Source organism: Dryas octopetala, chromosome 4 (genome assembly GCF_963921425.1).
Source record: "Dryas octopetala chromosome 4, drDryOcto1.1, whole genome shotgun sequence".
In the NCBI taxonomy this organism is placed as follows: Eukaryota; Viridiplantae; Streptophyta; class Magnoliopsida; order Rosales; family Rosaceae; genus Dryas; species Dryas octopetala.
This window is the reverse complement of record NC_141369.1, coordinates 24496817-24778317: the sequence shown is the minus strand read 5'-3', so window position 1 is coordinate 24778317 and position 281501 is coordinate 24496817. Positions and strand designations below refer to the sequence as shown.

The 281501-nt window shown below is 36.8% G+C and overlaps 30 protein-coding genes and 12 pseudogenes across 37 annotated transcripts in view; 27 read left to right on the top strand and 15 right to left on the bottom strand.

The window, feature by feature from the left end:
• The window catches only part of LOC147288707 (uncharacterized), a 5944-nt gene extending 372 nt beyond the window's left edge, over positions 1 to 5572 (top strand). The window contains exons 2-15 of the mRNA XM_086240098.1: positions 256 to 350; positions 488 to 601; positions 903 to 1007; positions 1166 to 1237; positions 1419 to 1531; positions 1769 to 1903; positions 2580 to 2648; positions 2838 to 2925; positions 3030 to 3101; positions 3200 to 3300; positions 3626 to 3743; positions 4402 to 4461; positions 4586 to 4696; positions 5080 to 5572. Of these exons, the coding sequence (XP_086096224.1) occupies positions 256 to 350; positions 488 to 601; positions 903 to 1007; positions 1166 to 1237; positions 1419 to 1531; positions 1769 to 1903; positions 2580 to 2648; positions 2838 to 2925; positions 3030 to 3101; positions 3200 to 3300; positions 3626 to 3743; positions 4402 to 4461; positions 4586 to 4696; positions 5080 to 5187 (1361 nt within the window). The 3' untranslated portion in view covers positions 5188 to 5572. The remainder of the gene's footprint in view (positions 1 to 255; positions 351 to 487; positions 602 to 902; positions 1008 to 1165; positions 1238 to 1418; positions 1532 to 1768; positions 1904 to 2579; positions 2649 to 2837; positions 2926 to 3029; positions 3102 to 3199; positions 3301 to 3625; positions 3744 to 4401; positions 4462 to 4585; positions 4697 to 5079) is intronic.
• Positions 5573 to 6951: 1379 nt separating this feature from the next.
• LOC147288706 (UDP-glycosyltransferase 90A1-like) lies at positions 6952 to 8925 on the top strand. Its single transcript, XM_086240096.1, has one exon. It carries the CDS (start codon positions 7147 to 7149, stop codon positions 8650 to 8652), a length of 1506 nt encoding a protein of 501 aa, XP_086096222.1. The 5' UTR covers positions 6952 to 7146; the 3' UTR covers positions 8653 to 8925.
• A 1506-nt stretch (positions 8926 to 10431) lies between these two features.
• Positions 10432 to 11740, bottom strand: LOC147288705 (protein DSS1 HOMOLOG ON CHROMOSOME V-like). Of its 2 annotated transcripts, none has more exons than XM_086241535.1 (3): positions 11626 to 11740; positions 11384 to 11493; positions 10432 to 10787 (listed from the first exon to the last, which is right to left on the bottom strand). In XM_086241535.1, the coding sequence occupies exons 2-3, from the start codon at positions 11472 to 11474 to the stop codon at positions 10657 to 10659; spliced, it is 222 nt and encodes a 73-aa protein (XP_086097661.1). In that variant the 5' UTR covers positions 11475 to 11493; positions 11626 to 11740; the 3' UTR covers positions 10432 to 10656. The 2 variants fall into 2 exon arrangements, with proteins under 2 accessions (XP_086097661.1, XP_086097662.1); XM_086241536.1 differs by having other exon boundaries at positions 11629 to 11712.
• Positions 11741 to 12882: 1142 nt separating this feature from the next.
• On the top strand, positions 12883 to 14778 carry LOC147288704 (UPF0725 protein At4g28920-like). Its single transcript, XM_086242479.1, has 5 exons — positions 12883 to 13136; positions 13271 to 13411; positions 13530 to 13728; positions 14215 to 14324; positions 14524 to 14778. Exons 1-4 carry the CDS (start codon positions 12909 to 12911, stop codon positions 14271 to 14273), a joined length of 627 nt encoding a protein of 208 aa, XP_086098605.1. The 5' UTR covers positions 12883 to 12908; the 3' UTR covers positions 14274 to 14324; positions 14524 to 14778.
• Positions 14779 to 16606: 1828 nt separating this feature from the next.
• Positions 16607 to 19808, top strand: LOC147288703 (UPF0725 protein At4g28920-like). Its single transcript, XM_086241760.1, has 4 exons — positions 16607 to 16962; positions 17101 to 17241; positions 17360 to 17555; positions 19501 to 19808. Exons 1-4 carry the CDS (start codon positions 16738 to 16740, stop codon positions 19557 to 19559), a joined length of 621 nt encoding a protein of 206 aa, XP_086097886.1. The 5' UTR covers positions 16607 to 16737; the 3' UTR covers positions 19560 to 19808.
• A 956-nt stretch (positions 19809 to 20764) lies between these two features.
• LOC147288702 (phosphoglucan phosphatase LSF1, chloroplastic-like) lies at positions 20765 to 25247 on the top strand (annotated as a pseudogene).
• A 4269-nt stretch (positions 25248 to 29516) lies between these two features.
• Positions 29517 to 34098, top strand: LOC147288701 (phosphoglucan phosphatase LSF1, chloroplastic-like; annotated as a pseudogene).
• Positions 34099 to 37158: 3060 nt separating this feature from the next.
• LOC147288700 (2-methylene-furan-3-one reductase-like) lies at positions 37159 to 38606 on the bottom strand. Its single transcript, XM_086241036.1, has 4 exons — positions 38364 to 38606; positions 38139 to 38273; positions 37852 to 38048; positions 37159 to 37414 (listed from the first exon to the last, which is right to left on the bottom strand). The coding sequence occupies exons 1-4, from the start codon at positions 38604 to 38606 to the stop codon at positions 37159 to 37161; spliced, it is 831 nt and encodes a 276-aa protein (XP_086097162.1).
• A 4577-nt stretch (positions 38607 to 43183) lies between these two features.
• On the bottom strand, positions 43184 to 47591 carry LOC147288699 (protein farnesyltransferase subunit beta-like; annotated as a pseudogene).
• An 11037-nt stretch (positions 47592 to 58628) lies between these two features.
• Positions 58629 to 61762, top strand: LOC147288698 (UPF0725 protein At4g28920-like). The gene is made up of 4 exons (XM_086241715.1): positions 58629 to 58918; positions 59057 to 59197; positions 59316 to 59511; positions 61455 to 61762. The coding sequence occupies exons 1-4, from the start codon at positions 58694 to 58696 to the stop codon at positions 61511 to 61513; spliced, it is 621 nt and encodes a 206-aa protein (XP_086097841.1). The 5' UTR covers positions 58629 to 58693; the 3' UTR covers positions 61514 to 61762.
• Positions 61763 to 62718: 956 nt separating this feature from the next.
• Positions 62719 to 67201, top strand: LOC147288697 (phosphoglucan phosphatase LSF1, chloroplastic-like; annotated as a pseudogene).
• A 4283-nt stretch (positions 67202 to 71484) lies between these two features.
• On the top strand, positions 71485 to 76076 carry LOC147288696 (phosphoglucan phosphatase LSF1, chloroplastic-like; annotated as a pseudogene).
• Positions 76077 to 79136: 3060 nt separating this feature from the next.
• LOC147288695 (2-methylene-furan-3-one reductase-like) lies at positions 79137 to 80584 on the bottom strand. The gene is made up of 4 exons (XM_086241035.1): positions 80342 to 80584; positions 80117 to 80251; positions 79830 to 80026; positions 79137 to 79392 (listed from the first exon to the last, which is right to left on the bottom strand). The coding sequence occupies exons 1-4, from the start codon at positions 80582 to 80584 to the stop codon at positions 79137 to 79139; spliced, it is 831 nt and encodes a 276-aa protein (XP_086097161.1).
• Positions 80585 to 85161: 4577 nt separating this feature from the next.
• Positions 85162 to 89568, bottom strand: LOC147288694 (protein farnesyltransferase subunit beta-like; annotated as a pseudogene).
• An 11035-nt stretch (positions 89569 to 100603) lies between these two features.
• Positions 100604 to 103737, top strand: LOC147288693 (UPF0725 protein At4g28920-like). The gene is made up of 4 exons (XM_086241718.1): positions 100604 to 100893; positions 101032 to 101172; positions 101291 to 101486; positions 103430 to 103737. Exons 1-4 carry the CDS (start codon positions 100669 to 100671, stop codon positions 103486 to 103488), a joined length of 621 nt encoding a protein of 206 aa, XP_086097844.1. The 5' UTR covers positions 100604 to 100668; the 3' UTR covers positions 103489 to 103737.
• A 956-nt stretch (positions 103738 to 104693) lies between these two features.
• On the top strand, positions 104694 to 109176 carry LOC147288692 (phosphoglucan phosphatase LSF1, chloroplastic-like; annotated as a pseudogene).
• A 4279-nt stretch (positions 109177 to 113455) lies between these two features.
• LOC147288691 (phosphoglucan phosphatase LSF1, chloroplastic-like) lies at positions 113456 to 118047 on the top strand (annotated as a pseudogene).
• Positions 118048 to 121107: 3060 nt separating this feature from the next.
• LOC147288690 (2-methylene-furan-3-one reductase-like) lies at positions 121108 to 122555 on the bottom strand. The gene is made up of 4 exons (XM_086241034.1): positions 122313 to 122555; positions 122088 to 122222; positions 121801 to 121997; positions 121108 to 121363 (listed from the first exon to the last, which is right to left on the bottom strand). The coding sequence occupies exons 1-4, from the start codon at positions 122553 to 122555 to the stop codon at positions 121108 to 121110; spliced, it is 831 nt and encodes a 276-aa protein (XP_086097160.1).
• A 4577-nt stretch (positions 122556 to 127132) lies between these two features.
• LOC147288689 (protein farnesyltransferase subunit beta-like) lies at positions 127133 to 131539 on the bottom strand (annotated as a pseudogene).
• Positions 131540 to 142574: 11035 nt separating this feature from the next.
• On the top strand, positions 142575 to 147512 carry LOC147288688 (UPF0725 protein At4g28920-like). 2 transcript variants are annotated; one of them, XM_086241444.1, is made up of 4 exons: positions 142575 to 142865; positions 143004 to 143144; positions 143263 to 143458; positions 147372 to 147512. In XM_086241444.1, exons 1-4 carry the CDS (start codon positions 142641 to 142643, stop codon positions 147443 to 147445), a joined length of 636 nt encoding a protein of 211 aa, XP_086097570.1. In that variant the 5' UTR covers positions 142575 to 142640; the 3' UTR covers positions 147446 to 147512. The 2 variants fall into 2 exon arrangements, with proteins under 2 accessions (XP_086097570.1, XP_086097571.1); XM_086241445.1 differs by lacking the exon at positions 147372 to 147512 and adding an exon at positions 145402 to 145709 and having other exon boundaries at positions 142576 to 142865.
• A 1219-nt stretch (positions 147513 to 148731) lies between these two features.
• LOC147288687 (putative receptor-like protein kinase At5g39000) lies at positions 148732 to 151369 on the top strand (annotated as a pseudogene). Its single transcript, XR_015121806.1, has 8 exons — positions 148732 to 149416; positions 149522 to 149560; positions 149663 to 149800; positions 149901 to 150014; positions 150139 to 150357; positions 150442 to 150557; positions 150663 to 150922; positions 151031 to 151369. The product of XR_015121806.1 is annotated as a putative receptor-like protein kinase At5g39000 (transcript).
• Positions 151370 to 152198: 829 nt separating this feature from the next.
• CNGC18 (cyclic nucleotide-gated channel 18) lies at positions 152199 to 157024 on the bottom strand. Its single transcript, XM_086239171.1, has 6 exons — positions 156309 to 157024; positions 155870 to 156082; positions 155419 to 155729; positions 154811 to 154922; positions 153709 to 153945; positions 152199 to 153124 (listed from the first exon to the last, which is right to left on the bottom strand). Exons 1-6 carry the CDS (start codon positions 156789 to 156791, stop codon positions 152354 to 152356), a joined length of 2127 nt encoding a protein of 708 aa, XP_086095297.1. The 5' UTR covers positions 156792 to 157024; the 3' UTR covers positions 152199 to 152353.
• Positions 157025 to 162770: 5746 nt separating this feature from the next.
• LOC147288685 (potassium transporter 8-like) lies at positions 162771 to 168740 on the top strand. The gene is made up of 8 exons (XM_086239574.1): positions 162771 to 163484; positions 163589 to 164078; positions 164166 to 164219; positions 166324 to 166584; positions 166700 to 166752; positions 166827 to 166950; positions 167030 to 167284; positions 167498 to 168740. The coding sequence occupies exons 1-8, from the start codon at positions 163446 to 163448 to the stop codon at positions 168547 to 168549; spliced, it is 2328 nt and encodes a 775-aa protein (XP_086095700.1). The 5' UTR covers positions 162771 to 163445; the 3' UTR covers positions 168550 to 168740.
• Positions 168741 to 170652: 1912 nt separating this feature from the next.
• Positions 170653 to 174298, top strand: LOC147288684 (uncharacterized). Its single transcript, XM_086241609.1, has 7 exons — positions 170653 to 170956; positions 171082 to 171162; positions 171288 to 171464; positions 172255 to 172425; positions 172689 to 172901; positions 172985 to 173073; positions 173166 to 174298. Exons 1-7 carry the CDS (start codon positions 170872 to 170874, stop codon positions 173895 to 173897), a joined length of 1548 nt encoding a protein of 515 aa, XP_086097735.1. The 5' UTR covers positions 170653 to 170871; the 3' UTR covers positions 173898 to 174298.
• A 7029-nt stretch (positions 174299 to 181327) lies between these two features.
• Positions 181328 to 182582, top strand: LOC147288683 (uncharacterized). Its single transcript, XM_086241610.1, has one exon. It carries the CDS (start codon positions 181683 to 181685, stop codon positions 182196 to 182198), a length of 516 nt encoding a protein of 171 aa, XP_086097736.1. The 5' UTR covers positions 181328 to 181682; the 3' UTR covers positions 182199 to 182582.
• Positions 182583 to 184758: 2176 nt separating this feature from the next.
• LOC147288682 (RING-H2 finger protein ATL46-like) lies at positions 184759 to 186660 on the bottom strand. Its single transcript, XM_086240102.1, has 2 exons — positions 186449 to 186660; positions 184759 to 185874 (listed from the first exon to the last, which is right to left on the bottom strand). The coding sequence occupies exons 1-2, from the start codon at positions 186468 to 186470 to the stop codon at positions 185027 to 185029; spliced, it is 870 nt and encodes a 289-aa protein (XP_086096228.1). The 5' UTR covers positions 186471 to 186660; the 3' UTR covers positions 184759 to 185026.
• Positions 186661 to 188896: 2236 nt separating this feature from the next.
• On the bottom strand, positions 188897 to 190936 carry LOC147288681 (pollen receptor-like kinase 2; annotated as a pseudogene).
• Positions 190937 to 194069: 3133 nt separating this feature from the next.
• Positions 194070 to 203360, top strand: UVH3 (5'-3' exonuclease family protein). 2 transcript variants are annotated; one of them, XM_086239995.1, is made up of 18 exons: positions 194070 to 194199; positions 194311 to 194561; positions 195181 to 195356; positions 195440 to 195557; positions 195887 to 195964; positions 196038 to 196165; positions 196248 to 196380; positions 196480 to 196557; positions 196666 to 196719; positions 197443 to 197627; positions 197791 to 199477; positions 199587 to 199781; positions 199995 to 200080; positions 200344 to 200632; positions 200739 to 200875; positions 201047 to 201131; positions 201336 to 201866; positions 202582 to 203360. In XM_086239995.1, exons 1-18 carry the CDS (start codon positions 194112 to 194114, stop codon positions 203296 to 203298), a joined length of 5016 nt encoding a protein of 1671 aa, XP_086096121.1. In that variant the 5' UTR covers positions 194070 to 194111; the 3' UTR covers positions 203299 to 203360. The 2 variants fall into 2 exon arrangements, with proteins under 2 accessions (XP_086096121.1, XP_086096120.1); XM_086239994.1 differs by having other exon boundaries at positions 194097 to 194561.
• Positions 203361 to 203961: 601 nt separating this feature from the next.
• LOC147288679 (WAT1-related protein At5g40240-like) lies at positions 203962 to 205984 on the top strand. The gene is made up of 7 exons (XM_086242358.1): positions 203962 to 204149; positions 204255 to 204316; positions 204416 to 204530; positions 204684 to 204918; positions 205118 to 205276; positions 205410 to 205561; positions 205804 to 205984. Exons 1-7 carry the CDS (start codon positions 203962 to 203964, stop codon positions 205982 to 205984), a joined length of 1092 nt encoding a protein of 363 aa, XP_086098484.1.
• A 992-nt stretch (positions 205985 to 206976) lies between these two features.
• Positions 206977 to 209093, top strand: LOC147288678 (WAT1-related protein At5g40240-like). Its single transcript, XM_086239565.1, has 7 exons — positions 206977 to 207164; positions 207331 to 207393; positions 207509 to 207622; positions 207721 to 207955; positions 208253 to 208411; positions 208495 to 208646; positions 208940 to 209093. The coding sequence occupies exons 1-7, from the start codon at positions 206977 to 206979 to the stop codon at positions 209091 to 209093; spliced, it is 1065 nt and encodes a 354-aa protein (XP_086095691.1).
• A 278-nt stretch (positions 209094 to 209371) lies between these two features.
• LOC147288677 (WAT1-related protein At5g40240-like) lies at positions 209372 to 210920 on the top strand (annotated as a pseudogene).
• A 631-nt stretch (positions 210921 to 211551) lies between these two features.
• LOC147288676 (WAT1-related protein At5g40230-like) lies at positions 211552 to 214038 on the top strand. 2 transcript variants are annotated; one of them, XM_086239566.1, is made up of 7 exons: positions 211552 to 211773; positions 211903 to 211965; positions 212078 to 212191; positions 212773 to 213025; positions 213122 to 213280; positions 213393 to 213541; positions 213706 to 214038. In XM_086239566.1, exons 1-7 carry the CDS (start codon positions 211583 to 211585, stop codon positions 213836 to 213838), a joined length of 1062 nt encoding a protein of 353 aa, XP_086095692.1. In that variant the 5' UTR covers positions 211552 to 211582; the 3' UTR covers positions 213839 to 214038. The 2 variants fall into 2 exon arrangements, with proteins under 2 accessions (XP_086095692.1, XP_086095694.1); XM_086239568.1 differs by having other exon boundaries at positions 211563 to 211773; positions 211908 to 211965.
• A 155-nt stretch (positions 214039 to 214193) lies between these two features.
• On the top strand, positions 214194 to 220567 carry LOC147288675 (WAT1-related protein At3g28050-like). The gene is made up of 11 exons (XM_086241032.1): positions 214194 to 214405; positions 214508 to 214564; positions 214657 to 214770; positions 215214 to 215462; positions 217462 to 217695; positions 217800 to 217865; positions 217967 to 218080; positions 218952 to 219198; positions 219297 to 219455; positions 219569 to 219720; positions 219823 to 220567. The coding sequence occupies exons 1-11, from the start codon at positions 214215 to 214217 to the stop codon at positions 219980 to 219982; spliced, it is 1743 nt and encodes a 580-aa protein (XP_086097158.1). The 5' UTR covers positions 214194 to 214214; the 3' UTR covers positions 219983 to 220567.
• A 164-nt stretch (positions 220568 to 220731) lies between these two features.
• Positions 220732 to 224346, bottom strand: LOC147288674 (protease Do-like 9). The gene is made up of 9 exons (XM_086239564.1): positions 223639 to 224346; positions 223178 to 223377; positions 222895 to 223075; positions 222445 to 222636; positions 221922 to 222154; positions 221631 to 221726; positions 221448 to 221498; positions 221135 to 221239; positions 220732 to 221040 (listed from the first exon to the last, which is right to left on the bottom strand). Exons 1-9 carry the CDS (start codon positions 224057 to 224059, stop codon positions 220828 to 220830), a joined length of 1692 nt encoding a protein of 563 aa, XP_086095690.1. The 5' UTR covers positions 224060 to 224346; the 3' UTR covers positions 220732 to 220827.
• A 423-nt stretch (positions 224347 to 224769) lies between these two features.
• On the bottom strand, positions 224770 to 228983 carry LOC147288673 (protease Do-like 9). Its single transcript, XM_086239563.1, has 9 exons — positions 228272 to 228983; positions 227484 to 227683; positions 227212 to 227392; positions 226771 to 226962; positions 226209 to 226441; positions 225878 to 225979; positions 225729 to 225779; positions 225405 to 225509; positions 224770 to 225302 (listed from the first exon to the last, which is right to left on the bottom strand). The coding sequence occupies exons 1-9, from the start codon at positions 228858 to 228860 to the stop codon at positions 225204 to 225206; spliced, it is 1752 nt and encodes a 583-aa protein (XP_086095689.1). The 5' UTR covers positions 228861 to 228983; the 3' UTR covers positions 224770 to 225203.
• A 3133-nt stretch (positions 228984 to 232116) lies between these two features.
• LOC147288672 (uncharacterized) lies at positions 232117 to 233451 on the top strand. The gene has a single exon (XM_086241699.1). The coding sequence runs from the start codon at positions 232728 to 232730 to the stop codon at positions 233277 to 233279; it is 552 nt and encodes a 183-aa protein (XP_086097825.1). The 5' UTR covers positions 232117 to 232727; the 3' UTR covers positions 233280 to 233451.
• A 2666-nt stretch (positions 233452 to 236117) lies between these two features.
• LOC147288671 (uncharacterized) lies at positions 236118 to 243397 on the bottom strand. Of its 2 annotated transcripts, XM_086239717.1 has the most exons (5): positions 242943 to 243397; positions 241755 to 242126; positions 238128 to 241678; positions 237207 to 238052; positions 236118 to 236624 (listed from the first exon to the last, which is right to left on the bottom strand). In XM_086239717.1, exons 1-4 carry the CDS (start codon positions 243057 to 243059, stop codon positions 237248 to 237250), a joined length of 4845 nt encoding a protein of 1614 aa, XP_086095843.1. In that variant the 5' UTR covers positions 243060 to 243397; the 3' UTR covers positions 236118 to 236624; positions 237207 to 237247. The 2 variants fall into 2 exon arrangements, with proteins under 2 accessions (XP_086095843.1, XP_086095842.1); XM_086239716.1 differs by having other exon boundaries at positions 237207 to 241678.
• Positions 243398 to 246056: 2659 nt separating this feature from the next.
• Positions 246057 to 248470, bottom strand: TBL22 (TRICHOME BIREFRINGENCE-LIKE 22). Its single transcript, XM_086239255.1, has 3 exons — positions 248191 to 248470; positions 247792 to 248075; positions 246057 to 247041 (listed from the first exon to the last, which is right to left on the bottom strand). The coding sequence occupies exons 1-3, from the start codon at positions 248459 to 248461 to the stop codon at positions 246259 to 246261; spliced, it is 1338 nt and encodes a 445-aa protein (XP_086095381.1). The 5' UTR covers positions 248462 to 248470; the 3' UTR covers positions 246057 to 246258.
• A 2018-nt stretch (positions 248471 to 250488) lies between these two features.
• LOC147288669 (uncharacterized) lies at positions 250489 to 257690 on the bottom strand. Its single transcript, XM_086239254.1, has 4 exons — positions 257173 to 257690; positions 256222 to 256593; positions 251702 to 256132; positions 250489 to 251115 (listed from the first exon to the last, which is right to left on the bottom strand). The coding sequence occupies exons 1-3, from the start codon at positions 257287 to 257289 to the stop codon at positions 251738 to 251740; spliced, it is 4884 nt and encodes a 1627-aa protein (XP_086095380.1). The 5' UTR covers positions 257290 to 257690; the 3' UTR covers positions 250489 to 251115; positions 251702 to 251737.
• An 8446-nt stretch (positions 257691 to 266136) lies between these two features.
• On the top strand, positions 266137 to 269275 carry CSLC04 (Cellulose-synthase-like C4). The gene is made up of 4 exons (XM_086239050.1): positions 266137 to 267308; positions 267479 to 267787; positions 267881 to 268285; positions 268386 to 269275. Exons 1-4 carry the CDS (start codon positions 266679 to 266681, stop codon positions 269025 to 269027), a joined length of 1986 nt encoding a protein of 661 aa, XP_086095176.1. The 5' UTR covers positions 266137 to 266678; the 3' UTR covers positions 269028 to 269275.
• Positions 269276 to 270397: 1122 nt separating this feature from the next.
• LOC147288667 (Polynucleotidyl transferase, ribonuclease H-like superfamily protein) lies at positions 270398 to 273923 on the top strand. 2 transcript variants are annotated; one of them, XM_086239052.1, is made up of 11 exons: positions 270398 to 270585; positions 270730 to 270866; positions 271385 to 271543; positions 271687 to 271767; positions 271996 to 272067; positions 272440 to 272535; positions 272683 to 272775; positions 272860 to 273003; positions 273124 to 273231; positions 273498 to 273549; positions 273647 to 273923. In XM_086239052.1, the coding sequence occupies exons 2-11, from the start codon at positions 270768 to 270770 to the stop codon at positions 273679 to 273681; spliced, it is 939 nt and encodes a 312-aa protein (XP_086095178.1). In that variant the 5' UTR covers positions 270398 to 270585; positions 270730 to 270767; the 3' UTR covers positions 273682 to 273923. The 2 variants fall into 2 exon arrangements, with proteins under 2 accessions (XP_086095178.1, XP_086095179.1); XM_086239053.1 differs by lacking the exon at positions 271996 to 272067.
• A 288-nt stretch (positions 273924 to 274211) lies between these two features.
• LOC147288666 (Heavy metal transport/detoxification superfamily protein) lies at positions 274212 to 275699 on the top strand. The gene is made up of 4 exons (XM_086239054.1): positions 274212 to 274584; positions 274851 to 274904; positions 275002 to 275061; positions 275271 to 275699. The coding sequence occupies exons 1-4, from the start codon at positions 274282 to 274284 to the stop codon at positions 275397 to 275399; spliced, it is 546 nt and encodes a 181-aa protein (XP_086095180.1). The 5' UTR covers positions 274212 to 274281; the 3' UTR covers positions 275400 to 275699.
• Positions 275700 to 281501: the final 5802 nt, after the last annotated feature.

Here is a 281501-nt window from a genome sequence, read left to right as displayed (position 1 = left end):
TTCTAAGGCACCCTTGGCTTCATTGAATTCATGGGTCAGTCTTTGTTTCTTCATTTACTCCCCAGTCAATTTTTCTAAGAACTGGCCTCTTCCTTTGCTCACTCAGAAACTAATTTGGATATTGTAGATCAGAAATTGAAACCAACCCATTATTTCAATTTTTGCTTACAAGTATGGTTTAGATGCAACAATTTCTTTTTGCTTAGTGTTGCATCATGCTACTTTACTGAAACCTGGCTTTTAAAAATTCTGCAGAACATAGTTCTGACCGGGCTGAGTTTTTAAAGCTCTGCAAGAGAATTGAGTACGTTATTCGGGCTTGGTATCTTCTACAGTTTGAGGATTTGATGGTATGCTCATGTTTTCAGGGCCCTGTTGACACAGAGACTAAGCATATCTAAAGTTTGCATTATTCATTTTTTTCATGTCATTACTTATATTTTTGTGCTGATTATCATAAGTTTTATCTGACACAATTTCTTTACAGCAACTGTACTCCCTATTTGAACCTGTACATGGGTCTCAAAAACTGGACCAACAGAAGTTTTCTCCGAAAGAAATTGATGTACTTGAACAGAATTTCCTGACATACTTATTTGAGGTTCTGTTCTATGGCTGTTTCACTTTTTTTTTGTTTTTGTTTCCACTTTTCCTTAATATGGCCCATAGACCTGAAAGAAACGTGAATAAAAGGGGAAAAAAGAAAGATGAGGAACGAAAGCAATTGTCACAATTGAGTGATTATATTTATGCAAAGGAAAATCTGTTTCAATGTATAATAACTAAATAATATCTGTATCCCCAAAATATGATTAAACCAAATCCTTTTACTATAGACTACTATGGATTTACCAATCCACAGCAAATATGGAATTTTTTTAAGAATTCTAGCTATGATACAGGTGATGGACAAGAGTAATTTCAAGATTGCAACTGATGAGGAAATTGAGGTTGCACATTCAGGGCAGTACCTTCTAAATCTTCCCATCGTGGTTGATGAGTCTAAGGTTTGTACTTACTAATATGTTTTCCTAAATTTCAATTCATTAAGATGCTCAAGTACAAACGTGCAAATGTTAATCTATCTATTTGTTGATGTAACTTTGCATTCTCTGTGTGCTCTTCACATTTGCTGATCCCATTATATTGTTCATGTTCAATGCAGCTTGACAAGAAGCTTTTGAAGACATTCTTTGAAGAGCATCATTACTCAAACCTTCCAGATTTTGCTGATAAGGTATTTTAAAATTTGGCATAAGAGACTGCAAACATTTGGAGGTTTTAAACCCTTCTTAATATTTCGAGTTGCTTGATTGCACATATTTAACTTATCTGCTTCTTCCTTGTTTGGTGATACTAGTTACCCTCCCTCCCCCCCCCCCCCCCCTCAAACTAATCTGCACTATTTTCTTATTCAGTACATTATCTTCCGACGTGGCATTGGAATTGATCAGACAACTGATTACTTTTTCATGGAGAAAGTGGACATGATGATTGGACGTTTGTGGGCATATCTTTTACGGATAACTAAGTAAGTAATTTTCTGAATGTTGTCTATTATTGACCTTACTAGAATTATATATTTTTGGAAACTATGATTGAAAATATTTAAAATTTAATTCATTTAATGAAGTCTGAATTTGAAACATCATCTTTTGCATTATTTGTGATTGTTATTACTAACACTATTGAGCAGATAGCGGAGAAGAATTGCTTTAGATATCAATTCATTTAGGCTTAAGCATTTTTGGTCTTATTGTTATTGCAGGGTAGAAAAACTTCTAAAAAGAAGGTCAAGTGTACAACGTGAGAAGGATCCAAAGAAGGTTGATGAAATTATCTCTGAAGCAGATGGGGATGACTTACATGTTGAACGGATCCGTCTTGAGAACATGGAACTAAGGTTTTTTACATGTCTTTAGTTTTGGTATACTTTTTTTTTTTTTTTTGAGCTGTTAGTTTTGATATACTACTAAGCTGTGTACTTGAATTTAATATCCATATTGAAACTTGAATTTTTTGTCCACATAACATGCCTTGAACTACTCTTGGATTTCCTAAATATTTCTTTTCATGTTGATATGATCTGTATATTTCCCAGGTTTTTCTCAGAATTTCTCTAAAAATTCTCTATTAACTCTGGATTTTCAAACTATACTCTTTATTTCAGAATTCAGTCTATACTTATATATGAGAATGATTCTTGATTCATAGTTGTCTTGTTGTGAGTTCCATGCAATTTTTGAACTATGGTATGCGTAAAATCTACAACCCTGACAATTTTACTTCAATTAAGGTGATTAGATAAATTGGCAATGCCCCCACCCCCTCAAAATGTGAACACACAGAGGTGCAGGTTTGGAAATTGGAAATTTTCTGGACATCTGGTTGACTACTATGCATTCCCTCTGTTGGCACAATGCAACTGCAATTAAACTATTTTTTTAAATACTGATTCCCTCTGCATATAACATGGATACGAATATCTAGAAACATGCCTTCGATTTGAGTTGAGTTGCTTGACTCAATCTTATGGGGATTATTGCCACTTTATGACATCTATATGCTTTGTCTTTCAGCGTTAAAAATTTGCTGAGCAAGACCACTGTCAAAGAGCCAACCTTTGATAGGATAATTGTTGTTTACAGGTACTGTGTCTTCTTTGTTTATTAGTAATTTTTTCTATAATTCTCCTTGAACAATGGGTTGCATGGTTGAGTTGATATAATCTTTAAGGGCGAGGGGGTTTAGTTGTGTGCTGGATTGATGTTCTTGGAAACCAGTCCTGAAAGGACCTTGAAAAATAATTTATCGATAAGAGAATTATGACTCTTCAGGCAAGCTAGTACGAAAGCAAAAGAAGAAAGAGGAATATTTGTGAAACATTTCAGACATATTCCGATGGCTGATATGGAGATAGTTCTTGTGAGTCTCTCTCTCTCTCTCTCTCCCTCACCCTCCCATGGGCTTTATACTCTTGTAGACCTTTGTATAAACTGATGACCTGGGGGACCTTTTGCCTTTTGCAGCCTGAGAAGAAGAGCCCAGGATTAACTCCAATGGACTGGGTCAAGTTCCTTGGCTCTACTGTAGTTGGGCTGGTCAGTTTATTGAGATAGCAATTAAGTTTGTATTGGTGCACTTTTCTTTTCCTTTTCTATCTCGTGAAAACTGCAGCTTACCATTTCATTCTTTACAGGTTGCTGTTGTTAGTTCGCTTGAAATGCCTTCAGCTGATCCTTGGGTCATTATTGCAGTTCTTTCCACTGTGATTGGTTACTGTGCTAAGACATACTTCACGTTAAGTTTCTTTCTTATTATGCACATCAGACATGAGGGGAGGGGAGTCTATGTATATGTGAAAATTTTCTCTGATAAGTTGACATAATCAAATGATTGTCTTTTTCTTTGTTGACGCAATAGAGTAAATAAAGTCAGATTAGGCATATATCTAATGAGAAATTCTTGGTCTGATGATCATTATTGGCCATGGGGCTGTGGTTGCATGTTTATGACAATGGCTGCTCTATGTGTATATGGATGTTGTTCATAGTTTTTTAATTTTTTTTTTAATTTTACAATTTTTTAACTACGAATGTGGCTAATGTTTCTTAATTGTCTGTAGTTTTCAGCAGAACTTCGTTGCATATCAGAACTTAATAACGCAGTCCATGTACGACAAACAACTGGATAGCGGAAGGGGTACTCTGCTTCACTTGTGCGATGATGTAATTCAACAGGAAGTAAGCTGCAAGCTTGATAAACTTTTCTATGTGAATTTTTGTTGGACACTAATTGTTTTTTCCTGTGTAACTAATTGATATATGCATATTTACATACATATTATGTACATTATATATGTATATATATATATATATATAGAGAGAGAGAGAGAGAGAGAGAGAGAGAGAGAGAGATGTTATTCTTATTCTTGACCCATTGGAGTATAGACTAGCCTTCATGGCTGCATGTACTCATGAGCAAACGATGTGGATGGCATAAGAGCATAGGATTATCAAAACAATCAGCTAATTGTTTTACCTGAATGGGATTTTTCTTGAATGTCATACAATCGCTTTATATGTATTATATGTGAATTTAAATAAGGGAAAATTTCTGGGGTTTAGCCATACTTGTCTTTTATCAATCTAACCCTTGATTTGTGAGGGCTACCATACAAATGGTCAGGTGTAGGTAAAATCAGATATTGCATGACTAAAAAGGTCAGAGGAATTGATCCAATTGTTTCTTGAGACATGTTTGTTTTATAACCTAAACTTTTTTGTCATTTTAAATTTGAATTTATTCTGACTTAACATTAGTGCTGATCCAGCAGGAATAGACTTTATTCAGTTACATGCTTCAAAATGCTTATGGGTAGTCCATTTCTTGAATGTGCAGGTCAAGGAGGTGATAATTGCTTATTATATATTAATGGAACAAGGGAAAGCTACTAGACAAGTACGTATCTCTTAATCTCCTTTCTACTTCCATTTATCAGTTTCCTAATTATTGCAAGAAATTTAATATGCATTCTAAGGTAGCACTGCTGAAATCTTGTTTGGGGGTGGGTGACTTATTATAGGATCTGGATACGTGGTGTGAGGAATTAATTAAAGAACAGTTTAACGCCAGCAGTAATTTTGATGTGGACGATGCAGTTCAGAAGTTGGAGAAATTGGGAATTGTTGCTCGGGTAAGATTCCCTACAGTCCTGATCAAACATGGTGATAATGTTTGATAGTATATCAAGTTCTATTTCAACCCAGAGTGCATCACCACTGCTTAAATTTACCTTTGTTGTTTGTTCTCACTAAATGATCGTAGGATGACTGCTATTTGATTGCATTAAGCATTGTGAGGCAATGAGGAGGGAGTCAAACCATCACTGTGTGTCTTTAGTTGCATGTAGGATGGGAGAAATAGACACCCTTCCTTGTGGAAGTCCAGTAGTTAAATGCTGTCTGGCCTTTGATATTACATACTCTACCTCTCTAATTTATGTTGTCCACCGTTTTTCTTTTGAAGAGAAACACTTGTCCCTTTTCTCACTTGAAACCTACCTATGAATGAATTTAGGATTCCATTGGACGGTATTTCTGCGTTGGGCTGAAACGTGCTAATGAAATCATTGGCACCACCACTGAGGAGGTTGTCCTTAGGGCAAAACAAGGTGGCAGTGCTTGATGCTGTATTGGGAAGTTGGGCTGCCTCTTTCCTATCTTTCCTTACAAAAGTTATTTGAAAGTGTTTATGGCTTGGGCAGGTGATTATTTCTGCTTTCAAACACAACCCTAGCTGATCTTTGATTTATGATTTCTGTAATTATTTCGTGTTAATATCTCTAATCGTATGGATGAGGTCTTTCTTTTTAATTGGCTTCCAATGGGGTTAGGAAGTCAACCTTTATGGATTTAGAAGTGTGCGTGTAACCCAGCTAGGCTCCAGAGTTTAGTTTTATCTGGAGTGTTATAGTGGGTTGATGTTGATTGTAATCTATGTAAGTGGCAATTAGTGATACAGTTTTTGTTTTCTATTATAAATAGTGCTCAAAATCGTTAATGAGTGTATGTATCAGTGTATTGAAATGGAACTATGAGGTTTGGATGTGGGGATGTATGTGCACTTGTGGCTGGAATCATCTAGTTTTCAAAGTGCATGATGTGATGGAAATACTGTTACTTGAAGTGAAGAAAAGCAGGATGTTCCTGAATGCAACACTCCTTGTCCTGTTGTCCATGGTATGGTATCAATCCACATCCTTAAACCACAATTAAAAAAAGAAAACAAACAATGAAACAATGTCATTCTCACACGTCTTCTGTTCACAAATCACAACTACCGAAGTAGAGGTACCTACTGAAGATATTTTCAACCTTGTGGAGCGCCTTGAGTTGAGCCCTCCACCACCTCAATCGATCATGATCATCCTAAAAAACAAAAAAATGGGGAATCTGGCAATGCCTGCCATTTCTGATTTGTAGTGAAACTGCTCACTGGTTAGGCTACTATACGTTTGAATTGACTGAGAAAATAGACTGGTCATACCCAACATCGGCGGCTGTTAAGTGGTCCATCGAAAGCATGTCATGCTTGATTGTAATTGGTTTGGCGTCATCGATTTTTTAGCAATAAATAATATCATATTTTGATATTACATGTGTATTTAATATATAATTGTGACGTAGTATATAAGATAATTTTAGGTTCCACTTGTTTTTGGTTTCAGTGATATTTTTTTTGTCGGATCAGTTCCTGCGTAACCGAAAATGAAGGAATTGGTGTTAAAAGTACATCAACTCTCATCAATACTGATCTTAATGTTTGGGTGTTACAAATCATATTGCATGCTCAATCTGTTTCAAAGTATTTAATTAATTAAGTGCGAGGACAATATGATAAAATTAGAGCATTTAACCCAAAATTAATTAACAATGGGTGGAGAGGCCTAAGACTTATAAGCACATATACTAAACTCTAGTTTTCCCATGTGAGACATTGTTCTATATTACTCTCAACACGCCCCCGCACGTGTGGCAAGATTTTGAGCCTTACACGTGAACTTATATTGGGTGATGTGGGAGCACGTGTGGCCGTTAGGCCTTACACGCGGATAACCTGGCTCTAATACCATGATAGAATTAGAGCATCCAACCCAAAATCAATTGGCAATGGGTGGAGAAACTCAAAACTTATAAGCACATGTAATAAATTATAATTTTTCGACGTGTGACATTGGTTCACCTTACTCACACAATCCCACAAACAAAGCCCAACACGCTTTAAAGCAATCCTGGTTAAGACGTGGTAGAACGTAGGAGGAGAAAAGGCATTTTGGTTAAAGTGCCTAACTTCAAAAATGAATAGAAATATTAATAATATGATAATATAAAAGTTTGACCAAGGTTAGCTAACATGCCACATAGCAGTATTTTAATGAGGTCACCTTAACTAGGTGGTGAGCGCTCTCTAGCTAGCTTAGGTCCTCAACTCCTCACTCCATGCACTGAGTGACATATCCACGTTCCTCTATATAATTATCCACCACTTGCTTAATTTCCAGCAACCCAACAATAAATCAACCCAAAGATACATAGACTCTGAGTGAACAACAAAAAAAGAAGAAGAATTAAGAAGAAGAAGAAGATGGGTTCAATTTCCAGTGATTCAGATGTACAACCGCAGACCCAGTCTCAGCATGTGGTTTTATTCCCCTTCATGTCCAAAGGCCACACCATCCCACTCCTCCACCTCACGCGCCTCTTCCTCACTCGCGGCCTCGCTGTGACCGTCTTCACCACCCCCGCCAACCGCCCCTTCATCCACCAATCCCTCGCCGACACCGCCGCAACCGTCATCGACATCCCTTTCCCCCAAAACATCCCCGGAATCCCCACCGGCATCGAAACCACCGACAAGCTCCCTTCCATGTCTCTCTTCCACCGCTTCGCCCTCGCCACCCATCTCATGCAGCCCCACTTCGAACGAGCGCTCCAGACCCTTCCACGTGTCAGCTTCATGATCTCCGATGGCTTCCTCTGGTGGACGGTCGACTCCGCCACCAAATTCAACTTCCCGAGGTTCGTTTTCTACGGCTTCGGCAACTACGCCATGTCGGTGTCCAAAGTTGTCGCTGAGAGTCAGCTTCTCCAGGGGCCCGAGTCAGAGAACGAGTTGATCACGGTGACTCGGTTTCCTTGGATCAAAGTCACTAAGAAGGATTTCGCCTTCTGTTTTAAAGACAGTTCTGAGGTCTCTGAGTTCCTCATGAAAGCTATGGACGCAACATCTCGTAGCATGGGTTTGATCACCAACAGTTTCTATGAGCTGGAGCCTGTTTTTGCTGACTATTGGAGCACTGACTGCTCGCCCAAGTCTTGGTCTATTGGGCCTCTTTTCCAGCTGGCAGCTGACCAGCCACTTGATCAACAAGATGGTTATGATCATAATAAGCCCATCTGGGTTCAGTGGCTAGACCAAAAGCTGGAGGAGGGAAGTGAGGTTTTGTATATTGCATTTGGATCTCAAGCAGAGCTTTCAGCTGAGCAGCTCCAAGAAATAGCAAATGGGTTGGAGAAATCAAAGGTGAACTTTTTGTGGGCCATAAGAAAGATGGAGTCAGAAACATGGGATAGTGGGTTTGAGGAGAGAGTGAAAGGCAGGGGAATAGTGGTCAAAGAGTGGGTTGACCAAAAGGAGATTCTGATGCATGAGAGTGTGAAGGGTTTTCTGAGTCACTGTGGATGGAACTCGGTGTTGGAGAGCATATGTGCAGGAGTGCCGATTCTCGCTTGGCCCATGATGGCGGAGCAGCCCTTGAATGCGAGACTGGTGGTGGAGGAGATCAAGGTGGGGCTGGGGGTGGAGACATCACCAGCTGATGGTGATGGGTTTGTGAGTTCAGAGGGGTTGGAGAAGATGGTGAAGGAGTTGATGGAGGGGGAGAAGGGGAAGGAGGTGAGGAAGAAGGTGAAGGACTTTGCAGACATGGCAAAGAAAGCTGTGAAGGAGGGTGGGTCGTCGTGGCAAGCGTTGCAGTCGCTTATAGATGAGACATGCAACAACACCACAGCAGATGATCACGGCTCATCGGGAGAAAAAATTACTATGCATAACAGTCAGACGCCACCAACACTTTCACCTATATTATAATAAACTAAGATAATAAACTTTAAACAAGTAAATGAGACGAGACTATAATTTTACGGGATAAATATATAAATAAACCTTAGCTATACTACGTGCATACATGGTCGTACGTGTTACGGAATAATTACTCCATCTTAATGTTGGATCAAGGGTGTACGTATTAATTCATTTGCAGTCTCTTTAATTCAATAAAAATGAGTGAGCATTTATCAAATTCAGTTATAGGTCACTTCCTATCTACTTCATAATACAGTGTCATGCATAAGGACATTCACATATATGCATGCATGGTTTTGGCATATAAAATTGGGGGCCATTAAGTTTTAAAATACTAGGAAATTATTATTGGACTTTTTTGTATAATGGTTGACAGAAAGTTTTATTTTGATACTGACGCAGATTATATATGTTGTGATTCTTGTGTAGACTAATTCGCACAAATCGTACATGAAATTAATATTATCTATTATCATTTTTTGGTCAGATATCATTTTTTACTACAAAGTTGAAGCATATTTTGGTTGGGTATAACTTTTATTATTGAATGATAAAATTGATTCTTTTTCTATGGTTTCAAAAAATATATTTATTCTCCTTCTAATTTTTTTGTTATTTTTATTAAGCAACAACTTGTCCATGAACTTTTGACTCATGACTTATTCCCAAGAGTCTTAATGCCACCATTAAACTAAATGGTCATTGATTTCTTTCTAAATTTGTATAAGAGGGTATCACACAAAAAGAAAAGGTACCCAAAAGAAAAAATTTAAAGAGTGCATTATTCGCACTCTCTTCTACTTGTGTGATCTTTGAAGGAGTGCAAGAGCATTCAAAGAGTAGCCAGCTCTCTCTCATAATATAAATTGTCATTTTCCAATTTTAAAACCAATCCAGGTGGTGACCTGTACAGTAAGACTACCATGTGGGATTAGCAAATGCGAAAATCAAGTGTATGGCTACAAATGGGACAACTACTATTCTGTGAAGACTGGGACTCCTGTTGTTTCACCAAGGGTCCCAAGAGACACATGAGGCAATTATGGAATCGTATTAAGGTTATACATCTACCATTAATATGTACAAGATTGGCATAAACGTGAAAAGACTAAAAGAACACTGTGATTGATACAGGTCAAATATGTACAAGATTGGTATAAACGTGAAAAGACTAAAAGAACACTGTGAGTCTGTGATTGATACAGCCATACAGGTCAAATTTTACGCGATTAATAAATATGTCGAGTTATTGTTAAATTAATTGACACAATTAATTAAATAAATCATGTTATGTAAGATTCGTTATTATTCAACACAAACCCGTGCAACGATTCTACATGATACGACACAACTCATCTCAAGTTTTTTTTTTTTGGTCGAAAACTCGCCTCAAGTTGAGTGGCAATGCGTGCATGAGGCCTGGTGTATTGAGCCCATTTGCCTGGCTGAAACACCGAATGTAAGCCCACATGGGTTTGCCTTGGGTCTCACCAGATATTTCTCCTTATGGAATGACCATTTCAATAACCAAATTAATTCAAGAAAATTATAATAATAAATCCAAACCTAATTACATAGTGAGTTCGCTACAAAAATTAGTGTACTGTTGAGTGACATTCTTCTTTAAGGAGTTCAAACAGATACACAGATCTAATAATCACAAATCCAAAAAGAAGAAACAGGCCATATCTAAAAACAAAATGTGATAACTGAGACTGAGAGTACGGTAAAGTGGTACTTCATCATGATTATGGACATATTGGTTTAATAAATCTTTGCAAGGGGTTGGAAACCAAGACCACATCATTCATTGTAATCTTGCAAGACTGCAAGTCATTCACAACACTGAAATTTCTTTAACCAAGAATAGTAAATACCATAGTTTTGAGTTTCAAATGAAAACGGGTTGGCACTAGGCCACCCATCAAATCACAGGCAAACTAGGTTTCTAGCACCACTGTCATATAGGATTATGAAGTTCAAAGGGAAGGAAGGCAACAAGACATGAACCTAGCTCTTCTCAGCATTGTTCTCCAGCTCTTTCCTCAGCTGCAGAGAGAAGTCATCATTGACATCATCATCATCCCAATCATCCTCCCATTGCTGTGTTGCTTCTTTTCCTTCTTCCTTCTCATCCCACTCTGTCACCACATATAGAGCAACCAAATCACTATAAAAATTGCATTTGTTGGATAGCCCAGTTGGAAGGGCCGTGAAATTACCCACTGTGCACCCAAGTTCAATTCACGTCCCTCAAATCTCAAAAAATCACTATAAAAATTCAAGATGATGTTTTTCCTTATCCTATCAATAACCAAGAGGTAACAGTTATTATGTATATCCTGTTACTGTTATCCCCATAATCTTTTCTCATAAACGAAAACTTCATAATCAAAAAGTCCCATTTCTGTGTTGATTCATATAACAATCAAGTTAACATCATTATATTAGTAGACCGGACTAGATTCATAGACTATCAACACATGCTCCTTAACACGAATGCATTAAATTTAATTTAGAAAAAGCAGCAGTGAAATAATGGGAGAATTGTTTAATAATTAGACAATTATAGTAGGAAACAAAATGAAAGAAAACCCATTTCAAATTATCCATTATATAAACGCAGAAACTCATGAAAAAGTTGTTTGATTAACAAACAAATTCTATTAAGTTAAATGGGAAACAATATTATACAGCAACTAATTGATAATTAACAAGTACAAGGTCCCAAAATTACCTTCATTGATGTTGAACTCTTCGAACTCGTCGTCGTCTTCGAACAAATCTATCTTGGGGTCTTCGGACGCTACCTTTTGATCCTTCTCCATTTGACAAAGCCCACAAACCCTGCAATCAAAGACCCAATTACCTCACCCTTTCAATTAGATTATCGTAAACCCTAAATCGTATTCACCGTTCTCTCTCAGAAGCTAGTAACCCGAGAGAGAGAGACAGAGAGAGAGAGAGTTAGAGAGTTACTACTCAAGAAAATGAAGAGCGGGTCTAGAGGTTTCTTGTTCTTCTAACCCAAGGGATTGCCGCCTTGCCGGTGTGCAGCGTGTGCTCGTGCTTTTAAGTTTTAACTGGTTGTTCCACCTTTCTCTTTTACTTTTCTTAAATATCTTTTTAGTCAAGAAATTTTTAGGCTTTTTTACCCGCATAACACTAAAGGGGATGTGCTTTCCTACAATTCAAATTTTTTTTTTTGATAATTTACCACTAAAAGTATTAATATATACTAATGTGACACTTTTCTTCTATTTTTGTCATTTTTTCTATTAACTTAAAATTTAATATTGTCAATTCATATGATAAAATATATGAAAACTAAAACAAAAATCCAAATACATTAAAAAAAAAAAAAAAACAACCCAGCCAACCCACCCTCACCCCCAATGCCGACCCATCTTCGATGATGCCGACCTCCTTTCCTCTCCTTCCATCTCTTTTTTTAATTATACTTAAGGGTAAATTATGAAGTTTGAGAAAAAAATTGATGATTTAACAAAAAAATTGACTGTAAGTGCTACATTGGCATATATTAATACTTTATGTGATAAATTGGTAAAAAAAAAAGTTTGAATAATACGGAAGTACCGAAGTACACTCCCAATAATCTAGGTGGTAGTTGGGTAAAAAAAACCAAATTTTTCATAACAACTTTATTTAAAAAAAAATACTAAGAAAACTATTATTAAAAGAGTTAAACCCTATATACTTTAATTTTTAAAGAATTAAAACCAATTTAAAGGGAGTGACATTTTCGCAGTTATATAACTTATATGTAACATCTTTCTTTGACTACCAAACACATAACCAGTTTCTCTTGAGTAATAGTCATAATCTTCGGCCTAATCATGCTTTTTTCTTTATTTTTTACTTGCGAAATCTCAGTCATAAGTGTGGTGAAGAAATATGATTTTGTAGTCCAAATAGCCGCAAAATACTTTATTAATATGTCTCTGTTAAAATCTTTAAGGGCAAAATAATTTATAAATGCCATATTATAAGCCAACTAAATTAGGATATATGGAATAAAGCTCTAACAAAATTTTGCTAGGAATTGACGGCCCACAATAGCAAAATGGCTTCCCATGAGTAAGCCCAATCCATGGCACAGATGAGTCCATGGCCCAAACCATGACTCTATCAATGTCCCAGAATAAACCGCCTCAGCCCTCATGGCTCATATATATATATATATATTTGCCTCTCCTTGATTGTTTTCTACGAACTTTTCTTGGTTCTGCATCTCTGTGTGAATGGCGACCCTTTCCGCGTCCTCACTCAGCTTCGGATCGGAGGATTTCGCGCCTCCAGAAAACAAGCCTAGAACGGAGTCCGGCGACGGTGATAAAAATGTTTGGGAAGAGTTGACCAAAAAAAAAAAAAAAGATGTTTGTGAAGAAGAAGAAGATGCCGACAGCGATTCTAGTTCTGTACCTGATGAAGAATATGACGAGTATGCGAAACAGGTTAAGGATAGCGATGTGAGTGCTTCCTATTCACTTTATAATCATTATTGTGTGTTTTTCTTCTCAAACCCCTTTGTCTGTATATGTTTATGTATATTTTAGGGTTTTGTCAACTTACAATCTTTATGGATGTCTTTTTGGACGAACAGGGTTTTGATGTTGATTACTTTGATAAGATGGCTAAATATATGTTTGGTTCAATTCGACCATATCCACTCATTGACTCTTCTGTTATCAAAAAACTCATTCCTCTTACAGAGTTAGCGATAAAGCATTTCAACGAGAAACAGGTTGATGTTTTTTATTGTTTTTTTCTAAGGAAATTCGTGTGCCTTCGCTGGTTTTTTCTCCTCTTTAGAATTAATTTGTGTGATGCTTAACATTTTATTGAACAATTAATTTGTGTAGGATGCGAATTTTCAGTTTGTGAAGCTTCTGAAGCTAAACACAGGGGTGGGTGGTTGTGGTATCAACTATTATATTACCTTTGAGGCAAAGGATATAGCTGAAAATCAAACTAAAACCTTTCAAGCTCAGGTCTGGTATGGAGTAACCGGTATCGAGGTGGAGTTGTGTAGGCTGAAACCCCCACCCACCACCAAGCAAGGTAAATTAATTATTCTATAGCTCATTTCAATTTCTTTCTATTCAGTTTGTCAAAAGTTTGCAACTTTGGGATTTTGATATACGATGATGCAGCCATGGAAAAAAGGTCCTTTTTCTTTTTTGGTAATATTTAGTTTTTGCAACTTTGGGATTTTTGATATACGAGGTCCACGTAAATCATTTGTTAAATCTGGTCGTAGGTATATGACTTTTTTTGTGCAGTGACCAAACTATAATGTTCTGAGATCCTTTGTAAAATCTTGTGTGTGTGTTTTTCCCCTTAATTTTCAAGGGTAGTTTTGTAATTTAATTATAGGTAAAATGTGATGGAGAAATTTTTTTTTTTTTTGAGATCATTAATAAAATATTGAAATTGCCCAATGTACGTAACATTGTGAATCAGTGAGTTCAATAGGTCTTGAAGGCTAGCTGCTCATTAACATTCTTCTGTTTGCGGTGCTGATGTCATTGCTACTCTTGTTTGCAGGTGTTGAAGAAAAAAGTGGTGTTGATGACATTACTATTGCTTGCAGTTGCAGGTGCTGAAGATTTCACATTGGTCATATGAAAAAGTGGTTTTATTTGAATAAAACAGAGGTACTCTCGAATCTCGTAGGAATTAGAATGTTGAATTAGTGCTCTATGTGCTAAATGTTGTTTGTAAAACTCCTTTAAAACTATGTTTATTAACAGCTTATATGAAATTTGTGAGTATCAAAGTTTACTTTATTTGTGAAACTTGTGTAAAAGCACATGAAATTAACTAAGATTATTATTTTGTGATCCGAGAGGTCAGGATTGGATCGTGTATATGCTTCGGAAGAGCCTTGGAAATTGTGCTGCACCATCGCTTTTCTTCCATCTATGGTTGATCCATTCTTACATTTAGTTTAGTCTTTGCTTGCTCTTGATTCTTGAATGAAATATTTAAAAGATAACTAATTAAATTCATGTCATTAATTTTGTAGTCTCATTGTTTGTTTCTATAATATTTATTAATTTCTTGTAACCCAAGCACACATCATATGTCAATAAGAATTTCCTTCTAATAGAGATAGTGACGTGGTATCACAAACAATAAAAGTGAGAGAATAGAGTCAGTTAAAATATTGAAATATTGAGATGTGGGACTCTCTCTCTCTCTCTCGTCATGTTCGTGATTTTACGTCTTCTTATAACAAAAAAGTTATTTCGTATGTCAATTATAAGTTGCTCCCTTAGGTTTTAATTTTGGCAATTTGAAACTTAAGGTTTGAAATCAAAGACAATGTGGTCTTTCAATAAATCTAACTTAACGGTTAGACGTTAAATATTGCTTATGTGACACATGTGAGACCCATATGGTTAATTGTTGATGGTTAATTGTTTCAAATAAATTCAGTTGTTCGACTTCTTAATAGAGAATTTAGTATCTTCGGCCATCAAGTATACAACAAAGCAGCACTACCATCACAACTCAGGAAGCCAACAAGATCAACCACGTGATCTTTTGCCTTTTATGTGCTCTTGCAAGATGAACATTTCTGAAATTGCCCTTAGGATGGTTACAGACATTAATTGTGGGTTCTACATGTACCACATAAGCATTTAACATAACAGGTAGACTTTTTAAGAGGCCATATTATTTTTTATTTTAAACTTTGAGTTTTAAATTGTCAAAATTGAAAATTAAGGGAGCAACTTGACAATTTGAGCAAACTACAAGAGTGCAAAGTGAAATTTGCTTCATATTAAATTTTGATCAAATTATATTAAAGTAAAAAAAGTTAAATTGAGAATGTGTAAACGTAGTAAAGTTATAAGTACCTACGATCATGATACATAAATCTCATGATCTTCGACAAGAATAAAGATCACAGGATCAGTAGAGGCCCTGGAGTTGGAGATTTCTCAATTCACTAAAAAATATCTCGCGGGTTAAACCTCAAAAATAAAAAATATCTCGCGGGAATGCATACATGTTCAGAGGCTTCTCGAAACTTGTTGTGATTTACTACTCTACAGTCGTTCATCATCAATCCTAAATTACAATATTACCCTTAGAGAGTGAACTTCGTCTTCCGTGGCGGGCAGTGATTGGTTAAAAGCTTTTCATACTCATCCGACGTGGCAATGTTAATAGGGAAGCGAAAGAAAGTGACGGAATGCTCGTGAGTCGTGATCATAGGCACGTGACCCAGAACTGAGAACCAGAACCAGATGGTGTAGTATAGAAATCACAGAGGGAAGACTGGAAGAGTAATGGATAGCTGAGAGAGCTCGAGAGCTCCAACTCCTCAGTAACAGTAACAGACCAATAACGGTAAGCGCTTCGAAAGACCGTTTGCAATTTCTCAGCAAGATGTTCACTCTGCAACTGCCGAGTTGCAGAGCTCTCGATCGATCGTCGCCGCCGTTGCTCGACGGCCGCTCTTCCTCATTTTGGGGCCGATACGACGCATGCTTCGTCAATGGCCGTTCCACGACCACTCGTACAGAGAAGCTCCACTCCAATGGCGGTTAGGGTTTTCGCGATGTCGAGCGGTGGTTCGTCTTCGTTCAAGATGAACTTGAACGAGTACATGCATGGTCACTCTCGAGAAACCGCTCGGAATTCGCTTCGCACTCTCCGTTGACGGCAAAATCTTCGTCCACGCCCTCAGGAGAGGGTTATTTTCGTCTTCTCTTCTCTCTCTCTCTCTTCTTTCAATTAAAGTTCAGTGCTTTTGATTCTGTTTCATTGTTTCAGTGAATAATGTGTTTTTTTTATTATTTATTTATGTTTGGTAGGGTAATGCGGAGAAGTCGAGGATAGTAATGGTGGGTGACACATTGAAGAAGGGCTGGTGATTCGTCTGGAGGCAGGCTTCCCATGAGTAAGCCCAATCCATGGGACAGATGAGTCCATGGCCCAAACCATGACTCAATCAATGTCCCAGAATAAACCGCCTCAGCCCTCACATATATATATTTGTTTGCCTCTCCTTGATTGTTTTCTACGTACTTTTCTCGGTTCTGCATCTCTGTGTGAATGGCGACCCTTTCCGCGTCCTCACTCAGCTTCGGATCGGAGGATTTCGCGCCTCCAGAAAAAAAGCCTAGAACGGAGTCCGGCGACGGTGATAAAAATGTTTGGGAAGAGTGGCCCAAAAACAAAAAAGATGTTTGTGAAGAAGAAGAAGATGCCGACAGCGATTCTAGTTCTGTACCTGATGAAGAATATGACGAGTATGCGAAACAGGTTAAGGATAGCGATGTGAGTGCTTCCTATTCACTTTATAATGATCGATTATTCTGTGTTTTTATTTTCAAACCCCTTTGTCTGTATATGTTTATGTATATGTTAGGGTTTTGTCAACTTACAATCTTTATGGATGTCTTTTTGGACGAACAGGGTTTTGATGTTGATTACTTTGATAAGATGGCTAAATATATGTTTGGTTCAATTCGACCATATCCACTCATTGACTCTTCTGTTATCAAAGAAGTCATTCCTCTTACAGAGTTAGCGATAAAGCATTTCAACGAGAAACAGGTTGATGTTTTTTATTGTTTTTTTCTAAGGAAATTCGTGTGCCTTCGCTGGTTTTTTCTCCTCTTTAGAATTAATTTGTGTGATGCTTAACATTTTATTGAACAATTAATTTGTGTAGGATGCGAATTTTCAGTTTGTGAAGCTTCTGAAGCTAAACACAGGGGTGGGTGGTTGTGGTATCAACTATTATATTACCTTTGAGGCAAAGGATATAGCTGAAAATCAAACTAAAACCTTTCAAGCTCAGGTCTGGTATGGAGTAACCGGTATCAAGGTGGAGTTGTGTAGGCTGAAACCCCCACCCACCAAGCAAGGTAAATTAATTATTCTATAGCTCATTTCAATTTCTTTCTATTCAGTTTGTCAAAAGTTTTATAATGCTTTGTGCACTGACATGTAACTATAATTCACCCCAAAAACAAAATTTTTGAGGGACATTGAAGTTATGTCTTGGTAGTATATGAAGAAAGATTACTTGGTTTTGGTTTTTGAATGCATAGAAAAATTTCACAGTTTTCGTTTGGCAAAATCATAGTTCAAGTAGCATGTTTAAACATTTTTCTTCTTGTTATCATCATCAACAACAACCCAACAAACAATAATCAGGAGATGAACACGTGTGTGAGCATGAAAGAGAGTTTACGCTACCAAATTAATGAAACATAATTGCAACATATAAAACCAGGCACTTGTGTCATTCTCAACTATTCTGTTTTGATTCTTATAGTTGCAACATAATCAGAATGTTTTGAATCTTAATGAAAATGCCACCACATTATTAGAAATTTAAGGAAGCTTTTGACGAAATGCCAATGCTATGAATTCAAATTGTATTCTGTGCTTTGTATTTATATGCCTTTAATATGTGAATAATGTTAGCAGTTTGATACATAATATGCCACTTTCAAAAGATCAATAATGGATTTGGATAAAAGACCCTAACGAATGATTTTAAAGCATTACCGAGTTGCAGGACCAAAAAAATAAAGCAGGTCTAAGTTGAGAATTATCCTGTATTGTTAAGTTGAGAATATAAGTTGTATATGTAATGAGATGCAAAGAACTTTTAACAAGATGAAACTGCTTTTACTTTTTCCATATTTTTAAGGGATAGTTGCCACAAGAGGGTCATAGTCATGTGCTCATTGCATGCTTGTTGTTTACCAAAAACTCTTCCTCTGTACACCTTTTTCTCTCTAAAATTTCCTGTCTTCGTGTCTAGATCATCGAAAACCTTACACACTGAGTGATAAATGTGGGTTCTTGGGTCATTTTAATGGTTTGAATACTGACAAACATTATTTGTTTAAAAACATTCCTTTACTGTTTACTAACAATCATTGTTTCTATTTCGTCCAAGAGTTTGTGTTTCATTACGTGCTTAAATATTCATGCCTGGATCGATCTGCTTAGGTGAGGTTGGAGAAGGTCGTAGGTTCAAATGTTACCATCAAAATAATATGTTACCTCATTTGATTTTTTGTGATTTATTCTCACTTATTCCAAATTTAAGTTTTGGAAACAAGTATAACAAAGATATAAGATGTTTTATATTTCAAATGGATGTCAGTTGTGTGCTGTGCTTGAAATGTCAAGGGTGAAGAGGGCGGTAGTGCTTTTGGCACTATTAATGCTGGTTTGGATGATGATGACGACAACAACTGTGAAGATGATTGATTACTCTTTTCTTGCACTTTTCGTCGCTTAATCTTTTTAGTATCTGATTTTGCGTACTAGAAAGACCACTGAATGTGTCTATTCTGATCTTTTGGGCACATTACTTGTGTTGGACGGTTTGTTTTACTTAAATAATTGCTCAGGGTTTTATTAATATTTAAGTTTTCACAAAACACACTGATGCAGCCATGGAAAAAGGTCCTGTTTTTTTTTTTTTTTGGTGAAATTTAGTTTTTGCAACTTTGGGATTTTGATATTCGAGGCCCATGTAAATCATTTGTTAAATCAGGTCGTAGGTATATGACTCTTTTTGTGCAGTGACCAAACTTTAATGTTATGAGATCCTTTGTAAAATCTTGTGTGTGTTTTTTCCCCTCGATTTTCAAGGGTAGTTTTGTAATTTAATTATAGGTAAAATGTGATGGGAGGAAAAAAAAATATTTTGAGATCGTTAATAAAATATTGAAATTGCCCAATGTACCTAACATTGTGAATCAGTGAGTTCAATAGGTCTAAAAGGCTAGCTGCTCATTAACATTATTCTGTTTGCGGTGCTGATGTCATTGCTACTCTTGTTTGCAGGTGTTGAAGAAAAAAGTGGTGTTGATGACAGTACTATTGGTTGCAGATGCAGCTGCTGAAGATTTCACATTGGTCATATGAAAAAGTGGTTTTATTTGAATAAAATAGAAGTACTCTCGAATCTCATAGGAATTAGAATGTTGGATTAGTGCTCTATGAGCTAAATTATGTGCTAAATGTTGTTTGTAAAACTCCTTTAAAACTATGTTTATTGACAGCTTATATGGAACTTTGTGAGTATCAAGATAACTTTATTTGTGGAGCTTGCGTAGAAACACATGAAATTAATTAAGATTATTATTTTGTGATCCGAGAGGTCAGGATTGGATCATGCATATGCTTCGGAAGAGCCTTGGAAATTGTGCTGCACCATCGCTTTTCTTCCATCTATGGTTGAACCATTCTTACATTTAGTTTAGTCTTTGCTTGCTCTTGATTCTTGAATGAAATATTCAAAAGATAACTAATTAAAGTCGTGTCATTAATTTTGTAGTCTCCTTGTTTGTGTCTTATAATATTCATTCATTTATTGTAACCCAAGCACACATCATTTGTCAATAAGAACTTCCTTCTAATAGAGATAGTAATGTGGTATCACAAACAAGAAAAGTGAGAGACTAGAGTCGGTTAAAATATTGAAATATTGAGATGTGGGACCCTATTTTTTGTCATATTCGTGATTTCACGTCTTCTTATAATATAAAAGTTCTTATTTTGTATGTCAATTATATTAAACTTTGATCAAATTATATTAACGTAAAAGAAGTCAAACTAAGAATGTGTAAAAATAAGTGTTATTAACCAATAAAGTTATAAGTACCCACGATTATAATACATAAATCTCATTGATCTTCGACATGAAAAAAAATCATATGATTAGTAGAGGCGCTGGAGTAGGAGATTTCTGAATTCACTAAAAAATATCTCGCCGGTTAAACCCCAAAATAAAAAATATCTCGCGGGAATGCATACATGTCCACAGGCTTCTCGAAACTTCTTGTGATTTACATTTACTACTCTACACTCGTTCATCATCAATCCTAAATTACAATATTACCCTTTGAGAGTGAAACTCGTCTTCCGTGGCGGGCAGTGATTGGTTAAAAGCTTTTCATACTCATCCGACGTGGCAATGTTAATAGGGAAACGAAAGAAAGTGATGGAATGCTCGTGAGTGGTGATCATAGGCACGTGACCCATATCTGAGAACTGAGAACCAGAACCAGATGCTGGGGCCCAGCATATAGAAATCACACAGCGAAGAGTTATGGATAGCTGAGAGAGTGAGAGAGCTCCAACTCCTCAGTAACAAACACTCTAACAGAACAATAACGGTAAGCGCTTCGAAAAAACGTTAGCAATTTGATTTCTCAACAAGATGTTCACTCTGCAACTGCCGAGTTGCAGAGCTCTCGATCGATCGTCGCCGCCGTTGCTCGACGGCCGCTCTTCCTCATTTTGGGGCCGATACGACGCGTGCTTCGTCAATGGCCGTTCCACAACCAGTCGTACAGAGAAGCTCCGCTCCAATGGCGGAACGGTTAGGGTTTTCGCGATGTCGAGCGGTGGTTCGTCTTCGTTCAAGATGAACTTGAACGAGTACATGCATGGTCACTCTCGAGAAACCGCTCGGAATTCGCTTCGCACTCTCTGTCGACGGCAAAATCTTCGTCCACGCCCTCAGGAGAGGGGTATTTTCGTCTTTTTCTCTCTCTCTCTCTTCTTTCAATTAAAGTTCAGAGCTTTTGATTCTGTTTCATTGTTTCAGTGAATAATGTGTTTTTCTTTTTTTTTTAATCATATCTGGTAGGGTAATGCGGAGAAGTCGAGGATAGTAATGGTGGGTGACACATTGAAGAAGGCTGGTGATTCGTCTGGAGGCAGGCTTGTTGTGACCAACGACTTTGGTGATACACAGTATGCCATTAACCTTTTAATTTCACATTGATCAGTCTTTGATTAACTGATTATTAATGTCAAGACTAAAAATGTGAGAAGTAATGCTAAAATTGAACGATATCTTATATGGGTTTAATTCATATTTATGTTTTGAATTTTTCTATTTTTGGAACACTTCTTGGCCAATTGGATGACAATGGATTTTATGGATGAATCTGAAGGGCAGAGTTTACACAGGAAATATTGTAGGTTGAGTGTACTGAATGCTGGTTTTGGAGCATAATATACTTCTTTACTGTGCATGTGATTAAGTGTCTAAATTAGCCTTTGAAGTTTTTGAATTTTGTATATGATTCAACTGCGAATGATTGTCTGTTCATCATTTTTTTGTTTTTATTTTTCTGTCTTTGGTTTCTTCAGGAAGATGCTGAAGGAGAAAACAGGATCTTTTAGCCTGGTTCTCGAAAGACCATTCTCTCCTTTTCCAGTTCAACAACTGATTGTTTTGAATGACCTCGATAATCTATTCAATAGAGATCGAGTTCCTGTTGCCACTTGGAACAAGACTGTATTGGCGTCAAATTTGCAACCATCTACCGAAAGCAGTGGGAACTCTGGTTTTGTTACATTCACCTCGAAGTTCCTAAAATCACAAGGATTGAAGTTTTTGAATGACGAAAATGGTCGTATTCAATCGCAAATGCAGAGGAATACTCTTGCCCAACCCATGAGGCAAGTTGTTTGTATCTTTGCTGAAGAGGAGCCTGGAGATGGAGAATGGAGAATGGGCTCATGGAAATTTCCCACTAGAGGAATTTATTGGGGCACTGGAAAGCTCTAAAGGCGAGCTATACTATAATCGCTCTCTTGGCATGCGCTACAGTAAGGTGTGATTTTCATCAAATTCTTTGTTCTATATTCTTGTATTGAAACTAAAGAATGGATAATACTTTATTCTTTCGATAACATCTAGTTTATATGAGTAGCAATTTTCATTAAATTACTCATTTATTATGTTGTTCATTTGTTAGATTACAGAGCAAATATATGTTGGATCATGTATACAAACAGAAAAGGACGTGGAGACTTTGTCAAATGTTGCGGTGAGTGCTGCTTCACCTTGTATTTTTATGCAAAACGGCATTTCTGTGATGTGTGTCATTGGAAATATGTAGTATACACATATATGCATTGTGCCGGCTTATATTGAAATGGTTTGCAGATTTTCATGGTGGCAAAGGAACATGTTCTAGTTCTTTGCAATTTATTTATTTGGTCCATTGCATGTAATTAAACAGCCTTCACAAATAATTATCTCATCTATTGATTGTTCATCGCACAGGGTGTTGTTTTTATCCACGTCTTTCTTTAACTGCTATGAATTCTTCGTACAGGGAGTTACTGCTGTACTGAATTTCCAAAGTGGAACTAAGACAGAAAATTGGGGCATCAATTCCAATTCAATAAATGAATCATGCCAAAAATTTAATATTCTGATGATCAACTATCCAATAAGGTAAATAGATAAAAGGCTCTATGCAGTATTCTATTTATTGATGAAAGAATTCGCCAGATCTTGCTTTTGAGGTCAGTTCTATTCGTGGAGGAAGTGCGAGCATGGGTGCATGTGTTTGCATTTGTCAGTTTCTGTAATCATTTTATCAAGTACCAATTGGGAAGAACATAAGCTCTTTTCATGTATTGCTAAAATTTTAACATCTGGCTTATTTTTCTGGACATTTAGCTGAAATGCATTACTGATTTCATATACTTTCTACCGAAGGGTGAATAAAAATTGAGTCAGGTTGTTATTGCCTCACAATGTAATGCTAACTTTAGAAATGGAAAGGGAAGTCCTGAATGGGTCAGAATGCAATGCTTTAATAGCTTACAGCTCACTTTCTAAAATGTCTGCACCTTCTTTTTGCAGGGAGGGAGATTCTTTTGATTTGAGGAAGAAACTATCATTTTGTGTGGGATTATTATTACGCTTACTGAAAAAGAATCATCGTGTTTTGTTACTTGTACTACTGGTTTTGATCGATCTCCTGCTTGCGTGATAGCGTGCTTGCGTGATTGCGTACTTGCGTTGGATGACTGATACTTCCCTTCATGCAACTTACAATTTTGTCACTGGGTTGCATTTATGTAGGCCTGACAGGTTCTTCTCATTGACCATCCTGTTTGTAATTATTATATTGTCGACTTAAAACAAGAGTACTTGATGCCGTAGAATCGTGGCCATAATTTATGTGTTTGTTGAAAGAAATGTCATAATTCCTTTGCTTGTGACTATGACTTATATCCCTAAAAAAAAATCCTTTCTTGTGATTAGGGGTATTTTTGCAATATGTTAACTGGTGAAGAATATGCTTGAAATCTTAATGCAGACCAGCAATTGCTTGGGCAACATGGGATCTTATAGCCATTGTGGAAAATGGCAAACATGACGGACCTGCAACACATGCTGTGACATTTGTATGGAATGGGCAAGAGGTAATTGACAATTTCAGTTTCAACTCTAGTGTGCTTTTAGCAGTGATTGTGGTCAATGTATAGATCTGAAGGGACAATGTCATTAATTTTCTTTCTCAATGCCATATTGACCTAGGACAAATTCTGTGAAGAGTTTTAAGCATGTAGTCTTTAAAGCATTATACCTGCTATAATTGAATAGTAATTGAACTTCCTTGTTTTTTCTGGTCTTTCCTGTATCCATCGTCCCTATTACAGGGTGAGGATGTAAACTTGGTTGGAGATTTCACTGCAAATTGGAAAGAACCAATTCAGGCAAATCACAAAGGTGGATAACGATTTGAAGCAGAAGTTGACTTTCACGAGGAAAGTAAGTAAAAAGCATTGGATTACTTATCTTTTGATTGTGATAAGGATAAAAATATGAGATTTAATGACTCCTGGTTAACTTCAGTGCTTGAAAATTTTTCAAAGCTCATGCACTGTGATTTCAGTTTCCTTGATTACAATTGTTATCTAAACCACATAAATACATTAATACGTAGATGTGTAGATTTCGAGTTTTATATGTGATAATTCTTTTACTTCTTTCATTTTTTCCAATTTTTCTTGGAGAAAGCTTATCTTGAAAATATTGCTTGGCCTTCAAGTATTATTACTACAAGTTCATTGTTAATGGGCAATGGCGGCATTCAACCTCCTCCCCAGCTGAAAGGGATGAACGTGGGAATCTCAACAATATAATCGTGATTGGCGATACTGCCGGTGTGAGACCTTCTGTTCAACAACAGAAAAAGGTTAGTGCATTATGTATTTCTTTTCACATAAAATGTTTTTGTTTTTATATAAATTTGAATATGTACATGAAATCCTTGCGCCTGTGTTCTCATTCAATAAGCAGATAGTGGACTATATATAGATGCTTTGTTTCCCAAATAACCATTCATTTATTCTAGTAAATACTTTCTCTGATGCCCATCACTTCTGGGGCCGTGTCTCCATTCTAATGGTTATTTAATTTATTGTTTTAGGATGCAAATGTTGTGAAGGTGATTGAGAGGCCATTGACAGAAAATGAGCGCTTCGTGCTGGCAAAAGCAGCTCGTTGTGTTGCATTCTCTATATGCCCAATTAGACTAGCTCCAAAGTAGGTGGCAGGGACTTCATGTCGTGGTCTTACATTTTTTGAGACTAGAAAGTATGATATTAATTCCCTAAAAATAAGAGTACATTTTGTAACTCGATGTAATTGGTTGAGGTTGTTTGGTTGATGCCTTAGATTGGCCTTGACAATTTTAATAAGTGTGTTGTTTGTTGCACATTTATTCATGGTATGCTATCTGTGAAATGTCATCAGCCAGGTTATCTTGTTATGATGATGGGTATGAAATTTCAAATAGAAGTCAAACTTTCTATACACCCACCTGTCACAATTTTATTGGGTTGTGACACCAAATGAGATATGAGCTGGCATTTCGGATATAGGTGAGTTTCTCTCCTCTTCCATTATAGATGACACAAGGATGTCAACATAATGTCTCATAAATGTCGACATATAACGCAATGGCTTCGGTCCATGTCGAAGCTTATAGTATTAGTAGGAAGCTTACATTACTACATGTACTGAACAAACCCCACCCTTCTCTCTCTGCCCGTGGTGTTCACTTCACTTCTAAGCTAGCAAAGTATTGTTATCTAACCACTATTGCCTTTCTCTTGGTTTCAACTTTGATACTCGATTCCACAGTCGCGGTTGCCAATCAGAAGCAGGTGATGATGGATTGTTTTGAGATAGTTTGGGTGGCTTAGCTTGGGTTTTGGACTACTTGTAAAGGCCGTAGAATTGCCTATTTTGGGCTAAGTTGGACAGAACAGTATTCTTTGACAAAGACACTGTGGGTGAATATGGAGATGCCCACAAACAAAGTCACATCACATTCCCAACAAAGCAAGGGCAGTCATAAATTGCATATACGATATGTCACAAATAGAGAAATACGATGTTGGATCCAGGAGAACCAAGTTTTAAGGATAGGACCTTATCTCTGCAATCCATCCACCCATCATGTCTGTCACATGCCAACCATTAATTCCACTTCACCCAATTTTGTTTTAATTATTTGATCACATTTTGGCAATTTTGTGGTAGCCAAAGAATTATATATAACTTCATTCACTTTTTTTATCTGCATTGTATTATGTACAAAACGGGAAGCTGTAAAAATGCTGTACTTACCTAGCTATTTGAACTTCAAACATAGCCAGTTAGAAGCCAAATAATTGATGTTAGAAAGGTTAATTTGGAGGTGCAGGTACATTTCATGAGTTGGAATGGAATAATGTATGAAGCTACATTTCACTATTGGAATGCATGCACGAGATGCATCTAACTCATCTTTACTTCATTATACATTACACAGATTATTCCAAATTTGGATGATTGGATCCATCAATCTTAACATAGGATAGCTAGGTAGGAATAAAATGAATGCATGCCACAATCACAGCGTACGTGGCAAACAGGTATTGGGTATGCATGATATATGTAGCAATTTACGAAGATGATGGATTAATGAGATGATATAATTTAGTGTGTGATGAGCAGTGGCGGAGCCACGTGAGGACCGGGGGGGACATGGGTCCCACTCAACTTTTGGAAGAAAAAGACATGGTTTATTGATTTCATAGTTTTTTTTGACTAAAAGATCCTTAAAATATCAGTTCTGACTTAAGGTCTCACAGACTCACACACGTACTTTTCTTTTTTTATTCGTTTTTTTGGCTACTTCTCTTTTCTAGAATGTTACTTTTCACTCTTCAAGACTTTTCATCTAATTCCTCTCACGTTTTCTCCTATTCTCCATGGTCAACAAACTTTGCTATGTCTCTCCTATTTTGTAGTACTGAAATTTTTGTGGTCCGCTGACATATAGTAGTGATGCTAGATAATTTTGTGCTTCTAACTCCTAACATATTATAATGGAAAGAAAAGTGTATTGATTTACAAGAATATATATATATATATAACTATGTTTTTATCTCTATTATATTTCACTGTTGTAATATTATATAAGTTTCTTTCTTGTTGATTAAAAGGTAACAACTTCTATTTAAATTAAAGCTATTTTCTGTTTTGATGAAAAGGTTTTGAAGCAAGTTGAAATCAGGTGTGACCATAAGTATGTTTTCCTGGCTCCGCCACTGGTGATGAGTGATGATGACCATGCAATTGGCAATGAGGGAGACACAGAGTGATCTCCAGCGTCCAAACCTCATCCTCCAAGGTTAGAAGCTCTCCTTCACTGGGCTATCACTTTCAGTACGTACCGTACGTACCGTACGTACTCCATTTCAATATTTGAATAGATGGGTGTGGGCCGGTGTGGGTGTGGATATAACTTGTTGGTGAGGTGTATAAAGGCACCCAAGTCCAAGGCCCATTGCCCACCTACGATGTCTGTAACTTCGATTGTTAATAGCTTCCATCTCACCTCTTCCTCCACCTCTCATTCCTCTCTCCTGTTGAGTCTCCTCTCAGCAGGAAAAGCCCTACATTATTACGTGTCTCTGCCAGACTTACTACTTCTTCTTCTTCTCCTCCAAACCTCATTCAAAACATGCCCGTTTTCACTGCTCCAGCTCCCCTCACCATCCCCACCAGGGTACTCTCTCTCTCTCTCTCTCTCTTGATAGTGTTGCTTGACTATCACAGAAATATGAGGCATTGGCTTAGCCCAAATCGGTATCTCTATTAACAAATTCTCTAGCCATTCCCCTTCTTTACTATATGAAGCCAAGGCTATAAATTCGGCTGCCATGGTGAGTCCGAGATACAAGTTTGTTTCTTAGAGCCCCAAGAAATGGCTCCTCCACCAAGTGTAAAAATCCAGCCACTAGTGGATTTATGATCCTCCCGATTTGTTATCGAACTAGCATCGGTGTATCCTTCTAAAACCGTCGGATACCCGTTGTACTATATATTCCATAATCCATGGTACCTTTTAAGTACTTTAATATTCTAGAGATTGCATCCCAATGTAATTGACTAGGATTACTTGTATATCTACTAAGCCGGCCTACATCAAAGGCTATATCTGGCCTAGTACAAGTCATAGCATACATTAAACAACCTATTATTCTAGAAAAGGGAAGCCAGAATACATTGCCCTAAAAGTTCACAAAGATAATTTGACAATAGTAAATTTTTGTTTCACATGTACAATCTTCAGATTAGGTAATTTGCCAAAGGACATACAGGCAGACAAACAATTTGGCATGTAAGTGGAGGAAAGAATGGAAGTCAAAAGAACATAGATATGCCAATTTCTTAAAACGCACATCTGATGTCACATTATTACTTGGTAATATCAAAAGTTAATGCTCAAGGGCTTTTAAACTCATGCTCTCCACTCCAACTGGACTCTCTTAATACTTCACCCACATAACCAGCAAAAGAGATCATTGGTACAAATTGCAATTGACAATCTTTAAACAGCAATAAGTCTGAAACACACCCACAATGAGCTTCAGAACCAGGTTCCCCAGAAACTCCGCCTTCATAAGTCTGACAACTGCAAAGAGATAAAAATTAATTTGTCCATGATATAATTCTAATTCATATCAAGAAGAACAAACTTCAGTCAATGAATCAATGTCAATGAAGGAAAAAGGAAGAAAGTTACCAATAAAGGACAACAAAGGCTTTTAAAAGAAAAGATAACCATGACTACACCTAGAACAAGGGTCAATTTAAAACCAAAAAGAAATAATAAAATATTCCAACTCAGCTAAATTTAGAAATTAAAGACTTGGTAAACAACCTTAAGAATTAAGATGTAACTTCCAACATTATAACCAGTTCATCATCCAAAATATTCAAAATACTTGCTACCTACGAGCATGAGTAAAATTTCCATGATGAAAATTAAGCAAGCATATAACAACATTAGAAAGAAAGAACAGAACTATACATATCATAAACAAATATTCCGATTGTATTTCCTTGTAATAGAGATGGTGATGTGGTATCACAAACAAGAAAAGTAAGAGAGTAGGGTCGGTTAAAATATTGAAATATTGAGATGTGGGACTCTCCCTCTTGTCATGTTGGTGATTTTACGTTTTCTTATAATAGAAAAGTTCTTCTTATATTAAATTTTGATCAAATTATATTAAAATATAAGGAGTCAAACTGAGAATGTGTAGAAAGAAGTGTTCTTAACTAGTAAAGTTATACGTACCTGCGATCATGATACATAAATCTCATGATCTTCGACAAGAAAAAAGATCACATGATCAGTAGGGGCCCTGGAGTTGGAGATTTCTCGATTCACTAAAAAATATCTCGCGGGAATGCATACATGTTCACAGGCTTCTCGAAACTTGTTGTGATTTACTACTCTACACTCGTTCATCATCAATCCTAAATTACAATATTACCCTTAGAGAGTGAACTTCGTCTTCCGTGGCGGGCAGTGATTGGTTAAAAGCTTTTCATACTCATCCGACGTGGCAATGTTAATAGGGAAACGAAAGAAAGTGATGGAATGCTCGTGAGTGGTGATCATAGGCACGTGACCCAGAACTAAGAACCAGAACCAGATGCTGGGGCCCAGCATATAGAAATCAGAGCGAAGAGTTATGGATAGCTGAGAGAGTGAGAGAGCTCCAACTCCTCAGTAACAAACACTCTTAACAGAACAATAACGGTAAGCGCTTCGAAAAAACGTTAGCAATTTGATTTCTCAACAAGATGTTCACTCTGCAACTCGGCAGTTGCAGAGCTCTCGATCGATCGTCGCCGCCGTTGCTCGACGGCCGCTCTTCCTCATTTTGGGGCCGATACGACGCGTGCTTCGTCAATGGCCGTTCCACAACCAGTCGTACAGAGAAGCTCCGCTCCAATGGCGGAACGGTTAGGGTTTTCGCGATGTCGAGCGGTGGTTCGTCTTCGTTCAAGATGAACTTGAACGAGTACATGCATGGTTACTCTCGAGAAACCGCTCGGAATTCGTTTCGCACTCTCCGTCGACGGCAAAATCTTCGTCCACGCCCTCAGGAGAGGGGTATTTTCATCTTCTTCTCTCTCTCTCTCTCTCTCTCTCTCTCTTTCAATTAAAGTTCAGAGCTTTTGATTCTGTTTCATTGTTTCAGTGAATAATGTGTTATTTTCATCTTCTTCTCTCTCTCTCTCTCTCTCTCTCTCTCTCTCTCTCTTTCAATTAAAGTTCTGAGCTTTTGATTCTGTTTCATTGTTTCAGTGAATAATGTGTTTTTTTTTTTTTTTGAATTATATCTGGTAGGGTAATGTGGAGAAGTCGAGGATAGTAATGGTGGGTGACACATTGAAGAAGGCTGGTGATTCGTCTGGAGGCAGGCTTGTTGTGACCAACGACTTTGGTGATACACAGTATGCCATTAACCTTTTAATTTCACATTGATTAGTCTTTGATTAACTGATTATTAATGTCAAGACTAAAAATGTGAGAAATAATGCTAAAATTGAACAATATCTTATATTGGTTTAATTCATATTTATGTTTTGAATTTTTCTATTTTTGGAACACTTCTTGGCCAATTGGATGACAATGGATTTTATGGATGAATCTGAAGGGCAGAGTTTACACAGGAAATATTGTAGGTTGAGTGTACTGAATGCTGGTTTTGGAGCATAATATAATTCTTTACTGTGCATGTGATTAAGTGTCTAAATTAGCCTTTGAAGTTTTTGAATTTTGTATATGATTCAACTGCGAATGATTGTCTGTTCATCATTTTTTTGTTTTTATTTTTTTTCAGTCTTTGGTTTCTTCAGGAAGATGCTGAAGGAGAAAACAGGATCTTTTAGCCTGGTTCTCGAAAGACCATTCTCTCCTTTTCCAGTTCAACAACTGATTGTTTCGAATGACCTCGATATCTATTCAATAGAGGTCGAGTTCCTGTTGCCACTTGGAACAAGACTGTATTGGCGTCAAATTTGCAACCATCTACCGAAAGCAGTGGGAACTCTGGTTTTGTTACATTCGCCTTGAAGTTTCTAAAATCACAAGGATTGAAGTTTTTGAATGACCAAAATGGTCGTATTCAATCGCAAATGCAGAGGAATACTCTTGCCCAACCCATGAGCCAAGTTGTTTGTATCTTTGCTGAAGAGGAGCCTGGAGATGGAGAATGGGCTTATGGAAATTTCCCACTAGAAGAATATATTAAGGCACTGGAACGCTCTAAAGGCGAGCTATACTATAATCACTCTCTTGGCATGCGCTACAGTAAGGTGTGATATTCATCAAATTTTTTGTTCTATATACTTGTATTGAAACTAAAGAATGGATAATACTTTATTCTTTCGATAACATCTAGTTTATATGAGTAGCAATTTTCATTAAATTACTCATTTATTATGTTGTTCATTTGTTAGATTACAGAGCAAATATATGTTGGATCATGTATACAAACAGAAGACGACGTGGAGACTTTGTCAAATGTTGCGGTGAGTGCTGCTTCACCTTGTATTTTTATGCAAAACAGCATTTCTGTTATGTGTGTCATTGGAAATATGTAGTATACACATATACGCATTGTGCCGGCTTATATTGAAATGGTTATGCAGATTTTCATGGTGGCAAAGGAACATGTTCTAGTTCTTTGCAATTTATTTATTTGGTCCATTGCATGTAATTAAACATGCCTTCAGTAATAATTATCTCATCTATTGATTATTCATCGCACAGGGTGTTGTTTTTATCCACGTCTTTCTTTAACTGCTATGAATTCTTCGTACAGGGAGTTACTGCTGTACTGAATTTCCAAAGTGGAACTGAGACAGAAAATTGGGGCATCAATTCCAATTCAATAAATGAATCATGCCAAAAATTCAATATTCTGATGATCAACTATCCAATAAGGTAAATAGATAAAAGGCTCTATGCAGGATTCTATTTATTGATGAAAGAATTCGCCAGATCTTGCTTTTGAGGTCAGTTCTATTCGTGGAGGAAGTGCGAGCATGGGTGCATGTGTTTGCATTTGTCAGTTTCTGTAATCATTTTATCAAGTACCAATTGGGAAGAACATGAGCTCTTTTCATGTATTGCTAAAATTTTAACATCTGGTTTATTTTTCTGGACATTAGCTGAAATTCATTACTGATTTCATATACTTTCTACCGAAGGGTGAATAAAAATTGAGTCAGGTTGTTATTGCCTCACAATGTAATGCTAACTTTAGACATGGAAAGGGAAGTCCTGAATGGGTCAGAATGCAATGCTTTAATAGCTTACAGCTCACTTTCTAAAATGTCTGCACCTTCTTTTTGCAGGGAGGGAGATTCTTTTGATTTGAGGAAGAAACTATCATTTTGTGTGGGATTATTATTACGCTTACTGAAAAAGAATCATCGTGTTTTTGTTAATTGTACTACTGGTTTTGATCGATCTCCTGCTTGTGTGATAGCGTACTTGCACTGGATGATTGATACTTCTCTTCATGCAGCTTGCAATTTTGTCACTGGGTTGCATTTATGTAGGCCTGACAGGTTCTTCTCATTGACCATCCTGTTTGTAATTATTATATTGTCGACTTAAAACAAGAGTACTTGATGCCGTAGAATCGTGGCCATAATTTATGTGTTTGTTGAAAGAAATGTCATAATTCCTTTGCTTGTGACTATGACTCATATCCCTAAAAAAAATCCTTTCTTGTGATTAGGGGTATTTTTGCAATATGTTAACTGGTGAAGAATATGCTTGAAATCTTAATGCAGACCAGCAATTGCTTGGGCAATATGGGATCTTATAACCATGGTGGAAAATGGCAAACATGATGGACCTGCAACACATGCTGTGACATTTGTATGGAATGGGCAAGAGGTAATTGACAATTTCAGTTTCAACTCTAGTGTGCTTTTAGCAGTAATTGTGGTCAATGTATAGATCTGAAGGGACAATGTCATTAATTTTCTTTCTCAATGCCATATTGACCTAGGACAAATTCTATGAAGAGTTTTAAGCATGTAGTCTTTAAAGCATTATACCTGCTATAATTGAATAGTGATTGAACTTCTTTGTTTTTTCTGGTCTTTCCTGTATCCACCGTCTCTATTACAGGGTGAGGAAGTAAACTTGGTTGGAGATTTCACTGCAAATTGGAAAGAACCAATTCGGGCAAATCACAAAGGTGGATCACGATTTGAAGCAGAAGTTAGACTTTCACAAGGAAAGTAAGTAAAAAGCATTGCATTACTTATCTTTTGGTTGTGATAAGGATAAAAATATGAGATTTAATGACTCCTGGTTAACTTCAGTGCTTGAAAATTTTTCAAAGCTCATGCACTGTGATTTCAGTTTCCTTGATTACATTTGTTATCTAAACCACATAAATACATTAATACGCAGATGTGTAGATTTCGAGTTTTATATGTGATATTCTTTTACTTATTTCATTTTTTCCAATTTTTCTTGGAGAAAGCTTATCTCGAAAATATTACTTGGCCTTCAGGTATTACTACAAGTTCATTGTTAATGGGCAATGGCGGCATTCAACCTCCTCCCCAGCTGAAAGGGATGAACGTGGGAATCTCAACAATGTATTCGTGATTGGCGATACTGCCAGTGTGAGACCTTCTGTTCAACAACTGAAAAAGGTTAGTGCATTATGTATTTCTTTTCACATAAATTGTTTTTGTTTTTATATAAATTTGAATATGTACATGAAATCCTTGCGCCTGTGTTCTCTTTCAATAAGCAGATAGTGGACTATATATAGATGCTTTGTTTCCCAAATAACCATTCATTTATTCTAGTAAATACTTTCTATGATGCCTATCACTTCTGGGGCTGTGTCTCCATTCTAATGGTTATTTAATTTATTGTTTTAGGATGCGAATGTTGTGAAGGTGATTGAGAGGCCATTGACAGAAAATGAGCGCTTCATGCTGGCAAAAGCAGCTCGTTGTGTTGCATTCTCTATATGCCCAATTAGACTAGCTCCAAAGTAGGTGGCAGGGACTTCATGTCGTGGTCTTACATTTTTTGAGACTAGAAAGTATGATATTAATTCCCTAAAAATAAGAGTACATTTTGTAACTCGATGTAATTGGTTGAGGTTGTTTGGTTGATGCCTTAGATTGGCCTTTACAATTTTAACAAGTGTGTTGTTTGTTGCACATTTATTCATGGTATGCTATCTGTGAAATGTCATCAGCCAGGTTAACTTGTTATGAACTTATGATGATGGGTATGAAATTTCAAATAGAAGTCAAACTTTCTATACTCCCACCTTTCACAATTTTATTGGGTTGTGACACCAAATGAGATATAATGATATATGAGCTGGCATTTCGGATATAGGTGAGTTTCTCTCCTCTTCCATTATAGATGACACAGGATGTCAACATAATGTCTGTCACAAATGTCGACATATAACGCAATGGCTTCGGTCCATGTCGAAGCTTATAGTATTAATAGGAAGCTTACACTACTACATGTACTGAACAAACCCCCCACCCTTCTCTCTCTGCCTGTGGTGTTCACTTCACTTCTAAGCTAGCAAAGTATTGTTATCAAACCACTATTGCCTTTCTCTTGGTTTCAACTTTGATACTCGATTCCATAGTCGCGGTTACCAATCGGAAGCAGGTGATTATGATCGATACGATGATGGATTGTTTTGAGATAGTTTGGGTGGCTTAGCTTGGGTTTTGGACTACTTGTATAGGCCGTAGAATTGCCTATTTTGGGCTAAGTTGGACAGAACAGTATCTTTGAAGCCCACAAAGACACTGTGGGTGAATATGGAGATGCCCACAAACAAAGTCATATCACATTCCCAACAAAGCAAGGGCAGTCATAAATTGCATATTCGATATGTCACAAATAGAGAAATACGATGTTGGATCCAGGAGAACCAAGTTTTAAGGATAGGACCTTATCTCTGCAATCCATCCACCCATCATGTCTGTCACATGCCAACCATTAATTCCACTTCACCCAATTTTGTTTTAATTATTTGATCACATTTTGGCAATTTTGTGGTAGCCAAAGAATTATATATAACTTCATTCACTTTTTTTTTTTTTTGGCCAAGAACTTCATTCACTTTATCTTCATTGTATTATGTACAAAACGGGAAGCTGTAAAAATGTTGTACTTACCTAGCTATTTGAACTTGAAACATAGCTGGTTAGAAGCCAAATAATTGATGTTAGAAAGGTTAATTTGGAGGTGCAGGTACATTTCATGAGTTGGAATGGAATAATGTATGAAGCTACATTTCACTATTGGAATGCATGCATGAGATGCATCTAACTCATCTTTACTTCATTATACATTACATAGATTATTTCAAATTTGGATGATTGGATCCATCAATCTTAACATAGGACCATGCAATTAAGTCAAGTGGATAGCTAGCACTACAAGAAAAAACATTTTTAACAACACGAGATTAACAACGTGTAGTGAAAACACCTTGTGAAATGTAATATTCAACAACGTGCTTTTAAAACATGTTGTCGAATTGGTCATTTACAAGTAATTGACAACGTGCACTCTTTGCCCGTTGACATAAGTTGACTCAACAACGAGGTGTGCACATTGTCAATGAGTTTACCTATAACAACATGGTAAGCATGTTGTTATAAGTTAGTAAGCAAATAAATAAAAAAATTAGACTAATAGTGCTCTGATACTTAGAAAAAATTGGAAAGCCCTAAAATATATTTTGGTTAAGCGGGAATACATTTGCATTGGGTTCGCTCTAGACCTCACGCCAAAATTTTAAACAGCCCCAAATTCAGACAAAACTCAAGATCGATTTCCCAAGAGTTCAAACAAAACCTTAACCTTCTTTCTTCTCACTCCAAAAATTTAGACAAAACTCACGATTTCGCTCTTCTCTTTCTGTACTCTCTCCCCACGCCTGAATCCTCCTCTTGTAGTCCACAAAAAAAATTCTTGGGGTACAACAAGAGGGAGGTCGGAGGCTGGCTCATGCTGTTGTCGGAGATCACTGGCGTCTGCCCTCACTGCAAGGAACAGATCAAATGGAAACACCGTTACGGTAAGTAGAAGACCTTGACGAAGCCGGCCAAGTGCCAACGTTGTACGAAATGAGCTGTTCGTCAGTCTCACCAATATTCTCTTCTTTGGAGGAAGAAAGAGAAGAGAATATTGGAACCGCGGGTAAATAGTGCAAATGGGATAAAGATCAATATGGTACGTCAAAAACCAGCTAGAGTAGTCTCTCCCCATCTCCAGCAAATCAATTAGAGCATAACGGGGCCTAAAAATATGCAATAGATGCAAATGGCCACCACGAGTTATGTGTTTGTTGGTTATGTGTTTTGTTGAGTGTGTGTTTGATGGGTTTATTAAGTAGAATTTGTTCCTGGCCAAAAAAAAGTAGAATTGATGGTTGTTATGTTGGGTTTCCGTAAGGATAGTTTAGGAAAACATGTTGGGTATACTAATAAGTTTTCACTTTTTTTTAAATGAAAATGGATTTAAAGATAATGTCGGGGCTACTAATTAAAACGTTGGATCCGAATAGCAGCACCCAATTTTATATAAGACAGGAAAATGGGTATAGTCAAAAGTTATATATAGGTCATAATTAGTCATTTTGACCAAAAAACAAAAAAAGGTCATAATTAGTCATAACCCTATGGTTTTGGAGGTTTGAAGATATGCAAATCCTTAACTAAAAAAAAAAAAAGATATGCAAATCCATCAACAGTGTTAGAAAATAGATATGGGGCTGTGGGATCAATCACTCATATTCACTGCTTCACCTTCCCACTCTCCAAGATAGGCTTCAGTTTCTCCAAGATATATAGATGTCGGTACAATTATGAACTCGGCTGCTGGTGTTATTATTGGACCCGCAGGTACTATTCTCACACCAGCCTTCCCCACCTTCTTTGACAGCCCTATCAGACTCCCCTGTTTTTGTTTGATATTTTTTTCTTCCTTCTTCTTCTTACATGTTCATTATATATTTTCTTCTTTATTTATTCATCTTTAGTCAGCATGTATTAACATGCATTGTCCAAACCTAACTGTAAATTTAAAACGACATCATTTTAGCACAAGCACAATATCAACATAAAACATAAGGCTGAGGAAGAAAACAAAGTGCAGAGAAAGTAAGGAAATTAAAGTCCAACCTATATATATAGCATGCATGTCTCAGATGATCACATTCCCTTATTAAGTATTTTAAGTTTAAACAACCACACCATACACATATGGAAATGGGTTCTATACAGACACAGGAAATCTCATGATCTCATGGGATGGGATACACAACCACCTTTCCTGTGGCCCTGGAAGTTTCAAGATAGGCAAAAGCTTCAACAGTCTTGGAAAAGGGATATGGGCCTGTGGGATCAAGCACTGGCTTCACCTTCCCACTCGCCAGAAAAGGCTTCAGTTTCTCCAAGATAGAGGCAGTAGAAGTCACCACAAATAATAAATCTGGTGGTGCTATTGCTGGACCTGGTACTATTGTCACAACCTTCCCTCCTTTCACTGCCTTCACTGCCCTGTTTTTGTTTGCAAACAAAACCAAATAACCAATAGTAAATAATTTCAGTCTTTGATTCAATTTCAATATTCCTACCAAACCAACCAATAGATTACAACACTGATATATTTTCTTTTCAGTTGCTGACATCAGGTATAAGTCAAGATACAGCAATTAATATTGAAGAATGAAGAATGAAGATACAGCAATTAATACGTTTTAAAATCATGCTGCTCTCCACTCCAACTAGAGTCTCTTAATACTTCATCCACATTACAAGGAAAAGAGACCATTCATACAAATTGAAATTTATAGGATGTTCATTTTTTTGATATGTATCACTAATTTACTACTAATACTTGTAAAAAAATAAAAATATAGTACTTATGAACTTACTAGGCTTTTATCACTGGATAAGAAGCACGAGAAATTATCTTTTTGACCTTTCCAGTCCACTGGCCATTTTTATCCCAAAAGGGTACAAGCTTGTGTCGATCAACTTTAATATAGCCATCTTGGCCCCAATCTGTCCCCCAAGAGTTCCTAATCAGATAATATTGTCTTCCTTCTTCCGTGGTTCCATATCCCACTAGAAGAATGGCATGTCGACTTATGGGTGCAATATGATTCACGGGCCCGTCATAAATCCCATCCTATAAGAATATCAAATAATTAGACATTAATAAATATCAAATATTATATATATATATATAGATCCATATCAATTTTATAATTTCACTAACCCCCTTGAAATTTATCAACTCATCATATACATCGATGGCAGCTGTTACTGGATGTTGAGCAAGAGCTTTAAGTAGACCTTCCTCATCATCATCATCTATTCTAACAAAATTGCGAATCTTCAAATCTATTGAGCGCTGGAATGGAAAAAACAATTGACACAAAGTCATATATTTAATAGTCCAAATATATAAGAAAAAAAATTAATTAGTATTTACATATATTACCTTTGCTTCCGATCGACATTTCCCCCTCTTCTCTTCAAATGGATACTCGACTTCTGTGCAAATGCGACCTTTCTCAATCAGCCACTTATACGCCTTGTCGTTCGTTAGACAATAGCATCCCACCGTATCTTCTTCTTGAGGGTTCAATTTCACACAATCGACTAATTGTTGTACAGATAGTTGCACGAGATCCTCATGCAAACATATCGTTGTACAAGCCTCGATTGCCGCAATTGTGGCCATTGCCCAGCAACAATCTTATCATATAAAATACAAAAAAAAAAGCTTTAATAGCCATTTCTACTAATGATTGTAACAAAAACTCATTTTTTGGATCCTTGTGTTGAATATGAATAAGGTTGTATACTTACTGCATTTTCCTTGTTGTCGAATTTCAGTGCACTTATCCCTCCAGTCAACACTATAGGGAAGAGCCTGTAATTGACAGAAAGAAAAAGAAAAAAATGAATTGTTTGTCACAACAATTTTATGCAAGGCATAAAACAACAATTTATAGTAATGCATAAATAAAACAACAATATATACAACAAATTCAGCCAAACAAAAAAATGAACTTTTTGTCACAGCAATTTTTATGCGACACAAAACAACAATAGGGACAACAAATACAATAGAAAGTACTCAACCAAAAAAATGAATTTTTTGTCACATAAAAAATACTTAATAATGGTGAATTCCAGGGCCTTAGGAAAACTATATTTCCACAGCGATCCACTTTATCAAGGTGCTCACCATCGCTCTACTTTTCAACCCCCATTTTCTCTTTATGAATCTCCAAGAAGATTGTGGGAAGATGTGTCCAAAGCCATTGAGAATGCAAAGCATTTGATATACATTGCAGGCTGGTCTTTCAATCCATATTAGGATTGAAAGACAAGGAAGTTGTCATATTAGGCTGGAGCACACAGAAATTACTAGTCTTCTCTTTGATCTAGTCTTTCAGTATCTGGGATGTTCTTGAACAGGTTCGTGATCCTTACACAGATATTCCACACGCAAGAGGAGTAAAGCTTGGTGAATTGTTGAAGCACAAAGTGCAGGAAGGTGTAGCAATGAGAATTATGCTTTGGAACGATGAAACATCACTACCACTCATTAAGAACAAATGACTAATGAGAACCCATGATGAAGATGCTTTTGCATACTTCATTCACACTAAAGTTAACAGTCTTTGCTCACCATCAAAAAACCATAACAGTGGACACCCATGCACACATTAATTCAAGTGATCGAGAAATTATGAGTTTGTTGGGGGCCTAGATCTTTGTGATGGCCGGTATGATACTGAAGAACATTCTCTATTTCGGACCCTCAATACTGAATCTCATGCTTATGATTTCTATCAGACAAACATTGCGGGAGCTAGCCTGCACAAAGGAGGGTCAAGAGAACCATGGCACGATTGTCATGCTTGTATCATTTCTGAAGCAGCTTGGGATATACTAACCAATTTCGAGCAAAGCTGGACTAAGAAATGTGATCCTTCTCTATTAGTCCACATTAGCACTATAACAAATCTAAACAAAGCAATCTAACAATCTATGCTATGTTTATGTAAATTATCAAAGCCCCATGACCCCACATAGTAATCTAAGTATCTAACTATATATGTATATACCCCCCACAACAAAGCAATCTAACAATCTATGCTATGTTTATGTAAATCATCAATCTAATTTTTTTCTCTTACAGGTTTTAAATTTAGTATTGTATTAGGGGTGCATACGGTTCGGTTATCCGAACCAAAACTCAATATCCATATCCAAACCACAAAGTTTGAAATGGTCATTTCCATAACCATGCCGAACCACAACATTGGGACTTAAAACATTGGTTTGGTTAGTGGATAATAACCGGACTTAAAACATTGGGCCCAAATTTCAGATTTTTTTATATAAAGTCCCCTTTTGCATGCCTATTTTGGCTAAGTAAAGGTCCATTTTGTACTAAAATAAATGTTTCAATTTCATATATAAAACTATAATGGTAAAATAAGGAAATGTTTCATATATACAAGCCTATATATAAATGTTTCATATATAAACCTATATTGGTTATTAATTAGTTTAAAAAAATGTTTCATATATAAAGTTTAAACCTATATTGGTTTAATAAGTGAAAAAACCCTTTAATAAGGAAATGATTCATATATATAAACCTATATATAACTAGTGTTTCATATATAATAAACCTATATGTTTTACAATTTATATAATAGATTTCATATTAAAAATTCATTAAAAATACCCTAAACCCTAAAAGGCTAAACCATAAACCCTATACCATTATACTCTATACCCATTACCTATACTAGTATATTCTATACCCATTACTAGTCTATTCTATATTCTATACCTAAATCCTAAACCATATACCCTATATCCTATAAAGTATAAAGTATATAAAGTTATAAACCATATGGTATTACTATTATAAACTATATAAACTTTATTTATACAAAACAAAATAAAGAATAAATATATGATAGGGTTTTGTAGATATTTAATTATATTAAATAGATAAGTCAGAATTATAATAAATATATTTGTTGTGTCTATTACACAAATCATCAATGGTCCAAAGGAAATTGATTATGAAATAATTAAATGGCTTGTCCCAGGTTCGATTCCGGAGGAAGGCAAATTTGATTAGGCTTTTTTAACCATGCTGTTCGAAAAACCAAAAACTTGGTTTGGATTGGTTCGTTTAGTCGGTTTTTCGGATAGGTTTGTGCACCCCTAGTATTTGTCGATGCATATTTCAATTTTTAAAAAAGAAAAAAACATAATAGATTATGTTTATCGGTGAGAAGCAGCATAGATGAAGAAGTCCAAGCAAACACAAACAAATTTATTTATACACGTATACATGCAGAACAGAGGTAATAAATTAAAAATAACCTAGAATATAGACTGCATCAAATCTCTGATTTCCAACAACTTCGGACACATTTATCCGAAGCTGGGAGCAGAAAATCCATATGGGCCTTTGCCTCTCTTGGCATATATAGAGATGCCCAAATTATCCACACCCGAGACCAGCCCCAACCCCAAATTCTATCGGGTTCAAAAGATAAGTCTTAGTCCACTAACAATTAATCTATATATAATTTTCAAAGCTCAAAACTCATATTTTTAATTCATTTATCACCCAATTTGTAATGGTTATCTCCCATATTTAGTATATTTTTAACGGTTATCTCTCATATTTAGTGGTTCTCATATTTAATGGTTAATGAACTTTTATATTCTGCTCATGTCTAATAGCAGAATGCATGGAAGCGAAACACACATAACACCTGGTACGAAGAAATTGGTAGCAATGCATAAAACAATAGAAAGTAATAAAACAAATACATATACATACTGGGTTGGAGGGTGATGACGATGAACTCATTAAAACCTAGTTTTAGTTGCCGCCGACTGGAAGACTGAGGTTTTAGAAAAATATTAAAACCTAGTTTTAGTTGCCGCCGACTGGAAGACTGAGGTTTTAGAAAAAGTGAAAAACCCTAGGATGAATCCATTAAAACCAGGTTTTAGTTGCCGCGTTAAACTTGGGTTTTTTTAAAAATCCCCACGGTCTTCTCGACCAAAAAAAGAAAAACCCCATGGTCTTGGGCTTGGAACCAATTCAGCCTTATTCTCCTGGGCTGAAAGCTTGGGCCTGGAAGCATCTCCTGGGCTGAAAGTTTGGGCTAATGCACCTGGCCAGGCCCATAGTTCAGCTTCCTTTGATAGACCGTTCAGATCTCTTCTTTGAAGAATAGATGAACGGTCCTGATGCACCTGGCTTCTCAGATTTCTTTCAGATTTTCTTTGAAGAATAGATGAACAATGAAAAGTCATGGAAATTCTGCACCAAAAGAAAAGTCATTGAAATTGAAAATTAAAAAACAATAATTGCAATTCGTAAAACAAAAAGAAGCAACCATAGCGCCCATAATTCAGCTTCTATCCATTGTTCTTTGATGGATGGATGAGATCCAGACCGTCCATAATGAATGGTCCAGATCTCGTCCGACAATCAAAGGACTTCGATTAATAGAAGCCACTGATGGCAAGAAGTGGTTAAGAGATGCAGGGGAGGCAGTGGAAGAGTTGAAGTGAAGAGATTCAGAGATGGATATGGGAGGCAAGTATTGGAAGTGTTGGGGACTCAGGCGGCTCTCATCAACTAGATTTTATTTCTGTCAGATAATCTAGTTCTAAGTACGGAGTGTTTTTCTATATATAGAAGCCTAGGGTTAGGGCTGCTTAGATCCAATGGTCCAAACTCATCTCTTTTCATCTAGACGGCTGTAATTTTGTCGGTTAGTATAAGAGGATGTAAAGTAGACACTTTTTTAAGTAAAGAACATAGACTTTTTTTTTAATCTTTTTTATTATACAGTGTCAGTATATATATATAGTAATGTCTTATATATAATATATATTCAATCTGCATTCGTAGTTCGCACAACCATTTATTCTAAAAACACGTATACTTGTTATTTTCTTCAAGAAATTTATGTCTTTTGTCACCAATTCAAACAAGTGAATCTAATCTTTACTATTTCCTATTAGTTTCTCGCTATTCAGATTCAGGACCCCCATTCCCCTTTATTTTCTCCATCAATCGTGCCATGTGTCTTCTCAGTCTTGTGCCCTGTTATAGTATAAGTTTGTTTTAGAGTTTCAATATCAACCATTCAACCCCAATGTTGTCCAAAAGGATTGTTTATTCATACAAGTAAAGAAACAATTATTAAGAATCTTATAAACCGCATCAAGCTCTCCTAGGTGTAAATCAGTAGCCAACTCAGTTACTTTATTAACCAATGAAATGGTACATGTAAAAGCTCCAAATATTGCATGCCTCCACATCTTTGTACTTGATAACTGTGAGTACATGTAGCAGGTACAGTATTTGAGCTAACCTAGAATTGAACAAATTTCATATATCACAGACCATGTCCAGAATTATGAAATGTTACATTGCACATATTATGCATCATTCCTCCAGAGTCCAGCCCTTAAGTTATGAGAAAACCTCAAAGCACAATGTGGCTCAGTGTGTTGTAAAGAATTCCCGTGCTTCATGATACTGGTCTACGACAACATTGAAGAGGGGATGAATTGGCTCTAACAAATTGGATTAGGGACCTAATACTGCTCTTGGCAACACTGGAGACTCATCATCTGACCACATATGTTGACATACAGAAAGACCACTTAGACAATAACATGTGTGATAAAAGTCTCTAGATTTCCCAGGTTTGTCTTTCAGTCCACCCTTCTCATCCTGCATCGACCAAATCAAATTAGAAACATTAACCCCTGGGAAGTAAGATTTCTAATTTCTACAGCAATATCAGGCAAATGAGATATTCATTTGAAAACCCATGCAGTCAAGCATCCAGTTATCAGAGTGTGAAGTTGTATTCGGAAGCCAAACCTGTGCACATAAAACTATGTATTGCTGCAATGCTATGACGTAAAGAAGTGGCTCCCTACACGCCTCTTGATAAGAGTATAACCAATATCATTGAAATTCACTGGACATTCAGCCATGCATAAAAGAATGGAAAAATTATAAGATAAACCTCACGGCATATAAAATAAGAAAGTTAAACAAAAAAAATATGGGTATTGAAAGGCAATTTTATTCTGGTAAAAAATACATGGCCAAACGTCTTCAAACTCATCTAAGTCAGCCTACCTCCCTGCCTAGAATGGGGAGTCTCATCAACTTGAGATGAAGCGCCTTCAAAACTTTTTCCCACTTCAGCTATACTAGATGCTGCAGAAGTGTGCGGGCTATCCTTAGTGCAGTGTCCTCCAGCATCCGGGAGCACAAATTGTTCGTCAACAATTGAACACACTCTTTGTAATAACGCAAAAACACCTCCCTGTTCACTTATTATAATCAATTCAACTATGATTAAGAAGGATCCCTAAGAAGATAAAGAAAAAGGTAGATAATCACCTGCCAAAAGGAGTAACAACCATCAACCAATTTATTTGTCCTCCCCTGAAATCCACACTCCCTCCCTTGTCGAAATACCAACCAATCCCAATACAATAGCAAACTATATTTGTAAGAAATTTACAAAAGACGTTTATGGAAATCATTGCAAAAGGAAGCTACAGTGAATAGTAATACGGCAGACTAAAAGCATATTAAAAAACACTCGAATAGACTCTCATAATTATACGCAGTTATAAAATGAAATATTTAATCTCAATCACGCAAAGAGATGCAAACTATCTTACAATTAGTCTAGGCAAGTCCAAACGATTGACCTCATTGATCAGAATCATTGTTGCCACCCCACAAAAGGTGTACCTGAAGAAAAAATTGCTGGATCTATTAAAGGCTTTGCCAAAGGAATGCACACAACAAGCACACATATATATTTCTGTGACAGGTGAATGGATGGAAAAGAAAAGGGAAGCCAGAATACATTGCTCAAAAAGTTCACAAAGAACTTGACAATAGTAAACTTTTGTTTCACATGTACAATCTTCAGATTAGGTAATTTGCCAAAGGGAGAACAGGCAGACAAAAAATTTGGCATGTGAGTGGAGGAAAGATTGGAAGTCAAATGAACATAGATATGCCAATTTCTTAATACGTACATCTGATGTCACATTATTACTTAGTAATATAAAAGCTAATGCTCAAGGGCTTTTAAACTCATGCTCTCCACTCCAACTAGAGTCTCTTAATACTTCATCCACATAACAAGGAAAAGAGACCATTGATACAAATTGAAATTTACAATCTTTAAACAGATATAAGTCTGAAACATACCCACCATGAGCTTCAGAACCAGGTTCCCCAGAAATTCCGCCTACATAAGTCTGACAACTGCAAAGGGATAAAAATTAATTTGTCCGTGATATTAATTCCAATTCATATCAAGGAGAACAAAATTCAGTCAATGACTCAATGTCATGGAAGGCAAACAGAAGAAAGTTACTAATAAAGGGCAGCAAAGGCTTTTATAAGAAAAAGAAAACCATAATTACACCTAGAACAAGGGTCAATTCAAAACCAAAAAGAAATAAAAAATATTCCGACTCAGCTAAATTTAAAAATTAAAGACTTGCTAAACAACCTTAAAATGTAACTTCCAACATTCTGAACCAGTTCATCATCCAAAATGTTCAAAATACTTGCTACCTGTGAGCATGAGCAAAATTACCATGATGAAAATTAAGCAAGCATATAACAACATTGTAAATAAAGGACAGAACTATAAATATCATAAACAAATATACCGATCGTACAACAATTTTAGGACAACAAGGATGGTACAAGCACAAGCCTTAGCAAGTTCAAAAGGAGTATAGGAGTAGGTGAGGAACAATTGGAAATGCCTTTAGCCATACAGCCAGACCTCCAACGTGAACCTGTGATCTAATAATAGTCTAACAATGGATGAATAGCCACTTGAGACAAAATGCTCTACTCTTGTTACCCAAGAAGGCATCTCACATTGTAGTTCTGCAAAGTATTCTAATGAACAGAATTCTTATGTGCATTAAAAATGGGCATGCAGACCAGTAATCTCCAGTTCTGAACAAATGTATGTGACTGTATGTGTAGAAAGAGAGAGAGAGAGAGAGAGACTAACAGAAATGGCAGTGTAGCATGCCCGGACATCAATTTCTCCAGCATCATGCATCCTGAGCAAAAGTAATTAATGATAGTAAAAGTAATATTCTAAAGGTTCTGAAAATCCCATTGTACTTTCTAATTTCAAACTAGAAAATCCAGAATTAATGTGTATCGAACCTGAAGCCCCCGCTTGGGTGTTTCATTTGCCGCAGAAACGTGTACAATTTACTTCTGAATAGAAACGAATCATGTCAAATCACTTCCCAAAAGCTCGGAATTGCACTGTTCTAAGAGAATGAGTTTGTTTAGGAGCATAAACTGACCACCTATTAATTGATTAAAGAGCTTCATGACCACCCAGAGTTACAAGTGAATTGCCTGCAGCATAAGTTGTTGCAAGATGTGGCAACTGAACAAAACAGTTAACAAGTTAACTATTGTAAGCAAAAGAATACATGATAAAGTAGAGGGTGCAAATAATGTTAAATAAGTCTCGTGTCGAATGAAAGCAACTAACAAACTTCAAGGTTGGACAAAAGCAGTTCTACTCAGGCTATCACAAATAACACCAACAGAGGTTCAACAAATATTATACATCAACAATGACTAAGCCACCTCGGCAGATAGTGGGACCAGTTACTTGCCTGTCCAGGTCCGCCACCATATCCACCATCTGGGTCCTGCAAGCAAACAAAAGCACCGGCCTTTCATTATTTTCAATTTAAGCAATGTGAGATTGTCATACAACTTGCAATTGATTATGTGCATACCTGGCAACGGTTAAGGAAGTCAATGGTGTTATTTTCCAGTTGAGCATCAACAGACTCCCCTAGTAAACCCAATGAGTGAAGAATCCAATAGCAAACCCAGGGTCGACTGACAAAACAAATGCACCCATTTGAAAATTTCACAAAAAAATAAAAACTTTAAACCAGTTCTATAAATTCAGCTCATCAAATTTAGGTCGGTATGTGGTGTGTGAGACAGAGAGAGATAGAGAGAGCTTTACTTGGCATCCAAAATGGAAAATGAGGTAGGGAGTTGTCTGAGACCTCTCGTTTAGTACTCTATGTGATAATGTGATTGTCACGCTGAAGTTCCAACCTTTATAATCAAGACCCAAACAAGAAAAATCATTATAATTCTGGAACCAACCAAACGACTAGAATTAGGAAACCCTAGGAATGATTGAGTTGAGGGTGGAATTGGGGATTTTTTTTTGTTTTTTAACATTACGGATTGGGCGTTGCGGGGAACGCTGGCGAAGAGGTTGCAAGTCCGAAAGACCTGACTCTCTACCATCCATTGGTCGCGCTGAGTCACGGTTGCGACGGGAAGCTCCGACGGCTACATCTCCACAATGCAGCACCAAAACTCACCGTTTTGCACTTTGAGTTCACTTCTAGACTCTGAGAAATTTGGAAAAAATGATGACTTTTTGAACCCATTAAAGATTTTTAATCCTTTTTTTTTTTAAGTGTTGCTATTTACACACCTTTTTTTTTTCTTTTTGCACGCATTTTTTTTCCTACACACCCTTATTCTTTTCTAAAATTAAAATTTCTCTTTTAAGACACCTTCCAATTATTATATTACCCTCATTTTATCCAATACACCTCATCAGACCAAAAAAAAATAAAAAACACACATACCCAGCCCATCTTTCTCTCTCCTCTCCCCAACATCACCAAAAATTAAAAGTCCTTTGGTTCACCCCCAACACCCATCCTAACACATTTTTTGTATATTTTAGATGATTTAGAGTGTAGGTTTTTTAGAGTTTAGGGTTTAATTTTCGGGTGAGGGATTGTTAATGTCGCAGGTCGTTCGGCACTGCACTTCCGAAATTTTTCTCTTCATTCGACAGTCACCAGCAGAACATGACTGAAAGTGTTCGACGAAATACTTCCGAATGGTTTCATTAATGTTCGGCACTGTACTTTAGAACCAGCTACAAATATTTTTTTATTTATTTTTTGGCTGTTTGCTTGGGTGAGTGGAGAGAGGGAAGGAGAGAGAGAGGGGGCGGGGTGGTGGCTGATCTTGACGGGGTGGTGTGGTGTGAGCAGAAGGGCACGCAGGTGGCTTCGACGGTGCTGCGCGAGGGTGGCTTCGACGGTGCTGCGTGCAGGTGGCTTCGACAGTGCTATGCACGGGTGGCTTCGACGATGCTGCACGCGGTGGCTGGAAGGTGCTGCGCGCGGCGGTGCCAATATTTTAATGCATATTGCTGATTGTTCCTAAGATTTTCATTATTATAAACATTTGAAACCTTTCAGGAAGCATGAAGGTTTTTTTGTTTTTGGGTGTTGATAGAGCTGCATATTAATAATCTGGTAATAACAAGATCTGCAGTGGCCCCCCTGTTTTTATCTTTGATTTAGTTCATGTATTGATTCTATCCTTACTTGATTTCCTTTTTAGCCGAATACTTGATTTGGTTATATTGCTATGTATTATACTTCTTTCCTATCAATTCAGTTGTATTCAGTCTCCGGTCTTGACGAGACGGGGCTGGGGTAGGGTGGTCGCAGTCAGAGACTGAAAGGGATAGAGGGCTGGGCAAGGCACAGTTGGGAGGGAAGGAAGAGAGAAGATAGAGTGTGTTGGGAGGGCTTTAGGGTCTTTTCATAATGTGATAAATCTGTAAAATCACTAATTAAGTGATAAGGGGTGTGCAAAAAGAAAAAAAAAAAAAAGGTGTGTAAATAGGAGCACTCTTTTTTTTCATAAAAAACTAACCCAAATGGGTAGAGAAAATACCCAAATACCCTTAAAATTAAAAAACTTGTCAAAACCAAGAAAGCTACAGTCTCTTCATCTTCTCTCTGCCAAAACCAGTCTATGTGTCATCTTCTCTCAGCCCTCCCTAACGTCTTTTCCCTCCCTCACTTATTTCCCCCTTCTCCCACTTCAGTTCACCCTCCCTCGTCTCAGCTTGTTCCTTTGTCATAGACCCATTCCTCAATGTCCATCGTTCATCCTCAACCACCTCAAGTGCGAATGTGAGCAGTGCGACCTCCTCCACCTAAAACAGCCACACAACAACCTCCACCTAAAATCAAGATTTACCCAATTGGTTTAGTGATCCTATTGTGGTTGGAAGAAGTGTGATAAAACCCAATGCAGACTTCCAATCATTCTTAAACCGATGGAACAATTGATCAACCCCCCTCACAGGCCATATATTCCATAACTCAAACACCCAAACCAAAATAATAACAAAATTATTTGAATTCCATAAAAACAAAATGGAAAAATCAGAATTTTTTGAAAAACTTACATGAGTGCAGACGACGGTGCGTGCAGACGATGATGGTGAGACTTGTGGCTTGGGTCGGCAACTTGATGGTGTGGCGGGTCTGGGTCGTGAGTGTGGAGAAGAGATTGAGGTGAGGTATGGGAGAGAGAGACATACAGACTAGAGAAGAGAGGGAGATGAGAGAGACAAAATCACAGAACTGGAATTGAGAAGAGAGGAAGAGAGAGATGTGAGATGGGAGAGAGTGAGAGACGCTCATGGGTTAAGGGTTTTGGCAAGTTTTTTAATGTTAAGGGTATTTGGGTATTTTCTCAACCTATAATTTTCTATAAAAAAGAAAAAGAGGGTTAGAAGTCTTTACCGGTTCAAAAAGTGGCCATTTTTCCAAATTTCTCCTAGACTTTCTAGTTGCGTTTAGAAAAGGCGGCGCCAACGGCAGTAAGTAAGAAATAAGGTAGTGTACTGTTTGCTATGCTATGAGCATTGAACCGACTGTGAAATTGGGCTTGGGCCTTGTACTTCAACTAAGTCCAATGTAACAAAACACATAAGCCCAATTTCATTGGGCTATATAACAAAGTAAATAAGCCCACTTTGACGAGTTAATACTTAATGGTGGCTCTGACAAAAAAAAGACAAAAAAACATAAAGTAATTGATTATAAAGTCTAATTTTGGACTCATATTCCCTCTTACACCCATCTATTTAATTGAATTTCCCAGCCGAACCACCTTATTCTCTTCCGGCCTACTTTTAATTTTTCATCAATTCTCTGTCTCTCTCTCTCCGTCTTTCTCCTACTCCCTCTCTCATTTCTCTCTCCTCACTCACGCCCAGCCACCCCTCATCCTCGATCTGTGTCGTCGCACGTGGGCTCAGAGGTTGAGCGATGGTGCTCGGACGGCGTTGCGACGCCGATCTCGGAGCAGCCAGGTTCAGTGGCTTTGCTGCCACCGTCGAGCTACTGTTTTGTGTCCGATTGGCAAGGCTGGTGTTGATGGGTTGAGGGTTGGAATGGGATCTAGGTCCATTTGTACCACTCAGGAGGTCTGCGCCGTCACTATTGAAGCTTCTTGAGGTAAGTTAGAGTTTCTGCTTTTGTTTGATATTTGACAATTAACTTTAACTAGCTTATTTGAGTTTGAGCTTGAGCTTGAGCTTTTGATATTGAATTGTTACGTGGTGTGGTCGGAGTAAATTTTTGGTTTTTGGGTTAATAATTTTGTGATTTTCGTGATGGGTTTCTGGAATTGGATCCGTTTGTTTGCTAAACAAAAAGCTAGTGCCTTTCTTATATGGTACTTGCTGATTCTAATTTCAATTCTCCAAATTGCCAATTGGGTTGTTTTTAAAAACTGTAATTTGATAGAGTTGACTATTGTCCATTAGATTGCTGTTTATAGTAATTATGGGTTCTTCTCTGAATTTAGTAGTGGAACTTTGAGTTGCTAGGGGAAATGTTGAGAGAGTATATAAATGCTTGAAATTCTAGTCTAAGAGAAGAATAATCTAACCCAAAAAGAAAGAGTTTGGGAATATTCATACTTTAATGAGGATACCCCATAACCTAGAAGACGGTTAAGTTTGGTGATGACAAAATTCATGGATTCAATACTTGAATTAAAGGTGCAGTTGAAATTACTACTCTATTAGCAGTCTAGAAGCAATGGATGTATTCTGTGAGTAGCTAAAATATATGGGGGATAAAGGGTAAAAGAAAAAAGATTTGAGTTCGCACGGAATTTGAAATTTGGTGGAAGTTTAGTTATGTGGTTCATATTTGCATATATTTGACAAAGTAAGAGTGGATTCATCACGAAAGTTTCTGAAAGATCAAATGAACAGATGTTTTCCACTCCCTTTAGTTTTATTATTTTTTAAAATGTTTCTTATAAGTGCTACTTGCCTTACTGCCATGCTTAAGAGAATATGACAGTTTCACTTCTAGTCAGCCTCTAATACCTTTCTTATCAAATCAGGAATGAAAGAACCAATTAAGGACCATGGATGAGTTAATTTATTATAGTGTTCATTTTCCAAGTGATGGATTGATTTCTTTTGTTTTAGTAATATGTTTCAGGCGACTACTGTTTACAAGGTTGCATCTATTGCTTCACAAAGTGGTGGGCCTATCATTGTTGATGGTGGAATTTCCAATTCAGGACACATCGTCAAGGCTTTGGTCCTTGGAGCTTCTACTGTCATGATGGGAAGCTTCTTAGTTGGTCATGGATCTGAGGGCCCCGGTGATCTGTTTGGTTACACAGGTTTATTTGTGGGTCTAATAGGTGGATGTGGATTTGATTAATCAATTTGTTTTGTAACAATATATAAGTGAGACTATAATAATATGTAAATGAAGTTATAATTGTTACTAACAAGTAGTAGCAATATGTAAGTGAAGCTATGAGTAATACTGCTTGTCAGTAACAATATGTAAGTAGGGTTATGATTGTTATTAACAAGCAGTAGTAATATGTAAGTGGGGCTATGATGTTACCGACAAACAGTAACAATATGTAAATGAGGCTATGATTGTTACTACATGTCAATAACAATATGTAAGTAAGGTTATAGTTGTTACTGCTTATCAATGTAAGTTTAAACATAAACTTCTAAACTTTTGTTGGTGATTGTTACTATTCGATAGTAACAATTATATTTATTATTAAAACACAAAAGATTATGGATGCCTCATCTTGATTTTTTGTGTTTTATGTTGATTATTATTTAATATATTTATGGAATGAAAAATACCTAAATTATGAATTTTAATTTTTTTTTTGTTTATGTATCAATTGGCACTGAAATATAAAAAAAAAAAAAGGATTTTTTTAAAAAACACTGTAGCGCACTAATGTTAATTTTTTTTAAAAAATAGCATTTTTTATCAGTAGCCCCAATAATTTAATAAAATGTTAATTTCTAATTTTATCCTAATGTAAATTGATTGTTAAACACAAACATTTAATTTAAAATTTTAAAAAATAATTAACTTAAACTATACCCAATACCATCAGTATACCTAACAACTCTATATACCCAACATCTCCACTCATCTCTTCAACATCTCTACACATCTCTCTTCTTTAACAAAACCCTAAGAGATCCTATGGTAGTCTGGTTGAATACTAGTGTTGGCATCATATTAAAAAGCACCCTTGCATCATCCATGATCTCTCACTTGCAATACATATCTATCAGTCCAACTTTGACAAAGGAATCTGATTGTACGTGTATCCATCTTTATCAAGACATAGTGCAACTGCCTACCCAATTGCTTAAACCCCATACTGGCACAAGCTTTAAGTGCATTAGATAATGTAAACAAGTTTGGACATATTCATGACCCTTTCACTTGCGCAAACAATTTTAGAGCCCGACCATGGTACTCGTGAAGAACACAACCAACAATAACAGCAATATTCCAGGAAACAATATCGGGTTGTGCAATTTTCTCAAAAACTGAAATTGCATCTACAAGACTTCTAAATTTTGCATACATGTCAACAAGTGCATTTGCTGAGAACGAGTAATCATACCCAAGCTTAATTATATACCCATGAATTTTGGTTTTGGTGGTGGTGGTGGTGGTGGAGATCAAGTTGGGTGTTTATGTTGGATATAGAAAGTAGAAAAGGTTGGATATATGTAGTGTTGGGTTTTAGTAAAGGTAATTTGGATAAATTTATTGGGTATAATAATAAATTTTTGTAATTTTTAATTTTTTAGTTAGATTTTAAAAGTGTGTTAGAATTACTGATAAAAAATTTGAGTCCGAATAGCGGCACCCATAAAATTTTGATCAAATAATATTAAAATAAAAGGAATCAAACTGAGAATTAATGTGTAAAAATAAGTGTTCTTAATAAGTAGAGTCATAAGTACCTGCAAACACGATAAACAAATCTCAAATTCATGGTCTGTTTGGTTATATTTTTTCATATCTGTTCTACTAAACCAAACATAGTACGTAGAATGGCCATATGCTCATCCAACATGCTAAAAACTTAAAAAGAAAAAAGAGTATCATCTCATCCTTCACGTGCTGTCACAATTAGGCTTGTCTCATGCCACATTGGCACATTACATGTTTGGTGGTCCACTCACTAATCTAATCAAAGCTTAATTTACGGAAAAAAAAAAAAAAAAAAAAACCAAAGCCCCAAGCCTAATTTGATCACATGGATACAAGCTATACAGTAGAGGCCCTGGAGTTGGAGATTTCACATTCACTAAAAAATATCTCGCGGGTTAAACCCCAAAAAGAAAAAAAAAAAAATATCTCGCGGGAATACATATATGTTCACAGCATCACAGGCCCATCATCAATCCTAAATTACAATATTACCCTTAGAGAGTGAACTTCATCACCCTTGGCGGGCAGTGATTGGCTAAAAGCTTTTCATACTCATCCGACGTGGCAAAATACTTTATTAAGATGTCTCTGTTAAAATCTTTAAGGGCAAAATATTTTATAAATGCCATAATATTAGCCAACTAAATTAGAATATATGGAATAAACCTCTAACAAAATTTTGCTAGGAATTGATTTATAAACAATTTACACTAAACTGATAGTTAATCCATATGTTGTTGGTCAAATGTGGCGGAAAGATAATGCAAGGAAATGCTCAAACGAAAAAAATTAATATATATTTTAATTGTTTTAAAAAGATAAAAAATAGTAAATTTTAATTAAAAATTTAAATAATATTGTTGCTCGAATACAAAGGAGCTACAAAAAGTTACTCAATTGCCAGTTGCATACTTAAGAGTAGGGGTGGGTTCGGTCCGGTTACCGAACCGAAAACCCCAAACCGGCAACCGACCGAACCCCTCTCAGATGGCCCTTTTGGTTACCGAGACCGGAACCGAAATGCCGGTAAACCGGCACTCGGTTGACCGGCATTTTCGGTCGGCTCGGCTCGGTATGGGCCTTGACCAACACGGTGCGACGAATGGGTGGCGAGAGGGCAGCGAGACAGAGGGTTTTCAGTTTTAAGCAACAACCCAATCCATTTATATAATTAGATGGAGAATGAAGAGAGGATAAACTTTGATACTTGGGTCGACGGAAAATACCGCCGGAATTTGAAGAAATCCGGCGAGGAAGGCACGGCTTGGAGTGGTGATTCTGTCGCGTGGGGAGGCCGGCCGAGCTAGGTGGCGGCTGGGTTGTGTTGGCGCCGGCTTGGGGAGTCGACCAATGGCCTTGGATTGCTGGGAGGTGGCCGGCGACGGTGAATCTTGGCCGGGCAGGGTCGCGCATGGAGAGAAAGTGAGAGAGAATGAGAGAGGAAATGGTTACAGAGAAAATAAAGAGGAAGATAAGAATAGGGAGGATAGTGGGGCATTGGGCAGTGCGCACGCACAGAGAAAAAGGGGTTTAGATGGGGTTATATACTTATATAGGTCTGTTTCTTTTAGAAGTGAGTAAATGTCAATTTTTCTAGTTGTAGGCTTGTAGCTGTATGTGTCAGTAATTTTTATAGGAACAAACCTTTTTGGTTTAGAGAAGTATAAAAAAGAATGGGAAAGAAAGAGAAAATAAAAAAAATTAGTATTTTAGTAATTTAGACATTAGGATATTTTGGGGTTTGGAGTTTTTACTTGTATTAAATATATTTTGTAATTTATATAAAATATATTTTATATAATACATTTCTATACTTTAAACATTTATATAGACTATTATCATACTAAATATTTATATAGACAATAGTTATTAGTTATATACCAACTATAAATTATTAAATTATTAAATTATTATCAATTATAGTCTTATGGTATATAATATATCAGTATAGGATATAATAAGCCTTATAAGGTATAAGATTTGATAAAATACACAATAGGGTTTAGGGTATGAGATATAAGAATATGATATAGGGTTTAATATTTAGTTGATAGTTATATGGTATAAATTGTTTAGGATATGTTATAATATTAGTTTAGGGTATTTTTAATTAGTTTTTATAAAGAAATGTATTCTATAAATTAAAAAACATATAAATTATTAATTATAGGGTTTAGGGTATAGAAAGGGTTTAGGGTTTAGGATTTATAAATTTATATATTTTTTATATAAATTATAAAAATGTATATAGAAATGTATTTTAAGATATAGAAATGTATAAAAATGTAATATTTAAATTAAATGTTATATATACTCGGTTCGGTTCGGTAAACCGACGGTTCTAGGATCTGAGAACCGGAACCGGAACCGAACATACCGGTTCGGTTGCAAACCGATATCTCGGTACGGTTTCTCTCCGGTACGGTTATTCTCGGCATCGGTTGGAGCGGTTTCGGATACGGTCTCGGTTTTTCGGGCAAACCGACCCAGCCCTACTTAAGAGTAAGAGAGCAAATTTGTTCAACTCCATCACCACCCTATTAAGTTTCTGCCACGTGTCATCTGAAGTAACTATAATAAATCATAGTTAATTATTCTAATTAATGTATTAAAATATTTTTATTGTTAAAACTTAAAAGATAAAAATAATTTAAAACCAAAACATAAAAAAAAATGAAAGAACCCATCAGCTAGCCCAGCCGCCACAATCGCAGGAACCCACCTCCTCCCCCTCCCATCTTTTCGGCATCCCCTCCTCCAACGCCGGCAACTCCTCTTTTTACTCCGGCCGGTCACATGGGAGATTTTTGGGTGAGAACTCCATGAGACGTTTCTCTGCAATCTGCACTATGAAGGTGATGATGGGGTTTGGTTTGGGCTTAATCCCCCAAAATCCGATCGTCGAGCACCCACCTCTGCGTCACTGCCGATCACATTATGATCGGATGACGCCGATCTACAAGGTCCTAGCATCGTCGTCGTCGAGTGACGTTGGGAAGGATACCTCTGAAAATTCAAGCATTATCCCAATCTCAATGGAAGCCCAAAACCCACAAAAACAACAACCAGCTGCAGAAGATCAACATGACCCACAACCTCCAAACCATGTAGATCTTGTCTTGGATCTAAGCCTCTCCAACAAAGAATCTGATAATGGGTCAAACCCATAACTCAATCTCATTCATTGCTTTGATTCAACTACATCAGTTCTTCAGAGACTAGTGATCCTAAAAGAGAAAAATAGAGAAAAGACAGAGGAGCAGAAAAAGAAACAACACAGAGAGAGAGAAAGAGAGGAATATAAGGAGAGAAACAGAGAGGAGGGGTGAGTGGTGGCTGGTCGGAGTTGGGTTGAGATGTTGCCGGCGTTGGAGGAGGGGATGCCGGAAAGATGGGAGGGGGATGAGGTGGTTCCTATGATTGGGGCTACTGGGCTAATGGGTTCTTTCATTTTTTTTTTTTATGTGTTGGTTTTAAATTATTTTTATCTTTTTTACAATAAAATATTTTAATACATTAATTAGAATAATTAACCATAGTTTGTTAGTGGCCAAAAAAAAAAAAACCATAGTTTGTTATAACTACTACAAATGACACGTGGTAAAAACTTAATTGGGTGGTGAGCATTTGCTCTCTAAGAGTAATGCTAGAGACCCCCATTTTATGTTGGCCATTTTAACCCCCACTGACGTGGCAATCAATCACGACTATTCATTCAAAAAAGTATATTAAAACAAAAGTGCTAAGTTGCTAATAAACTGCCACTTAACATGACATGGGAGTTAAATTGGAGGTTTGAAGCATTATTCCCTTGTTAAATGCCCAAAAAACAAAAGAATCTAAATTTTTTATGATTACAAAAACTATATTTCTAAAGGTTTATTGATTTTAACTACTAAATTTCAATAATTTTTTATTTTATGTATCAAAATTAAATAGCATTTTAAATTAGGTACTAGTTGAAATGTCAAACAAAATAATAAAGTAAAAGGTATTAAAATTTACAAATATTACATCACATGCCACTATAATAAAAAAAATAAAAATAATATTACATCACAAATATTACATTAATTTACACTATATTGTATTAAAAAAAAAAAAATCAATTCAGTCACAACTTAACTGTGACTGTCATGGTAAATTGAAATAGATAACTCATACCACTATACTATGTATTATTTTGAGTAAAAATATTATTTTGACCTCTATTTATACTATATTATAGTATAATTTCTCTAAAAAAAATTCAATTAAGTTACAACTTAACTGTGACTGTCTCACAGATGTGACTGTCGTTCAGTCACAACTAAATTTGAAGTTATGAGTGTCGTACAGTCATAACTAAATATGAAGTTGAGACTACATTAGCAAATTTTTAAGATAATATAAAAGCCTCAAGGGCAATTTTGTCAAAACCTTATAAATTTTAACTAACACCCATCATATGTGGGTCAAAGGACAAAAATGTCAAATGAAAAAAGCTCAAATCAAAGGGGCCAACATATTTGTGACATAATCTACAAAACTACATTTAAATTTGGTAGTTCAATTGAAATATTATATAGTCTTCATGTTATACTAAAAAATTATTAAAATTTGATATTTAATCATAATTTTCTATATTTCTAAAGATCCAAGCAATGGAACATTTGTATTAGCAAATAGAAAATTTACCATTTGATATTAGAAAAAAAAAAAAAAAGGTCTTGAAAACCAGTGGCTCAATCCCACGCCATCAATCCAGTAAATAAATTCCATAAAAGTTAAGAAAAATCTGGTAGATCAATCCTAAGCCACCTTGTACAATAAAGAGGAGAGAGAGAGAGAGAGAAGTTGTGCTGCAACGTGCTATGTAGAAGACTTAAGAAGGCGTGTTATGTAGCGAGCTCCTTTTCAACCGTGCTATGTAAGAAGGCGTAGTGAGGAGTTTTAAGAAAATCGGTGTTGCATAGTCCCACTTAAATGCAATTCGGTATGTCCCCAAACACAAGATAATGAGTTATTTAACACAATCCCACTTAGCCCTGTGTAACAAATCCAGCCTAAGAGTAATGCTAGAGACCCCATTTTATGTCCGCCATTTTAACCCCCACTAACGTGGCAATCAATCACAACTATTCATTCGAAAAGTATATTAAAACAAAAGTGCTAACAAAAAGAATATAAATTTTTTCTGATTACAAAAACTATACTTCTAAAAGTCCAAGCAATGGAACATTTGTATTAGCAAATAGAAAATTTACCATTTGATATTAGGAAAAAAAAAAAAAACACAGTCAATGTATTGAAAATTATAAAAGCATTATCTTAATGCAGTTAGCCCACACGTTTTTTTTTTTTTTTTCTCTCTTGACGGCCCACAATAGCAAAATGGCTACCCATGAGTAAAAGCCCAATCCGTTGCCCAAATAAAAATAAATGGTCAAGAACGCTTCAAATGGCACAGATCAGTCCATGGCCCAATCAATGTCCCAGAATAAACCGCCTCATCCCTCACATATAATAGATTTGCCTCTCCTTGATTGAAGAATCAAAAAGCGTTTGTTTTCTACTTTTCTTTGGTTCTGCGTCTCTGTGTGAATGGCGACCCTTTCCGCGTCCTCACTCAGCTTCGGATCGGAGGATTTCGCGCCTCCAGAAAAAAAGCCTAGAACGGAGTCCGGCGACGGTGATAAAAATGTTTGGGAAGAGTGGCCCAAAAACAAAAAAGATGTTTGTGAAGAAAAAGAAGATGCCGACAGCGATTCTAGTTCTGTACCTGATGAAGAATATGACGAGTATGCGAAACAGGTTAAGGATAGCGATGTGAGTGCTTCCTATTCACTTTATAATGATCGATTATTCTGTGTTTTTATTTTCAAACCCCTTTGTCTGTATATGTTTATGTATATGTTAGGGTTTTGTCAACTTACAATCTTTATGGATGTCTTTTTGGACGAACAGGGTTTTGATGTTGATTACTTTGATAAGATGGCTAAATATATGTTTGGTTCAATTCGACCATATCCACTCATTGACTCTTCTGTTATCAAAAAACTCATTCCTCTTACAGAGTTAGCGATAAAGCATTTCAACGAGAAACAGGTTGATGTTTTTTATTGTTTTTTTCTAAGGAAATTCGTGTGCCTTCGCTGGTTTTTTCTCCTCTTTAGAATTAATTTGTGTGATGCTTAACATTTTATTGAACAATTAATTTGTGTAGGATGCGAATTTTCAGTTTGTGAAGCTTCTGAAGCTAAACACAGGGGGGGGTGGTTGTGGTGTCAACTATTATATTACCTTTGAGGCAAAGGATATAGCTGAAAATCAAACTAAAACCTTTCAAGCTCAGGTCTGGTATGGAGTAACCGGTATCGAGGTGGAGTTGTGTAGGCTGAAACCCCCACCCACCAAGCAAGGTAAATTAATTATTCTATAGCTCATTTCAATTTCTTTCTATTCAGTTTGTCAAAAGTTTTATAATGCTTTGTGCACTGACATGTAACTATAATTCACCCCAAAAACAAAATTTTTGAGGGACATTGAAGTTATGTCTTGGTAGTATATGAAGAAAGATTACTTGGTTTTGGTTTTTGAATGCATAGAAAAATTTCACAGTTTTCGTTTGGCAAAATCATAGTTCAAGTAGCATGTTTAAACATTTTTCTTCTTGTTATCATCATCAACAACAACCCAACAAACAATAATCAGGAGATGAACACGTGTGTGAGCATGAAAGAGAGTTTACGCTACCAAATTAATGAAACATAATTGCAACATATAAAACCAGGCACTTGTGTCATTCTCAACTATTCTGTTTTGATTCTTATAGTTGCAACATAATCAGAATGTTTTGAATCTTAATGAAAATGCCACCACATTATTAGAAATTTAAGGAAGCTTTTGACGAAATGCCAATGCTATGAATTCAAATTGTATTCTGTGCTTTGTATTTATATGCCTTTAATATGTGAATAATGTTAGCAGTTTGATACATAATATGCCACTTTCAAAAGATCAATAATGGATTTGGATAAAAGACCCTAACGAATGATTTTAAAGCATAACCGAGTTGCAGGACCAAAAAAATAAAGCAGGTCTAAGTTGAGAATTATCCTGTATTGTTAAGTTGAGAATATAAGTTGTATATGTAATGAGATGCAAAGAACTTTTAACAAGATGAAACTGCTTTTACTTTTTCCATATTTTTAAGGGATAGTTGCCACAAGAGGGTCATAGTCATGTGCTCATTGCATGCTTGTTGTTTACCAAAAACTCTTCCTCTGTACACCTTTTTCTCTCTAAAATTTCCTGTCTTCGTGTCTAGATCATCGAAAACCTTACACACTGAGTGATAAATGTGGGTTCTTGGGTCATTTTAATGGTTTGAATACTGACAAACATTATTTGTTTAAAAACATTCCTTTACTGTTTACTAACAATCATTGTTTCTATTTCGTCCAAGAGTTTGTGTTTCATTACGTGCTTAAATATTCATGCCTGGATCGATCTGCTTAGGTGAGGTTGGAGAAGGTCGTAGGTTCAAATGTTACCATCAAAATAATATGTTACCTCATTTGATTTTTTGTGATTTATTCTCACTTATTCCAAATTTAAGTTTTGGAAACAAGTATAACAAAGATATAAGATGTTTTATATTTCAAATGGATGTCAGTTGTGTGCTGTGCTTGAAATGTCAAGGGTGAAGAGGGCGGTAGTGCTTTTGGCACTATTAATGCTGGTTTGGATGATGATGACGACGACAACTGTGAAGATGATTGATAACTCTTTTCTTGCACTTTTCGTCGCTTAATCTTTTTAGTATCTGATTTTGCGTACTAGAAAGACCACTGAATGTGTCTATGCTGATCTTTTGGGCACATTACTTGTGTTGGACGGTTTGTTTTACTTAAATAATTGCTCAGGGTTTTATTAATATTTAAGTTTTCACAAAACACACTGATGCAGCCATGGAAAAAGGTCCTGTTTTTTTTTTTTTGGTGAAATTTAGTTTTTGCAACTTTGGGATTTTGATATACGAGGCCCATGTAAATCATTTGTTAAATCAGGTCGTAGGTATATGACTCTTTTTGTGCAGTGACCAAACTTTAATGTTATGAGATCCTTTGTAAAATCTTGTGTGTGTTTTTTCCCCTCGATTTTCAAGGGTAGTTTTGTAATTTAATTATAGGTAAAATGTGATGGGAGGAAAAAAAAATATTTTGAGATCGTTAATAAAATATTGAAATTGCCCAATGTACCTAACATTGTGAATCAGTGAGTTCAATAGGTCTAGAAGGCTAGCTGCTCATTAACATTATTCTGTTTGCGGTGCTGATGTCATTGCTACTCTTGTTTGCAGGTGTTGAAGAAAAAAGTGGTGTTGATGACAGTACTATTGGTTGCAGATGCAGCTGCTGAAGATTTCACATTGGTCATATGAAAAAGTGGTTTTATTTGAATAAAATAGAAGTACTCTCGAATCTCATAGGAATTAGAATGTTGGATTAGTGCTCTATGAGCTAAATTATGTGCTAAATGTTGTTTGTAAAACTCCTTTAAAACTATGTTTATTGACAGCTTATATGGAACTTTGTGAGTATCAAGATAACTTTATTTGTGGAGCTTGCGTAGAAACACATGAAATTAATTAAGATTATTATTTTGTGATCCGAGAGGTCAGGATTGGATCATGCATATGCTTCGGAAGAGCCTTGGAAATTGTGCTGCACCATCGCTTTTCTTCCATCTATGGTTGAACCATTCTTACATTTAGTTTAGTCTTTGCTTGCTCTTGATTCTTGAATGAAATATTCAAAAGATAACTAATTAAAGTCGTGTCATTAATTTTGTAGTCTCCTTGTTTGTGTCTTATAATATTCATTCATTTCTTGTAACCCAAGCACACATCATTTGTCAATAAGAACTTCCTTCTAATAGAGATAGTAATGTGGTATCACAAACAAGAAAAGTGAGAGACTAGAGTCGGTTAAAATATTGAAATATTGAGATGTGGGACCCTATTTTTTGTCATATTCGTGATTTCACGTCTTCTTATAATATAAAAGTTCTTATTTTGTATGTCAATTATATTAAACTTTGATCAAATTATATTAACGTAAAAGAAGTCAAACTAAGAATGTGTAAAAATAAGTGTTCTTAACCAATAAAGTTATAAGTACCCACGATTATAATACATAAATCTCATTGATCTTCGACATGAAAAAAAATCATATGATTAGTAGAGGCGCTGGAGTAGGAGATTTCTGAATTCACTAAAAAATATCTCGCCGGTTAAACCCCAAAATAAAAAATATCTCGCGGGAATGCATACATGTCCACAGGCTTCTCGAAACTTCTTGTGATTTACATTTACTACTCTACACTCGTTCATCATCAATCCTAAATTACAATATTACCCTTTGAGAGTGAAACTCGTCTTCCGTGGCGGGCAGTGATTGGTTAAAAGCTTTTCATACTCATCCGACGTGGCAATGTTAATAGGGAAACGAAAGAAAGTGATGGAATGCTCGTGAGTGGTGATCATAGGCACGTGACCCATATCTGAGAACTGAGAACCAGAACCAGATGCTGGGGCCCAGCATATAGAAATCACACAGCGAAGAGTTATGGATAGCTGAGAGAGTGAGAGAGCTCCAACTCCTCAGTAACAAACACTCTAACAGAACAATAACGGTAAGCGCTTCGAAAAAACGTTAGCAATTTGATTTCTCAACAAGATGTTCACTCTGCAACTGCCGAGTTGCAGAGCTCTCGATCGATCGTCGCCGCCGTTGCTCGACGGCCGCTCTTCCTCATTTTGGGGCCGATACGACGCGTGCTTCGTCAATGGCCGTTCCACAACCAGTCGTACAGAGAAGCTCCGCTCCAATGGCGGAACGGTTAGGGTTTTCGCGATGTCGAGCGGTGGTTCGTCTTCGTTCAAGATGAACTTGAACGAGTACATGCATGGTCACTCTCGAGAAACCGCTCGGAATTCGCTTCGCACTCTCTGTCGACGGCAAAATCTTCGTCCACGCCCTCAGGAGAGGGGTATTTTCGTCTTTTTCTCTCTCTCTCTCTTCTTTCAATTAAAGTTCAGAGCTTTTGATTCTGTTTCATTGTTTCAGTGAATAATGTGTTTTTCTTTTTTTTTTAATCATATCTGGTAGGGTAATGCGGAGAAGTCGAGGATAGTAATGGTGGGTGACACATTGAAGAAGGCTGGTGATTCGTCTGGAGGCAGGCTTGTTGTGACCAACGACTTTGGTGATACACAGTATGCCATTAACCTTTTAATTTCACATTGATCAGTCTTTGATTAACTGATTATTAATGTCAAGACTAAAAATGTGAGAAGTAATGCTAAAATTGAACGATATCTTATATGGGTTTAATTCATATTTATGTTTTGAATTTTTCTATTTTTGGAACACTTCTTGGCCAATTGGATGACAATGGATTTTATGGATGAATCTGAAGGGCAGAGTTTACACAGGAAATATTGTAGGTTGAGTGTACTGAATGCTGGTTTTGGAGCATAATATACTTCTTTACTGTGCATGTGATTAAGTGTCTAAATTAGCCTTTGAAGTTTTTGAATTTTGTATATGATTCAACTGCGAATGATTGTCTGTTCATCATTTTTTTGTTTTTATTTTTCTGTCTTTGGTTTCTTCAGGAAGATGCTGAAGGAGAAAACAGGATCTTTTAGCCTGGTTCTCGAAAGACCATTCTCTCCTTTTCCAGTTCAACAACTGATTGTTTTGAATGACCTCGATAATCTATTCAATAGAGATCGAGTTCCTGTTGCCACTTGGAACAAGACTGTATTGGCGTCAAATTTGCAACCATCTACCGAAAGCAGTGGGAACTCTGGTTTTGTTACATTCACCTCGAAGTTCCTAAAATCACAAGGATTGAAGTTTTTGAATGACGAAAATGGTCGTATTCAATCGCAAATGCAGAGGAATACTCTTGCCCAACCCATGAGGCAAGTTGTTTGTATCTTTGCTGAAGAGGAGCCTGGAGATGGAGAATGGAGAATGGGCTCATGGAAATTTCCCACTAGAGGAATTTATTGGGGCACTGGAAAGCTCTAAAGGCGAGCTATACTATAATCGCTCTCTTGGCATGCGCTACAGTAAGGTGTGATTTTCATCAAATTCTTTGTTCTATATTCTTGTATTGAAACTAAAGAATGGATAATACTTTATTCTTTCGATAACATCTAGTTTATATGAGTAGCAATTTTCATTAAATTACTCATTTATTATGTTGTTCATTTGTTAGATTACAGAGCAAATATATGTTGGATCATGTATACAAACAGAAAAGGACGTGGAGACTTTGTCAAATGTTGCGGTGAGTGCTGCTTCACCTTGTATTTTTATGCAAAACGGCATTTCTGTGATGTGTGTCATTGGAAATATGTAGTATACACATATATGCATTGTGCCGGCTTATATTGAAATGGTTTGCAGATTTTCATGGTGGCAAAGGAACATGTTCTAGTTCTTTGCAATTTATTTATTTGGTCCATTGCATGTAATTAAACAGCCTTCACAAATAATTATCTCATCTATTGATTGTTCATCGCACAGGGTGTTGTTTTTATCCACGTCTTTCTTTAACTGCTATGAATTCTTCGTACAGGGAGTTACTGCTGTACTGAATTTCCAAAGTGGAACTAAGACAGAAAATTGGGGCATCAATTCCAATTCAATAAATGAATCATGCCAAAAATTTAATATTCTGATGATCAACTATCCAATAAGGTAAATAGATAAAAGGCTCTATGCAGTATTCTATTTATTGATGAAAGAATTCGCCAGATCTTGCTTTTGAGGTCAGTTCTATTCGTGGAGGAAGTGCGAGCATGGGTGCATGTGTTTGCATTTGTCAGTTTCTGTAATCATTTTATCAAGTACCAATTGGGAAGAACATAAGCTCTTTTCATGTATTGCTAAAATTTTAACATCTGGCTTATTTTTCTGGACATTTAGCTGAAATGCATTACTGATTTCATATACTTTCTACCGAAGGGTGAATAAAAATTGAGTCAGGTTGTTATTGCCTCACAATGTAATGCTAACTTTAGAAATGGAAAGGGAAGTCCTGAATGGGTCAGAATGCAATGCTTTAATAGCTTACAGCTCACTTTCTAAAATGTCTGCACCTTCTTTTTGCAGGGAGGGAGATTCTTTTGATTTGAGGAAGAAACTATCATTTTGTGTGGGATTATTATTACGCTTACTGAAAAAGAATCATCGTGTTTTGTTACTTGTACTACTGGTTTTGATCGATCTCCTGCTTGCGTGATAGCGTGCTTGCGTGATTGCGTACTTGCGTTGGATGACTGATACTTCCCTTCATGCAACTTACAATTTTGTCACTGGGTTGCATTTATGTAGGCCTGACAGGTTCTTCTCATTGACCATCCTGTTTGTAATTATTATATTGTCGACTTAAAACAAGAGTACTTGATGCCGTAGAATCGTGGCCATAATTTATGTGTTTGTTGAAAGAAATGTCATAATTCCTTTGCTTGTGACTATGACTTATATCCCTAAAAAAAAATCCTTTCTTGTGATTAGGGGTATTTTTGCAATATGTTAACTGGTGAAGAATATGCTTGAAATCTTAATGCAGACCAGCAATTGCTTGGGCAACATGGGATCTTATAGCCATTGTGGAAAATGGCAAACATGACGGACCTGCAACACATGCTGTGACATTTGTATGGAATGGGCAAGAGGTAATTGACAATTTCAGTTTCAACTCTAGTGTGCTTTTAGCAGTGATTGTGGTCAATGTATAGATCTGAAGGGACAATGTCATTAATTTTCTTTCTCAATGCCATATTGACCTAGGACAAATTCTGTGAAGAGTTTTAAGCATGTAGTCTTTAAAGCATTATACCTGCTATAATTGAATAGTAATTGAACTTCCTTGTTTTTTCTGGTCTTTCCTGTATCCATCGTCCCTATTACAGGGTGAGGATGTAAACTTGGTTGGAGATTTCACTGCAAATTGGAAAGAACCAATTCAGGCAAATCACAAAGGTGGATAACGATTTGAAGCAGAAGTTGACTTTCACGAGGAAAGTAAGTAAAAAGCATTGGATTACTTATCTTTTGATTGTGATAAGGATAAAAATATGAGATTTAATGACTCCTGGTTAACTTCAGTGCTTGAAAATTTTTCAAAGCTCATGCACTGTGATTTCAGTTTCCTTGATTACAATTGTTATCTAAACCACATAAATACATTAATACGTAGATGTGTAGATTTCGAGTTTTATATGTGATAATTCTTTTACTTCTTTCATTTTTTCCAATTTTTCTTGGAGAAAGCTTATCTTGAAAATATTGCTTGGCCTTCAAGTATTATTACTACAAGTTCATTGTTAATGGGCAATGGCGGCATTCAACCTCCTCCCCAGCTGAAAGGGATGAACGTGGGAATCTCAACAATATAATCGTGATTGGCGATACTGCCGGTGTGAGACCTTCTGTTCAACAACAGAAAAAGGTTAGTGCATTATGTATTTCTTTTCACATAAAATGTTTTTGTTTTTATATAAATTTGAATATGTACATGAAATCCTTGCGCCTGTGTTCTCATTCAATAAGCAGATAGTGGACTATATATAGATGCTTTGTTTCCCAAATAACCATTCATTTATTCTAGTAAATACTTTCTCTGATGCCCATCACTTCTGGGGCCGTGTCTCCATTCTAATGGTTATTTAATTTATTGTTTTAGGATGCAAATGTTGTGAAGGTGATTGAGAGGCCATTGACAGAAAATGAGCGCTTCGTGCTGGCAAAAGCAGCTCGTTGTGTTGCATTCTCTATATGCCCAATTAGACTAGCTCCAAAGTAGGTGGCAGGGACTTCATGTCGTGGTCTTACATTTTTTGAGACTAGAAAGTATGATATTAATTCCCTAAAAATAAGAGTACATTTTGTAACTCGATGTAATTGGTTGAGGTTGTTTGGTTGATGCCTTAGATTGGCCTTGACAATTTTAATAAGTGTGTTGTTTGTTGCACATTTATTCATGGTATGCTATCTGTGAAATGTCATCAGCCAGGTTATCTTGTTATGATGATGGGTATGAAATTTCAAATAGAAGTCAAACTTTCTATACACCCACCTGTCACAATTTTATTGGGTTGTGACACCAAATGAGATATGAGCTGGCATTTCGGATATAGGTGAGTTTCTCTCCTCTTCCATTATAGATGACACAAGGATGTCAACATAATGTCTCATAAATGTCGACATATAACGCAATGGCTTCGGTCCATGTCGAAGCTTATAGTATTAGTAGGAAGCTTACATTACTACATGTACTGAACAAACCCCACCCTTCTCTCTCTGCCCGTGGTGTTCACTTCACTTCTAAGCTAGCAAAGTATTGTTATCTAACCACTATTGCCTTTCTCTTGGTTTCAACTTTGATACTCGATTCCACAGTCGCGGTTGCCAATCAGAAGCAGGTGATGATGGATTGTTTTGAGATAGTTTGGGTGGCTTAGCTTGGGTTTTGGACTACTTGTAAAGGCCGTAGAATTGCCTATTTTGGGCTAAGTTGGACAGAACAGTATTCTTTGACAAAGACACTGTGGGTGAATATGGAGATGCCCACAAACAAAGTCACATCACATTCCCAACAAAGCAAGGGCAGTCATAAATTGCATATACGATATGTCACAAATAGAGAAATACGATGTTGGATCCAGGAGAACCAAGTTTTAAGGATAGGACCTTATCTCTGCAATCCATCCACCCATCATGTCTGTCACATGCCAACCATTAATTCCACTTCACCCAATTTTGTTTTAATTATTTGATCACATTTTGGCAATTTTGTGGTAGCCAAAGAATTATATATAACTTCATTCACTTTTTTTATCTGCATTGTATTATGTACAAAACGGGAAGCTGTAAAAATGCTGTACTTACCTAGCTATTTGAACTTCAAACATAGCCAGTTAGAAGCCAAATAATTGATGTTAGAAAGGTTAATTTGGAGGTGCAGGTACATTTCATGAGTTGGAATGGAATAATGTATGAAGCTACATTTCACTATTGGAATGCATGCACGAGATGCATCTAACTCATCTTTACTTCATTATACATTACACAGATTATTCCAAATTTGGATGATTGGATCCATCAATCTTAACATAGGATAGCTAGGTAGGAATAAAATGAATGCATGCCACAATCACAGCGTACGTGGCAAACAGGTATTGGGTATGCATGATATATGTAGCAATTTACGAAGATGATGGATTAATGAGATGATATAATTTAGTGTGTGATGAGCAGTGGCGGAGCCACGTGAGGACCGGGGGGGACATGGGTCCCACTCAACTTTTGGAAGAAAAAGACATGGTTTATTGATTTCATAGTTTTTTTTGACTAAAAGATCCTTAAAATATCAGTTCTGACTTAAGGTCTCACAGACTCACACACGTACTTTTCTTTTTTTATTCGTTTTTTTGGCTACTTCTCTTTTCTAGAATGTTACTTTTCACTCTTCAAGACTTTTCATCTAATTCCTCTCACGTTTTCTCCTATTCTCCATGGTCAACAAACTTTGCTATGTCTCTCCTATTTTGTAGTACTGAAATTTTTGTGGTCCGCTGACATATAGTAGTGATGCTAGATAATTTTGTGCTTCTAACTCCTAACATATTATAATGGAAAGAAAAGTGTATTGATTTACAAGAATATATATATATATATAACTATGTTTTTATCTCTATTATATTTCACTGTTGTAATATTATATAAGTTTCTTTCTTGTTGATTAAAAGGTAACAACTTCTATTTAAATTAAAGCTATTTTCTGTTTTGATGAAAAGGTTTTGAAGCAAGTTGAAATCAGGTGTGACCATAAGTATGTTTTCCTGGCTCCGCCACTGGTGATGAGTGATGATGACCATGCAATTGGCAATGAGGGAGACACAGAGTGATCTCCAGCGTCCAAACCTCATCCTCCAAGGTTAGAAGCTCTCCTTCACTGGGCTATCACTTTCAGTACGTACCGTACGTACCGTACGTACTCCATTTCAATATTTGAATAGAGGGGTGTGGGCCGGTGTGGGTGTGGATATAACTTGTTGGTGAGGTGTATAAAGGCACCCAAGTCCAAGGCCCATTGCCCACCTACGATGTCTGTAACTTCGATTGTTAATAGCTTCCATCTCACCTCTTCCTCCACCTCTCATTCCTCTCTCCTGTTGAGTCTCCTCTCAGCAGGAAAAGCCCTACATTATTACGTGTCTCTGCCAGACTTACTACTTCTTCTTCTTCTCCTCCAAACCTCATTCAAAACATGCCCGTTTTCACTGCTCCAGCTCCCCTCACCATCCCCACCAGGGTACTCTCTCTCTCTCTCTCTCTCTCTCTCTCTCTCTCTTGATAGTGTTGCTTGACTATCACAGAAATATGAGGCATTGGCTTAGCCCAAATCGGTATCTCTATTAACAAATTCTCTAGCCATTCCCCTTCTTTACTATATGAAGCCAAGGCTATAAATTCGGCTGCCATGGTGAGTCCGAGATACAAGTTTGTTTCTTAGAGCCCCAAGAAATGGCTCCTCCACCAAGTGTAAAAATCCAGCCACTAGTGGATTTATGATCCTCCCGATTTGTTATCGAACTAGCATCGGTGTATCCTTCTAAAACCGTCGGATACCCGTTGTACTATATATTCCATAATCCATGGTACCTTTTAAGTACTTTAATATTCTAGAGATTGCATCCCAATGTAATTGACTAGGATTACTTGTATATCTACTAAGCCGGCCTACATCAAAGGCTATATCTGGCCTAGTACAAGTCATAGCATACATTAAACAACCTATTATTCTAGAAAAGGGAAGCCAGAATACATTGCCCTAAAAGTTCACAAAGATAATTTGACAATAGTAAATTTTTGTTTCACATGTACAATCTTCAGATTAGGTAATTTGCCAAAGGACATACAGGCAGACAAACAATTTGGCATGTAAGTGGAGGAAAGAATGGAAGTCAAAAGAACATAGATATGCCAATTTCTTAAAACGCACATCTGATGTCACATTATTACTTGGTAATATCAAAAGTTAATGCTCAAGGGCTTTTAAACTCATGCTCTCCACTCCAACTGGACTCTCTTAATACTTCACCCACATAACCAGCAAAAGAGATCATTGGTACAAATTGCAATTGACAATCTTTAAACAGCAATAAGTCTGAAACACACCCACAATGAGCTTCAGAACCAGGTTCCCCAGAAACTCCGCCTTCATAAGTCTGACAACTGCAAAGAGATAAAAATTAATTTGTCCATGATATAATTCTAATTCATATCAAGAAGAACAAACTTCAGTCAATGAATCAATGTCAATGAAGGAAAAAGGAAGAAAGTTACCAATAAAGGACAACAAAGGCTTTTAAAAGAAAAGATAACCATGACTACACCTAGAACAAGGGTCAATTTAAAACCAAAAAGAAATAATAAAATATTCCAACTCAGCTAAATTTAGAAATTAAAGACTTGGTAAACAACCTTAAGAATTAAGATGTAACTTCCAACATTATAACCAGTTCATCATCCAAAATATTCAAAATACTTGCTACCTACGAGCATGAGTAAAATTTCCATGATGAAAATTAAGCAAGCATATAACAACATTAGAAAGAAAGAACAGAACTATACATATCATAAACAAATATTCCGATTGTATTTCCTTGTAATAGAGATGGTGATGTGGTATCACAAACAAGAAAAGTAAGAGAGTAGGGTCGGTTAAAATATTGAAATATTGAGATGTGGGACTCTCCCTCTTGTCATGTTGGTGATTTTACGTTTTCTTATAATAGAAAAGTTCTTCTTATATTAAATTTTGATCAAATTATATTAAAATATAAGGAGTCAAACTGAGAATGTGTAGAAAGAAGTGTTCTTAACTAGTAAAGTTATACGTACCTGCGATCATGATACATAAATCTCATGATCTTCGACAAGAAAAAAGATCACATGATCAGTAGGGGCCCTGGAGTTGGAGATTTCTCGATTCACTAAAAAATATCTCGCGGGAATGCATACATGTTCACAGGCTTCTCGAAACTTGTTGTGATTTACTACTCTACACTCGTTCATCATCAATCCTAAATTACAATATTACCCTTAGAGAGTGAACTTCGTCTTCCGTGGCGGGCAGTGATTGGTTAAAAGCTTTTCATACTCATCCGACGTGGCAATGTTAATAGGGAAACGAAAGAAAGTGATGGAATGCTCGTGAGTGGTGATCATAGGCACGTGACCCAGAACTAAGAACCAGAACCAGATGCTGGGGCCCAGCATATAGAAATCAGAGCGAAGAGTTATGGATAGCTGAGAGAGTGAGAGAGCTCCAACTCCTCAGTAACAAACACTCTTAACAGAACAATAACGGTAAGCGCTTCGAAAAAACGTTAGCAATTTGATTTCTCAACAAGATGTTCACTCTGCAACTCGGCAGTTGCAGAGCTCTCGATCGATCGTCGCCGCCGTTGCTCGACGGCCGCTCTTCCTCATTTTGGGGCCGATACGACGCGTGCTTCGTCAATGGCCGTTCCACAACCAGTCGTACAGAGAAGCTCCGCTCCAATGGCGGAACGGTTAGGGTTTTCGCGATGTCGAGCGGTGGTTCGTCTTCGTTCAAGATGAACTTGAACGAGTACATGCATGGTTACTCTCGAGAAACCGCTCGGAATTCGTTTCGCACTCTCCGTCGACGGCAAAATCTTCGTCCACGCCCTCAGGAGAGGGGTATTTTCATCTTCTTCTCTCTCTCTCTCTCTCTCTCTCTCTCTTTCAATTAAAGTTCAGAGCTTTTGATTCTGTTTCATTGTTTCAGTGAATAATGTGTTATTTTCATCTTCTTCTCTCTCTCTCTCTCTCTCTCTCTCTCTCTCTCTCTCTCTCTCTCTTTCAATTAAAGTTCTGAGCTTTTGATTCTGTTTCATTGTTTCAGTGAATAATGTGTTTTTTTTTTTTTTTGAATTATATCTGGTAGGGTAATGTGGAGAAGTCGAGGATAGTAATGGTGGGTGACACATTGAAGAAGGCTGGTGATTCGTCTGGAGGCAGGCTTGTTGTGACCAACGACTTTGGTGATACACAGTATGCCATTAACCTTTTAATTTCACATTGATTAGTCTTTGATTAACTGATTATTAATGTCAAGACTAAAAATGTGAGAAATAATGCTAAAATTGAACAATATCTTATATTGGTTTAATTCATATTTATGTTTTGAATTTTTCTATTTTTGGAACACTTCTTGGCCAATTGGATGACAATGGATTTTATGGATGAATCTGAAGGGCAGAGTTTACACAGGAAATATTGTAGGTTGAGTGTACTGAATGCTGGTTTTGGAGCATAATATAATTCTTTACTGTGCATGTGATTAAGTGTCTAAATTAGCCTTTGAAGTTTTTGAATTTTGTATATGATTCAACTGCGAATGATTGTCTGTTCATCATTTTTTTGTTTTTATTTTTTTTCAGTCTTTGGTTTCTTCAGGAAGATGCTGAAGGAGAAAACAGGATCTTTTAGCCTGGTTCTCGAAAGACCATTCTCTCCTTTTCCAGTTCAACAACTGATTGTTTCGAATGACCTCGATATCTATTCAATAGAGGTCGAGTTCCTGTTGCCACTTGGAACAAGACTGTATTGGCGTCAAATTTGCAACCATCTACCGAAAGCAGTGGGAACTCTGGTTTTGTTACATTCGCCTTGAAGTTTCTAAAATCACAAGGATTGAAGTTTTTGAATGACCAAAATGGTCGTATTCAATCGCAAATGCAGAGGAATACTCTTGCCCAACCCATGAGCCAAGTTGTTTGTATCTTTGCTGAAGAGGAGCCTGGAGATGGAGAATGGGCTTATGGAAATTTCCCACTAGAAGAATATATTAAGGCACTGGAACGCTCTAAAGGCGAGCTATACTATAATCACTCTCTTGGCATGCGCTACAGTAAGGTGTGATATTCATCAAATTTTTTGTTCTATATACTTGTATTGAAACTAAAGAATGGATAATACTTTATTCTTTCGATAACATCTAGTTTATATGAGTAGCAATTTTCATTAAATTACTCATTTATTATGTTGTTCATTTGTTAGATTACAGAGCAAATATATGTTGGATCATGTATACAAACAGAAGACGACGTGGAGACTTTGTCAAATGTTGCGGTGAGTGCTGCTTCACCTTGTATTTTTATGCAAAACAGCATTTCTGTTATGTGTGTCATTGGAAATATGTAGTATACACATATACGCATTGTGCCGGCTTATATTGAAATGGTTATGCAGATTTTCATGGTGGCAAAGGAACATGTTCTAGTTCTTTGCAATTTATTTATTTGGTCCATTGCATGTAATTAAACATGCCTTCAGTAATAATTATCTCATCTATTGATTATTCATCGCACAGGGTGTTGTTTTTATCCACGTCTTTCTTTAACTGCTATGAATTCTTCGTACAGGGAGTTACTGCTGTACTGAATTTCCAAAGTGGAACTGAGACAGAAAATTGGGGCATCAATTCCAATTCAATAAATGAATCATGCCAAAAATTCAATATTCTGATGATCAACTATCCAATAAGGTAAATAGATAAAAGGCTCTATGCAGGATTCTATTTATTGATGAAAGAATTCGCCAGATCTTGCTTTTGAGGTCAGTTCTATTCGTGGAGGAAGTGCGAGCATGGGTGCATGTGTTTGCATTTGTCAGTTTCTGTAATCATTTTATCAAGTACCAATTGGGAAGAACATGAGCTCTTTTCATGTATTGCTAAAATTTTAACATCTGGTTTATTTTTCTGGACATTAGCTGAAATTCATTACTGATTTCATATACTTTCTACCGAAGGGTGAATAAAAATTGAGTCAGGTTGTTATTGCCTCACAATGTAATGCTAACTTTAGACATGGAAAGGGAAGTCCTGAATGGGTCAGAATGCAATGCTTTAATAGCTTACAGCTCACTTTCTAAAATGTCTGCACCTTCTTTTTGCAGGGAGGGAGATTCTTTTGATTTGAGGAAGAAACTATCATTTTGTGTGGGATTATTATTACGCTTACTGAAAAAGAATCATCGTGTTTTTGTTAATTGTACTACTGGTTTTGATCGATCTCCTGCTTGTGTGATAGCGTACTTGCACTGGATGATTGATACTTCTCTTCATGCAGCTTGCAATTTTGTCACTGGGTTGCATTTATGTAGGCCTGACAGGTTCTTCTCATTGACCATCCTGTTTGTAATTATTATATTGTCGACTTAAAACAAGAGTACTTGATGCCGTAGAATCGTGGCCATAATTTATGTGTTTGTTGAAAGAAATGTCATAATTCCTTTGCTTGTGACTATGACTCATATCCCTAAAAAAAATCCTTTCTTGTGATTAGGGGTATTTTTGCAATATGTTAACTGGTGAAGAATATGCTTGAAATCTTAATGCAGACCAGCAATTGCTTGGGCAATATGGGATCTTATAACCATGGTGGAAAATGGCAAACATGATGGACCTGCAACACATGCTGTGACATTTGTATGGAATGGGCAAGAGGTAATTGACAATTTCAGTTTCAACTCTAGTGTGCTTTTAGCAGTAATTGTGGTCAATGTATAGATCTGAAGGGACAATGTCATTAATTTTCTTTCTCAATGCCATATTGACCTAGGACAAATTCTATGAAGAGTTTTAAGCATGTAGTCTTTAAAGCATTATACCTGCTATAATTGAATAGTGATTGAACTTCTTTGTTTTTTCTGGTCTTTCCTGTATCCACCGTCTCTATTACAGGGTGAGGAAGTAAACTTGGTTGGAGATTTCACTGCAAATTGGAAAGAACCAATTCGGGCAAATCACAAAGGTGGATCACGATTTGAAGCAGAAGTTAGACTTTCACAAGGAAAGTAAGTAAAAAGCATTGCATTACTTATCTTTTGGTTGTGATAAGGATAAAAATATGAGATTTAATGACTCCTGGTTAACTTCAGTGCTTGAAAATTTTTCAAAGCTCATGCACTGTGATTTCAGTTTCCTTGATTACATTTGTTATCTAAACCACATAAATACATTAATACGCAGATGTGTAGATTTCGAGTTTTATATGTGATATTCTTTTACTTATTTCATTTTTTCCAATTTTTCTTGGAGAAAGCTTATCTCGAAAATATTACTTGGCCTTCAGGTATTACTACAAGTTCATTGTTAATGGGCAATGGCGGCATTCAACCTCCTCCCCAGCTGAAAGGGATGAACGTGGGAATCTCAACAATGTATTCGTGATTGGCGATACTGCCAGTGTGAGACCTTCTGTTCAACAACTGAAAAAGGTTAGTGCATTATGTATTTCTTTTCACATAAATTGTTTTTGTTTTTATATAAATTTGAATATGTACATGAAATCCTTGCGCCTGTGTTCTCTTTCAATAAGCAGATAGTGGACTATATATAGATGCTTTGTTTCCCAAATAACCATTCATTTATTCTAGTAAATACTTTCTATGATGCCTATCACTTCTGGGGCTGTGTCTCCATTCTAATGGTTATTTAATTTATTGTTTTAGGATGCGAATGTTGTGAAGGTGATTGAGAGGCCATTGACAGAAAATGAGCGCTTCATGCTGGCAAAAGCAGCTCGTTGTGTTGCATTCTCTATATGCCCAATTAGACTAGCTCCAAAGTAGGTGGCAGGGACTTCATGTCGTGGTCTTACATTTTTTGAGACTAGAAAGTATGATATTAATTCCCTAAAAATAAGAGTACATTTTGTAACTCGATGTAATTGGTTGAGGTTGTTTGGTTGATGCCTTAGATTGGCCTTTACAATTTTAACAAGTGTGTTGTTTGTTGCACATTTATTCATGGTATGCTATCTGTGAAATGTCATCAGCCAGGTTAACTTGTTATGAACTTATGATGATGGGTATGAAATTTCAAATAGAAGTCAAACTTTCTATACTCCCACCTTTCACAATTTTATTGGGTTGTGACACCAAATGAGATATAATGATATATGAGCTGGCATTTCGGATATAGGTGAGTTTCTCTCCTCTTCCATTATAGATGACACAGGATGTCAACATAATGTCTGTCACAAATGTCGACATATAACGCAATGGCTTCGGTCCATGTCGAAGCTTATAGTATTAATAGGAAGCTTACACTACTACATGTACTGAACAAACCCCCCACCCTTCTCTCTCTGCCTGTGGTGTTCACTTCACTTCTAAGCTAGCAAAGTATTGTTATCAAACCACTATTGCCTTTCTCTTGGTTTCAACTTTGATACTCGATTCCATAGTCGCGGTTACCAATCGGAAGCAGGTGATTATGATCGATACGATGATGGATTGTTTTGAGATAGTTTGGGTGGCTTAGCTTGGGTTTTGGACTACTTGTATAGGCCGTAGAATTGCCTATTTTGGGCTAAGTTGGACAGAACAGTATCTTTGAAGCCCACAAAGACACTGTGGGTGAATATGGAGATGCCCACAAACAAAGTCATATCACATTCCCAACAAAGCAAGGGCAGTCATAAATTGCATATTCGATATGTCACAAATAGAGAAATACGATGTTGGATCCAGGAGAACCAAGTTTTAAGGATAGGACCTTATCTCTGCAATCCATCCACCCATCATGTCTGTCACATGCCAACCATTAATTCCACTTCACCCAATTTTGTTTTAATTATTTGATCACATTTTGGCAATTTTGTGGTAGCCAAAGAATTATATATAACTTCATTCACTTTTTTTTTTTTTTGGCCAAGAACTTCATTCACTTTATCTTCATTGTATTATGTACAAAACGGAAAGCTGTAAAAATGTTGTACTTACCTAGCTATTTGAACTTGAAACATAGCTGGTTAGAAGCCAAATAATTGATGTTAGAAAGGTTAATTTGGAGGTGCAGGTACATTTCATGAGTTGGAATGGAATAATGTATGAAGCTACATTTCACTATTGGAATGCATGCATGAGATGCATCTAACTCATCTTTACTTCATTATACATTACATAGATTATTTCAAATTTGGATGATTGGATCCATCAATCTTAACATAGGACCATGCAATTAAGTCAAGTGGATAGCTAGCACTACAAGAAAAAACATTTTTAACAACACGAGATTAACAACGTGTAGTGAAAACACCTTGTGAAATGTAATATTCAACAACGTGCTTTTAAAACATGTTGTCGAATTGGTCATTTACAAGTAATTGACAACGTGCACTCTTTGCCCGTTGACATAAGTTGACTCAACAACGAGGTGTGCACATTGTCAATGAGTTTACCTATAACAACATGGTAAGCATGTTGTTATAAGTTAGTAAGCAAATAAATAAAAAAATTAGACTAATAGTGCTCTGATACTTAGAAAAAATTGGAAAGCCCTAAAATATATTTTGGTTAAGCGGGAATACATTTGCATTGGGTTCGCTCTAGACCTCACGCCAAAATTTTAAACAGCCCCAAATTCAGACAAAACTCAAGATCGATTTCCCAAGAGTTCAAACAAAACCTTAACCTTCTTTCTTCTCACTCCAAAAATTTAGACAAAACTCACGATTTCGCTCTTCTCTTTCTGTACTCTCTCCCCACGCCTGAATCCTCCTCTTGTAGTCCACAAAAAAAATTCTTGGGGTACAACAAGAGGGAGGTCGGAGGCTGGCTCATGCTGTTGTCGGAGATCACTGGCGTCTGCCCTCACTGCAAGGAACAGATCAAATGGAAACACCGTTACGGTAAGTAGAAGACCTTGACGAAGCCGGCCAAGTGCCAACGTTGTACGAAATGAGCTGTTCGTCAGTCTCACCAATATTCTCTTCTTTGGAGGAAGAAAGAGAAGAGAATATTGGAACCGCGGGTAAATAGTGCAAATGGGATAAAGATCAATATGGTACGTCAAAAACCAGCTAGAGTAGTCTCTCCCCATCTCCAGCAAATCAATTAGAGCATAACGGGGCCTAAAAATATGCAATAGATGCAAATGGCCACCACGAGTTATGTGTTTGTTGGTTATGTGTTTTGTTGAGTGTGTGTTTGATGGGTTTATTAAGTAGAATTTGTTCCTGGCCAAAAAAAAGTAGAATTGATGGTTGTTATGTTGGGTTTCCGTAAGGATAGTTTAGGAAAACATGTTGGGTATACTAATAAGTTTTCACTTTTTTTTAAATGAAAATGGATTTAAAGATAATGTCGGGGCTACTAATTAAAACGTTGGATCCGAATAGCAGCACCCAATTTTATATAAGACAGGAAAATGGGTATAGTCAAAAGTTATATATAGGTCATAATTAGTCATTTTGACCAAAAAACAAAAAAAGGTCATAATTAGTCATAACCCTATGGTTTTGGAGGTTTGAAGATATGCAAATCCTTAACTAAAAAAAAAAAAAGATATGCAAATCCATCAACAGTGTTAGAAAATAGATATGGGGCTGTGGGATCAATCACTCATATTCACTGCTTCACCTTCCCACTCTCCAAGATAGGCTTCAGTTTCTCCAAGATATATAGATGTCGGTACAATTATGAACTCGGCTGCTGGTGTTATTATTGGACCCGCAGGTACTATTCTCACACCAGCCTTCCCCACCTTCTTTGACAGCCCTATCAGACTCCCCTGTTTTTGTTTGATATTTTTTTCTTCCTTCTTCTTCTTACATGTTCATTATATATTTTCTTCTTTATTTATTCATCTTTAGTCAGCATGTATTAACATGCATTGTCCAAACCTAACTGTAAATTTAAAACGACATCATTTTAGCACAAGCACAATATCAACATAAAACATAAGGCTGAGGAAGAAAACAAAGTGCAGAGAAAGTAAGGAAATTAAAGTCCAACCTATATATATAGCATGCATGTCTCAGATGATCACATTCCCTTATTAAGTATTTTAAGTTTAAACAACCACACCATACACATATGGAAATGGGTTCTATACAGACACAGGAAATCTCATGATCTCATGGGATGGGATACACAACCACCTTTCCTGTGGCCCTGGAAGTTTCAAGATAGGCAAAAGCTTCAACAGTCTTGGAAAAGGGATATGGGCCTGTGGGATCAAGCACTGGCTTCACCTTCCCACTCGCCAGAAAAGGCTTCAGTTTCTCCAAGATAGAGGCAGTAGAAGTCACCACAAATAATAAATCTGGTGGTGCTATTGCTGGACCTGGTACTATTGTCACAACCTTCCCTCCTTTCACTGCCTTCACTGCCCTGTTTTTGTTTGCAAACAAAACCAAATAACCAATAGTAAATAATTTCAGTCTTTGATTCAATTTCAATATTCCTACCAAACCAACCAATAGATTACAACACTGATATATTTTCTTTTCAGTTGCTGACATCAGGTATAAGTCAAGATACAGCAATTAATATTGAAGAATGAAGAATGAAGATACAGCAATTAATACGTTTTAAAATCATGCTGCTCTCCACTCCAACTAGAGTCTCTTAATACTTCATCCACATTACAAGGAAAAGAGACCATTCATACAAATTGAAATTTATAGGATGTTCATTTTTTTGATATGTATCACTAATTTACTACTAATACTTGTAAAAAAATAAAAATATAGTACTTATGAACTTACTAGGCTTTTATCACTGGATAAGAAGCACGAGAAATTATCTTTTTGACCTTTCCAGTCCACTGGCCATTTTTATCCCAAAAGGGTACAAGCTTGTGTCGATCAACTTTAATATAGCCATCTTGGCCCCAATCTGTCCCCCAAGAGTTCCTAATCAGATAATATTGTCTTCCTTCTTCCGTGGTTCCATATCCCACTAGAAGAATGGCATGTCGACTTATGGGTGCAATATGATTCACGGGCCCGTCATAAATCCCATCCTATAAGAATATCAAATAATTAGACATTAATAAATATCAAATATTATATATATATATATAGATCCATATCAATTTTATAATTTCACTAACCCCCTTGAAATTTATCAACTCATCATATACATCGATGGCAGCTGTTACTGGATGTTGAGCAAGAGCTTTAAGTAGACCTTCCTCATCATCATCATCTATTCTAACAAAATTGCGAATCTTCAAATCTATTGAGCGCTGGAATGGAAAAAACAATTGACACAAAGTCATATATTTAATAGTCCAAATATATAAGAAAAAAAATTAATTAGTATTTACATATATTACCTTTGCTTCCGATCGACATTTCCCCCTCTTCTCTTCAAATGGATACTCGACTTCTGTGCAAATGCGACCTTTCTCAATCAGCCACTTATACGCCTTGTCGTTCGTTAGACAATAGCATCCCACCGTATCTTCTTCTTGAGGGTTCAATTTCACACAATCGACTAATTGTTGTACAGATAGTTGCACGAGATCCTCATGCAAACATATCGTTGTACAAGCCTCGATTGCCGCAATTGTGGCCATTGCCCAGCAACAATCTTATCATATAAAATACAAAAAAAAAAGCTTTAATAGCCATTTCTACTAATGATTGTAACAAAAACTCATTTTTTGGATCCTTGTGTTGAATATGAATAAGGTTGTATACTTACTGCATTTTCCTTGTTGTCGAATTTCAGTGCACTTATCCCTCCAGTCAACACTATAGGGAAGAGCCTGTAATTGACAGAAAGAAAAAGAAAAAAATGAATTGTTTGTCACAACAATTTTATGCAAGGCATAAAACAACAATTTATAGTAATGCATAAATAAAACAACAATATATACAACAAATTCAGCCAAACAAAAAAATGAACTTTTTGTCACAGCAATTTTTATGCGACACAAAACAACAATAGGGACAACAAATACAATAGAAAGTACTCAACCAAAAAAATGAATTTTTTGTCACATAAAAAATACTTAATAATGGTGAATTCCAGGGCCTTAGGAAAACTATATTTCCACAGCGATCCACTTTATCAAGGTGCTCACCATCGCTCTACTTTTCAACCCCCATTTTCTCTTTATGAATCTCCAAGAAGATTGTGGGAAGATGTGTCCAAAGCCATTGAGAATGCAAAGCATTTGATATACATTGCAGGCTGGTCTTTCAATCCATATTAGGATTGAAAGACAAGGAAGTTGTCATATTAGGCTGGAGCACACAGAAATTACTAGTCTTCTCTTTGATCTAGTCTTTCAGTATCTGGGATGTTCTTGAACAGGTTCGTGATCCTTACACAGATATTCCACACGCAAGAGGAGTAAAGCTTGGTGAATTGTTGAAGCACAAAGTGCAGGAAGGTGTAGCAATGAGAATTATGCTTTGGAACGATGAAACATCACTACCACTCATTAAGAACAAATGACTAATGAGAACCCATGATGAAGATGCTTTTGCATACTTCATTCACACTAAAGTTAACAGTCTTTGCTCACCATCAAAAAACCATAACAGTGGACACCCATGCACACATTAATTCAAGTGATCGAGAAATTATGAGTTTGTTGGGGGCCTAGATCTTTGTGATGGCCGGTATGATACTGAAGAACATTCTCTATTTCGGACCCTCAATACTGAATCTCATGCTTATGATTTCTATCAGACAAACATTGCGGGAGCTAGCCTGCACAAAGGAGGGTCAAGAGAACCATGGCACGATTGTCATGCTTGTATCATTTCTGAAGCAGCTTGGGATATACTAACCAATTTCGAGCAAAGCTGGACTAAGAAATGTGATCCTTCTCTATTAGTCCACATTAGCACTATAACAAATCTAAACAAAGCAATCTAACAATCTATGCTATGTTTATGTAAATTATCAAAGCCCCATGACCCCACATAGTAATCTAAGTATCTAACTATATATGTATATACCCCCCACAACAAAGCAATCTAACAATCTATGCTATGTTTATGTAAATCATCAATCTAATTTTTTTCTCTTACAGGTTTTAAATTTAGTATTGTATTAGGGGTGCATACGGTTCGGTTATCCGAACCAAAACTCAATATCCATATCCAAATCACAAAGTTTGAAATGGTCATTTCCATAACCATGCCGAACCACAACATTGGGACTTAAAACATTGGTTTGGTTAGTGGATAATAACCGGACTTAAAACATTGGGCCCAAATTTCAGATTTTTTTATATAAAGTCCCCTTTTGCATGCCTATTTTGGCTAAGTAAAGGTCCATTTTGTACTAAAATAAATGTTTCAATTTCATATATAAAACTATAATGGTAAAATAAGGAAATGTTTCATATATACAAGCCTATATATAAATGTTTCATATATAAACCTATATTGGTTATTAATTAGTTTAAAAAAATGTTTCATATATAAAGTTTAAACCTATATTGGTTTAATAAGTGAAAAAACCCTTTAATAAGGAAATGATTCATATATATAAACCTATATATAACTAGTGTTTCATATATAATAAACCTATATGTTTTACAATTTATATAATAGATTTCATATTAAAAATTCATTAAAAATACCCTAAACCCTAAAAGGCTAAACCATAAACCCTATACCATTATACTCTATACCCATTACCTATACTAGTATATTCTATACCCATTACTAGTCTATTCTATATTCTATACCTAAATCCTAAACCATATACCCTATATCCTATAAAGTATAAAGTATATAAAGTTATAAACCATATGGTATTACTATTATAAACTATATAAACTTTATTTATACAAAACAAAATAAAGAATAAATATATGATAGGGTTTTGTAGATATTTAATTATATTAAATAGATAAGTCAGAATTATAATAAATATATTTGTTGTGTCTATTACACAAATCATCAATGGTCCAAAGGAAATTGATTATGAAATAATTAAATGGCTTGTCCCAGGTTCGATTCCGGAGGAAGGCAAATTTGATTAGGCTTTTTTAACCATGCTGTTCGAAAAACCAAAAACTTGGTTTGGATTGGTTCGTTTAGTCGGTTTTTCGGATAGGTTTGTGCACCCCTAGTATTTGTCGATGCATATTTCAATTTTTAAAAAAGAAAAAAACATAATAGATTATGTTTATCGGTGAGAAGCAGCATAGATGAAGAAGTCCAAGCAAACACAAACAAATTTATTTATACACGTATACATGCAGAACAGAGGTAATAAATTAAAAATAACCTAGAATATAGACTGCATCAAATCTCTGATTTCCAACAACTTCGGACACATTTATCCGAAGCTGGGAGCAGAAAATCCATATGGGCCTTTGCCTCTCTTGGCATATATAGAGATGCCCAAATTATCCACACCCGAGACCAGCCCCAACCCCAAATTCTATCGGGTTCAAAAGATAAGTCTTAGTCCACTAACAATTAATCTATATATAATTTTCAAAGCTCAAAACTCATATTTTTAATTCATTTATCACCCAATTTGTAATGGTTATCTCCCATATTTAGTATATTTTTAACGGTTATCTCTCATATTTAGTGGTTCTCATATTTAATGGTTAATGAACTTTTATATTCTGCTCATGTCTAATAGCAGAATGCATGGAAGCGAAACACACATAACACCTGGTACGAAGAAATTGGTAGCAATGCATAAAACAATAGAAAGTAATAAAACAAATACATATACATACTGGGTTGGAGGGTGATGACGATGAACTCATTAAAACCTAGTTTTAGTTGCCGCCGACTGGAAGACTGAGGTTTTAGAAAAATATTAAAACCTAGTTTTAGTTGCCGCCGACTGGAAGACTGAGGTTTTAGAAAAAGTGAAAAACCCTAGGATGAATCCATTAAAACCAGGTTTTAGTTGCCGCGTTAAACTTGGGTTTTTTTAAAAATCCCCACGGTCTTCTCGACCAAAAAAAGAAAAACCCCATGGTCTTGGGCTTGGAACCAATTCAGCCTTATTCTCCTGGGCTGAAAGCTTGGGCCTGGAAGCATCTCCTGGGCTGAAAGTTTGGGCTAATGCACCTGGCCAGGCCCATAGTTCAGCTTCCTTTGATAGACCGTTCAGATCTCTTCTTTGAAGAATAGATGAACGGTCCTGATGCACCTGGCTTCTCAGATTTCTTTCAGATTTTCTTTGAAGAATAGATGAACAATGAAAAGTCATGGAAATTCTGCACCAAAAGAAAAGTCATTGAAATTGAAAATTAAAAAACAATAATTGCAATTCGTAAAACAAAAAGAAGCAACCATAGCGCCCATAATTCAGCTTCTATCCATTGTTCTTTGATGGATGGATGAGATCCAGACCGTCCATAATGAATGGTCCAGATCTCGTCCGACAATCAAAGGACTTCGATTAATAGAAGCCACTGATGGCAAGAAGTGGTTAAGAGATGCAGGGGAGGCAGTGGAAGAGTTGAAGTGAAGAGATTCAGAGATGGATATGGGAGGCAAGTATTGGAAGTGTTGGGGACTCAGGCGGCTCTCATCAACTAGATTTTATTTCTGTCAGATAATCTAGTTCTAAGTACGGAGTGTTTTTCTATATATAGAAGCCTAGGGTTAGGGCTGCTTAGATCCAATGGTCCAAACTCATCTCTTTTCATCTAGACGGCTGTAATTTTGTCGGTTAGTATAAGAGGATGTAAAGTAGACACTTTTTTAAGTAAAGAACATAGACTTTTTTTTTAATCTTTTTTATTATACAGTGTCAGTATATATATATAGTAATGTCTTATATATAATATATATTCAATCTGCATTCGTAGTTCGCACAACCATTTATTCTAAAAACACGTATACTTGTTATTTTCTTCAAGAAATTTATGTCTTTTGTCACCAATTCAAACAAGTGAATCTAATCTTTACTATTTCCTATTAGTTTCTCGCTATTCAGATTCAGGACCCCCATTCCCCTTTATTTTCTCCATCAATCGTGCCATGTGTCTTCTCAGTCTTGTGCCCTGTTATAGTATAAGTTTGTTTTAGAGTTTCAATATCAACCATTCAACCCCAATGTTGTCCAAAAGGATTGTTTATTCATACAAGTAAAGAAACAATTATTAAGAATCTTATAAACCGCATCAAGCTCTCCTAGGTGTAAATCAGTAGCCAACTCAGTTACTTTATTAACCAATGAAATGGTACATGTAAAAGCTCCAAATATTGCATGCCTCCACATCTTTGTACTTGATAACTGTGAGTACATGTAGCAGGTACAGTATTTGAGCTAACCTAGAATTGAACAAATTTCATATATCACAGACCATGTCCAGAATTATGAAATGTTACATTGCACATATTATGCATCATTCCTCCAGAGTCCAGCCCTTAAGTTATGAGAAAACCTCAAAGCACAATGTGGCTCAGTGTGTTGTAAAGAATTCCCGTGCTTCATGATACTGGTCTACGACAACATTGAAGAGGGGATGAATTGGCTCTAACAAATTGGATTAGGGACCTAATACTGCTCTTGGCAACACTGGAGACTCATCATCTGACCACATATGTTGACATACAGAAAGACCACTTAGACAATAACATGTGTGATAAAAGTCTCTAGATTTCCCAGGTTTGTCTTTCAGTCCACCCTTCTCATCCTGCATCGACCAAATCAAATTAGAAACATTAACCCCTGGGAAGTAAGATTTCTAATTTCTACAGCAATATCAGGCAAATGAGATATTCATTTGAAAACCCATGCAGTCAAGCATCCAGTTATCAGAGTGTGAAGTTGTATTCGGAAGCCAAACCTGTGCACATAAAACTATGTATTGCTGCAATGCTATGACGTAAAGAAGTGGCTCCCTACACGCCTCTTGATAAGAGTATAACCAATATCATTGAAATTCACTGGACATTCAGCCATGCATAAAAGAATGGAAAAATTATAAGATAAACCTCACGGCATATAAAATAAGAAAGTTAAACAAAAAAAATATGGGTATTGAAAGGCAATTTTATTCTGGTAAAAAATACATGGCCAAACGTCTTCAAACTCATCTAAGTCAGCCTACCTCCCTGCCTAGAATGGGGAGTCTCATCAACTTGAGATGAAGCGCCTTCAAAACTTTTTCCCACTTCAGCTATACTAGATGCTGCAGAAGTGTGCGGGCTATCCTTAGTGCAGTGTCCTCCAGCATCCGGGAGCACAAATTGTTCGTCAACAATTGAACACACTCTTTGTAATAACGCAAAAACACCTCCCTGTTCACTTATTATAATCAATTCAACTATGATTAAGAAGGATCCCTAAGAAGATAAAGAAAAAGGTAGATAATCACCTGCCAAAAGGAGTAACAACCATCAACCAATTTATTTGTCCTCCCCTGAAATCCACACTCCCTCCCTTGTCGAAATACCAACCAATCCCAATACAATAGCAAACTATATTTGTAAGAAATTTACAAAAGACGTTTATGGAAATCATTGCAAAAGGAAGCTACAGTGAATAGTAATACGGCAGACTAAAAGCATATTAAAAAACACTCGAATAGACTCTCATAATTATACGCAGTTATAAAATGAAATATTTAATCTCAATCACGCAAAGAGATGCAAACTATCTTACAATTAGTCTAGGCAAGTCCAAACGATTGACCTCATTGATCAGAATCATTGTTGCCACCCCACAAAAGGTGTACCTGAAGAAAAAATTGCTGGATCTATTAAAGGCTTTGCCAAAGGAATGCACACAACAAGCACACATATATATTTCTGTGACAGGTGAATGGATGGAAAAGAAAAGGGAAGCCAGAATACATTGCTCAAAAAGTTCACAAAGAACTTGACAATAGTAAACTTTTGTTTCACATGTACAATCTTCAGATTAGGTAATTTGCCAAAGGGAGAACAGGCAGACAAAAAATTTGGCATGTGAGTGGAGGAAAGATTGGAAGTCAAATGAACATAGATATGCCAATTTCTTAATACGTACATCTGATGTCACATTATTACTTAGTAATATAAAAGCTAATGCTCAAGGGCTTTTAAACTCATGCTCTCCACTCCAACTAGAGTCTCTTAATACTTCATCCACATAACAAGGAAAAGAGACCATTGATACAAATTGAAATTTACAATCTTTAAACAGATATAAGTCTGAAACATACCCACCATGAGCTTCAGAACCAGGTTCCCCAGAAATTCCGCCTACATAAGTCTGACAACTGCAAAGGGATAAAAATTAATTTGTCCGTGATATTAATTCCAATTCATATCAAGGAGAACAAAATTCAGTCAATGACTCAATGTCATGGAAGGCAAACAGAAGAAAGTTACTAATAAAGGGCAGCAAAGGCTTTTATAAGAAAAAGAAAACCATAATTACACCTAGAACAAGGGTCAATTCAAAACCAAAAAGAAATAAAAAATATTCCGACTCAGCTAAATTTAAAAATTAAAGACTTGCTAAACAACCTTAAAATGTAACTTCCAACATTCTGAACCAGTTCATCATCCAAAATGTTCAAAATACTTGCTACCTGTGAGCATGAGCAAAATTACCATGATGAAAATTAAGCAAGCATATAACAACATTGTAAATAAAGGACAGAACTATAAATATCATAAACAAATATACCGATCGTACAACAATTTTAGGACAACAAGGATGGTACAAGCACAAGCCTTAGCAAGTTCAAAAGGAGTATAGGAGTAGGTGAGGAACAATTGGAAATGCCTTTAGCCATACAGCCAGACCTCCAACGTGAACCTGTGATCTAATAATAGTCTAACAATGGATGAATAGCCACTTGAGACAAAATGCTCTACTCTTGTTACCCAAGAAGGCATCTCACATTGTAGTTCTGCAAAGTATTCTAATGAACAGAATTCTTATGTGCATTAAAAATGGGCATGCAGACCAGTAATCTCCAGTTCTGAACAAATGTATGTGACTGTATGTGTAGAAAGAGAGAGAGAGAGAGAGAGACTAACAGAAATGGCAGTGTAGCATGCCCGGACATCAATTTCTCCAGCATCATGCATCCTGAGCAAAAGTAATTAATGATAGTAAAAGTAATATTCTAAAGGTTCTGAAAATCCCATTGTACTTTCTAATTTCAAACTAGAAAATCCAGAATTAATGTGTATCGAACCTGAAGCCCCCGCTTGGGTGTTTCATTTGCCGCAGAAACGTGTACAATTTACTTCTGAATAGAAACGAATCATGTCAAATCACTTCCCAAAAGCTCGGAATTGCACTGTTCTAAGAGAATGAGTTTGTTTAGGAGCATAAACTGACCACCTATTAATTGATTAAAGAGCTTCATGACCACCCAGAGTTACAAGTGAATTGCCTGCAGCATAAGTTGTTGCAAGATGTGGCAACTGAACAAAACAGTTAACAAGTTAACTATTGTAAGCAAAAGAATACATGATAAAGTAGAGGGTGCAAATAATGTTAAATAAGTCTCGTGTCGAATGAAAGCAACTAACAAACTTCAAGGTTGGACAAAAGCAGTTCTACTCAGGCTATCACAAATAACACCAACAGAGGTTCAACAAATATTATACATCAACAATGACTAAGCCACCTCGGCAGATAGTGGGACCAGTTACTTGCCTGTCCAGGTCCGCCACCATATCCACCATCTGGGTCCTGCAAGCAAACAAAAGCACCGGCCTTTCATTATTTTCAATTTAAGCAATGTGAGATTGTCATACAACTTGCAATTGATTATGTGCATACCTGGCAACGGTTAAGGAAGTCAATGGTGTTATTTTCCAGTTGAGCATCAACAGACTCCCCTAGTAAACCCAATGAGTGAAGAATCCAATAGCAAACCCAGGGTCGACTGACAAAACAAATGCACCCATTTGAAAATTTCACAAAAAAATAAAAACTTTAAACCAGTTCTATAAATTCAGCTCATCAAATTTAGGTCGGTATGTGGTGTGTGAGACAGAGAGAGATAGAGAGAGCTTTACTTGGCATCCAAAATGGAAAATGAGGTAGGGAGTTGTCTGAGACCTCTCGTTTAGTACTCTATGTGATAATGTGATTGTCACGCTGAAGTTCCAACCTTTATAATCAAGACCCAAACAAGAAAAATCATTATAATTCTGGAACCAACCAAACGACTAGAATTAGGAAACCCTAGGAATGATTGAGTTGAGGGTGGAATTGGGGATTTTTTTTTGTTTTTTAACATTACGGATTGGGCGTTGCGGGGAACGCTGGCGAAGAGGTTGCAAGTCCGAAAGACCTGACTCTCTACCATCCATTGGTCGCGCTGAGTCACGGTTGCGACGGGAAGCTCCGACGGCTACATCTCCACAATGCAGCACCAAAACTCACCGTTTTGCACTTTGAGTTCACTTCTAGACTCTGAGAAATTTGGAAAAAATGATGACTTTTTGAACCCATTAAAGATTTTTAATCCTTTTTTTTTTTAAGTGTTGCTATTTACACACCTTTTTTTTTTCTTTTTGCACGCATTTTTTTCCTACACACCCTTATTCTTTTCTAAAATTAAAATTTCTCTTTTAAGACACCTTCCAATTATTATATTACCCTCATTTTATCCAATACACCTCATCAGACCAAAAAAAAATAAAAAACACACATACCCAGCCCATCTTTCTCTCTCCTCTCCCCAACATCACCAAAAATTAAAAGTCCTTTGGTTCACCCCCAACACCCATCCTAACACATTTTTTGTATATTTTAGATGATTTAGAGTGTAGGTTTTTTAGAGTTTAGGGTTTAATTTTCGGGTGAGGGATTGTTAATGTCGCAGGTCGTTCGGCACTGCACTTCCGAAATTTTTCTCTTCATTCGACAGTCACCAGCAGAACATGACTGAAAGTGTTCGACGAAATACTTCCGAATGGTTTCATTAATGTTCGGCACTGTACTTTAGAACCAGCTACAAATATTTTTTTATTTATTTTTTGGCTGTTTGCTTGGGTGAGTGGAGAGAGGGAAGGAGAGAGAGAGGGGGCGGGGTGGTGGCTGATCTTGACGGGGTGGTGTGGTGTGAGCAGAAGGGCACGCAGGTGGCTTCGACGGTGCTGCGCGAGGGTGGCTTCGACGGTGCTGCGTGCAGGTGGCTTCGACAGTGCTATGCACGGGTGGCTTCGACGATGCTGCACGCGGTGGCTGGAAGGTGCTGCGCGCGGCGGTGCCAATATTTTAATGCATATTGCTGATTGTTCCTAAGATTTTCATTATTATAAACATTTGAAACCTTTCAGGAAGCATGAAGGTTTTTTTGTTTTTGGGTGTTGATAGAGCTGCATATTAATAATCTGGTAATAACAAGATCTGCAGTGGCCCCCCTGTTTTTATCTTTGATTTAGTTCATGTATTGATTCTATCCTTACTTGATTTCCTTTTTAGCCGAATACTTGATTTGGTTATATTGCTATGTATTATACTTCTTTCCTATCAATTCAGTTGTATTCAGTCTCCGGTCTTGACGAGACGGGGCTGGGGTAGGGTGGTCGCAGTCAGAGACTGAAAGGGATAGAGGGCTGGGCAAGGCACAGTTGGGAGGGAAGGAAGAGAGAAGATAGAGTGTGTTGGGAGGGCTTTAGGGTCTTTTCATAATGTGATAAATCTGTAAAATCACTAATTAAGTGATAAGGGGTGTGCAAAAAGAAAAAAAAAAAAAAGGTGTGTAAATAGGAGCACTCTTTTTTTTCATAAAAAACTAACCCAAATGGGTAGAGAAAATACCCAAATACCCTTAAAATTAAAAAACTTGTCAAAACCAAGAAAGCTACAGTCTCTTCATCTTCTCTCTGCCAAAACCAGTCTATGTGTCATCTTCTCTCAGCCCTCCCTAACGTCTTTTCCCTCCCTCACTTATTTCCCCCTTCTCCCACTTCAGTTCACCCTCCCTCGTCTCAGCTTGTTCCTTTGTCATAGACCCATTCCTCAATGTCCATCGTTCATCCTCAACCACCTCAAGTGCGAATGTGAGCAGTGCGACCTCCTCCACCTAAAACAGCCACACAACAACCTCCACCTAAAATCAAGATTTACCCAATTGGTTTAGTGATCCTATTGTGGTTGGAAGAAGTGTGATAAAACCCAATGCAGACTTCCAATCATTCTTAAACCGATGGAACAATTGATCAACCCCCCTCACAGGCCATATATTCCATAACTCAAACACCCAAACCAAAATAATAACAAAATTATTTGAATTCCATAAAAACAAAATGGAAAAATCAGAATTTTTTGAAAAACTTACATGAGTGCAGACGACGGTGCGTGCAGACGATGATGGTGAGACTTGTGGCTTGGGTCGGCAACTTGATGGTGTGGCGGGTCTGGGTCGTGAGTGTGGAGAAGAGATTGAGGTGAGGTATGGGAGAGAGAGACATACAGACTAGAGAAGAGAGGGAGATGAGAGAGACAAAATCACAGAACTGGAATTGAGAAGAGAGGAAGAGAGAGATGTGAGATGGGAGAGAGTGAGAGACGCTCATGGGTTAAGGGTTTTGGCAAGTTTTTTAATGTTAAGGGTATTTGGGTATTTTCTCAACCTATAATTTTCTATAAAAAAGAAAAAGAGGGTTAGAAGTCTTTACCGGTTCAAAAAGTGGCCATTTTTCCAAATTTCTCCTAGACTTTCTAGTTGCGTTTAGAAAAGGCGGCGCCAACGGCAGTAAGTAAGAAATAAGGTAGTGTACTGTTTGCTATGCTATGAGCATTGAACCGACTGTGAAATTGGGCTTGGGCCTTGTACTTCAACTAAGTCCAATGTAACAAAACACATAAGCCCAATTTCATTGGGCTATATAACAAAGTAAATAAGCCCACTTTGACGAGTTAATACTTAATGGTGGCTCTGACAAAAAAAAGACAAAAAAACATAAAGTAATTGATTATAAAGTCTAATTTTGGACTCATATTCCCTCTTACACCCATCTATTTAATTGAATTTCCCAGCCGAACCACCTTATTCTCTTCCGGCCTACTTTTAATTTTTCATCAATTCTCTGTCTCTCTCTCTCCGTCTTTCTCCTACTCCCTCTCTCATTTCTCTCTCCTCACTCACGCCCAGCCACCCCTCATCCTCGATCTGTGTCGTCGCACGTGGGCTCAGAGGTTGAGCGATGGTGCTCGGACGGCGTTGCGACGCCGATCTCGGAGCAGCCAGGTTCAGTGGCTTTGCTGCCACCGTCGAGCTACTGTTTTGTGTCCGATTGGCAAGGCTGGTGTTGATGGGTTGAGGGTTGGAATGGGATCTAGGTCCATTTGTACCACTCAGGAGGTCTGCGCCGTCACTATTGAAGCTTCTTGAGGTAAGTTAGAGTTTCTGCTTTTGTTTGATATTTGACAATTAACTTTAACTAGCTTATTTAAGTTTGAGCTTGAGCTTGAGCTTTTGATATTGAATTGTTACGTGGTGTGGTCGGAGTAAATTTTTGGTTTTTGGGTTAATAATTTTGTGATTTTCGTGATGGGTTTCTGGAATTGGATCCGTTTGTTTGCTAAACAAAAAGCTAGTGCCTTTCTTATATGGTACTTGCTGATTCTAATTTCAATTCTCCAAATTGCCAATTGGGTTGTTTTTAAAAACTGTAATTTGATAGAGTTGACTATTGTCCATTAGATTGCTGTTTATAGTAATTATGGGTTCTTCTCTGAATTTAGTAGTGGAACTTTGAGTTGCTAGGGGAAATGTTGAGAGAGTATATAAATGCTTGAAATTCTAGTCTAAGAGAAGAATAATCTAACCCAAAAAGAAAGAGTTTGGGAATATTCATACTTTAATGAGGATACCCCATAACCTAGAAGACGGTTAAGTTTGGTGATGACAAAATTCGTGGATTCAATACTTGAATTAAAGGTGCAGTTGAAATTACTACTCTATTAGCAGTCTAGAAGCAATGGATGTATTCTGTGAGTAGCTAAAATATATGGGGGATAAAGGGTAAAAGAAAAAAGATTTGAGTTCGCACGGAATTTGAAATTTGGTGGAAGTTTAGTTATGTGGTTCATATTTGCATATATTTGACAAAGTAAGAGTGGATTCATCACGAAAGTTTCTGAAAGATCAAATGAACAGATGTTTTCCACTCCCTTTAGTTTTATTATTTTTTAAAATGTTTCTTATAAGTGCTACTTGCCTTACTGCCATGCTTAAGAGAATATGACAGTTTCACTTCTAGTCAGCCTCTAATACCTTTCTTATCAAATCAGGAATGAAAGAACCAATTAAGGACCATGGATGAGTTAATTTATTATAGTGTTCATTTTCCAAGTGATGGATTGATTTCTTTTGTTTTAGTAATATGTTTCAGGCGACTACTGTTTACAAGGTTGCATCTATTGCTTCACAAAGTGGTGGGCCTATCATTGTTGATGGTGGAATTTCCAATTCAGGACACATCGTCAAGGCTTTGGTCCTTGGAGCTTCTACTGTCATGATGGGAAGCTTCTTAGTTGGTCATGGATCTGAGGGCCCCGGTGATCTGTTTGGTTACACAGGTTTATTTGTGGGTCTAATAGGTGGATGTGGATTTGATTAATCAATTTGTTTTGTAACAATATATAAGTGAGACTATAATAATATGTAAATGAAGTTATAATTGTTACTAACAAGTAGTAGCAATATGTAAGTGAAGCTATGAGTAATACTGCTTGTCAGTAACAATATGTAAGTAGGGTTATGATTGTTATTAACAAGCAGTAGTAATATGTAAGTGGGGCTATGATGTTACCGACAAACAGTAACAATATGTAAATGAGGCTATGATTGTTACTACATGTCAATAACAATATGTAAGTAAGGTTATAGTTGTTACTGCTTATCAATGTAAGTTTAAACATAAACTTCTAAACTTTTGTTGGTGATTGTTACTATTCGATAGTAACAATTATATTTATTATTAAAACACAAAAGATTATGGATGCCTCATCTTGATTTTTTGTGTTTTATGTTGATTATTATTTAATATATTTATGGAATGAAAAATACCTAAATTATGAATTTTAATTTTTTTTTTTGTTTATGTATCAATTGGCACTGAAATATAAAAAAAAAAAAAGGATTTTTTTAAAAAACACTGTAGCGCACTAATGTTAATTTTTTTTAAAAAATAGCATTTTTTATCAGTAGCCCCAATAATTTAATAAAATGTTAATTTCTAATTTTATCCTAATGTAAATTGATTGTTAAACACAAACATTTAATTTAAAATTTTAAAAAATAATTAACTTAAACTATACCCAATACCATCAGTATACCTAACAACTCTATATACCCAACATCTCCACTCATCTCTTCAACATCTCTACACATCTCTCTTCTTTAACAAAACCCTAAGAGATCCTATGGTAGTCTGGTTGAATACTAGTGTTGGCATCATATTAAAAAGCACCCTTGCATCATCCATGATCTCTCACTTGCAATACATATCTATCAGTCCAACTTTGACAAAGGAATCTGATTGTACGTGTATCCATCTTTATCAAGACATAGTGCAACTGCCTACCCAATTGCTTAAACCCCATACTGGCACAAGCTTTAAGTGCATTAGATAATGTAAACAAGTTTGGACATATTCATGACCCTTTCACTTGCGCAAACAATTTTAGAGCCCGACCATGGTACTCGTGAAGAACACAACCAACAATAACAGCAATATTCCAGGAAACAATATCGGGTTGTGCAATTTTCTCAAAAACTGAAATTGCATCTACAAGACTTCTAAATTTTGCATACATGTCAACAAGTGCATTTGCTGAGAACGAGTAATCATACCCAAGCTTAATTATATACCCATGAATTTTGGTTTTGGTGGTGGTGGTGGTGGTGGAGATCAAGTTGGGTGTTTATGTTGGATATAGAAAGTAGAAAAGGTTGGATGTAGTGTTGGGTTTTAGTAAAGGTAATTTGGATAAATTTATTGGGTATAATAATAAATTTTTGTAATTTTTAATTTTTTAGTTAGATTTTAAAAGTGTGTTAGAATTACTGATAAAAAATTTGAGTCCGAATAGCGGCACCCATAAAATTTTGATCAAATAATATTAAAATAAAAGGAATCAAACTGAGAATTAATGTGTAAAAATAAGTGTTCTTAATAAGTAGAGTCATAAGTACCTGCAAACACGATAAACAAATCTCAAATTCATGGTCTGTTTGGTTATATTTTTTCATATCTGTTCTACTAAACCAAACATAGTACGTAGAATGGCCATATGCTCATCCAACATGCTAAAAACTTAAAAAGAAAAAAGAGTATCATCTCATCCTTCACGTGCTGTCACAATTAGGCTTGTCTCATGCCACATTGGCACATTACATGTTTGGTGGTCCACTCACTAATCTAATCAAAGCTTAATTTACGGAAAAAAAAAAAAAAAAAAAAAACCAAAGCCCCAAGCCTAATTTGATCACATGGATACAAGCTATACAGTAGAGGCCCTGGAGTTGGAGATTTCACATTCACTAAAAAATATCTCGCGGGTTAAACCCCAAAAAGAAAAAAAAAAAAATATCTCGCGGGAATACATATATGTTCACAGCATCACAGGCCCATCATCAATCCTAAATTACAATATTACCCTTAGAGAGTGAACTTCATCACCCTTGGCGGGCAGTGATTGGCTAAAAGCTTTTCATACTCATCCGACGTGGCAAAATACTTTATTAAGATGTCTCTGTTAAAATCTTTAAGGGCAAAATATTTTATAAATGCCATAATATTAGCCAACTAAATTAGAATATATGGAATAAACCTCTAACAAAATTTTGCTAGGAATTGATTTATAAACAATTTACACTAAACTGATAGTTAATCCATATGTTGTTGGTCAAATGTGGCGGAAAGATAATGCAAGGAAATGCTCAAACGAAAAAAATTAATATATATTTTAATTGTTTTAAAAAGATAAAAAATAGTAAATTTTAATTAAAAATTTAAATAATATTGTTGCTCGAATACAAAGGAGCTACAAAAAGTTACTCAATTGCCAGTTGCATACTTAAGAGTAGGGGTGGGTTCGGTCCGGTTACCGAACCGAAAACCCCAAACCGGCAACCGACCGAACCCCTCTCAGATGGCCCTTTTGGTTACCGAGACCGGAACCGAAATGCCGGTAAACCGGCACTCGGTTGACCGGCATTTTCGGTCGGCTCGGCTCGGTATGGGCCTTGACCAACACGGTGCGACGAATGGGTGGCGAGAGGGCAGCGAGACAGAGGGTTTTCAGTTTTAAGCAACAACCCAATCCATTTATATAATTAGATGGAGAATGAAGAGAGGATAAACTTTGATACTTGGGTCGACGGAAAATACCGCCGGAATTTGAAGAAATCCGGCGAGGAAGGCACGGCTTGGAGTGGTGATTCTGTCGCGTGGGGAGGCCGGCCGAGCTAGGTGGCGGCTGGGTTGTGTTGGCGCCGGCTTGGGGAGTCGACCAATGGCCTTGGATTGCTGGGAGGTGGCCGGCGACGGTGAATCTTGGCCGGGCAGGGTCGCGCATGGAGAGAAAGTGAGAGAGAATGAGAGAGGAAATGGTTACAGAGAAAATAAAGAGGAAGATAAGAATAGGGAGGATAGTGGGGCATTGGGCAGTGCGCACGCACAGAGAAAAAGGGGTTTAGATGGGGTTATATACTTATATAGGTCTGTTTCTTTTAGAAGTGAGTAAATGTCAATTTTTCTAGTTGTAGGCTTGTAGCTGTATGTGTCAGTAATTTTTATAGGAACAAACCTTTTTGGTTTAGAGAAGTATAAAAAAGAATGGGAAAGAAAGAGAAAATAAAAAAAATTAGTATTTTAGTAATTTAGACATTAGGATATTTTGGGGTTTGGAGTTTTTACTTGTATTAAATATATTTTGTAATTTATATAAAATATATTTTATATAATACATTTCTATACTTTAAACATTTATATAGACTATTATCATACTAAATATTTATATAGACAATAGTTATTAGTTATATACCAACTATAAATTATTAAATTATTAAATTATTATCAATTATAGTCTTATGGTATATAATATATCAGTATAGGATATAATAAGCCTTATAAGGTATAAGATTTGATAAAATACACAATAGGGTTTAGGGTATGAGATATAAGAATATGATATAGGGTTTAATATTTAGTTGATAGTTATATGGTATAAATTGTTTAGGATATGTTATAATATTAGTTTAGGGTATTTTTAATTAGTTTTTATAAAGAAATGTATTCTATAAATTAAAAAACATATAAATTATTAATTATAGGGTTTAGGGTATAGAAAGGGTTTAGGGTTTAGGATTTATAAATTTATATATTTTTTATATAAATTATAAAAATGTATATAGAAATGTATTTTAAGATATAGAAATGTATAAAAATGTAATATTTAAATTAAATGTTATATATACTCGGTTCGGTTCGGTAAACCGACGGTTCTAGGATCTGAGAACCGGAACCGGAACCGAACATACCGGTTCGGTTGCAAACCGATATCTCGGTACGGTTTCTCTCCGGTACGGTTATTCTCGGCATCGGTTGGAGCGGTTTCGGATACGGTCTCGGTTTTTCGGGCAAACCGACCCAGCCCTACTTAAGAGTAAGAGAGCAAATTTGTTCAACTCCATCACCACCCTATTAAGTTTCTGCCACGTGTCATCTGAAGTAACTATAATAAATCATAGTTAATTATTCTAATTAATGTATTAAAATATTTTTATTGTTAAAACTTAAAAGATAAAAATAATTTAAAACCAAAACATAAAAAAAAATGAAAGAACCCATCAGCTAGCCCAGCCGCCACAATCGCAGGAACCCACCTCCTCCCCCTCCCATCTTTTCGGCATCCCCTCCTCCAACGCCGGCAACTCCTCTTTTTACTCCGGCCGGTCACATGGGAGATTTTTGGGTGAGAACTCCATGAGACGTTTCTCTGCAATCTGCACTATGAAGGTGATGATGGGGTTTGGTTTGGGCTTAATCCCCCAAAATCCGATCGTCGAGCACCCACCTCTGCGTCACTGCCGATCACATTATGATCGGATGACGCCGATCTACAAGGTCCTAGCATCGTCGTCGTCGAGTGACGTTGGGAAGGATACCTCTGAAAATTCAAGCATTATCCCAATCTCAATGGAAGCCCAAAACCCACAAAAACAACAACCAGCTGCAGAAGATCAACATGACCCACAACCTCCAAACCATGTAGATCTTGTCTTGGATCTAAGCCTCTCCAACAAAGAATCTGATAATGGGTCAAACCCATAACTCAATCTCATTCATTGCTTTGATTCAACTACATCAGTTCTTCAGAGACTAGTGATCCTAAAAGAGAAAAATAGAGAAAAGACAGAGGAGCAGAAAAAGAAACAACACAGAGAGAGAGAAAGAGAGGAATATAAGGAGAGAAACAGAGAGGAGGGGTGAGTGGTGGCTGGTCGGAGTTGGGTTGAGATGTTGCCGGCGTTGGAGGAGGGGATGCCGGAAAGATGGGAGGGGGATGAGGTGGTTCCTATGATTGGGGCTACTGGGCTAATGGGTTCTTTCATTTTTTTTTTTTATGTGTTGGTTTTAAATTATTTTTATCTTTTTTACAATAAAATATTTTAATACATTAATTAGAATAATTAACCATAGTTTGTTAGTGGCCAAAAAAAAAAAAACCATAGTTTGTTATAACTACTACAAATGACACGTGGTAAAAACTTAATTGGGTGGTGAGCATTTGCTCTCTAAGAGTAATGCTAGAGACCCCCATTTTATGTTGGCCATTTTAACCCCCACTGACGTGGCAATCAATCACGACTATTCATTCAAAAAAGTATATTAAAACAAAAGTGCTAAGTTGCTAATAAACTGCCACTTAACATGACATGGGAGTTAAATTGGAGGTTTGAAGCATTATTCCCTTGTTAAATGCCCAAAAAACAAAAGAATCTAAATTTTTTATGATTACAAAAACTATATTTCTAAAGGTTTATTGATTTTAACTACTAAATTTCAATAATTTTTTATTTTATGTATCAAAATTAAATAGCATTTTAAATTAGGTACTAGTTGAAATGTCAAACAAAATAATAAAGTAAAAGGTATTAAAATTTACAAATATTACATCACATGCCACTATAATAAAAAAAATAAAAATAATATTACATCACAAATATTACATTAATTTACACTATATTGTATTAAAAAAAAAAAAATCAATTCAGTCACAACTTAACTGTGACTGTCATGGTAAATTGAAATAGATAACTCATACCACTATACTATGTATTATTTTGAGTAAAAATATTATTTTGACCTCTATTTATACTATATTATAGTATAATTTCTCTATAAAAAATTCAATTAAGTTACAACTTAACTGTGACTGTCTCACAGATGTGACTGTCGTTCAGTCACAACTAAATTTGAAGTTATGAGTGTCGTACAGTCATAACTAAATATGAAGTTGAGACTACATTAGCAAATTTTTAAGATAATATAAAAGCCTCAAGGGCAATTTTGTCAAAACCTTATAAATTTTAACTAACACCCATCATATGTGGGTCAAAGGACAAAAATGTCAAATGAAAAAAGCTCAAATCAAAGGGGCCAACATATTTGTGACATAATCTACAAAACTACATTTAAATTTGGTAGTTCAATTGAAATATTATATAGTCTTCATGTTATACTAAAAAATTATTAAAATTTGATATTTAATCATAATTTTCTATATTTCTAAAGATCCAAGCAATGGAACATTTGTATTAGCAAATAGAAAATTTACCATTTGATATTAGAAAAAAAAAAAAAAGGGTCTTGAAAACCAGTGGCTCAATCCCACGCCATCAATCCAGTAAATAAATTCCATAAAAGTTAAGAAAAATCTGGTAGATCAATCCTAAGCCACCTTGTACAATAAAGAGGAGAGAGAGAGAGAGAGAAGTTGTGCTGCAACGTGCTATGTAGAAGACTTAAGAAGGCGTGTTATGTAGCGAGCTCCTTTTCAACCGTGCTATGTAAGAAGGCGTAGTGAGGAGTTTTAAGAAAATCGGTGTTGCATAGTCCCACTTAAATGCAATTCGGTATGTCCCCAAACACAAGATAATGAGTTATTTAACACAATCCCACTTAGCCCTGTGTAACAAATCCAGCCTAAGAGTAATGCTAGAGACCCCATTTTATGTCCGCCATTTTAACCCCCACTCACGTGGCAATCAATCACAACTATTCATTCGAAAAGTATATTAAAACAAAAGTGCTAACAAAAAGAATATAAATTTTTTCTGATTACAAAAACTATACTTCTAAAAGTCCAAGCAATGGAACATTTGTATTAGCAAATAGAAAATTTACCATTTGATATTAGGAAAAAAAAAAAAAACACAGTCAATGTATTGAAAATTATAAAAGCATTATCTTAATGCAGTTAGCCCACACGTTTTTTTTTTTTTTTTCTCTCTTGACGGCCCACAATAGCAAAATGGCTACCCATGAGTAAAAGCCCAATCCGTTGCCCAAATAAAAATAAATGGTCAAGAACGCTTCAAATGGCACAGATCAGTCCATGGCCCAATCAATGTCCCAGAATAAACCGCCTCATCCCTCACATATAATAGATTTGCCTCTCCTTGATTGAAGAATCAAAAAGCGTTTGTTTTCTACTTTTCTTTGGTTCTGCGTCTCTGTGTGAATGGCGACCCTTTCCGCGTCCTCACTCAGCTTCGGATCGGAGGATTTCGCGCCTCCAGAAAAAAAGCCTAGAACGGAGTCCGGCGACGGTGATAAAAATGTTTGGGAAGAGTGGCCCAAAAACAAAAAAGATGTTTGTGAAGAAAAAGAAGATGCCGACAGCGATTCTAGTTCTGTACCTGATGAAGAATATGACGAGTATGCGAAACAGGTTAAGGATAGCGATGTGAGTGCTTCCTATTCACTTTATAATGATCGATTATTCTGTGTTTTTATTTTCAAACCCCTTTGTCTGTATATGTTTATGTATATGTTAGGGTTTTGTCAACTTACAATCTTTATGGATGTCTTTTTGGACGAACAGGGTTTTGATGTTGATTACTTTGATAAGATGGCTAAATATATGTTTGGTTCAATTCGACCATATCCACTCATTGACTCTTCTGTTATCAAAAAACTCATTCCTCTTACAGAGTTAGCGATAAAGCATTTCAACGAGAAACAGGTTGATGTTTTTTATTGTTTTTTTCTAAGGAAATTCGTGTGCCTTCGCTGGTTTTTTCTCCTCTTTAGAATTAATTTGTGTGATGCTTAACATTTTATTGAACAATTAATTTGTGTAGGATGCGAATTTTCAGTTTGTGAAGCTTCTGAAGCTAAACACAGGGGGGGGTGGTTGTGGTGTCAACTATTATATTACCTTTGAGGCAAAGGATATAGCTGAAAATCAAACTAAAACCTTTCAAGCTCAGGTCTGGTATGGAGTAACCGGTATCGAGGTGGAGTTGTGTAGGCTGAAACCCCCACCCACCAAGCAAGGTAAATTAATTATTCTATAGCTCATTTCAATTTCTTTCTATTCAGTTTGTCAAAAGTTTTATAATGCTTTGTGCACTGACATGTAACTATAATTCACCCCAAAAACAAAATTTTTGAGGGACATTGAAGTTATGTCTTGGTAGTATATGAAGAAAGATTACTTGGTTTTGGTTTTTGAATGCATAGAAAAATTTCACAGTTTTCGTTTGGCAAAATCATAGTTCAAGTAGCATGTTTAAACATTTTTCTTCTTGTTATCATCATCAACAACAACCCAACAAACAATAATCAGGAGATGAACACGTGTGTGAGCATGAAAGAGAGTTTACGCTACCAAATTAATGAAACATAATTGCAACATATAAAACCAGGCACTTGTGTCATTCTCAACTATTCTGTTTTGATTCTTATAGTTGCAACATAATCAGAATGTTTTGAATCTTAATGAAAATGCCACCACATTATTAGAAATTTAAGGAAGCTTTTGACGAAATGCCAATGCTATGAATTCAAATTGTATTCTGTGCTTTGTATTTATATGCCTTTAATATGTGAATAATGTTAGCAGTTTGATACATAATATGCCACTTTCAAAAGATCAATAATGGATTTGGATAAAAGACCCTAACGAATGATTTTAAAGCATAACCGAGTTGCAGGACCAAAAAAATAAAGCAGGTCTAAGTTGAGAATTATCCTGTATTGTTAAGTTGAGAATATAAGTTGTATATGTAATGAGATGCAAAGAACTTTTAACAAGATGAAACTGCTTTTACTTTTTCCATATTTTTAAGGGATAGTTGCCACAAGAGGGTCATAGTCATGTGCTCATTGCATGCTTGTTGTTTACCAAAAACTCTTCCTCTGTACACCTTTTTCTCTCTAAAATTTCCTGTCTTCGTGTCTAGATCATCGAAAACCTTACACACTGAGTGATAAATGTGGGTTCTTGGGTCATTTTAATGGTTTGAATACTGACAAACATTATTTGTTTAAAAACATTCCTTTACTGTTTACTAACAATCATTGTTTCTATTTCGTCCAAGAGTTTGTGTTTCATTACGTGCTTAAATATTCATGCCTGGATCGATCTGCTTAGGTGAGGTTGGAGAAGGTCGTAGGTTCAAATGTTACCATCAAAATAATATGTTACCTCATTTGATTTTTTGTGATTTATTCTCACTTATTCCAAATTTAAGTTTTGGAAACAAGTATAACAAAGATATAAGATGTTTTATATTTCAAATGGATGTCAGTTGTGTGCTGTGCTTGAAATGTCAAGGGTGAAGAGGGCGGTAGTGCTTTTGGCACTATTAATGCTGGTTTGGATGATGATGACGACGACAACTGTGAAGATGATTGATAACTCTTTTCTTGCACTTTTCGTCGCTTAATCTTTTTAGTATCTGATTTTGCGTACTAGAAAGACCACTGAATGTGTCTATGCTGATCTTTTGGGCACATTACTTGTGTTGGACGGTTTGTTTTACTTAAATAATTGCTCAGGGTTTTATTAATATTTAAGTTTTCACAAAACACACTGATGCAGCCATGGAAAAAGGTCCTGTTTTTTTTTTTTTGGTGAAATTTAGTTTTTGCAACTTTGGGATTTTGATATACGAGGCCCATGTAAATCATTTGTTAAATCAGGTCGTAGGTATATGACTCTTTTTGTGCAGTGACCAAACTTTAATGTTATGAGATCCTTTGTAAAATCTTGTGTGTGTTTTTTCCCCTCGATTTTCAAGGGTAGTTTTGTAATTTAATTATAGGTAAAATGTGATGGGAGGAAAAAAAAATATTTTGAGATCGTTAATAAAATATTGAAATTGCCCAATGTACCTAACATTGTGAATCAGTGAGTTCAATAGGTCTAGAAGGCTAGCTGCTCATTAACATTATTCTGTTTGCGGTGCTGATGTCATTGCTACTCTTGTTTGCAGGTGTTGAAGAAAAAAGTGGTGTTGATGACAGTACTATTGGTTGCAGATGCAGCTGCTGAAGATTTCACATTGGTCATATGAAAAAGTGGTTTTATTTGAATAAAATAGAAGTACTCTCGAATCTCATAGGAATTAGAATGTTGGATTAGTGCTCTATGAGCTAAATTATGTGCTAAATGTTGTTTGTAAAACTCCTTTAAAACTATGTTTATTGACAGCTTATATGGAACTTTGTGAGTATCAAGATAACTTTATTTGTGGAGCTTGCGTAGAAACACATGAAATTAATTAAGATTATTATTTTGTGATCCGAGAGGTCAGGATTGGATCATGCATATGCTTCGGAAGAGCCTTGGAAATTGTGCTGCACCATCGCTTTTCTTCCATCTATGGTTGAACCATTCTTACATTTAGTTTAGTCTTTGCTTGCTCTTGATTCTTGAATGAAATATTCAAAAGATAACTAATTAAAGTCGTGTCATTAATTTTGTAGTCTCCTTGTTTGTGTCTTATAATATTCATTCATTTCTTGTAACCCAAGCACACATCATTTGTCAATAAGAACTTCCTTCTAATAGAGATAGTAATGTGGTATCACAAACAAGAAAAGTGAGAGACTAGAGTCGGTTAAAATATTGAAATATTGAGATGTGGGACCCTATTTTTTGTCATATTCGTGATTTCACGTCTTCTTATAATATAAAAGTTCTTATTTTGTATGTCAATTATATTAAACTTTGATCAAATTATATTAACGTAAAAGAAGTCAAACTAAGAATGTGTAAAAATAAGTGTTCTTAACCAATAAAGTTATAAGTACCCACGATTATAATACATAAATCTCATTGATCTTCGACATGAAAAAAAATCATATGATTAGTAGAGGCGCTGGAGTAGGAGATTTCTGAATTCACTAAAAAATATCTCGCCGGTTAAACCCCAAAATAAAAAATATCTCGCGGGAATGCATACATGTCCACAGGCTTCTCGAAACTTCTTGTGATTTACATTTACTACTCTACACTCGTTCATCATCAATCCTAAATTACAATATTACCCTTTGAGAGTGAAACTCGTCTTCCGTGGCGGGCAGTGATTGGTTAAAAGCTTTTCATACTCATCCGACGTGGCAATGTTAATAGGGAAACGAAAGAAAGTGATGGAATGCTCGTGAGTGGTGATCATAGGCACGTGACCCATATCTGAGAACTGAGAACCAGAACCAGATGCTGGGGCCCAGCATATAGAAATCACACAGCGAAGAGTTATGGATAGCTGAGAGAGTGAGAGAGCTCCAACTCCTCAGTAACAAACACTCTAACAGAACAATAACGGTAAGCGCTTCGAAAAAACGTTAGCAATTTGATTTCTCAACAAGATGTTCACTCTGCAACTGCCGAGTTGCAGAGCTCTCGATCGATCGTCGCCGCCGTTGCTCGACGGCCGCTCTTCCTCATTTTGGGGCCGATACGACGCGTGCTTCGTCAATGGCCGTTCCACAACCAGTCGTACAGAGAAGCTCCGCTCCAATGGCGGAACGGTTAGGGTTTTCGCGATGTCGAGCGGTGGTTCGTCTTCGTTCAAGATGAACTTGAACGAGTACATGCATGGTCACTCTCGAGAAACCGCTCGGAATTCGCTTCGCACTCTCTGTCGACGGCAAAATCTTCGTCCACGCCCTCAGGAGAGGGGTATTTTCGTCTTTTTCTCTCTCTCTCTCTTCTTTCAATTAAAGTTCAGAGCTTTTGATTCTGTTTCATTGTTTCAGTGAATAATGTGTTTTTCTTTTTTTTTTAATCATATCTGGTAGGGTAATGCGGAGAAGTCGAGGATAGTAATGGTGGGTGACACATTGAAGAAGGCTGGTGATTCGTCTGGAGGCAGGCTTGTTGTGACCAACGACTTTGGTGATACACAGTATGCCATTAACCTTTTAATTTCACATTGATCAGTCTTTGATTAACTGATTATTAATGTCAAGACTAAAAATGTGAGAAGTAATGCTAAAATTGAACGATATCTTATATGGGTTTAATTCATATTTATGTTTTGAATTTTTCTATTTTTGGAACACTTCTTGGCCAATTGGATGACAATGGATTTTATGGATGAATCTGAAGGGCAGAGTTTACACAGGAAATATTGTAGGTTGAGTGTACTGAATGCTGGTTTTGGAGCATAATATACTTCTTTACTGTGCATGTGATTAAGTGTCTAAATTAGCCTTTGAAGTTTTTGAATTTTGTATATGATTCAACTGCGAATGATTGTCTGTTCATCATTTTTTTGTTTTTATTTTTCTGTCTTTGGTTTCTTCAGGAAGATGCTGAAGGAGAAAACAGGATCTTTTAGCCTGGTTCTCGAAAGACCATTCTCTCCTTTTCCAGTTCAACAACTGATTGTTTTGAATGACCTCGATAATCTATTCAATAGAGATCGAGTTCCTGTTGCCACTTGGAACAAGACTGTATTGGCGTCAAATTTGCAACCATCTACCGAAAGCAGTGGGAACTCTGGTTTTGTTACATTCACCTCGAAGTTCCTAAAATCACAAGGATTGAAGTTTTTGAATGACGAAAATGGTCGTATTCAATCGCAAATGCAGAGGAATACTCTTGCCCAACCCATGAGGCAAGTTGTTTGTATCTTTGCTGAAGAGGAGCCTGGAGATGGAGAATGGAGAATGGGCTCATGGAAATTTCCCACTAGAGGAATTTATTGGGGCACTGGAAAGCTCTAAAGGCGAGCTATACTATAATCGCTCTCTTGGCATGCGCTACAGTAAGGTGTGATTTTCATCAAATTCTTTGTTCTATATTCTTGTATTGAAACTAAAGAATGGATAATACTTTATTCTTTCGATAACATCTAGTTTATATGAGTAGCAATTTTCATTAAATTACTCATTTATTATGTTGTTCATTTGTTAGATTACAGAGCAAATATATGTTGGATCATGTATACAAACAGAAAAGGACGTGGAGACTTTGTCAAATGTTGCGGTGAGTGCTGCTTCACCTTGTATTTTTATGCAAAACGGCATTTCTGTGATGTGTGTCATTGGAAATATGTAGTATACACATATATGCATTGTGCCGGCTTATATTGAAATGGTTTGCAGATTTTCATGGTGGCAAAGGAACATGTTCTAGTTCTTTGCAATTTATTTATTTGGTCCATTGCATGTAATTAAACAGCCTTCACAAATAATTATCTCATCTATTGATTGTTCATCGCACAGGGTGTTGTTTTTATCCACGTCTTTCTTTAACTGCTATGAATTCTTCGTACAGGGAGTTACTGCTGTACTGAATTTCCAAAGTGGAACTAAGACAGAAAATTGGGGCATCAATTCCAATTCAATAAATGAATCATGCCAAAAATTTAATATTCTGATGATCAACTATCCAATAAGGTAAATAGATAAAAGGCTCTATGCAGTATTCTATTTATTGATGAAAGAATTCGCCAGATCTTGCTTTTGAGGTCAGTTCTATTCGTGGAGGAAGTGCGAGCATGGGTGCATGTGTTTGCATTTGTCAGTTTCTGTAATCATTTTATCAAGTACCAATTGGGAAGAACATAAGCTCTTTTCATGTATTGCTAAAATTTTAACATCTGGCTTATTTTTCTGGACATTTAGCTGAAATGCATTACTGATTTCATATACTTTCTACCGAAGGGTGAATAAAAATTGAGTCAGGTTGTTATTGCCTCACAATGTAATGCTAACTTTAGAAATGGAAAGGGAAGTCCTGAATGGGTCAGAATGCAATGCTTTAATAGCTTACAGCTCACTTTCTAAAATGTCTGCACCTTCTTTTTGCAGGGAGGGAGATTCTTTTGATTTGAGGAAGAAACTATCATTTTGTGTGGGATTATTATTACGCTTACTGAAAAAGAATCATCGTGTTTTGTTACTTGTACTACTGGTTTTGATCGATCTCCTGCTTGCGTGATAGCGTGCTTGCGTGATTGCGTACTTGCGTTGGATGACTGATACTTCCCTTCATGCAACTTACAATTTTGTCACTGGGTTGCATTTATGTAGGCCTGACAGGTTCTTCTCATTGACCATCCTGTTTGTAATTATTATATTGTCGACTTAAAACAAGAGTACTTGATGCCGTAGAATCGTGGCCATAATTTATGTGTTTGTTGAAAGAAATGTCATAATTCCTTTGCTTGTGACTATGACTTATATCCCTAAAAAAAAATCCTTTCTTGTGATTAGGGGTATTTTTGCAATATGTTAACTGGTGAAGAATATGCTTGAAATCTTAATGCAGACCAGCAATTGCTTGGGCAACATGGGATCTTATAGCCATTGTGGAAAATGGCAAACATGACGGACCTGCAACACATGCTGTGACATTTGTATGGAATGGGCAAGAGGTAATTGACAATTTCAGTTTCAACTCTAGTGTGCTTTTAGCAGTGATTGTGGTCAATGTATAGATCTGAAGGGACAATGTCATTAATTTTCTTTCTCAATGCCATATTGACCTAGGACAAATTCTGTGAAGAGTTTTAAGCATGTAGTCTTTAAAGCATTATACCTGCTATAATTGAATAGTAATTGAACTTCCTTGTTTTTTCTGGTCTTTCCTGTATCCATCGTCCCTATTACAGGGTGAGGATGTAAACTTGGTTGGAGATTTCACTGCAAATTGGAAAGAACCAATTCAGGCAAATCACAAAGGTGGATAACGATTTGAAGCAGAAGTTGACTTTCACGAGGAAAGTAAGTAAAAAGCATTGGATTACTTATCTTTTGATTGTGATAAGGATAAAAATATGAGATTTAATGACTCCTGGTTAACTTCAGTGCTTGAAAATTTTTCAAAGCTCATGCACTGTGATTTCAGTTTCCTTGATTACAATTGTTATCTAAACCACATAAATACATTAATACGTAGATGTGTAGATTTCGAGTTTTATATGTGATAATTCTTTTACTTCTTTCATTTTTTCCAATTTTTCTTGGAGAAAGCTTATCTTGAAAATATTGCTTGGCCTTCAAGTATTATTACTACAAGTTCATTGTTAATGGGCAATGGCGGCATTCAACCTCCTCCCCAGCTGAAAGGGATGAACGTGGGAATCTCAACAATATAATCGTGATTGGCGATACTGCCGGTGTGAGACCTTCTGTTCAACAACAGAAAAAGGTTAGTGCATTATGTATTTCTTTTCACATAAAATGTTTTTGTTTTTATATAAATTTGAATATGTACATGAAATCCTTGCGCCTGTGTTCTCATTCAATAAGCAGATAGTGGACTATATATAGATGCTTTGTTTCCCAAATAACCATTCATTTATTCTAGTAAATACTTTCTCTGATGCCCATCACTTCTGGGGCCGTGTCTCCATTCTAATGGTTATTTAATTTATTGTTTTAGGATGCAAATGTTGTGAAGGTGATTGAGAGGCCATTGACAGAAAATGAGCGCTTCGTGCTGGCAAAAGCAGCTCGTTGTGTTGCATTCTCTATATGCCCAATTAGACTAGCTCCAAAGTAGGTGGCAGGGACTTCATGTCGTGGTCTTACATTTTTTGAGACTAGAAAGTATGATATTAATTCCCTAAAAATAAGAGTACATTTTGTAACTCGATGTAATTGGTTGAGGTTGTTTGGTTGATGCCTTAGATTGGCCTTGACAATTTTAATAAGTGTGTTGTTTGTTGCACATTTATTCATGGTATGCTATCTGTGAAATGTCATCAGCCAGGTTATCTTGTTATGATGATGGGTATGAAATTTCAAATAGAAGTCAAACTTTCTATACACCCACCTGTCACAATTTTATTGGGTTGTGACACCAAATGAGATATGAGCTGGCATTTCGGATATAGGTGAGTTTCTCTCCTCTTCCATTATAGATGACACAAGGATGTCAACATAATGTCTCATAAATGTCGACATATAACGCAATGGCTTCGGTCCATGTCGAAGCTTATAGTATTAGTAGGAAGCTTACATTACTACATGTACTGAACAAACCCCACCCTTCTCTCTCTGCCCGTGGTGTTCACTTCACTTCTAAGCTAGCAAAGTATTGTTATCTAACCACTATTGCCTTTCTCTTGGTTTCAACTTTGATACTCGATTCCACAGTCGCGGTTGCCAATCAGAAGCAGGTGATGATGGATTGTTTTGAGATAGTTTGGGTGGCTTAGCTTGGGTTTTGGACTACTTGTAAAGGCCGTAGAATTGCCTATTTTGGGCTAAGTTGGACAGAACAGTATTCTTTGACAAAGACACTGTGGGTGAATATGGAGATGCCCACAAACAAAGTCACATCACATTCCCAACAAAGCAAGGGCAGTCATAAATTGCATATACGATATGTCACAAATAGAGAAATACGATGTTGGATCCAGGAGAACCAAGTTTTAAGGATAGGACCTTATCTCTGCAATCCATCCACCCATCATGTCTGTCACATGCCAACCATTAATTCCACTTCACCCAATTTTGTTTTAATTATTTGATCACATTTTGGCAATTTTGTGGTAGCCAAAGAATTATATATAACTTCATTCACTTTTTTTATCTGCATTGTATTATGTACAAAACGGGAAGCTGTAAAAATGCTGTACTTACCTAGCTATTTGAACTTCAAACATAGCCAGTTAGAAGCCAAATAATTGATGTTAGAAAGGTTAATTTGGAGGTGCAGGTACATTTCATGAGTTGGAATGGAATAATGTATGAAGCTACATTTCACTATTGGAATGCATGCACGAGATGCATCTAACTCATCTTTACTTCATTATACATTACACAGATTATTCCAAATTTGGATGATTGGATCCATCAATCTTAACATAGGATAGCTAGGTAGGAATAAAATGAATGCATGCCACAATCACAGCGTACGTGGCAAACAGGTATTGGGTATGCATGATATATGTAGCAATTTACGAAGATGATGGATTAATGAGATGATATAATTTAGTGTGTGATGAGCAGTGGCGGAGCCACGTGAGGACCGGGGGGGACATGGGTCCCACTCAACTTTTGGAAGAAAAAGACATGGTTTATTGATTTCATAGTTTTTTTTGACTAAAAGATCCTTAAAATATCAGTTCTGACTTAAGGTCTCACAGACTCACACACGTACTTTTCTTTTTTTATTCGTTTTTTTGGCTACTTCTCTTTTCTAGAATGTTACTTTTCACTCTTCAAGACTTTTCATCTAATTCCTCTCACGTTTTCTCCTATTCTCCATGGTCAACAAACTTTGCTATGTCTCTCCTATTTTGTAGTACTGAAATTTTTGTGGTCCGCTGACATATAGTAGTGATGCTAGATAATTTTGTGCTTCTAACTCCTAACATATTATAATGGAAAGAAAAGTGTATTGATTTACAAGAATATATATATATATAACTATGTTTTTATCTCTATTATATTTCACTGTTGTAATATTATATAAGTTTCTTTCTTGTTGATTAAAAGGTAACAACTTCTATTTAAATTAAAGCTATTTTCTGTTTTGATGAAAAGGTTTTGAAGCAAGTTGAAATCAGGTGTGACCATAAGTATGTTTTCCTGGCTCCGCCACTGGTGATGAGTGATGATGACCATGCAATTGGCAATGAGGGAGACACAGAGTGATCTCCAGCGTCCAAACCTCATCCTCCAAGGTTAGAAGCTCTCCTTCACTGGGCTATCACTTTCAGTACGTACCGTACGTACCGTACGTACTCCATTTCAATATTTGAATAGAGGGGTGTGGGCCGGTGTGGGTGTGGATATAACTTGTTGGTGAGGTGTATAAAGGCACCCAAGTCCAAGGCCCATTGCCCACCTACGATGTCTGTAACTTCGATTGTTAATAGCTTCCATCTCACCTCTTCCTCCACCTCTCATTCCTCTCTCCTGTTGAGTCTCCTCTCAGCAGGAAAAGCCCTACATTATTACGTGTCTCTGCCAGACTTACTACTTCTTCTTCTTCTCCTCCAAACCTCATTCAAAACATGCCCGTTTTCACTGCTCCAGCTCCCCTCACCATCCCCACCAGGGTACTCTCTCTCTCTCTCTCTCTCTCTCTCTCTCTCTTGATAGTGTTGCTTGACTATCACAGAAATATGAGGCATTGGCTTAGCCCAAATCGGTATCTCTATTAACAAATTCTCTAGCCATTCCCCTTCTTTACTATATGAAGCCAAGGCTATAAATTCGGCTGCCATGGTGAGTCCGAGATACAAGTTTGTTTCTTAGAGCCCCAAGAAATGGCTCCTCCACCAAGTGTAAAAATCCAGCCACTAGTGGATTTATGATCCTCCCGATTTGTTATCGAACTAGCATCGGTGTATCCTTCTAAAACCGTCGGATACCCGTTGTACTATATATTCCATAATCCATGGTACCTTTTAAGTACTTTAATATTCTAGAGATTGCATCCCAATGTAATTGACTAGGATTACTTGTATATCTACTAAGCCGGCCTACATCAAAGGCTATATCTGGCCTAGTACAAGTCATAGCATACATTAAACAACCTATTATTCTAGAAAAGGGAAGCCAGAATACATTGCCCTAAAAGTTCACAAAGATAATTTGACAATAGTAAATTTTTGTTTCACATGTACAATCTTCAGATTAGGTAATTTGCCAAAGGACATACAGGCAGACAAACAATTTGGCATGTAAGTGGAGGAAAGAATGGAAGTCAAAAGAACATAGATATGCCAATTTCTTAAAACGCACATCTGATGTCACATTATTACTTGGTAATATCAAAAGTTAATGCTCAAGGGCTTTTAAACTCATGCTCTCCACTCCAACTGGACTCTCTTAATACTTCACCCACATAACCAGCAAAAGAGATCATTGGTACAAATTGCAATTGACAATCTTTAAACAGCAATAAGTCTGAAACACACCCACAATGAGCTTCAGAACCAGGTTCCCCAGAAACTCCGCCTTCATAAGTCTGACAACTGCAAAGAGATAAAAATTAATTTGTCCATGATATAATTCTAATTCATATCAAGAAGAACAAACTTCAGTCAATGAATCAATGTCAATGAAGGAAAAAGGAAGAAAGTTACCAATAAAGGACAACAAAGGCTTTTAAAAGAAAAGATAACCATGACTACACCTAGAACAAGGGTCAATTTAAAACCAAAAAGAAATAATAAAATATTCCAACTCAGCTAAATTTAGAAATTAAAGACTTGGTAAACAACCTTAAGAATTAAGATGTAACTTCCAACATTATAACCAGTTCATCATCCAAAATATTCAAAATACTTGCTACCTACGAGCATGAGTAAAATTTCCATGATGAAAATTAAGCAAGCATATAACAACATTAGAAAGAAAGAACAGAACTATACATATCATAAACAAATATTCCGATTGTATTTCCTTGTAATAGAGATGGTGATGTGGTATCACAAACAAGAAAAGTAAGAGAGTAGGGTCGGTTAAAATATTGAAATATTGAGATGTGGGACTCTCCCTCTTGTCATGTTGGTGATTTTACGTTTTCTTATAATAGAAAAGTTCTTCTTATATTAAATTTTGATCAAATTATATTAAAATATAAGGAGTCAAACTGAGAATGTGTAGAAAGAAGTGTTCTTAACTAGTAAAGTTATACGTACCTGCGATCATGATACATAAATCTCATGATCTTCGACAAGAAAAAAGATCACATGATCAGTAGGGGCCCTGGAGTTGGAGATTTCTCGATTCACTAAAAAATATCTCGCGGGAATGCATACATGTTCACAGGCTTCTCGAAACTTGTTGTGATTTACTACTCTACACTCGTTCATCATCAATCCTAAATTACAATATTACCCTTAGAGAGTGAACTTCGTCTTCCGTGGCGGGCAGTGATTGGTTAAAAGCTTTTCATACTCATCCGACGTGGCAATGTTAATAGGGAAACGAAAGAAAGTGATGGAATGCTCGTGAGTGGTGATCATAGGCACGTGACCCAGAACTAAGAACCAGAACCAGATGCTGGGGCCCAGCATATAGAAATCAGAGCGAAGAGTTATGGATAGCTGAGAGAGTGAGAGAGCTCCAACTCCTCAGTAACAAACACTCTTAACAGAACAATAACGGTAAGCGCTTCGAAAAAACGTTAGCAATTTGATTTCTCAACAAGATGTTCACTCTGCAACTCGGCAGTTGCAGAGCTCTCGATCGATCGTCGCCGCCGTTGCTCGACGGCCGCTCTTCCTCATTTTGGGGCCGATACGACGCGTGCTTCGTCAATGGCCGTTCCACAACCAGTCGTACAGAGAAGCTCCGCTCCAATGGCGGAACGGTTAGGGTTTTCGCGATGTCGAGCGGTGGTTCGTCTTCGTTCAAGATGAACTTGAACGAGTACATGCATGGTTACTCTCGAGAAACCGCTCGGAATTCGTTTCGCACTCTCCGTCGACGGCAAAATCTTCGTCCACGCCCTCAGGAGAGGGGTATTTTCATCTTCTTCTCTCTCTCTCTCTCTCTCTCTCTCTCTTTCAATTAAAGTTCAGAGCTTTTGATTCTGTTTCATTGTTTCAGTGAATAATGTGTTATTTTCATCTTCTTCTCTCTCTCTCTCTCTCTCTCTCTCTCTCTCTCTCTCTCTCTCTCTTTCAATTAAAGTTCTGAGCTTTTGATTCTGTTTCATTGTTTCAGTGAATAATGTGTTTTTTTTTTTTTTTGAATTATATCTGGTAGGGTAATGTGGAGAAGTCGAGGATAGTAATGGTGGGTGACACATTGAAGAAGGCTGGTGATTCGTCTGGAGGCAGGCTTGTTGTGACCAACGACTTTGGTGATACACAGTATGCCATTAACCTTTTAATTTCACATTGATTAGTCTTTGATTAACTGATTATTAATGTCAAGACTAAAAATGTGAGAAATAATGCTAAAATTGAACAATATCTTATATTGGTTTAATTCATATTTATGTTTTGAATTTTTCTATTTTTGGAACACTTCTTGGCCAATTGGATGACAATGGATTTTATGGATGAATCTGAAGGGCAGAGTTTACACAGGAAATATTGTAGGTTGAGTGTACTGAATGCTGGTTTTGGAGCATAATATAATTCTTTACTGTGCATGTGATTAAGTGTCTAAATTAGCCTTTGAAGTTTTTGAATTTTGTATATGATTCAACTGCGAATGATTGTCTGTTCATCATTTTTTTGTTTTTATTTTTTTTCAGTCTTTGGTTTCTTCAGGAAGATGCTGAAGGAGAAAACAGGATCTTTTAGCCTGGTTCTCGAAAGACCATTCTCTCCTTTTCCAGTTCAACAACTGATTGTTTCGAATGACCTCGATATCTATTCAATAGAGGTCGAGTTCCTGTTGCCACTTGGAACAAGACTGTATTGGCGTCAAATTTGCAACCATCTACCGAAAGCAGTGGGAACTCTGGTTTTGTTACATTCGCCTTGAAGTTTCTAAAATCACAAGGATTGAAGTTTTTGAATGACCAAAATGGTCGTATTCAATCGCAAATGCAGAGGAATACTCTTGCCCAACCCATGAGCCAAGTTGTTTGTATCTTTGCTGAAGAGGAGCCTGGAGATGGAGAATGGGCTTATGGAAATTTCCCACTAGAAGAATATATTAAGGCACTGGAACGCTCTAAAGGCGAGCTATACTATAATCACTCTCTTGGCATGCGCTACAGTAAGGTGTGATATTCATCAAATTTTTTGTTCTATATACTTGTATTGAAACTAAAGAATGGATAATACTTTATTCTTTCGATAACATCTAGTTTATATGAGTAGCAATTTTCATTAAATTACTCATTTATTATGTTGTTCATTTGTTAGATTACAGAGCAAATATATGTTGGATCATGTATACAAACAGAAGACGACGTGGAGACTTTGTCAAATGTTGCGGTGAGTGCTGCTTCACCTTGTATTTTTATGCAAAACAGCATTTCTGTTATGTGTGTCATTGGAAATATGTAGTATACACATATACGCATTGTGCCGGCTTATATTGAAATGGTTATGCAGATTTTCATGGTGGCAAAGGAACATGTTCTAGTTCTTTGCAATTTATTTATTTGGTCCATTGCATGTAATTAAACATGCCTTCAGTAATAATTATCTCATCTATTGATTATTCATCGCACAGGGTGTTGTTTTTATCCACGTCTTTCTTTAACTGCTATGAATTCTTCGTACAGGGAGTTACTGCTGTACTGAATTTCCAAAGTGGAACTGAGACAGAAAATTGGGGCATCAATTCCAATTCAATAAATGAATCATGCCAAAAATTCAATATTCTGATGATCAACTATCCAATAAGGTAAATAGATAAAAGGCTCTATGCAGGATTCTATTTATTGATGAAAGAATTCGCCAGATCTTGCTTTTGAGGTCAGTTCTATTCGTGGAGGAAGTGCGAGCATGGGTGCATGTGTTTGCATTTGTCAGTTTCTGTAATCATTTTATCAAGTACCAATTGGGAAGAACATGAGCTCTTTTCATGTATTGCTAAAATTTTAACATCTGGTTTATTTTTCTGGACATTAGCTGAAATTCATTACTGATTTCATATACTTTCTACCGAAGGGTGAATAAAAATTGAGTCAGGTTGTTATTGCCTCACAATGTAATGCTAACTTTAGACATGGAAAGGGAAGTCCTGAATGGGTCAGAATGCAATGCTTTAATAGCTTACAGCTCACTTTCTAAAATGTCTGCACCTTCTTTTTGCAGGGAGGGAGATTCTTTTGATTTGAGGAAGAAACTATCATTTTGTGTGGGATTATTATTACGCTTACTGAAAAAGAATCATCGTGTTTTTGTTAATTGTACTACTGGTTTTGATCGATCTCCTGCTTGTGTGATAGCGTACTTGCACTGGATGATTGATACTTCTCTTCATGCAGCTTGCAATTTTGTCACTGGGTTGCATTTATGTAGGCCTGACAGGTTCTTCTCATTGACCATCCTGTTTGTAATTATTATATTGTCGACTTAAAACAAGAGTACTTGATGCCGTAGAATCGTGGCCATAATTTATGTGTTTGTTGAAAGAAATGTCATAATTCCTTTGCTTGTGACTATGACTCATATCCCTAAAAAAAATCCTTTCTTGTGATTAGGGGTATTTTTGCAATATGTTAACTGGTGAAGAATATGCTTGAAATCTTAATGCAGACCAGCAATTGCTTGGGCAATATGGGATCTTATAACCATGGTGGAAAATGGCAAACATGATGGACCTGCAACACATGCTGTGACATTTGTATGGAATGGGCAAGAGGTAATTGACAATTTCAGTTTCAACTCTAGTGTGCTTTTAGCAGTAATTGTGGTCAATGTATAGATCTGAAGGGACAATGTCATTAATTTTCTTTCTCAATGCCATATTGACCTAGGACAAATTCTATGAAGAGTTTTAAGCATGTAGTCTTTAAAGCATTATACCTGCTATAATTGAATAGTGATTGAACTTCTTTGTTTTTTCTGGTCTTTCCTGTATCCACCGTCTCTATTACAGGGTGAGGAAGTAAACTTGGTTGGAGATTTCACTGCAAATTGGAAAGAACCAATTCGGGCAAATCACAAAGGTGGATCACGATTTGAAGCAGAAGTTAGACTTTCACAAGGAAAGTAAGTAAAAAGCATTGCATTACTTATCTTTTGGTTGTGATAAGGATAAAAATATGAGATTTAATGACTCCTGGTTAACTTCAGTGCTTGAAAATTTTTCAAAGCTCATGCACTGTGATTTCAGTTTCCTTGATTACATTTGTTATCTAAACCACATAAATACATTAATACGCAGATGTGTAGATTTCGAGTTTTATATGTGATATTCTTTTACTTATTTCATTTTTTCCAATTTTTCTTGGAGAAAGCTTATCTCGAAAATATTACTTGGCCTTCAGGTATTACTACAAGTTCATTGTTAATGGGCAATGGCGGCATTCAACCTCCTCCCCAGCTGAAAGGGATGAACGTGGGAATCTCAACAATGTATTCGTGATTGGCGATACTGCCAGTGTGAGACCTTCTGTTCAACAACTGAAAAAGGTTAGTGCATTATGTATTTCTTTTCACATAAATTGTTTTTGTTTTTATATAAATTTGAATATGTACATGAAATCCTTGCGCCTGTGTTCTCTTTCAATAAGCAGATAGTGGACTATATATAGATGCTTTGTTTCCCAAATAACCATTCATTTATTCTAGTAAATACTTTCTATGATGCCTATCACTTCTGGGGCTGTGTCTCCATTCTAATGGTTATTTAATTTATTGTTTTAGGATGCGAATGTTGTGAAGGTGATTGAGAGGCCATTGACAGAAAATGAGCGCTTCATGCTGGCAAAAGCAGCTCGTTGTGTTGCATTCTCTATATGCCCAATTAGACTAGCTCCAAAGTAGGTGGCAGGGACTTCATGTCGTGGTCTTACATTTTTTGAGACTAGAAAGTATGATATTAATTCCCTAAAAATAAGAGTACATTTTGTAACTCGATGTAATTGGTTGAGGTTGTTTGGTTGATGCCTTAGATTGGCCTTTACAATTTTAACAAGTGTGTTGTTTGTTGCACATTTATTCATGGTATGCTATCTGTGAAATGTCATCAGCCAGGTTAACTTGTTATGAACTTATGATGATGGGTATGAAATTTCAAATAGAAGTCAAACTTTCTATACTCCCACCTTTCACAATTTTATTGGGTTGTGACACCAAATGAGATATAATGATATATGAGCTGGCATTTCGGATATAGGTGAGTTTCTCTCCTCTTCCATTATAGATGACACAGGATGTCAACATAATGTCTGTCACAAATGTCGACATATAACGCAATGGCTTCGGTCCATGTCGAAGCTTATAGTATTAATAGGAAGCTTACACTACTACATGTACTGAACAAACCCCCCACCCTTCTCTCTCTGCCTGTGGTGTTCACTTCACTTCTAAGCTAGCAAAGTATTGTTATCAAACCACTATTGCCTTTCTCTTGGTTTCAACTTTGATACTCGATTCCATAGTCGCGGTTACCAATCGGAAGCAGGTGATTATGATCGATACGATGATGGATTGTTTTGAGATAGTTTGGGTGGCTTAGCTTGGGTTTTGGACTACTTGTATAGGCCGTAGAATTGCCTATTTTGGGCTAAGTTGGACAGAACAGTATCTTTGAAGCCCACAAAGACACTGTGGGTGAATATGGAGATGCCCACAAACAAAGTCATATCACATTCCCAACAAAGCAAGGGCAGTCATAAATTGCATATTCGATATGTCACAAATAGAGAAATACGATGTTGGATCCAGGAGAACCAAGTTTTAAGGATAGGACCTTATCTCTGCAATCCATCCACCCATCATGTCTGTCACATGCCAACCATTAATTCCACTTCACCCAATTTTGTTTTAATTATTTGATCACATTTTGGCAATTTTGTGGTAGCCAAAGAATTATATATAACTTCATTCACTTTTTTTTTTTTTTGGCCAAGAACTTCATTCACTTTATCTTCATTGTATTATGTACAAAACGGGAAGCTGTAAAAATGTTGTACTTACCTAGCTATTTGAACTTGAAACATAGCTGGTTAGAAGCCAAATAATTGATGTTAGAAAGGTTAATTTGGAGGTGCAGGTACATTTCATGAGTTGGAATGGAATAATGTATGAAGCTACATTTCACTATTGGAATGCATGCATGAGATGCATCTAACTCATCTTTACTTCATTATACATTACATAGATTATTTCAAATTTGGATGATTGGATCCATCAATCTTAACATAGGACCATGCAATTAAGTCAAGTGGATAGCTAGCACTACAAGAAAAAACATTTTTAACAACACGAGATTAACAACGTGTAGTGAAAACACCTTGTGAAATGTAATATTCAACAACGTGCTTTTAAAACATGTTGTCGAATTGGTCATTTACAAGTAATTGACAACGTGCACTCTTTGCCCGTTGACATAAGTTGACTCAACAACGAGGTGTGCACATTGTCAATGAGTTTACCTATAACAACATGGTAAGCATGTTGTTATAAGTTAGTAAGCAAATAAATAAAAAAATTAGACTAATAGTGCTCTGATACTTAGAAAAAATTGGAAAGCCCTAAAATATATTTTGGTTAAGCGGGAATACATTTGCATTGGGTTCGCTCTAGACCTCACGCCAAAATTTTAAACAGCCCCAAATTCAGACAAAACTCAAGATCGATTTCCCAAGAGTTCAAACAAAACCTTAACCTTCTTTCTTCTCACTCCAAAAATTTAGACAAAACTCACGATTTCGCTCTTCTCTTTCTGTACTCTCTCCCCACGCCTGAATCCTCCTCTTGTAGTCCACAAAAAAAATTCTTGGGGTACAACAAGAGGGAGGTCGGAGGCTGGCTCATGCTGTTGTCGGAGATCACTGGCGTCTGCCCTCACTGCAAGGAACAGATCAAATGGAAACACCGTTACGGTAAGTAGAAGACCTTGACGAAGCCGGCCAAGTGCCAACGTTGTACGAAATGAGCTGTTCGTCAGTCTCACCAATATTCTCTTCTTTGGAGGAAGAAAGAGAAGAGAATATTGGAACCGCGGGTAAATAGTGCAAATGGGATAAAGATCAATATGGTACGTCAAAAACCAGCTAGAGTAGTCTCTCCCCATCTCCAGCAAATCAATTAGAGCATAACGGGGCCTAAAAATATGCAATAGATGCAAATGGCCACCACGAGTTATGTGTTTGTTGGTTATGTGTTTTGTTGAGTGTGTGTTTGATGGGTTTATTAAGTAGAATTTGTTCCTGGCCAAAAAAAAGTAGAATTGATGGTTGTTATGTTGGGTTTCCGTAAGGATAGTTTAGGAAAACATGTTGGGTATACTAATAAGTTTTCACTTTTTTTTAAATGAAAATGGATTTAAAGATAATGTCGGGGCTACTAATTAAAACGTTGGATCCGAATAGCAGCACCCAATTTTATATAAGACAGGAAAATGGGTATAGTCAAAAGTTATATATAGGTCATAATTAGTCATTTTGACCAAAAAACAAAAAAAGGTCATAATTAGTCATAACCCTATGGTTTTGGAGGTTTGAAGATATGCAAATCCTTAACTAAAAAAAAAAAAAGATATGCAAATCCATCAACAGTGTTAGAAAATAGATATGGGGCTGTGGGATCAATCACTCATATTCACTGCTTCACCTTCCCACTCTCCAAGATAGGCTTCAGTTTCTCCAAGATATATAGATGTCGGTACAATTATGAACTCGGCTGCTGGTGTTATTATTGGACCCGCAGGTACTATTCTCACACCAGCCTTCCCCACCTTCTTTGACAGCCCTATCAGACTCCCCTGTTTTTGTTTGATATTTTTTTCTTCCTTCTTCTTCTTACATGTTCATTATATATTTTCTTCTTTATTTATTCATCTTTAGTCAGCATGTATTAACATGCATTGTCCAAACCTAACTGTAAATTTAAAACGACATCATTTTAGCACAAGCACAATATCAACATAAAACATAAGGCTGAGGAAGAAAACAAAGTGCAGAGAAAGTAAGGAAATTAAAGTCCAACCTATATATATAGCATGCATGTCTCAGATGATCACATTCCCTTATTAAGTATTTTAAGTTTAAACAACCACACCATACACATATGGAAATGGGTTCTATACAGACACAGGAAATCTCATGATCTCATGGGATGGGATACACAACCACCTTTCCTGTGGCCCTGGAAGTTTCAAGATAGGCAAAAGCTTCAACAGTCTTGGAAAAGGGATATGGGCCTGTGGGATCAAGCACTGGCTTCACCTTCCCACTCGCCAGAAAAGGCTTCAGTTTCTCCAAGATAGAGGCAGTAGAAGTCACCACAAATAATAAATCTGGTGGTGCTATTGCTGGACCTGGTACTATTGTCACAACCTTCCCTCCTTTCACTGCCTTCACTGCCCTGTTTTTGTTTGCAAACAAAACCAAATAACCAATAGTAAATAATTTCAGTCTTTGATTCAATTTCAATATTCCTACCAAACCAACCAATAGATTACAACACTGATATATTTTCTTTTCAGTTGCTGACATCAGGTATAAGTCAAGATACAGCAATTAATATTGAAGAATGAAGAATGAAGATACAGCAATTAATACGTTTTAAAATCATGCTGCTCTCCACTCCAACTAGAGTCTCTTAATACTTCATCCACATTACAAGGAAAAGAGACCATTCATACAAATTGAAATTTATAGGATGTTCATTTTTTTGATATGTATCACTAATTTACTACTAATACTTGTAAAAAAATAAAAATATAGTACTTATGAACTTACTAGGCTTTTATCACTGGATAAGAAGCACGAGAAATTATCTTTTTGACCTTTCCAGTCCACTGGCCATTTTTATCCCAAAAGGGTACAAGCTTGTGTCGATCAACTTTAATATAGCCATCTTGGCCCCAATCTGTCCCCCAAGAGTTCCTAATCAGATAATATTGTCTTCCTTCTTCCGTGGTTCCATATCCCACTAGAAGAATGGCATGTCGACTTATGGGTGCAATATGATTCACGGGCCCGTCATAAATCCCATCCTATAAGAATATCAAATAATTAGACATTAATAAATATCAAATATTATATATATATATATAGATCCATATCAATTTTATAATTTCACTAACCCCCTTGAAATTTATCAACTCATCATATACATCGATGGCAGCTGTTACTGGATGTTGAGCAAGAGCTTTAAGTAGACCTTCCTCATCATCATCATCTATTCTAACAAAATTGCGAATCTTCAAATCTATTGAGCGCTGGAATGGAAAAAACAATTGACACAAAGTCATATATTTAATAGTCCAAATATATAAGAAAAAAAATTAATTAGTATTTACATATATTACCTTTGCTTCCGATCGACATTTCCCCCTCTTCTCTTCAAATGGATACTCGACTTCTGTGCAAATGCGACCTTTCTCAATCAGCCACTTATACGCCTTGTCGTTCGTTAGACAATAGCATCCCACCGTATCTTCTTCTTGAGGGTTCAATTTCACACAATCGACTAATTGTTGTACAGATAGTTGCACGAGATCCTCATGCAAACATATCGTTGTACAAGCCTCGATTGCCGCAATTGTGGCCATTGCCCAGCAACAATCTTATCATATAAAATACAAAAAAAAAAGCTTTAATAGCCATTTCTACTAATAATTGTAACAAAAACTCATTTTTTGGATCCTTGTGTTGAATATGAATAAGGTTGTATACTTACTGCATTTTCCTTGTTGTCGAATTTCAGTGCACTTATCCCTCCAGTCAACACTATAGGGAAGAGCCTGTAATTGACAGAAAGAAAAAGAAAAAAATGAATTGTTTGTCACAACAATTTTATGCAAGGCATAAAACAACAATTTATAGTAATGCATAAATAAAACAACAATATATACAACAAATTCAGCCAAACAAAAAAATGAACTTTTTGTCACAGCAATTTTTATGCGACACAAAACAACAATAGGGACAACAAATACAATAGAAAGTACTCAACCAAAAAAATGAATTTTTTGTCACATAAAAAATACTTAATAATGGTGAATTCCAGGGCCTTAGGAAAACTATATTTCCACAGCGATCCACTTTATCAAGGTGCTCACCATCGCTCTACTTTTCAACCCCCATTTTCTCTTTATGAATCTCCAAGAAGATTGTGGGAAGATGTGTCCAAAGCCATTGAGAATGCAAAGCATTTGATATACATTGCAGGCTGGTCTTTCAATCCATATTAGGATTGAAAGACAAGGAAGTTGTCATATTAGGCTGGAGCACACAGAAATTACTAGTCTTCTCTTTGATCTAGTCTTTCAGTATCTGGGATGTTCTTGAACAGGTTCGTGATCCTTACACAGATATTCCACACGCAAGAGGAGTAAAGCTTGGTGAATTGTTGAAGCACAAAGTGCAGGAAGGTGTAGCAATGAGAATTATGCTTTGGAACGATGAAACATCACTACCACTCATTAAGAACAAATGACTAATGAGAACCCATGATGAAGATGCTTTTGCATACTTCATTCACACTAAAGTTAACAGTCTTTGCTCACCATCAAAAAACCATAACAGTGGACACCCATGCACACATTAATTCAAGTGATCGAGAAATTATGAGTTTGTTGGGGGCCTAGATCTTTGTGATGGCCGGTATGATACTGAAGAACATTCTCTATTTCGGACCCTCAATACTGAATCTCATGCTTATGATTTCTATCAGACAAACATTGCGGGAGCTAGCCTGCACAAAGGAGGGTCAAGAGAACCATGGCACGATTGTCATGCTTGTATCATTTCTGAAGCAGCTTGGGATATACTAACCAATTTCGAGCAAAGCTGGACTAAGAAATGTGATCCTTCTCTATTAGTCCACATTAGCACTATAACAAATCTAAACAAAGCAATCTAACAATCTATGCTATGTTTATGTAAATTATCAAAGCCCCATGACCCCACATAGTAATCTAAGTATCTAACTATATATGTATATACCCCCCACAACAAAGCAATCTAACAATCTATGCTATGTTTATGTAAATCATCAATCTAATTTTTTTCTCTTACAGGTTTTAAATTTAGTATTGTATTAGGGGTGCATACGGTTCGGTTATCCGAACCAAAACTCAATATCCATATCCAAACCACAAAGTTTGAAATGGTCATTTCCATAACCATGCCGAACCACAACATTGGGACTTAAAACATTGGTTTGGTTAGTGGATAATAACCGGACTTAAAACATTGGGCCCAAATTTCAGATTTTTTTATATAAAGTCCCCTTTTGCATGCCTATTTTGGCTAAGTAAAGGTCCATTTTGTACTAAAATAAATGTTTCAATTTCATATATAAAACTATAATGGTAAAATAAGGAAATGTTTCATATATACAAGCCTATATATAAATGTTTCATATATAAACCTATATTGGTTATTAATTAGTTTAAAAAAATGTTTCATATATAAAGTTTAAACCTATATTGGTTTAATAAGTGAAAAAACCCTTTAATAAGGAAATGATTCATATATATAAACCTATATATAACTAGTGTTTCATATATAATAAACCTATATGTTTTACAATTTATATAATAGATTTCATATTAAAAATTCATTAAAAATACCCTAAACCCTAAAAGGCTAAACCATAAACCCTATACCATTATACTCTATACCCATTACCTATACTAGTATATTCTATACCCATTACTAGTCTATTCTATATTCTATACCTAAATCCTAAACCATATACCCTATATCCTATAAAGTATAAAGTATATAAAGTTATAAACCATATGGTATTACTATTATAAACTATATAAACTTTATTTATACAAAACAAAATAAAGAATAAATATATGATAGGGTTTTGTAGATATTTAATTATATTAAATAGATAAGTCAGAATTATAATAAATATATTTGTTGTGTCTATTACACAAATCATCAATGGTCCAAAGGAAATTGATTATGAAATAATTAAATGGCTTGTCCCAGGTTCGATTCCGGAGGAAGGCAAATTTGATTAGGCTTTTTTAACCATGCTGTTCGAAAAACCAAAAACTTGGTTTGGATTGGTTCGTTTAGTCGGTTTTTCGGATAGGTTTGTGCACCCCTAGTATTTGTCGATGCATATTTCAATTTTTAAAAAAGAAAAAAACATAATAGATTATGTTTATCGGTGAGAAGCAGCATAGATGAAGAAGTCCAAGCAAACACAAACAAATTTATTTATACACGTATACATGCAGAACAGAGGTAATAAATTAAAAATAACCTAGAATATAGACTGCATCAAATCTCTGATTTCCAACAACTTCGGACACATTTATCCGAAGCTGGGAGCAGAAAATCCATATGGGCCTTTGCCTCTCTTGGCATATATAGAGATGCCCAAATTATCCACACCCGAGACCAGCCCCAACCCCAAATTCTATCGGGTTCAAAAGATAAGTCTTAGTCCACTAACAATTAATCTATATATAATTTTCAAAGCTCAAAACTCATATTTTTAATTCATTTATCACCCAATTTGTAATGGTTATCTCCCATATTTAGTATATTTTTAACGGTTATCTCTCATATTTAGTGGTTCTCATATTTAATGGTTAATGAACTTTTATATTCTGCTCATGTCTAATAGCAGAATGCATGGAAGCGAAACACACATAACACCTGGTACGAAGAAATTGGTAGCAATGCATAAAACAATAGAAAGTAATAAAACAAATACATATACATACTGGGTTGGAGGGTGATGACGATGAACTCATTAAAACCTAGTTTTAGTTGCCGCCGACTGGAAGACTGAGGTTTTAGAAAAATATTAAAACCTAGTTTTAGTTGCCGCCGACTGGAAGACTGAGGTTTTAGAAAAAGTGAAAAACCCTAGGATGAATCCATTAAAACCAGGTTTTAGTTGCCGCGTTAAACTTGGGTTTTTTTAAAAATCCCCACGGTCTTCTCGACCAAAAAAAGAAAAACCCCATGGTCTTGGGCTTGGAACCAATTCAGCCTTATTCTCCTGGGCTGAAAGCTTGGGCCTGGAAGCATCTCCTGGGCTGAAAGTTTGGGCTAATGCACCTGGCCAGGCCCATAGTTCAGCTTCCTTTGATAGACCGTTCAGATCTCTTCTTTGAAGAATAGATGAACGGTCCTGATGCACCTGGCTTCTCAGATTTCTTTCAGATTTTCTTTGAAGAATAGATGAACAATGAAAAGTCATGGAAATTCTGCACCAAAAGAAAAGTCATTGAAATTGAAAATTAAAAAACAATAATTGCAATTCGTAAAACAAAAAGAAGCAACCATAGCGCCCATAATTCAGCTTCTATCCATTGTTCTTTGATGGATGGATGAGATCCAGACCGTCCATAATGAATGGTCCAGATCTCGTCCGACAATCAAAGGACTTCGATTAATAGAAGCCACTGATGGCAAGAAGTGGTTAAGAGATGCAGGGGAGGCAGTGGAAGAGTTGAAGTGAAGAGATTCAGAGATGGATATGGGAGGCAAGTATTGGAAGTGTTGGGGACTCAGGCGGCTCTCATCAACTAGATTTTATTTCTGTCAGATAATCTAGTTCTAAGTACGGAGTGTTTTTCTATATATAGAAGCCTAGGGTTAGGGCTGCTTAGATCCAATGGTCCAAACTCATCTCTTTTCATCTAGACGGCTGTAATTTTGTCGGTTAGTATAAGAGGATGTAAAGTAGACACTTTTTTAAGTAAAGAACATAGACTTTTTTTTTAATCTTTTTTATTATACAGTGTCAGTATATATATATAGTAATGTCTTATATATAATATATATTCAATCTGCATTCGTAGTTCGCACAACCATTTATTCTAAAAACACGTATACTTGTTATTTTCTTCAAGAAATTTATGTCTTTTGTCACCAATTCAAACAAGTGAATCTAATCTTTACTATTTCCTATTAGTTTCTCGCTATTCAGATTCAGGACCCCCATTCCCCTTTATTTTCTCCATCAATCGTGCCATGTGTCTTCTCAGTCTTGTGCCCTGTTATAGTATAAGTTTGTTTTAGAGTTTCAATATCAACCATTCAACCCCAATGTTGTCCAAAAGGATTGTTTATTCATACAAGTAAAGAAACAATTATTAAGAATCTTATAAACCGCATCAAGCTCTCCTAGGTGTAAATCAGTAGCCAACTCAGTTACTTTATTAACCAATGAAATGGTACATGTAAAAGCTCCAAATATTGCATGCCTCCACATCTTTGTACTTGATAACTGTGAGTACATGTAGCAGGTACAGTATTTGAGCTAACCTAGAATTGAACAAATTTCATATATCACAGACCATGTCCAGAATTATGAAATGTTACATTGCACATATTATGCATCATTCCTCCAGAGTCCAGCCCTTAAGTTATGAGAAAACCTCAAAGCACAATGTGGCTCAGTGTGTTGTAAAGAATTCCCGTGCTTCATGATACTGGTCTACGACAACATTGAAGAGGGGATGAATTGGCTCTAACAAATTGGATTAGGGACCTAATACTGCTCTTGGCAACACTGGAGACTCATCATCTGACCACATATGTTGACATACAGAAAGACCACTTAGACAATAACATGTGTGATAAAAGTCTCTAGATTTCCCAGGTTTGTCTTTCAGTCCACCCTTCTCATCCTGCATCGACCAAATCAAATTAGAAACATTAACCCCTGGGAAGTAAGATTTCTAATTTCTACAGCAATATCAGGCAAATGAGATATTCATTTGAAAACCCATGCAGTCAAGCATCCAGTTATCAGAGTGTGAAGTTGTATTCGGAAGCCAAACCTGTGCACATAAAACTATGTATTGCTGCAATGCTATGACGTAAAGAAGTGGCTCCCTACACGCCTCTTGATAAGAGTATAACCAATATCATTGAAATTCACTGGACATTCAGCCATGCATAAAAGAATGGAAAAATTATAAGATAAACCTCACGGCATATAAAATAAGAAAGTTAAACAAAAAAAATATGGGTATTGAAAGGCAATTTTATTCTGGTAAAAAATACATGGCCAAACGTCTTCAAACTCATCTAAGTCAGCCTACCTCCCTGCCTAGAATGGGGAGTCTCATCAACTTGAGATGAAGCGCCTTCAAAACTTTTTCCCACTTCAGCTATACTAGATGCTGCAGAAGTGTGCGGGCTATCCTTAGTGCAGTGTCCTCCAGCATCCGGGAGCACAAATTGTTCGTCAACAATTGAACACACTCTTTGTAATAACGCAAAAACACCTCCCTGTTCACTTATTATAATCAATTCAACTATGATTAAGAAGGATCCCTAAGAAGATAAAGAAAAAGGTAGATAATCACCTGCCAAAAGGAGTAACAACCATCAACCAATTTATTTGTCCTCCCCTGAAATCCACACTCCCTCCCTTGTCGAAATACCAACCAATCCCAATACAATAGCAAACTATATTTGTAAGAAATTTACAAAAGACGTTTATGGAAATCATTGCAAAAGGAAGCTACAGTGAATAGTAATACGGCAGACTAAAAGCATATTAAAAAACACTCGAATAGACTCTCATAATTATACGCAGTTATAAAATGAAATATTTAATCTCAATCACGCAAAGAGATGCAAACTATCTTACAATTAGTCTAGGCAAGTCCAAACGATTGACCTCATTGATCAGAATCATTGTTGCCACCCCACAAAAGGTGTACCTGAAGAAAAAATTGCTGGATCTATTAAAGGCTTTGCCAAAGGAATGCACACAACAAGCACACATATATATTTCTGTGACAGGTGAATGGATGGAAAAGAAAAGGGAAGCCAGAATACATTGCTCAAAAAGTTCACAAAGAACTTGACAATAGTAAACTTTTGTTTCACATGTACAATCTTCAGATTAGGTAATTTGCCAAAGGGAGAACAGGCAGACAAAAAATTTGGCATGTGAGTGGAGGAAAGATTGGAAGTCAAATGAACATAGATATGCCAATTTCTTAATACGTACATCTGATGTCACATTATTACTTAGTAATATAAAAGCTAATGCTCAAGGGCTTTTAAACTCATGCTCTCCACTCCAACTAGAGTCTCTTAATACTTCATCCACATAACAAGGAAAAGAGACCATTGATACAAATTGAAATTTACAATCTTTAAACAGATATAAGTCTGAAACATACCCACCATGAGCTTCAGAACCAGGTTCCCCAGAAATTCCGCCTACATAAGTCTGACAACTGCAAAGGGATAAAAATTAATTTGTCCGTGATATTAATTCCAATTCATATCAAGGAGAACAAAATTCAGTCAATGACTCAATGTCATGGAAGGCAAACAGAAGAAAGTTACTAATAAAGGGCAGCAAAGGCTTTTATAAGAAAAAGAAAACCATAATTACACCTAGAACAAGGGTCAATTCAAAACCAAAAAGAAATAAAAAATATTCCGACTCAGCTAAATTTAAAAATTAAAGACTTGCTAAACAACCTTAAAATGTAACTTCCAACATTCTGAACCAGTTCATCATCCAAAATGTTCAAAATACTTGCTACCTGTGAGCATGAGCAAAATTACCATGATGAAAATTAAGCAAGCATATAACAACATTGTAAATAAAGGACAGAACTATAAATATCATAAACAAATATACCGATCGTACAACAATTTTAGGACAACAAGGATGGTACAAGCACAAGCCTTAGCAAGTTCAAAAGGAGTATAGGAGTAGGTGAGGAACAATTGGAAATGCCTTTAGCCATACAGCCAGACCTCCAACGTGAACCTGTGATCTAATAATAGTCTAACAATGGATGAATAGCCACTTGAGACAAAATGCTCTACTCTTGTTACCCAAGAAGGCATCTCACATTGTAGTTCTGCAAAGTATTCTAATGAACAGAATTCTTATGTGCATTAAAAATGGGCATGCAGACCAGTAATCTCCAGTTCTGAACAAATGTATGTGACTGTATGTGTAGAAAGAGAGAGAGAGAGAGAGAGACTAACAGAAATGGCAGTGTAGCATGCCCGGACATCAATTTCTCCAGCATCATGCATCCTGAGCAAAAGTAATTAATGATAGTAAAAGTAATATTCTAAAGGTTCTGAAAATCCCATTGTACTTTCTAATTTCAAACTAGAAAATCCAGAATTAATGTGTATCGAACCTGAAGCCCCCGCTTGGGTGTTTCATTTGCCGCAGAAACGTGTACAATTTACTTCTGAATAGAAACGAATCATGTCAAATCACTTCCCAAAAGCTCGGAATTGCACTGTTCTAAGAGAATGAGTTTGTTTAGGAGCATAAACTGACCACCTATTAATTGATTAAAGAGCTTCATGACCACCCAGAGTTACAAGTGAATTGCCTGCAGCATAAGTTGTTGCAAGATGTGGCAACTGAACAAAACAGTTAACAAGTTAACTATTGTAAGCAAAAGAATACATGATAAAGTAGAGGGTGCAAATAATGTTAAATAAGTCTCGTGTCGAATGAAAGCAACTAACAAACTTCAAGGTTGGACAAAAGCAGTTCTACTCAGGCTATCACAAATAACACCAACAGAGGTTCAACAAATATTATACATCAACAATGACTAAGCCACCTCGGCAGATAGTGGGACCAGTTACTTGCCTGTCCAGGTCCGCCACCATATCCACCATCTGGGTCCTGCAAGCAAACAAAAGCACCGGCCTTTCATTATTTTCAATTTAAGCAATGTGAGATTGTCATACAACTTGCAATTGATTATGTGCATACCTGGCAACGGTTAAGGAAGTCAATGGTGTTATTTTCCAGTTGAGCATCAACAGACTCCCCTAGTAAACCCAATGAGTGAAGAATCCAATAGCAAACCCAGGGTCGACTGACAAAACAAATGCACCCATTTGAAAATTTCACAAAAAAATAAAAACTTTAAACCAGTTCTATAAATTCAGCTCATCAAATTTAGGTCGGTATGTGGTGTGTGAGACAGAGAGAGATAGAGAGAGCTTTACTTGGCATCCAAAATGGAAAATGAGGTAGGGAGTTGTCTGAGACCTCTCGTTTAGTACTCTATGTGATAATGTGATTGTCACGCTGAAGTTCCAACCTTTATAATCAAGACCCAAACAAGAAAAATCATTATAATTCTGGAACCAACCAAACGACTAGAATTAGGAAACCCTAGGAATGATTGAGTTGAGGGTGGAATTGGGGATTTTTTTTTGTTTTTTAACATTACGGATTGGGCGTTGCGGGGAACGCTGGCGAAGAGGTTGCAAGTCCGAAAGACCTGACTCTCTACCATCCATTGGTCGCGCTGAGTCACGGTTGCGACGGGAAGCTCCGACGGCTACATCTCCACAATGCAGCACCAAAACTCACCGTTTTGCACTTTGAGTTCACTTCTAGACTCTGAGAAATTTGGAAAAAATGATGACTTTTTGAACCCATTAAAGATTTTTAATCCTTTTTTTTTTTAAGTGTTGCTATTTACACACCTTTTTTTTTTCTTTTTGCACGCATTTTTTTCCTACACACCCTTATTCTTTTCTAAAATTAAAATTTCTCTTTTAAGACACCTTCCAATTATTATATTACCCTCATTTTATCCAATACACCTCATCAGACCAAAAAAAAATAAAAAACACACATACCCAGCCCATCTTTCTCTCTCCTCTCCCCAACATCACCAAAAATTAAAAGTCCTTTGGTTCACCCCCAACACCCATCCTAACACATTTTTTGTATATTTTAGATGATTTAGAGTGTAGGTTTTTTAGAGTTTAGGGTTTAATTTTCGGGTGAGGGATTGTTAATGTCGCAGGTCGTTCGGCACTGCACTTCCGAAATTTTTCTCTTCATTCGACAGTCACCAGCAGAACATGACTGAAAGTGTTCGACGAAATACTTCCGAATGGTTTCATTAATGTTCGGCACTGTACTTTAGAACCAGCTACAAATATTTTTTTATTTATTTTTTGGCTGTTTGCTTGGGTGAGTGGAGAGAGGGAAGGAGAGAGAGAGGGGGCGGGGTGGTGGCTGATCTTGACGGGGTGGTGTGGTGTGAGCAGAAGGGCACGCAGGTGGCTTCGACGGTGCTGCGCGAGGGTGGCTTCGACGGTGCTGCGTGCAGGTGGCTTCGACAGTGCTATGCACGGGTGGCTTCGACGATGCTGCACGCGGTGGCTGGAAGGTGCTGCGCGCGGCGGTGCCAATATTTTAATGCATATTGCTGATTGTTCCTAAGATTTTCATTATTATAAACATTTGAAACCTTTCAGGAAGCATGAAGGTTTTTTTGTTTTTGGGTGTTGATAGAGCTGCATATTAATAATCTGGTAATAACAAGATCTGCAGTGGCCCCCCTGTTTTTATCTTTGATTTAGTTCATGTATTGATTCTATCCTTACTTGATTTCCTTTTTAGCCGAATACTTGATTTGGTTATATTGCTATGTATTATACTTCTTTCCTATCAATTCAGTTGTATTCAGTCTCCGGTCTTGACGAGACGGGGCTGGGGTAGGGTGGTCGCAGTCAGAGACTGAAAGGGATAGAGGGCTGGGCAAGGCACAGTTGGGAGGGAAGGAAGAGAGAAGATAGAGTGTGTTGGGAGGGCTTTAGGGTCTTTTCATAATGTGATAAATCTGTAAAATCACTAATTAAGTGATAAGGGGTGTGCAAAAAGAAAAAAAAAAAAAAAAGGTGTGTAAATAGGAGCACTCTTTTTTTTCATAAAAAACTAACCCAAATGGGTAGAGAAAATACCCAAATACCCTTAAAATTAAAAAACTTGTCAAAACCAAGAAAGCTACAGTCTCTTCATCTTCTCTCTGCCAAAACCAGTCTATGTGTCATCTTCTCTCAGCCCTCCCTAACGTCTTTTCCCTCCCTCACTTATTTCCCCCTTCTCCCACTTCAGTTCACCCTCCCTCGTCTCAGCTTGTTCCTTTGTCATAGACCCATTCCTCAATGTCCATCGTTCATCCTCAACCACCTCAAGTGCGAATGTGAGCAGTGCGACCTCCTCCACCTAAAACAGCCACACAACAACCTCCACCTAAAATCAAGATTTACCCAATTGGTTTAGTGATCCTATTGTGGTTGGAAGAAGTGTGATAAAACCCAATGCAGACTTCCAATCATTCTTAAACCGATGGAACAATTGATCAACCCCCCTCACAGGCCATATATTCCATAACTCAAACACCCAAACCAAAATAATAACAAAATTATTTGAATTCCATAAAAACAAAATGGAAAAATCAGAATTTTTTGAAAAACTTACATGAGTGCAGACGACGGTGCGTGCAGACGATGATGGTGAGACTTGTGGCTTGGGTCGGCAACTTGATGGTGTGGCGGGTCTGGGTCGTGAGTGTGGAGAAGAAATTGAGGTGAGGTATGGGAGAGAGAGACATACAGACTAGAGAAGAGAGGGAGATGAGAGAGACAAAATCACAGAACTGGAATTGAGAAGAGAGGAAGAGAGAGATGTGAGATGGGAGAGAGTGAGAGACGCTCATGGGTTAAGGGTTTTGGCAAGTTTTTTAATGTTAAGGGTATTTGGGTATTTTCTCAACCTATAATTTTCTATAAAAAAGAAAAAGAGGGTTAGAAGTCTTTACCGGTTCAAAAAGTGGCCATTTTTCCAAATTTCTCCTAGACTTTCTAGTTGCGTTTAGAAAAGGCGGCGCCAACGGCAGTAAGTAAGAAATAAGGTAGTGTACTGTTTGCTATGCTATGAGCATTGAACCGACTGTGAAATTGGGCTTGGGCCTTGTACTTCAACTAAGTCCAATGTAACAAAACACATAAGCCCAATTTCATTGGGCTATATAACAAAGTAAATAAGCCCACTTTGACGAGTTAATACTTAATGGTGGCTCTGACAAAAAAAAGACAAAAAAACATAAAGTAATTGATTATAAAGTCTAATTTTGGACTCATATTCCCTCTTACACCCATCTATTTAATTGAATTTCCCAGCCGAACCACCTTATTCTCTTCCGGCCTACTTTTAATTTTTCATCAATTCTCTGTCTCTCTCTCTCCGTCTTTCTCCTACTCCCTCTCTCATTTCTCTCTCCTCACTCACGCCCAGCCACCCCTCATCCTCGATCTGTGTCGTCGCACGTGGGCTCAGAGGTTGAGCGATGGTGCTCGGACGGCGTTGCGACGCCGATCTCGGAGCAGCCAGGTTCAGTGGCTTTGCTGCCACCGTCGAGCTACTGTTTTGTGTCCGATTGGCAAGGCTGGTGTTGATGGGTTGAGGGTTGGAATGGGATCTAGGTCCATTTGTACCACTCAGGAGGTCTGCGCCGTCACTATTGAAGCTTCTTGAGGTAAGTTAGAGTTTCTGCTTTTGTTTGATATTTGACAATTAACTTTAACTAGCTTATTTAAGTTTGAGCTTGAGCTTGAGCTTTTGATATTGAATTGTTACGTGGTGTGGTCGGAGTAAATTTTTGGTTTTTGGGTTAATAATTTTGTGATTTTCGTGATGGGTTTCTGGAATTGGATCCGTTTGTTTGCTAAACAAAAAGCTAGTGCCTTTCTTATATGGTACTTGCTGATTCTAATTTCAATTCTCCAAATTGCCAATTGGGTTGTTTTTAAAAACTGTAATTTGATAGAGTTGACTATTGTCCATTAGATTGCTGTTTATAGTAATTATGGGTTCTTCTCTGAATTTAGTAGTGGAACTTTGAGTTGCTAGGGGAAATGTTGAGAGAGTATATAAATGCTTGAAATTCTAGTCTAAGAGAAGAATAATCTAACCCAAAAAGAAAGAGTTTGGGAATATTCATACTTTAATGAGGATACCCCATAACCTAGAAGACGGTTAAGTTTGGTGATGACAAAATTCGTGGATTCAATACTTGAATTAAAGGTGCAGTTGAAATTACTACTCTATTAGCAGTCTAGAAGCAATGGATGTATTCTGTGAGTAGCTAAAATATATGGGGGATAAAGGGTAAAAGAAAAAAGATTTGAGTTCGCACGGAATTTGAAATTTGGTGGAAGTTTAGTTATGTGGTTCATATTTGCATATATTTGACAAAGTAAGAGTGGATTCATCACGAAAGTTTCTGAAAGATCAAATGAACAGATGTTTTCCACTCCCTTTAGTTTTATTATTTTTTAAAATGTTTCTTATAAGTGCTACTTGCCTTACTGCCATGCTTAAGAGAATATGACAGTTTCACTTCTAGTCAGCCTCTAATACCTTTCTTATCAAATCAGGAATGAAAGAACCAATTAAGGACCATGGATGAGTTAATTTATTATAGTGTTCATTTTCCAAGTGATGGATTGATTTCTTTTGTTTTAGTAATATGTTTCAGGCGACTACTGTTTACAAGGTTGCATCTATTGCTTCACAAAGTGGTGGGCCTATCATTGTTGATGGTGGAATTTCCAATTCAGGACACATCGTCAAGGCTTTGGTCCTTGGAGCTTCTACTGTCATGATGGGAAGCTTCTTAGTTGGTCATGGATCTGAGGGCCCCGGTGATCTGTTTGGTTACACAGGTTTATTTGTGGGTCTAATAGGTGGATGTGGATTTGATTAATCAATTTGTTTTGTAACAATATATAAGTGAGACTATAATAATATGTAAATGAAGTTATAATTGTTACTAACAAGTAGTAGCAATATGTAAGTGAAGCTATGAGTAATACTGCTTGTCAGTAACAATATGTAAGTAGGGTTATGATTGTTATTAACAAGCAGTAGTAATATGTAAGTGGGGCTATGATGTTACCGACAAACAGTAACAATATGTAAATGAGGCTATGATTGTTACTACATGTCAATAACAATATGTAAGTAAGGTTATAGTTGTTACTGCTTATCAATGTAAGTTTAAACATAAACTTCTAAACTTTTGTTGGTGATTGTTACTATTCGATAGTAACAATTATATTTATTATTAAAACACAAAAGATTATGGATGCCTCATCTTGATTTTTTGTGTTTTATGTTGATTATTATTTAATATATTTATGGAATGAAAAATACCTAAATTATGAATTTTAATTTTTTTTTTTGTTTATGTATCAATTGGCACTGAAATATAAAAAAAAAAAAAGGATTTTTTTAAAAAACACTGTAGCGCACTAATGTTAATTTTTTTAAAAAAATAGCATTTTTTATCAGTAGCCCCAATAATTTAATAAAATGTTAATTTCTAATTTTATCCTAATGTAAATTGATTGTTAAACACAAACATTTAATTTAAAATTTTAAAAAATAATTAACTTAAACTATACCCAATACCATCAGTATACCTAACAACTCTATATACCCAACATCTCCACTCATCTCTTCAACATCTCTACACATCTCTCTTCTTTAACAAAACCCTAAGAGATCCTATGGTAGTCTGGTTGAATACTAGTGTTGGCATCATATTAAAAAGCACCCTTGCATCATCCATGATCTCTCACTTGCAATACATATCTATCAGTCCAACTTTGACAAAGGAATCTGATTGTACGTGTATCCATCTTTATCAAGACATAGTGCAACTGCCTACCCAATTGCTTAAACCCCATACTGGCACAAGCTTTAAGTGCATTAGATAATGTAAACAAGTTTGGACATATTCATGACCCTTTCACTTGCGCAAACAATTTTAGAGCCCGACCATGGTACTCGTGAAGAACACAACCAACAATAACAGCAATATTCCAGGAAACAATATCGGGTTGTGCAATTTTCTCAAAAACTGAAATTGCATCTACAAGACTTCTAAATTTTGCATACATGTCAACAAGTGCATTTGCTGAGAACGAGTAATCATACCCAAGCTTAATTATATACCCATGAATTTTGGTTTTGGTGGTGGTGGTGGTGGTGGAGATCAAGTTGGGTGTTTATGTTGGATATAGAAAGTAGAAAAGGTTGGATGTAGTGTTGGGTTTTAGTAAAGGTAATTTGGATAAATTTATTGGGTATAATAATAAATTTTTGTAATTTTTAATTTTTTAGTTAGATTTTAAAAGTGTGTTAGAATTACTGATAAAAAATTTGAGTCCGAATAGCGGCACCCATAAAATTTTGATCAAATAATATTAAAATAAAAGGAATCAAACTGAGAATTAATGTGTAAAAATAAGTGTTCTTAATAAGTAGAGTCATAAGTACCTGCAAACACGATAAACAAATCTCAAATTCATGGTCTGTTTGGTTATATTTTTTCATATCTGTTCTACTAAACCAAACATAGTACGTAGAATGGCCATATGCTCATCCAACATGCTAAAAACTTAAAAAGAAAAAAGAGTATCATCTCATCCTTCACGTGCTGTCACAATTAGGCTTGTCTCATGCCACATTGGCACATTACATGTTTGGTGGTCCACTCACTAATCTAATCAAAGCTTAATTTACGGAAAAAAAAAAAAAAAAAAAAACCAAAGCCCCAAGCCTAATTTGATCACATGGATACAAGCTATACAGTAGAGGCCCTGGAGTTGGAGATTTCACATTCACTAAAAAATATCTCGCGGGTTAAACCCCAAAAAGAAAAAAAAAAAAATATCTCGCGGGAATACATATATGTTCACAGCATCACAGGCCCATCATCAATCCTAAATTACAATATTACCCTTAGAGAGTGAACTTCATCACCCTTGGCGGGCAGTGATTGGCTAAAAGCTTTTCATACTCATCCGACGTGGCAAAATACTTTATTAAGATGTCTCTGTTAAAATCTTTAAGGGCAAAATATTTTATAAATGCCATAATATTAGCCAACTAAATTAGAATATATGGAATAAACCTCTAACAAAATTTTGCTAGGAATTGATTTATAAACAATTTACACTAAACTGATAGTTAATCCATATGTTGTTGGTCAAATGTGGCGGAAAGATAATGCAAGGAAATGCTCAAACGAAAAAAATTAATATATATTTTAATTGTTTTAAAAAGATAAAAAATAGTAAATTTTAATTAAAAATTTAAATAATATTGTTGCTCGAATACAAAGGAGCTACAAAAAGTTACTCAATTGCCAGTTGCATACTTAAGAGTAGGGGTGGGTTCGGTCCGGTTACCGAACCGAAAACCCCAAACCGGCAACCGACCGAACCCCTCTCAGATGGCCCTTTTGGTTACCGAGACCGGAACCGAAATGCCGGTAAACCGGCACTCGGTTGACCGGCATTTTCGGTCGGCTCGGCTCGGTATGGGCCTTGACCAACACGGTGCGACGAATGGGTGGCGAGAGGGCAGCGAGACAGAGGGTTTTCAGTTTTAAGCAACAACCCAATCCATTTATATAATTAGATGGAGAATGAAGAGAGGATAAACTTTGATACTTGGGTCGACGGAAAATACCGCCGGAATTTGAAGAAATCCGGCGAGGAAGGCACGGCTTGGAGTGGTGATTCTGTCGCGTGGGGAGGCCGGCCGAGCTAGGTGGCGGCTGGGTTGTGTTGGCGCCGGCTTGGGGAGTCGACCAATGGCCTTGGATTGCTGGGAGGTGGCCGGCGACGGTGAATCTTGGCCGGGCAGGGTGTCGCGCATGGAGAGAAAGTGAGAGAGAATGAGAGAGGAAATGGTTACAGAGAAAATAAAGAGGAAGATAAGAATAGGGAGGATAGTGGGGCATTGGGCAGTGCGCACGCACAGAGAAAAAGGGGTTTAGATGGGGTTATATACTTATATAGGTCTGTTTCTTTTAGAAGTGAGTAAATGTCAATTTTTCTAGTTGTAGGCTTGTAGCTGTATGTGTCAGTAATTTTTATAGGAACAAACCTTTTTGGTTTAGAGAAGTATAAAAAAGAATGGGAAAGAAAGAGAAAATAAAAAAAATTAGTATTTTAGTAATTTAGACATTAGGATATTTTGGGGTTTGGAGTTTTTACTTGTATTAAATATATTTTGTAATTTATATAAAATATATTTTATATAATACATTTCTATACTTTAAACATTTATATAGACTATTATCATACTAAATATTTATATAGACAATAGTTATTAGTTATATACCAACTATAAATTATTAAATTATTAAATTATTATCAATTATAGTCTTATGGTATATAATATATCAGTATAGGATATAATAAGCCTTATAAGGTATAAGATTTGATAAAATACACAATAGGGTTTAGGGTATGAGATATAAGAATATGATATAGGGTTTAATATTTAGTTGATAGTTATATGGTATAAATTGTTTAGGATATGTTATAATATTAGTTTAGGGTATTTTTAATTAGTTTTTATAAAGAAATGTATTCTATAAATTAAAAAACATATAAATTATTAATTATAGGGTTTAGGGTATAGAAAGGGTTTAGGGTTTAGGATTTATAAATTTATATATTTTTTATATAAATTATAAAAATGTATATAGAAATGTATTTTAAGATATAGAAATGTATAAAAATGTAATATTTAAATTAAATGTTATATATACTCGGTTCGGTTCGGTAAACCGACGGTTCTAGGATCTGAGAACCGGAACCGGAACCGAACATACCGGTTCGGTTGCAAACCGATATCTCGGTACGGTTTCTCTCCGGTACGGTTATTCTCGGCATCGGTTGGAGCGGTTTCGGATACGGTCTCGGTTTTTCGGGCAAACCGACCCAGCCCTACTTAAGAGTAAGAGAGCAAATTTGTTCAACTCCATCACCACCCTATTAAGTTTCTGCCACGTGTCATCTGAAGTAACTATAATAAATCATAGTTAATTATTCTAATTAATGTATTAAAATATTTTTATTGTTAAAACTTAAAAGATAAAAATAATTTAAAACCAAAACATAAAAAAAAATGAAAGAACCCATCAGCTAGCCCAGCCGCCACAATCGCAGGAACCCACCTCCTCCCCCTCCCATCTTTTCGGCATCCCCTCCTCCAACGCCGGCAACTCCTCTTTTTACTCCGGCCGGTCACATGGGAGATTTTTGGGTGAGAACTCCATGAGACGTTTCTCTGCAATCTGCACTATGAAGGTGATGATGGGGTTTGGTTTGGGCTTAATCCCCCAAAATCCGATCGTCGAGCACCCACCTCTGCGTCACTGCCGATCACATTATGATCGGATGACGCCGATCTACAAGGTCCTAGCATCGTCGTCGTCGAGTGACGTTGGGAAGGATACCTCTGAAAATTCAAGCATTATCCCAATCTCAATGGAAGCCCAAAACCCACAAAAACAACAACCAGCTGCAGAAGATCAACATGACCCACAACCTCCAAACCATGTAGATCTTGTCTTGGATCTAAGCCTCTCCAACAAAGAATCTGATAATGGGTCAAACCCATAACTCAATCTCATTCATTGCTTTGATTCAACTACATCAGTTCTTCAGAGACTAGTGATCCTAAAAGAGAAAAATAGAGAAAAGACAGAGGAGCAGAAAAAGAAACAACACAGAGAGAGAGAAAGAGAGGAATATAAGGAGAGAAACAGAGAGGAGGGGTGAGTGGTGGCTGGTCGGAGTTGGGTTGAGATGTTGCCGGCGTTGGAGGAGGGGATGCCGGAAAGATGGGAGGGGGATGAGGTGGTTCCTATGATTGGGGCTACTGGGCTAATGGGTTCTTTCATTTTTTTTTTTTATGTGTTGGTTTTAAATTATTTTTATCTTTTTTACAATAAAATATTTTAATACATTAATTAGAATAATTAACCATAGTTTGTTAGTGGCCAAAAAAAAAAAAAACCATAGTTTGTTATAACTACTACAAATGACACGTGGTAAAAACTTAATTGGGTGGTGAGCATTTGCTCTCTAAGAGTAATGCTAGAGACCCCCATTTTATGTTGGCCATTTTAACCCCCACTGACGTGGCAATCAATCACGACTATTCATTCAAAAAAGTATATTAAAACAAAAGTGCTAAGTTGCTAATAAACTGCCACTTAACATGACATGGGAGTTAAATTGGAGGTTTGAAGCATTATTCCCTTGTTAAATGCCCAAAAAACAAAAGAATCTAAATTTTTTATGATTACAAAAACTATATTTCTAAAGGTTTATTGATTTTAACTACTAAATTTCAATAATTTTTTATTTTATGTATCAAAATTAAATAGCATTTTAAATTAGGTACTAGTTGAAATGTCAAACAAAATAATAAAGTAAAAGGTATTAAAATTTACAAATATTACATCACATGCCACTATAATAAAAAAAATAAAAATAATATTACATCACAAATATTACATTAATTTACACTATATTGTATTAAAAAAAAAAAAATCAATTCAGTCACAACTTAACTGTGACTGTCATGGTAAATTGAAATAGATAACTCATACCACTATACTATGTATTATTTTGAGTAAAAATATTATTTTGACCTCTATTTATACTATATTATAGTATAATTTCTCTAAAAAAAATTCAATTAAGTTACAACTTAACTGTGACTGTCTCACAGATGTGACTGTCGTTCAGTCACAACTAAATTTGAAGTTATGAGTGTCGTACAGTCATAACTAAATATGAAGTTGAGACTACATTAGCAAATTTTTAAGATAATATAAAAGCCTCAAGGGCAATTTTGTCAAAACCTTATAAATTTTAACTAACACCCATCATATGTGGGTCAAAGGACAAAAATGTCAAATGAAAAAAGCTCAAATCAAAGGGGCCAACATATTTGTGACATAATCTACAAAACTACATTTAAATTTGGTAGTTCAATTGAAATATTATATAGTCTTCATGTTATACTAAAAAATTATTAAAATTTGATATTTAATCATAATTTTCTATATTTCTAAAGATCCAAGCAATGGAACATTTGTATTAGCAAATAGAAAATTTACCATTTGATATTAGAAAAAAAAAAAAAGGTCTTGAAAACCAGTGGCTCAATCCCACGCCATCAATCCAGTAAATAAATTCCATAAAAGTTAAGAAAAATCTGGTAGATCAATCCTAAGCCACCTTGTACAATAAAGAGGAGAGAGAGAGAGAGAGAAGTTGTGCTGCAACGTGCTATGTAGAAGACTTAAGAAGGCGTGTTATGTAGCGAGCTCCTTTTCAACCGTGCTATGTAAGAAGGCGTAGTGAGGAGTTTTAAGAAAATCGGTGTTGCATAGTCCCACTTAAATGCAATTCGGTATGTCCCCAAACACAAGATAATGAGTTATTTAACACAATCCCACTTAGCCCTGTGTAACAAATCCAGCCTAAGAGTAATGCTAGAGACCCCATTTTATGTCCGCCATTTTAACCCCCACTAACGTGGCAATCAATCACAACTATTCATTCGAAAAGTATATTAAAACAAAAGTGCTAACAAAAAGAATATAAATTTTTTCTGATTACAAAAACTATATTTCTAAAAGTCCAAGCAATGGAACATTTGTATTAGCAAATAGAAAATTTACCATTTGATATTAGGAAAAAAAAAAAAAACACAGTCAATGTATTGAAAATTATAAAAGCATTATCTTAATGCAGTTAGCCCACACGTTTTTTTTTTTTTTTCTCTCTTGACGGCCCACAATAGCAAAATGGCTACCCATGAGTAAAAGCCCAATCCGTTGCCCAAATAAAAATAAATGGTCAAGAACGCTTCAAATGGCACAGATCAGTCCATGGCCCAATCAATGTCCCAGAATAAACCGCCTCATCCCTCACATATAATAGATTTGCCTCTCCTTGATTGAAGAATCAAAAAGCGTTTGTTTTCTACTTTTCTTTGGTTCTGCGTCTCTGTGTGAATGGCGACCCTTTCCGCGTCCTCACTCAGCTTCGGATCGGAGGATTTCGCGCCTCCAGAAAAAAAGCCTAGAACGGAGTCCGGCGACGGTGATAAAAATGTTTGGGAAGAGTGGCCCAAAAACAAAAAAGATGTTTGTGAAGAAAAAGAAGATGCCGACAGCGATTCTAGTTCTGTACCTGATGAAGAATATGACGAGTATGCGAAACAGGTTAAGGATAGCGATGTGAGTGCTTCCTATTCACTTTATAATGATCGATTATTCTGTGTTTTTATTTTCAAACCCCTTTGTCTGTATATGTTTATGTATATGTTAGGGTTTTGTCAACTTACAATCTTTATGGATGTCTTTTTGGACGAACAGGGTTTTGATGTTGATTACTTTGATAAGATGGCTAAATATATGTTTGGTTCAATTCGACCATATCCACTCATTGACTCTTCTGTTATCAAAAAACTCATTCCTCTTACAGAGTTAGCGATAAAGCATTTCAACGAGAAACAGGTTGATGTTTTTTATTGTTTTTTTCTAAGGAAATTCGTGTGCCTTCGCTGGTTTTTTCTCCTCTTTAGAATTAATTTGTGTGATGCTTAACATTTTATTGAACAATTAATTTGTGTAGGATGCGAATTTTCAGTTTGTGAAGCTTCTGAAGCTAAACACAGGGGGGGGTGGTTGTGGTGTCAACTATTATATTACCTTTGAGGCAAAGGATATAGCTGAAAATCAAACTAAAACCTTTCAAGCTCAGGTCTGGTATGGAGTAACCGGTATCGAGGTGGAGTTGTGTAGGCTGAAACCCCCACCCACCAAGCAAGGTAAATTAATTATTCTATAGCTCATTTCAATTTCTTTCTATTCAGTTTGTCAAAAGTTTTATAATGCTTTGTGCACTGACATGTAACTATAATTCACCCCAAAAACAAAATTTTTGAGGGACATTGAAGTTATGTCTTGGTAGTATATGAAGAAAGATTACTTGGTTTTGGTTTTTGAATGCATAGAAAAATTTCACAGTTTTCGTTTGGCAAAATCATAGTTCAAGTAGCATGTTTAAACATTTTTCTTCTTGTTATCATCATCAACAACAACCCAACAAACAATAATCAGGAGATGAACACGTGTGTGAGCATGAAAGAGAGTTTACGCTACCAAATTAATGAAACATAATTGCAACATATAAAACCAGGCACTTGTGTCATTCTCAACTATTCTGTTTTGATTCTTATAGTTGCAACATAATCAGAATGTTTTGAATCTTAATGAAAATGCCACCACATTATTAGAAATTTAAGGAAGCTTTTGACGAAATGCCAATGCTATGAATTCAAATTGTATTCTGTGCTTTGTATTTATATGCCTTTAATATGTGAATAATGTTAGCAGTTTGATACATAATATGCCACTTTCAAAAGATCAATAATGGATTTGGATAAAAGACCCTAACGAATGATTTTAAAGCATAACCGAGTTGCAGGACCAAAAAAATAAAGCAGGTCTAAGTTGAGAATTATCCTGTATTGTTAAGTTGAGAATATAAGTTGTATATGTAATGAGATGCAAAGAACTTTTAACAAGATGAAACTGCTTTTACTTTTTCCATATTTTTAAGGGATAGTTGCCACAAGAGGGTCATAGTCATGTGCTCATTGCATGCTTGTTGTTTACCAAAAACTCTTCCTCTGTACACCTTTTTCTCTCTAAAATTTCCTGTCTTCGTGTCTAGATCATCGAAAACCTTACACACTGAGTGATAAATGTGGGTTCTTGGGTCATTTTAATGGTTTGAATACTGACAAACATTATTTGTTTAAAAACATTCCTTTACTGTTTACTAACAATCATTGTTTCTATTTCGTCCAAGAGTTTGTGTTTCATTACGTGCTTAAATATTCATGCCTGGATCGATCTGCTTAGGTGAGGTTGGAGAAGGTCGTAGGTTCAAATGTTACCATCAAAATAATATGTTACCTCATTTGATTTTTTGTGATTTATTCTCACTTATTCCAAATTTAAGTTTTGGAAACAAGTATAACAAAGATATAAGATGTTTCATATTTCAAATGGATGTCAGTTGTGTGCTGTGCTTGAAATGTCAAGGGTGAAGAGGGCGGTAGTGCTTTTGGCACTATTAATGCTGGTTTGGATGATGATGACGACGACAACTGTGAAGATGATTGATAACTCTTTTCTTGCACTTTTCGTCGCTTAATCTTTTTAGTATCTGATTTTGCGTACTAGAAAGACCACTGAATGTGTCTATGCTGATCTTTTGGGCACATTACTTGTGTTGGACGGTTTGTTTTACTTAAATAATTGCTCAGGGTTTTATTAATATTTAAGTTTTCACAAAACACACTGATGCAGCCATGGAAAAAGGTCCTGTTTTTTTTTTTTTGGTGAAATTTAGTTTTTGCAACTTTGGGATTTTGATATACGAGGCCCATGTAAATCATTTGTTAAATCAGGTCGTAGGTATATGACTCTTTTTGTGCAGTGACCAAACTTTAATGTTATGAGATCCTTTGTAAAATCTTGTGTGTGTTTTTTCCCCTCGATTTTCAAGGGTAGTTTTGTAATTTAATTATAGGTAAAATGTGATGGGAGGAAAAAAAAATATTTTGAGATCGTTAATAAAATATTGAAATTGCCCAATGTACCTAACATTGTGAATCAGTGAGTTCAATAGGTCTAGAAGGCTAGCTGCTCATTAACATTATTCTGTTTGCGGTGCTGATGTCATTGCTACTCTTGTTTGCAGGTGTTGAAGAAAAAAGTGGTGTTGATGACAGTACTATTGGTTGCAGATGCAGCTGCTGAAGATTTCACATTGGTCATATGAAAAAGTGGTTTTATTTGAATAAAATAGAAGTACTCTCGAATCTCATAGGAATTAGAATGTTGGATTAGTGCTCTATGAGCTAAATTATGTGCTAAATGTTGTTTGTAAAACTCCTTTAAAACTATGTTTATTGACAGCTTATATGGAACTTTGTGAGTATCAAGATAACTTTATTTGTGGAGCTTGCGTAGAAACACATGAAATTAATTAAGATTATTATTTTGTGATCCGAGAGGTCAGGATTGGATCATGCATATGCTTCGGAAGAGCCTTGGAAATTGTGCTGCACCATCGCTTTTCTTCCATCTATGGTTGAACCATTCTTACATTTAGTTTAGTCTTTGCTTGCTCTTGATTCTTGAATGAAATATTCAAAAGATAACTAATTAAAGTCGTGTCATTAATTTTGTAGTCTCCTTGTTTGTGTCTTATAATATTCATTCATTTCTTGTAACCCAAGCACACATCATTTGTCAATAAGAACTTCCTTCTAATAGAGATAGTAATGTGGTATCACAAACAAGAAAAGTGAGAGACTAGAGTCGGTTAAAATATTGAAATATTGAGATGTGGGACCCTATTTTTTGTCATATTCGTGATTTCACGTCTTCTTATAATATAAAAGTTCTTATTTTGTATGTCAATTATATTAAACTTTGATCAAATTATATTAACGTAAAAGAAGTCAAACTAAGAATGTGTAAAAATAAGTGTTCTTAACCAATAAAGTTATAAGTACCCACGATTATAATACATAAATCTCATTGATCTTCGACATGAAAAAAAATCATATGATTAGTAGAGGCGCTGGAGTAGGAGATTTCTGAATTCACTAAAAAATATCTCGCCGGTTAAACCCCAAAATAAAAAATATCTCGCGGGAATGCATACATGTCCACAGGCTTCTCGAAACTTCTTGTGATTTACATTTACTACTCTACACTCGTTCATCATCAATCCTAAATTACAATATTACCCTTTGAGAGTGAAACTAGCCTTCCGTGGCGGGCAGTGATTGGTTAAAAGCTTTTCATACTCATCCGACGTGGCAATGTTAATAGGGAAACGAAAGAAAGTGATGGAATGCTCGTGAGTGGTGATCATAGGCACGTGACCCATATCTGAGAACTGAGAACCAGAACCAGATGCTGGGGCCCAGCATATAGAAATCACACAGCGAAGAGTTATGGGGCCCAGCATATATAATCAGAATGTTTTGAATCTTAATGAAAATGCCACCACATTATTAGAAATTTAAGGAAGCTTTTGACGAAATGCCAATGCTATGAATTCAAATTGTATTCTGTGCTTTGTATTTATATGCCTTTAATATGTGAATAATGTTAGCAGTTTGATACATAATATGCCACTTTCAAAAGATCAATAATGGATTTGGATAAAAGACCCTAACGAATGATTTTAAAGCATTACCGAGTTGCAGGACCAAAAAAATAAAGCAGGTCTAAGTTGAGAATTATCCTGTATTGTTAAGTTGAGAATATAAGTTGTATATGTAATGAGATGCAAAGAACTTTTAACAAGATGAAACTGCTTTTACTTTTTCCATATTTTTAAGGGATAGTTGCCACAAGAGGGTCATAGTCATGTGCTCATTGCTTACATGTTTGTTATTTACCAAAAACTCTTCCTCTGTACAGACCATTAAAATAACCCAAGAACCCACATTTATCACTCTTCCTTTGTAGTTTTGTAATTTAATTATAGTTAAATTGTGATGGAGAAAAAAAAATGTTGAGATCATTAATAAAATATTGAAATTGCCCAATGTGCGTAACATTGTGAATTAGTGAATTCAATAGGTTTAGAAGGCTGCTCATTAACATTCTTCTGTTCGCGGATGCTGATGTCATTGCTACTCATGTTTGCAGGTGTTGAAGAAAAAAGTAGTGTTGATGACATTACTATTGTTGCAGGCGTTGAAGATTTCACATTGGTCACATGAAAAAGTAGTTTTATTTGAATAAAACAGGAATACTCTAGAATCTCATAGGAATTAGAATGTTGAATTAATGTGCTATGTGCTAAATGTTGTTTGGATTCATTCCTTTAATTGAATCCAAACATGAGGATTTGGATTTGAGGATCTACCCATGAAATATAGGTTTCCAAAAGGTCCCTTACTTTTCTCAAATATCTTCTAGTCAAGAAATTTTTAATGACAACTTTATTTAAAAAAAAAAATGCTAAGAAAACTATTAAAAAAGTTAAACCTTATATACTTTAATTTCTAAAGAATTAAAAAAAATTTAAAGGGACTGATAGTTATATGTAACATCTTTCTCTTGAGTAATGGTCATAATCTTTGGCCTAATCATGCTTTTTTCTTTCTTTTTTGTTTATTTATTACTTGCTAAATCTCAATTATAAGCATAGTCACACCTAAACTTGACAGGGTGAGAGAGAGAAAGACGACTTGGTCCTCTCTTTTGTCCCGTTATAGAAAACGTGGCCTCATATGCAAGAGAGAGACATAGAGAAAGAGGGGAGAGAGAGAGAGAGAGAGAGAGAGAGGGGGGGGGGGGGGGAAGTCTTTCTTTTTGTCCCTCTCTTCCATGTAATGCCACATTCCTTTTAATGGGGACATGCAAGTTCTTTTTTTCTATGTCTAAACAGAAATGAAGGTTTTGATTTGGTATTGTGCTATGGTGTAGACACTGCATAGTATAGGGACACATGTGAATCGTTTAATCAACGAATTGTCCTTTTTTATTTTAAAGTATAGTTTTGTGAGCCGTTGAATATATCAACATCTCATGTGGACGTCCGCATAGTAAACAGTCTACTTAATTTGAGTTGTCATACTCATACCTTAACATCATGTCCTTGAAACATGTTTTTTTCATTAAAAACTGTCATAATGGCCGTCAGTTTAGTGTGCCTTGTATACTTCAGAAGATTTTCTAAACAAAGAGCCAAAAAATAGAATGAATCAATAGTGACCTTTCATTTGTTAAATTAAATACCCGCTATCTGTAATTTCATTAAGCTTGCTTGCTTGCATTGGATTTGGCCGGCAGCAAGCAACACTTAAAAAGGAGGGAGAGAGAATATATATATGATTTGAGTTTTTTTTCATTCATTTGGACGATGCATCCAAGCCTTTTCAACCCTTTTCACATTAAAGCCTGATATCAAACAAACTTGGGATTAACCAAATTTGACAAGATCATCCAACCATTCAGTACTTTCTAAAACAAACCAAGTTCTAGTACATAGTTTCACCATACAATGAATAAGCTCAAACTGGAATTTCACCATTGGCATATGACCAAGCTTTTAAATCAATATGCTGTTGTCATCTTCATAATCTTGGTCACCACCATCGGCTTTGCAGTTGCTCAGCCTTCTGTGTCTGACTGCAGCCTTGATTTTGGTGATGCATCACCATCAAATTCAAGTTGTGAAGAGGGAGACTGGGGAGGGTTTCTGCGCAAAAATTGCTGCGCAGCAGCGTTCAATGACTACCTCTACGCATTGGGGAAGCGAGCAAACCACACAGGACATATATATCTGAACTCTACTGAGCAGGGGCATTGCTTGGCTTCAATGAAAAGTTTCCAGACGAATGTTTTTGGCTGTGGGATTGAGAAGCTAACAAGTGGTGCTGGTGGCTGTTCTGACTTCACTGTTGCTGATGTTACTAATAGGTTGGGAGACAATTTGAAAAGTTTAGATAACAACTGTGAATATCTGAGTTCTGATGGAAAAAATGAGCAGTTGTGTGGTTTCTGTGTGAAGAGTTGGGAAGACATAGGACCATTGCATTCCGAATCCTCCGATCAAGAGTCTGTCAAGGTTGAAACTGATGTTTGCAGGTTTGCAGTACTGGTGTCATATACAAGTACTAAAATTGAAGATAAAGCACATCTCCTTGCAGTCTATAGGTGCCTTGGGGCAAAAAAATTCGACACCAGTATGTCAACTTTTACAATGGATATATGTTTAACTGTCACCAAGTTTTTCAACACTATAATTGCTGATCAACTTTTTTGTGAATTTATCTCTTTCTCCATGACAGATGATCAATTCCAAAAGGGTAAGAGGAAAATAAATACTGGTAAGGCTTCCTCCATCACTGAATCACCACTTACATTTTCATAACGGAAAATATTAAGTTGGTTTCTTTTCCCTAACCATTATGATTTGTATATGGAACTAGGTCGATTGATTCTGATCGGAGGGTTCATAGGTGTCTTCGTTTTAGTATCAATAGCTGCATACATTTTGTCAAAGAAGCATATCAAATCAACTCCAGCACCAAAAAAAGCCAAATCAACTTCACCACCAAAAAAAGATGGTATGCCTAACAATAGTTCACAGCTACATCAAACACCAAATCTAAGCTACATACAGCATCATATGGTGCATACTGACCCTGGCCTGTATGTACATGGCAGCATTTCAGGATGTGCTTTTAGAGGAGTCTGGCTGTCCAAAAATTCCTATCAAGGAAGTGTATTATGCTACAAACAACCTAAGCGATTCAAATTTCATTGGTGAAGGAACTGCCGGTGAGCATTTAAGTAAAACATAGAGGCAACATGGTCCTTATGTAATACCAATTTAGTCATTAAATAGTCTGATTGGTTTGGTTTTGATTTGCTTGTTTCTACTTTTTTGTTGTCATTATAACAGGAAAGGTGTATAAAGGCATACTATCAAATAATCAGCATGTAGCAATTAAGCACATTATTAATGATGGAAATGTGGAGACATTTGCCAGAGAAGTTACAAGCTTATCACACATCAGACACCCCAACCTCGTTACATTGTTTGGTTATTGTGTACAAGAAGACGAGTGTTTCCTAGTCTATGAGCTTTGCCCCAATGGAGACCTCTCAGAATGGCTTTTTGGTACTCCCTTGCCTTAACATTAAGTTTTAGCCTTTTGAATTATTGATTAGTTAAGGCTAACAAATACAAAGTGGTACACAACAGGGAAAGATAAGAACCTGTCCTGGATCGACAGGCTTGAGATTGCAATCGATAGTGCTCGAGGTCTATCGTTTCTCCACACTTATCCAGAAGGCTGCATTGTCCACCGCGATATCAAGGTCTGAAGCTCCGAGCTCTCTAGTTCCTGAATAATATGAGTGCTTGATGGTACTAACTGAATAATGGGAGATACCTGATATCTAAGATTGTTGTTTCTCTTGCAGCCAACAAACATTCTCCTTGGGGAGAATTTTGAGGCCAAGCTATCAGACTTTGGACTGTCTAAGATTATTGACCTGGGGGAGACCTATGTGAGTTCAGAAGTGAGAGGAACTTTTGGTTATCTTGATCCTGACTACCAGAGCAACCACCACGTAAATTCATCAGGAGATGTCTACAGCTTGGAATTGTACTTCTACAAATCCTATCAGGGAAGAGGGTTGTCAATATGAATCTGAGCACACCAATGCCATTAAATAAAATGGTCAGAAATTAACTATTTCCTCCCATAATCTTATTTTCTCTTGACTGTGTACTCCATCTCCATCTCCATGTCATTGATTCATTCATTTTCCTACTTAATAATTGCCAGGCAAAAGTTCACAACAGAGGTGGCAGCATCAGTGAATTTGCTGATCCTAAACTTGAAGGGGAATACTCAGCAGAAGCTTTCAATCTTACACTACAGTTGGCTCTGTCATGTACAGCACTTAAACAACAACGACCATCCATGGAGCAAATTCTTGTAAGATTAGAAGAGGCCCATGACATATCAATACAGGCAAAGGCCTCCACTCCAGAAGATTCAGCAGACAATAGTTACTAGCTTTCAGAGTTGAAAGATCTCAAATCCATGAAACAGGAATTATTAACTATTTTAATTATAATGAGAGTAATTGTCTTAGATATACTGGGTTACTAGTTATTGTAGCAAAAGGGCAATTAACAATACCATTAGCTAATATTTCAGAATACAGATACATTTCTGATTCTCTGAATGTGACTTGAAATGCATATTCGTGTGTGGATGTGTACTCATAGTTCCTTCTAAAGCAGCCTTCTAAAGTCAGGGATTGGTGAATTAAAATGACAGTATAAGGAATTAAGGAATGCACAAATATTTCCATGAAGTTTAAGCCAACCTATTATTGTGCTTAAACAGACATATTACACAATGTGAACATGGAAATCCATGAGGTACTAAGAAATTACGACCATGCTGCTTTCTTCCAGGAGTAGCAACATGCTTAACCTACAAATAGTTACTGAAGCTGTAAATCCCCATTTCTCTAAAAATATAGGTGTAAAATGGGTCGGCATGCACAACTCATTTAAATTAGGCTCAATGGTGCTTTGTGTCATGTCAGGGACGACATTGTTATTAACAGTGTCTGTGTCCCAATATTAGGCCCTGAGCACAAGGCACGATATGCTCTGGCCATGATCGTGCTGCATCAATATGGATCCATAGTGATTTGTTTTTTTGTGGCTAGTTACAAACTTACAATTTATTATAAATTTAATCTTCCTTACTAAAATCAAATACCATGAGCAAGACTCCTGGAGAAGATTAACTTTCTCTAGTAGTTAGAAGCTGAGGATGGGTTATAGCCTAATGTAGTCCCTCTAGCTAGGTCAGCCTGCTATACTGATTCAGAATGCTTATGCAGATCCGATCGTACAGGTAAAGAGATTTTCATCTATTACAGGTCTTGGTATTGGTACCCTATATTATATATGTTTTGAGAGTGAGAATAATTTAATGTACACTAGAGAATTTAGAAAACTGAGTCATTGCTAGTCTACCTGCAGTATAATTTACATCAATGTCACAAAACTTTGTTCCTAACTATTCTTTCGTTAGTTCATTTTTTCTTTTGGTGATTATTGTTTGTTGAACTAACTAATCATCGTCTCATTCTATAGAAAAATCAGGTTCATCTGGCTTAAACAGCAAACTGGTAGAAGTAGGGTCAACCGCCTGACCTTTCTGGATAAGCCCTCTTCTTGTATTTGCAGCAAATTTGGAAGCCAGAATTGTGGCCCCAAGATGCTGGGTATTGCTTGTACTCTCCCCTGGTGATCTCACACCACTCTCGTGATCCTCATAATTTCTATCTGCTTGTTCGTCATAGTAGTAGTAACCCTCTTCCTCATCTTGTCCTGTGACTTGCATATAGTAGAAGCTCTCCTGCATAGCTAAGTCCCTTGCCATTTTTCTCTTCTTAAATCTTCTCCAAGCGGCTTGTATGTAGCAAGCGCCCCATGTCCTCCATTGGTGGGAATAGTACCTAAAGGCATGCTGTAGTTTCTTGCTGTGAAGGCGCTTGAACTGACTTGCAACAAATTTAAGTTCCTCAGCTCGTAGTGCAAAAGCTTCAACTTCAGTAAGGGCTCTCACAGTTCGAGTGGAAGAAGGCACGTTAAGGCTAGAGCTTGGCATCAAGGCCCATGTCAGTAGTTCCTCACCACAGAAGTCACCAGGTCCAAGAGTGATGGAGTTAAAGAACCCGGACCTCCCTCCATTGGTTGTGGAGCTCTCAAGTTTCCCTCTAATGATAAACAGCATCTCATTTACTGTGTCACCTTCTTGAACTATATATGTGTCTTGGATACTCAAGGATGAGACAAGACGTTCACATATGGCATCAAGAAGCTGATCATCCATTTGTGCGAAAAAAGGGACCTGCACAATCAATGTCAGACCCACGTGTTTAAAAGTAGGATATACCTCCATTGGCAAAAATTCAATTGTTTTCATTGCATACATGATCCACTGATCGTTTCAGAAAATATATCCAATTATGCAGTAAAAATGAAGAAATACTTTCACATGAGATAATTTGATTGCTTTCACCATCATCTGTATTAACCATCAACTTTTCTATGCTGTAAATAGAGAAATCAGGAGATTTGAATCAATTGGTATGTCGAAGATAAACTATTCAATTGGTATATTGAAGATAAGCAACAGGTCCACCAACCGGAATACTATTTTGGACACAGCTACACTTCCTGTTAGGGTTGGAAAGCCAGAAGAATTGAATTTTTTGCATGACATTGGCTACATCAGGCTTAGAAGGGAGAACGGTACCATTTTTCACTTAGAATGGCATCTAAGATAAAAGGAAAACAAAGACACAATACCATATGTAACAAAGCATAAACCGTTTACTGAACTATAAGGGTGGCCCTGTAAATTGATAATTGGGGTTGAGCATTATCATATATAACAACAAAATCATAAAATAAGTAGGAAGATAGACTTACACGACGAACAAGGGAAAGGCATAAGTGCCGCTGGATCTCATGGCAGAGGTCTAAAGGCAATGAATGCAATATAGATTCCTCATCAACTCCTCGTGTGGTAAACCATTTGTATTGCAAAAATCGACGAACACGTTCTTGCAAATCCTCAGGTAATTGGCGATGCCTCATCCACTCCTCAGTATCTTTTTGCTTAATCCTCCATTCTTCAAGTCTTATTGACATCGATTGCAGATAAGTCTTTAACAGGGGAAAATAAAATATCATTTAAATAGCACCAGTATTTGCAAATATTATTGCAAGTAAGTTTTTTGACATAGTATATAAAATGTCACAAGTTGGAGATTGGAAGAACATGGATCCACATTAGAATTATATTATGACAAAAACAAGATCTACCAGATAAATAAAACAAAATCATTTGAGAGCCTTAAAATGTGACTGAGAAATGTAACTAAGCATTTCAATAAAAGCATCTATCCACATGTTTCCAAGAGTCTAGTGAATTGAGCCCATTAACCACATAAATCATCCTTATAGCCTTCATTGTTCAAACAACTACAGGGGAGGGTTGGAAATTCCTTCTATTCAATCCATATAACCGCAACCTTGAAAAAATCAGGGAATCAAATTTAGCTTTTTGTAACCACCTAGAGACTTCATCAATATGCTGCCGTAAATCCAGCATAAAGGAGACGGAAAATAACTCCACTAGCATTTGATTTCTAGTGTAAAGCAATCTGAATACATTTCTATAATCTCGATGATCTTTACAGATCTCTAGATGAACTGCATGGTCATCTAAGGGCTATATACATGGTCAATGTAATAGCTTTAATGTTATTTTACTGGTTTGTTTTGCAAGGGACTGCTAGCCTTTAGGTGGCATGAATTTCTTCTTCAAACCATTTGTGGTTTTAGAAATTAGATTATGGCTCTATATTATCGTTTATTTCATATGTAAAAACCAAAAAGGTGATGTGCCAAGTACATATATGCTGTTTAAATGTTTGTAAGGCCGTGAACTACTACTGCTAGGAACATGAGGATCAATAGTAAATAACTAGCTAGTACTGGTAGTGAAAAATTAACTCTCATATAATACCTGCATGTTTCCAATCAATAGTGAGAATAGAATTAAACCAGTAAGACATAGAAGAATGGAAAACATTGTTTCGCCAAGAAATGTGCTCGTCTTCAAAGTCTGTCCGTATGAACTGCAAAGAGAAAGGACTAATCAGCATCAACAAAAAGACAAAATTAACCATTGCTGCAAATGCAAATTAGATAGGGATTGGATTTTACAAGGACCATCTGCATAGGTTGTTCATATAGCTACTCTATGACTAGAAGCATTTTTTGAGAAAATACTCAGAAGAGTCTAAATGCTACCATAAACACTTAAAAGCAACTCGCAATAATCAGAAAATGCAACCCAAAGACTTTCGATGACTCTTTTGTTGACAAGACTAACTAGTAGGGAGAAAGAGATACAGTTTCACCAAAGATCACAAATGAGTGTGGGTGTGTGTCTAGATGCAGCTTACATTCCTCCACAGAAAATTAATTATCGATATGTTCTGATAGAGATCCCAGAGCAAGCAATAATTCACATAACAGTTGCAAGAATATTGCCTGTGAGCATGGCTTTAGCCTTTAGGGTATAATTAACATAGGGGTGCTGGTTACCTAAACCTTTACGGTCAATCATACCTTAAGTTTCTTAAACCCCACCAAAAACAATATAAGTACTTCTCGATGAAGTGTGAGGAAGCAACATCATTCTTAAAAGCATCCCCGAAAATTCCAAACTTAAATTTGATTGTTTCATCGTCTGCATTACAATTTGAAACAACTTTGGTGACGTTGAGCCAATATTGCCGTTCTGGTTGTTCCAAACTATTACAATCCAGGAAACTAGTGAGGCAAGAAAGAATCTTTGAGGCACTCTCCTTTGCACACTCTTCTCTCCAACAGGTGAACTGCCGTCCTATGGACGAAAGATACCAGACAGCTCCAACTATCTGGACAAACAGCAGGCCCACAAGGGAATGCTTAATTAATAGGTAGCAACCAAAACCTTTAAATTTTGACAACACAAAAATGAATCAAGATCACAAGGGAGGGATTGGTGTCTGATAAGATAACACAAGCTTAAGCTTACATGACTGGCTAGCATGAAAAGAAGGAGATTGTATGCAGCTCCTGCCCAAGCAGTCTTAGCTACAACCCCGGTAGTCTTTATAATACGCTGATTCAGAGGAAAGATGAGAAACAATCTTGGAACATATTGAATAAGAACGAAAAGAGCCAGAGTGTTGTTGGCATGGTCAGCTCTCGAATTCCTCGTCGCTGGAATTACCAACCAGATAACAATCTGCAAATCAACCAAATTAACCCTTATTTAATTACAAAATCCATCTTGATTCCTTTAATTAAATCCAAATTAATTAATTAGCAACAAGATTCTTCTTCGTACTGAATTCTAGCGAATTATAATTTAGGGATTTGTTCGGCCCTAATTAAACATCGAATCAGAAACTAGTTTAATTAATTCCCAAAAAAAAAGGTTGAAATGAGGTTAATTGAAGAGATCGGCATGCCTGTGGTACTGGAAGCGTAGCAGCAAGATCGATGACGAAGTCGGACTTCAAGTAGCGCTTGGCAATCTCTCCGGCGTCCATGACGAGCTCGCCGCGGCCGAAAACCCTAGAACTGGGCGCAACGAAGGCGGTGCGAAACTTGATGATCATATGGAGGAGGAAGAAGAGGTCGGTGATGGTGCGGAAGAAGGTGACGATGACAGCGAGGCCGCTGTCGGTGGTCAAGCAGACTTCGCCGCCGGCCGGGACGTAGGGGAGGTAGAAGTAGAGAGGGTCTATGAAGAGGGCGACGATACAGATGACGAGGAAGACTTGGTTCCAGTGCGCTACGATGTCGCTGTCGGGGTCGAGGATTTGGTAGTGCCATAGGATGTGGAGGGGGTTCTGGTCGGTTGCGGCGGCGCTCGCGACGGTGTCGTTGGGGTTGGAGTGTCGCTGGGGAGGCTGGAATTTAGCGGCCGGCGTGGGGGTTATTCTACTCATCTTCCATGGCGGATTCCGGGGTTATCGGAGTCCGCGGTTGTGATGATCGAGGGCGACGAGGAATTGAAGACAACCACGTCTAATTAGTAATTAACGGATACAAAGTTGCATGAGGATCGGTGACCAAAAATTAATATCAGAGTAAAAAAAAGTTGATTCAATTCTTGTTGATGATCAATGAGAATCAGATAGAGACAGAGAGAGAGAGAGAGAGAGAGAGTGAGAGGGCGGGGTTGTGGATGAAAGGGTTCGTTATTGGACCGTTGAGATTTTCGCGGGAAACCGAAGAAAGAGCATGGACTTCGGTTAGCATTTACGTCCACTGTTTCAATTCTACTACTCAAAATTTCAAATAGCGTTCATTTAGTATTTACTCGACGCATTGTATATCAATTAATAACATCAAACTCATCGTTTTGATCTCAACCCCTTACAAAATTACAGTAACATTGACTACCCCCACTAAATTTGTTTAATCTTCAGACCAAAAAAAAACAAATTTGTTTAATCTATTCTGCAGTTAACATGTAAATATGTAATTCATTATTTAGCTCAAAATGTGGAAAAATAAAACTTGTTAATTTTGTATCTTATAGTCTTATACAGTTACACAGTTACACTACAAAGCATTTTGTATCTTAATTGTGGATGCAATTGTCACATATTGAATAAAAGTGTCTGTATATTATTAGGTATATTAAATAAGATATTTGATATTTTCTTAAATTGCACCGATACATTTTGAGATAAAATCTCATATCTTAATTAATCCAATAGATTTATTAGGATTAAGTGATAAAGTTAGAGACAGTATCCGCACAGCATGAGGAGGGCGAAAATCTTGGATTCCCAAGAAGTGGTATAATTTAAATCTCCTCCCCAAAATAAAATTTATTCCTCAAATTATATGACTTTATTTAAATTTGAGTCTAATTTATTTATAGGGTTTTTTTTTTTTTTCATTTTTGGTACTTAAATTTTGGTATGTGTCTCAATAGGATACTTAAACTTTTATTTGTTCTAATTGAATATCCAAACTTCTATTTGTGTTTAATAAGTACTTATTATAATTTTGTGATAGTTTATTAACAAAAGCCAAGGGTAAAGATGTCCATTCCGTACAAATTAGAACCAAAAAACTAAAAAAAAAAATCTCAAATAACCAAAAGTCCGGAATATTTTAGTCCCTCCCCTTTTGGCCTAATTTTCAGTCTGTAATGATGTTATATTGCTTTTTGCAGTGTGGATTTTTTGTCTTGAGATAATTGTTGGATAAAATTTTTAAAAGTGAGAATTTTTAAAAATTTGGAACTGCATTTAGAAGTCCTTTTCGTTCAAGCCCATCAAGGATGACTCGAGAGATTGGGCATGTCCTATTATACACTCGCACACAAATATTATTGGGCTGATCTTCCACCGAACTTGCCTAAACTGGGTTCATTGTATGGTAGTTGGGCCCCCTTCCTTAAAATAGATAGGGACATAAGAGAAAGAGACATAAAGGTTTTCTACTTTCTAGGGTGTTCTGGAAATGCCTGTCTCTTTCCCATAGGCCAAAGAACAAATTAATTGTGTAATTGTTCAAAACAGAATTAAATATCTAATTTGTTCGTTAATATAAGAAAGAAAATTAAAATCTTTCATACAAGAGGCTTGGCCATGAAAACTCACTTTTATAATTCAGTACGGTTGCTATCATATGATAATGAAATGAAATGACACAGACATATATCCCGACTATCCAAAACTACCAAAAAAGCTTAAAGTCAATAAAATTTTTTCCAGCAATTATTCATCAAAAAATAAAAATTAAGCATTTATAATATAAAAAATTAAAAATATAATAACACTTTCTCAAGTTATTTTGGCCGGCTGAATATGCCAGTCAGTAGCTGGGATTCATAGAATATTATAATAATTAATATATTAATTCAATAACTCCTTAGCAAATTGCGATTGAATCGATCTTCAGACTCATTAGAAAATAAAAAAAAACAAAAAGTAAAAAAATTTAAAAAAAAGGCCACTTTTTTAAAATGATAAAACATCATTTCTGTCATTTTTTTTACACTTTCTTTAATTCCTTAGATGTCATTATTTTTAAAATATAAAAGTTGTTTTCAAATTTTAAAAATTCATTTTGAAAACTCACATTTAAAGAAAATCAAAATTTTTGAAATTTTTTTTTTTAGAGTAGGATACTAAACGGGTCGTAATTATTTTACTATAATAATATTGACCTCCTCTTTTAGAGATCCTTTCTAGGAGATTCTTCTATCTACGCTATTATGTGTGATCTCTCTGTTTGCTTGACATAGCTACATGTATGACAACCCTTGTAGATCGAGTTCATAATTAATGCATGGAGTGGGGGGGAGCATTCAGTTGATCATGACTCTCCAAGTACCCAAATTAATTATTTGGTTGGTGGGGTATATGTGCGTGCGTGTAAGGTTTAGCCTATTAATTGCTTAAAGTAGAACATTCCTGATTTTGTAATAGTCAGTTAGCAACATCAAATAATATAGTTTATACAAGAATGATGACAAAGTATAAATGGGTTGGAATTCTTTGTTGTTTTTTTAAATAGTAGTATTGTGTTTATAACTTTATATCTAAAATTACAGTGGTTTCATGTTTACATGTAGTTAATTATCTTCTCAATCTAAAATATTAAACCCTAAACACATTATATAAGTGGAGGATATGTTATTTCCAAAAGCATATGTATGTTGTACGTATTGCACTGCATGCAATAACTGAATGCATGACATGCATGGAATTGACAGAAAGGGTAAGAAGAATTGGATTTGTATTTGGGCTTGTGATATTAACTGAAAGAATTGATGATTCAAGGTAATGGGATCCAACTTGATCCCAAATTAGATTCCAAAATCTCAAAGTGAAACAACAAAACAAAAGGGTCCATGGGCAAGGCCAATGGGGCACTAGCCAGTAGTGGGAAGTTGTGACCACTTGAAAAAGAAAGTAATGCGGGATTTACACGACTAGGCACTACCAAGCTGATGTGATCGTGTGAATTAATGGCTTCCTTCACAATCATACCATATATGATATATCTTATCTCAATTTTATAATATGGAAAATTGTCGTAAGCAGATCATCTTATCTGATCTCAGGCCTCTCTTATTATTATTATTTTGTTTCTATGATATCCATTCAATTACCGTTTCACCCAAGTCAACTCGGTTGTTCTAATTTGGAATCAAAATTATTAGGAAATGTTTACTTACTTGTAATTGGAATGAGCAAAAATTGGAATCGGAGTGAGGATGAATCAAAGTGAAGAATAATCGGAGTGAGCAAGAATCAGAGTCAGACATTTCCATTAACGTATTTACTAACTGTCATAAATCGGAATAATTAAGAAACAACATGATTTTCATACACCTGTTTACTTATTTGCAGGAATCGGAATCAAAACCAGTTTAATTACTAAAATACCCTTACACAAAATTAAATATGTTTTATGGCACTCACAATTTTTAAAATGCCTAAAAACAAAGTTTACCTCAAATATTTTACAATAAAAAAATTTTATACTTTTATTTATGGTGAAGAAAAAAAATTAAAATTATCTTAAATTTATTTGTCATACTTTTATTTATGGTGAATGGTGACGGTAGTTTTGGCATGAAAAATTCTATTCATATTCCCTCTTCTCTAATCCTATGGAATTCAATTCCTCCAAGAGAAGGAATTCAATTCCTTGTTTCATGTGGGCCCCACACTCTTTTTCATTCCAATATGTGTATGTAAACAAGATAATCGTAATGAGAATGACTCTTAAATATAAGTAAACACATGTATGAGAATCACTCTCATTTTTCCCATTCCGATTACGGATAAGTAAACATGCCCTTAATTAATTATGGTTAGGCTTGGGGTTAATTGGTCATTTCACTATACATGATTCTGAGCAGCTGATGAAGATGAACCACGCGTTTGATAAATTAGGTAAAGGTTCTTGCATATATATTAGCACTAAAAATTGGATTCCATGGGGTCCCTGACCTAATTTGATCACTTCCATGGGGTCCATGCATGCATGCATGTAAATATATATGATACATTTTCACCAAAATTTTGGTGGGTTTTGGACACTATTTGAAGATGTTTTTCCTTGTGACAATTTTTTGTGAAGGAGTGGTTGACCAGAATATGATTTAATTGGTTAATTACTTGCAGAACTCAATCAATTCTGGCCAGCCACCCAGCTAGTGCAAATTTCCATATTGCTTGTCAAAGTTCTAAATCCTTGATCTGATATCTATCTCTCTCTTGCTCTGTCCCTTGGCCGGCTTAGCAGAAATTGTTAATTCTGTCAAGAGAATCTATTTAGAGGAAGTATCTGGTTCTTATAGGATTTCTTAGACTAACGAGTGAAATTTGCTTTAATAATAGAAAGTAAAATTATGTTCTAGATGCTATCGTTTGGGTTGCTTACCAGACTTTTCTTTGGTCTAACCAAATTCAGGTAGCTTAAAAGTGACTTCCCTTTCATAGCTAATCCTACTAGCTAGTAAAGGTGAGACTTTGAGCTTCGGTGGTGGTAATACTAATAGACAGTGATGGATCAGTAATATTAATTTATTCATGAGGCAAGATGAAGAGACTCTTAGATAGCTACTCATGAGGCACTATTATTATCTTTGAGACATTTTATTGAACACATTATCCCTAACTCTTATTTCTCGCATTCATGACGAGAAATTAATCTTGCCCTCATTTTTTTTTTTAATGGATAGGAGAACTCTTCACTTGGTGGTAACATTTCTTCATGGAAAGAGATGAATAAAGTTTTAAGGAATTGGATTCCTTATCTTATTTTTCTGCAAAGTTAGTATCAGGCTCAAATCTGAGTCTTTGAAGACAAAGTAGAGAGAGAAAGAGTAAGGAGAAATAGATTATCTTCAAAAGCTCAGATTTGAACCTAATACCAGGTTTGCAAGAAAACAAAACAGGAGACCTAGATCCAAGTTAATTTTAAATAACAAAATACGTTGCTTATTCTTTTAAAAACTTAGTTGTCTCTTCGAGGCATTTAATCCTGGCATCTACCTAACTCAATCTTTTCCCTCACATGATCACATCCTCGACAAAAAATCTTGCCCTCTTTTTCTCATGGCTAGGAAAATTCTACTCTTCCTACGGAAAATTAAGGATTATGAATCCCCCGTTCAATGGTGAGTCAAAAATTCATCATGCTATTCAATTCAATAGCACACGCCTTTGAAATTTATTCATTTCAGAGAGCTTGTTTCAGAGGTTATGGATAAAGACATAAAGTAGAGCTAGCTAGCATTAAAAATAGGAGCTTAAGTGAGTAGGTGGTGGTAGGCTAGTAGTCAATAAGAAAACAATCATGAATTGCCCCTAACAAAACAATTTATTGTTCAATTAGTGTGTCAATTTCAAAAATAAATAACAATCATTTTCTTCTAACAATACCAAAATTTTATAAGTTTATTACACACACATACTACAAAACAAAATAATGTTTCCCTTTTGGTCCTAATATATTGGGTGGCATATTAATTGTACACATGTTAACATGACACATAATATTAAGGTCACACAAAAATTTTCTTTATTTGTTTGAAAAATGAAGTATCACTTTTTTTAAGAGAACAATCTTTTTTTTTTTTGGTCAAATTTAAGAGAAAAATCTAAACAATAGATTTATACACTTAGAGCGAATATTCAATTGTAAAATTACACTTTGCCAATCAATCACAATGAAAATGCAAAAATGCCATTCTTCTAGCGAGTTAGGTGAGTCATAGGTAGAGAGATGGACCAATGATTCATTGCCAAATGCCAAGTGAGGAGGTAGCAAATGCGAGAGACACTTTCATAGGGCATGCCTCAATGGACATGTCTCACAATGAGGGGAGACCCACAACACAATGGGGCATGCCCCGTGGAGGTGTTGGGCACCAAATGCAGGCTTGCAGGTTCATCGCTGTGTCAGAGTCTATTAATAATTGAGTTTCAGAATTCAGAGGTCAGTGGTTAAGTGATTAAAGATTTCAGTTAGTGGCTTAGTGCATGCATTGTTTACAGAGCACTTTTCTCTTCCAGAGAGATTGCCAAGTGGAGAAAGAAGGATAACCAATTAACCATAACCCCTCCAAAAATATTCCATCTAGAAACTACAATCCGAGCCAAGCAAGCAAAACAGCTTTGGCTGAAAGAGAAAACCAAACTCAAACCAGCCATTATTTACGCAAAAGAAGAAGACCCCTTTCTCTATCTCTCTCTCTCCCTCTGACCCCCCAAACAATATTCTATAATTTCTAATTTTCTATTCTGCAGCTCTAATTCCAAGTTTCCAATCACACCCTCCTCGTTCCAATACTATTCTCTCTATATTCGTTTGTCGTTTGTGGTGTTTCGGTTTTGTTTTTTTTGTTTGTCTACATTGGTTGGTCTCGACTCTTGAACTACTGCCTTTGTACACGAGGAAAACTAAAATAAAAACCATTTCTTTTATCTGTTTTGTCGAATTTCGTTGTTTTTCTTCGACTTGTTTCAACTGGGGAGGGTGTTAATCCACCTTGGTAGTCTTTATTTTCCTTCAACTTTCTTTGGAAAAAAAATGGGTTTTCTATAATTCTTTGACAGACCATCATGGATCTGGAGGGTGTGATCCGTGGCCATCCAGTTAAGGTAAAACATGTGGCATAGTGTGGCAGTGTAAGTATTACAGTACCCCAATTCAAATTCTCAGCTTTCTGATAATTTCTTGTTCTTGTTGTTGTTAATTGTTGCAGAAAGATTCATGGAAGACACTGTTAACTTTGGCTTATCAGAGCTTGGGAGTTGTCTACGGAGATTTAAGCACTTCTCCTCTGTATGTCTACAAGAGCACTTTTGCAGAGGACATCCATCATTCAGAGACCAATGAGGAGATTTATGGGGTTCTATCTTTTGTATTCTGGACGCTGACACTGATACCCTTAGTGAAATATGTGTTTATTGTGCTTAGAGCTGATGATAATGGTGAAGGTGGGACATTTGCTTTGTATTCATTGTTATCCCGGCATGCCCGAGTGAGCTCCTTGCCCAATTGCCAGCTTGCAGATGAGGAGCTATCAGAGTACACTAAAGATGGGATTGCTTCAACCAGTAACAGTGCTTTTGGGTCGAGTTTAAAATCCACATTGGAGAAGCATAGAGTGCTGCAAAAGTTGTTGCTTGTTCTGGCTTTGATTGGAACTTGTATGGTTATCGGTGATGGGGTGCTCACACCAGCAATTTCTGGTACTGGGGATTATGATACTATTGGTTTTGGGTTTTAAGTTGTGGAATTGGGATTTGAATACTAAGAATTGCTTCATGTGGCTGCAGTTTTTTCGGCTGTGTCGGGACTGGAGCTCTCCATGTCAAAAGAGCAGCATCGCTGTAAGTTCCTTGTCTACAAATCAATTATATTGCTTTAAGAATATTAATTATAAGGGATTTTGGCTATGTGGTGGATGTTCTCGTGCATTCTGCTATCTAGATAGACTCTAATTTTCCAATTCCATTTTAGGAGCTAAAAGGTTAACTTAGAAATTCAAACTATTGGGTAATCAGGATTATAGACCGCTAACACAAAAAAATGGTGGTGCTGAGTGATACCAATAATTTGGCTGCACTGCTTCTTCACAGAATTTCTTTGCATATATTCCTTATATATGCAAAGAGACTTTTAGATGCATATCATTGTTAGGTATCAAAATCTTGCTTTTACCACTTCATATCCATAGCTTGAGTGTTATTCTAAATTTCAGAGGCTTTTTCTTCCTTTCTATTACACAGACGTAGTTAGTGACAAGCAGGCAATACCCAGTTTTAGAAAATGAAAATCAAGAGTGGGACCCTACAAATATTAAGACAAATTACCCTGCTTTAATTAAAAGTCAAATCACCATCAAGCTAATAAATTATAATTAGAATGATAGTGTGGAAACCAGTTTGATTATTTTCTGTTTTTATAAATGTAAAGGTGTAACATATGCTTTAAAAAATAAAGTTTATTTTCATGAATAGACTATTGAGAGAAAAAAGTTGTCTCTTTTATAAAGTTAAGATGTAGCTATAAGCCTATAACTTATAAGATGAAGAAGTATTTGGATAGACTCTGAATAATATATAAAAATTAAAAGAGTGGTCTAGAGCAGACATCTTATCCAATTCAGTGCTTTAATTGGCAATATGACCTCAGTTAGACTTGTCGAATTGATTTTGGAGCTATGACTGGAGTCCTCCTAATCGGCGTACATAATCATGACTTTGGTACCAAGCTTTGACCCACTTGTTGCTGGCTTAAACATTTCATTAACTATAATGAAGTTACCATTTTATCATTCTACTTTCAAGGGACAGTACTTGGGTCACCTTATTTTTCAAAATTGCAATTTTGGCAATGCCGACACATTATTGGAACCGTTTATTTTTTAAATTACCAATTATAGATAATCTTTGTTAAAAATTAAACCAATTGTAAATCGTTTGGTTATATAACTGTTGTCGATTAAATACAAAAAATCAACGATTTGGTTAAAAAATCACTCTTTAATTGGAAACTATCTATTTTTTCTATTTAATCGACAACAGTTATATAATCAAACGATTTTCGATTGATTTAATTTTTGGTAGAGATGATCTTTAATAGATGATCTAAAAACTGAATAGTTCCGATCATGCGTCAAAATTGCGATTCTGAAAGGTGGGGGTGACCTTGGGTACCCTCAACGGGTGACCCACGTACTGTCCTTTTTCAAGTGCCAGTACTGTTGTAGTTAAATCATCACCTTGATGGTCACCGTGGACTTTGGAAGAGATATATATATATACATATATATATATATGTATATTACACCTCAATTTTCAAACTTTTACCAGCCCGTCCACTATCACCTTTGATGGCTATCATACGAAAAGGCATGCGTATAATGTACCTGTACATGTGTGTGTGCCTCTTTTGTTGATGGTCCTGCCAACTTTAGTTTTCTGGTATTTGCTATCTGTGAGCAATGTGTTCTCCGCTGACAATTACATAATGGGTTACAGAAAGCTATCTAAAGTTCTAAACAAATAATTGTCTTATCAAGAGGACTTTGAGCTGCCATTTGATCAAATAGTGCAGCCTTATCTTGGAGTACTTGAAACATCTTTGCTAGAGCTCATAGTTGATGATTCATTGTGTTTTAGCATATGCATTTTAAGAAACTATAGAATTAGGAAGTTTCTTTTCTTGTCCTTTTGCCTGTGTAAATGCTACTTCATACACATTCCAATAATCACGATAAGCGATCTGGATTGTCACCTACATTTTTGACAAATTACATGGAAGTTATTATGCTCCAAGATGCTTGTTCCTTGTGGACAACTTTACTCCTTGCTTTAGGGTAGGAGATTTAGTGGGGGATTCTGTTATGCTAGCAGAATATGATTTCTTACTTGGACTCAACAAATTGATTACGAGCTTATTGTACTTCCTCATAGTATATTGTTTCTGCAGATGTTGAAGTCCCTGTTGCTTGTATCATACTCGTATTTTTGTTTGCCCTTCAACATTATGGGACCCACCGAGTAGGGTTCTTGTTTGCACCAGTCGTGATTACATGGCTTTTGTGCATCAGTGCCATTGGTGTATACAACATCTTCCATTGGAATCCCCATGTTTATCAAGCACTCTCTCCATACTACATGTACAAATTTTTGAAGAAGACCCAAAGGGAAGGTTGGATGTCCTTGGGCGGTATACTGTTGTGTATGACAGGTACAAGAGTATGTAGAGTGAAGCTTCCTATCGTGGCTGCTTATTTGAATAACACTATCTTGTTTACTTCTATCATGAAGCTTCTTCTCTGACATTATCTTGTTTACTTCTTCAGGCTCAGAAGCTATGTTTGCAGATCTTGGGCACTTTTCCCAGTTGTCAATAAAGGTATTCAAAGTGAATATGCTATGTTGGTCAGATTTTCATCTGTACTAAGTAATCTGTAACATTTTACCTTGCAGATTGCTTTCACCTTTGTGGTTTACCCATCCTTGGTTCTAGCATATATGGGACAAGCTGCATACCTTTCTAAGCATCATGTCATAGAAAATGACTATCGGATTGGATTCTATGAATCAGTACCTGGTAGGTGTTTAGCAATACTTGTAACATTCGTAACTTTGAAATTGCAATTGAGTTAATGAGAGTTCTCTCCTTGTTTCAGAGAAAATAAGATGGCCTGTTTTGGCAATAGCCATACTTGCTGCAGTGGTGGGAAGTCAAGCCATCATAACTGGAACTTTCTCGATAATCAAGCAATGTTCTGCTTTGGGTTGCTTTCCAAGGGTCAAAATTATCCACACATCTTCTAAAATACATGGACAAATTTACATTCCAGAGATAAACTGGACTTTAATGTTGCTATGCTTGGCTGTTACCGTTGGTTTTAGAGACACAAAGTCCATGGGTAATGCATCAGGTACGGTCCACTGCAAAATTTGTTTGTGCACAATGTATTTATGTTTTACCAACTATACTTATTGCTGCCCTGATATTATGAAAACTGGGCGTATGGGGGGATGGGATCACTAAGGAGCTTCCCTTTTTCCTCCTGAAGTTTATGAGTCTTATACATGATCTTACATTCTATTAGCTTTGACTGCAGTCCTGAAACTTTACCTTTATTATACAGGTTTGGCCGTTATAACTGTCATGCTGGTAACCACCTGCCTTATGTCTCTGGTCATAGTCTTGTGCTGGCACAAAAACATGTTCCTGGCGATTTGCTTTATATTATTCTTCGGGTCCATTGAGGCACTCTACTTCTCAGCATCGCTCATAAAGTTTCGGGAAGGGGCTTGGGTCCCCGTTGCTCTTTCATTCATCTTCTTAATGGTTATGTATGTTTGGCACTATGGCACGTTCAAGAAATATGAGTTTGATGTCCAAAATAAAGTCTCCATCAACTGGCTCCTCAGTTTAGGTCCTACTCTAGGGATTGTTCGGGTCAGGGGGATTGGCCTCATACATACTGAACTCGTTTCTGGGATACCAGCTATTTTCTCTCACTTTGTTACCAACCTCCCAGCTTTCCACCAGGTTGTGGTTTTCCTCTGCATCAAATCTGTTCCAGTCCCACATGTCAGACCTGAGGAAAGGTTCTTAGTGGGACGAGTTGGTCCAAAGGAATACCGGCTCTATAGATGCATAGCACGCTATGGTTATCGCGACGTTCACAAGGATGACATGGAGTTTGAAAAAGATCTCGTTTGCAGTATTGCAGAATTCATTCGGTCAGAGAGACCAGAAAGTGATCTCAGAATAGAAAAATTGGAAGATGACGAGAAAATGACAGTTGTTGGGACTTCATCATCAAATTTAGATGGCATAAGAATGTCTGTAGATGAAGGAGATTTCTCTCAAATGGCAAGCACCTCAGAGTTGAAGGAGATAATGCCGGCAGAAAAGGTGAAGAAGAGGGTGAGGTTTGTTGTGCCAGAGAGTCCACAAATTGATAGGGATGCAGTAGAGGAGTTGCAGGAACTGATGGAAGCAAGGGAGGCAGGAATGGCATTTATATTAGGCCACTCCTACGTGAAGGCGAAGAGGGGATCCAGTCTGATCAAGAAACTAGTGATCAATTTTGGGTATGATTTTCTGAGAAGAAATTTTAGGGGACCAACTTATGCTTTAAGCATTCCAAATGCATCTACTTTAGAGGTTGGAATGATCTACCATGTTTAATTCCACATGTACACTACAGCTTTGTACCCTATGTTTTGTTTGCTTTTTTTTTTTTTTTTTTTTTTTCTTATCTTTTTGGTGTTTCGGTTATATTGTATATGATAGATCATGGCATTTTTATGCTGCCCTTACACTGTAAACTTGTAGAGCTCCTAGGCATGCAAGTGCTCATGGTTCTGAGGTTTGCGTTTGAGATAGTGTCATACTCATATAGTAAATATATGCAACATTAATAAGACAATTGGGCCAATTTTGGGCTTTTTCTTTGGGTCAAACATCGGGCCACTTAAATTACATGATAATCATATAAATTTCTTTGTAACATCTGGGTCAACACCATGAGCTATATATATTTTCTGGCCTGAAAAGCTTTTAGCCCATAAGACTCAAGATTATTGGGCTCTTTGGAATCATGTAAGCAGAAACAAAAGCTACAAATACAGTGGTTTTTTGATCAAATTTAATATTCTCTTAAGCACTCTAATCTCCTAATCTTGTTAACATTTTAATTATGGATTGACACATATCTCTTATAATATTTCATGGTTCACACTTATTTAGAACTATAATTACTAAATTAAAATAATTAAAAATAAGAAAAACAAAAAAATCATAAACCAAGCCCACCCCCCTCCCTCCCCCCAAGTCCTAACCTTCAACTCCTTTCTTTCTCTCTCTTCCCACCCACGTCTCTTCCTCCCCCTCCTCCCCCTTTCTTCTTCTTCTTCCTCATTCTCTTCCTTTTTCTTGTTTTTCTTTCTCCTGCTCTGAAGATACATATAAAAAATTAAAACAAAAGGCTAAGAATTCGATCCCCCCATGATCTGTAGATACCAAATCCACGCCTCCTCCTCCTCCTTATTCTTCTTCTTCTTCTTCTTTTTTTTATTCTTCAATACATATATAAAATTTACAAAATAAAAATAAAAAGCTAAGAATCCCCCACTAACAATTTGCAAACCCCCCAAACCTAACCCCTCACACATTATAGTGTCTTCAAATTCCTCACACTCATCTCCTTTTTCTCCTTTTATTGTAGATACATAGAATTAAAAGAAAATTATAAACATAAATATATTTTAATTACTGAAAAAAAAAATTATGTGTTACTCTATAATTAAAAGGTTAGCAAAATTAAGAGATTATAGTGCTTTGGAGAAGATCCAAATCCTTATTTTAAAATAGATCTTCATCATAAGATACTAAATAGATTCTTGACTAGGAAAGATGAGATACAAAAGCAAAATGTAATGTGATGATGATGTGATGGAAGACATTACTGATACCCAGGCAGGTTAATTCAATGGGAATCATCTCACTGTCAAAATTATATGTAAGAATTTTTACTGCACCATAAAAACCCTACAAAAAAAAAAAAAAAGATTAAGAAACTAAAAAGGATGATTTTGTTGACCATTAAAAGAAAATCAAAGATTCAAAGAAGATAACAAACATTCCCACCACCACTTTGATTTGATACCAAATAACAAATGAGATCTAGGCAAAGCAGCACATGGTGAGAGATGGGAGATAAGGGTGAAGAAACAAAAAGACAACAATAAACAAAGCACTAAAGAAACGAATAATTGAAGTTGTAGTAGGCAACATGCTGCTAGTAATGTGTCGCAAATTGTAGTATAGACTGTATAGTATCCTCACTCTTTCAAAATATAACCTTATTTCTTTATAAGCAAACAGCCTACACACATGTCACAGTTTTCAGCATTTCTCTGGCAGGCCCAAAACCAAAACTGCATGAAGAGAAAGGGAGAGTACCCACACCTTCATGATAAAATGACAATATTGCCCCTGTTCACAATTTTCTAAGATTGAGTTTCAGTGTTTCAGCGAGTGATTAGCAGTAACTGTGATTAATTAACAAGGGAGGTCCAATTGTCAAGAAAGTCTGAAACTGTCAAAATCCATTTGTTAAAAATAAACCCAACTTGGTTAATTTCTAATACAAATTTAAGAGGAAAAAGAAAACAGAGTATATGATGCCCTCTTGCTGGCACTCCGCATCACTGAGACCTCTCTCTCTCTCTTCCGCCTTTACCTTTTCTTTTCCCTTGAACAGAGCTCCATTGTGTTAATGTGTTTGCTACTAAACCAAACCTTCCACATTCACTATAACCTCTCTGTCTCTTTTACCTTTTTTCTTTCTTAGAAAAAAGAAGGTTCATACTGATTAACATGTAGAAAAAGTGGCAGAACATTGGCTGTGGGGTCTCCTACTTAAGTGGGTTTCCTTCAAGTTCAGAGCTTTCAAATCTTACATGTGCGAGCATTGATGTTCTGCTCTCATCAACAACAACAGCAGCAATGGTCAGGAACTGGGTTGCTTTGGTTCTAATTTTTGTGGTTCTCTCTGGGGACTTTTCATCAGCCTCAGCCACACCTCCTGCAAGTGAGTAGAAGTGTAGAACAAGCTTACACCCAGTTGAAATTTTGCATTTTGCTAGCACACTCTGCTTTAAATTTGTCATTTTCTTCAATCACTGATTTTGTAGTGGGATTCATATATATATGCAGAAATTGTAACTGGGGTTGTATCCAATGTGGTCTCTGCTCTTGTCAAATGGCTCTGGTCACTGAAATCTACCCCCAAAACCGGTACAGATACTTCTCTGAACTCACATTTTCCGATCTTCCCCTGTTTTGAGGTTTTAATGTGGTAATTTAGAGAATGTGCCTTGCAATGGTGAGGCTGATGGGGTTGATGGGTCTCAATATTTCAGCGGTTTCTGGTCGTTCAATGATGAAATTTGAGAGTGGCTATACCGTGGAGACGGTGTTCGATGGAAGCAAACTTGGAATTGAACCACACTCAGTTGAAGTATCCCCAAGTGGAGAGCTTCTGGTTTTGGATTCTGAAAATAGTAACATCTACAAGATTTCAACGCCATTGTCTCGATGTAAGCCACTTTTGCTACATTAATTCTTGAATTATGCCATTAAAATCATTGGTTTTGCTTGCTTCACTAATATATCCAAATACCCAGTTCTAGTCGTTTATCAAAAGAAAAGAAAAAAAAGACCCAATTTTAGTCCACCCTAATTCTTAAATTTTCTGTTTGGGTTGATGTGCAGGACATTAGCATTGTACCTGGGACATGTTTTCTGATTCCTTTCTTTTCTTGAGCTCTTGCCAAGTTCCATATTCGTATATGAAAAGAACTGTTGTTTGTTTTTATATGCTTTTGTTTAGTGGAAGACTCTACTTTCTACCTAATCAAGTGCTATCTTTTTGGAGATTTACTGCCTTTTTCTTTTGGTTTGAGACCAAGATTCTCTAATGACTAGTTAGACTTCTTGGTTACTCATCTTATATTTTTCTTTATTCTTTTTTTATCCTAGATTTAAGGACTTTGTGTACTTTAACATGGGAAGGTTAGCTTCATTATACTTGATGCAATACCTTTAAGCTTCTTCAAGATAAGAATCTTATGAACCCCAGTGACACTTTTCCTTTCATTTTTCATCTTTATTTTTGTTTGTTAGGATAATCAATTATGAAAAAGAAAAATAGAGAGAAAAGAGAAACTTTCAGATTTCTTTGATTTTCTGTTGAATAGATCGATGTGCAAACAAATTAAGTATTTCAGTCTTCAAATCTTCTGCTTTTCTTCATACCAGTTTCCTAATTTAATGCAAACAAATTAGGTAGAATTTCTTTAATGTGTTGAATAAATCGATGATATGCAGATAGCCGACCCAAGCTGATTGCTGGATCACCTGAAGGGTACTCTGGGCATGTAGATGGAAGGCCAAGAGAAGCACGAATGAACCACCCCAAAGGGCTGACTGTGGATGACAGAGGAAATATTTATATTGCAGACACAATGAATATGGCTATCAGGAAGATAAGTGATGCTGGTAAATCTCTGGATGTTTGCATTATTGTGATTAACGAATGACCCTTTGTTTTGTAATGAATTAATCATTGTGTTAAGATATGTAATGACAAGAAGAACTTATTTTACCAAATCACCAATGATGTGCTTTTAGATGATAGTTTGTTGTTAATTTCGTAGGCTTTTCTTAGAATAATCATCAGCTAGTCAACCCAACCCTTGTTCTCTCATTCTGAAGTACACAAAACAATCAGACCAATTTGAATTAGATTTACATTTCTACAGGGGTTACAACTATTGCCGGTGGAACTTGGGGCCAAGGAGGTGGTCATGTTGATGGTCCAAGTGAAGATGCAAAGTTTTCTAGTGATTTTGATGTGGTTTACATTGGAAGCAGCTGCTCTCTTTTTGTTATAGACAGAGGAAACCAGGCAATTCGGGAGATCCAACTACACTATGATGACTGTACTGACCACTATGATGGTAGTTTCCATTTAGGTAACGAAACAGCCTGGACTTTCAACGTGTAATTCACTTTGATGATGATGCAGATCTATAAAATTTATTCTCCATCATTGCAGGAATAGTATTGCTGATTGCAGCTGCATTCTTCGGTTACATGCTGGCATTGCTGCAGCGTAGGGTGAAAGCAATGTTTTCTTCCAAAGATGTAAGTTATCACAGATTTTTCTTATTCTTTTTATTTTACGTTGTCTCTTCTCCAATCTTTCAACCCATTTCCAAATTATTTTAATTATGCAGGACCAAAGAACTTCTACAAAGAGAGCTACATCAATGGCACCATATCAGAGGCCTCCTAAATCTGTCAGGCCCCCTTTAATTCCAACTGAAGATGAACTTGAAAAATCAGATGATGGCTTCTTTGGTTCACTAGGGAAGATTGTTCTCAACACTGGTTCGTCAGTGACTGATATATTTGGGGGTCTATTTTCGGGCTTTAGAAGAAAGCCCCTGCATTATCAGATTAACCAGCAGTATCATCAAGCCAACAAGCACTCAAATGCATGGCCCATGCAAGAGAGCTTTGTGATTCCAGATGAAGATGAGCCTCCATCACTAGAAACCAGCAGAACCCCAACGCCAAAGAAAACCTACCCATTCATGACTAAAGACATGGAGAAGGCCCACCATTTGAAGCAAAGTCGAGCTTACTATGATACATGGGATGGTGAATATCACCAACAGCAACAACATCAGATGCATATGCAAATGCAGATGCACCACCAGCAACAACAACAACAACAACAACAGCAGCAGCAGCAGCAGCATCATAGGCATTACTCATCGACCCCAAAAACATACTATGAGAAGAGCAATGAGACAAATGAGATTGTGTTTGGGGCAGTTCAAGAACAGGATGGACGACGTGAAGCTGTGGTGATAAAGGCTGTAGACTATGGAGATCCTATGTATAATCACCACAACATTCGATCTCGACTGAATTATATGGGTTATAATTCCCCTGGTTATTGATTCTTCGTGAAAGAAGAAAAGAATATCCTTAATGGAAGATGTGAAGATGAGATTGCAGGCTTTACTGTTTCTCTTATTTCCTTATTTTCTCAAGGAAATGTTTAGCTTTCCAAAGCTTTTGCTCAGTAGCTAGAAGCCTAGAAGGATGCAAAAATAATACATTGGTCGATTCAGCTAGCTGAGAATATAGATAGAAGTGTATTTTCTGTTGACTAGAAATCCATAGAATCAAGCTAGTGTTGATTCTTGGCCAAAAAAAAAAAAAGCTGATTGAAGCAGGAAATCTAATGGTTCGCAATCTTAAACCACACTAGCTTCAATCAAAAGCAAACTCGTGCCAAGGAAACCCTTGAATGTGTATACTCTATATCCTTCTAACCTCATCAGTATATTACACTCTACAAATTGTTTGAAACGGAACATGTTAGTTTGACTAAAACTGTTGGGTGGTGACTGAATATCTTCCATGCTTGAAATAGAGTCGTTGACTGAATACCGGAAAGTATAGCGTGCCAAATTTGAACCGACTAAAAATGACCAACCGGGGAGGAGTATATACCCAAAAAGGGTTATTACGTCAAATTTCCATATAAGGCCAAAAAGCTATTAGGAATGCCGTTGAGCTACCATATACCCAATCTTAATTACATTTGGATTGCAAGTTTGCAACTTTAATTAATTTGGTGCCTTGCCGCCTGCAAGGTTAGCAAGGCCTCGTTTAATCTTCTCTTTAATTTTGCGTTTCAGTTTTCTTACTCTTTAATTAGAAGTTACAATCAACAAAAATAAAAACAAAAAATCCAAATATGTAATTTCAAAGATATAGGGGGTTGTATTAATATGATGAAGGAATTAAAGAATATAACATATAAACTTACACAAAGTAGTTGGCTTTCTTCTTATGACTGCCTAAGCTATGAATTATTCAAACACCAAACTAACTTGTGGTATAATGATATTTTTTCTACAATGTTGGAGAGTTTCCAAGTTCGAATCAACCTTCACAAGATTAAAAAATAATAAAAAAGTAGGAATTCAAACAATTATTTTTGTAGAACACGGGGCTGTGCTCTGTGCTCTAGCAACTGCTTCATTTGTGTGGCTGCATCAGTAATTCACGAAAGATATATCAATGGCCTTCACCAGGACTTGGACCACTATTCTTGATTCCCCAAAGGGTAAGAACATCAACAAAGTACTGGCCAACCCCTCCTGGGCTCGGCCCAGCCTTGCTGGGATTGTAGTGGTGGACCTGGTGGTGGTGGTGGTGCGCCTGGTTGTGGTGGTGGACCTGGTTGTAGTGGTGGTGATATTTTTGATGAATAGAACCATGCAGAGGCCTGGCTTGTATGGCAACACTTAGCAAAATGAAGCTCAACACAAGTAGGGGAACAAAGAAATGCTGGAGTTTGAGATCTCTGGCCATGACTAAATAGATATGGGATGTTTAATTGAAGACTAAGTCTCTGGTTTCTTGCTAGCAATAGCTCTAATGGGTTGATGATATATTCTGAGTTATGAAATTGGGGTTAGAGTGGTTTGGTATTTATAGCAGAAGATGGTATGCTTATAACTTATACGCTTGTTTGACTAAAAACTATGGAGGGAAGAAAATTAAATGCCCCATTCAACACGTCTACGAGTTGTGTCCTTGTGAGGAAGCATGAACGAAATTAAACCCATGGAGAAAGATTCAAAGTATATAACATTCCAAGTTTGAAGAGGGAAATGGCCAGGACTAACTGGGTATAATTTGAATATATATGTAGCCGTCTAAGTTTTTCTTTGACAAAAGTTTCTCTTTAGTCTTTGGGAAATATATATATATATATATGTTTCTAAAGAAAGAGTCTTTGGTGCTCAATTTCTCATGCATTCAGCATTTGACTTGACACAAATACGACTCTCACTAATTAATATCAAAGTCTAGTTAAGCACTCCAATTAAGATCTTAATAATTAACTGTTCACTGAAATATATGTTTATCATGACCTTAAAACAATTGACTGGTTCAGCACAAAAACAGAATAATTAGTAGCTAATTTGAAAATTGGCATTCTTAACATGATAGGAGGAAAATAAAAGGAAAAGGAAGGAGAATTTGAGAGAACACATGCTTTATATAAAAGTGGGCAAGAAAATAAAAAGAGAGAAATTCCAAGTCAACAATGTGCTTCGGGTTCAAGCAAAATAAAATGTGCTTCATGCCAATTCAGTTGTTTTAATCAACCTATTTGGTTGACAAAAATTACAAAGGATGGAAAACTAGAAAATTGTAACATTTCATTTTTTTTTTTTTCTAATTAATTAGTCAGAGAAGAGATTAAAAAACTGAGGAAGTGGTAAAGGGAAATACATATGGTTGATTATAAAACTAAAAGACTAGAAAACTCTTCTAAAGTTCTCCTTGTTAAGAGTGTGAGAGTAAACTAGTAAAGTGCTATATCACTAGATGTAGAAAAGGGGGGGGGGGCTATGCACACCACCCTAATCCACTAAGTTGACCACCCCACTTAAATTTTTACCCCTTTGTGCCCATTTTGCCCCTGCATTAAAAAAAAAAAAACCATTTCTCCAATTTTGGCCGGCCACCCCTCCCCGCCGCCGCGGAGCTTCACGACGTCGATTAGCCGCGCATGGTGGTCGGATGAACAAGGGAAGACCATGGTTGGACTCGCCGTGACCTGGGGAACAAAACCCAAGTGGTCCGGCGTCTCAACTCCGCCGGAAAAGGAAGATCACCGGCGAAGGGGCCGATCGGGTCACGACGTCGATTCGCCGCGCACGGTGGTCGGATGAACAAAGGAAGACCAGGGTTGGACTCGCCGTGACCTGGGGAACAAAACCCAAGTGGTCCGGCGTCTCAACTCTGCCGGAAAAGGAAGATCGCCGGCGAAGGGGCTGTCGGGTCTTCGCCTGGGCCGATCGGGTCTTCGCCTGGGTGGGTGGGTCTTCGCCTGGGTGGGTGGGTCTTCGCCTGGGAGGGGTGAGATCGACCGGCGAAGGGGAGAGGTGGGGTCGCGGCGACGGTGGGGAGAGGGTGGGGTTGCGCGGGCGGCGGGGAGAGGTGGCCGGCCAAAATTGGAGAAATGATTTTTTTTTTTAATGCAGGGGCAAAATGGGCACAAAGGGATAAAAATTTAAGTGGGGTGGTCAACTTAGTGGATTAGGGTGGTGTGCATAGCCCCCCCCTGTAGAAAATCCACTTACATTTTTCAACTTGTACGTATGCTTGATTGGGAATTAAAAGTGTCCATACTGCAATGCTCAATGCTGCTGGGCTTCCTTGCCCGCCCACTTGATTTGGATGGTGATTCTTTGGGTACAATTGGGCCGAAGCCCACGCAAGGAAAACTAATTGACTACAAAACAGGGCTACAGTACCAGATTCGCATTTTTTTTAGACTTATTCGCACAAATGCTCTTTGATAGTAATTTTCATTCTCATTTTGTCTTCTTAAAGTTCAATCTTCTCACTTTGCCCCCGAACTTTACAAACTCTTGCAGTAAGTCATATTCCGTCAAGTTCGTTAATAACTCCGTCAAGTAAACTACCATAATACTCATCCACGTAAGCGTCACATCGAATTTTTTAACAGGGCCATTGATGGACTTGACGAAATATGAGATTTGTAAAGTTCGAGGGACAAAGTGAGAAATTAAAATTTAAATGGGCAAAGTGAGAATAAAAGGTACTTTTCAGGGACATTTGCACGAATAAACCTTTTTTTTAGTCATAGAGAGACATATCGAGGACTACAATACTAGATTAGCACCCGAGTGTAACTCTTTCGTAAATGGAAAAATTAAAGTTTAGTTTTTTAAATATTTTTTATTTGAAAATAAACCTAATGGTTTTTTTTTTTCAAATAAAATCCTTATTTTTTTAAGTAAATGATTATAAAGTCCAATTTTGGACTATCACTACTTTTAAGACCCAAGTCTTTTTTTTGTTTTCGAAAGAGGCCCGATGTATACCAAACTGGTCCTTTTCTGCCTTCTCCGTTACTTTCTCCGTCTCTCTCCCACTCATTTATCTCATTTCTCTCATTTCTCTCATTTCATACTCAGCACCATTCTCTCTCTTCTCTCTCTTTACCGTCACTCTCTCTCTCCTCGATGCATCGCCGTCCGGCAGCACCATTCTCTCTTCTCTCTCTTTACCGTCACTCTATCTCTCCTCGATGCATCGCCGTCCGGAAAGTGAGGTGGAGAGGGAGAGAGAGAGAGAGAACGAGGGCGAGATTGGAGGAGGAGGAGAGGGGTTGAAGATATTGGCGAGGGCGATTGAGAGGTTTGGCAAGGTGTATCAGAGAGTGGAGGCCGAAAAGTTGAGGCAGATAGTGGAGTTGGAGAAGCAGAGGATGTAGTTCGCCAAGGACATGGAGGTACAGAGAATGGGGATGTTCATGGACACGTAGGTCTAGCTCGAGCGGATCAAGCACAGTAAGCGATCTGGCTCTAATGGTAAGGCAAATCTCTCATCTTTTTTTTTTTTTTGTGTATATTATATTTATTTTTGGTTTGTGTTCTGAGGACTTTATCTGTTGGTTTGTGATTTTGTTGGATGTTGTTCATATGCTTTTGTTGAGAAGGTGTACTGAATTTGTGTATAATCTGAATGGGCCTTGACTTTGAAGTTTCTGTTAATTGTGAAGATCCAAACTCATGCTGATTGAGAAATTTAAAATTAGAGTTCTTACTTGAACTTTATAGTGGGCTTTGGCGATGTAGTAATAACTAAGATTGATTTTTGTATATGTTAATTAGAAACTATTTGCTTGTGTGCAGTGCCAAAACTTCAGTTCCCCCTTTGTATTGGTTATGACACGAATGCCAGATTTGGGGGTTTGAGTTGCCAGAGCTCTTATCAAGCAATTCATGTATGAGAACTATGATATGGAGAACTCTGAATTATTGGGAGGAATTTCAAAGCTTTGGTTTGGCTTGAGCTTAACTTAATGCGAACTAAGTTGTTTTAATATGTATCCTATGGAGGACAAGTCTAGGCGACTAGGAATGGGAGTGGGTTGAGCTTGTTCATAGTTGTCTCTGTTTTGACAGATTTGGGCGGAGCAAGCTGGTCTTCAATCTGCCTCCTGTTGCTTAGCTTTGTAAGCCAATGAAAATCATGTTCTCACGTCCCTTGTCTCTGGGTATGATAACCATTTCTCCCTTGATTCTTTTTTGGAGACACAATCTCATATCTTGCAGGTGGGATATGTGACCCAGAGCATATGAACCAAATCTATGCCTATTTTGAACCACATATACTTTTTTAATTTATTTTTTCTCTTAAGAAAATTAATATAAGAAGCAACTTTTTGAAATTGATTCCTACTGATTGGATAGAAACAATTCTTTAATGTGTATTTCAGAATTGAAAAAAAAAAAAAAAAAACTCTATTGGTTTAGCAGAAATATTGGTTTGTTCATGGATGTGAAAGTTTGTAAACTTGAGCTCAGAGAGTTTTATTAAGAGTTCTTTGAATTTGTACTATGAAAGAACAAAAAACATATCCTGTTAAATTTTCAGGCTTTAGATTTTTAATCCATTAATGTAAAGCCTTTTGAATGAGCTTCATCATTCCTTTTCAAATTCATGTAAGCGGGGGGCTATAATTGTTATTGACAAATAGCAACAATATGTAAGTGTCCTATGATTGTTACTGGCAAACAGTAACAATATATAAGTGGGGCTATGATCACATATTGGGGCTATGATTGTTACTAATAAGCAATAGCAATATATAATTGGAGCTATGATTGTTACTGACAAGCAGTAACAATATATAAGTGGAGGCTATGGTTGTTACTGTTTGTCAGTAACAATATATAAGTGGGCTATGATTGTTATTGACAAGCAGTAACAATATGTAAGTGAGATTATAATTGTTACTACTTGTCAGTAACAATATGTGATTGTCATTGTCGAACAATAGCAATAGGTGATTGCCACTGCCGGGTAGTGACAATGGGTGATTGTTACTATCGGGTAGTAACACTATGTGATTGTGCACATAATGACAGCAAAAATTGGATAAAAGGACACAAAGTTTAGCAATTGTCTTGATTTGGATTCTTGGGTTTAGATAATCAACAATAGTTTTCATTTGGATTTAGTTTATTCTTGGTTTGTTTTTGTGTTTAGCTTCTTGTTAATATGGCACCATTGGTAGCTTAAAAATGTTTGTTGATGCTTAGTTGCTGCGTTAAAAAGTGGTGTTTGTAGACATAATTTTAAGTGGATGAATTGCAGGTAACATTGGACAATACTTGATTATTACTTTCAGGCAGTAGCAATAGGTGATTGCAGGCAGTAGCAATAGGTGATTGCAGGCAGTAGCAATATGTGCAGTAATAATAGGTGATTGTTACCAATACCTGATTGCCACTGGCATGTAGTAGCAATCCCTGATTGCCACTGCCAAGCAATAGCAATAGGTGATTGTTATTGCCAGACAGTAACAATAGGTGATTGTTATTATCAAACAATAACAATATCTGATTGCTACTGCATAGGTGATTATTACTGTCAGACAGTGACAATATGTGATTGTTACTGTCAGGCAGTAGCAATAGATGATTGTTACTATTCGATAGTAACAATTATATTTACTATTAAAACACAAAAGATTATGGATGTCTCATCTTGATTTTTTATGTTTTATGTTTGTTATTATTTAACATGTTTATGGAATGAAAATTACCTAAATTATGATTTTTTTATTTTTTATTGTAGTTTTTGTACCAATTGACATTGAAATGAAGAAGAAGAATGAAGAAGAAGAAAGAAAGAAAGAAAAAAAAAAGAGCATTTTTTAAAAACACTGTAGCGCGCTACAGTAACGCCGTTACTGTAGCAATGACGGTTTTTTAAAAAGTGGGCCGCTACAGTATTTTACTGTAGCGTATGGGCCGGATGAACAGTACATTTTAAAAAATGGACTTTAAAAAAAAACCCTATTTTTTTTTATAAATAAAGTTCTTTGATCATTATCTTGTCAAAAAATATGTTATTATTATTTTTTATTTTTTTAGGGTATACGGTATGGATTCACCTCATATCTTCCTAGATTATATAATGAGATTTGTGGAGACTGCATGTTAGGTTTTAATTATGAGATTTTCGACGTCGAACACTCAAAAATGCCCAGCTCGATGTTTGATATGTGTGAAAAAAATAAAAACTAATAGACCAATTATTATGTAACATGAACTAATTACAATATTATTAGATTTTAGTTAAAAATTTAAAAGTGGCTTTATTTAATAAATTATAAAATTAAATGACTTAAATATAAGTCTCTCTTGATAAACCGCCAAATTTTGACCGTTAAGCAGTTATAAAATCATAATCACAGTAATTAAACAAAGTCGAAACTCCAAAGCAGAAACCGGTCACCGGCTATCGACATCGCACAGGTTGGAGTTGGCCAACACTAGACAGTTAATTGCTACCATTTTCATTCATTGAATGCTGTTCTGTTCCTGTTAAAAGAAACAAGCTATATCTGGCTACCGGTACTTTCCAGTAATGATTACAATTCAAGTCCAGCGAGGCTTCCGTTGCGAACTCATCTCTCCCTCCCCCTCAAAAACCCCGCTCTCGCTGCTAATTGGACCCAAACCATACAAACAATATTTACAGAGACTGATTGCATAAACCCTAAGAGAGAGAGCGAGGGATCGAACGCTAGGGTTTGCAGAAGGAGAGGAGTTCTCTCTGTCTCTTCTCTCTTTCTGCAATCCCGGCTATCTCATAAAGAAGCCCCAATTTTGATCATGAAAATGTCGTCGATGAAGACCCCCTACTACGACGATGACGTTTCAGCACGAAAATTGGAGCCTATATATGACGATGAGCACGACAGCCTTATCTTCGCTCAGAGAAGAGGGTGCTGTTTCTGGATACCGTGCTTCGGGTCCCACCACCCGTCGTCCCCCGAATTCGGATCCTGGGATCGGATCCAGTTCTCCGACGTCAGTAACGAGGATCCGTGGTGGAACCGCGGGTGGAAGAGGGTCCGGGAGTGGTCCGAACTGGTGGCGGGTCCCAAGTGGAAGACCTTCATCCGCCGCTTTAAGAAGCAAAGCACCAAATCCGGAAAGCGATACGGTGGGAATAAGTTCAATTACGACGCGGCGAGTTACTCGCTCAACTTCGACGACGGGCCGGGGCAACCCGGTAATTTGGACGATGATTTCTGGTACAGGGACTTCTCTTGTCGCTACGCGGCGATTCCGGTCTCGGCTAAGTCGTCCATGGATTTGGGGAAGGACGGGCCTTCGTTCACGTGATTATGAGAGACGGACCATGTAGAGAGAGAGAGAAAGAAAACAAAGGAAATGGGTGCGCTTCGTGCGCTAACGCGCGCTGGCGCGTTGTGCAAGGGTGAGTTTTGAGTAAGAGTTAACGGAGGGTCAGAGCGCGGCTGTTGACTTTATGCTTTTTATTTGGGCCGTGATCGTCGGTTGACTGGGGCCAAATGTTAAGATTTTTAATTTGACCAAATCATTGAAAGATATTACAAAAATAATTGACAAAATTATTTGATTTCTTCTTTAGATTTTTCAAAGAAAACTTCTGTTTTTGCCCCCAAATTCTGACTAATTTGTATGAGGGGGAGGCCTGTGGTTGTATGCAAAGCCCAAAAACAAATTAAACACAACAAGTCTGGGCCTAGCGACACTAGCCCAAGTGGTTTTGATGTTATTAATTTGCAGATGGTGTTTAAGGTCAGTGATCTACCATATATATATACAAAACTTTATTCTATAATTTCTGCATTTGAGGCTTTTACTGAAGCAAATGCTGCATTTGTGATTTTGAGTGGTGTTGGCAAGGAAAGCACTCACAAGACAAGAAGCATGGGCATGAGTAGGTAGATAGCTTGCTCCTCGTACATGCAAAATTCAGTGTAACTTAATTATCAAAGGTCTACTTCAATTCTCTACATGTTCCCATCCAAACTCCAATCCACTAGTGCGCTATCTTTCTTTCTTTCTTGTCCCTTCTCATAAATCTAGCTACCTATTTATTCTTTTATCTCTTCTTTTTCTGAAAGTCACCTCCCATCCCCATCATGATCACCATTCACCATTACTACTACTTTTCTAATCTCCCATTCCATTAGCATTTTCTTTAATGAACTTCCTTCTGGAAGCACCTCCGAGTCAATTGAAGGGAATCGAACTCTGTACTTATTTTAATCTTATTCTAACCCATTATTCCTCCACCACCTTCATCACTTGAACTAACCACAAAATCTTATTTAGGCTACTGTACTTGGTTCATGAGCCAAGCTAGCTATATGTTGCCAACATGACTCCAAATGATCTTCTTTCCTCTGGGAACTTTTTCCAGCTCCAGACTCCAGCCAGTTGGCTGAGTTGCAGTCCTAGTGCAGAGTCTTGTAAAGCGCGCAATTGAAGATGAGTAGCATTGACTATGTCTTATTCAACCAGCTGCTGCCACACTCCTCCCAGATCCATCCAGCGTTTGCTTATTTCATATAAAGCGACAGACAAGTAGACAACTGGGTTGAGTTGGGCCTGGCACACCTGGACCAACTACTCTCTCACGCGCTTACAACTTACAAAGCCTAACTATGCTATGGCACCATTACACAGTCAATAATACAAGGGACAAATCACAGCACAAATGTATTGGTGACTGTGTGCTACATTTTCCTAAAGGAGCAGGCTTTAAACAAAACACCATCATTCACCATGATATCTACATATTCGAATGCAATCCCAACATAAATCCAATAAAGTAATCTTACTATTTTAATCTGTTTCTTCTTACAACTTTGTAATCTTCTTTTTTACTTTTTAAACATATTTTAGCATTTTCTGGTACTTAGTAGTTAGGAGCCAGTGCCAGATGACAATTGACAACTCGTCTCCCAAAACAAAATCACGGGTTCTAAGGATTCATTTCTAGCAATTTTCATATCTATTATATCTTTTTTGGCCAGACATCTTATATGGTATTTGAATTCACTTGATACAATGGGGAAGCCTCAACTTTTGGCTGATCTCTGTACCACAGTTTTGAAAATTATGAGGGAATTCATTTCAACATGGCCACATGGGAATGGCAAAAAGTGACCCCACAGCGTGACCACTACAGCCAATTTTTTGAATAAAAGGTCTCATTTCACAAGAACGAAAGATTCTGTGACACAGCTTTCATGGATCCCACCACCACCACCCCTGTGATTATGTGACACTGTCCAACTGCCCACCCCAATATATCACAACGCATATAAGATTGCATTCACATTATTCGTTTCCCAGAAGGGTTATGTAAAAGAAACAGAGATGAGAACACCCAATGCAGCAAATGGAAATGAACAAACCACAAATATGTCAATTGGGACCTAAAAGAGACAAAGGTCAAGACCTAGAAGAGGAGAATCCCTGTTTAAATTAGTGTTGAACTGTTGTTTGTCTCAAATCTAATATGGAATGATTGAGATTGTAACATTCATAAGAATCCTAGAGAGAAACATGTGGAAGATATAAAGGCTTTTCAGGGCCTCTAAAATTTTGCCTTGTATAAAACCTATCCACACTCCCCCAATGTTAAGACTCACATGCCATCCCCATTAATGAATTGATGGCTGGGGAGTGCAAGGAAAGCCCCATCACAGGAGAGGATATGACCACACATAATCTTTTATAATCTACCACAAATGATGAACTAGAAAAACATTTGGACTTCTCCGACAAAGATAACTTTGGCAACCTCGCAAATGAGGCTGGAAAAAATATGCTAAGGCAATCCATGCGATCAGATTAATATATTTTGCTGTTGCACACAAACATTCATAGTTTTGTCACAACAACAAGATTGGCACAGCCCATATCTCGGCTGGGGCTCACCCTAATGAAATCTCATATTGCCATTCCCTAAAATTAGAAAACCCTTCTTCACAAGACAATATCCTGGTTTCAAAAGACAAGATATGGTACACCAACAGTAATGCCACAATCACTCATCACAATTACCGAATTAGCATTACAAAAAAATTTGAAAGGGAAAAACTAGACTAAGGTGTGTAACAAGCTTTGATCATTGGATTAATAAGCAACCACAGAATCAATAAAGAATATACCTCTCATGCTGCTGGCGTTCTTCCCATCCATGGCAAGTCCATATTAAGAGAGGAAGGCATACCCATCTGTGTATCTGTAGAACTTGAAAACTTGCCCTTCTTAGACCAGAGCCAGATCTTGGAAACAGAATAACTTTCACCTTTAGTCACACTACTGATCTTCTTTCCCTCCACATCACTATCAATTGAAGGATTATCGTTGTGTTCTATCCCTTTTGTTAGCTTTATATTGGGGCCTTGTTGATCATTTGATAAGGCAACCTTAAGGTCTGAATCACCAAGCACATACTGATATGAACCCATTGAGAAACATCTTCTTGCATCCAAAGTACTGCTACTAGTCTCTCCTCCTCCGGTCTCCCCCTCCTCAACATCTACCTTTCTAAATTTTCCAAGTCTCACTGGCAAAATCCCATTATCAACAACAATTTCCTCAATGTCCACCGTTTTTTGACCAGAAGTGAACCTGCTTTCTCCGTTACCAGGATACCCATCTTCTTCATCAAAATCAAACATTGGGTTTTCAACGGAATACTCGGGATTGAAGAGGGTACCCCTACAAAGAGGACATGTTGAATTTGAGAGTAGCCAAGTATCTATACAGTTGATATGGAAAGCATGGCTACACATAGGAAGCAATCTGAGCTTGTCCTTTTCAGAAAATTCACAGAGACAAACAGAACAATCAAACGGCTCTTTCAAACCCTTTATGTCCCTATACTGGAAAACAGGAAGAGCATCAATAAAAGCTTGATCCAGACCAGAATCATGAAGGTGGAAGAGTTGTTGTAGCTGTCTCTGAAGCGCATCAGCAGTAGAAATTTCTGGGTACCGGTTAGGCTGAGAAGAAGCTGAGGAAGATGGGTGCTTTATAAGAAATCTAACAAGCAGGTGGAGCAAACCAGAGATGAAAAACAGTACAGCCAGAATGACTATAATAAAAAGAACAGCAGGACTTATTTTTGTGCCAGATGATGGATTCGAATCTCTATGAAAAGTAACAGTATATGGGGTTGAGGAGGGAAGAGAAGGAGGAGGAGGGTAGCTCAAATAACCATCTTTTAGCTGGATTTGATGTTGAATCCAAGACATCTTCAAGTCGGTGTGCCCCAAAAACCATCTAAGATCTTTACCCAAAAACAATATCCATACAACCAAACACCGTGCTATTCTCTAGTCAGAGATCAAACACAAACCCGATTTGTTTTTCAGGTAGAAAAGCTAAAATCAAGCACCTTTTCTTCCATCATCACCAAAGTTTCATAACTCCAAAACTTTTGCACAAGGTAGTAGTAGCAACTGGCTGAATGGTGCTATATATACTAATTTTTATCCAACTTTTGTTGTAGGTATATGATTTCAGCTTTCATATGAAATTGAGTAGTTATATATATAAAAAATAAAAAAAGTTGGCGCATACCTAACTTGATTCTGGGGAGTCCACCATGTATGTATTTTCAGAAGCTCTTCTGAAAATAGATGAAGCTCTTGCTGTGTTGCAACAGAAAACCCTAAAGACTCGGGCTTTTTGAGTCACCTATTGTAAGAAGGGGAAAAATAGAACTGGGGGTCTATCTTTATCTCTCTGAAAGTGTCACTTTCTCTCTCTAAGTTCTTGATGGAACCAGAGAGTCCAGAAGGGGTGACAGTGGCGACAGTTCCTAAAGTGCCAAAAAGAAGCACTATATTTAGCCCCACGTGCCAATGGGAACGCGTGGCAGTCGTTTGGTCAACCGCAAGCGACAAAGTGCCGCTCTCAAACATGGGCCTGGGCTCATTTCAAAAGCCTTTGTCCACGTTCCAGTGGATTAGGGTGTAGGATAAAGAACCAAGTGGCTGAGAGGCAGAGACTGAGTTTTGATTCTTGAACAATTACTAATAATTACTGTATTTCCAATTTTGGCAGCATTAGAACATTTAATAATTACTGTATTTTCAATTTTGGTTGCATTAGAGACATGGCACCCAATAAATCTCTCTCTCTCTCTCTCTCTCTCTCTCACTATTGTTCATGTTAGGGAGATATTTGCACTCCCATTTTTATAATCTTATATTTATATATCACAAGTCTTAGGCAATAGAGAAATACATTCAGATAAATTCATGAGTGCAATTTTCGCTATTAATTTATTATGATGTAATTATCAGCTTAAATTCATTATATTAGGCAGTCACAATCAAGTACTCATTCAAACAATACCCAAGAAAAAAAAAACAAAAGAGTAAAAATAAAAAATGTTGAAGAAGAGAGAGTGAGAGACAAACAATGATATGAACCACGGTTGCTATATTATTACTTATTAGTTGTGCACTTGTTCAAGTTTCACTTGTATATATTTAAATTCTTCTAATCTGTTACAATTCTTGAGCATCTAGGTTTAAGATATTACGTGTGTTTGGGGTTAATTGGGTGTGCCTTTCGAGTATGCATGATACATGTCAATACTTTATCTTTAGTTTAAAGGCAAATTAGGTGAGAGGTTTGGATGCCAAATCACATTTTAGTTGGAAACTAATCAGAAAGATGACAAAGAAGGAAAGTCTGGCTGTTAGTTGAGTGGAGACATAATTCAATATATAGTCCATTTCAATCTGCTAACATATATAATTGCCATTTGATGATGTTTAATTTGCCACGCAAACAACTGAGAAGTAATAGTTTTTCTTATCTAGCCAATATCTTGCCATTTGGGGTCAAAGACTCAATATCAGGTGGGTTGGTGAGCCATTGTGGGGATGATATTTTAATTACAAATTTGTTTCTTGCTTTCACTGATTGCAAGTCGGGTAGTAAAGAATGGGAAGTATAATGATTTTAAACTGTTATTTACATAAGCCGTGGTAAGCACAAGTTGTATTTTTTTTTATTAACAATTCTGATTCACAGTAAAAATTTAGTATGCCAACTGTTTGATAAGAGAATATTATTCTTCTTTATATTTTTGTATATTGGTAAAGATAATTCTTACAGGGATCAATATCAACAAATCATGGGCATTAAGGTTGGATGGTGCAACTTTTGGCGCATTATGTGTGGACTCAAGCCGTTGACTTCTCAGGTTGAGAGGACATCCTATGTCTGCTTGTTGGGTCCTTTCAGAATGGCGAAAGAAGTCCATTCAGGTATACTTTCATCATTTTTTGGCTTGACTAGCATCGTTTTCTTGTGAATGGTATTGGTATTGGTATTGGTACACTACCAAATATTTGCTCAAAGTCATAATGTTGTCTTTTACTAGCACAGCACTGCTTTCATATTAACCAATGAAAATAGTAACCTAGATGTCCATCAAACAAGCTGGTTAGCCAGCCAAACCAATAATTAGTAGTTGAAGGTTGCTACTAGTAATAACAAACAAGAAAAGTACTAGTCCTTTCTCTACCTAACAAGAAACAGAGCACTGCTTCTATTATGTTTCTCATCCCTCCCTAAATTAAAGATGCTCATTTTCTAGTTGTGTCTTAAAAAATTTCAGTTTCTTTTTTTTAATTTTAATGTGAAGACTTTATTGACATATCTAGTTATATTCCATTCTGCAATTTCTATCTTTAGATTGCTGCATGCATATTACTTGATAAGCAGTATTTGTAGATTTCATCATTTTTGCCACATGAAGAAATGGGTAAAATATCAGAACAAGAGAAGACAGGTTGAATAAACTCTATTAAGACATGAGAAAGGGGTTGCATTGATTATGCTTTCTTATTGGTTGAAAATACAAATACGTTCCTAAAAGGCTAAAGTGATATATGCTATATGATATGGTCTTACTACATTGAAATATAGTTATGGGACAAAGGTGCTTATTTACTTTGCATGTCCTCTATTGCTAATCCAACTTTGAGTAGGAAAAGTAGTTTCCATGTTTTGGTTCATACTTCATAGATTGTGGATCTCTCTTCTTCATCTTTTATGGTGTTGATCATGAAAGCAACTTGGTTCATGCTCTCCTGCAGCACGGTTGACACACTTTATAGCCACCTGCAGCAAGTTCACCATCCTCTCCTCACTTGCACATTCTGAAAATAGGGACTTGTCAAACACTTCTGCAGTCCACTCCTCTCGAACCACTGAGTGAACCCAAACTGTCAAATCAACCCCATTTTGCTGCACAAGTTTGCCTGTAAGTAGCTCAAGAAGAATCACACCAAACCCATAAATGTCTGCTTTAAAGGTTCTGCTAGACCCACTGGCCCCAGAAACATTGCGCGGCAATAAGTTATGGTCTTGGTCAGCCATCACCATAAGGCCATATTCACTTATGCATGGCTCCATATTCTTGTTCAGCAAGATGTTGGAAGATTTTAAGTTACCATGACCAATCCCTTCTTCTCTAAGTTCCTCGTGCATGAAAGCTAATGCTTCTGCAATGCTAGCTGCAACTGAAAGTCTGGTGGCCCAGTCAAATGCTTGGCCCCTATGGGTTCCTGAATCATACACAACACAAGATCGCATCAACAAACTTTGTATATTAATAGAGTAATGCTAGAGACACCAAAAGAAATCCCTAGATTTTAGATCTTTGTTAACGCGACAGTGTTTCATTTGTTTATATCTGATCATCGTAAACTATATGTACCGTGGATGAGCCTGAATAGACTTCCATTCTGCTGATATTCATAGACCAGAAGCTTTTCTTGTTTGGAACAGTAGAAGGCAACAGCAGGCAATACATTATGATGCTTGGCTTGGTATAACCTCTCCATCCTCTGCTTAAAATCATTACTTGAAATTGCCCAGTCTTTAATCCTTTTGACAACCAGGACCATCCCATTCTCAAAGATGACCTTGTAGAGGCTACCGTACTTTCCTCTTCCAAGCAACTCAGCAGGAGCTTTGAGCAAGTCGTCAAATTTCAATCCATTAACCACAGGGCTTGTAAGGACTATGAGTGAGGAGGAAACCATAGCAGTACTCTCAGCTGAAAAGGTGACTGAATATGGTGACTTACTCACACCTGTTTTGTATTCACTTGATGCAACACTAAGTTTGCTGATGCTACTATCATCAATTGCTGCTACTTTGTTCACTGCATCAACCTTATCTTTGCTTTTATTTCTTTTACATATCTTGCAAATTACTAAGACAAGAAAGACTAAGGCCAACACACCATAACCCGTGTACATAACTATTTGATTTGTTGAGACACCCTTTGTGTTCGACTTCCCATCATCCGAGGTTTCTTGGGAAGATGGACACTTATTTGGCAATGGACCTCCACATAATTCAGGATTACCCATGAAGCTGCTTGAAGAGACATGGCCATCCACGTCCGGAATTGGACCTTGGAAGTTATTGTTGGAGACATTGAAGTTGAACACATCAAAATTGGAGAAGTCGAATTTCGGTATCTCCCTAGTAAGCTGGTTATTTTGAGCAAGGAATGTTGTCAGACTTGAAATCAGAGACAACTCTGGCAACTTACCAGAGAATTTATTGTAGGAAATATCAAGCCGTTTCAGGTTCTTTAACATGGCAAGCGAATCAGGAAGGTTTCCCGAAAGCTGGTTCCTGCTGACAGTCAAGTGAGTGAGATGCCTACAGTTTGCAATCTCAGCTGAAATTTCTCCACCAATGTTGTTGTTATCAAGGTCAAGAATGGTAAGAGAGGCAGCAAGAGATTTCGTGTTGCATATTGAAGCAGCATCAAGTGTTCCAAAGAGGTTGTGGCCGTTTAGAAATAGCTTTGTGACCGAAATGTTTTGAGCATCACAGAGTACACCCTGCCAGCTGTCCTTGCAGGGATCAGAGGAAGATTGCCAACCCCAACTGAGGCCTGGTTGGCTACTACTGTTAGCAAGTTTTGCAAGGAAGCTGATCAGTGAATTCCTAGTCTCATCCACCACACAACTTGTGCTGTGGAGGAAAAGAAAGAATGAAATGAAGATTACCCAGATGGAAATTTTACTCATTTTCAATGAATATCTAGCCTTCATTTTCAATGTGGAAGAAGAAGAAAATCCCAATGCTCATATGGTTGTAAATGGTAGTTATAGTGCCATTGGCCGACTCTACAATGAGCATTTGGATTCTTATTGTTTATCTTGATGCTATGGAGGTTGCAGAATAATCCATTGGCTAGCTCAAAACTTATATATTTGAAAATATGCGCCGGCAGCCTATAATAACGGTTGGAAATGTTCTGTCAGGCCCTTTTGAATGAGGTCAGTGACAATACGCTAACAATGATTTTGGCTGTGACAGTCTTTATCATGCTCCTAATTTATGATCCAACGGCTGAGATGTATTGTATATTAGATTCCTGAGAAGATGTCATGAAGCTTTGACCCATCCAACAGGGTCTAGAGTATATAGAATGCCATGTACTACAACTGTACAAAATACAATGCAGAAATGCAGAATCATTCATGGTCCTACTGCCCTTGTTTAACCAAAAGAGGATATATTCATAATTTTGTTTTAAATGCAAAACATTAATCAAATATTCCATAGCTTTCATATTTCTTACACTATATTTTATCGCCTGCCAATCAGCAAGTGACCTATTATACTTGGTTTAAGGGAATATTGGAGCCCACAAAACTCAAAACGTAAGACAAAGATGGGCTGAAGCTGATATCGATATATACATCGATCTTTTTGTTCACATGCGTCTCATTCGGCCCGATCGAGTCTCAATGGACAATCTGATGATGCCAAACTTGTATGTAATCTGTCATTCCCTGCCTGCATATCATATAGACCTTGCACTTGACTCTTCAACTGCTCTTGCTAAATGCCACTTACAATTTACAAACCATTGGCAGCAAGTAATTTAATTCATGGGGTCAAAATGAAAATTTGGTGAGTTAACTCCTTAACTCCCAGCCTCAGAACCATGAAAACTGTAATTTGAAGACTAACCCTCATAAATTGGCTGCATGAAAATACAAATTTATGCAGATTCTAATTGACTTTAAAATAAGTACATGAAAGAGGAAACTTTATGTCACAGGACCATTTCATATTAACTTAATATTACTCAAATTTTTGTATGATCCAATTTACCTGCATAATAGCATATTCTGGATTGTACAAGAAATTGGACCTATACAAAGAATTTTTAATAATGAATGAAGGGACAACCATTTCATTAACTGTTTTAAGCAGACAGGCAAAAAAATCCTTCATATGGATCTGTACGTCAGCAGTCTGTCCATAGCTGAGACCCTCATCACTGATTTCTTCGTTGCTCTTTTCTAAGAGAGTATTGGTAATATTCTCCTTTCCATAAGTACTCCATAATCAAATCATGCATCAAAATACGTTAAGACATCAGTCCATCCTTGAAACAATTTTCGGCAAGAATCGATTGTAATAGTAAATGACAATTGATAACATGGGTAATGCTGGGTTGAAGTACAAGCATACCAATGACAAAAATTTCCTCAAACCAACCTCTCATGAATATAAATATCTACACCAAAAAAAATAACAGTCTAGGGCTGCAAGAAGAAGTAGCCGATCTAACCTTTAACGTTCTGATCATACTGCTGCATCACTCTTTAATGGGTCTGAAGGATTTGAATGACACTCAGAAGATCTGCAGTGCAGAGCAACCATGGTAAGATATCTGAGGATTCTCATTCTTAGACATAAGTAATTGGAATGAGTCCCATGCCATTGAGTTTAGCTCTTTTAAGTATCCAAAAATGTTGTTCAATGGTTGCACTAGCTGGATATGAGGTGCATATGCAAGTCGGTTACACATTATTGGGTGAATAGCATACAAATTCACAACACATCAATAAGCTTTAGCCATGGTGAATTGCAAACCCAGAGCCCCAATAAAGATCAAAGTCATCAATTTGCAAGCTTGTTTCTCAGACAATGCAAACGATTCTTACAAATGTTTCCAATCATGTTTAGAGTATGATGACAACAACAAACTTGTTATTACTCATGGGTTGATTGGATAAGAAGGATGCATATTCCATATACCCAAGATATTGGTGTACATATGGATCTATGTGGATATGATCACAATTCAAACACAAGGAAGCATTTTATAGTTATCAGAAATTGGACTCCATGATAGGTTGATAACATCCAGGCATGCAGAACCTGAATTTGCTAATTACACTGGCAGATTCATAACAGACAACACTCAGCTTTCCAATATTTCCCTAGAAATATCAGCAAGGTAAAAGAACAAGTCAGGAACACATTCTTTCTTTTTTGTCTCCTTGCAAACAAAGTGCTGGGAGGTCAGTTGTCTAAAAACATAATGTTCCAAAATTTAATGAAACCAAGGTATTCATTGTTATGAATTTTGGCATATACAAAGGTAGCTGACAGATATGGGTATGTTGAAGTGACCTACTTACATCTTACATTCTCACCATCCATGTTTGGGTGGAATATTTGGTTCATAAACCTATTGGAAGAAGACTTACTCCACATGGACTTTCCGTATAAACCACCTTAATAAAGGCCTGGGACCATTCAACAGCAGAAGTAACCAAAAATCAAACCTTATAACAAGTATACCTTCATAAATTATTGAATAGGGATGTGTATTGTACGACAATCTAGTGCTACGATGCCATGTGTACTATTTATTTTAGAAAATTATATGTCACTTGAATATGCACATATTGTATATCATGGAAAATTGTACTATACATGTGACACGACTGCTTTATTGAATAATTATACATTTTACATGCATAAATAGTACACTAGACATGAAAAAAGAAAGACTGCAATTAAGTTTTATTCACCAAATTATATAATAAGTTTTATTTTGTTCAAATTTGAGTCTATTCGGACAATTATTTAATTATAACAAGAAATATGTCTGTCTTAGACATATCCTAACAGGGCAACTCTACATCATTGCCCTTCACATGTTCCATGTAGCATCCAAGGAGGCAACACAATACTCAGGGCCGCAGGCTCATCCAATTAGGAGCTTGGAAGTTTTACGACGTCGTCTAGGTATATATGTATATATTTTAATTTAATAATTTTACGAGGTCGTTTCTGGGATTTTGCTCCAACCGACTCACGCAGCCAAATAAACAATACTTTCGCGGCAGCCATGACCAAACTGCAAGCAGAAGCGTCCTCAGCAAGCAATAAACAATGGGAGTCCACGGTCTCTGGGAACTACTGGCCCCCGTAGGCCGCCGCGTGTCCGTCGAAACCCTAGCCGGAAAAAGGCTCGCAATCGGTACACCCGCCCATTCATCCTCCAAACCCTCACATTATCTTCACCTTTGCAACCCCTCGCATTCTCAGAAAGTCAAATTGATAATTTGTTTCATCCAATTTCAATTTGCAGATGCGAGCATATGGATGATTCAGTTCATGAAGGCAATGCGGGACGAGAAGGGAGAGATGGTCCGCCACGCGCATTTGCTCGGCTTCTTTCGCCGAATTTGTAAGCTATTGTACCTGCGGACGAAGCCCGTCTTCGTTTTCGACGGTGCAACCCCTGCCCTCAAGCGCCGCACCGTGATCGCTCGCCGGAGACAGCGCGAGAACGCCCAGGCCAAGCTCCGCAAGACCGCTGAGAAATTGCTTCTCAATCATGTCGGTATTTTCTGCCATTGTGTTTCATTTTTTAATTGCTTTTTAGAAATGTAGAATGTGATGTTGAGAATTTGGATTAGAATTCCGGTTTCTGTGCAAGCATGGTGGTTGGAGTTGTAGAGTGGACTTTGCTGCCTATCGGTTTGACTCAGAATTTCATTATGCGGAATTTAATTGCAAGCATGGTGGTTTAGAATTGCTTTATCATGTCAGTGTAGTCTGCAATTGTTTTTCATTATTTGAATTGGTTTATAGAAATGTAGAATGTGATGGTGAAATTTTGGTTTAGAATTAGGATTTGTGTGCACGGTTGTCGGGAGTTTTAGACTGAACTTTCTGCCTATTAGTTTGACTTAGAATTTCATTATGTGAAATTTAAGTCTAGTTTGATTGCCATTTGGTGTACAAGGTAATACATGTATATATACAATTACACAAATATGTATATATCTTTCTTAATGAAAATTTTTTGTGCCGCTGGTCGATCATATTGCTTGAACCACATATAAAAACTGTGTAGTTGGAAATGAATAGGATGCATTTCTGTGATGTGATGCGTGAAACTAATATGCATGTTTTAGTTCCAGTTAATTTATCTGTATTTGATCCTTTTTAATAGCTTAAGGCGATGAAGCTGAAAGAATTGGCTGAGGATATTAGGAACCAGAGGCAGAAACAAAAGGACGATGCCACGGGTAAGGAAGGTTCAGAACAAACTGGTATTGTGGGAAATAATAGTTTAGAAAAGAATGATGTGGCCTTGATGCGTTGCAACCTGGAAAAGCTGGATGAAATGTAAGCTGAGAACACAGTTGAAGTTATTAGTATATTAATGTGGTTTGGTTAGTTATTTTGACTGTTGTGATTATTAATTTTAGGTTGGCAGCATCTATTGCGGCTGAGGAAGAAGGAGGTTTAACAGAGAATGCATCAAAATTTTCTGCTGCTTTTCCTTGTGAGGAGGATGACAAAGAAGATGATGAAGAGATGATACTAGTAAGTTCTACCAGACTTATGAAATTATGCTATATGAATTGGAAGTTTCAGACCAACTTAGGGCAGCCACCTATGTAGTGCAAATTACAGAAAACTAGGGAAGGTCTGGATGCTTTATTTGTTTGCTTTTCAGCTTTTTCCCAGCTCACTGTAAGCGTGAATGTAGTTGGTCTACAGAATTTTTGGGCGGTTTGCTTAAATCCCATATGTGGAAAATTAGGACTTCCTCTTTATTGCTCTGAGATCTTATGCCTCAGTCATTTGTGCTTCTGCGTCTCTTGACTTATGTGGAAATGTGATGTGATTGTTGCATGTAATTTATGTTGCAGCCGGAGATGCATGGCGAAGTTGATCCAGCTGTATTAGCTGCTTTGCCTCCATCCTTGCAACATGGACTTCTTTTGCAGGTAAGTTCCATATATCTTGTTTGTGGTTTCAGAGAATGAAGCTGAGAGAACTGATGAAAGGTTTTGTGACCAGAGAAATAAGCAGGAGAATGATGCTAAGGGCAAGAAGATTATGTCAGTTCAAACTGAGGTGGTGGGAATCTATTCAGATAAATATGATGTGGTCTCAAGGAGTTGCAATCAAGAAAAGCTAGATGAAATGTAATTGTATATAACATTAAGGAGTTCTGTAGGTATGGGATTTTACGAGTTTATTGATTTGATTTGATTTTTTTTAATTTAGGATTGCAGCATCTATTGCAGCAGAGAAAGATGTTAGTGTAACTAATAACGCATCAACATCAACTGCTTCTATTCGTATTGAGGAGGATGTGGATGAAGATGAAGACGATGATGATGATGAAGAGATGATACTGGTATGCTTATAGACATCACAGTTATTATCCTTTGCCAGTAACACTTTGCTATGTTTAATTAATGCACGGTTGGATATAATGTTATAAACTATCTTGCAGCCAGCAATGCATGGTGAAGTTGATCCAGCTGTCTTAGCTGCATTGCCCCCATCGATGCAACTAGATCTTCTTGTTCAAGTAAGATTTTATATACTTTGGTTATGGGTTCTTATTAGGCATGGGTATTAACTTTCAATTTTCACATTATTTTATTCTGATGTGAGTTATTGATATTTTTCCCCTTAGATCAGAGAGAGGTTGATGGCAGAAAACAGACAGAAGTATCAAAGAGTCAAAAAGGTTGGTTCCTATGAAAGCCTTTATATCTAGTTATGATGCATATTAGTATATTACTGTGAATTATGTGCCAGATTGCAAACATGGTGTGACTTGTTGGATGAACTAATCAATGCTTTATATTTAGTAATAATCACTTGGGTCTTTTGATGAGAAATGAATCTTGCCTAATTGGTACTGGAATTGGTAGCATGAATGTTTGGAAATATTGAAAATAAAGTACTCTAGTGGCACAGTGGGACAGTGCTCTATGATTCGTCCTTGAATGTACTCAAAGAGCAATGACACCATGTGTGGCCTTTACAATCAATTAGAAATAACTTAAATAATAGTGTAAATCATGTGAAGCTTTCATGGTTGGCCATGCTTTAGGACTTTAGATATATAAAAGGAAGAAGGAAGGTGTTCCAAACTGCTCTGGTAAGTATTTTATTCTTTGACATAAACAATTTAGCATGATTCATTGGGTGAAAAGCAGTGGAAGTGACTGATTTAGGAAAAGAATAAAACAAATTTGTAAGTTCAGAAGACATGTCCTGTAAATTTGTGAAGCTTTTGGCATGGATGATTTTTATCTATGATTTGGGGGTCTATTTGCATTAATAATCATAAAATACATAGGTTTTGATTTGAACTCGTATTAATGATAAATTGCTTTACTTAAATAAGGTTATACCTTTGAACTTTGTGGATGCTTTCTTATTGGTTCTTCTCATGTACATTTAGGACCCCGAAAAGTTCTCTGAACTGCAAATACAATCTTATCTTAAAACTGTTGCTTTCCGACGCGAGATAGATCAAGTGCAGAAAGCTGCTGGTGGTAGGGGGGTTAGTGGTGTCCAGACTTCACGGATAGCCTCTGAAGCCCACAGAGAATTTATCTTCTCATCATCATTTACTGGTGATAAACAGTGAGTAATATAATTTTCCTCTTTCATGACAAGAAGACTTAGCTCAGTTGAAAATTCTGTTGGATTGGTTGTCTTTTTGATAGACTGTTTCCTCTATTATCCTTTGATGATCTATTATTCTGAGTAATGACTTTTGTGAGGTTTGATGCTTAAATGTGTCAAGAGTACTTTCAGCTGCGAGAGCTGATAGAAATGGAGATAAGCAACAAGCATCAAAAGAGCATCCTTCAAATTTCAGGAATAGTGTTCCGTCTACCAATAATGTGACTGGATCTACGCCCGATGAATCTAGAAGGGGTTTTGATGACAACATTGAGACATATATGGATGAGAGGGGCCATGTTCGAGTCAGTAGAGTGAGAGCTATGGGGATCCGTATGACCCGTGATTTACAAAGGAACTTGGATATGATGAAAGAGTTTGACCAGGAGAAAAAAAATTCAAACAAGATAACCAGTGCTGGGAATTTGGTCAATGAAAATAACATTGGCATTTTGAGAAGTTCCCCTAGTAATAAAACAGTCATAGACACTTCATGTGATGATAATGGTGATTTTGTTAACACTGGTGTGTTGAGAAGTAATCCTGGTCAAAACAAGGTTGTGGAATCCTCACTTGGTGATAATAACTTGCATAAGGGAAATAATCAGTCGATGTTAAGCCTTGACACTCCTATAGAGATATCCATTGAAGACGATGGTGAGAGCAAGTCTTTTGATGGTGTTGATGATCTTTTTGCTTGTTTAGTTGCAGGAAAACCTATAACTACTTCTGCTGATAATACTATAAGAAAACAATCTTCTGGTTCTGATTCAGACTGCGACTGGGAGGAAGGAATTGTTGAAGTAAAAGGTAGTAGTGTTCCTAATGATGTTGAAGCGCAAATTGAGGTCCCTCATATGGAAGGTAACATTAGTGATGACAGTGAAGTGGAATGGGAGGAAGGAGTTTGTGGAATTACTGAAAATACCTCATCTTGCCCCAGTGGATCGGGAAAAACAATTTCTAAAGGTTATTTTGAAGAAGAGGCTGATTTGCAGGAGGCCATAAGAAGAAGTCTTGAGGATATAGGTGATGAGAAGTGTAATAATGCATCATTGGATGATGGAAAGTTGAAATGTTCCAGAGAGGTTCATAAAAGTGCTGGGTTTATTGATAGAGAAAATAAGATAGTCAAGCCAGTTGTGTTAGGGAAAATTGGTAATCAACACAATGAATCATCTTCCGATATTGTTGATGGAGTTGAAAAGCTGAACAGTGCAAGATACTTGGATTCTCCTCCAACACAAGCAATGCAAGTTGCAATTGAAAGGGAAAATTTCTATGGAGAAATGCAATGTGCAGATGCAGTATCTGTTACTCCATCGGGAACAAAGGAGGAGGCCCATGTGATTACAGAACAAGTCCTGGGTACTTCTAATGATGGTGTTGGTTTATCTACCTTTCATAACATGTGTGAAAAAAATGCTCATACTTCTTATGGTGATGCTACTGATTTCATTGATGATCAGAAGATTGATGTTGAAGCCGAATCATCATGTCATTTAGTTGAGATGGCTAACCCTGGTGCTGTAGCGGAGCCATTGACAAAAAAGCTAACAAATGACATTGTTGGTGATAAAAAATGGGTTACGGAAAAGAGTCATGACAATTGCTTTCAAGAAAGTGAGCACAATTGGGACAAATCTTCAATTAAGGATGATTACAATGCACCTATTGAAGTCACAGAGGCTAATTTGGAGGAGGAAATGCTAATTCTAGGCCAAGAATGTATGAATCTGGGAGATGAGCGGAGAAGGCTTGAACGTAATGTAGAATCTGTTAGCGGTGAGATGTTCACTGAATGTCAGGTGTGTGCTCAAATGTTATCATTACCTGTATGGCTTTTCCATCAGCAAATTACTTCAGTACTTGAAAATGACAAAATTACTTAATATTTTGATGTGTTGCTTTTTGTAGGAGCTACTGCAAATGTTTGGTATACCGTACATTATTGCGCCAATGGAAGCAGAAGCTCAATGTGCACATATGGAACTTGCAAACCTTGTTGATGGTGTTGTGACTGATGACTCTGATGCTTTCCTGTTTGGGGGACGAAGTGTTTACAAAAATATATTCGATGATCGAAAATATGTTGAGACGTATTTCATGAAGGTCTGGATCTATTGAGCCACATAACAGCTTCTCTTGTTTTCCCATTTCATAAACTCAATTGGACTGAAACCTGAATTCTGTTACTTGGATCTCTTCATACCTTTTCCTAATTTTTATCCCTTAAGTCTTTTCCTTTAAAAAAAATATGTATGAATTAAGTGGTGCAGTGTATACTGTCTATGTCTGTATGCTCATACATGTTTCTTTTTTCAGGACATTGAGAATGAGCTTGGCCTAACCAGAGAGAAGTTAATTTGTATGGCACTTCTTCTTGGAAGTGATTATACTGAAGGGGTTAGGTAAACCGTTGCAGAATTTTTTTTTAGTCCTTAGGAAATGTTGGTAGTGGTGCTGCAGCCTTATGGATTTAGTTTTTCAGAAATATATTTGGTTAATAACTACAAATTCATGTTGTGAATTGTGAACCAACTTATTTGGGAGTTTTTATACAATTTCTTATTGCTGTTCACAACTATAGAGGTTGCAAATCTGTTATCTGCATTCTTAGGAGGGTGCTCAATTTGTTTAGTGATTTTAGAATCTATTGGTTTGTCTTTTGTAGTGGGATTGGCATTGTCAATGCTATTGAGGTTGTAAATGCATTTCCTGAGGAGGATGGCCTCCATAAATTCCGGGAGTGGATTGAATCACCAGATCCTACCATCCTAGGGAAGTTTGATGCAGAAACTGGATCAAGTGCAAGGAAAAGGGGGTCAAAATTTGGGGATAATGATATCAATACAAAGAGCAATACAGAGGAAGTCTCTGGATTTGAGCAAAACAGTTGTGAAGGCCAAGAGCACAAGCAGTCAACTGTTCAAGACCTAAAGCAAATTTTCATGGATACGCATGTAATTAGATTACCACGTTTCCTGCTTTAGGCTTTTTGTGTGAATGTTTAAGTTGTAAAAGAATGATATTCCCCATCTTGGAATGCTCATATTTTGTTTTGTGCAGAGAAAAGTGAGCAAAAACTGGCATATTCCCCCCTCTTTTCCAAGTGAAGCAGTTAGTTCTGCTTATACTTGTCCACAAGTGGACAAATCGACTGATCCCTTCACATGGGGAAAGCCAGATCATTTTGTTCTTCGCAAGTGAGTTCTCACCTAATACTCTTGAGGATAGACTACAGTCATTCGCTGCACATAATGAAATAATATATGCTAACATGAGAGTTGTATATCTGTAATGATTTGGTGTTTCCTTTTTATTTCACAGATACATGGGGATTCCTATTTTTCTGATCTCCTTTGTATGTACTGTAGATTATGCTGGGAAAAGTTTGGTTGGGGTAGCCAGAAGGCAGATGAATTGCTAATACCTGTTCTGAAGGAGTACAACAAACGTGAGGTTGGCTGCTTAATCTCTCTCTCTCTCTCTCTTATTTGTGGAATACACTTGTGCACACAGACAACATGAATGCATGCATCTCCACCATCGTATTTTAGCAAGTTTTATTTTGTGGCCTATTCACTCCTTTGTCCTATTCTTATTTTTGAACTTTTTATTTTGAAAAAAAGATGATGACATCATTTTGTTACCTGTTTGAACTAGACTCAACTGCGGATGGAAGCTTTTTACACGTTTAATGAAAGATTTGCAAAAATTCGTAGCAAGAGAATCAAGAAAGCCGTTAAAGGTATCACTGGAAATCAATCTTCAGAATTGATGGATGATGCTGCACAAAAAGTTTCTAGAAGTAGAAAGAAGAGAAGTGCAAGTACTGATGAAGCTGTGCATGACAAATCTGAGAAACTGTTAGAGGGAACAGAGAAAAGTGGTCTTAGAAATCAGAGCAATTTTAAGGGAAAATCAACTCTTAAGCAGTCAAGGAAAAGGAGGACCACCGGAGAACCTGTTTTGTCTGAGAAACCGAAGCCTGCTGAAGGTGGACGCACAACCAATAGAAGATCGCATCCAAGTGGAAGAGGCAGAGGAAGAGGTAGGACTAGGGCATTGGGAAGAGGAAAGGGAAAAGAAAGTCCCAGTCCTGAAGTATCTGAAACCAGCTTTAGTAATGGTGATGACGATGATGATGTAATGGAGGTTCATGTGGAGACATTAGAAGGGTCAGAAGTGCGCAGGGTAAGTTTCTCATTTTTGTTGCTGCAGTTATATTTTTATTTTGGTAGAAATATATAGAGAACTTAAGCAATGAAAAACTTGATAGGAATGGGTTGGCTCTTATTTAGGTGCGACTTGGTTCGGAGCATCTTTAAATATTGGCTAACCTGTGCCCCTTATTGGTTTGGTAACTTTGGTTGGACTTTGTGGCATTTTTTTGGGTCGGGTTTTGGGTCGTAGTGGCTATCAGGTTGGTGCATGCATCAGGAGGATGATGTACTTCACCAATGTGAGGGAAGGTTCCTTCTGAAATAGATACATGGAGGAATTGAAGGAACTCAATTTAATCAATACTACTAATAGGGACTTCAAACAAATGTCTCACATTTTTTGGGAATAGGAAGCTTTTTTCATTTTCCTCTCTTCTTGCTTAAGCAGGAAAAACACCACCCTGGAAAAGTTCTAGTCCACAATGCATGTTGTTAACTAGTGTGAACATAGTCGATCATCTGGCATGATTTTTGCATTCAACTCTCCTTTTGGTCTTATGATGGGTGGTGTGACCTTGCATAACAGTTGTGTGTCACCTTGCCTTTGTTAATTGAACATGGTGCTGGGTCATATATTTAGATGACAACCTGAGATATGTATCAAATTGAAGAACCTAGTGTATATGTCCATTTCTTCTTTCTTGAAGTTTAATAAGCTCTTTTTTTTTTGGTATTCATATTTTCAGTCTGGGCGTTTGCGGAAGCCTGTAAATTATACAGTCAATGACTTGGAAATGGATGATGTAGATGAGCCACTGGATCCCAGTGATAGAAAATGCTCCCATGAAGGGGCAGGGAAACAAGTTATATCTTTGGCCGAAGGTATATGCGAAGAAGATGCTTCTTGTCTCAGAGAAAAGAAAGAGCAGAAGGCAGGGAATTCGTCTCCCAAGGAGGGCCTGTGTAAAGATTACCTTGAAACAGGAGGTGGGTTCTGCCCTTATGAAGGTGAAACTGGTGAAGTAGGTTCAAGCCAACATTGTGATCCTTCATTTGAGGCTGAGGCTTCTGAAGACTACATTAAGATGGGAGGGGGATTTTGCAGAGATGAAGCTGAGATTAGTAATGACCACGATGGAAACCGTGTCCAAGCTACAGCTACTGCCTCAGAAAATGCTGACCTCTCTGATTTCTCTGGCATCGTGGATGAAGCTGACACTGGTCATATTTCACTTCAATCAAACTTTGGCACTAAAAGACCATCAGTCGGATTCCAAGGCAGTGGGAGGACAGATGTCTATGATACTGAACAGAGTATAAGTCATCAGATGGCTACGAATAGTGATGATCATTCCAAGTTGAGTGCGTTACTGCAGGAGAATACTGTAGATAATCCTGGTCAGCCATCGGTTGGAGCTCTAAGTGCGATGCCTTTCCTAAGGAGAAAAAGGAGGAAGAGCTGAGGCTTGCATAAATTTGTATGCTTTATATGTATAATTTTGTCTATATATGTTATTTGTGAAAATTCGTCCCAAACTCTTTGGGCCCAATTAGGCCAACTATTAAACCATCCTTTGGACCGAAGGAAAAAATTGGCCCAAAAATTGACCTATAGGAAAAATTGGACGAAATATCTCCAAAACGCACGGAAGGAAATAAAATTTGTCAAAAAATTAGCCAAATTGATAATTGGTCCATCAGAAAATAGATCATGCTAAAGAAAACGGCAAAAAATTGGAACTTTGGAAGAGGGTGCCAAGAGAGAGTGATCTCCAAATCGAGGTCGTTCTCAAATATAATGTATATTTGCATTGTATTGTTAACTTAGTTTTGGCACTCAAGTCGGGATAAAGCAAGCAACATGTATTTTGCTCTTAAATTAAATGTATGGGGACCCTTCCGTTGACGGTGTCATTCAATATGTTAATGAGCTCAGAATTTTCTATCACAAATTGTCAACTTAGGGCCTTGTAGGTTTCTTGTTGTGCTTGGCACAAATCTTAAATTAATCCAGACAACACTAATTACATTCATAACTACAAATGATATTGATAAGATTTTCAATATTAGTTACTAATTGATGCCTTCATTTTCCTCTGAGAGAGAGAGAGAGGGAGACAGCGCAAATGGATATGGTGCCTTGTACTTGGGGTGTGTTACCTTTTGCAGCCATGGTAATGGTGGAGTTCACAGATGTTGGGGTATCAACTATAAGCAAAGCAGCGATGTCAAGAGGAATGAGCAGTAATGTTTTTGTTGTTTACTCTAACGCCCTTGCCACCCTCTTTCTCCTAACTCCTTGTTTCATTTTGCAGTAAGCCATTTTCTCACCGCCTTCATATCCTGTGTGCAACTAATTAATGCTGTAGATGTAGTGATAGTTGATGTAATAATATTGAAATTACTCTTTACTCTGCAGAAAGAAGCCAGCTTCTCTTACTTTTTCACTCCTTTGTGGATTCTTCATCCTTGGCCTGATTGGCTAAACATTAACAGTTGATGTTCATCTGGGTAATGCTGTCATAGAGCGATTTTGTGCTACTTAAACATCATGTGACAACTGAGAAAGTTGCTGTTGCAGGAGTTTGAGTTTGATATTGGCATATAATGGCATCAACTACAGCTCACCAACAGTTTCATCGGCTATGGGACATCTCATACCAATCTATACGTTCATACTAGCAATCATTTTCAGGTAGGAAGGTAATCAATCATATTAAGTATATATGTTAGGCTTGGACAAATCATGAATGATGACCACTTGAACTATATTGCAATTTCATTCTTTTAGTTCTTCTCTATACATGTTATGCCTATCATTCTTTTCCTTTTAATTTTTCTAAACTAGGATGGAAAAGCTAGATTTAAGGAGATCAAGCAGTCAAGCCAAAGTTTTGGGCACTATAGTATCAGTATCTGGAGCATTCATAATAATTCTATACAAGGGCTCAGTAATCTTAAAGGCTTTATCACCATCCAACTTCCCTCACCAGAACCTCATCTCACAGCAGACAAATTGGGTCTTTGGAGGTCTTATACTTGCAATGTCTTGCCTTTTGGCTGCAATATGGAACATTGTTCAGGTATCCTAGAACCCAGAAAACAGGGCTTTTACATCCTCATGTTTACCATTTCTTCCTCTTTTTAAGCCATCATCTGTATAATACCACTTTGTTATCCTCATATTTACCATTAATTGTTAGAGATGGAAATTTCACTTGCCAACTAGCAAACTTCCATATAGAAAAAATCTAACCTTGATGGTTTTTTTTTTTTCCTCAGGCATCCATTGTTAAGGACTGTCCATCAAAGGTGACCATAGTCTTCTTCTATACCTTCTTTGTGACAATCCAATGCACAATATTTTCTCTGATTGTGGAAAGGAATCCAAATACTTGGGTAATAAGACCTGACGTTGAGATGGTCGCCATAGTCTGCTCAGTGAGAAGAACTATAACTCTTGGATTGTATTGCTGTTTCAGTATCTTTGATGTTTACCCTGCATATGGATTTTTTAATGCATTTTTGTTCGTACTGACTATAGATTGATATGTACTGACTTATATTGTTGTAGGCTATATTTGGGAGTGTCTTTCGTATTGGTGTTCATACTTGGTGCTTGCACCAGAAGGGACCCATCTTTGTGGCCATGTTCAGGCCCTTGGGAGTTGCCATTGCAGCAGCCATGGTGGTCATCTACCTAGGGGAGACACTTCACCTTGGCAGGTTTTAGTTATATCTACTTCATTAGATTCAACTCAAGATATTCCCATACAATATATATGCATTAATTGCATGATCAATCAAGAGAGGTATTGATATACATGTGCACATATGCATCAAACAACTAATTCACTTGAGGTAAGTCATTAAGGCAATCAAGTTAATTTATTTTTCTTGAATTTCCTTAATTCCTTCCGGGCATATGTTAATTATAATTCAGCTAATGAAGGCAGAAGTTGTAAGAGTCGGAATTTATGTGTCTTTGGCAATGTGATTGGATCTGTCATTATTGCAATTGGATTTTATGCTATGATGTGGGGACAAATCAAAGAAAAGAACACTCTTATGGAAAATGAAGTCCACAGCTTGGCATCATCTACCCAACAGACCCCTCTTTTGCAATGCAGAACCACAGAAGATATATAAAAAGGAATTGAAGCTTGCAATACAATATTCATAAAAATAGTATTCTTCTCATTAAATTGTATTTTGTTCTTTTATTTTTGTTATTGTTTCTTTATTTTCATTACCTGATGTATCTTGGGAAAGGAGGATGCTGCTGTTGGTAACTTTCAATAACCTTTTTTCATATCACTGGCTGTATTTATAAGGATGGAACTCTGGTTGGATGCATCAATTTTGAACTTTGAATAGCAAATTTGTGAGAATTTTTTGCAAAACCAAAAATCAAGAAAGCTGTTCAGAAGTTTGTGGAGTGGGAAAAATTATAGGGTATAACCGATATACCGCCACGTAGTATAACCAATCCAACGTGTAAGGGTATTATTAGACGATGTGTTTATATTAATAGGGTATAGTATTAAGAACATCCACTCATATTATAACACATAGACTAGTTATACCACGCACGTGTCAATATATTGGTTATACATAATAATTTCTTGTGGAGTTGATGCAGCGAGAAGTACCCTTTTAGAAATTAACTAGCTTAAGGAAAAACTTGAATTGAGAGGTGGATTTTGAATTGATGCATATTGAAGGTGGAACAGGTCAAATGGGATAAGCCATCACACACTCCTTACGTGGCTGAAATCTCTAAACAAAATAACTAAAAATGAGATTTGGGTTGTGAAGCAATTACAGATATAACCTCTGGCAATTTCCAAGTTGAGAAAAAATATAAAAGTAATGATAAATGCATGAAGCAGGCCATTGGGCTGAGGCACTTAAGGTCAAAGGAAGGCAATTATTTTGTTATAAATTATAATATGTGCATGTTAAAGTCGGTCATCAACAATACTTTTTAATAAATAAGGGGAGTATAATTGTGGATGCTACATGTATAAAACATTCAATAAGTTAGCAAATGCTTTCTTTAACAAGTCATTTCAAGTTCTGATTTCTGCCCTCTTCTTTTTTCTTAAGGCGTGTTTGTGAGTGTAGAGAGTGAATAAGTGATGGTATTGGAATCTCGTATATGGGAGGCAGTACCCTTTGCTGCCATGGTTATAGTGGAATGTGCAGAAGTTGGAGTATCAACGATAAGTAAAGCCGCCATGGCAAAAGGGATGAGTCACTTTGTTTTTATTGTCTACTATAATGCCCTTGGTACCCTCCTGCTTCTCCCCTATTTCATCTTCCAAAGGTCTCTATCTTTTTTTTTTTCTTTTTATATGTTGATTTTATTTGTTATTGGGTGAGTTTTATCTAGTTATTTAAATGTAATTAACAGTGATAAATAATGTTTAAGTTTGAACTTTCCTATTAGATTTCGACCAAAAAAAAAAAGTTTGAACTTTCCTTTTGTGCAGAAACAAACGAGCTCCTCTGAATTTCAAACTCATTTGTAAATTCTTCCTCCTTGGCCTAATTGGGTAACCTGGATACTTACTCTCTCTCTCTCTCTCTCTCTCTCTCTCTCTCTCTCTCTCTCTCAAACACACACACAGAGTTCTGTTTAAGTTCATGATGGAGAAATTGGATTTGCAGGAGTTCAGGGAAAATTTTGTTTTTTGCTGGTGTCAAAAACAGTTCACCTACTCTTTCAGCAGCAATGGCAAATCTTACCCCCATATTCACTTTCTTGCTTGCCATAATTTTCAGGTAGTAGGCTGCAGGTTTATAATGTTGAGCAGCAAGATTAAATTAAATTAAATTTTTTTTTGTTTTTTTTGGCTTAAAATTAAACACTTATATTTTAGGATGGAAAAGCTAGATTTGAGAAAAACAAGCAGTCAAGCCAAATGCTTGGGCACCATTATATCAGTGGTAGGGGCATTGATAGTGACCCTCTACAAGGGCCCTGCTGTCTTGATGGCTTTGTCACCTTCTGGCTTCACTCATCAGCCTCTCCTCTCACAGCAATCAAAGTGGGTCTTTGGAGGTCTTCTACTTGCAATACAATGCATTGTATCTTCAACATGGAACATCGCTCAGGTAGAATTAAGTCCCACAACTCACCTCTTACTTTAGTGCCCTAGAATCATTTTGACCTGTATTACTTGCTCCTTAAACAGACCTTTCATGAGATGGAATTTTCTTGTGACATAATGCAATTTGGAGGTTTTCTTTAGCCTTATTTCTTAAAATCTTGTGACACTGGTCCAAAAGCTTTGGACCACCCCTGTTTTACCATAGGGTGTGATCTTATAATTGTTAAATTCCATCTAACTTACAAAATTAAGGTGTCTACTGATCAGTGGTATCAAAACTGGCATGAACTTATATTTTCAGGCAGCCACTGTTAAGGATTACCCAGAGGAAATGACCATAGTCTTCTTCTACACCCTCTTTTTGACATTTCAATGCTCAATTATCGCTCTAATTGTGGAAAGGAATCCAAATGCATGGAAATTGAAGCCTGACATTGAGATGATTGCCATCGTGTACGCGGTGAGAAAACAAAAATGTTTCCTCTGCTTAACATTATGTGATGATAATTTAGGAACTAATATGGTCATCTGGTTTCATCATAGGCAATCTTTGTGAGTGTGTTCCGAATCAGTGTTCATGTATGGTGCTTGCACAGGAAGGGACCTGTTTATGTAGCCATGTTTAAGCCCTTTGGAATTGCTATTGCAGTGGCCATGGTGGTTATTTTCCTGGGTGATACTCTTCATCTTGGCAGGTATATCTTTCTCTACAGGCTATATGCAATTGATACACAAACTTTTAGCGGAGGGTTGGCCAAGTAGGTACAACTTGCATATCTCCCCACCTCCACACACAGCACACAACTATGCTCAATTCCAAATTCACAAACTCAAGTGGGTTGTACTTTGTTTTTTCTTTATTTGACTGAAAAATGGGTTTGTACTTAGTCTATCAAGTTCAAGTTTACATTCCCAAGTCTCAGAACTTTTCTCCTTGAATATATTGCACACGCTTCATCTGAATTACAGTTATTTATTTCTTATGCAGTTTGATTGGGTCTGTTGTAATTGCGTTTGGATTTTATACCGTGATATGTGCACAAATGAAAGAAAAGAGGACAGTTCCTGATAATGAAGTTCAAAGATTGGAATCATCCACCCAAAGAACTCCTCTTCTGCAAACCAGTATCTCTGAAGTGTAAAGAGGCTTGTAACTTAATTAGTATAATTAATGTTAAGAAAATTGGAGTGGCAGTACTGAACATTACAAGAATGAGTGCCTGTATATTAACTACATTATAGATGGAAAGAGAACTTGCATTTCCAAATGGATATTATAAAAGTAGGTGTGCAAGTTGGTAATAATCTAATAGATTTTGAAAAGTTGGCAAGTACTACGAAGTTTGTAATATATTACAAAAGCATAAATATCACTCGTTGTGATTGACATTTTATAAGTATATGAGAGAGAGAGAGAGAGATGGCATGGAGGTCTGCTGCTCAGAAGGATGTTGAGCCATTCACAGCCATGGTTGCAGTGGAGTGCACCAGCGTGAGCATACACATCTTATTTAAAGCAGCCATCTCAAGAGGGTTAAGCTACTATGTTTTCCTTGTCTACTCTTATGCAGTTTCCACTCTTCTTGTCCTCCCTCTGTGTTTCATCTTTAGCAGGTGATCCATCTCTTAATTTGTCATGAGTTCACTACAGTACCAGACATGCCAACAAATAGCATACACTCATTAATTCAATTCTTCTTTCATTACGAGATCTGATGCAGAACAGCGCTTCCTTCTTTCAATCTCTCTCTCCTCTTTAAATGTTTCCTACTTGGACTGCTTGGGTATGGATATATGAAAAGCTATTGTGGTTTGATTTTTTTTATTTTTTATTTACAGAAGATAAAAACCTAATTTTCTTACATTTAAGTTAAATTGTGGATGTTTGATCAAGCAGATTTATGGGTAATTTATGTGGATATAAAGGTATAGATTACGGTTCACCAACTCTTGCATCAGCCATCGGCAACCTCACTCCAGCGTTTACTGAAGATACTTGCCATCATCTTCAGGATTCAATTAGTTTTTTTCTATTTTTTTTAATATATACCTGTACCTGTGGACCATATTATATTTACAAATCACCAGTAAATTACCACCTGCTTTTTAAATGATATTTTAACAAACAGATATATGTTTGGCTGGTTAATAATGTATGCTGATGTGTATTGGTTTTATCCTTTTCCTCATGTTAATTTGAAGTTTTCTGCTGGGCGGCTGTAATAGGATGGAGAGGGTATCTTTGAGAAGCTCTAGCACTCAAGCCAAAATCATGGGTGCTTTAGTATCAATATCAGGTGCACTGGTAGTGGTTCTCTTAAGGGCCCTACAATTCTATCCAGTACTCCATCTCCATCCCTTTCCTTTCAGTACTCTTTGGGCACAGCAGAAAAAAATTGGGTAAAAGGTGGCCTATTACATAGTGTTCAGTGCCTTCTGTTCTCAACCTGGTTTATTCTTCAGGTATTTTTCCATAGACCTATAATTGCATAAGATATTTCTTAAGTACTTTAGTTTAGAATATGAGAGTATATAGATGAATTCTGCAGTATGTGTTACAAGCAGACCCATGTCATGAAGACCTACCCTGCTGAGCTAGTTTTGGTCTTCTTAAACAATTTGTGTGCGACAAGTATATCAGCACCAGTATGTTTAATGTTAGAAACAAACTTGAGTGCCTGGAGACTAAGGCCTGGCATAGCATTGGTTACCTTTATATACTCGGTAAGATCAATACTGATTAATTGATGTCTAATTATATATCATGACGGAGCATGCATATGTGCTACTGCTGGTAATTAATATGATCTAATTATCATCATAAACCTCTCTGTTCACACATGGGGCCTGTCTATGTATCCATCTTCAAGCCTTTGTCAATTGCCATTGCTGCTTCTATGAGTGTCATATTCCTTGGTGATGCACTCCATCTTGGAGAAGAGTTGCTCACTCGGGTGGCATGCTTGTAAGTTGGCTTGCATGTTCAACTCGAGGAAAGGTCTATGGGCGCGAGCTAGCCCTTAGTGCCATGACGGTTGAGATGTGGAAATAAAGCAAGACTTGACATGAGAGAATGGAATGTCAGCGTCATAAGAATCTATCGATCGGACGAGTGTCTTGGCTAAGAATCTTGACACAAGGAAGCAATCGTATAGTCGCTACAAGCGAGACTCAGAGGAGTAGTTCTTGTTGGCAAACCTTGAAAAGGAATCGAAAAGGTCTAAATCTTAAAAGGAGCAAAGAGAAAGAATGGCTGGCCTTAATTCAGAGGAATCTTAGTATCGCACAGGCAAATTCCGCTGCGTAAAAAGTGAGCCCGTAACACAATATCTTGTATCTTTAATATGGAACACGGCTCAGGTAACATATGTATAGTCCCACAAGTGACCTCACTTTGGTGCCTTAGAAAATTAGAATCATTTTGACCCTGTTAATTAAACTGACCTTTCATGAGATAGAATTTTCTTTTGACAGCAGTCATGCAAGTTGGTAATAGTCAATAGATTTTATTGAAAAGTATGCAAGTACGGCCAAGTTAATTGGTAATATATTACAAAAATATATCACTCATTTTGATTGACATTATCTAAGTATATGAGAGAGAGAGAGAGAGAGAGAGAGAGAGAGAGAGATGGCATGGAGGTATGCTCACAAGGATGCTCTGCTATTCACAGCCATGGTTGCAGCAGAGTGCACCAACGTGGGCATAAACATCTTATTTAAAGCAGCCATCTCAAAAGGGTTAAGCTACTATGTTTTCATTGTCTACTCTTATGCAATTGCCTCTCTTGTTCTTTTCCCTCTCTGTTTCATCTTCAACAGGTGATCCAAATCTCTTTCTCAGTTCACTATATATAGTACCAGACATGCCTAGCTTTGATATATAAACCAACAAATAGCATACATACACTAATTAATTATATTTATCTTTGATTATGAGATCTGATGCAGAACAGGGCTTCCTCCATTCAATCTCTCTCTCCTCTTTAAATTTTTCCTCCTTGGACTGATTGGGTATGAATTATATATGTAAAGCTTTGGTGGGTTTGGATTTTTTTAAAATTTCCAGAAATAAAAACCTATTTTTCTTATATTTAAGTTAAATTGTTTATGTTTGATCAAGCAGATTTTTGGGTAATTTATGTGGATATAAAGGCATAGATTACAGTTCACCAACTCTTGCTTCAGCCATCAGCAATCTCACGCCAGCGTTTACCTTCATACTTGCCGTCATCTTCAGGTTTCAATTTTTCCTTTTTTTTTTTTATTGTTTTATTTTTTATATATATCTGGACCTGTGGACCATATTTATATTTACAAATCACCATAGCTTTAAATTAATATAGACAGATTCTTTTGGGTGCAAATAGAACTAGAATCTACCTCAGCCAAAAAGCCAAGAAATATATAGACACATATTTTGTGCTCGACAGTATAGTATTGAATATATGTTGGGTTATATTGTGAGGTATTGATATGATTGGCTGGTCATATAATTGATGTCTACTGTATAACGGGTCCTAGGAATAATATTAATAAAGAGAGGGTATTTTTTCTCACTCCTTTTTTTTTCTTTCAACTTTTCATAATTTTGGTTTATTAATGTCAAAAAAGGAAATCGACTAGCTGTGTAATCCTATTTGTGAGAGTACTTGAAAATTGTGGCAGTTTAATTAAAAAAAAAAAAAAAGTAAAACACTCACAACAGCACCTGATTCTGGTTGCAGGCTTTGATATCCGTCTTAAAATTCTGATGTCCATTAGTTGTTTCTTTAATCACTAAGTAGTGATTGGTTACAATGTTTTCTGCTGGATTAATAGGATGGAAAGGCTATCTTTGAGAAGCTCTATCACTCAAGCCAAAATCATGGGTACTTTAGTATCAATATCAGGTGCAATGGTAGTGGTTCTCTACAAGGGCCCTACAATTCTATCCAGTACTCCATCTGATCCATCTACACCTCCATCCCTTTCCTTTCAATACTCTTTGGGCACATCAGAAAAAAACTGGGTTAAAGGTGGCCTATTGTTGACTGTTCAGTGGCTTCTGTTCTCGACCTGGTATATCCTGCAGGTACTTTACATAATTAAGCCTATATATAATTGCATAAAATTTTTCACTAGTTTATTTTAGAATAAGAGAATGACTTGTGTAGCATGTTACAAGCAGACCCAAATAATGAAGACATACCCGGCTGAGCTAGTTTTGGTGTTGTTATACAACTTGTGTGGGACAATTATATCAGCACCAGTATGTTTAATAGCAGAAACAAACTTGAGTGCCTGGAGATTAAGGCCTGGCATAGCATTGGTTACCTTTATATACTCGGTAAGATGGTTACTAATTAATCTATGTCTAATTATGGTGACATATATGCTACTGCAGGTAATTAATATTATTTGTCTAATTATCAAGCCTCTCTGTTTCTATATATATGTAGGGATTCTTTAGCGCATTCAACAATCTTGTTCACACATGGGGCCTGCACTTGAAGGGGCCTGTTTATGTATCCATCTTCAAGCCTTTGGCAATTGCCATTGCTGCTGCTTCAAGTGTCATATTCCTTGGTGAAGCACTTCATCTTGGCAGGTCTCTCTCTCTCTCTCTCTCTCTCTCTCTCTCTCTCTCTCTCTCTCTCTCTCTCTCACGACCAAATCAACTTCTAGAAGAAAGAATTCAGCAAATAAGCTCTGCTTCTGCTGTCCTGTGTTTCAATACCATTCATTTGCCATGTTCTCTTCCTAATTTTGCAGTGTTATTGGAGCTATAATACTATCCATAGGCTTTTATGCTGTCATATGGGGAAAAGCAAAAGAAGAAGAAGAAATGAGTGATACTGTTTGTAAGACCCCTCTGTTGGGAAGCTACAAAGTCGAAAATAAGTAAAAATATATATGTGTACAGATGAATACTAGCCGGTTAAAGATTGTCCAGCACCTACCATCAAGCTATTAGCTATGTGTCATATTGAAAAAGAAATGTCATAAATATTTGGTGTTACCTTCAGAATTGCCCCACATGCAAACTGCTGGCAAATGTATATAAGCAAACAACCTAATTATCGATTGATTGATATATTTCTCGTACAGTTTGGTTAAATATGTTGCAATTGCGCTTGGACTGATTGCAAGTTGGGATCAGTCTAATAGACTTTTGGAAAAGTTGGCAAGTACTGCCAAGTTGATTGGAAAAAGCATAAATGTCACTCATTGTGAATTTGTGATTGAACATTATATTATAAGTATATGAGTGAGAGAGAGAGATGGCATGGAGGTATGCTCACAAAGATGTTGTGCCATTGACGGCCATGATTGCAGTGGAGTGCAGCAACGTGGGCACAAACATATTATTTAAAGCAGCAACCTCACAAGGGTTAAGCTACTATGTTTTCATTGTCTACTCTTATGCAATTGCTACTATTGTTCTCCTTCCCCTGTGTTTCATCTTTAGCAGGTTACCCATCTCTTTGTCAGTTCATTTTCATATATAAACCATCAAATAACATGCACTGATGAATTCAATTCTTCTTCGATTTCAATATCTGATGCAGAACAGAGCTTCCTTCATTCAGCTCTCTGTCCTCTTTAAAGTTTTCCTCCGTGGACTGATTGGGTATGAATTGTTAATTTTTTTTTTGTTTGTTTATAAAAAATAAAAATTTATTTTTCTTACCACATTGAAATTGTTTAAATTCGACCAAACAGGTTTTTGGCTAATTTATGTGGGTATGAAGGACTAGATTACAGTTCCCCAACTCTAACTTCAACTATGAGCAACCTCATTCCAGCGTTTACCTGCGTACTTGCCGTTATCTTCAGGTTTCAATCTTTTGTTTATATTGCTGGACCATATCTGTGTCTAAAAATATGGCCAAATTACACCTATACCCTGTTGTTTTTGCAAATTTTACACTTTAATCTCATAGTTTCAATTTTGACATTAGAAGTCTTACCGTTTATATTTTAATTTGCAATTAACCACATTCTGTCAATTTTATCAACCAAACAAAGTTAACAAACGGAATAATGATATGGTTTGCATGTGATAAACACTCTTGAAAAGTCAATTTTACCCCCCTCAAGTTATTATCACATTCAACCCACATCATATTTCATTTTGCTCAATTAATAAATTGATGAAATGTGGTTAGTTGCAAGCTAAAGTAACCTACAAGCTTTTTAATGCTAAAATTGAAACTACAGTGTTTCCAGTATGTCAATTTTTAGTTATTTCTGATTGAGTACAATGTTTTCTGCTGCAGGCCTCTAATTACTAGGATGGAAAGGGTATCTTTGAGAAGCTCTAGCACTCAAGCCAAAATCATGGGTACTTTGGTATCAATATCAGGTGCAATGGTAGTAGTTCTCTACAAGGAACCAACAATTCTATCCTCTCCATCCCTCTCCTTTCAATACTCTTTGGGCACGTCAGGAAAAAATTGGGTCAAAGGTGGCCTATTGCTTACTGTTGAGTGCTTTCTCTTCTCAACCTGGTATATCCTTCAGGTATTTCATTGATCTACTTCGACAAATGGAAACTGGGTGCCAAATGGTTATTGATAATTTTTCAGCAGTTTAGTTTAGAATAAGAGAGAGATTTAAAAAATTAGTATTAATGAATTGTGTAGCATGTTACAAGCAGGCCTATGTGATGAAGGCATACCCGGCTGAGTTAGTTTTGGTGTGGTTATACAACTTGTGTGGGACGTCATTATATATATCAGCACCAATATGTTTAATAGCAGAATCAGATTACCGATAAGATTACCGATAGTTACTAATTAATATATACATATGAGACTCGGATTGTTGAAAATATATGAGAGTGGGACCCATGATGGAGTCTTCCTATATATATATATATATATATATATATATATATCATAACCGAGCATGCATATATAAATATATAAATTAATCAATTACTTCTGGTAATTAATATTGTCTAATTATTATACCTCTCTGTTTCTACATTAATATGTGTAGGGATTCTTTGGTCATACAGCACCCTCGTTCACACATGGGGCCTGCACTTGAAGGGGCCTGTCTATGTATCAACTTTCAGGCCATTGTCTATTATTGTCATTGCTGCTGCTATGAGTGTCATATTCCTTGGTGATGCACTCCATCTTGGCAGCTCTCTCTCTCTCTCTCTCATGACCAAATCAACTTCTAGAAGAAAGAAAGAAGCAAATAAGCTCTGTTTCTGCTGCCCTGTATTTCAATACCATTTATTTGCTCTTTTCTCTTCTTAACTTTGCAGTGTGAATTCTAGCCCATTAAAGTTTGTCCAGCACCTACCATCATTTTCAAGGACAGAGTAACTCCCAAGTCACTAGTCAGAAATGAAAAAAATGCTTTGTTGGATCATCTTAGAGTTTTATTATGCTCCTGCCACTTTTTTTTTTTTTTTTGGGTTCATTTTGATGTATAGTTTATCTAATCAATTCTCCATATATTGGGTTAAGTTTTTTCTTTGTCAGAGAAAAGTAAATTCTAGGGTTAAGTAGTTAAAAGAACAGATTTGATGTTATGTGTTATATTGAAAAAGAAATGTCATAATTTTTTGGTGAACCCACCAAAAATTGCCGTGTATGAGCAAACAAGTTTTTCTCAATTAAAACATCTGATTCAGAAACACGTAACCAAATAAGTGAATAACAATTGACTCGGAAACATGCCAGGATTAGCAAGTCAAGACATATATGGGTCTCCTGATTGCAACTTTGTCCTGCAAAAATGAAAATCAGTGTCAGAAAGCATCACAGAAGTTCAAAACAGCACGACCCTCACTATTGAATACACTTATTGAGAAACGATGCATCACACATATATTATTGAACCACACAACTATTATAATATTGCTTATCGCTTGCAATGAGAATTGACATCCTACATTATTATATAATCAATTGATTCTTTTCATACGTGTACCCATCTAACTTTTCTTACAGATTTACAATATATGTGGGACTCCAATAATATGACATGTTCTCATGAGTCTTGATTGACCATCCTTCTTATTGGACAAAATATATATACCATATAGTATACATATATATTACCACCCAATCCTCGACCAAAAAAAAATATATTACCACCCAATCCTCAAAGTCCAAACATTTTCATGTATATATATATATATATTGCCTTGTGTATCTTTATAATAATTAAAGTGATATCTCATTATGAGTAATTTATGACTAAAACGAAATATAAAAAGCGCTATATATATATAATTTTGATGTTTTAATTGCAGCACCTACAAATGTAATCAAAGAGGCATATTAATTATGTACCAAAAAAAAGAGGCATATTAATTATTTACCAAAAAAAAGAGGGTGAATGGGCCAATGACGATAATTGAGACCACACCACATTTGTCCTATCTGTGTCACTTTAGCCACACGCTACAGTTGGGTCGTGTCTTTATTCGTCCATAAAGGAAGATGTTACTTGGTGATCTCAGAGACCCAAATAAGTTTACCATCACCTTTGTTTGTGAGTAAGTGCGTGTGTTGTGTGCGTGCGAGAGAGAGACATGGCAGCTGCAGCAGCAGGGAGGTCTTGTTACAAGGATGTGCTGCCATTCACGGCCATGGTTGTTATGGAGTCCACCAACGTCGGCCTCAACACTCTGTTCAAAGCTGCTACCTTGAGAGGAATGAGCTACCATGTCTTTGTTGTCTATTCTTATTCCATTGCTGCCTTTCTTCTCCTTCCAGCTCCCTTTATCTCCCACAGGTCTCTCTCTCTCTCTCTCTCTCTCTCTCTCTCTCTCTCTCTCACTTTCATTTAAGTATTCAACAAAACAATTCAAACAAAAAAGTCTTCAATTTGATTTGCAGATCAAAGGTGCTTCCTCCCCTCAACTTGTCCATACTCTGTAAAATTGCTCTTCTTGGGTTCATCGGGTACACTCATATAACCCATGCAATTCTCAAAACCAAAACCCATGAATTTTTTTAATTCATACTCAATTTTGTATTATTAATTGGATCATATATATGAGCAGGGGTTCATCGCAGATCATCGGGTATACAGGCATCAATTACAGCTCTCCAACTCTTTCTTCGGCCATCAGCAACCTTGTGCCAGCTTTTACTTTCATTCTTGCCATCATTTTCAGGTTCTTTCTTTCCCTTTTCCAGACACAGTTACCATAATACCCTCAAGTGCTAAAAATCTAATGGCCTAAATATTGCTGTTTGCTTTCTGAAAAAATAAGTTGAAAGCAAGAGACTAGAGAGAGACCTAGTTTTTTATCACAAATAATCCCTCAATTTTTATCAAAATATCAATTTGATTTCTAAAGTGCATTTTTACTCAATGTCATCCCTCATTTTTGACACCAAACATCAATTTGGTCCTTAAACACTTTAAAAATCATCAAATATAGCTCTAAATATGAAAAAATTCTCTAAAAATTCTTATAGACTCATCTTGACTACTACTATTTTAATTTGGGAATTCTGAATTTTCTGAAAAATAGTAGTAGTCAAGACGAGTCTGTAGAAATTTTCGAAAAAAATTTTCGTATCTCGAGCTATTTTTGAAGAATTTTCAAAATGTGTAGAGATTAAATTAATGTTCGATAACAAAAATAATGAATGAAATTGATTGAAAATGTATTTAGGGACTAATTTAATGTTTAGGTGAAAATGTATTTAGGGACTAATTTAATGTTTAGGTGAAAATGGAGAGACTATTGGTGATAAAAAACTTTAAAATTATGATAAGAAATGAGGTGTGTCCCTCTCTCTCTCTCTCTCTCTCTTCGTTCCTGTACTTTCCCTGCTTTGTTTTTTAGCTGGGGATGGTATGAGGAGACTCAACATGACAAATAATTATTGTGAAAAAGCACATGACAAATAGGCCTATTACTGTGCCACCCGCACCATGACTATAAAACCCACTTTGGACTTTGGAGAAAAAGGATAGTGTACTCTCTACTCAACCGCTAACTTTTATTATTATCTGTCCCTTTTACCCGCCAAAAGGATGGAAAATGCAGCTTTGAGAAGCAGAAGCAGTCAAGCTAAAATCTTGGGCACTGTAGTTTCACTTTCAGGTGCTTTAGTGGTGACTCTCTATAAGGGCCCCCCAATTTTCATCACTAATCAATCAGCACCTAATTCACTTCACCAACCTCTTCTCAACTCTACATCAACATACTCAAACTGGGTCATTGGGGGCCTTCTACTTACAACCGAATATATATTGGTACCACTTTGGTACATTGTTCAGGTAAGATCCTTGTGCACCATACCCAAAAGCTTGTTTCAGAGTCTTTCAATTGCTGGCTTTTTGTAAGCTTTAATTCCAGAGTAGTACTATTTTTACAGGCACAAATTATGAAAGAGTACCCAAATGAATTAACTGTGATCTTCTTCTACAATGTGTGCGTGAGCATCATAGCTGCAGTTGTTGGTTTAATTACAGAAACAAATCCAAGTGCTTGGAGTTTGAAACCTGATATCGCATTGCTCTCTATAGTGTGCTCAGTAAGAAACTAACAAACTACCAGAACTTTTTTTACTTGGGCGGAGGATTCAAACTTGAGACCTATCTATCTGCCTATTATGTCAATAAATATGGTTTTTTCTATATACTTTAGGGACTATTTGGGTCATTTTTGAACAATACTGTTCATACATGGGTCTTGCGCTTGAAGGGACCTGTCTACGTGACAATGTTCAAGCCTTTGTCGATGGCCATTGCTGTTGCCATGGGATTTATGTTCCTTGGTGATACTCTTCATCTTGGAAGGTTTGATAGCATAACTCTGGACCCAATGATTTGATGCTTTAGCTTGTCCATCTGATCTCTGTTATGGATTCAATATGGTGTCTTATGTTTTGCATTTTACAGCCTAGTTGGAGCAACAATAATATCTGTTGGGTTTTATACTGTACTGTGGGGAAAAGCAAAAGAAGAGACTGGTGAAGACTCTGTAGCTGATAGCCTGGAATCACCATCTATTAGCCACAAGGCCCCTTTATTGCAAAGCTATAAAAACCAGAAGAAGTAGATCAAACATGTACAGTTGTATGTATCAGAGTTAGATACAAGGTGTATATCCACACCTATTTGCTTCCTAGAAATCTTATATATGATTGTTTGCTGTCGGAGAATAGCAAACATTGCAGATGTTGCAAATGCAATGAGGGATCAAAATGCATGCATGCTGTATCGCTGTCTCCATTGAAACAATGTATTCTAAATTTCTAACATAGTAACATGTAAATTTTCAAAAAATGAAACAGAACAGGACTACTTCTAAAGACGTGCCTTTGCTCATCTCCTTTTAACATGTGAGTAAAGGCACTCATAAAATTCCCTTTCATTTTTTAAAGAGGTCTCCTCCATACAAGAACAGGACTGAAAACCAGCATGCATCTTAGGAACTATCAATGCGTCTTCTCCTACACTGCATTTGTCGAAGGTGGATTACATGTACCAGAGAAATTTATAAGTTTAGCTTTATGAGGCCTCGGGAATGTTATGGATTTTATGGGTTTTTGCAAAGGATGTTTAACTAATGTTTTGGGAAATTGCTTTGTTGCAAAACCTTGATGTAATATTGTTATTCATAAAAACGAGCATATATTGGTAACTGTTAATTCTTGCACAAAAATCTGTTTAACGCATGTATAACTTTATTTAGTATAGCACTGAACCGGTGGGTTATTCCCTGAATGTAACTCTTATTTGTATTTGTATCTATCTTTCACAGAAAAATATTTGTACCATCCAAAATATGCTCTTGTACAAGTGGTGTTATTTCCTTTCATCCTTAACTACTCCATAACCTATGATGCAACATAAATGATATTTGTAGGGACAAATGTTATACACGGTTCCCTTAAGAGCATTCTATTCATTAATGTGGATAGCTAAAGGACAAGTGGTCTTCTGTACTTCCTCTAAAATCTTACCTTTAGTCTTAAGGTCATCAGTAATAGACTGTACTTCCTCTAAAATATTATCTTTGGTCTTAAGGTCATCAGACATGGCCGATGATATGCAATGTGTCATGAGGATATCTAGTGTTGCCACCTTTGCAGTATTTGTCTGTAGAACAACCATCTGCACAGAAAGCATGCAATTCAGCCACCAAAAGAAAAACGCAGAGCATGTATGCATGCTGTGCGCGAGTGAGAGAGAGAAATAGACAGCGAACCTGATTGTATTCTAGACCAAACTTTAGGTATTCTTCATCACAATTCTCAACCATGCTAGCCAAGCTCTTCAGATTCTTCACAGGCTTATCATTGAAGGTAACAACCTACACAGATGCAAGAATAATTTTAACAAGTACATTCAGTGATATTTCAGAAATTTTATCTCATCATTTGTTGCATCACACCAAGAAAGAGGGGGGAAAAAAGAGAATAATTCAGTAAATGAGAAATGAAAAAGAAAAAATTAGGTTTTCTCATGAGTTTAAAAGTAATAATTAAAATAAAACTGGGTTGTGTGACGTATTCCCTGACCTGAATGTTAACGATGGTCTCATATCCAATATTAATGTCAGCAACAAGTACCTAGCACAATTTCGAACAATGTAAGCCATGAAAGCAGGTAACAAAAACTTATACTAAAATGGAAAAACATGGGAAAGATAAGGGTCTGTGTCTGTGTGATAGAGAGAGACAGAGAGAGAGAGAGAGAGAGACCTGAGAAACAACAACAAGCTGTTCATCGGTAGACTGTGCCATTGCATGTAAATGCTTGTCCAACAGTTTGATTGGAACGTCAAATATATTTCCAAACTGGAAATTAATCAAAACCCAGAGGTTAAGATTTAGTACATACTAATGAAATATCTACTATATTCATTTTGTTAATTAAACTTGGATGTGGCATTGGGCAGGAACTAATAAAGGCATAGACATACAAGGGAAGATAAAGAAAATGTGAAAAGATGAGAGAGAGAGAGTAATGGAATCATGAAATAAAGGGCACACCTCAGAACGCAGGTATGGAAGAGATACAGCTGTGAAAACAAATCCAGCAATGATATAATACGAAGGAGGTCTGCCATCGATGTGTGACGGGATGAGTTCCTTGTGCTTTGCAAGTTTTATGTTGAATTCAAGTGTCTCCGAGTTGCGAAGAACTTTTACTAGAGCATTATCACCAATGTATTTCTGAGAGACGAGGTAACTGAAACCTATGCGCTCTCCATGCCTGAATGGAACTAGAGAATTGATACCAAAAGAAGTGTTAATACTTAATATAATGAAACTTATTCTGTTTGAAAATTAACTTTTTAAAAAAACTGCATATGATAGTTCACTGAAAAATTGTGCCTATGATAATAGGACTAATAATAATAACAAGAATCTGTCTTCCAAATACCATACGTAATATGTCACACTTCATTAAGAATGCCATGGTACATCACCATCATGCCAACACACGCATGAATGCAAAAGTGACTAGGAAAGAGAACAATAATCATTCAAAAAAGAAGAAGAAAAGGTTTACCTGTGCCATCATTAGCAATATCAACCCCATCAAAGCTAAAAATAACATCAGATGGCTTCAGAACCTGAAATTCTGGAGCTGTAGGTTCCATTCTTCTGATACGCACACCCTTCTGATCAGGTCCCATCCCCACTGACCTGCGCAGATCAGGATTTTCCATGGTTTGCCACTCAATCCCAAGAATTGGGAACCCTGGATCACCGCAAATGACAATCAGAATCAAAGTAGGAGGAAACGAATTTAACTCATTCCAAGACTCCAAACATTGAATGGCCCAATGTTCAGCATGTCCGGTGTCCCCAGTGGATGGACAGTCATATGTGCTAAAAGGACCATCTACAAATAACAACTATGGTCAAGGAAATGATCTTCTTTCCTTTTCCTTTTTTTTTTTTTTTTTTTTTCTGCTTCCCTTGAGTTAGTAATGGCAAGAAGTAAACACAAACCAACCTGTATATCCCCCATTCTTCTCATAATCGTGAATGAAGTGCATAATAACTGGTATTGGTATGACATAGCCTATATTTTCGACATCTTCATGTTTGAGAGACTGAAATGCAATACCAACGCATTTTCCCTTATCATTAAAAGCAGGCCCACCAGAGTTTCCAGAGTTTATTGCAGCATCAATCTGCAGAAGCAGTTCAAGGAGAAAGAACACCAAAATCAGGTATTTACAATTTTATGGTAAGAATAGAAGGCAATAATATTCAGAAGTCAGAAGATATATAACCTGCATTCCCAGAAGCTCAGTCGACCCATGAACATAAGACAGTATCTCCATGCGCGATACAACACCGCTTGTGACAGAGATTGTGTCACCCCCAATAGGGTATCCCACAACAGTCACAGCGTCTTGGAGTGCAGGCAATTCTCCAAACTCCACAGGTGAAATCCCTTCCCAGAACTCATCATCACTCACCGTAAGCATCGCTGAAGCATCACCCAGAAAAAGAAAAACAAAACTTAAATTACATAACTCAAGAATTAAAATTACTATGCAACTTAAAAAAGAACCCAAATTTTATATCTGGGTGATCATTAATTTTCATATATGTATATGGGCGAGTATAGTATTATTTAGCAGAAAATAAAAGATCTTAAATCACTGTGCAATTTAAAAAATAAGCCAAATTTTGTACATGGGCGATCATTGTCTTTAGCAGAAAATAAAAGAAGCTCAATGCTGCATACCAATATCGCACTCGGTTCCGATGGCTAAGATAGTGGCCAGGTACTTGGTATCAGAGCCACGTTTCTTGAGCTTAACCTGGGTGGGATGATCCACAGAATGCGCATTGGTCAACACCCTCCTGCCCCCAATCACAAACCCAGTACTACTGGAGCTGTACTGCTTCTTCCTCTGCCACGGCAACGAGAAATTCGGCTCCGTGTGTACGCAAAACACCTTCACCACCGCGTCCATGGCCGGGACCACTCTCCCCACGCTCTCCCACCTGGGCACCATCGGCGGTGGCTCCAAAACTAGACCCAAGTCGCGCCCACAACCACAATCGCCGTTTTGGTCCACCACAAGTCTGGCCGTTATCTTGTGGCTTGAGACGGCGTCGTTTACGGTGGTTGTGGAGGTGGGATTGATGTATTGGAGATGCATGGTGGTGGTGGTGGTATTGGTATCTGTGACTGTGAGCGATGGGGTTTTGGGTTTTTAACATTTTTGTTTTTTGTCTTTTATAAAAAGACCTCCAAAAGGGGTCGGTCAGTCGGTGGGTGAGTCGTAATATAAAATGGCTTTTTCATTGCAGCCGGAGACTAGACAACTCCATAGTCAACGGTGTGCTTCCTCGAACCTGCATAATACGCGGTGGCAGAGGAGTAGAGGACATGAAACACGAACAAGAATTCTCAAACTTACAACACGCTCACGCCGACATCTGCTTGGTTTTATTTGGGTTGGGCTGGATTGGTGGAGGTGATTGATTATTGGTGCCAAATTACACATTCACACCCAGAACACCAACCAATCTTTTTCCTTACTTTCCAATTTTGCCACTCATTAGTTTTTATCTTTAATTTATTTTATTTTGCCAAAAGCAAGTTGAAGATGCAATAACTAGTTTATTTATCCGCATTGCCTTGGCTAAAACTTAAAAGAACAAATGGTCTTCTTCCTCAAGGCTTATCATATGTCTTACTCAACAGTCAACACGTACATGCCCAACATCTTCAATGGCATGGGTCAGCACTCAGCAGGAGATTTCCCCTATAAAGTTATGGAATGAGTTCAATTTCCATGCAAAGAGACATTTGAATATGATGTGGATGCCACAGTCAATCATATAATTGCCATCCAAAAACAAAAAATGAAATGAAAAAGACCACGATATATAATAAAATCCCCAAGGGGGAGGTAACTGAACAGTTAAACTACTATAAATTTCTCTAATACTTCTGCCGGTGACATAATATTCCTTGATATTGCCGACATGTTTTTACTTTCTATGTAAAAGATCATCAGACGCTGCTCAATCTAGGAAAACCAGCCATCATTTCCTCCCATGCTTTCTTCTGGTTCTACTCTATGAAAATTAATTAACTGATACAAAATGAAATAGAAACCCAGGGTATAATTGATACAAAATGTGTGCGGATACTAGCAGATTATGACACCAAAATGGCCAAAAAATTGCCACCTTCCATTCTCCGGATGAAAATGAAATCCGTGTGGTGCTATACTCACTCAGTTCCTCTAAGAGCATCCTAAAGTTCATTTCAGGGAATTGCACATAAATCTTCTTTTAAGTTTTAAGGTCATCAGACATGGCTGAAGGTATGCAATGTGTCAGGAGGATATCTAAAGTTGCTGCCTTGGCAGTTTTTGTTTGTAGGACAACCATCTGCACAGAGAGGTATGCAATTCAGCCACCAAAAGCAAAATGCAGAGCTTGCATGCATATGGCGCATCTTTGAGAATTAAGTGGGAAAGAGAGAGAGAGGACCTGATTGTATTCTAGGTCAAACTTTAGGTACTCATCATCACAATTCTCCACCATGTTGGCCAAGTTCTTCAGATTATTCACAGGCTTACCATTGAATGCAAGAACCTACACAGATATAAGAATGGTTGAACAAGTGCACTACAATGTAATGTCGCAAATTTTATCTCATCACCATTTGTTGCATCACAAGCACACAAAAAAATAATAATAATAATTCACTAAAAGAGAAAATAAAAAGAAAGGCTGAGATTTCCTAATGAATTTTTGTTTAAGAACAATACTTAAACAAAACAAAGAACTAAGTTGTGTGACATATTCTCTAACCTGAGTGTTAACGATGTCCTCATATCCAATATTAATGTCAGCAACAAGTACCTAGCACAAATTTGAACTCATGTAAGCCATGAGAGTAGAGTAAACAGAACTTGCACTAAAATGGTGAAGCATGGGAAAGACGGATGGCAGAGAGAAACCTGAGAAACAACAACAAGCTGTTCATCGATAGACTGCGCCATTGCATGTAGATGCTTATCCAACAATTTGACTGGAGCGTCGAATTCATAATCCTTTCCATACTGGAAATTATGAAAACCCATAGGTTAAGTTTAGTAACGTACTAATGAAAAAATTCCTTTTACAGACCAAACCTTAAATCTACTATCTTCATTTTTAAAATTAAACTTGGATGTGCCCAATAACGTGCCATTGGGCACATCCAAGTTTGGAACAGATACAGAGAGAGAAAGAGAGAAAGAGAGATAGTGTGAGAGAGAGAACATTGGAAGTATGAAATTAATGGCACACCTCAGAACGCAGGTATGGAACGGATACAGCTGCAAAAACAAATCCAGCAATGATATAATATGAAGGAGGTTTGCCCTTGATGTGTGCTGGGATGAGTCGTTTGTGAGTTGCAAGTTTTATGTTGAATTCAAGTATCTCTGAGTTACGAAGAACTTTTACTAGAGCATAATCACCAGTATATTTTTGAGAGACAAGGTAACTGAAACCTATGCGCTCTCCATGCCTGAATGGAACTAGAAAATTGATACCAAAGAGAGTGTAATAACGATTATATAAAAGCTTTTGCTAAAGATAATAAAAATAATAATAACAAGAACCAAATGTCACACTTCAATTGAGATTGTTCAAATGCCACTCTTCTACGAAGAATGCTAGTAAGAGTTACAGGTCACCATCATGCCAAACTTATGGAAATAATCAATTTGATCTACGCTTCACTATAAACGACTTCAATGATTACCAATTCTACACAAATTATTTTTTTTAGGAAAAAAATAAGTGACTTGCAGAAAAAAACTGTTCTCTTTCAAGGGCAATAAGGAAAGAAAAAGGAAAAGTTTACCTGTTCCATCATTAGCAATATTAACCCCGTCAAAGCTAAGAATAACATCAGATGGCTTCAGAACATTAGATTCTGGAGCTGTAGGTTCAATTCTTCTTATACGCACACCCTTTTGATCAGGTCTCATCCCCATTGACGTCCGCAGATCAGGATTTTCCATCTTTTGCCACTCAACTCCAATAACCGGGAACCCTGTACAACAATTAACAATAAGAATTAAAGTAAGAAGAGAAGAAGAATTTCAATCACCCAAAACAAATAATGACCCAATGTTCAATGTGTCCCCAGTGGACTGTCAGTCATAAGTGCTGGAAGGACAATATACAAATAACAACAATTACGGTTAAAGGGATTTCTGTTGTGGCTTGTCTTTCTTCCTTTTTTCTTTGTTTTACTTTTTTGGTTTGGGCTACTAGTATCAGAAAGTACAAACTAACAAACCTGTATATGACCCATTCTTCTCATAATCATGAATGAAGTGCATTATAACTGGTGTTGGTATGACATAGCCTATATTTTCCACATCTTCATGCTTAAGAGACTGAAATGCAATACCCACACATTTTCCCTTATCATTAAAGGCAGGCCCACCAGAGTTTCCAGAGTTTATTGCAGCATCTATCTGCAAAAGCATCACGAGGAGAAACGAAACCAGTAAATATCAATAAAGGTATTCATAGTACGTATAGAAAATGGTGTGCAGAAGATATAACCTGCAGTCCCAGAAGCTCAGTTGACCCATGAACATAAGACAGTATCTCCATACGTGACACAACACCACTTGTCACAGAGATTGTGTCACCCCCAATAGGGTAGCCCACAACAGTCACAGCATCTTGGAGTGCAGGCAACTCCCCAAACTCCACAGGTGAAACTCCTTCCCAGAACTCATCATCACTCACTGTAAGCATCGCTGAAGCATCATGAAAAAAGGAATAAGAACCCTTCAATTGCAGAACTCATGAATTTAAAATGTATATATATAAAAATTAATTTCTGATATCACAATCAACTTTGTCATAGCATACCAAATGAAAAATTAAAGCACATAAATTTATAGAACCTTGAACAGATAATCAAAAAAGTAGAATGCAACACATGATACATCATTGCCATACCAATATAGATTAGGATTTGTGAGGTTATATTCTTTAGTTAAGAACTCAATAAATTGGATGACTAACCGACATCTAATTTGAATCCTAATAATTTTCTGCACTCAAAATAAGTAATCTGCAATTTCAAACTACTTCTTAGCTAATTCATTACATAAGCACATTAATAATATTAAAGTCATAACTCAGGCAGTTATCTATAATAAACAAACTGCATTCTGTTTCCAATTCAAATCAACAAACTAATTATATTTCTCAAAATGCAATTTTATACCACAATTTGTCAAAAAAAATTGGTCCCACTTTCCAATAACCACCAATTCACAAACCTCATTAAAAATTAGCTCAGAACTCAAAAACAAATAGAAGAAGCCAATGTTGCATACCAATATCACACTCGGTCCCAATGGCTAACACAGTGGCCAAGTACTTAGTTTCAGAGCCACGTTTCTTGAGCTTAACTTGGGTATGATGCTCAACAGAATGCGCATTGGTCAAGACCCTCCTTCCCCCAATAATAAACCCACTACTACTCGAACTGTACTGCCTCTTTCTCTGCCACGGCAACGAGAAATTCGGCTCCGTGTGCACGCAAAACACCTTCACCACGGCGTCCATGGCGGGGACCACTCTAACCACGCTCTCCCAGCTCGGCACCATCAGTGGTGGCTCCGAAGCGAGAGCCAGGGCATGCCCCCCATCGCCGCCGTTTTGTTCCAAGTGTCTCAAGCTTCGGCGTTCCGGCGAAGCCGCCATGTTGGTCTTCTCGGTCTTTCTGGGCCGGCCTCGTCCACGGCGAGTGGGCTGAGAGCTACTGGGGTCGCTGGTGGGTTCGGTCGAAGGAACTGGAACGACGTCGTTTGTAGTGGTTGTGGTGGTGGGGTTGGTGTATTGGATATCCATGGTGGTGGTACTGGAATCTTTAGCTGCTGGGGTTTTGGGTTTTGGACCTCTCTTTCTTTTGTTTTCACCCATTTTTGCTAATTTTTGGAGAAAATAAAAGAACAATGGGTTTCTCTGTGGATTTGAGAGCGGTGAATCTTGTAATTAGGGCTTTTATTACAGGCGGGGACTCCAGAATCAACACCTTCCTTCTTTGAATCAGACGTGGTAGCAGATTGATGGAGAAGAAAGGAAAGGTGGGACTTGGGCCTACAACTTATACACCCGGCCCATGATCAAAAGTATATAAGTTGGGCTTTAGTGGATATGGTCCGTTTATTAGTTCGCTTGTACATGAAGCTATCATAACACGGGGGAAGCTATGCAGACCACTCAAAAATGCTGAATTGACTACCCTCTTTTTTTATTTTACAAATATTCCTAATATACCCTTAAAAAAAAAACCACAAAATCCCATCCCTCCCACCCACCCACCCGCCGGACCAGTCACTCTCTCTCTCTTCGGTGTGTCGTCGTCCGGCGAACAGTGGCGGTGAGACCACCACCAGTCAACTCGCCTGCCTCTCCTCTCTCTCCCCATGGTAGCCTTCAAACCAAGAAAGCCCAGAAAACTCAAACCCAATCGGCCCCTTCGCCGTCGATCTTCCTTTTCTGACGGAGTTGAGACGCCGGACCACTTGGGTTTTGTTCCCCAGGTCACGGCGAGTCCAACCCTGGTCTTCCCTTGCTCATCCGACCACCGTGCACGGCTAATCGACGTCGTCAAGCTCCGCGGCTTTCGTCGCCGATTTCGATAGATTTCGGCGACGAATTGGGTCGATCCATGTATGGTTTTCGATCCTCTCGTTGTGTTCTTGCTATTGGTTAGATTGGTTTGAACCAATTATGGGGAGGGGTGGTGGTGGCAGTGGTGAGGTCCGGTGGTGGCAGTGGGTGGGTTGTTAATGGTGGCAGGGGTAAAATAGGAAAAAATGGAGAAAAAAATCTTAGGGTGGTCAACTCAGTATTTTAGAGTGATCGGAATAGCCTCCCCCATCATAACACCCTAACACTTATTAGTTCGCTTGTATATAAGTTGGGCTTTAGTGGATATGGTCCGTTTATTAGAGGTGTCAAACAGGCCGGCCCAGCCCAGTCTGACCCGTTTAAGTTGAGCTCATCGTGCTTTCGTGCCGTGTTTGGACCGGCCCATATAATTAAGACCTAAGCCCGGCATGGCCCGCAGGCCATTCGTGCTCGGGCCGTGCCTTAAACGGGCCGGCCCACAGACCTTTTTTTTTTTTTTTTTATGGTGATAAAACTAATCTTATGATATTTTTTCTTATTTATAATTAAATATTAATATTATTTTTCATGAAAAATTGAATATTTTTGTTGAAAAGTTCTCTAAAAATGGAAAAAACAATGTTAAAATAGTCATGCCTAATTCGGGCCCATTTCATGCCCGTGCTCGTGCCGTGCTTGACCCGTGTCGTGCTCGTGTTGTGTCGTGCTCGATGGGCTAAAAACTTTGGCCCAGCCTGGCCCAATTAATCGTGTCGTGCCTATTTGAATCGTGTCGTGCCGTGTCGTGCTCGGGCCGGCCCGACCTATTTGACACCTCTACGGCCTAACTCATTACCACACTCTCTCTCACCACTAATAATACTTTAAGGGCATGTTTGATTCACGGAAAATTCTTATGCATTTTTCTAGCAGGAATGAAATGTAAGATTCTCATACATATATTTGATAATGCTGGGAAAATAAATCATAAATTATTTTTTTATTCTCATTCACATATTTAGTTTATACATTAATATGATAAAATTATTCAGTTTTTCAATTATACCCTCATCTATTATATATATAATGAAAAAAAAAAATTTGTATAAAAGTGGTATTATGATATTATCAAATATTAAAAGGGCAATAATTATCTAGAAAAAGTGTAATAAATATTTTTCCAAGGGAAAGAAAACAAAACCCAAATTGAGAGGAGAGATTTATTTTCCCCCATTTGGGGGTATGAATTTTTCATGGGCCAGGAAACCATTTTCTCATGTTTGCACTTACCAAACATGAGAATATAATTATTTTCTCATTCTCACCATTCTAAAACTTGAACCAACCAAATCCTAAAAGTAAGAGTAGAGTATTATCGCATGTCAATGTATATGATAACAAGTTTTTTAAGTTACAACTTGGAGTTGGAGTGTAGCATTTCATAATGGACCATACTCAAAAAGTCTAACAAAACTAAATCTATTATCAAAACTCTCACTAAATTCATCTCATGAAGACGTGCTTGTGCTCCATTCTCATGCCTTAAATGTATATAAACATAATGGATAGCTACCTAAACATTGAGAAGTCCTATATATTTATGTGTTTACGTGACTTACGTCTCTTACCTAAACAATGATAGATCGACGTGGCCAAAAACAAAAAACAATAATAGATAAACACAATAAATGAATATGACCAGTATCATATCGCATGTCAATGTATATGATAACAAGTTTTTTAAGTTATAACTTGGAATTGGAGTGTAGCATTTCATAACGGACCATACTCAAAAAATCTAACAAAACTAAATCTGTTATCAAAACTGTCACTAAATTCATCCTATGATAACGTGCTCGTGTTTTATTCTCGTGCCTTAAATGTGTATGAACATGATGGATAGCTACCTAAATATTGAGAAGTCCTATATATTTATGTGTTTACATTGAGAAGTCTTATATATTTATGTGTTTACGTCCATTACCTAAACAATGATAGATAAACGTGGCCAACAAAAAAAAAAAAGACAATGATAGATAAACACAATAAACAAATATGACCATCCCGTATTTTTTCTCCATAAATACTTCATGTTTTTAAGTCGGAACTCCATAAACACTTTATAATTACAATTCATCATTTCATCGGATCCAAAGTGAGATTATTCCCTTATCAGATGGTCAATAAATGAATTAAATAGGATTACAACTTTATAATGGCAAATTATCTATATTTTCTCTTTTTCTTTTTGTTGGTATCTTTTCTTCTGTTTTTTTTTTCTTTAAATGCACCTTAAAAGGAGTACCATCACTCAAAGCACTGGGCACTTCAGACCAAAAAAAACGCATTGGGCACTTACTATTTAAAAAACAATGGAGATAAGTTAGATAACTAAAAATAAATAAAGGCAGCATTTTCTTTACTATCAATTATGCACTAATTAATTTATTAGTTAATCTTTTTTCCTTATGGCCAATCAATTAATATTTTCTTTGTATTATTTCAAATTTCAATCTTGATTCTTTAGTCTCGACTCTTGAGTATTGAATTTGAGAGTTCATTTTTGAGCGAGTTACTGTTGAACCCAACCAGGCAACCACCTAAAACAGGTGACCTTGCACCCTACTCTTCAACAACGAGAAGGTGCAAGGCCACTCTCTCTCTCTCTAATTATCTTATCTTTCACTGTAAAGTCTGTAATTGCCGAAGAAAGAAAATCGTAGCTACGCTGCTACAGAGTCTCTACTCTCTTGCGAAAGAAACCCCCTTTTGAGTCTGTCTTTGATATTTACTGCCATTTATTCCCCCTGTCTCTTTCTGATTGAAACTTTAATCTACCATTGCACATGTGTTTATTTGTCTCTTATTTTCAATACCCTTCTAAACTCTCTTTCTCTCTTTGCCTTTTTGCTCCCCAGTTCTCATTTCACTTCTCAGGCTTTCTTTGATCTCAATCTCACTTGGGTATTTATATTTCTCTGTGTTTTGCTATTGTCCATTAAATCTCTAGGTTTTCCTTTTTGAAAAGAACAATTTACAATACTGGGTCACTTTGATTTTCGTTTATCGTTCATTTTCCTTAGTGGGAATTCTGAGATCTGAATTTGTGTTACTGGGTTGGGCTGAATTTGATCCAATTCGCCTACTTTCTCTCGAAATTTCAATTCCAAGGCAATGTCACAAGGCTATGCAATCGAGCTTTACTTCGATCCAGCGCTTGAAAACCAGGTCTTGAAGGCTTGGAACGTGCTCGCTCGCCGTCAGATTAGTACCCAACTCATTGAAATCGAATCACGCCCTCACATCACCCTCTTCTCCAGCCCTTTCATTGAACCCGCTAGGCTCGAAAACATCATCAGAGCCTTCGCTTCGAAGCAAGAACCTTTGGCCATGTCTTTCTCTTCAATTGGGAGCCTTCCAAATGACAACAATGTCCTGTTTCTGTCACCAACTCCTTCGGTTTCATTGCTTCAGTTCCAGTCCCAATTGTGCGAGGCAATGAAGAAAGAAGGTGTTGAAATTGGGGAGGAGTATCGCACAGACTCTTGGATTCCTTATTGTGCTGTTGCTCAAGAAGTGCCCAAGACTCGGATGGCCGAGGCGTTTTGCGTATTAAGGGACTTGAAGTTGCCAGTTGCTGGGTATGCGATGGATATTGGGTTGGTGGAGTTTTCGCCCGTTCGTGAGTTGTTCTCGTTTGAGCTAGGTAACACAGTAGAAGCATGAGGTTTCAGAGACCACCTTATGTATTAAACCTAAAATTTAGTTGCTGTTTAAAGAATCTGTTACCCCTTTGATGTTAGTGTAGATTACTGTTTATGGTGCTACTTATAGCTTAGTTACAGAATTTGCATTTTATGTTTTATGAATCTGAAATTTTCATTTTAAGTTCCCTTTAGATTGATAATTTGTTTTGTTCATGTTGATGATATTTTGAAATACTTAATACTCTGCCAAACTTATCCAATCTGGGGTTGCATTGGAATATTGGTTGACTGGAGCTAGTAACCATCTTATTCTGTTGGTTGTAATGTTTAGAAAATATCAAAGATGGTAAATTTTTTATCAGGTGTATGCTTCTCAATTTTATACGGTTCCCTTGAGGTTTTAGGTTATTCATTTCTACTTTTGTCCTGATGGGGTAAGTTTTGCTGTTATAGTTTTTATAGTCCACATGGGCATCAAATTCTTGCAGCTTTTTTTATAATATAATTGTATACTGTTTATATCTTGTATCTTTCAATAATTTGATAAGCCCTTAGTTTAAATGAATTGGTGAGTTCTGCTACAGGGATTGGGTTTTAATAAACTCAACATATCATTAGACCGTATGCCCTGGGTTAGCTGTTGACCTATTTCCTAGTGTAATCTAGTGCCTTGCTTTTGTTGGCTCATAAGATATATCACCTTCATCTGCTGAAGGTGTGTGTGTGTGTGTGTGTGTATGTTGTGTGTGCAGACTGTTAGACTACTCCCATCTCTGTAATTTTTCTACTATAATTTGAAATGCACTATATGGGTTTAGGATTTCCCTTTCTATTGCCCAACTACATAGGTTAATTAAGTGATTAACTATAGCTCCTTAGTACTAGTCTGCAACAAAATTTGTTTCAGAGAAATTTGAAACATATCTCTACTTCAACATTCTAGCTATGGTTTGTGTCAGATTCTTCCTCATATGTGATTGAACCAGGAATTTTCTATGGCTCTCCTGTATTGTTGACTGAGGATGCTCGTCTGTGTGTGTGTGTGGGCCAAAGCATCTCTGAATCTTCATTTTTATGTATGATCTCTTCTTACGGAACTCTGGGTGCATATCTTACCAACTCTATATTATCTATAGGGAACTTGCGTCATTTTACATTTTCGTATAAATCTCTGCTTATTCATTTAATAACTACTCCTGGGTTCATTGTGAACTGACCTATGTCAAAAAACCACTTTGGTTTCCTGAAATGTGCTGAACTACTCTGGACATTTCTATCTTTCTTTCTTTCTGCTTTTTTTTTTTTTGGTGTGGTTGGGTGGTGGGAGTATGGAAGGTTTACAAAATGGCCTCCTGCTGTTTGTATGGACATACTCGAACTTAACATGATTGTACATATGGAAGATAGAGGAGTAAATCTAATTTGTGTCTTGAGGTTCTTTATGGTTTTCATAGAGGAATAACCTTTCCAGAATTTGGTGTCCATGTCCCTTTTCTGACTAGTCAAAAAATAATGAGAATTTTGCCTTCTTTGTCTGAAGCTGGGAAGTGGGTGGGTGATAACATACATAGGTAGTATGAGGAACAGCTCTAGGTTGTCAGTATATATTTCTTGGTTGAGGAAAGCATGGTATAAAGGATAGAGTGAGCATCTGGGCCGAGATCTTTAGCATTCATCCAATCCTAGTGAACTGCACTGGATTGCCTAGACCTGTTTGACAGATTCTAAGAATGAAGCTCGCTCTACAAGGGGAATGGATTAATAGGTAGCCCTTTCTTTTCTCTTATTTACTATTCACAAGCGAACCGACATCTTGCTTGACATAATAATCCTCTTCCCATTAAACTTTTTGGTGTGTGTTTGGTTGGAGACCAGTCCTCTGGGCTCTAAGTAGACTATGCTCTCCAGAGTTTCCTTTAAAAGTGAGAAAGTGGTTCTGTCATTTTCTGTATTTTGTACGACTTAAGAGTAGACCTATTCAATAATATCCCATGCATCAGCATTAACAGCAGCGGCCAATCTGTTCCAACCAAAAAGAGAATATGTCTAAGGTCTGTCACGAACTTCTCGGGGTTAAACTTTTAAGGCCAACAGCGACATTAATAAGGGAGGTTGTTGTCGGTTTGTTTCTTCTTTGTTTCATGTTTGAGCTTTCTACATGTACATGATTTCAAGACCGTAGCAAGGTAAGCTGGTTCAGCTTGCGTGCGCTTGGCCCATTATGGAAACGGCTTGGCCCACTCCTCTCCGCCTAGTGGGCTAGTAGCTACCCTTACCAAAGTAAAAAAAATACTTGGGACTTGTGTCGCTCAACAATAAAAATATTCTCGACCAAAATAATCTATGTCAATTGCAATACTAGGATTGAGTTTGTTGCGGATCTAGAAAGCTGTTTTTTGTCCACAGGTCACCAGTTGTCCCATATTCAAAAGTTCATGATATCTAAAAATGGTATATTTGTTCTGTCAGACCACACAACTGAGATATGAATGGCAATGGCATATGGTATTAATTATTAAAGAGAGTCTGATTTCACCAAAAAAAAAAAAAAAGAGTTTCACCAGACCACACAACTGAGCTGGAATTCACCATGAAATAGCTCATTTTGCAAATAACATACGTGTCATTTTGAATGTTTACATGGTGAATTGGTTATCGTTTTGTTCATGTTGATGATTGTCAAGGTGAATAATATATTAGCACCCAAAAGTAAAAATAATAAAACTTTTGCAACACCATAAAAATTTCATAATGCAAACGAATCAAATGCACCAACAGTGAAGTCTAACTCTGACCAACATTTCTAGGTTGCAAAAAAGGTTCGGGTCTCTGGTTATTACTCATATCACAACGAAAAGAAAACAATACGCTCAGCCTGTGCAACTTTCAATAACCAGAATGAGGTGATAAGATGACAAAATTCTGCAGTCCTGACTAAGTAATAACTATATATGTAACAACTGGAGAAAAAAATAATAATTAATGACAGAATACAAGCCGGCCTTGGCCTGGAAGGTTCATACAAGTACAACAACCAACCTCCCCTATAAAAAAGGGATTCAGTAAGGATCGGGACTGCGGTGTGTACCTGAATGGGCACAAGTCCAAACATTGAGCACCAATGTCTCGGCTTAAGGCAGCACATCAAAGACGCTTTTCAAGAGTTAGATATCTACACAGAAAAACTTGTCTGCAGAGGCCATCAGGTTCAATTATAAAGAATGCCTCCTGGGAACCAAGGGATTTCCAAAGTTACAGGTGGTTAGTTTTCTGCTACGCGTAATGAACACCTGTACCCACCCTTTAGGATTTGACTCCTCAAGTAAACATCTCCTGTACATTTCCAATGCAAAACCCTGAAGAGCTGCAAAAAGGAAGCGGGTAAAGCTTCATATCTAAGAGGAGAACGTTTAAGAGAATTACAGAGGAGTTCAAATTTTACATATCAAAAAGTTGTCCAATAAACAAAAATGGATGAAAAGTTTTCAAAACAGCAAAAGATGGAAACTCAAGTTTTTTATTCATTTGATTATGATAGAGATTACAACTTGCACTATGTACAAATCCATACTCCACCATGATTTTTCACAGAAGCAGGTTAAGCAAAGTAAGAATTTTCTTGAAAACAAATTATTCAAGAGAAAGTTTTGCAGGATCAACTTCCAAATTGAAAACAATAAAACACTAACTTAACTGACAGCAATCATATGGTAATGGAAAAGGTATCTTTAGAACATCGAATAATAAATTCAATTTCTTGAAATCACTGAAGTAGTCACTCCATTCAAGAAATTTGTCTGAGCTTACAATGTCATGGTACATTTTACCGACAATAGACTTCCACAAATATATAATTAGACCTCCAGTTACTTCCTAATTTGTCCAACAAAATAAATAAATAAATTCAATATAATGACAATCAGAATAGGAAAGACTAAAAGCTCACCAGGCCTTGCCTTCACAGGTTTACTGCACTATGCCGTGATTCTACTGCCATGAAGGTTGCTTATAGCTAATTCGATCCACAGAATCCAACCCACTATCAGGTTCCTTTCTCTTCAAAGCACCTCCTGCCTGAAACAACCTTAACTGTTCCTCTACCAGGGCTTGTGAACTGGGAACAGAAAGCTGCCTCAGTCCTGAAGGCAACCTCTCATCTCTCCGTTCTGATTCTATACCTACGGGCCCGGCATTAAGGTCAAGACCTTGACTACCCCATTTCCGACCATCAAGGCCAACATTACTACTACCACCGGGAAGGCTCATCATATAGGGCCGAGGGTAATGGGAGGAGACTACACTACCTGGTCCCACCAACTGTGAGGGAATGGTGGGGAAGCAAAGTGCCCCACCAGATGAGGAATCCACAAATGCAGTTGGACCTGAGAAGGAGCTCGATGACAGAGGGAAATTGGTTTCAAAAGGGAATGCTGGATATTGAAATGTAGAAGCAGGTGGAAACGGCAATGCTGTAGAGGACGAAAGCACCGGCCCCCTGTAAATTTCAGTACCAAATGAGGTGTTACCAGTGGGAGGACACAAGACTCTCTGTGACCCAGCAGCAGCACCATAACCCTGCTCACCCCTACCTGGAAATAATGATGGGACTGTGATGGAAGAATATGGGTTTCCTGGGGGAAACCATGCTGAGTAGTTCCCAAAATCAGGGGTGTTTATCGTTATTCCAGAAACAGACGTTCGCAGAGGCACGCTGCTTTTTATAGGCTGGGTGCATGGTGCGGTTTCAGTGCCCACTTCATCCAGGCCTGGCCCATTGTTTAAATCAAAGTCCCTGGAGCCATTAACCCCACCATTAGAGAGGCCACCAGACAATAATGACCTACTTGGCAAAGGAGATATCTCTAACCTGCAACTGTTGCTTGCAAAAAGCGGCCCAGTATCAGGACTCTCATCAACTCTATTCAAATCAAGATCAAGCCCTCCAGCACCATGATCATGAGACCCAGCCTTAGAACTTATTACATGTGCAGCGCTATGTGAAGCAATATCTTCATATACTCTCTGGTCAGGTATGTTCAGATCCAAGTCCAACAGAGGGCGGCCTTGTTTGCTTGAATCAGTATCAACAATTAGCACATCGCTTGAATTGAGTGGTGTTTCCAAATTCTTTCGGGGTTCAGCAGGACGGAATGCACTTGTAGCAGCAGATCCTTTCCATCCAAGTTCACCCTTACTCCGCATTGGGTTTTCAGGAGGGACAAATGAACCTTTGGCAGGCGCAACCACAGTTACTGACGAAGGAAAGTTTCCCGGAGTGGAAGACATTTGAAAAGGTAAAGGGCAAGGAAAATGAACAGAAGATGAAGTCCCAGTATCTCCTTCTTTAACAAACTCCGCTTGACTCCCATCATCAACAGGAAAGCCCTCATTCAAATCAAAGTCCAGTTTTACAGCAGCATCTGAACCCGAGGCATTCCCACAGGCAACTTGCCGTTCCTCTGTCTCCCCTGATTCAATGGCTTCTACCATACTGCCACTAGACTTGTCATGCTGCTGATTTTCTTCCAGAGGAGGTATTGAGGGTGACTCTGCATGGGACACGGGGATACCAGAACAATGACCAAAAGCCACTTTTCTTTCCATAGTCTCCTGAGCAAAATCGCTGCTGTGATCCAAGACCGGCAAAGAAATATCCCATGTCTCCTTTGCCATCTGCTCACTGTGACCTCCAGACTTAATGTCATCTGCGTTTTCACCCTTGGACTCCACAATTAAAGTATTTCCAGAGCGAGAACAAGGCAAAGTATCCTTACTCTTCCCCTCCTTGGACTCTGAGCAAATTCCTGCTACAACAGATGATTTCTGCTCGGTCAGTAGGGCACTACTTGAATCCTTGTCGGTATCCCGGTACTCAGCAGCCATTTCAGAGGATGAGCAAGTTGATCTTTCATTGTCCTTTTCAACTTTTGCCACTTCAGATACAACAGCTGTACTGCTTCCTACAGTTCTTTCATCTGAATGATGTACAATCGTATCATCATCGGACAAGGGAGACGGCACTTTTAATTTAGAATCTGAAATGCAGCATGCTTTAGCAAACTGAGCCCTCAATTTTCCTTGCTCGGGAGACTGGTTAGATCCTTCGGCCTCCAAATTACCCTCTTTTCTAGAACATGAAGGTGGCTCTGATGCAGAAGCATCATATGGCTCACAAGGCTTTACATCAGCACTCGAGGATGGCTCATCTACATTTTGTTGCATATTTGAAGAGCAATTCAAATTTGCATTACACTCCATTATTCTATGATTTCTATCCCCACAGCCAGCTGAAGTGTCTTTCATGTCACCAAAAACATTAGTTGACAGCTGGGTAACAGACTGTCTTGATTCACTCTTACCCTGCAACGAGTCACCAACATTACACAGCTCTGAAGTAGCACCACCATTAGCCCCACCATTAGGTTGGTGTTGGGTTTCAGCAACTTCTTCATCCAATTGTTTCAACTTGCCATCATGATCTGAGAATGATCCCACAGGAACAGGAGAATTTCTACCAGGAGAAACTGAAGGTGACACATTCTCTGATTTGGAAATTTCTCCAGCAGCCACACTAGCTAGCAAATTCATCCCAACATCATCCCCAGGTGAAGCAGTACCACTCCCTTCAGAGAACTTCGCACAGCTTTCAACTAAAGCATTTATGGAGGTTAAGGATGCTTCATATGATTTTAATGTACTTGAAATAACTTTTGATGAGCAACCAGCAGCCTTTGATGGTTCTGTTGGTTTTTCACCATCTTCACCGGCCATAATCTGTTCACCGCAACAAGGTAATGCATTACCTTCTTCAGAACCAGACAACCCATCTTTGCTCTGACATACATCTGAATTCATATCCGATGTACTATTCCCCTGCAAGCCATCACTTCTGCCCTTAGCTTTTTTGTCATGGTTGTCATGCTTTTCTGCAGGAGGAGAAGCTCTGCCAGACGTAACATGATCTTCTAAAGAACCTCCCGAGGCACCTCTAGCAGGACTGCGCCAAATTTTTGGCAACCTAATAATCACTCGGTTATTTCCATGGTCAACCACGGGTACTTCAGGAAGTTTCTCATGGGATACTCCAGCTGTTGATGCCTTTTCAGAAGTCAAATTTCTACTTGGGGTACAAACTTTTCCTGGCCCTGTTTCCTTATGAACTCCTGAGACAGCAGACCCCTGAAGACCATTGCTTGATTTACGGTGGCGAGAACTGCTAGAAATTTTGTTCACACTAACTGAACCAGCAGTTGAGCTCCTTGCATCTTCCCTATACAATGAACCCAGAGTCTTTGCATGCTCACTTGATTGGCTGTTGTTTTGCGACTGACTAGAACTGCTGCTCCTTTCTTCCTTAATTGGTGTCAATGGAAGATCTGAGGTTCCAGAACCAACTAACATTCTGAAATTTTGGTCCTTTGAGATATTACTAGATGATATAGTCATCGGTTTTGTTGACCCAGGAGAAGCAGCAGACTTGGAAACAGTTTCAACAGACCCAAATTTAACTTGGGGAGTTTTAGACACAGAAGGTTGCATGGTAGAACTTTTTGAGCCAACCTCAGAGGAACTTCCAGTTTTTCTGCTCCCAACCTGGGAAACTTCTGAAGTTGCAGGCTTCGTAGGCCAGGAAACAGCGCGACTTGATCCCGACTTTGCCTCATTCAAATTCATCTCAGCTTCAACACGTTTCTTCCACGTGTCAACTAAACTTCTAGCTTTCTTCTGGATTTCAGAGTTTTTGTGACTCCGTAGATGATTCACTGACTTGCCAACATTACAAGTCTGTAAGGCATGAAGATTCACAGGCAGCTTATCCAGTGCGCGAAGTAAAGCCAAAAGAAACTCCTCAACAGATTTATCACCTTCTTTGGGGCTAGTAGCATCACCAATTTTTCCCTTGTGAGCCTCTTGGAGCCATTCATCCAATACAGGCAAACCCCTGAGCTGTACGAATTGTCCAAGGCAATCAAACCTATCAGTGACTGCTATCACATCAGCAAGCATTATTCGACCAGCCAAATCTATTTTCTTCTCAGCACCGTCAGGTTGCATGAGTTGGATTAGCTTTGCGACCCCCTCTAAGTCTACAAGTCCTCCTTTGTCTGTTATTTTGGCAAGCTCAGACTTTAACATATTGTCAGGTCTGGACTGACCAGACTCTCCATCCTCTGTTTTAATAAAACGCTCTCGTTTTGCAAAATCGAAGCCTTGATGATCTCCTCTTTCCCTCTTTTTTCCCTTAACTTGCGAAGAAAAGGACGATGTGCTATTCTGTAAACTATCTGAACCAGATTTCAACTGTGGTGTTGATGACGGACCATTCAAGGGCTTCGGAGAACGACCTCCCGACTGCACTGCTCCATGCATTTCTAGTCTTGTCTTGTCTAAAAGATGATCAACTTCTTCCTGTCGTTCCTGTGGTTAACAGAATAATCACTACAAGCCTGACCAAAAAAAAAATCAAGATGAGGAACAAATTATCAAAACTTACATCAATATAGTCTTTGTCGGTTAACCACCATAAACACTTGTTCTCAGTATCATACACTCGTCTGCACACAAATGCGGGTGTCCCTGAAGGAAGTTCAACACCTTTACGAAGGAATGCGACTTTACACGGATGGAGTAATGATGCAGCAGGTATCTCATCCTTGTGAAAGGAGTAAAAGACCTCGTTTGGGGCAGCTTCTAGCGAGACCCCTTTGGAAAGCTTTACATCAACAGGTCGATAAAGCCAATTCACACCTAAACTTATACCGTTATCCTTGTCTAAGTTTAGTCTACGAATTATACCAATGAAAGGTGGGGAATCCTGAGGTGGCTTGAAAAGTGCACAGTCGCCAACACGAATTTTGCGTCCATCCTATAACAAGGGAAAGCTTTCATGAAATTGAACTAACTTAAGTGTGAGGTAAACTTTCAGTGGATTCGATTACAATAAAAAATCGTACATAAACTTAGAATGGGTAAATGGGAGAATGTGAACATGTGTTCAGTCAACAGCACCAAGAAAACACAGCAAAGGAATTTCAGATAATTGTGTAAGTGATAATTCAATCGATATAAAAGCTTCACAACTAAAAAACCAAGGAGCCAACAATAGAAGGACCAACTTTCTTTGTCAGTAATGATAATGCACAATCAGGGAGGTTTCAACTGAATTCATCATAGTAACCATAAAACAAACAATCTAAACTTAACTCTTACCTTCTAAATCAATAATGTGATGAGGTATTTAACAAAATTCAAAATCAAAAAATTCTTCTATGAAATTATCAAGACATCTTATGAAGCCTTTTGTGATAGAGGAATAAATTAAATTGACCACATACTTATTAGACAAAAAATAGAATGGTTATATACGGTTTGAGATTTTTAGAAGGCAAAAATATCCGATAAATCGTATCAGAGATGAAAACCCAAAAAGGAAATAAATAAAGTAAAATCAAAACCCAGGAAAATCGAGAAACCCAGAAAGGAATTTCGCAAAAGGAACAGTATACGAACATCCAAAACGACGACAAATAAAAAACCCATAGGTAATTGAGTACATATTCGCAATATAAAATTTGAAAAAAGAAAATAGAAACACATATAACAATCGAAAAACCGAAGGCCAAGATCACCAACAACGAAATAAAAACGCCCCGAGAAGAAAAGAAAAAAAAAAGATATATACTTTGCAGAAGAAATCGGATGCGTTAGAAAGGTTGGAAGCTACAGTAGTGGCGTTTGAATGAGGGATAGGCCACATGTGCCGACGCCGTATCGACTTCTCAGCTGGAGACCCATGCATAGCCCTCCATTTTCGTTTTCAATTTCAGAGTAATCGATCCCACAATCGTCCTTGAGACGAAACATCAATCCGGAGTCGAATTCAATAGCAGAAACCCTAGATTCGCGAAATTGGAGCGGAGAGAAAACCCTAGATCAAGCCCCAGGTCTTCGATTGGATGAGGGGTAAACTATTCGAAAGTCTAGGGCTTAGGTGGCATAGATTGAACGACGGGTCAGAGAGAGAGAGAGATTTGAGGAATTGGGATCGAGAGGGAAGGAAGGTTATTCAATTAGCGAAATCCAGAGATTTCGTGCGAGGAGGTCGCGATGAGAGAGAGAGAGAGAGAGGTTGGGGCCAAGAAATTGCTAGTGTTGCCAATGTAATGGATGATGGGGACAAGGTCGACGACGTCGTTTGATGTTTGCCAGTTTTAAGGAAAATGCAGTGGATTTTTTCCTTTTTTTGGTGCTGAGAGTCTGCTGACTAGCACTGTTATGTACTTATGTCTGTTGATGTGTTCCCGGTCAAACCAAACTGAAACTGCATAGATTTTCAGATTTTGCCGTTAGGTTTCTTTTTTTTTTTCCGAGTTCTTCTACTTTAAATTTTTACAGCCACAAATTATAGTTTACTATAGACTGTAATTAGGTCCAAAATTTTTTTTATTTTGGAACTCATTGAAAGAGAGATTTGAATTTAAGATTGTATTGATAGAATTGTCTTGTACTGTTCATGTGGGAAACTACTATTCATCGCAACTTTGTTCTTTAGAATTTTGATACCAAAAAAAAAACTATGATTTTTATAATTTGTACCCAATTCCACTCTAATTTGTATAAGTTCGACTTAAAAAATTATAACCCTACGGTCTTAACTTTATTATATAATTAATGAAGAGTTCTTTTTCAATTTAATTTTTTCTTCATCGACATGTGATTTTTCTATACCAATTATAATCACTAATAAATACGAATAAAAACAAGGAATAATTAGATTTAGGTCCTTTATAAAAACAGTTTTTAGATGGAGACTGAGTATATTTTAAAATTTATAAGAAAATTATTTTTATTCATAATAATTTAAAATAAAATCTTTTTAATTTATAAGAAAATCTTTTTAATTTATAATAAAGTTATTCCCCAATTTGAAGGGTATTTCTCCTCCTAGGGTGTAGAGTGGGATCCGCCCAAAATTTTGGAATTAAAACCTAACATAAATCCGTCAAAGAAGAAAAATAAAATGACTTAATTAAAAATCATAAATCACTATCGATCTTAGTCTAAAAAAAGCTCAAAAAATGGACTGAACTCTAAATCTTCTTAAAAACAATCATTATTTAACAAATCGACATGAAACACATTCAAATATGATTCAAATTACATGACTAGACTTATAATTTAAACTTTAAACGTGATCATTTTGTCATTCAAATTATTGAAAAATCAAGATTTCGAATTCAATGTAATTGTCGATCAATTATAAAAATACAACATAAGAAATTGTAACTATGAAAATATAATTTAAAAAAGATTGAATTACATGGAAAATAATCTAACGTATCCTAAATTTGCTCAATTCTTCTTGATGAATCAACTCCACTAATAATACATTTAACTTATATTTGTATCTTCTCATGTTAGAAGATTCAAATGTAGTTTATTAGCTTACAATGCATTTGGATAAAAAAATTGAACTCTGTATTTCATTAAAAGTCAGAATTTGAAAAATGAAAATCTCTAATTTCCTTGTTTAGCCCGATTAATAAGGAATCTTAAAATTTTGCGCGAGAAAAATTATGAAATTTAAGAATCATATCATAAATTCTGATTTTAAATTCTACATAAATAAGTGTTATTTCTAAATTATAAAACATTTGAGATTTTAAGAAAAAAGACTCACCCACAACAACCAGCACCGCCACCACAACCACCACCATCCGAACTTGGATCCTATGCCAGTTTTCTTCCTACCATACTATACTTGACTTTTGATCTTAGCCCTCTAATAATCTTTTGTGGCTTAGATCTTGCCACATCTACAAAAAAATTTTTCCCACAAACAATATTAAGAAATTAAAAGGATAGAAAAATAAAAAATCATAAAGCCCACTGCCCACCCAGCTCCACCCACGCCACCTCTTTCCCCTCCCTCCAACCACCCTCGTCACCACATCCCCTTTATTTTTCTCTCTTATTTCTCTTGCTAAACTCTCTCTCACTTCCCTCCAGATCAGCATATCGGAGTCCCAAATATTATGACGGTTAGCAATGCTGTTGCAGCCGTGCCATTCCTTTTTTTTTTTTTTTAAACAGTTACGATTGTGATTGGAATATGTTGGGCTAATCTTTGTTTGGTCTGCCATTGGGATCCCTATCAATCTTATCCATGTTTGGAATCTGATTTCCAAGTTTATTCTAAGAAGATGCAATTAATGGAGATGCCTTTTTGTCTTTAGTTGCTAGGCTCTCTGGAATTGGAGAAAAAACAAAATCAATCTTGTGAAGGAATTTTAATTTGTAGAGAAGAGATAAGGAGTATATAGAAAGAAGAGAAGAGAGAAATGAAGAGAAAGAAAGAAAGCGAAGAAGGTGAAGGGTGTGGTCGGAGACTCAGAGAGAAGGGAAAGAGGTGGCGTGGGTGGGCAATACCATTAAAATACAATTGATGAAAATTTAAACAACGGAGTTTTAAATTTCATTATTTATGAATTTTCTATGAAAATTAAAATTACTTCATCCAAATATACTATTAAAGATTATTTGATCACCTATATCGAGATAGATCAATACCATTAATGTAGAGTGTAGACAATATGAATAATGCTTGCAACTAATAAGCTCATATATTTCGTTTACTTTGAACAAAAATAGTATGACAAGTTATTACATTTTAAATATTCCACATTAAAAAAATAGAAATAATACATGAACTTTTGATCGATACCATTGAGTTTTTTTAAAATAAAATATTAATATATCTTAATTTAAGCGTTACATTTTGATTGTGTCTGTTTTTTTTAACTGAAAAAACTGTATTTTAGGAGAGATCCGGATCCTTTTAGGAAACCATTTGTCCGATCGATTCTTTAATATTTATAATATCAAAACCACCCTTCCATTTGATGTTATTCGGAACTCTCCCAAGTATCAGAAATGAATGCTTCTCTTTCTTATGTAGTAAGCAACTAAGCAAAGAAACATATACAATTGAGTGATAACTAAGAAACTAAGCCTCCCTCCTTTGTGATAACTGCCATTAAAAAAGTGTTCCAGTAGTCAACAGGTCCTGGCATGCACCAATGGACACAGTCATTATAACCCTTCATCCATTGATTCCCCCAATGAGCTCCAGGGTGGCCATCTGGTCTCATGAGCATGGCCCTGGTTATGTCCAAAACCCCAAACCTCTTCCCATTCATCTCCTCCCCTCCTTTTTTTCTTGCCTTTCCAAACTCCTCAATCTGAATGTTCCTAATTTCCCAATCAAAACTTTTGAAATCAATCTCTGCCTCGCCGAAAGGTCCTGTTCTGTTGCAGTATCCCCCGGTGTTCCATGCCCCATTTTCAAAGTGTGCTGGTGCAAATGTCCTCAACAAGGTCAGCAGCCCACCGGTGCAGTTCTTGCAATCGCTGATGTATTTGAAAGCAGTTCGAAAGGCCATTCGAATTGCATGGCTAGTGTTGTAGTCAGTTACATTAGGTTGATTGCAATAAACGCATCCTATGAGGTTATTGCCTTGGTAAAGGTACATTATCCGGAAAAACCAATGCCCAGCTGACATAATAGCGTAGTCTATATCCGGGAGGTGCTGTGCCCATTCATCATCCACCTTGTCTATATGCAAATCAAAAACGCCAGCCCCTGTACCATTAACCATCCTCTCATCTCCGGCTATTAGATATTTGGACCATAATTTCATGAGGGTGAAGTCATGTTGAGGAAAGTACCATGTCCTCAAACGGTCATCAGAATCCTTGTAAATGTCTTTAGGTAATTCCTCCTGCAAGAATAGTAATATATAATCAGGATGCATTCAAATGCTGCACCCTAATTTATGTACATTCGACTTATTTGAATCAAGCATTACAGAATCATGAGATTGAATGAAAAAGCTGCGGCAGCCTAACTCATTTATACTAGGACTATTTCATATGAAAGTATATATCACTGTAACATGCCAACACTATCAAATACTAGGACTATTTACATAAAACTCTCTCTCTCTCTCTCTCTCTCTCTCATTTTTATTTTTATTAAAAAAAATAAAATTAATTAAATATACAAATGTTAACTACAGTTAATTTTTTAAACAAATGTCATAATTTAAGAAGGTAGGTGAGCAAAACTGCTGTCAATTGATATAGAAAATGGTTATGCTAATAAAATGCCAAATTTGCATACCACAACAAATGCTGACAACTAAGCATAATAAATAAGTAGCAAAGAAAAAATTAGTGAAAATTTTGATTTTGAAATCTGTATCAAATTACCCTTCCATAAGTAGCAGAATGCTTAAGGTCATGCCAACTGCCACATTAATATTACAATTCATTCATTTTTTGTTAGGAAATATTACAATATTCATTGAAAAAAAAAATTGCAACAAAACCATAGAAGAATAATCATATGTTGGACAAAAACAATAACCCAGATATCAAATTTGAAAATTTGATTTGTATGATTTGTGTTTTGAGTATGTGCAAGAATTGTTTTGGAAATTTGAAGAATAGGAACATATTTTTGAACTGACCTGTGACAAGAGGCAGAGAAGAGACTCCACATGGTTGCGAGCAACAGAGTCACCGATGAATGCCATTTTCTTTCCTCGAACAATTTTCAAGAAAGCCTTGGGATCAAAGTCTGGAAGCTCACATTTGTGTGGCTTCCATTTCCAATTGAGAAAATCCTTGTCCCTCCTCCCACTTTTGAAACAGTTCTTTGATTCAGGAATGGTGGCACAGCTTGAATTGGTGTACAGTGACCCTCTCAATTCTGGAACCCAGTGACCCTTAAACAAGTCACACTTCTCCTCCTCTACAAAAAAAAAAAAATCAAACAGTGCGTATATGTTTCAGAAAACCCCACCAAAATGGAAAATCATAATTTAAAAATTTGCAAAGGAGAAGAATTGGGTTGTTTTTTAATTTACTTATTTGTGGTTGGGGTTTGATATCATTGGGAACAGGGGATTGGTGGTGGACTTGTTGTACTGCATGAAGTTGTGGCTGGTTTTGAATGGAATCAAGGCGTTGTTTGGCCATGATTAGAAAAGGGTTTGGAGCATGGACGATGAAGAAGCTGAAAATGGTGGCTATGGCCAGAGAAGAGAACAGAAATGGAACCAGTCTGCTCATGTTTAGGCCTCTCTCCCTTTTGGCATTGTCCTGAAGTTTTTCAGGGAAAAAAGTACAAGAATTCATGATTGTCTTGTACAGAAAGGAAGAGAAAGAAAGAAAGAGAGAGAGGATTTATTAGTAAATGATTTTCCTATGAAGAAGAAATAATGAGGGGAAGGCTAAATGGAGATTCTGTGACTCCATACTTAAATTGGATCCTGGATATTGTGCCTGCCTTCTAAGAGAGCCAAAGAGGCTCTCTGTCTTCTTTTTTTTTTCCTTTTTGGATTTTGGATTTCCCACTTTTTAGCTTTTGATTGCTTTTTCTGAGTAATTAATTTGAAATAGAAGGGTAAGAAATGAAACAAGGAAATGTGGAAAGTAACGGAGGCCGTGTGATTGAAACACGCGGCGAGGCATGAGTGCATGACGATGAGAAGTGTGAAGGAGTGAGTTGTGCTTGTGCATGTGAATTTGGGGACTAATTGACCCGAATACTCGGCGTAATGTGCTGGGGACTGCGAAATAGACATCTAGTTTTTTCATTCTTTTGTGGTCTTTAATGCTTCCCACAAAATTCACTTTCCCACTTACCCATGATGTCCAAAAGGACCAACCATGTCTACGTACGTGGATGAAATTGTCCAAACCAGATTAAATCAAATCCCATATGATGATTCATGTTGTGGTGCACAAGACTAGGTCTGTCTATCAGATGTCTATCCTATATGAGATTTGTTTTCTTAATTCACTGATAGGAGTGAAAAATCAGTAAGGTATAACAAGTGTTGTTAATAAAGTGTATGTGCATTCATTTGTACATACATGTATATAATCCGAGATATCGGATACTGACGTTATGAAAACCATGAAATGAAACCTTTGACCCGGAAAGGCGGAAAGTGTTGTTCTAAAAGGTAACAGAAATATGACTCCTCTGTGACGTCTGGGGACTGAAGGTTCCTTTGCCTATTAATGTGAATAACTTCATCGGAACTCGGAAGAATAATTATCAAAATGTTTTTGTTTTGTATCCTAGATTCCTAGTCTCCTTAGACTACCGGAGTCAGTTTGAATTATACAATTAAGCATGTAGTAGAGTCAAAAAGACAGTAGTTTCATATTAACTTGCTAGTTAATTAATTTTTAACTCGTTAACTGATTAATTTTAAGATACTTCATATTAACCTATTAACTAATTAATTTTTAACTTTTAGATACTCTGTATCTCAAATTTAGGACCATTAGAAATCCTTTTTTTTTTTTTTTCCTTTAAATGCTGGTGGTCCATTGTAGAAGGTTTCTGCCATTTGGAAGATGGCGATACACCCTTGAGACTTATGCAGTTATTGGCCTCCACAGCCAAGTGAAGAAATCCAGAATTAGACTTCTTGTTGCGAAAGCACCGTAGAGAGCATTAGAAAACAAGTCATTTTTCTGGAATTCGATTGTGATCATTACAAGGAAGTCTTGTACTGAGTGAGCTACATTAACCACCACGCATTTTGAATTGTTGGGACGAAAGGACAACATTATTGGAACAAATTTAGCATAGAGTGACGACTGACGAGTACATCCATCTATTGACTAGAGGATAGGAAAATGAGCTTAATTCAGATAGTAAATCATCATCGTCTTACCATGGTAATTTATATCCCACTACAACCAGAGTCGTCAGAATCAGAAAAACCAGGATTACTAATACATAGTAACACGTTTGGATTCGCAGTACAGGTAGAGAATGCAGTCGTCCCTTAACACTGTACAGAATATCACAATACATTGGGGAGTACATGGTTTGCTGTTTGGGATTGCAGTCTGTGTTTACACTTAATACATAAAGTACATCCATAACATGCAGGCAAAACGAAAGCAAAACATTCACGAATGCAGAAGGTGCTGTCAATTTGCAATCAAGATTGCCATTCTCGAATCATAGGGTAAGGAAATCTAGTAACTTGGTCCGCAACCTGCTGTCTATCACTCATCTACCTATAGTCAAGCTGTATTATTGAGCCTCTATGTGTATAAATAGAACACTCTCCTATAAAAAAAGCAAGCAATCATTTATTCAACACGGAACCAGTAAGCAGCACCAGGGAAATTTCGAAACGGCATCAAAGGGCAGGCATTTCATAATACAAACGGAAATGGCGCCAAAAGTGAAGTCTCTCTCTGCCCAAATTCTCTAGGTTGCCAAAAAGGTCCCGACTCAGGTTATAACTTATATTACAAAGAAACAACAATACGCTCACAGCCTGTGCAAATTTCAATAACCAGAATGTGATGATAGGGTAACAAAATTCGGCAGTCCTGACTACGTAATAACTATATATGTAACTGGAGAAAAAATTAATAATTAATGACAGAAAATACAAGCCAACCTTGGCCTGGGAGATTCATACAACCGATCCCCTGTATAAAAAAGGATCCAGTAAGGATAGGGATCACAGTGTGTACCTGAATGGGCACAAGTCCAAACATTGAGCACCAATGTCTCGGCCTTAGGCAGCACAACAAAGATGCTTTTCAAGAGTTAGATATCTACACAGAAGAACTTGTCTGCAGAGGCCATCTGAAAGATTCAGTTAAAAAAACTGACTACAGGGCCCCAGGGGTTTTCCAAAGTTAGAGGTGGTACAGTTTGGCGTTCAGTGCAATTAACTGTAAGCACCCATTAGCATTTGACTCTTCAAGTAAACATCTTCTGTATGTTTCCAACGCACAACCCCGAAGAGCTGCAAAAAGGAGGCAGGGAAAGCTTCATAATTAGGAAAAGAACATTGAAGAGAATTACAGGGAAGAGTTTTTATTCAATGCATATTACAAATGAAAAGGCCATCACATAAAAGCATATCGATGAAAGTTTCCAAAACTGTCATAGATTGTTTCCCCAATTATGATGAAAACTCCAGTTGCAAATTACAACTTGCACTATGAACAAGGCCATATATCCCATTAACCCTTGAAAATGAGACAATGTTTTTTCATAAAACAAAACATTCAGATTATGCAAACTAAGAGAGGACATTTTGCAGGATCAACTCCTAAACTTCCAAATTCAGAACAATAAAACATTAATTTAACTAACTGCAATCATGGTAATGGCAAAAGTATATTTAGGAACTACAATGACCAACATACATACAATTTCTAGAAATCACTGAAGTAGTGACTCCATCTAAGAAAATTTCTTTGAGCCTAAAACGTCATCACAAGTGGTAGACTTCCATTAGTAATTAAACTACCAGGTGTTTCCTGACTTAACAATCAAAATGAATAAATAACTTCAATATAATGACAACCAGAATTTGAAAGGCTCACCAGGCCCTCCCAGGTTTGCTGAATTGTGCCATGTTTCTACTGCCATGAAGGTTGCTTATAGCCAATTCGATCCACCGAATCCAAACCACTATCAGGTTCCTTTCTCTTCAATGTACCTCCCACCTGAAACAACTTTAACTGTTCCTCAACCAGAGCTTGCGAACTGGGAACAGAATGCTGCCTCAATCCCGAAGGCAACCTCTCATCTCTCCGTTCTGATTCTATAGCTCCAGGCCCGGAATTCAGGTCAAGACCCGGACTACCCCATTTCCTACCATCAAGGCCAGCATTACTACTACCACCAGGAAGACTCATCATGTAGGGCCGAGGGTAAGGGGATGAGACTACACCACCAGGTCCCACCAGATGTGAGGGAATGGAGGGGAAGCAAAGTGCCCCACCAGATGATGATTCCACATATGCAGTTGAACAACCTGAGAAAGAACTCGATGACAAAGGAAAATTGGTTTCAAAAGGAAATCCAGAGTATTGAAATGTAGTCGCAGGTGGAAACGGCACTGCAGTTGAGGATGAGAGCACAGGCCCCCTGTAGAATTCAGGACCAAATGAGGTGTTACCGGTAGGAGGACACAAGACTCTCTGTGACCCAGCAGCTGCACCATAACTCTGCTCACCCCTACCTGGGAAAATTGATGGCACAGTAATGGGAGAATATGAGTTTCCTGGAGGGAACCATGCTGAGAAGTTCCCAAAATCAGGGGTGTTCATTCTCATGCTGGAAACTGGTGTTCGCAGGGACACACTGCTTTTCATATTCTGGGTGCATGGAGTTTCAGTGCCCACTTCATCAAGGCCTGGCCCATTGTTTAAATCAAAGTCTCTGGAGTCATTGACGGCACCATTAGATAGTCCACCAGATAATGATGACCTACTTGGAAAAGCAGGAATCTCCAACCTACAATTAGTGCTTGCAGAAAGCAGCCCAATATCAGCACTCTCATCAACTCTATTCAAATCAAGATCAAGCCCTCCAGAACCATGATCACGAGACCCAGACTTAGAACACTTTACATGTGCAGAGCTTTGTGAAGAAACATCCTCATAAACTCTCTGGTCAGGCACGTTCAGATCAAAGTCCAATGGAGGGCGGCCTTGTTTGGTGGAACCAGTATCACTAATAGGTGTATCGCTGGTATTTTGTGGTGTTTCCAAATTCTTTCGAGGTTCGGCAGGTCGGAATGCACTTGTAGCTGCAGATCCTTTCCATCCAAGTTCACCCTTAATCCGCATCAGGTTTTCAGGAGGGAAAAATGAACCTTTGGCAGGTGCGACCACAGTAACTGATGCAGGGAAGCTCCCCGACATGGAAGACATTTGAAATGGTAATGGACAAGGAAAATGAACAGAAGATGAAGTACCAGGATCAACTGCTTTAACAAACTCTGCTTGACTCCCATCATCAACAGGAAAGCCCTCGTTCAAATCAAAGTCCAGCATTACACCAGCGTCTGACCCCGAGGCATTCCCACAAGAAACTTGTCGTTCCTCTGTCTCCCCTGTATCAATGGCTTCTAACTTACTACCGCTAGACTTGTCATGCTGCTGATTCTCTTGCACAGGTATTGAGGGTGACTCTGCATGGGAAACTGGTACAATAGAACAGTTGAAAAAAGCCCCTTTTCTTTCAATAGTGTCCTGAGCAAATTCACTGTGGTGCTCGAAGACTGGCACAGAAATATCCCTCATCTCTTTCGCATTCTGCTCAGTGTGACTTCCAGCCTTAAGGTCATCTGTGTTTACACCCTCAGAATCCACATCCATAGAATTTCCAGAAGCAGAACAAGGCAGAGCATCCTCAATCTTTCCCTCCTTGGACTCTAAGCGAATTCCTCCTACAACAGATGGTTCCTGCTCTGTTAGTTGGGCACTATTTGAATCCTTGTCAGTATCCCGCTTCTCATCAGCCAGTTCAGAGGATGAGCAGGTTGATCTTTCATTGTCCTTTTCAACTTTTGCACTCCCAGAGACTGCTTCAGATACAACTGGTGTACTGCACCCTGCAGTTCTTTCATCTGCATAATGGACAATCTTATCTTCATCAGACAAGGGAGACAGCACTTTTAATTTAGAATCAGAAATGCTGCACCCTTTAGCATTGTGATCTCCCAATTTTACTTGGTCGGGAGACTTGGTAGATCCTTCAGCCTCCAAATGACCCTCTTTTCTACCACATGAAAGTGGCTCTGATGCAGAAGCATCATAAGGCTCACCAGGCTTCACATCAGCCCTCAAAGATGGTCCATCTACATTTTGTTGCATATTTGAATTTGCATTGCACTCCACTACTCTATCCCCACAGCCAGCTGAAGTACCTTTTATGTCTCCAAAAACATTAGTTGACAGCTGGGTAACAGAATGTCTTGATTCATTCATAACACGCAACGAGTCCCCAGCAGTTCCTAGCTCTGAAGTATGACCACTATTAGCCCTGCCATTAGGTTGACATTGGGTTTCAGGAACTTCTTCAGCCAGTTGTTTCAACTTGCCATCATTTTCTGAGAATGATCCCTCGGGCACAGGAGAATTCCTCCAAGGAGAACCAGAAGGTGACACATTTTCAGATTTTGGCATTTCTCCGGCAGCCACACTAGCTAGCAAATTCATCCCAACATCGTCTCCAGGTGAAGCAGTAGCACCACCTTCAGAAAACTTGGCACAGCTTTCAATTAAAGCATTTATGGAGCTCAAGGATGCCTCATATGATTTTCCTGTCCTTGTAATAACTTTTGATGAGGAACCAGTAACGTTTGGTGCTTCTATTGGTTTTTCACCATCTTCACCAGACCCATCCTGTTCACCACGAAAAGGTTGCACATTACCTTCTTCAGAACCAGACAATCCATCTTTGCTGTGACATACATCTGAGTTCAAATCCGATGTACTATTTCCCTGCAAGGTGTCACTTCTGCCCTTAGCCTTTTTGTCATGGTTGTCATGCTTTTCTGCAGGAGGAGAACCTCTGCCAGACATAGAAAATTCTTCAAAAGAACCTCCTGAGGCACCTCTTGCAGGACTGCGACCAGTGTTTGGCAACCTGACAACCAGTCGGTTATTTACATGGTCAACCATGGGAGCTTCAGGAAGTTTCTCATTGAATACTCCAGCTGCTGATGCCTTTTCAGAAGTCAAATTTCTGTTTGGGGTACTAACTTTTCCTGGCCCTGTTTCCTTATGAGCTCCTGAGACAGGAGATCCGTGAAGACCATTGCTTGATTTCCGGTGACGAGAAGCACTGCTGGAAAGTTTGTTCCCGCTCACTGAACCAGCGGTAGAGCTCCTTGCATCTTCTCTTATTGAGCCTACAGTCTTTCCATGATCACTTGACTGGCTGTTGTTTTGAGAGTGACTAGAACTGCTGCTCCTTTCCTCCTTAATTGGTGTCAACGGAAGATCTGATATTCCTGCACCAACCAACATCCTGAAATTTTGATCTTTTGAGATAGTTCCAGATGATATAGTTAACAGTTTCGTTGACCCAGGAGTAGCAGAAGACTTTGGAACAGTTTCACTAGAACCAAGTTTAACTTGAGGAGTTTTAGACACAGAAGGTTGCATGGTAGAGCTTTTCGAGCCAACCTCAGAGGAATTTCCAGTTTTTCTGCTCCCAACCTGTGAAACTTCTGAAGTAACACCACGACTTGATCCGGACTTTGTATCAGTCAAATTCATCTCGGCTTCAACACGTTTCTTCCAAGTGTCAACCAAACTCCTAGCTTTCTTCTGGATTTCAGTGTTTTTGTGAGTACGTAAATGATTCACAGACTTTCCAACATTACATGTCTGTAGAGCATGAAGGTTCACAGGCAGTTTATCCAGTGCTCGTAGTAAAGCTAAAAGAAATTCCTCGACATTTTTATCACTTTCTTTGGGGCTACTACTGTCACCAATTTTTCCCTTGTGAGCCTCTTGAAGCCATTCATCTAACACAGGCAAACCACTGAGCTGTACAAATCGTCCAAGGCAATCATACCTATCAGTAACTGCTATCACATCAACAAGCATTATTCGACCAGCTAAATCTATTTTTTTATCAGCACTATCTGGTTGCATGAGTTGGACTAACTTCTCGACCCCCTCTAAGTCTACAAGTCCTCCTTTGTCCGTTATTTTGGAAATCTCATACTTTAACATATTTTCAGGTCTGGACTGACCAGACTCCCCATCCTCTGTTTTAATTGAACGCTCTCGTTTTGAAGGATCAGAGCCCTGATCTCCTCGTTCCCTCTTTTTTCCCTTAACCTGCGAAGAAAAGGGGGATGTGCTATTCTGTAAACTATCTGAACCAGATTTTAACTGTGGTGTTGATGATGGACCATTCAAGGGTTTTGGAGAACGACCTCCCGACTGCACAGCCCCATGCATTTCTAGTCTTGTCCTGTCTAATAGCTGATCTACTTCTTCCTGTCGTTCCTGCATTTATAGAATAATCACTACAGACCTAGTAAAGCTAACCATGACCTCAAGATTGTGAGAAAAGCAAGAAGTTATCAAATACTCACATTAATATAGTCTTTGTCAGTTAACCACCATAAACACTTGTTCTCAGTATCATACACTCGTCTGCACACAAATGAGGATATCCCTGAAGGAAGTTCAACACCCTTACGAAGGAATGCGACTTTACACGGATGGAGTAATGATGCGGCAGGTATCTCATCCTTGTGAAAGGAGTAAAAGACCTCGTTTGGGGCAGCTTCTAGCGAGACCCCTTTGGAAAGCTTCACATCAACAGGTCGATAAAGCCAATTCACACCTAAACTTAGACCGTCCTCCTTGTCTAAGTTCAGTGTACGAATTATTCCAATGAAAGGTGGGGAATCCTGAGGTGGCTTGAAAAGTGCACAGTCGCCGACACCAATTCTGCGTCCATCCTATAACAAGGAAAAGCTTTCATGAGACTAAACTAAATTAAGTATGAGAGAACCAAAGAGCGAGGGAAAAAAAAAAAAAAAGTAACTCTCTTTGCAAATAATGATTATCGAGCACAATCAGAGAGGTTTCAACTAAACCCATCAAAGCGACCAAAAAATATACAACCTAAGCTTACCTCCTACATTTAAAATACATTCACCACATGTATATAAGAAATAAACTAGTATAATTATAGTCGTTTAAGGATATAAATGAAGGCAAAATAAATAAATAAATAAAAAGCCCGATAGTCCCCATATCAATAACAGAAACCCGATAATTCCATAGGAGATTATAAATCAAAATGGAAATAATACCCAAATGGAGGAGAAAATCGAGAAACCCGCAAAGGAATTTCAATAAAAGAACAGTATAGAACACAAAACGATGTCAAATAAAAACCCAGAAGCAATTTGAGTACACGATCGCCACAACTAAAAAATTAATAAAAACTTCATAATAATCGCAAAACCAAAAGGAATTGACCAAGAAATCACCAAAACCGAAATAGAAAACCGCGGAGAGAGCGATATATATACTTTGCATATGAAATCGGATGCGTTAGAATGGTTGGAAGCTACAGTCGTGGCGTTGGAATGAGGGACAGGCCACATGTGCCGGCGCCGTATCGACTTCTCAGCTGGAGACCCATGCATAGCCCTCCATCTTCGTTTTCAATTTCCGAGTAATCGATCCCACAATCGTCCTTGAGATGAAACATCAATCCCGAGTCGAATTCAACAGCAGACACCCGAGATTCGCCAAATTCGAGCGGAGAAAAAACCCTAGATCAAGCCCCAGATCTTCGATTGATGAAGGGGATAAACGCCAAGCGCAACGATTCGGAAGTCTAGGGCTTAGGTGGCAGAGACTTAACGACGGGTCGGGTCAGAGAGAGAGGGAGAGAGATTTGAGGATTGAGATCGATGGGGGAGGATGGTTATTCAATTACCGAAATCCAGAGATTTCGTGCGAGGAGCTCGGCGATGAGAGAGAGAGAGATTTGCTACGCAAGGGCGAGCAGGTAAGAGAGAGAGAGAGAGAGAGAGAGAGAGAAAGAAAGAGAAATGGTTTGTGCCAAGAAATTGGCAGTGTTGCCAAGGCAATAGGTGATGGGGACAAGGCCCACGACGTCGTTTCGAGGTTTGCCAGTTCTGAGAGAATTGTCATGTTAGCACTTTTTTTTTTTTTTCTTTCTTTTTTTTCCCGCTGACAATAACACGGTTCTTCGTTTTGCCTGGGACAAATGGACAATAGACGTTATGTATGTCCGTCGCCAAACGGCTCAAACCGACTTCAAATGAGTTTGCCTAATTTACCTTAGTGATCAGCTCCGCTAAATAATACTTCTAACCTATTTGTATTTCTCTTCTTTTGTTCTTCCTGGTGTTAAAAAACTAGAGGTTTCTAATTTAGCTTATTGGCATAAAGATTGTTTTATTGTCCAATGAAATATACCGTTAATCGATATAATTTGTTAAATAGCAAAAATAATCTTTAAGAAAATATTATATAAATCAATTTATATTTTCTTAATTTTTGTTTTCCAACTTAAATACCGTTAACTCATTTGAGAGATATAAGTTACAACTTGCAACTTGGTAGTTAAACTATTGTTAGTATGCGAATTGTTATATTGAAAATTGTTTGCACAATTTAAACCCCTCAAAAAAGTAGGATTTTGAAAAATTTATTAACCCCTTCATTTTCATTTCCAAATGAAAACTTCAAAATGGCTATACCTATATCTAATAGTTGCCTCATGGCTGACATTCCAACTAATGTTATTAATGATATACAGGAATGTTGATACTTCATCTAAACACATCCTAAAGAGATGTAGCTCAACTTTTTTTGGCCATATGCACCTCAACTTCTTTAATTAACAATTAGTGAGTTTGAGGTTTTGTTTGTCTAATTAACAATTAGTGAGTTATTTATATGTCTACATAGTTAGGGCCTTTAGGCTAAATTCCTTTAAGTTCCATTTGGATTATGGGATCTTAATTTAAAATTTTTAGCAATGTTTATAGTTAACTTGCTTGAAGATAATTTTAACAATGAATTTACATTGAATATACTCATTTTTAAATATAAAGATGAATTAGATTTGAAGTGATTTATGATATATAATCCTTTCAAATTCATATTTTTATATCCGATATAAAAAAATAGGCTCTTACAATTTATGGTACCTAAAGAATGATCATGAAGACTCAAACTTGAAACTTCTCTAAAGATTAAAATAATGGACATCTTCTCTCCAACAACTTGTTTAATCAATGTTTAATTTAGCTAAAGGCTTGTTAGCTTGTAACTAACTACTTATTGAAAGACCAAAGAGGAAATTAAAATTCGTACAATGTTAGTACAAATTACTACTACTTTAATTACCATATAATAGTACATTTACCACATTCTTAAAGGTTTGTTTGGTAGTGTTTTTAGAAATTTTAAATACTTTTGCTTATGTTTGATTAAAATAATTAAAATCGTTTTTGAGTTATTAAAATATTTGAAAGCGTTCTCTGATGAAGCACATAATAAGTGCTTACTCAGAAAATGCTTCTAAATACATTCACAATAAGTACTTAAAATTAAAAAAAAAAAATTATATTTCACTAATAAAAGCATTTGTATTGAAAGTATTACTAAGTAAAATCACTTCCAACATAAGCACTCAACTTCACCTCCCATAAATATAGAACCCACGGCATATAGGTTACCTTAAAATAGTAGATAATCTTTCACTAATCACAGCCCATGCAACATGTTCGACTGTACAGCCCATAGATGGTGATTGACATCACTATCAGTCTACCGCATACAATCATCGAGCAATATGGGCCGTCGATCTGTGGCGGCATCTGGACCGTCCATCAGAGCGCAAAGGTTTTCTTGCTTTGGGGATTCTTATCCTGATTGGTCACCCTCGACCAACTTTAGAAAGAATAATAGCACACCAGAGTCATCCCCTTTCACATGGCTTGTCCTTTTCTCCATCACAGTGACGTGGATTAGAGTTGTTTGTTTTTGTATCAAGCAATTTTCAGAAACCCCATAAACCCCATATTCCAATACCATCCAAACCCTTCATCAGAGTCTCTGATGCTGATGCCATGAAAACGACAGCTTTGTTGGGTGTTTCTCTGGAGTCTGGGCTTTTAAAAAGGGGTTTCCAAAGGGATCTTTGAAAGCAACGTTTGCAAAAAAACAAATCAAACATTGCATTAGATTTTGACTGGCAAATATATACTATAATTGTTTTTTTTTTATATAAAAAAAAATTGAAGCTCAACAAATTTCCACTGTGAATTAAAAATAATAATAATAATAATATATAGAGATCAGAGAATGGTAGCTGTTGACTGTAGTTAAGGACCTGAAAAGGAGAGAGTTGGATTTGGACAAGCATTACAATTTCTTTTTGCTGTGGACTGATGGCCACATGTGGCCTATCTATCTGCCATGAATGCGACCCATCTATTTCATAATCCCCAAAATCGAAACACGAAACAAAACAACAAATACATACAGAGACGTGAATGGCTAACATATTTATCGTTTCATTCATTCGTGACAGAATATTGGCGATCTGAGTTTTATCGTACAATTTACATACATGCAACTTATTACTTACTTATATCATGATTATGCCTCTTCAATCTGACACTTTTGTCTAGTTCACACATCTTTGTGGCCCATACACCAAAGCCACTTTTGTTTTTCTTTTTATTCGTGGGCTTTAATCTGATTTTAAGACGGTTTATTTTTAAAATTCGACAAAAATGTAAACGTATAATATGAGAACTTTTTAAGAGACTATTCATCTTATTTGAACAAATGACAATAATAATTTATGAACTTACTTTAGTATCACTTTGGTTGAGTAATTTATTTTTCTAATTATATAATTTGCGAACTTTTATTGGTATATCATTTAAGTCTATTATGTTAATTTTATCCACTTTTTTTTTATCAATTTAAATCAGGTGTCAAGTATCTAAGTCACTTTTGCTACTAAATATGTCAAGTATCAATTTAATTGACGGAATAGGTTAAAATGATACATATATGAAAGTTCGTGGACTATATAATTTCAAAAATAAAATTCGTAGACCAAAGTGATACTTAATATAAAATTTGAATTCGAGGACCACTGTTATAGTTTTCTCTATTTTTCAATTATGAAAACCTTGAAAAAAAGAGGATCGTGAATATTTTTGGAATTGCAATAGCCATTCCGCCCATTTCACTTATAGGATAAATTCTATCTTATGTGCCTCGAACTAGCAGGTTGATTATTATTATTACTTAAACAGTTAATGGCATAATTCATTAAAAATGTTACTTACTATAAATTATTTGTACCACGTTAACTCGATGTCACTAAAACAGGGTATGATATATGTGGAGACAGTGCAAGTGGCACAATTTGATTGAATAGGAAGATGATGGTGTGACAAATTAACGTAATTGTCGGAACATGTTCCAGTTAACAATATCATCCCTTGGTTACTTGACACAACTAATATAATTTTAGCCAGCATTCTGATCTAGGCCTTTCTTAATAATCTCAATCAAACACCTAACCAATAAATTAAGGCCAGAATGTTCTAGACTTAGGAGGCCGGCTTGAAAATTTTGTTTATTTCAGGACTTTGCTGTCCGATAAAATTTGGTTTGGTTCGGTGTAGTCGGCGTGCTGCAAAGTTTCAAAAAGCAATCTCAGAATTTCATGTGCTACGTGGTTTCTATCTATTTAGAGGACGTAATAGTATAATATCAAATCCATTGGAGGCTTGGAGCTAATGATAAAACTAAAATTGTTAATCACAATTTGGTCCAATAGTTGCTTATGGCCCAGCTGATATCTAGGTTACATTATGTATAATTACATTACATATTTACATAGATGGTATATTTCAGGTTGACCCAGCTGAGGGAGGGTCAATAATAATGAAGATGACAATTTTGTATGCAAATAATTTTACTTTCCTTAAGAATTAAGAGTCAAAGCATTAGAAAGGGCAAGGTCATATGAATCGTGCACCCAAAGAACCCTTGCATAATCCCTGACATTATTGATAAATATATATTTGCTCATGAATTTTTATGTGTGTATGGGCAAATACAACAAGTTGTCTATTTCAGTCTTTCTAAAACATGAATAATTGAGTTATTGAAATTTTTAGACAAATTAATGAAAATATTTGTCTCGTGAAATAGATAGACTTTCGTTGCAGAAAAACGATATTTCTACTCAAAAATAGTGAATCAAGATCTAGATGAATTCCTATCTTCATCTCTACCCACGAAGATATCTATTTATATGAATATGAATCTATCTATGAATCGATCTAGACTATCTTCTATCCAAATAGATATGTCCTTATGAGCGATTAGGCCGATCTTTATATATTTTGGTCACATCTGTTTTCACTTAAAAAAGGAATGTTTAGATTTTTCAATTTGGTGTCTGATGTGATAACCTGCATAGTCGTGTTATGTTGATATAAATTAAATATATATCATTGTTGTAGAGAGGCTAGTCCCCTATAGAGTCATGATCAATTACATCACAAGTTCACAACACGTTTCATCTTTGCACATTTGGTGTATGCATGTATGTAAACATCTCACTATCTCGTGTTGTTGAAAAAAGAGGAAGTACCGTGGGTGGGTGTTTGAAATTTAAAAGAGGAGACGGGGTTGGAAAGTGACAGATGGTGGCGTCAATTTATTGAGAATGGTAGTAGACACGGCACTGCTTTATGATTTATGATTTATGGTTTATGCACGATGCTTCAGCTAATGTAGAAAACATGCCTTTCACAATCATGAATCAAACAACTCTCTCTGTCTTTGCCTACTTGCCTCTTTAGGTTAATGATGCTTTTAAGTCAGTCTTTGCTCATTTAGGTAAGGGGTTGGTTGGACTCATGGGCCTTGTGGAAGCTAGGCCCGGTCCACCCTATTGTTTTCAGTTCACTTACTCTTGAGGCCCACCGTTTTGGATGGACCTTACTAACTTGTGTAAAGCTGTGCAACAGGGCACATCTTAATCGGGTCCAAAAAGGTATCCCAAATTTGTAACTTGGAAAAGTCTGCATAGGGTCCTTTAAAATTGTAAATACATAAAACTGATAAAAGGGCACTCGGGAAAACTTGAATTATGGTTCAAAAACTGTGGAAATGCATTCGTCTAAAAAATAAAAAATAAAAAATAAATAAAAGCTGTGTAAATGCCAACCATCTCCCTCCAGGTCCTTTAAAGAAAAGACTTCAAGGGATGCATTAATCATACACACATATATATATATATGTAGTTTGAAATTGTTTACTCAATTTAATGATATCTTAATGACTCATTAGTGTAGATGAAGAATTTTTATTAAATAAATTAAATGCAGATAAATGTATTGTCAAGCACTCAAGCTTACTCATTAGTATAGGTAACTGAGCAAATTTTGCAAAGCAATAGATAGAAGTTTCATATATCCTCGTCAGTACAAGGGGCAAAAATTATTATATATATGGTAGAATTGAGTATGTTAAAAATTGTGTGAACTAGACTACTAGTTGATGTCTATTCTCTCTGCAAAATATTAACTTGCGGAATAGATTTTGGGTCACTAAACCTGGATAGGTACAGTGCGGTGCCTAGCTTCGTCCTCTCATCCTATACATCTTTTGACTTGGACTTGGTCTTAATCCCTTAACTGACCACATCTAGTGGCTGAAAAGCCTGAAAGGGCCATACAGAGTTTGAGGTTGATACTATTCTAGAAGGCCTTAGACTTGGAGATGCAACTGCAGCCAAAAGTCCAATGGATCAGCCAGCTGGGTTCAGCAGCAGCCCTTTTAAAAATAGGAGGATAAGGGTTATTTATAGTTATAAGAGAACCTCAATAAATTGGAACCTCAGTTCAGTTGGATCTAATTAATGCAAGGACTAGCTCAAAATCTGCAGAACCATAAATTGGGGAGATCCAATAACCTTGGGATTAAATGGGGAAGTCTGGCTAGCTCCTCTGAAATTCCTGAACATTGATCTCCACTGCAACTGTGCAAGGCTAGCTGATTCGACTTGACATTGCTCTTGGTCAGTCTAGAGTAACCATTATTCCATTTTCAAGTGTACCATATGCAACTTTTGGTGAGCCCTATAGGGTGTTTGTCTTCTCTTACTATGTTTTGGCTGGCGAAATTGGCTGACCAATTTGTGAAGAGGGGTTGTCTTTTGGTCAGGGCACATTGGTATTAATACTCTTTTGTTAGCTTGTTATCTGCAGCATGTCTATTTACTAGTGTGTCGGCAACCCACGATGCAGATATATCATCATCATACACCTCATATTGATGTGAAATGGGTCTATAATTTGTATTCCTTATATATCCTCATTTTCCTAATAAGTAGTGCCCTGTTCACTAAAGTTTTGTGCACTCAAGGACTTGAGGAGGTGTGTACCAAAATGAAGATGAGCAAGTTGCTAAGTCTTATAGACCCCAAAACAAACAACTTTGAATCCTACAATTTCAAAGAGATGCAGAAAATGAGAGAGGAATATATAATAATGTTTGCACATGAAAGTTTCCCTACCTTATGTTATACGGAAAAACAGAGTTGCAATGAGCAATCACAATCAGCTAGCTAGTGAAGCAAAGCTAAATACTTGTATAGTAATATAGTACTATAGTGTGTGTGTGTGTGTATATATATATATATTGACGTGTACAGGCTAGCTGATCACATGGGAGTTGTAGTAGGGTAACATTCAGATCACATGTGAGAGTCTGCCAAACGGTCAAGACACAATCGTTTTGAGATTCATATTATCTGCCATATCCTCTACTGGGCTCTGCTGGATGACCATGAGTCTGCTTGGGTTGCACTGTTGCACATAAATTTCAAGCCTCCATATGTTCCTTTAATTAATTGAATGCGGTCCAAATTGGCACAAAAAGTTATTCATCATAATTTACTAGTAAACATATAATAGTCTTCTTTCATGAACTTTGTGTGTACTGTTTGATTGAACCTGTAAATAACCGTTTTAACTGACGCTTTAACTTCAGGGCCTGGGTTTTCAATTCTGTGTATTCAACTTCCAAGTCTCCACCGAAAAGGGCCTGCAATGTTTTGGCTCACAAGCCTCACATGGCCACTAAGGAATCATTCTCTGAGAATGACTGTCCCACTGCAATAAATTAATGCATGCTGGATTTGTCTATCTGCCTAACTTTTTCTGTTTTTTTATAAAGTGAAAATTGGAGAAATTCAATTTGGACATATGTATGCTGTATGCATAATTGCATAGATAATAATCGTTTTCTTATTCCCTTTAATTAATTTCAACATCGACTGCAAATAAATATCTTTTTTTTCTTTTATTTTTCCTCCACCTCTTTCTGTCTCTCTTAGACTCTTTCCTATATATAATATTCTCTAAATAACCAAAACTTAAAACAGAGAGATACTTGGTATATACTATATAATAATGCATCACATATACATAATACATCCAGATGATATGGGGCTACCTCCTGTCTACGTATAAGTGAAACGGTCAACGTGGCTTACATGGGCCATTGCATTATTGCATTTATATCACATCGATATAATTCTGATATCTGCTGAAATTTCAAATTTGCATGCATGAAAAGTAGGAATAAAAATAATGACAATGACATATTTCACTAATTTGGAAGAATAATATGCAGAATTGAAGTCTTTGAAATCACCTAAAAGCATTTGGTGATTTGCAGGGTAGGCATATCCTAGAATATCAGTCAAATCAGATGGTCGAAAATATAATAATTGGCCGCATACTTCTTTTTTTAAAAAAATAAAAATAAAAATTTATGGTATTATATAAATTAAATGCGGTCCAAGCATAACGCAGTAACGTGCGCCAGGTTTGACTTGTCTTATTTTTTTTAACCCCGGAATATTTTTCTTGCATTAATGACCTTATTCATACGTTCAGACTCCAAGTATTTGCATTAATCATAACTCTGGATGAATGAATTGGACACCATTCAGACTTTGACATCCATAGTCTTAAAAAAAAAAAAAAAGACTTTGACATCCATAAAATTAAAATGAAATTGATTAATCGAAAATTGTCAAAGTGGGACAAATGGGACTACTCTTTTTAATTAGGCACGTATGATTTGCACAGTATGAACATTTAGACTTTGTGTGCTTCTGTTATCTTCTGATGTTTACATTAGAAATGAATTATTAATTTAATTAAAAGGAAGGACAGGTTACAACCAAAAAGTCCAAATTAATTAGAAAAATGAACTAGATCTTACATAATGACAGCCGCATAACATCAAAGTGACAGAGGTGGGCTAATAAACTATAGTCTTCTAATTTAAACTAAAGACTCAAAAGAGGAACCGAAACTTCTGTGCAAGTGGTATGCCCAAATTAGCAGACAAGAACCACTTTTTATATATATGTGGGGTGATCTGAAATCTGGCTGTAACCTAGTTGTCACTCTAAATTTATTGATCATTAACCAGACGACCCAAGATTGATGCATGTCAAGACCTCAGTGTTCCTGAAATCATATATTACTAGTTTATTTTAAAAAGAATCAATAATTGGGTGCCATTTTTACATTGACTAGGCTTTCCTTTACTGTACCTGATCATTAGCTAATTTATAACATATAATTATGAAATCTGGACCTTCCCATTCTTACTACCTCAGCCTCAAAAAGAATTTATATCTCTCTTCTCCTGCTTCTTTATTTGTGGTAGTTCACCGGAGCATAGGACAGTGAGTTCATGCTCTCTCACTAATCTCTCTCTCTCTCTCTCTCTCAAAATCCTCATTTCAAAGATCCAGATTTGGGTGGAAATTGCATAAAAGTTGACTATTTTCATGGGTTCTTCTTTGTATCTTATTCTCCTCTAATATGTTGTACAAGTCTCATAGCTGAATACCCAGTTCAGGCTTCAGTTTCAAGATTTGATCTGGGTATTGCGTTTGTTTCCTCTGTTTTTCTCTGTGGAATTGAATTCCCAAGAAATGGCTCCAAACTCAGTTGTAGTTACTATCGAGAAGCCTGACAACTCTGCACCAGAGGTCAATACTTTGGATTCATCTGTCTTTCTTGAGAAGCAGAAAGCAGTGAGCACCAAGCAATTTACATGGGTTCTTCTTCTGAAAGTCAATAGAATTTTTGCTTGCCTTTCCTGGCTGCCAATGGCGTTCAGGGCCATGTTTGTTTCAGTCAAAAAACGAATTGCCTTATCTGACATGAGTGATGAAGAGCCCAAAAGCAGAGGAAGGTTGTACAGATTCATCAAAGCTTTTCTTGCTCTGTCAATTGTAGCTTTGGTTATTGAAGTCATTGCGCATTTCAGAAACTGGAATTTGATTCAGCCTTGGGAGGTTCAGGGCCTGGTGCAGTGGTCCTATATGGCCTGGTTATCATTCAGAGTTGACTATATTGCCCCTGTGGCTATAATGCTCTCCCAATTCTGCATAGTACTTTTCCTGATTCAATCTCTGGATCGACTAGTTCTTTGCCTTGGATGTTTCTGGATCAAGTACAAGAAGTTGAAGCCCACAATTGAAACAGATGCTTATGACATTGAGGATTCTTCTACTTTCCCAATGGTCCTCCTTCAGATTCCCATGTGCAATGAGAGAGAGGTAACAGACCAAACTAGCTCATTATTTGCTTATCTGTATATTTACCTTTTTGGGTTATATTTCTAAATTGATTAGCTTCATGGGTTTCAATTTCAATACTATAAGATGCCTTTTTGTATATATTGCCTTCTCATATTGCTTAAAACATGTTGTTGTTGCTTAACATGTAGGTGTACGAGCAATCAATTGCAGCAGCATGCCAGCTAGATTGGCCAAAAGACAGACTTTTAGTTCAAGTTTTGGATGACTCAGATGATCGAAATTTGCAGCAGCTAATCAAAGACGAAGTCTCATTATGGAATCAGAAAGGTGTCAACATAATCTACAGACATCGGTTGATCAGAACTGGCTACAAAGCTGGCAACCTTAAATCAGCCATGACCTGTGATTATGTCAAAGACTATGAGTTTGTGGCAATATTTGATGCTGACTTTCAGCCCAATCCTGATTTCCTTAAACTGACCATTCCTCACTTCAAGGTGTGATTTTTATCATCCCCAATAAAAAGAGGAAAATCTTTCTTATTATTTTCATATTAATAGTGGCTAACGATCCTGAGATCTTTGTCACAGGGAAAGCCTGATGTGGGACTTGTCCAAGCTCGCTGGTCCTTTGTGAACAAAGATGAGAACTTACTTACAAGGCTCCAAAACATCAACCTGTGCTTCCATTTTGAAGTGGAGCAGCAAGTTAATGGTGTCTTTCTCAATTTCTTTGGATTCAATGGGACTGCAGGAGTTTGGAGAATTAAGGCCTTGGAAGAATCAGGAGGGTGGCTAGAGAGAACAACAGTTGAGGACATGGACATTGCAGTCCGAGCACACTTGAATGGATGGAAATTTGTCTTCCTTAATGATGTGAAAGTCCTCTGTGAATTGCCAGAGTCTTATGAAACTTATAAGAAACAGCAGCATCGATGGCATTCGGGTCCTATGCAGCTCTTCAGATTGTGTCTTCCTGCTATAATAACTTCCAAGGTTTGTTTCCCCTTCATTAATTTCTTTGTTTACTTCTAAATTTTCTGAAATTATAAGTTTGTATAAAAATTTATGGTTTTCATATATACTATTTGTGCAGATATCAATGTGGAAGAAGACCAACTTGATATTTCTTTTCTTTCTTTTGAGGAAGCTAATACTTCCCTTTTACTCATTCACATTGTTCTGTGTCATACTTCCATTGACCATGTTCATACCTGAGGCTGAACTGCCTCTTTGGGTAATTTGCTATGTTCCCATTTTCATGTCCTTTCTAAACATCCTCCCATCCCCAAAATCTTTCCCTTTCTTGGTCCCATACCTCCTGTTTGAGAACACAATGTCTGTCACAAAATTCAATGCCATGGTCTCTGGGCTATTTCAGCTGGGAAGTTCTTATGAATGGGTGGTGACAAAGAAGACTGGAAGGTCATCTGAGTCAGATTTGTTAGCCCTTGCTGAGAGGGAATCAATGTCTGCAAGTGAAGAGAAGATCCTAAGGAGGAACTCTGAGTCTGGTTTAGAATTGTTAAGTAAACTCAAGGAACAAGAAGTAGTAGTTCCCAAGAAGAAGAAGAAAAATGGGATCTACAGGAAAGAGCTTGCTCTTGCTTTTCTCCTACTCACAGCATCAGCCAGAAGCTTCTTGTCAGCACATGGAGTTCACTTCTATTTCTTGCTTTTCCAAGGGTTGTCATTTCTTGTTGTAGGGTTGGACTTAATAGGTGAGCAGGTGAGCTAAAACAAAGTGCAATTTCCCATAGTTATTTTTGACAACTATGTTGAACCTTAAGGACAGATTTGCAGCTCTTTGGTTTTCAAAGTTGGATTCAATTACATGTAGAAACATTTGCCATTTGAACTAGAAGCATTGGTAAGATACAAAAAATGGGTCCATTGTACAATGGTATATGTCATCAGTGTATGAAATAATGACAATCAGTTATCAGTATAAAACAATTCAGTTATTTTTTCAAAGCTTTGTTGATCTCAAACAGCACATCGGATATCAAATTCGAACCAATAGTTCTTTCATCTTGTTTCTGTGAATGGAATACACCAAACGGTCAAACAATCTTGCCCTGGATTTCAATTTCAAAGTACAATAGTATATGATTTCTCAATAATGTACAGGCTGTATTGTAATTTTTATAACAATGACATATAAGTTGTTAGAAATAGGAAACACAAGCAATCTGGGATAAAAACAGAAGATGCTTTTGTCATACGGATTCTTAATTAGGATGATTCAGGCTATCATATGCAGACACGTTACATGTCTACATTTGGTGGCATATTGGCATCTAAATCGGTGAGCATTTAACATAGCCCTGCCCACTAAGAATTGAGACATCTTGGCAAAGAAAAAATCCCCATGTTTTATAGTTCTTATTTTTCTAATTTGTAATATCTCTTTGTTACTCTATATTTTTTTAGTCAAAATAATTTTACTGAATTTATATTGTCCGAGTAATAATAATAATATTAGTTATCTTCATTCTAAAAATATTTCTCACTGAAGGGGATAAGATATAGTTGTTTTGTTCTTACTACATAAGATAAATTTAACCCCACTTGCTCACTTAGGATGCACCAACTATTCATTAAAAAAGAGAATAGTGGAGAAGTCTTAAAGTTCGAATCTCCTTTCTCCCAGATAAAAAAAAAAAGTATATTTTTCCTAACCTGTAATCTATTTGATACAGATTATATGATTCAAAGTATTCAATGAATGGACCATTTAAGATTGCTCTCAAGTAAAAGGTTCGTAATGGAAGGGCTTAAGCTTAGTTCAAATGGTAAGACAGGTTAGGATAATGGGTTAGAATTAAAATATATTAAGGATTCAATTCCCCTAACTTAATTAAAAATTAATCGTAATTGATCGCATATTAATGGGAGCCAGTTGTGGACTCTGGATCGGCCTGTTTGGCCTATGTAGGCCCAACGGGCTGACTCATGGTAAAGGTCAGGTTCAAAATTACAGTGAATCACCGCATTGGGCTAAATCCAATGGGCCAATGGATTGATGGATGAAAGGATCGCGGGCCGAGTGCCAAGTCTATTTGTGGGTTTGTGCCGTCGAATGGGAACAAAGTAAGAAAGACAGATTCTCTGTGATCACCTTTCACGATCATGGAGGAGACAAGTTCCTCATCCCTGTGAGTGTGCCCTGTTGTGATCACCACTGCAGTTCCTTTCGTTTCAAGTAAATTCACCGGTGACTACTTAGTACTTGACTAGACGTCTCTCCTATTTGTTTCTCAAAATTCAAATTTTACTTCGCCACAACTCCCTAGGTAGGCTCGTCATGTTCCACTGTACTACCCACTACCTGGTCTTTCAAATATTTAGGGTTTCACTGTCTTCATTTATAATCTAGACTACTTTCTAGAAACTATCTTTATTAAATATTGCATTTGAGTTTCCTTTGGTGTTTGCAGTACTGGGTGGGTCTTGAAAGTTAGATATTGGAGCTTCAATGGAGGAAGAGAAGGATGTTTTTTATGTTGTTCGGAAGGGGGATATCATTGGAATATATAAAAATTTGAGGGATTGCCAAAACCAAGTCGGTTCTTCGGTAAATTTTTACTACCTTATTATCTATGCTATAGTCGTTTAGAATATTCACATTAATAGCATTACTTGAGCTGATTCTCGTCTTCTTTTTTTGATCAATTTTTGCATACCTAATTCATTTCTCTATTGGGTCTTCTTTGTTGTGTGAAAATAACCGTTCCTTGCATTGTTCTTGTAATATTTTTTCTTGGACAACACTATTACTGGACCTTAGGATCTTATTTCTTGTATGCTACTGAGTACATGGCTTGGTTGTGGTGTATATTCTGTGAAAAACTTGTGATTTCTGGTGGTAGGTATGCTACTCCCTAATTGTGAGTTTGTAACTGTAGCTTTCATGTTTACAAAGGTTAGAGTAAAATTAGCTTCGATTAGGTTGTATAAGTGCCCATCTGTTGCTCACTATTTGGGGGTAATTCATTGAGTATGAGAGATTAAAAGAAAAATTGGTTTTCTTTTTGAAGAATTTAATGTCATTTAGTTGTGCAGAGTATATATGAAGTTTCTTTTCGTTTTTAGGTATGCAATCCTTCTGTTAGTGTGTTCAAAGGCTATTGTTTGCCTAAGGAGGCTGAGCAGCACCTTGTCTCACACGGGCTTAAGAACCCTTCGTATACTATCAGTGCCAGTGATGTGAAAGATGATCTTTTTGGAAATCTTGAACCTTGTCTTTACCAGGTTTGATGATTTCATGTTTTCAAGCCTTTGTTAGGTGCTCTGGTCTTCTCCATGGCATGTGGCATGGAAGTACTCATTGTATGATACAGGATCTTGTATTTGGTTACTGATTGTATAGTTGGGTATATCGATAAATCTTTCAGGAGCCAGCTTCTTCTCTAGTAAAATCAGTTGTGTTGGACTCCCCACCTAAGAGATTGCAAGTGCTTGAGCCGGACAACACTGTAAGTTCCATATGCTACATAGAAAACACAGTCTGCACTGAACAGTTTGATCAATTGAAGGATAACAGTTTGTAACAATTATGTGGGCATTTCAAGTAACTGATAATTTTAAAAAAATTTCCTTATCAATCCATACTTAAAATGATGTTAGTTGAGACCAGATTACAGATAACATGTTGCTTTAAATATTTAGTTTTATTTAATTATCTTTGTTATTGTTGTCTTAAGGAATCATGCAAGTCAAAAAGATCTGACCAGATTGGCATCGAAATGGAGAGGCCTACATTTTGTCTTGATTATGTAGGGCCTGTTTGGTAACATTTTTGTTTTTAGTTTTTCTTTTTCAATTAAGATAAGAGAAGGAAAAATGAGTGAATAGTGGGAAGAGAGATGATAGATGTGATGAAGGGAGGAGAAAATATGTATGGAATGATTCATGAAATAAAAACTAAAAACCAGAATCAATTTTAAATAGTTTTTATTTTTTCTTAGTTTAGTTTAATATATTCTCCCTCATTTCTTCCTCACATCTTTCATATCTCATCTCCCCACCTCGTTTCACCCATATATTTTCCTTTTGTCTTGTTAACTATAAAAACTAAAAACATAAATGTTATCATACGGGCCCATAGTTGCAGTAATTATTTACTTGTTATTGTATTTATTCTTCAGGAGATGGTTGGGTCCACTTCATTTTCAACGCACTCTTCGAATAAGCATTTCAAAGCTGATAACTGCTCTCAAACTCTACCATTTTCTTCTACTTATGTAAGTTGCTATTTGTCAGCAGTCACCACCACTAATATTACACTTTGGTATTTTATTTCATGCCCCTATAACTATGTGTTTAATCTCATTATTAGGGTTATGTGAAGTAACATTGCAAAAATATGCCTTATCTATGTCTTTTTCCAGAAATCCTGTATACTTGAGTTTGATGGTGCTTCAAAAGGAAATCCTGGACAATCTGGTGCAGGAGCTGTGTTGCGTGATGAAGATGGAAGTGTTGTATGCATTCAAAACTTGTGACTTTAGGACATATATTTTCTTCTAGAATGTGACTTTTTTTTGTAATGACATTGTGTTCTATAGGTCTACCGGTTGCGTGAAGGGGTGGGCATTGCAACAAATAATGTTGCTGAATATCGAGCTGTGATTCTAGGATTGAAATATGCTCTTAAGAAAGGATATACGCATATTAATGTTAAAGGAGACTCTAAACTTGTTTGCATGCAGGTTTGTATCTATTATGCTTAAATATCTGTGGTCTTTCCTTTACCACCCCTTCTGTTACCTGTTTGATAATCCATTTTGAAATTTGATTTGTCTGTCTTATAAGAATTTCTGTTATAACAGATACAGGGTCTCTGGAAAACCAAAAATCCGAATATGGCTGACCTGTGTCAAGTGGCTAGAAACCTCATTGAAAAGTTTCTGTCATTTGATATCAATCATGTTCTTAGGGTATGTACAGTCATGTGCTGCAGAAAATTTCTCTATTTAATACTTGTATAACAAATCTTCAAGACATCAAAAAATTAATTTGATGAGAGTACAGTGACAATGAATAAAAATTGAATTCTTTTTCAAAAAATGGCACAGATATTTGAGAATTAGTTGGTCTATCATTCTGTTAGTTAGAAAATAGTAACTGTATTGTTTTGTCTGCTACAAGCCTACAATTGTTTGAATTTCTGTTTAGCAAATGACATAATCTGCTATTGTTGCAGGAATACAATTCTGAGGCTGATGTTCAAGCAAACCGAGCAGTAAATCTTGGAGGTACTTGGCTTCCAGCTCTACTGAAATCTTATGGTTTTCATGGTTTATGCTTTTTATACATATTCATTAGAACTGATTGGATCTTATGCTTGAGCAGATGGACAAGTTGAAGTGGACTCCTGCGGGAAGTAGCTCAAACGTTGGAAAGGGAGGGCATTGTTTTTAAAGTTTTTGAGAGAATCAGAACTGGACTTGTTAATCCTTCTTTTTTTGAGCAGGTGAAGTGAATTTAACATAGCAAATGTACTGAAATGCATCGGTTTTTGAACTTTTGATGGAGCAAGTTCTTCTTGATGTATATCCCTAGTTCCCAACCCTGTTGGCTGTTGCATAGATTCTTGTATTTATCCAACTCACTTTTAGATTTAAGTTAATGTTCTGACTTCTAGAATCCAACTCACTTGTTTGTGTAAAATTTGCAGTGATAATTTTGAACCCAAATTGGCAATTTCCAGTTTCCACATACTTTACGATAAAATTAGTTAATGTAATTGACATCAAGAAAATAATTAAGTTTGATTTCTAAGAATTTTGTTCTGAAGTAAATTTTGAAAATAAGAAATAAAAAATTATATAGTCAACAGTGGGCCACAGGCCCAAACCCGCTTTTAGGCTTTTGCCTCTTTCATAGTCATTACTCACAGCATCGTACTCATACCCAGACAGTGGCTCTTGGCTAACACTTTGGCGAGAAGAGGATTGAGAAAGAAGGATAAAACTCACCGAAAATAAATGGCCACCATTTCAGTCTCTGCATTTTCAGCTCTGCACTCGCTCTCTACCTTCAACCATTCCCATTATGCCCTTGCAATTCCCATTCCTTCTCCAACCCTTCACTTTCGAAACGTTTCCACCTCCTTCAAGCGCTTAACAGTCAAGGACAACAGGTCCCGGAGACCCACAATTCTGAGGGCCGTCGAAGAGGAAACCCTAATTCCTGTTCAAGAAGAAGAAGCAGCAACCAGCAGCGACCCACAGGAGCAGCCCGTTTCGGTCCCCGTTTCGCCCTCCGACACTCTGACCATGTTCTTTCAGGTACCCAGTTAGTAATTTTTGCCAAGTTTGCAACTTGACGATCAAATTGCGTTTCTCTTATTTGCATTCTGCAACTTGATTTACGGTTTTGGTGTCTATTTGACACATTCGCTGCAGATTTCGTATTAATTGTTTCTTTTGGGGTTAAGCAATTTATGCATGTGCCTCTTGTTTCTGATTCTGAGGACATTGAGCAAATTAGTAAATTACAAGTGCTTAGCGTTAGTGTATTATATATGACTTTTTGTTTTGCATAATATCTCAAGGCAGATGGAACAATGAGTGATGCTGCTGTCCCTTCAGTGACCAAAGCCTTAGAGGTACCTTTTTCATTTTTCAGTATGTGGGTGTTGACATTCTGAATCAATGCTGGATTGGACTAAATAATTTATCAGTCATTCATGGATTTTGTTGTAGGCAACTCAAGGTGTTACCAACTTAAAGGTTCAAGTTGTTGAGGGTATTGCATGTGTAGAGGTGTGTATGGCTAATTTCCTCGACTGTGGCGTAGTAACAGATACGATAATATATGTTATCCATGATGAGTAAAGTTTACCATATGTTGAAGACTTGATTTGCTTAACTTCATATGTGCTTTGGCCACATCTTTGCGTTTTTGGGTGTTTTAATTCTGTAAGACACATTCAGATTCCAATGAGAATGACAAGTTTTTTCTGTTTTTACAGTTGACAAAACAGACAACAGTACAAGCTACTGGGGTGGCTTCCAGTTTGGTTGAGGCCATACAGGGTTCAGGCTTCAAGCTACAAACATTGAATTTGAGTTTTGAGGAAGAAGAGGAAATTGTTGTCTAGAGCTTGTATGCTGATGAGGGTATAAAAAATTGGAGGAAAAAAGAAAGAAAAACAAGAACTATATTGTTGAAGCTCTGTTTCCTTAGATATTTCATGGTTTGCAGTTAGTGAGGGTCAAAGGTTTTATTAGGGATGGGCTGGCTGCCTCGACTAGGTCCTTAGTGAAGTTGTATTTTGGACAGAGTGGATAAACAATAAATATCATTCTTGTTGAGATTGTCTTTAGAATGCAATTCTTGGTTTCTTGTGAAGTGACTCACTTTTATTATGTAAAGTTTCATTATGCTAATTTTCTGCTCACTGCATGCTTTACTTTCTAATACCATTGTTCAAGGTTGGGCACTTGGGCCAAACTTAGACTGAGTTTTTTTTTATTCGGCTCCCGGCCAGTTCAAGTCTGACCCAGTGGGCTTTTCTAATAGGATCAGGCCAGGCTGGATCTAGGCCCACCCTTTATTGGATGTTTAATACTCAAATTTTAAATGCTAAGGTCATAACAAATTTTTTTATTTATTATAGGTGTATCCGTGTATACACTAAATATGTTTATTTTTATATTTAGTATGTGACGTGAGAGATAGAGATACTGAATATTACTCGGATACAACAGAGTTATGTCACTATCTGAATCATGACTCATGGCGGCACTGTTGGCACAGAATTATCATTCAACATTAGCTATCGCTTTGTTTTTTTTGTTTTTTTTTTCTCTCTTCTGAGTGTGATAGGGAGTTATTTAAATTTACACCTTTTTAAGTTTAATTTTTTTCACATGCACTTTTTAGGATTTAAAAAATTACACATACATTCTATAAAATTTTAAAATTATTACATATAACCCTTTACAAGAGAAAATATTATTAATAAAAATATATATATATATATTTGTATTGAGATTGAACCTTATATCTTGAATAATATTATTAAAACAATCCACCATTTTAGCTAGGAGTGGGTTCGGCACGATAACCGTACCGAAACCCACATACCGACTTCCGACCGAGAATGAGCGGAGGAAGGATTTTGGACCCCGATACCGTGCCGATGGTAGTCGGAATCCGATGCATTCGGCATCGGTCGGAGCTAGGTGGTGTCGGAACAGTACTCGGCAAACCCACTAGCAGCAAAACCTATAAATGCAAACCAAAGGGAGGCGGCGAGACAGAGGGGGGTTTCGAGTGGGCAGAGACCAAAGGGAGATAGGGGAGGAGGAGGCGAGTAGTCGAGCATGATGAGCTCGGCCTTGTCACCAGCCGTTGCCAGAGGGCGGCAGATCGAAAAGAGAGGTGATCGGGGAGGGAGGAGAGAGAAGAGAGATAAGAGATCTGGGAGAGAGAAGGCCATGAGGGAGAGGAGGAAGAAAGAGAGAGTTTGGTGGTGGTCTCGCCGCCTAGCTCGCCGGCGTCATGTCGGACTAAGGAGAAAGGGTGTCGCGGGAAAGAGAAGAGAGAGACTTCGAGAGTGAGAGACTTTGAGAGTGAAACAAAAAAAAAATCTGTTGTTTTGAGTTTTAAATTTTGTTTAAGTGGATTTTTTAAAAAATTCATTTATTATTTAGATTTTAGACATTATGAAATTAGGAATTTATGAATAATAGGATTAGGGTATTTTGGGGTTTCGTTTGGGGTTTGGACTTTGGGGTTTAGGGTTTAGGGTTTTTTGGGGTCAAATTTCAATTGGGGTTTGGTTGAGGTTTGAAGTTTTTTATTTTTATTACATATGTTTTTTAATTTATAGTATATAGTATATAGTTTATACTTATAGATAGTAGTTAACTAGTTAGTAGTTACTAATTACTAACTTACTATATAGTATATACTATAAATTTATAACTTATAACTTATAGATACTAAACCCTATAATTTATATATTTTTTTAATTTTTATAGTATATAGTTAATAGTTAATACAATAATGCTAGTTGTCCCACATTTTTGTTCCCACATTTGTATCTCACCTGATGTGTCATTACTTTACTGAAAGAGTATTTCCTTTTTCTTTTTTAGGTTTTATTTTTTAATTTTTCGTGTCCAATGTATGAATGTTATGTCAGATGGTATTAAATTGTGGTATAAAAATGTGGTAAGTGTAGCATTACTGAAGAATAGTTTATATGTTTTTTAATTTATATCATTAATTATGTCCTAAACCTTAGGGTATAGCACTATAGCAGTATAGCCTATACTCTATACTTCTATAATGTATTAATGTATATAGTATATACTTAATAGTTAATACTATGTAGTCTACATTACTTTACTACTTTATACTTTTATAGTATATTATAAATACTATATACTATTTAGTATATAGTATATAATATAAGTTATATAACTATATATTATTTACTATTTAGTATATACTATATTAGTATATTACATTATTAGTATATTGGTATGCTACATTAGTATATTACCTAATAGGGCTGTTAGGCTAAATGACTAATACCATATACCAATAATAATATATTATATCATATTATACATTTATGATTGAGGTAATTACATAAATCATAAATAGTCCATAACTCCATAGTCCATATTGATATTAATATATTATACCATATTTTACTATATTATATCATATTATACAATATACTAATTAAATTACTAATATTATCATATTATACTATACTATACTATACCATATTATAGTATTATACTATATACTATATACCAAACTCTAAATTACCAACTATGAATCTATGAAGTATAAATTTATAGTATTCGACTATTAGGGTATAGAAATTAGTAATTTAGTATGAGATATCATATACATATACTATATAGGGTTTATAATTTAGTATAATATTAGGGTTTGGGATATTTTTAATTAATTTTTATATAGAAATGTATTATATAAATTAAAAAACATATAAGTTAATAAGTTATAGGGTTTATAAATTTATATATGTTTTATATAAATTATAAAAAATTAGAAATTATATAGAAATGTATTTAGTATTTTAGTATTTTTTATTTAGGGTATATCGATATAGTATAGAAATATATAAAAATGAATTATTTTAATTATATTTTTTTAATATACGATTGGTATCGGTACTGTCGGTACCGAGTTTTGTGAATCGGTACCGTTACCGAAATCATCGGTATTGGTATGAAAATCTAGTATCGGTATCGGTAACCGAAATTTTTGGTAATTTTCGGCATAATGCTTGGTCGGTTGTCGGTAATTTTTGATTTTTCGGCATAAAATCTCAGCCCTAATTTTAACATATTTTTTCATTATTTTTATCTTCGTAAAAGATTATGTGCAATAATTTTAAAATCTCATAAAATATATATATAATTTTTAAAATCTAAAAAACGTAAATGTAAATAACTCGTGTGATAGCTATGGCTATAGCCTATAGCCGTAGGTACCATATGGATAGCTATGGCTATAGCCTAAAACCGTATGTACCATAACGAATTTTTGTAAGATAATTATACCCTCATAATAAAATGACATTTATACCCATAATTATATAGGACACTTTTAATGAAGTTGCAGGGTTTTGATTTGTGGTGAGATGTGGAGAAGGGTATATGTGGTATATGCCAGGACCAAGCGTGGTCCAATGTGAGGGTCTATTATGAGGATGACTGTCTTGCGCCCGGATCTGATCTCTAGATCAAGTGATTGTGTCCGGCCTCGAGGGAGTGAGGTCGGGTGGTCTTTTCCTTAACATTTCCTTTGCCATCAAGAGCTGGAGAGTTTGACGTTTATGTGAGTCTCCATAACATCTTAAAATGTATATTTATTTGACGTTATTTGTTTTTTAATATGCTTAATTAGTATAATTATCCTAAGATGTGCATTAGTATATATAAATTTTTTATACATTTAGGTGGGTGAAGTGAAATTGAATTTAAAATTTAGGTCGATAAATTCGGCCAAAATTATTTGGGCGAAATCATTATTTTGGAGAATAGTTAATTACAGTATTTCTTTTGGTCTCTTTAATGGCAGTTTAAAGCCCTAGCTAAGGCTAGGGGTTACATTTCTCTATAACGGTATTGATAACTAATTGTGATTCCTTCTAAACTTCAAAGCACGTATTTGATTGTTCAATTCCTTAGATTTCTTTTTTTTGGTAATTAAGAAGGCCAAAGGCCCAAGAACAAAACTAACAATTCACTAGACGAGACCTAGCCAAGCCAATACAATCATCAGATAAAACGGAAACACAACTCAGAGGAGGAGTTTCAAACACAAGCAGACCAAGCTCCAAAGAGTGGCCTAAAGCAGCAAGATGGTCTGCAGCCTGGTTCTTTTCCCTGAAGACATGAGAGAGCCTACAACACCAATCTTTCTTAAGCAAGCAGTGCCACGCATTAACAAGGGCACCAAGAGGGTGAGTTGCACTATCATGTTGTAAGACAAGATTGACTGCACAGCAAGAATCCATTTCTACCAAAATTTGTCTATACCCACTGCGCCAGGCAAGATCAAGACCATAATACAAACCCCATAACTCAGCAGCCAAGACCTCCCCTTTGCCAAGATGAGCAGAAAAGCCACCAAGCCATGTACCATCAAAGTCCCGAATCAGCCCACCAGCACTTATATCACCATCAGCCGTAACTCGACTCCCATCAACATTAAGCTTAACCCAATTTATGGGAGGAGGAGCCTAAGCAATCAGAACCTGACTTTTAACCTTAGGAGCACCATTGGCAGAAATAGCAGAAAACCATTCCTTAGCCATGCTCGCAATAATCAAATGAGGCTGAAAAGGAAAGGAGAACTCGATATCAAAAATATCTTTGTTCCTCCACTTCCAAAGCAACCAACAACCATAACAGAAAATTATATTCCATGGAACACCTGCACTAGAAATTTGATTGCAAGTAAGATTAAGCTTAAGCCAATCATCAAAGCCAAGAAAAGTGGAGTCTAAAAGGTGAAAAGGCATCAATAGATCATTCCACACCAACTTAGCTCTCCTACAATCTCTAAACAGGTGACCACAAGATTCAATTTGGAAACCACAATGATGACAAGCAGGATTAACACAGAGGCCCCTTCTCCATCTTGTCTCGTTAACCAAAATCCTGTTTAAGCATAAAAGCCACAAAAAAGTCTTAATACGAGGAGGAACTTTGAGTTTCCAAAGAAAAGCCCATGGCCACTCCTCAAGATTATCTTCATCAGCAGCAATTTTATAGGCAGATCGAACAGAGAAACATCCATTGGAAGCAGGACCCCAAGTCCAACCATCCTCATTAGATCCCTCAAGAGCCACTGGGATAGCCGCAATCACTTGAACTAAATCCTCAGGAAGAACCTGCCTCAACAGAGGAATATTCCATTGATGCTCAACACAAAAATCAGCTACCAAAAGGTGCAATTGATCAGAAACAATAGGACTAGTAGCCCAATCCATTAGCCTTCCAAGACCTGTCCAGTTATCAGACCAAAACAACGTACTGGAACCAGGACCCACTCTACGCTGAAGACCCTGTTTAAGGAGAGATAAACCATACAACACCCCTTGCCAAGTGCTTGAAGTACCAGCAGGTTTAAGCTCCCCAAGGATGGCAGTTGTACCTTTTTTGAGATATTTACATCTAAAAGTAGAAGCCCAAAGCCCCTCATCTTTTTGGATCAGCCTCCAACCAGATTTTGCAAGAAGAGATTGGTTCATCAATCTCATCTTTTTGAAGCCCAACCCTCCTCTCAACTTAGGAAGACAAGCCTGACCCCAATTAACTAAGTGCATCTTCTTATTTCCAGGTGAAGAACCCCACAAAAAATTTTTGTTCAACCTGTCAATACAATCACAAACTGACTTAGGCAACTTAGCAGTCTGTTAGCATAAATAGGAATAGCAGAGCTGACAGCCTGAACAAGAGTGGCTCTACCAGCCATAGATAGGGAATTGACCTTCCAAGAAGCTAACCGAGCCTGAACTTTCTCAACAATATCCTTGTAAGTCGCTTTGGTAATCCTAGAATGAACCAAAGGAACCCCAAGATACTTGCCAAGATTATTACAAAGGGGGCTACCACACACAGAGCTAATGTCCCTAGCCAAATCCCTGGAGGTATTTGGAGAACAGTAAATACTGGACTTCTCATAGCTAACCAATTCACCGGAA

Bases quoted from the DNA above. Each gene is read 5' to 3' on its own strand.
- LOC147288706 (XM_086240096.1), top strand. From the start codon at position 7,147: ATGGGTTCAATTTCCAGTGATTCAGATGTACAACCGCAGACCCAGTCT.
- LOC147288705 (XM_086241535.1), bottom strand. From the start codon at position 11,474: ATGGAGAAGGATCAAAAGGTAGCGTCCGAAGACCCCAAGATAGATTTG. The intron at 10,788-11,383 runs GTAATTTTGGGA...ATGTGGTGACAG, and splicing joins AGAGTTCAACATCAATGAAG to AGTGGGATGAGAAGGAAGAA.
- LOC147288704 (XM_086242479.1), top strand. From the start codon at position 12,909: ATGGCGACCCTTTCCGCGTCCTCACTCAGCTTCGGATCGGAGGATTTC. The intron at 13,137-13,270 runs GTGAGTGCTTCC...TTGGACGAACAG, and splicing joins AACAGGTTAAGGATAGCGAT to GGTTTTGATGTTGATTACTT. The intron at 13,729-14,214 runs GTAAATTAATTA...TCTTGTTTGCAG, and splicing joins CCCACCCACCACCAAGCAAG to GTGTTGAAGAAAAAAGTGGT.
- LOC147288703 (XM_086241760.1), top strand. From the start codon at position 16,738: ATGGCGACCCTTTCCGCGTCCTCACTCAGCTTCGGATCGGAGGATTTC. The intron at 16,963-17,100 runs GTGAGTGCTTCC...TTGGACGAACAG, and splicing joins AACAGGTTAAGGATAGCGAT to GGTTTTGATGTTGATTACTT. The intron at 17,242-17,359 runs GTTGATGTTTTT...TAATTTGTGTAG, and splicing joins AGCATTTCAACGAGAAACAG to GATGCGAATTTTCAGTTTGT.
- LOC147288700 (XM_086241036.1), bottom strand. From the start codon at position 38,606: ATGGCCACAATTGCGGCAATCGAGGCTTGTACAACGATATGTTTGCAT. The intron at 38,049-38,138 runs GTTAGTGAAATT...ATATTCTTATAG, and splicing joins AGTTGATAAATTTCAAGGGG to GATGGGATTTATGACGGGCC. The intron at 37,415-37,851 runs GTGGACTGGAAA...AAACAAAAACAG, and splicing joins TTTTGGGATAAAAATGGCCA to GGCAGTGAAGGCAGTGAAAG.
- LOC147288698 (XM_086241715.1), top strand. From the start codon at position 58,694: ATGGCGACCCTTTCCGCGTCCTCACTCAGCTTCGGATCGGAGGATTTC. The intron at 58,919-59,056 runs GTGAGTGCTTCC...TTGGACGAACAG, and splicing joins AACAGGTTAAGGATAGCGAT to GGTTTTGATGTTGATTACTT. The intron at 59,512-61,454 runs GTAAATTAATTA...TCTTGTTTGCAG, and splicing joins ACCCCCACCCACCAAGCAAG to GTGTTGAAGAAAAAAGTGGT.
- LOC147288695 (XM_086241035.1), bottom strand. From the start codon at position 80,584: ATGGCCACAATTGCGGCAATCGAGGCTTGTACAACGATATGTTTGCAT. The intron at 80,252-80,341 runs GTAATATATGTA...TTTCCATTCCAG, and splicing joins AATGTCGATCGGAAGCAAAG to CGCTCAATAGATTTGAAGAT. The intron at 79,393-79,829 runs GTGGACTGGAAA...AAACAAAAACAG, and splicing joins TTTTGGGATAAAAATGGCCA to GGCAGTGAAGGCAGTGAAAG.
- LOC147288693 (XM_086241718.1), top strand. From the start codon at position 100,669: ATGGCGACCCTTTCCGCGTCCTCACTCAGCTTCGGATCGGAGGATTTC. The intron at 100,894-101,031 runs GTGAGTGCTTCC...TTGGACGAACAG, and splicing joins AACAGGTTAAGGATAGCGAT to GGTTTTGATGTTGATTACTT. The intron at 101,173-101,290 runs GTTGATGTTTTT...TAATTTGTGTAG, and splicing joins AGCATTTCAACGAGAAACAG to GATGCGAATTTTCAGTTTGT.
- LOC147288690 (XM_086241034.1), bottom strand. From the start codon at position 122,555: ATGGCCACAATTGCGGCAATCGAGGCTTGTACAACGATATGTTTGCAT. The intron at 122,223-122,312 runs GTAATATATGTA...TTTCCATTCCAG, and splicing joins AATGTCGATCGGAAGCAAAG to CGCTCAATAGATTTGAAGAT. The intron at 121,998-122,087 runs GTTAGTGAAATT...ATATTCTTATAG, and splicing joins AGTTGATAAATTTCAAGGGG to GATGGGATTTATGACGGGCC.
- LOC147288688 (XM_086241444.1), top strand. From the start codon at position 142,641: ATGGCGACCCTTTCCGCGTCCTCACTCAGCTTCGGATCGGAGGATTTC. The intron at 142,866-143,003 runs GTGAGTGCTTCC...TTGGACGAACAG, and splicing joins AACAGGTTAAGGATAGCGAT to GGTTTTGATGTTGATTACTT. The intron at 143,145-143,262 runs GTTGATGTTTTT...TAATTTGTGTAG, and splicing joins AGCATTTCAACGAGAAACAG to GATGCGAATTTTCAGTTTGT.
- CNGC18 (XM_086239171.1), bottom strand. From the start codon at position 156,791: ATGAGTAGAATAACCCCCACGCCGGCCGCTAAATTCCAGCCTCCCCAG. The intron at 156,083-156,308 runs GCATGCCGATCT...GTTGATTTGCAG, and splicing joins CTACGCTTCCAGTACCACAG to ATTGTTATCTGGTTGGTAAT. The intron at 153,125-153,708 runs GTAAGTCTATCT...TTGATTGTGCAG, and splicing joins GCCTTTCCCTTGTTCGTCGT to GTCCCTTTTTTCGCACAAAT.
- LOC147288685 (XM_086239574.1), top strand. From the start codon at position 163,446: ATGGATCTGGAGGGTGTGATCCGTGGCCATCCAGTTAAG. The intron at 163,485-163,588 runs GTAAAACATGTG...TAATTGTTGCAG, and splicing joins TCCGTGGCCATCCAGTTAAG to AAAGATTCATGGAAGACACT. The intron at 164,220-166,323 runs GTAAGTTCCTTG...TTGTTTCTGCAG, and splicing joins GTCAAAAGAGCAGCATCGCT to ATGTTGAAGTCCCTGTTGCT.
- LOC147288684 (XM_086241609.1), top strand. From the start codon at position 170,872: ATGGTCAGGAACTGGGTTGCTTTGGTTCTAATTTTTGTGGTTCTCTCT. The intron at 171,465-172,254 runs GTAAGCCACTTT...GATGATATGCAG, and splicing joins TTCAACGCCATTGTCTCGAT to ATAGCCGACCCAAGCTGATT. The intron at 172,902-172,984 runs GTAACGAAACAG...CCATCATTGCAG, and splicing joins TGATGGTAGTTTCCATTTAG to GAATAGTATTGCTGATTGCA.
- LOC147288683 (XM_086241610.1), top strand. From the start codon at position 181,683: ATGAAAATGTCGTCGATGAAGACCCCCTACTACGACGATGACGTTTCA.
- LOC147288682 (XM_086240102.1), bottom strand. From the start codon at position 186,470: ATGGTGGACTCCCCAGAATCAA. The intron at 185,875-186,448 runs GTTAGGTATGCG...CATCTTCCTCAG, and splicing joins GGTGGACTCCCCAGAATCAA to CTTCTTCTCAGCCTAACCGG.
- UVH3 (XM_086239994.1), top strand. From the start codon at position 194,112: ATGGGAGTCCACGGTCTCTGGGAACTACTGGCCCCCGTAGGCCGCCGC. The intron at 194,562-195,180 runs GTCGGTATTTTC...CCTTTTTAATAG, and splicing joins AGAAATTGCTTCTCAATCAT to CTTAAGGCGATGAAGCTGAA. The intron at 195,357-195,439 runs GTAAGCTGAGAA...TATTAATTTTAG, and splicing joins CTGGAAAAGCTGGATGAAAT to GTTGGCAGCATCTATTGCGG.
- LOC147288679 (XM_086242358.1), top strand. From the start codon at position 203,962: ATGGATATGGTGCCTTGTACTTGGGGTGTGTTACCTTTTGCAGCCATG. The intron at 204,919-205,117 runs GTATCCTAGAAC...TTTTTTCCTCAG, and splicing joins CAATATGGAACATTGTTCAG to GCATCCATTGTTAAGGACTG. The intron at 205,562-205,803 runs GTTTTAGTTATA...AAGTTGTAAGAG, and splicing joins GAGACACTTCACCTTGGCAG to TCGGAATTTATGTGTCTTTG.
- LOC147288678 (XM_086239565.1), top strand. From the start codon at position 206,977: ATGGTATTGGAATCTCGTATATGGGAGGCAGTACCCTTTGCTGCCATG. The intron at 207,956-208,252 runs GTAGAATTAAGT...TTATATTTTCAG, and splicing joins CAACATGGAACATCGCTCAG to GCAGCCACTGTTAAGGATTA. The intron at 208,412-208,494 runs GTGAGAAAACAA...GTTTCATCATAG, and splicing joins TGATTGCCATCGTGTACGCG to GCAATCTTTGTGAGTGTGTT.
- LOC147288676 (XM_086239566.1), top strand. From the start codon at position 211,583: ATGGCATGGAGGTATGCTCACAAGGATGCTCTGCTATTCACAGCCATG. The intron at 211,966-212,077 runs GTATGAATTATA...TTGATCAAGCAG, and splicing joins TTCCTCCTTGGACTGATTGG to ATTTTTGGGTAATTTATGTG. The intron at 213,542-213,705 runs GTCTCTCTCTCT...CTAATTTTGCAG, and splicing joins GAAGCACTTCATCTTGGCAG to TGTTATTGGAGCTATAATAC.
- LOC147288675 (XM_086241032.1), top strand. From the start codon at position 214,215: ATGGCATGGAGGTATGCTCACAAAGATGTTGTGCCATTGACGGCCATG. The intron at 214,406-214,507 runs GTTACCCATCTC...GATGCAGAACAG, and splicing joins CTGTGTTTCATCTTTAGCAG to AGCTTCCTTCATTCAGCTCT. The intron at 219,456-219,568 runs GTAAGAAACTAA...TATATACTTTAG, and splicing joins TGCTCTCTATAGTGTGCTCA to GGACTATTTGGGTCATTTTT.
- LOC147288674 (XM_086239564.1), bottom strand. From the start codon at position 224,059: ATGCATCTCCAATACATCAATCCCACCTCCACAACCACCGTAAACGAC. The intron at 222,637-222,894 runs GTTGGTTTGTGT...GCGGTGATCCAG, and splicing joins GAAGAATGGGGGATATACAG to GGTTCCCAATTCTTGGGATT. The intron at 221,041-221,134 runs GTTCGCTGTCTA...CTTTCTGTGCAG, and splicing joins TTGGTCTAGAATACAATCAG to ATGGTTGTTCTACAGACAAA.
- LOC147288673 (XM_086239563.1), bottom strand. From the start codon at position 228,860: ATGGGTGAAAACAAAAGAAAGAGAGGTCCAAAACCCAAAACCCCAGCA. The intron at 227,393-227,483 runs GTTATATCTTCT...ATGCTTTTGCAG, and splicing joins CTGAGCTTCTGGGACTGCAG to ATAGATGCTGCAATAAACTC. The intron at 225,510-225,728 runs GTTAGAGAATAT...ATATCTGTGTAG, and splicing joins AGGACATCGTTAACACTCAG to GTTCTTGCATTCAATGGTAA.
- LOC147288672 (XM_086241699.1), top strand. From the start codon at position 232,728: ATGTCACAAGGCTATGCAATCGAGCTTTACTTCGATCCAGCGCTTGAA.
- LOC147288671 (XM_086239716.1), bottom strand. From the start codon at position 243,059: ATGCATGGGTCTCCAGCTGAGAAGTCGATACGGCGTCGGCACATGTGG. The intron at 242,127-242,942 runs GTATATATCTTT...CCCTTGTTATAG, and splicing joins CATCCGATTTCTTCTGCAAA to GATGGACGCAAAATTCGTGT. The intron at 241,679-241,754 runs GTAAGTTTTGAT...TGTTAACCACAG, and splicing joins CCGACAAAGACTATATTGAT to GAACGACAGGAAGAAGTTGA.
- TBL22 (XM_086239255.1), bottom strand. From the start codon at position 248,461: ATGAATTCTTGTACTTTTTTCCCTGAAAAACTTCAGGACAATGCCAAA. The intron at 248,076-248,190 runs GTAAATTAAAAA...TTTTTTTTGTAG, and splicing joins CAAACCCCAACCACAAATAA to AGGAGGAGAAGTGTGACTTG. The intron at 247,042-247,791 runs GTCAGTTCAAAA...CTATTCTTGCAG, and splicing joins TTCTCTGCCTCTTGTCACAG to GAGGAATTACCTAAAGACAT.
- LOC147288669 (XM_086239254.1), bottom strand. From the start codon at position 257,289: ATGCATGGGTCTCCAGCTGAGAAGTCGATACGGCGCCGGCACATGTGG. The intron at 256,594-257,172 runs GTATATATATCG...TCCTTGTTATAG, and splicing joins CATCCGATTTCATATGCAAA to GATGGACGCAGAATTGGTGT. The intron at 256,133-256,221 runs GTGAGTATTTGA...CTATAAATGCAG, and splicing joins CTGACAAAGACTATATTAAT to GAACGACAGGAAGAAGTAGA.
- CSLC04 (XM_086239050.1), top strand. From the start codon at position 266,679: ATGGCTCCAAACTCAGTTGTAGTTACTATCGAGAAGCCTGACAACTCT. The intron at 267,309-267,478 runs GTAACAGACCAA...CTTAACATGTAG, and splicing joins CCATGTGCAATGAGAGAGAG to GTGTACGAGCAATCAATTGC. The intron at 268,286-268,385 runs GTTTGTTTCCCC...CTATTTGTGCAG, and splicing joins CTGCTATAATAACTTCCAAG to ATATCAATGTGGAAGAAGAC.
- LOC147288667 (XM_086239052.1), top strand. From the start codon at position 270,768: ATGGAGGAAGAGAAGGATGTTTTTTATGTTGTTCGGAAGGGGGATATC. The intron at 272,776-272,859 runs GTATGCATTCAA...TGTGTTCTATAG, and splicing joins GTGATGAAGATGGAAGTGTT to GTCTACCGGTTGCGTGAAGG. The intron at 273,232-273,497 runs GTATGTACAGTC...CTATTGTTGCAG, and splicing joins ATATCAATCATGTTCTTAGG to GAATACAATTCTGAGGCTGA.
- LOC147288666 (XM_086239054.1), top strand. From the start codon at position 274,282: ATGGCCACCATTTCAGTCTCTGCATTTTCAGCTCTGCACTCGCTCTCT. The intron at 274,585-274,850 runs GTACCCAGTTAG...TAATATCTCAAG, and splicing joins CTCTGACCATGTTCTTTCAG to GCAGATGGAACAATGAGTGA. The intron at 275,062-275,270 runs GTGTGTATGGCT...CTGTTTTTACAG, and splicing joins AGGGTATTGCATGTGTAGAG to TTGACAAAACAGACAACAGT.